The sequence below is a fragment of the Urocitellus parryii genome, chromosome X (genome assembly GCF_045843805.1).
Source record: "Urocitellus parryii isolate mUroPar1 chromosome X, mUroPar1.hap1, whole genome shotgun sequence".
Classification (NCBI taxonomy): Eukaryota; Metazoa; Chordata; class Mammalia; order Rodentia; family Sciuridae; genus Urocitellus; species Urocitellus parryii.
Genome location: NC_135547.1, coordinates 122074634 through 122362991, shown reverse-complemented (window position 1 = coordinate 122362991; position 288358 = coordinate 122074634). Strand labels below are relative to the sequence as shown.

The 288358-nt window shown below is 35.4% G+C and overlaps 1 protein-coding gene across 5 annotated transcripts; it reads left to right on the top strand.

Moving 5' to 3' along the window:
- The first annotated feature begins 72615 nt into the window (after nt 1-72615).
- Nucleotides 72616-258210, top strand: Glra2 (glycine receptor alpha 2). 5 transcript variants are annotated; one of them, XM_077793937.1, is made up of 10 exons: nt 74874-74946; nt 114501-114568; nt 122571-122794; nt 140131-140213; nt 142891-143028; nt 144860-145074; nt 222546-222695; nt 246211-246217; nt 256174-256194; nt 257939-258210. In XM_077793937.1, the coding sequence occupies exons 1-10, from the start codon at nt 74898-74900 to the stop codon at nt 258208-258210; spliced, it is 1227 nt and encodes a 408-aa protein (XP_077650063.1). In that variant the 5' UTR covers nt 74874-74897. The 5 variants fall into 5 exon arrangements, with proteins under 5 accessions (XP_077650059.1, XP_077650060.1, XP_077650063.1 ...); XM_077793935.1 differs by lacking the exons at nt 246211-246217; nt 256174-256194 and adding exons at nt 226981-227012; nt 239715-239723 and having other exon boundaries at nt 222546-222700; nt 257936-258210; XM_077793933.1 differs by lacking the exons at nt 246211-246217; nt 256174-256194 and adding an exon at nt 72616-72683 and having other exon boundaries at nt 74813-74946; nt 257932-258210.
- The last annotated feature ends 30148 nt before the right edge of the window (nt 258211-288358 follow it).

The window sequence follows — 288358 nt, the reverse complement described above, 5'->3', positions numbered from 1 at the left end:
TCATTTTTAACTCAAGGTTTTTGTCTCCCATTTAGTATGTTCCAGTTTATACTTGGATATGTCACTTTCTCATTTTGGTCCATTTTTAAAAAAGGATCTTCAGTCAAGGGTCATATATTTTCTCTCCTATGTGGAAGCTAGGGAGGAAAAAGGGAAAAAAGGTGGGGGTGGATCTCTTAAAAATCAAAGGGAGATCAGTAGAGGAAAGGGACCAATGGGTGGGAGGTTGGGAGGGACAGGGAAAGTACTAGGGCATGTTATTGGCCAAATTATATTGCTATATTATGTGCACATACAAATATGTAACAACAAATCACATCATTATGTACAAATATCATGCACCAACAAAAAATGTGGAGAAAAAAAGGATTTTCACATAGAAAAATTTTCTAGTACAACATAGGATATTGAGGATAAAAATATCCTCAAAATGAGACAGTAATAAATTACAAGGTGAAAAAAATGAGTTCATCATTATGGTCAGATACATTTTCTGATGACAATAGTATAAAGCTGAATTCTTGTTATAACTGAATATTACCTTACAGCAGCATCTAATTTATTTTTGTTTATACCCCACCTTGTTCAAAACATGATTTATGATGATTGTCTAGACATCTTTAAATTGACTCCAAAAATTAAAACTTGTTGGCTTTGAGACATTGAAAACCAATAGCAAGTTAATCTCTCTGAGGGTAGGAAATGATAACCTTCATTTTACAGACTCATCAAAATGGTAGGATTAATAACAATACCTCAATAATAGTCTTCACATTGGATGCTTTTATTGAAATGGCTAGAAAAAATTCTAGGAGATTTTATTTATAACCCTGTCTGGGAAAACGAAGGATACACAAAATAACCTTGTAGTTGCCTGTTAACTTGTTAGGAATACTTCCATTAGAACACCAAGTTACTCAGGGAAGAAATAATATTGTTTTCTCTCCTTTAAAATTGCATGGTCATAATTTGCTGAGAAGGCTATCTTACAAAGTCCAATTACTGATATTTAAGGGATAAATGACAGGTTTTTGACTAGAGAGGAGTTTTATTGACTTTATATGATTAAGGGATAAAAAGAAGATTGTGCAATTCCAGTCTTCCTGTATCAGCTACTGGTATTTGATTGTAAACATCAAATTATATTTCCATTTAGCACTCTTCACAAAAATAACAGTGAATTTAAGAATTGGAGGTAGTGATAGTTGAGATGGTTTTGCATCAGCTGAGACCCCCAGAAGGCTTAAGGACGAATCATCAGGTTCTCATCCTAAGAATCTTTATATTTAATAATTGATGCTGAGTGTGTATTTCCACCACTGCTCCCCCACTTAATTACTTTCCTTTTTGATCAAACACATTAATGAGAAGAGATCTAATAAATCATGTGCAAAAACAGTAAAGCACTTAATTAACATGTGTTGCCCTGATTGATGGTGATAGAAAACCATAGCAGTGCTGAGGAGGCTCACAAGGGCACCTTCAACCAGTGTGATATCTTGAACAAATATAAAGCTGAGAGCATAACAGAGGAACTCTATTCTCATTTAATCACTAGCCACGACAATTACAGATCACCATGCAATGACAGTCCTCTTTCTTCTCTTTGGCTCAGAGGATCTGTGTTCTCAGTTTGGGAGATATGAACAGTATGTGGGAAATATAAACCAACAAATGCCAGGGAAATCTATTAGTACTAATAGGCAGTATTTATTAAATGCTTATTATGTGCCAGATGCCCTGCTATGTGTTTTATTTTCTATTTATTTATTTATTTATTTTCCTTTTTTTTTTTATTGATTGTTCCAAACATTACAGAGCTCTAGATAAATCATCTTTCATACATTTGACTCTATTGGGTTTTGAACTCCCATTTCTACCCCAAATACAGATAGCAGAATCACATCTGTTACATACTCACATTTTTACATAATGGCATATTAGTGACTGTCTTAATCTGCTACCTTTCCTAACCCCTACTATCCCCCCTCCTCTCCCCTCCCACCTTCCCTCTCTGCCTCCTCAGCTGTTGTTCAATTCTCTCCCTTTTCCCCCCCCTCCCCCTTGCCCATCATAACCTCTTATACTTTTGTGTATCATTGAAGGTCTCCTACCATTTGCAAATCCTTTCCCTTCTCTTTCCCTTTCTCTCCCCCCATTCGTCTTTGTTTACAGTTAGTCTTTTCCTCATGCTCTTCCTTCCTGTTTTGTTCTTAGTTGCTCCCCTTATATCAAAGGAGACATTTGGCATTTGTTTTTTAGGGCTTGGCTAGCTTCACTTAGCATAATCTGCTCTAATGCCATCCATTTCCCTGCAAATTCTATGATTTTGTCGTTTCTTATTGCTGCATAATACTCCATTGTATATAGATGCCACATTTTTTTTATCCATTCATCTATTGAAGGGCATCTAGGTTGGTTCCACAGTCTAGCTATTGTGAATTGTGCCGCTATAATCATTGATGTGGCCGTATCCCTATAGTGCACTCTTTTAAGGTCCTCAGGGAATAGTCCGAGAAGGGCTATAGCTGGGTCAAATGGTGGATCCATTCCCAGCTTTCCCAGGAATCTCCATACTGCTTTCCAAATTGGCCTCACCATTTTGCAGTCCTACCAGCAGTGTACAAGTGTACCCTTTTCCCCACATCCTCGCCAACACTTATTGTTGTTTGACTTCATAATGGCTGCCAATCTTACTGGAGTGAGATGGTATCTTAGGGTGGTTTTGATTTGCATTTCTCTGATTGCTAATGATGGTGAGCATTTTTTCATGTACTTGTTGATTGATTGTATGTCCTCCTCTGAGAAATGTCTGTTCAGGTCCTTGGCCCATTTGTTGATTGGATTATTTGTTATCTTATTATTTAATTTTTTGAGTTCTTTGTACATTCTGGAAATTAGGGCTCTATCTGATGTGTGGGGGGTAAAAATTTGTTCCCAGGATGTAGGCTCTCTATTTACCTCTTTTATTGTTTCTCTTGCTGAGAAAAAACTTTTTAGTTTAAGTAAGTCCCATTTGTTTATTCTTGTTGTTAACTCTTGGGCTATGGGAGACCTATTAAGGAATTTGGAGCCCGACCCCACAATATGTAGATCGTAGCCAACTTTTTCTTCTATCAGACGCAGTGTCTCTGGTTTGATATCTAGCTCCCTGATCCATTTTGAGTTAACTTTTGTGGCTGGCGAGAGAAAGGGATTCAATTTCATTTTGTTGCATATGGATTTCCAATTTTCCCAGCACCATTTGTTGAAGATGCTATCCTTCCTCCATTGCATGATTTTAGCCCCTTTATCAAATATAAGATAGTTGTAACTTTGTGGATTAGTCTCTGTATCCTCTATTCTGTACCATTGGTCCACCCGCCTGTTTTGGTACCAGTACCATGCTGGTTTTGTTACTATTGCTTTGTAATACAGTTTGAACTCTGGTATCGCTATACCTCCAGATTCACACTTCCTGCTTAGAATTGCTTTTGCTATTCTGGGTCTTTTGTTTTTCCATATGAATTTCATGATTGCTTTATCTATTTCTTCAAGAAATGCCGTTGGGATTTTGATTGGTATCGCATTAAACCTGTAGAGAACTTTGGGTAATATCGCCATTTTGATGATGTTAGTTCTGCCTATCCATGAACAGGGTACATTTTTCCATCTTCTGAGATCTTCTTCTATTTCTCTCTTTAGAGTTCTGTAGTTTTCATTGTATAAATCTTTCACCTCTTTTGTTAGGTTGATTCCCAAGTATCTTATTTTCTTTGGGGATATTGTGAATGGAGTGGTTTTCCTTATTTCCATTTCAGAGGTTTTGTTGCTGACATACAGGAATGCCTTTGATTTATGCGTGTTGATTTTATAACCTGCCACTTTGCTGAATTCATTTATTAACTCTAGCAGTTTCTTTGTAGACCCTTTTGGGTCTGTTAAGTATATTATCATGTCATCCGCAAATAGCGATAATTTAACTTCTTCTTTTCCTATTTTTATGCCTTTAATTTCTTTTGTCTGTCTAATTGCTCTGGCTAGAACTTCAAGAACTAAATTGAATAGAAGTGGTGATAGAGGGCACCCCTGTCTTGTTCCAGATTTTAGGGGGAATGCCTTCAATTTTTCTCCATTTAGGATGATGCTAGCCTGAGGTTTAGCATATATAGCTTTTACAATGTTGAGGTAAGTTCCTGTTATCCCTAGTTTTTCTAGTGTTTTGAACATAAAGGGATGCTGTACTTGGTCAAATGCTTTTTCTGCATCTATTGAGATGATCATATGGTTCTTGTCTTTAAGTCCATTGATGTGGTGAATAGCATTTATTGATTTCCGTATATTGAACCATCCTTGCATCCCTGGGATGAATCCTACTTGGTCATGGTGCACAAGTTTTTTGATATGTTTTTGTATTCGATTAGCCAGAATTTTATTGAGAATTTTTGCATCCAAGTTCATTAGAGATATTGGTCTGTAGTTTTCTTTCCTTGAAGTATCTTTGTCTGGTTTTGGGATCAGAGTGATGTTGGCCTCATAGAATGAATTTGGAAGAGCTCCTTCTTTTTCTATTTCTTGAAATAGCTTGAAAAGTATTGGTATTAATTCTTCTTTGAAGGTTTTGTAGAACTCCGCTGTATACCCATCCGGTCCAGGGATTTTCTTGGTTGGTAGTCTTTTGATGGCTTCTTCAATTTCTTCCTTTGTTATTGGTCTGTTTAAATTTTGTGTGTCTTCCTGTCTCAATCTGGGCAAACCATATGCCTTAAGAAATTTATCAATATCTTCACTATCTTCTATTTTATTGGAATATAGGGTTTCAAAATACTTTCTAATTATCTTCTGTATTTCTGTAGTGTCTGTTGTGATATTGCCTTTTTCATCCCGTATGTTAGTAATTTGAGTTCTCTCTCTTCTTCTTTTCGTTAGTATGGCTAAGGGCTTGTCTATCTTATTTATTTTTTCAAAGAACCAACTTTTAGTTTTATCTATTTTTTCAATGGTTGTTTTTGTTTCAATTTTGTTGATTTCTGCTCTGATTTTAATTATTTCTTGTCTTCTACTACATTTGCTGTTGTTTTGCTCTTCCTTTTCTAGGTTTTTGAGGCGTAGTGTGAGTTCATTTATTTGTTGGTTTTTTTCTTTTTTTGAGAAAAGAACTCCAAGAAATGAATTTCCCTCTTAAAACTGCTTTCATTGTGTCCCATAGATTCTGGTATGTTGTGTCTGTATTATCATTTGACTCTAAGAATTTTTTCATCTCCTCCTTTATGTCTTCTGTAACCCATTGATCATTCAATAACATATTGTTCATTTTCCATGTGGTGTAGGGTTTTTCCTTCCTTCTTTTATCATTGATTTCCAATTTCATTCCATTATGGTCAGATATGGTGCATGGTATAATCTCCACACCTTTATATTTACTAAGAGTTGTCTTATGGCATAATATATGGTCTATCTTTGAGTAGGATCCATGTGCTGCTGAGAAGAACGTGTATCCACTTGATGATGGTTGATATATTCTATATATGTCGGTTAAGTCTAGGTTGTTGATTGTGCTGTTGAGTTCTATAGTTTCTTTATTCAATTTTTGTCTAGAGGATCTGTCTAATGGCGAGAGCGGTGTATTGAAATCACCCATAATTATTGTGTTGTGGTCTATTTGACTCTTGAACTTGAGGAGGGTTTGTTTTATGAACGTTGCAGCTCCATTGTTTGGTGCATACACATTGATAATTGTTATGTCTTGTTGGTGGATGGTTCCTTTTAACAGTATATAGTGCCCTTCTTTATCTTTCTTGATTAACTTAGGTTTGAAGTTGATTTTATTCGATATGAGTATGGCCACTCCTGCTTGTTTCCGAGGGCCATGTGAGTGGTATGATTTATCCCAACCTTTTACCTTCAGCCTGTGTATGTCTTTTCCTATCATATGAGTCTCCTGAAGGCAGCATATTGTTGGATTTATTTTTTTGATCCAGGTTACTAGCCTATGTCTCTTGATTGGTGAGTTTAGGCCATTAACATTTAAGGTTACAATTGAGATATGATTTGTACTTCCAGTCATGCTTCTTTATTTATTTATTTTAGTTTGGCTAATTTTACTTTTTGGTTATTTTCCTCCCCCTTTACTGAGCTACTTCCTGCTATTGGTTTTGTGCACTATTTTTCAATTCCTCTTCTTGTAGTATTTTGCTCAAAATACTTTGCAGTGCTGGTTTTCTTGCTGCGAATTCTTTTAGCTTTTGTTTATCATGAAAGATTTTAATTTCGTTGTCAAATCTGAAGCTCAGTTTTGCTGGATACAGTATTCTTGGTTGGAATCCATTATTTTTCAGTGTTTGAAATACATTGTTCCAGGATCTTCTCGCTTTCAAAGTCTGTGATGAGAAATCTGTCGTTAACCTAATTGGTTTACCCCTGAATGTGATCTGCCTCTTTTCTCTCGTAGCTTTTAATATTCTCTCCTTGTTCTGTATGTTGGCTATCTTCATTATTATGTGTCTTGGAGTTGGTCTATTATGGTTTTGAATGCTTGGGGTCCTGTAGGCTTCCAGGATTTGGCAATCCATTCTATCTTTCATCTCTGGGAAGTTTTCTACAATTATTTCATTTAATATGCTGTCCATTCCTTTGGTTTGAATCTCTGTTCCTTCTTCTATCCCAATGACTCTCAAATTTGGTTTTTTTATGACGTCCCATATCTCTTGAATAGATTGCTCGTGGGTTTTAAGCATCTTTTCTGTGTTGACTATACTCTTTTCAAGTTGATAAACCTTGTCTTCATTATCTGATGTTCTGATTTCTACTTGATCAAGTCTATTTGTAATATTCTCATTTGAATTTTTAATTTGGTTTATAGTTTCCTGCAATTCTAGGATTATCGTTTGATTTTTTTTAAGATCTCTATCTCCTTGTAGAGCTCGTTCTTTGCCATTTGAATTTGTTTGTTTAATTCATTTTCAAAATATACTTTTATTTCTTGGACTTGCTGTCTCACGTCTTCTCTAATATTCCTTTCCATTTGAGTTAGGTATGCCTTGAGTTCTTTCCCTATCCCTGCTTCTGATGTTTCTATGTCCTCCTGTAGCATTAAGTTGTCTTGCATTGTTTGTACTCCTTTTTTCCCTTGTTTTCTCATGTTGTCCACGTTACTTCCCAGCTCTTTTTGATTGTCGTGTTTCTGCTCTCTTCTATAGCTTTGTTTTGGTTCTGTATTACTCTGATGTCTCTCCTTTGTGTTGTTAAACTATGCCTGCTAACTTGGATTCCGCTGGGAAGGAATTCTGACGTCCGAGCTCCAGTGACAACACTGCTCTGCTATGGCGGGCCCCAGGCTCCTTGCTGGGGTGTCCTAAAGGGGGGTGTGACTGGACTGCCTCTGTTTGATTTCGGTTCCCAGTCACGGCGGGCAGGCAGTCTCCAGCCGCCCAGTATCACAGGCCGCTGGCGGGTGATCGGTCGTCTGCGGGCGGCGTTCTCCTACCGCCCAGTTACGCAGGCAGTGGGTGAACTGTCGCAGGTGGGCCTGCGGTTTCCAGCCGCCCACTGGCCAGGGTCTTGCCTCTAGTCTCCTGGTTTCTCCTGTTAGTCTTGGTTTCTCCTGTTTTGTTGTTGCAATCTGTCGGAGAGTGGTGGTGGATACTTCAGCTTTCCCAGATGGTGGCCGCTGACTGACTCGGTGGAGTGTCCGCTGTGGGGAATGGGACTGTATAGCTTCCTTCCCCTTCTGAAATCCCATACTCAGCCCAAGGCTCAGTGTGGGCTTGGCTGGTGGGATTCCACCTAATGGCAGTCCCTAATCTCCCTGCTTGCTAATTAATGGTTTCTCTGCAGCGCCACGCCTTCTGTAGCCGCGGGGCAGGCCGCATGAGTCAGTCGGCCTGGATCTCCAGGGTCCTGCTGCTGGCTGTTGGGATCCCCGGCACTCTATCACTTTGATTTTTTCTGCTTGCCCTTCCCCTAGCGCTGGCTAGCCAGGTTTCGTTTTGGCTGCTACTGGGAGGAGGGGTTGGAGGTCAGGTGTCTCTAGTTTCTCCCTAGTCTTTATGGAGGCTCAGCTTGATACTCCCTCTCCCGGAAAGCCTAGGAGAGATTTTATGCGAATTCCCGATGTCTGGGGGGTGAGCTGATTGACACAAACCTGTTTTGATGTTGCACTCTGTGGGAGAGTGGCGGTGTATCCCTCAGCTTTACCGGATGGTGGCCGCTGACTGCCTCGGTGGAGTGTCCGCTGTGGGGGATTGGACTGTACCGCTTCCTTCCCCTTCTGAGATCCCGTACTCGGCCCAAGGATCAGTGTGGGCTTGGCTGGCGGGATTCCACCTAATGGCAGTCCCTAATCTCCCTGCTTGCTAATTAATCACTTCTCTGTGGCGCCACGCCTTCTGTAGCCCCGGGGCAGGCCGGGAGAATCAGTGGGCCTGGATCTCCGGGGTCCTGCTGCTGGCTGTTGGGATCCCCGGCACTCTATCCTGCTATGTGTTTTAAAAGTTTATTTTACTTAACTCTTCAACAATGCATGTAATAATCATTACTATTTTCATTTTATAGAGGAAAAACTGATACATATAGATGGTTCAAGTTACATAGCTATTAGGTGAAGTGGGCCAGCTAATTTTACCCCATAGCCTTTTTTAATTTGCTATAAAACATTTCATCATGTATCTCTAGCTAATTTGAAATTCTGTGGGAGAGGAATAAACTATTATAGAAATCCTCAGAATGGAATGACCAACAAAGGTTGAGGTAACTGGGTTTTATATAGAGTAGATTTCACTCTTTGATTAAAACACAGGAATATCTTAATTTCGATTATGTAAGAATGGTAGATCAAGAGTGGAGATAGGGTTCTTTTACTTCTTTATCCTGTGTTTTGATTCTTTTGTGATATAATTTTCCTTCTTTAAAATATGAGAAACAATTTGGTGTCAACATACTTTATATACAGAGATATGATAAACTGTGACATAAAAGTGTATTAAGAATTGTAATGCAAAAAAATAAGAGAGCTCATATATAATGGCATAATTTGGCATGAACATACTTTATATACAGAGTTACGAAAAATTGTGCTGTGAATGAATAACTATGATTGTAATACATTCCACTATTGTCATGTATGTAAGAAATAAAAATAAACAAAAAATGAGAAACAAGAAAATACAACAAATAAATCCCTCTTCAATCTCTCTCAAGAGTAGTCAGGTCCTACCTCATCTAACTTGAGGTTTTCCCAGGATGGATGACCAGACCAACTTCACTGACAAAGAAAATTGCCTGTACTCCCAGATCAGTTTTGGCCTCTATACTCAAATTTGCTAATGGCTAAATACTGCCTCCTCTCAGCTAAGGGTGTCTTGTTGGACAGTCTGTGGTTGAAGGAAATTCATTAAGACTTTCATCACCCCCTGCTTCCAGATACTTTTCAAGAGCATTTAAATGACAGTCCTATATGAAAATTCTATATAGCATCTATTTTATGAAGTGTTCTTATGTGTTTGGTTAAATAAAACAAAGGGTCATTGTTCTGAACTCAAAGAGATTCAAATGAAAAACGGGACTGATTTACTGTCTGTATCATGTCATATCTCAAACTTTAGAACCTTTAAGTTCTCAGGTGGACTGTTTGTGTTAGGCATTGTTGAGGTGAAAGCTAATATATTGAGTATCTCAGTTCTTAAAAACACAAGAAAATAGAGAGCAGAGTTCTGGCAGCTGAAGTGAATCAGGGGATCCCACCCAAAGAATGCTCATGACCCACAGCAATTCTTTTGGACCATGAAGACAAGTAGAGAGCATCAGGTGAGTCTCAGAGTAAAAAAAAAAAGTTCTGAAATGTGAAAGGACCACATAAAAAATTAAAGAGGAGACTAGGGAAACAAATTTCCCTTCCTAGCTTGACATTTCTCTTACAAAGGGACTCCAAAGCAGCAACTGAAAGACTTTGTTTTGCTTCCCCCTGGGAACATAATTCTAATTTCTTATAAAGTCAGGAGAAAGAAATGATTCACATTACACGCAAAGTACTTGTGTGTAAAGGACAGGCAGGATCTTATTCAAGAAGAAAACTGTCATCTATTGAGATGCTCACAAATTAAGACCTCAATACTATAGTGGTTCTTAGCTTTTTAGAGAAGGAGGTGAGGCCCAATATCCTCTTAGGAATATGATGAAAGCTACTAATCCCTCTTGACAAATAAAATTATACACATTTATGCACATGAATTACTGAACTTAATTCTGGTGACTTTGTATCCCAGCTATGTCCTGTCTGTGGAGCCTATTAGAGAACATCAGTATTGCTAATTGTTCTCTGTGTTGCTCCAGGTTTCTTCCATTTCCAAATAAGTCTTTAAAATACTACCCTTGTGTTGTGGACATCAGTGTGTCTTGTCATCTTTATCTTTCATTCAATAGTTGTTGGCTCCCACTGATAACAAACCAGCCAGCTCAGGCTTCATTTCTCTACACAGGAACTGTACAGGGGTATAATTTTCCTTTATGTGTAATCAATGCAGGTATTTGTTCATATCATGAAGGGAAACTATTATGAATTTTAAAAGGGAAAAATCTTTCCAAATTGAAGAAAATATGGAAGAGAGATTCTATTTTTTTTCATTCACATTTGATGGCATGACAAGGAGTGAAAAGTTGGGGGAAATTGACACTGAAGCTTGTCTGGCTATTTCCTGAAGATCTATCATACAAGAATACATTTTCAAAATGGTTTTGCACAGGGATCCAGACTGATAATGAAATATTAGAGTGCAACATAAAGGTCTCCTTGTCTCAATACATGTAACTTGATTACAAAAATCTGTTGTTGTTGTTGTTATGCTATACAATCCATTATGTATTGACAGAGTCTGATCTTATTAGACCATCCAATTTCCTAACTCACCAGGCTCTTTGAATCATTTCAGTTTCTCATGAATGATCAGACAATCAAAATCTGACCATTCTACCCAAGAGAGATTTATTACTGTTTATGCTTTAGCCTCTACAGCTTAGTTTGGTTTTAGATACTTTGTACTGTGGGCTGCCTTTTTAATAATACAGCTTTGTGACCTGTTGGGCTTGGGGAGCTGGAGGGACTGAATTCTAGCCAGAGATTCCTGACTAAATGTCTCATTAGCCTTCACTAAATACTCAAAACACGTCAAAATGTAGTGGTTTGAAACAATAGTCATTATTTCTTCATAAGGTTTTTTATTTTTTCTTTCTTTTTTTCATACTGGGGACTAAACTCAGGGTGCTTAATCACTGAGACACATTCCCAGTCGTTTTTATTTATTTTTTTGATACTGGGGCTCACTAAGTTAAACTCGGGGCCTTTCTAAGTTGCTGAGGCTGGCTTTGAACTTGTGATCCTCCCTCCTCACCCTTCTAAGCAGATGGGATTACAGGTGTGTGCCATTTTGTCCAGCTTCATAGGTTTTTTTATGTGTTTGGTTCAGTGGGGTGATTGTTCAGAGCTAAGTGGACTTAGTTGATCTCAGCTGGCTTGCTTTTACATCTACTGTCGCTGGTGGGTGGACTGGAGATGGCTAGTTTACGATGTTGGGATGACTGGGGCATTTCTCCTTTTAGACTCCCATCATGCATCTGGCTAATCTGGTATTATTTGCATAGTAACAAGGTTATGGAAAGCAGCAAGAGGGCAAGCTCCGATGCATAAGTCTTTTTCTAAATCTCTGCTTTGGTCATATTTTCTGAGGATTGGACAAATCAAGTCTGAAGGATAGTATAGAGTTAGTGTTGAAAGGTACTACAGGTGAGAATAATTTGTAACTCTTGTTGTAATCTTCCAAACAAAGCTATGGCATAAGCCTGAGGCTACATTAGGATTGAACATCTCTTTCTAGATGGTTGACACATGAGATATATCTTTTCCCAAAATTCATCTTCCTAGAGCTGGTGACTTAACTATTCACAAAGGCACTATATATGGTAGGAGAGATTCTGATTTCCCCATTACATGTTTTGTTCTACTAACTAGATTTAAAGCAAATAAACCCCCAGCAATATTTTACCTTTTCAATTTTGCAAACTTGAAATCAGGCAGGCCCAACAGTAAGGACTGCTTTTTAAAAAAAATTTAATATATCTTGAGGGAAAGATTCATGTCCATTACAATTTTGTAAACTCCACAGCCTTTAGCCTTGAATGTTATTTGGGCTCAAAAATATTAAGTCTGATGTGTTAAATTTGGATCACTAATATCAGTTATGGTCTCTACTCTGGGAACATGTGGATCTGCAGAATATCTAAATCAAAACTACATGGAATGTTTGCTAAAATGCAGGTTCTTAGATCTCACCTCAAATCCAGTGTACCAAAATCTATGGGACATGGAAAAAAGTATTTTATACAGGCAGGACTAATTTATGTCTATCAAAGTTTGAAAACAGTCCCTTCAAGAAGTGGCTTTTACAACTTTATAAAATTTCTAAGGTAATAAATAATTTTTATATCCCAATCATACATACAGACACACACACACACAAAGAGAGAGACAACTGAAAAAAATATTTTAAGGAGAAAATACCTTAAGCATATGTGTTAGTCATCTTTCCATTGCTGGGACAAAATATCTGAGAAAAATCAACTTGGGAGGAGGAAATATTTATTTTGACTCACAGTTTCAGAGGTTGCTTGGTCCTGTTGCTTTTGTAGCTAGGGGCAAGGCAGGATATCATGGTGGAGCAAAGCTGCTTACCTCAAAACAGCTTGGAAGCAAAGAGAAATGGAAGGGCTGGGGTTCCAATATCCTTTTGAAGGGCACACACATGATGACCTAACTTCATCCAACTAGGCTCCGCCTCCTAAAAGTGCTAGCACTTCCCAGTATGCTGGTAGCCAAGCCTTCAACACATGGCCTTTGGGGAACATTAAAAATACAAATCACAACAGTACAATAAAAATTTTCTAATCTAAGTTTTCTAAATGCTGACAGTTACTCAGATGTATTTTCTGACTCAATAATGTTTCATGATCTGGCTTTTACAAAACACAGCTTCAGGAAAATATACTCATAGTACATTTATTTAAATTTTTGTCACTTTTCTCACCTATACATGGTGAATATGTAATGCCTCTTACTATCCATACCCTGGTACCAGTGGTTCCCAGAATCAATGCTTGTTAATACATGATATTGTGAGCCTCACCCCCTAGAGTTTCTGATCTGCTAAGACTTGGGTGTGGCCAAAGGGATTTCATTTCTAAAAAGTGAGGGAGAAGGAGGAGAGATAGGGAAAAGGAGGAACTGTGGAATAAAATTGATTAGATTATAATATCACAGTGAGTTCCACCTTTTTGTGTCTGTCTATAAAGCATCAATTTAAAAATACATAGATAGAAGGAATATCAGTAGAGTAGAGGAAGGGGTGCAGGAGAAGGAAGAAGGGGGAGGAAAGTGGAAATACTGAGGATTACAATGGGACAAATTATATTCCATGCATGTATGAATATGTAAAAATGAACCCCACTATTATATATAACTATAATGCACTGATAAAAACTTTTTTAAAGTTTCCAGGCTGATCCTGCTGCTCCAGGGACCACACTTTGAATACTACAGCCCTATATATATTCCAGTCCCTTTTATTTGGTCCACAGAACAAAGAAATCCTCAAGTTTCCTGATTTTTTTTTAGTGATTTCTAACCACATTTGCTCCATTTCATGATTTTTTTATTGCTGTTTTCCAACTACATTTGTTTCAGCTGGTCTTCTACTTGCTCAGACTTTGCTTGCATTGTGTAATGAACATATTGGATTCAGCTGGTGTTTCCCTTAAGACTGCCAAGTGCTCTCCAACCATTGTCTTATTGGCATGTTTCCTGACTATGATGCTAAAGCTGTTCTTTTCATTCCTCCATTTTTTTTTTCAGAATGCAATAAGGTGGCTCAAGTCCCAGTCTAGTGGTGCTGTTTGTTCTGTAAAGTTAGATTATTGCAGTCTAGAAGATCCATCTGTCAAAGATGTCATTCTGATACTATTAAACATTCTTTCTCCAAGGGGCTGCTAGGTCTCAGCCTGTCTACTGGCTAGGGGGTAAGGAAGAAATGTATATTGTTGTGCCTTATGTTATTTGGAAATTCACTACAACAAGCCAAAAATAAGACATTCTTGGAAATTTTATGTATGTAGTGGGAATTGAACAATGCAACAAATTATTATATTGCCTTCTATTCTCCCAAAGCATAAATGTGACTTTTGTTCTATCAATGCTTTCCAATTTGTCTTGGCTGTGAAGAAAGGGGAAAAGATGTAGAGGTAAGTGTCATACCTCCCTGAAAAATCCATCTTACCCATGTTAAGAGTGGACCAGCTGCAGTTGTTTAATGCAGAAAATAGGAGACTCATTCCTGTCCTGAGAAACCTTCTGTAGGCAGCCATCTTTTTAAGGTCATGATACAATGATTAATACCTTGAATATTTCCAAGGGAAATATAATTTGTGAATCTGATGTAATCAGGTGTATTCTCTCCCAAACTTCTGTCCAAAAGATCCCTCTGGGCCAGAGTGGTGGTAAAGTAGTCTTGAAAGTTGATCCTAACATTTCCATTATAATTTCTAGGTCAAAATTATCTCTTCTATATCCTATGATTGGTTTATCTGGCGAGTCAAGTGGGATCCATGAGTTCTCATCCAGGCCATTGAGCAGAGTTTAACTTCTTTCCTGAGAAAAATTTGTACCTCATGTGCCCAGGTCCATCTGGCACCACTTCTGTTTAAAGGCAGGATATGTTCTATCTAGGTAAGAATAACAACCAGGATAAATATGTCAAAACACACTCTACTGTCATGTATATCTAAAAAAAAGAATTAAAAAAATGCTTGACTTTTTCATGTAATCATCTGAAGGCATGAGTGTCAATAGCATAAAATATCTATATTAAAGATATTATTAGAAGGCTTATTTTTCATCTGATGTGCAGCTTTGGCTAAAAGTCTTGATTGAAAAAGGTTTTACTTGCAAGAGACAATCTAGGTTATCTGCCAACAATTTCAGCCTTATGTCAAATCTTAGATCCTCTGAAAGCAATGCATTCAAATGATGTTGTGTTGGCTGCAGTAGGATCCTTCTTCAGCACATAACTCCACTCCCACTTAAATGGTAAGAGAGGTGCCCTTTGCAGCCATTTTTTTGTTATATGGCCTTAGTCTCTCATGCAGAGTTGATTGGTCCAGACTTGAACTTGTGATGCAGACTCGATGAAATAGAAGGCCTTCCCTCAAAATTTGGAATTGGAATTGAGATTCCAGTTTCTATCAGGACTGTGAATTTAAAAGGAAACAATATAAATCCATGAGTGGGGGTGCACACTTATTTTTAACCATGTGAGTTGAAAAGCCAAGAAACCCAGAAGGGAAAGAGAAGAAAGGAGAGAAAAAGAAACTTAGAGACAAAGAGAGAAATAAAAACTTGTAGAGTGATTCAGAGATGAAAAGTGGAAAAACTGCAGACAGTTTCCTAAGTCCTCATTCTAATCCATTTCCAATGCCATTGAGTTCCATGTTATTATATCTTAATAATAAATGACTTTTGCTTATATTCATTTGGATCTACTTGAATCTATTTCTGTTAAATGAAGCCCAAAGAGTCCCAAATACAATAAATATCTTCCCTGAACTACTGTCAAATGCTGTGTCTTGGCTTGTGTCAGAATCATACAAAAAGACATTTACATTTTATATAGTGACAAGGTTGAAATAGCCCCATCTGTATTGCTAATTGGGTGAAAAATCTTATGCAGACTTGAATCTTATTTGTGTGAGTGTGGTTATATGTGGAGCTCATGTTAATTTCACCACCAAAATGATTACCATTTTGTAGTCATCTAACAAATGTTTATTGAGCACCTAACATATACCAAACAATATAAGTGCTGGTTTTAAAAAATGGCATTTTCTCCCTTTAGTTGGTGACAGTTTTATAATTTATGTTTCCCTAATCATCTTGCCTGCCAGGAAGCTCCTGGCTAAATTTATTTTCCATTTATAGTGATTATTTCATTTCATATCATTTTATTTGTCTGTCTCATCTTTATATGATTTCTTACTACACTTTAAATTCCTTTCAAGTAGCTTGTGGTCACACATCTAGGAATTTTCATTTTTAAAGTTTGCTCCAGGAATTTTGCAAGAAGGTGGAACAGTGATTATTTGGAATTGGTTCTAATGAAATTTGATTCCATTTGGGCTGATTTGTGGAATGGAGATGAAATTAAGTCAAAAGTCAAATGGAGGTATGGCCATGCTTTCTATCACATGAATGAGGGAGGAGAGAATATCAGTAGAGGGAAGCAAAAGAGAGAGTGAGAGCAGAGTAAAACACTGAACTGGGCTTTGAACATTCACATTCATTCTTTCATTTATCCTCCAGAGATTTATGGAAAAGTGCCGAATGCTGAATAGCACAGACAGAGTTCTCTCTCACTTTTCACACAATCACCGAGGGATCATCATTTCAAACCTTACTTAACCGCAGCAGATTTAATACTGCAGATCCAGGATATTTTTTCTTTTTTGCTTCTAGACTAGTTTTTTTTTTTTTTGGTGAATCTTCTGGCTTTATTTCTGATATTTGTTACCGGATTCCACTTTTCACTCACTGACCTAATTAGTGCTTGGGTGGCCTCTCTAAGCCGTCACTAAGCCCTTGGTACACTTCACTAAGCCCTTTACTGTACACTTCAAAGCCAAGGATAAGTCAGTACTGGGCCTCCTCCTGATGGTTTATCTTACTGAAGTCAATGTCAAGTCATAAGATGAGGATGAGTACTTTAGATATTGGTAGCTGGCATTGCATGCAAACTGGAAATTTAGAGTGAAAATCCAGATGCCTGTCCTTGAGTTCTTTCACATTTTTACAATGGATGTTTACTGGTCAGGGAAAGGAGGCCTGTATAGGAAAAAAAAAATGGAAGATAGAAAATCACCCAATCTTCATTACTAAAATCAGAGCTTTATTACTTCTCTTCACTAGATATACTAATAAGCCAATTATACGTTGATATGAAGAGATTTTTCTTCACCGTGTCATTACAAATGAATTCCATGAGATTCATACAAATTTCATCATCATTTCAGAGCCTGAAGAGTGATTATGCTGTATGAGTGTATAAACAACACACGCATGCAAGCGCGAGCGCGCGCGCACACACACACACACACACACACACACCCCTAGTGGTGAAATTTTCTTCCAATTCAATGAAATTCAGTCCTATTTATAAGTGTATGTTTTAGCCCACTCTCATATCTAAGATTGCACTGTAAATATTGCCTTGGAAAGTTGAAAGAAAAAATTCAACTAAACATTTTCATTATATAGAATTGAATACAATCAAAATGCTTATATATATATATATATATATATACACACACACACACACACACACACACACACACACACACACACAATGCTAAACAGGACCAACCATTTTATTTAATTATATATCCCAGAGTTTTTAGAATGTGGTTTGATTCCTAATTGGTATTCCAAAACCAGAGAAAACTTCCTATGATAGTGAATGGAATTCTAGAATATGAAGAAGCTTTCCTTGATGTCTCATAATTGATCTCAAAGAACAAATATGCTCAATGAACACAATTACAAATTCATTTAGGTAATAGTGCCTAAGCAATTATTTATTGACATTCATTGTGTCTGTTTCAGTAGATTCTGTACTGGAAATAGATTTGTGTATAGTATGCATAATGAATTAGGTGAGGTGTTCCATTTATAGGCAACAATATCATACTATTACTTTCATCACTTAGATGTTCTAATATGTTCATAGGAATGTTCAGAATCAGGTTCTGCAAATTCAAATCCTTGAGCAATGCAAAGTGTGGAGGTTTGGGAAACTGTCACCTGAGCAAAAATCTTATTACCCAACTTTTTTCAAGATGATCCTAATTAAAGGACAACAGATGCCTTTTCTCTTTTAAGTATTCTTGAAGGCTTTAGATGGCAAAGAAAAACCCTATAAATACTAGTAATAGACCCACATAAGAGCTCACTAGTATATGAGTGTTTCTACTTATAAATATATTCACACATATAAAATACAGAACAACTTGGATAGATGTCCTAAAAATAGAAGGTCCTAAGATTGAACATGTTAACAGCAGAGAGGGTTTTGTCGTCGTCGTCCTCCTCCTCATCATCATCAATCATCATTGTCATTATTATTATTGTCATTATAGAGCATTTTTATGTGCTAGGCATAAAGTTAAGCATTTCACTTTCTTTTTTCTTTTTTTATGTTAGTTATATTTTAAATTAATTTTATTTTCTTAAATATATGACAGTGAATGCATTCAATTTTATTACACATATATAGAGCACAATTTTTCATATCTTTGTATATAAAGTATGTTCATGCCAATTCATGTCTTTATATATTGTACTTTTTTGCATTACAATTCTTATTACACATGTATACCACAATTTTTCATATCTCTGTATATAAAGTATGTTGACACCCAATTCATGTCTTCATACATGTACTTTGGATAATGAAAGCATTTCACTTTCTATAGCATATTTAACTTTCACATATACACTGTGAGATAGATATTATTGTTATATCTCTTTTAGGGGAACAAACTTGGTTTTAGAGCAGCTAAATACATACCATGAAAATTCCAACTATGCCATCTATCCAGTTTGCTATTATAGAATCACAACTCTATGAGTTCTTTGTTTGGTACACTTCTAAATATAACACATTTTAGTTTGGAGCACATGGTAAACATCTGTGAGAGTGGAGGGCAACCCTCTTCCTATGTGAAAGAGATATCTGAAAGTGACTTAAAGATCCATTACCTGAAGCGTCTCACTTTTAAAATTTTGTGATACACTGACAACCAGGGCACAAAATATCTGCTCTTTGTTACTACAACAAACAGTAGGGTGTTTTTCCTACCCGGACGTCAGAATAGCAGAAAAATACAGAGGTTGAAATGCAGATTCTGAAGAAGGATGGCCTGGAGTTTTCCAAGATCCTGGCTGCACCACTTGCTACCTCTTGACTTAGTTCAGTCACTTAGCTTATGTTTAAGGTCCTTATCTGCAAAATGGTGATTAAATACCATATCCTATTTAATAGGGTTGTAGTAAATATTAAATGAGGTGCTACATGTAACATACTTTGTACTGTATGATAAATGTTAACTCCTATTATTTGACCAAACTATTCATCTCTTACAAATACATTGTGCCCTAGAAGTGATCTTTGGGCCTTTGCTATCTCTAAAACCACTGGCTTTCAACTGTCTCCCTATGATAATAAACTTAATGTTAGGTGCCTGGCACAATTGCTTTGTTATGAATTAGAACTCAATAATATACATAAAAAACATAATATACATGCATAAAAATAATATACATAATATACATAAAAAAGTGTGAGTGATAAGAGAGACCTTCTATTTTATGTTTTGGTCTATATTTCACAAGTTTTACAAATTTCAAATGTGAAGTCATGGTGATATAAAAATAGCTACTGTACTCAACTAATAATGCAAATAGAAAATGATCTTCAAATCACATTAAGGCTTCTCTTACATGCTTCGCATTGCCTTGAGGAAGAGATTTGCTTTAACCTACTCAGTTTACTGCTGGTTAGTGTCCTAGATTTTCTTTGCGATCTTAAAAAAAAAAAAAACAAAAAAAACACCAAGTCAAGAATACTGAATGTTGCTGACCTTATTTACATTAGCAATGATCTCAACCGAATGATTAGTAGAATTGGAGCATAGTTTTATAGTCTTTTTTTTTTTTTTTTTGCACCAGGGAGTGAACTCAGGGGCACTCAACCACTGAGCCACATCCCCAGCCCTATTTTGTATTTTATTTAGAGACAGGGTCTCAGAGTTGCTTAGGGCCTCACTAAGTTGCTGAGGCTGGCTTTGAACTCACAATCCTCCTGCCTCAGCCTCCCGAGCCATTGGGAGTTTTATGAGTCTTTAGGGATATGAATGATGTTAGGTAGAGAAAGTATGAGAGTGGCATGGAGAGGTGCAGTTTTTGGTAAAGTCTTTGATTAGACATCCATTGTAAACTCAGAAAGAGAAAGCACTGCTTTTGTAGCAAGCACAGAGATTAATTTGATGTTGATAATGTTAGCCTAAAACCAAATTCCTGGTACTGGCTTTGTGACTCAAATGTATAGAGAGATACTATATCATGTTGGTGACAGGGTCTGTCATCTCTAAAAGGCATAAGATCAATAAGGTCATATCAAGCCATCCTTCTTAAAGGCTGATGCAATTAGAACAGCATTTGGAAAGCATTTCACTGGTCAGCAGCAGCAAAGAATAATGTTCATTTTGATAAATACCTAAGCTTTCTTCCAAAGAGCTCAAATGTTCTGTTCATACTCAGATAACCCAAGTATCTCAAAGCTTTCTACTGTAAACATTCACCCTTAGGCTCATGCTCAAGTAGCACTTGTTTTTAAATTTATTGTCCTTTTGGAATCCACATTGTTATAGCTATTTTGTTTACTCTGATTATTTTCCAATCAGTGTATACCTATTGCCTAACAAGGCTACAGACATCACTGTTTTGCAGACTTTCAATTCATTATCAGGCAAGCATAAAGCAGAATCTTTACTTAAGCATGAGGTTATCTCTAGTTTTAAGGGACTGTATAATATTAAAGTCCATGATAGACTGTCTTTTATATACACAACTCAATAGGAGTGAAAGGGACTATTTATTAAATGTATACACATGTCATGCACCTAACCTGTACTAGGCATTGTGTATGTGCATATGTGTGTGCTTTACATATATTACATATAAACATATATATACAACATATATGTGCTTTGTTTACTCTATGTAATCTTTCCTTATAATTTCTCAGTCAAAAATATTAATGTATTATTCTTTTTTATTATATATGTTTAATCTGTACATGATATTTTGATAGACTTAATACATAGTGCTTACTATAGTCAAATAAATTGACATTTATTATCTCAGTTACCCTTTTTTTGAGATGAGAACACTTAAAATCTTTGCATAGTTCCAGTAGGCAATATAATATTTTTATCTATAACTCTAATGCTGTACATTAGTTCTCTAGATTTATTCATTTTACATACTGCAACTTTGGTGTATCTTTTGACTTAATCTCCACATTCTACCCCCTCATTTCATCCTTGCCCCTGATAACCACTATTCTACTGCTTCTATATATTTGACTTTTCCTTAGATTCGATGTATAAGTGACATTATGCAGAATTTTTCTTTCTGTGTCTGACTTACTTCACTTGGTATAATGTCCTCTGGGGTCATCTTAATGCATCATTCTTGTAACTCCTCTTAATTTGATGCATCTATTCTCTTACACCTCACAATGGATTCATCAACAAATATGATCATCTTTATCTTTGCAACATACCTGGAATTTGAGCACATGTCACCACCTCTTCTCCCACCACTCTGGTCCCATCTGCCATCTTCTCATCTGTGTTGGCTTCATAACTGGTCCCAGCTTCCACTCTTGCTTCACAAAGGTCTATTGTCACAAATCTCCATGTGACACTTTCAAGATCTGAGTCAGGTCATATTGTTCCTCTGCTAAAAACACTCTAGTAGCTTCCATCTCAATCCATTACCTGTCTCCATTGTACTTCTCTGATTTCATCTCCTGCTCTTCTCCCTGCTTAATTGGAAAGAATGTGGAACATTCTGTTTTATGTATTATGTAAAGGGAAGCACATATTAGTTGGTCTTTTGTGTGGCTCTTTTCCTTCAACATTATAGTAATTAAGACATTGTGGTATTGTCTTAAGATCAGGCAGACTATTGGAACAAAGGAGAGGGCCTGGAATTGTTCCCATATATACATGAAAGAAAAGATGCATTAAAATATGAAAAGAGATGAAAGACACATGAAAAGAGAGGGCCTGGAATTGTGACCACATATATGAGAGTTGGCATGGGAGTTCAGTAAGTAAATAGCCCATCTATTTGATTACTAATACTGGATGAATACATATCCCCATAAAAAGAGATGAACTTTTATCCCTATACCATACACAAAAATCAATTACAGATTGCTAAAGGAATCCACAACAAAAGGAAAGGTAAAATATAAATAAGAAAATAGAATAGCTATACAATACTTTGTTAGAGGGTATTTCTCGAAAAAGATGACAAATAATAATCAAAAGAAACTCATGCTAAATTTAAGTACATTAAAATTAAGAATTCCTGTTCAATAGACCATAAAAGTAAAAGGTCAGCTATAATAAAAGAGAAGATATTTGTGGTACCTATAACTAGCAAATACGGAATATCCAGAATACAGTAGTCTCCCTTTTTATGCAGCTTCACTTTCTACAGTTTGTTATCGTAACCATGCTCCAAATATATTAAATGGAAAATTCTAGAAATAAGCAATTCAGAATTATAGATTGTACACCATGTTGAGTAACACGATGATCACTCATACTATCTTACTCTGTCTTATTTGGGTCATAAATCATTCCTTTGTTCACCATACCCATACTTAGTGGCTGTCTCCATGATCAGATCAACTATCATTTTATTGCAGTGTTCATGTAACCCTTAGATAGTAGCCTAAAGCTGTGCCATAATGCCTATGTTATTCACCTCAGTTTAGCTAGTCACATAGATATTGTATAATCTCACATCATCACAAGAAGGGTGAGTTACAGAATAATATGACATTTTGAGAGAGATATCACATTCACTTTAATTACAGTATTTATTATAATTGGCACTATATGTGCTTTACATATATTACGTGTAATACATATATACATACAATATATTTGCACTTCTATTTTGTTATAACCTATTGTTAATCTCTTAATTTGAATGATTCATAAATTAAACCTTACCATAGTTATGTTTGTATAGAAAAAACATATACAGGATGGTATTATCTGCTGTTTCAGGCATCCTGTGGAGGTCTTGAAACATATCCCTAGCAGATAAGGGGGGGAGCATCATATATGAAAATATCCCCAAAATCCATGCAAAAAGAAAAACAAGTAGGCATTTCAAAAGAGATATATGAATGAAAAGGTCCCTATTCCCAGAAATAATCTGAAGGTATTAGTTAAGGATTCAAAGAGATGACATTTCATGACTACCACTCTACCACATGGACAAAAATTTAAAAGTCTGACAAGGATGATTATTGCCAGAATGTGGAGGACCAAGCATTTCTTGTTCTATTGTAAGGTATATAAATTAGTACAACAACTTGGGAAATAATCTGGCATTACCATGTAAAATAAAAAAAATGTGCACTCACCAAAGAATGCATACAGTATAATTATATTTATCAGATGTCTATGAGGAGTTTGGTGCAGTGGCACATGACTATAATCCCAGCTACTTGGGAGGCTGAAACAGAAGGGTGGCAAATTCATGGCTGGACTAGGCAAATTAGTGAGACATGTCTCAAACTGAACAAAACAAAACAAAGATCATGTTTAGTAAAATAAAATTTTGTTATGAATGCACACAAATTTTGATAAAAGTATATAGTGAAATAAATAAATGATGAATTACCCTATATACACATATGATTGCACGACTGGTCTGACTCTGTGCCGTGTACAGCCAAAGGAAGGAGAATTTATGCTCCATTTTTGTACAAAATGCAGTCTTCTGTCTTGTATAACTAGTTAGAACATTTTTTTTTTAAAAAAGGAGGTGGTTATTTCTGAGAGTGGGGTTAGCTACAAAGGGATCAGGCAGAGGTACTTGAAGAAGTTTAGGTAATAGTCTATTAGGCAGAGTTGTGAGGTACAGGGATTATTTTACTATTATTTGAAGAGTATATGTTAAATTATTTTATTCCTATGATATTATTAATAAAAATACAGTATCCATGAACAGAATAGTTTTTCTAGAACTGTGCTATCCAATATTGGCAATCAAAAGACACATGTGGATATTTAAATTTCAATTATTTAAAATTAAAATTAGATATTCAATTCCTCAGTCTTATTGCCATATTTTAAATACTCAATAATCCTATGTGACTGATGACTACCATATCAGACAGTGCAGATTACCGGGTAGCACTCTTAGAGAACTTTCTTCTGTTTAGAGTTAGGTACTATTTATATATCCACTCTTTATATAAGCAAGCAAGTCACTGGCTTTCTGTAAAAAAATCTCTATAATTCTGTCAATAACATCAGTAGGAGATGAAGCAAAAATGTACTTCCTATGGATTTTGTTGATCCTCTTGGTTAAAGGAAATGCTATTAACAAATTTGTCAGACTTCATATTTCAGCTCATTTAACTCATCAAGTGCAGCATGAGCCTGATTATTCTTTGGCTTTAGGAAGTCAAAGACTGTTTCCAAGCATATATGTTTGGCCTGAACCAACAAGGTTGTGAACAGAATTTCATCTGCTAAAGATATCCATTTATGAAGTTTTCCAAAGGTGTATGTTCTCCATGGTAGAATACATAATTGGGAAATGATAATCTAGAATGAGATACATTAGTACTATAGAGGAAGAAGATCTCCACCTTCTTCTCACCTACTTTTAGGTCCCTTCCCCAAAGCAGGCATTGCTAATATGAGTACAGGTTCTAGTACTGGAGTATATCACCCTGTGTGGTTAGAGGGTCAAATACACAAGTGTCATTTTCTGTTTCTCTTGCCACCATGGCTCAGAATCTGGCCTTGGACTCTGACTTCCTTCCTTTCTTTCCTATCACACATGTACTTGAATGTTCTAAACCTTGGCCTCAGATTCTTAATGCAGCTGGCATAGGGGTAGTGAAATTTTGAAAATGGAGTTTGGGTTTGGGGCAGGATGAGCTTTCCTTCCTCTCTTGGTTCCAAGCCCTGAATTCTGTCAGTTTTCACAGAAGGCTTGCATTGGAATTTCATATACAGACTCACTGAAAAGAAAAAAAGTCCTTTTCCCCCTTGCCATTGCCCATTGTAGCTACAGTTCCTTTAAAGATTCAAGGAGAAGAGAGGAGCTGAGCCAAGATAAGATTTAGGTGATGCTTTATCCTTTGGCTAAAATTCTATTTAATGTTACTTGAAACCCCATCATAATTTTCAAGAGATACTATGTAGGGATTAGAAGTTTAACAGGAACTTGAAGAAATAGCTCTTAGCCATAGGATGGTTCTGCTAGGAGGTACTATTTCAATAGAGTGTTTGCCTTACTTGATGGGTGGTAATCATTCTATTAACCCAAGTGATGTGGCAGGAGGATCAGGTGACTTTCCATCCCTGCCCAGGCCACTTAGGATACGTCTATACACCCTGGTAATGTTGCATCTAAAAAACCACAAAAATTTACATGGTCTGCAGTCCTGAATTGCTGAAGATAAATATCATCTTTTCAAACATCATTAGCTAAAGTTTACTTATAAGAAAGATATTTCATCTGATTGTTCTACTAATACAGTTTGTTGGACCAACCACAATGAGCACCCCTAAATTCAACACAGATGCACATAACAGTAACAAGAATGATCATAAAATCATTTCCAATTTACCAAAGTAATTGTAATTCTAGCCTTAACAAGAGGCCTAGTTTCCCATATTTTAATAATAAGTTCAGGTTTGTTTTCCCCACTTATTTATTACTCATTCTTTTATTTGATATCTGTATTGGTTAATCTGAATTGTCAACTTTATTGGATTAAGAGATGCTAATGATTAAGAGGCTTCTGAGTGTGTCAAATGAGGGTGTGTCTAGGAATGACTGGCAATAGGATATCGAACTGAAGTGGAGACCCTTCCTAAGTGTGGGCAGCACTGCCCAGTAGGCATGGATGGAATAGAAGTTGGAAGAACAAGGAAGAAGATACAAATGCAAGCCCTATTCTGTTTGAATGGGTTCTTGATTGCTGCTGCAATCACCTGAGGATATCTAACTTTCCTTTCTTTACTCTTCAAAGTGGACTCTGACAGTGATTCTCCAGGGGGTTTCCAGAAGCCTTTGGTTTCGGACTAGGGTAGCATTTTTGATCCCTCTTGTTCTGAGGCTTCAGCCTCTTGGACTGCATAGCTACTGTTTCCTCCAGCTCTCCAGCCTGCAGATAGCCATTGTGGACCATCCAGCTTCTGTTCATGCATGCCAATCTAATAAATCACCATTTTTATAATCCTACCTCCTGTTGGTTCTGTTCCTCTAGAGAAGCCTGACTAATACAATATCATTCATTATCTACGTCATTGGCTTCAAGTCTGTACATCATGGGTACTTAGGAACTCTAAGTGCTGTGCAAAAAGGACCTTTAATCCCTCTGATTCCCAAAGTATTGGCTGCATATTGAATAAAAATAGATCTTCCACATACTTTTATTTTTAAATGTCTGTAGGTGTTCTGATTAATCAAACACAAGGTCATTTGAATTATTTTTGAATCTATACTTAGTTTTCCATCCTAGTTCAAATATTTTCTCAATCAATGAATACTAGAAACATAGGTAAAATCATATGGTGATTTGGGTTTTTTTCTGATGGTATACAAGGGTCCTTAATTTCATAAGTGTTAGAAAATCAAATGTTGATCTAAGTCATGCAGAGTTGGATCCTCTCCCACTATAAATTAATGCATACAAATGGACTTTACAAATCCTTGACTAACAAGAGCCACTGCTGATCAGAACATTAGAATGTCGCTGGACCAGAACTTGGGGAACATATACCTGCGTTGTTAACAAAGGAAAATGAAAAAAGCCCTTTCTAAACCAAAGGAAAAACCATTTTGCTTATCTAATGTGATCAGATACTTCCTCTTTCTGAAAAATACCACAATTTCTTTCCAAAAATAAGAAAATAATAGGACTAAAGGGAGTGTGAGAAGTCAAGGGGTCCCAAGCATCTAGCATCTAGTCTTTTATCCAAACATTCCCTTGTTCTGATTTTGACTTTCTTAGGTATTCCTGAATAGGGTCAGTGTTCAGCTAACCCATCAGAATCCTCTCCTTTCTAACAGCCCTCCACCTCATCTCAGGCTTCTCATCTGCCTGGTATTCTAGAAGTAGGAAGATGGGTAGTCAGCTACTATTCCTCCAGGGGTGGCATGTGCAATGTGTCAAATATCTCAGCAGGGACTGGGGTTGTAGCTCAGTGGTAGAGCGCTTGCCTCTCATGCGTGAGGACCTCAGCACCACATTAAAATAAACATGTAAAAATATATTGTGTCCATCAACAACTAAAAAAATATTTTTAAAAAATCTCAGCAGTTCTGGTTAAATGGCCATCATTATTTGTTCTTCTATAGTAAACAAGTGAAGTCAACAGGGTGAGGGTGGCAGAAAGGGAGACTAAAACTGGTGATACAACCAGGCTCCAGTCCAAAGATGAAGAGATAAGATGCAACAACTAATGAAGTTTTTTCCTAGTGAAATTAATTGGAAAAAAGTATAATCTGATATGCATCTTTTGCTTAAAGTTTGGGCAGCAAGGACAGAGAATTCTCAAAAACATAAATTCTTTTTATATAATAAACTCATTTAGTTTGCTCCCATTCCCCAGTTTGCACCTCAGATATCAGTTCATCAGCTTGTAAAATTCATGTTGGTGGTAATAACCCAGGGAGGAGGTGATGCATTAGAGAAGCTTCATGGCTGGATGAAACAAAGAAACAATGAAAATTCTATGTCTTTGATTCTGTATCAGTAGTAACAGCTTCCTGTGCAAGAAAATACACCTTGATAAGAGATGGGGAGTTTGGAAAGGAGTGGATGGGAAATATAGGAGAAAGAACAAAATGTTATCATCTTTTATTGCCTTTATGGTTTTTGGTGGACATTTTAAAAAGCAAGCTTATCATACTTCCAAATTAGTATTAAGATAGCTAACTTCAGAATGTAGCACATACTGCACACATAATAAGTACCCAATAAATATTTATTAACAGCATCTGACCAACTCAAGATCAATTTGAGAGACTGCTTGTCTGTTTTCCCAGTCTCCCTCTATCTGATTTCTGGTTTCAAAATTCCTCTAACTAGGCTCAAGACTGAGATTATAATCGGAATTATTATAAAATATGATCACTTAGTCACAATATTATGGTCAGATTATAATATTTTTTCTAAAGGGAAACATACTACAAAAAGTCTTGCTTTGTTCTCATGGTTTTCAAATGGAATTTTGAAAACATTAAGTGTGGGAAAATGTTTTCTTAATTTAAAAATTACTTTAGTGTGTAATATTATTTTACTACCTATAATTGCAAAAGGAGGGCCACACATTCTTTTTCAAGTCAGCAGTTCACTGCCAGAACCACCTTGGTTCTTCCTTTTGTAGATTTCCTACAGTTCCCTGTAAGCTTTCTTGTAGTTTTATTTTTAAAAGGGTAATAGTTCAACACTCAGCATAAATTTGAGAATATTGGGAGAAGTATTTCATTTCCTCTTCTCAATATTTTAATTCAGTTTTGTGGTAAGTATAAATTACTAATCACTGGTTCTTAAAGTTCAGAATGCATTAAAAAATCTCTTGGAAGGTTTATTAAAACACAAAATGCCTCTACTCAGCCCCAGAAAAATGATTCAGAAGAAATTGTCTGAGCATCAGGATTTATAGCAAGCTCTCAGGTGATGCTGATGCTGTAAGCATGCAAGCCATATTTTGGTACTGATCTGTATGGTGCTGGATGAGTTAATGGAGCCATTCAAAACACCTGACATCCTTCTAGAAGACCTAGTGTAGGTTCAAATAATCCTGCCTAATAAGTGAGGATGGATGTCAAGACCTGGGCATCTTGAGACTTAAGCTCTGGCTATACCAGAAATATTATGTTTTGAGGCCAGCTCTAGTTTGACAAATATGTTTTCAAAGCTGATCATCATGACACATACCTACCAATTGTGTTGTTAAGGCAGACTATGTGCACTTCATGGATGTATATGTACTTTAAGGAAAGCTTGTTTTCTTATCTTGAGAACTACTAGGTCAAATCAAACCTGAGGTCATTCTAGTAAACTGTGGAAAATAAAAATAGCACTCAAGCAGATCTAGTTATTTTCTATGATAGCTGCTTTAAATATCATCACTCAAGGGCAATGGGTGCACTTGTCCCCTTGGGAAGCCAAATGGAAAGTCAGAAAACAGGTATAAGGTGGATTTTCAATTAACACAAATTCTTTTGCCCACTTGAGTTTTGCAGGAGCTTATTCTACAAAAGGCTCTCAACAAAACAGGAGACATGATTGAAAGGAGATTAGGTATCCTTGAGTGTCATTGAGATGCATTCAAATCATTTCATGTCCTCATGCTGTCAATTTATTTGCTCTGCTGTCTATGTGACCAACAGAAAGAACTTTCTCTGAGAAATATATGAAAATTCAATTCAAAAGGTATTCAGAACTTCTGGATCTGGCTGAGATGGAATAAGCACACTTCATCCTATCTTTTCACTGAGCTAAAAACCTTGGACATAGTACTTAAAGTAATTTTTGAGGATGGTAAATAAAATCATGAAAGTATATTCAACATTATTAATCATAGGAAATACAATATCACTACATAATTATCAGAATGGCTTATAAAAACCTGATATAACAAGTGCTAATATGCAGAGAAACTAGAGATTTCTTACACTACTTATGGGAATTCAAAATGGTACAATCATTCTGGAAAACAGTCTATCAGTTTCTTTTAAAGCTAAATATCAATTGAACCAACATTATTAAGTGATTATCTTAGTCTTTTCTCACTGTTATAGCAAAATGTCAGAGACTGGATAATTTATAAAACACAGAAATGTATTTCTCACAGTTCTGGAGGCTGGAAAGTCTAAGATCAAGAAGCTGGTACTTTGAATCTCTAGTGTTGGCATGGTTTCTCCTTCTGAAAGGAAACCTTGTTGCTGCATCCTCAGAGGGGACTAACATTGTCCTTACATGGTGGAAGGATGGAAGGACAAAAAGGCCAGTTCCTTTGAGCCCTTTTATAAAGTCACTGTGTTACTCAGCCATAAAAAAGAATGAAGTTTTGGCATTTGCTGGTAAAGGATGAAACATGAGAACATCAAGCTAAATAAGCCAGACTCAGAAAGTTAGAAATCGAATGTTTCTCTCATATGTGGAAGCTAGAGCAAAATGAGGGGGAAAGCGGGGGCAGGGGGATTCAACAAAAATACAAGGGAGATCAATGCTGTAAAGGAAGGGGATTAAGGGGGAGGGAGGAGGGACAGGAAAAGGGAGGAACTGCAGAATGAAATTGACCAAATGATGCTATGTAAATATATGAATATGCAACAGTGAATTCCACCTTTATTCTATAAAGTACCAATTTAAAAAGCAATAAATAAATAGAAGGAAGACCAATAGAACAAAAGAAGGCAAACAGGGAAAGTGGGGAGAGGAGAGTTAGAGGAAACAATATGGACCTAAATGGAGCAAATTTTATTCTATGCATGTATGATTACATCACAATGAACCCCAATATCATGTATAACTATAATTCACTAATATAAACGTTAGAATAAATACAGTTATTATGTTAACCAGCTTTTTATTGCTGTAACCAAAAATATTCCACATTATCAACTAAAAGGAGGAAATTTTTATTTGGGGTTTACAGTTTCAGAGGTTTCAGTCAATGATGGACTGACTGGTTCCATTGCTCTAGTCCTGAGGTAAGGCAGAACATCATGGTGGTAGGATGTAGTAGAGAATATCTGCTCAGTTTATGGCAGCCAGAAAGCAGGGGGTGAGAGTGAGGAGCCAGGGACAAAATATATTTCCCATAAAGTTTTTTGAATTCTTTATATATTCTAGATATTAATCCTATGTCAGAAGAGTAGCTAGCAATGATTTTCTCTCATGCTGTAGGTTTTCTCTTCACATTCCTAATTGTTTCATTTGCTGTGCAGAAGCTTTTTAATTTGATGCCATTCCATTTATGAACTCTTGGCATCATTTCCTGAGCTTTAGAGGTCCTATTGAGAAAGTCACAAAAAAATCAAACAACCCAATTAATAAATGGACAAATGAATTAAACAGACACTTCTTAAAAGAAGAAAATGGTCCACAAATATATGAAAAATGTTCAACTACATTAGCATTTAAGAAAAAGCAAGTCAAAACTACACTGAGGGGCTGGGGTTGTGGCTCGGTGGTAGAGCACTTGCCTAGCATATGTGAGGCACTGGGTTTGATTTTCAGCACCACATAAAAATAAATAAATGAATAAAATAAAGGTCCATCAACATCTAAAAATTTTTTAAACTACACTGAGATTTCATCTCACAACTATCAGCTGGCAGTTATCAAAAATACAAACAATAATAAATGCTGGAGAGGATGTGGAGAAAAAGGAACACTTTTACACTGTTGGTGATATTGTAAATCAGTACTACCACTATGGAAATCAGCATGGAGTATACTCAGAAGATTAGGTATGGCAAGCACCATATGACCCAGCTACAACACTCCTCAGTATTTACCCTGAAGAATTAAAGTCATACTACAGTGATACATGCATACCCATGTTTATAGCAGCACAACTTCCAATAGCCAAAGTATGGAACCAGCCTAGGAAAATGTGGTATATATCCACAATGGAGTGGATAAAGAAAAATGAAATTATATCATTTGCAGGAAAATGGTTGGAACTAGAGGTCATTATGCTAGGAAAAATAAGTCAAACTCAGAAGGCTGAGGGTTGTATGTTTTCTTTTATATGCAGAAGCTAGAGAGGGAAAAGGTAAAGAATGGTAGTAACACATATCATGAAAATGAAAGGGAAATCAGTACAGGAAAGGGACCAAGGAAGCAAGGAAGGAGAAGGGAAGTGCTGTGGAGTGATATGGGGCAAAGTATATAGTGTATATTGTGTGCATGCATGAATATGTAACAACAAATCCCAACATTATGTACAATATAATGCACCAATAAAAATGTGGAAAATGGTAAATAAAAATTATATTTCCTGGAGGGCATGTGCCCAGTGTTTTCTCCAGCTATACCCCATCTGCCTACTGCTATCACCCAGTATTCTATTCAAATGATTAAACTATCAAATGGATTAATCTACTGATGAGGTTACATTGCTCATGATCTAATCATTTCACCTCTGAACATTCCTGCATTGCCTAGCACATAAGCTTTTCATGGCATGCATCATATTCAAACCACAACAATTACTTATACCATTCATGAAAGTAGGGCTCTCATGACTTAATTGCCTCTGACAGGGCCTATCTCTTAATACTTTTACATTGGGTCATTACTTGCAACATATGGGGGACAATATAAATTCCAATCATAGCACCTAAAGAAATGAAATCTAAATATAAAAAACATGTGAATGTTTATAGCAGCTTTGAAGTGGGAAAAAATGCAAATGTCTTTCAATGGATGAATGAATTGAAAATTGTGACACATCTGTACATTGGTATGCTGTTCAGTGATAAAGGAGCTAAGGATATGTAAATAACACAATTGAATGTCAAATATTTATGCTAATTGAAAAGATCATTTTTTAAAAAAAGCTATTCACAGAACTGTACACCAGAACAAAGTGAATTTTACTGTATGTAAATTTAAATATAAATTAAATAAAAAATAGTGTCTGCTAAGGGTGAACATATGAATATTCTAGAACCAGTCATTCTACTCCTTGACTTATTTACAACAGAAATGCATATATGTATTCCTAAAAGAGAAGCATGAAATATTTTATAATGATGGTGTTCATAATAGCCCAAATCTAAAATAAAAACAAAAACAAAGAAGCCCCAGAAATCCAAATGTCCATTAATAATAGAAAGGATAAATAAAATATGGTATATTCATACAATCTAATATATACAAAGGGATTCATGAACTTCAACTACACATAATAATATAACCACTTACTCTTATAAACTAATGTTGAATTTAAGAAGTTGAACATAAAAGTGTGTATCCTATATGATTTCATTTATATGAAATTCAAAAGTTGGCAAAATTAATCTGAGGTCTTAGAAGTTTTGGTAGCATGTATTATTGGTGGGTAGTGACTGGAAGGGTAAGAAAGGTTCTATTGAGATTTTGGTAGGTAGCATTTTATTGTGGATCTGGGTACTATAGATACCTTCAGTTTGTGAAAATTTATCAAATCGTAATCTTTGGTTAGTACATTTGTTTTCTGTATGTATATAACCTGGATGTGCATAGATTTTTCTAGGAAGAGTTTCCATAGCTTTCATCAGCTTTGCAAAGGGGTTCCTACCTCAAAAATAATTATAAGCATTGAATTGGAGAAGAAAGAATGCATCTTGAATGGCATTAGAATTGTGGTTTGACCAGAAAACTGGTTTTTCTAGCTTTTTCTACATTGAATGAGTCTAAGTCCTGTCCTATTTAAAGAAATTGGTGGTCCTGTGGAATTTCCCACACTGAGCTATATTTTTAAGACAGCAGTTTTGTTTGCTCTGAACTGAGGTGTTTCCCAGCACGAGGTATTTTCACTGCTTCAACTGAGAAAGTCCTGAGCAACCCAAAATGAAAGTAGCAGAGACATTTGTCTTGTTCTTTTTAGAAAAGAGCAAATCTCCAAAGTGCCCATCATTGGAGTTATTGGATACTGGGAATAATCTGCCCCATAGAAGCACCCAAATGGGTTTTGCAGATAAACTGGGTGGAATTTCTAGCAGTTACTGTGTTTGAAAAAACAAATGTGGGTCAGAGCAGCATTTAGAAATTCCCTGATGTTCTGAGGGCAAGGCCTGCTGCAGCACCTGGCCTTTAATCAACCCTCTGTATAATGCCTCCTTTCATCTTCCACATTAAGTGCAGTGACTTGGTTTCCTGTGTCACTTCAGAGGGGTGCAATTTCAGTGGCGGCTTCAGGACAAGTGATTAAATGAATGTCTTTCAGAGTTCTTGCTGGTGGATCAGACTTAGCCAAGGCAATCACATGTCTCTGTACAATGAGTTCCCTAATTTTCAGAGAAGAAGCACAAATGGCCCAGTAGCCCTCGAGAGTTTTCAGTATAAGGTAGTTTCTCTTTCTAGGATTATAGTTTTTGATGTTTTTCTCTCATGTTAGGTGAACACCACTTTAAAAATACATTCAATATAAGAGCATCAAAACGTATCCCTTTAAGAAAGAACAAGACATATATCCTTTAAAAAACAGGAATGTTCTTTACCTTATTTAATAATCATACTTTTTACCCTTTTGATTAATGAATGATCTAAATGCAGGGGTGGAGGAACAAAGTAACTGGATTCTCTTAATATCACAAAAATTATAATGCGAGCTAATAGACACCAAAGAAACACATCCATTTTGTTCAGTGATATAGAGCCCACTCTATAAAAGCTGTCATTATTACTATGAGAACTAGAAAGGTGACAGAAAAAGAGAGTGAGAGAGAACTCAATCAATTAGAAGTTTATTGAGCACTGAGATTTATTACCCACTATGTATATGTATGTGTGTGTGTGTATATATATATATATATATATATATATATATATAACATATATATCTTCTTATGCATATAAGAATATAGGTAAAATTGTGTGTGTCTGTGTGTATATATATATATACACACACACATATATATTCTTATTTAATCTTCTAAATAACCTTTGGGTATATTAGTATGTGTTTTATAGATGAGAATCTAAGATGGAGAAAGATGAAGTAATCTGCCTTAAGTGTGCACAAACAGCAGCAGAGAAAAGATTCAAAAACACTTCTTCCCTATGCCTGATGATAGATGCCTTAGGGACTAAGATTACCATGAGCCTGGAAAATAATAGTCCATTTTGCAAAGGTATACTTGAGCTGAGGGGTTTCAGAATAATTTCGCTTCAGATCATCCAAGGCAACTATGAAAAAAATCCTTTGTTTTAAGGCAAAAACTTGTGAGTTCATGTTTGTAGCTGAGAAGAATTCATTGTGTTTTGAGATATGTAAAGGAAATTAACCAACATGGGTGAAATACAAAGTCTGCATGGGATAATGATGAGGGAAAATATGCACAGTTTGCACATGTGGGTGGGGGACTTGAACCCTAGTTAAGATATGTTGGCTCATGTGAGCCCCAAATTCCACATCGGCATCAAGAGAAGTATCTGAAACCTAAATTAACTCATTCCAGTATTCTAATGCTACTCAGCAAGCTAATAGTCTAGCTTATATCTTGAGTTCTGATTTCTAGAGTGAACACATTTCCTAAGAAATATTAGCCAAACTAGTGCTGAGAAAATCCCCACACATGGTTTTTTTTATTGGTTGTTCAAAACATTACAAAGCTCATGATATATCATCTTTCATACATTTGACTCAAGTGGGTTATGAACTCCCATTTTTACCCCAAATACAGATTGCAGAATCACATCCATTACACACTCACATTTTTACCTAATGGCATATTAGTGACTGTTGTATTCTGCTACCTTTCCTAACCCCTACTATCCCCCCTCCCCTCCCCTCCCATCTTCCCCCTCTACCTCATCTGCTGTTGTTCAATTCTCTCCCTTGTTTCCCCCCCTTCCCCTCCCAACCTCTTCTATGTAATTTTGTGTAACATTGAGGGTCTCCTACCATTTCCATATGCTTTCCCTTCTCTCTCCCTTTCTCTCCCCCCCCACTCGTCTCTGTTTAATGTTAATATTTTCCTCATGCTCTTCCTCCCTGTTCTGTTCTTAGTTGCTCTCTTTATATCAAAGAAGACATTTGGCATTTGTTTTTTAAGGATTGGCTAGCTTTGCTTAACATAATCTGCTCTAATGCCATCCATTTCCTTGCAAATTCCATGATTTTCTCATTTTTTAGTGCTGCGTAATACTCTGTTGTGTATAGATGCCACATTTTTTTTTATCCATTCATCTATTGAAGGGCATCTAGGTTGGTTCCACAGTCTAGCTATTGTGAATTGTGCTGCTATGATCATTGATGTGGCAGTATCCCTATAGTATGGTCTTTTAAGATCCTCAGGGAATAATCCGAGAAGGGCGATAGCTGGGTCAAATGGTGGATCCATTCCCAGCTTTCCCAGGAATCTCCATAATGCTTTCCAAATTGGCCTCACCAATTTGCAGTCCCACCAGCAATGAACAAGTGTACACTTTTCCCCACATCCTAGCCAGCACTTGTTGTTGTTTGACTTCATAATGGCTGCCAGTCTTACTGGAGTGAGATGGTATCTTAGGGTGGTTTTGATTTGCATTTCTCTGACTGCTAGAGATGGTGAGCATTTTTTCATGTACTTGTTGATTGATTGTATGTCCTCCTCTGAGAAGTGTCTGTTCAGGTCCTTGGCCCATTTGTTGATTGGGTTATTTGTTTTCTTATTGTCTAATGTTTTGAGTTCTTTGTATACTCTGGATATTAGGGCTCTATCTGAAGTGTGAGGGGTAAAAATTTGTTCCCAGGATGTAGGCTCTCTATTTACCTCTCTTATTGTTTCTCTTGCTGAGAAAAAAACTTTATAGTTTAAGTAAGTCCCATTTGTTTATTCTTGTTATTAACTCTTGGGCTATGGGTGTCCTCTTAAGGAATTTGGAGCCCGACCCCACGGTATGTAGATCGTAGCCAACTTTTTCTGCTATCAGACGCAGTGTCTCTGATTTAATATCTAGCTCCTTGATCCATTTTAAGTTAACTTTTGTGCATGGAGAGAGAAAGGCTTTCAGTTTCATTTTGTTGCATATGGATTTCCAATTCTCCCAGCACCATTTGTTGAAGATGCTATCCTTCCTCTATTGCATGCTTTTAGCCCCTTTATCAAATATAAGAAAGTTGTAATTTTGTGGATTGGTTTCTGTGTCCTCTATTCTGTACCATTTGTCCACCCGCCTGTTTTGGTACCAGTACCATGCTGTTTTTGTTACTATTGCTTTGTAGTACAGTTTGAAATCTGGTATTGCTATACCTCCAGATTCACACTTCCTGCTTAGGATTGTTTTGCTATTCTGGGTCTTTTGTTTTTCCATATGAATTTCATGATTGCTTTATCTATTTCTACAAGAAATGCAGTTGGGATTTTGATTGGCATCACATTAAACCTGTAGAGAACTTTTGGTAATATCGCCATTTTGATGATGTTAGTTCTGCCTATCTATGAACAGGGTACATTTTTCCATCTTCTAAGATCTTCTTCTATCTCTCTCTTTAGGGTTCTGTAGTTTTCATTGTATAAATCTTTCACCTTTTTTGTTAGGTTGATTCCCAAGTATCTTATTTTCTTTGAGAATATTGTGAATGGAGTGGTTTTCCTCATTTCCATTTCAGAAGTTTTGTTGCTGATATACAGGAATGCCTTTGATTTATGCGTGTTGATTTTATATCCTGACACTTTGATGAATTCATTTATTAACTCTAGCAGTTTCTTTGTAGACCCTTTTGGGTCTGTTATATATATTATCATGTCATCCACAAATAGTGATAATTCAAGTTCTTCTTTTCCTATTTTTATGCCTTTAATTTCTTTTGTCTGTCTAATTTCTCTGGCTAGTATTTCAAGAACTATATTGAATAGAAGTGGTGAGAGAGGGCATCCCTGTCTTGTTCCAGATTTTAGAGGGAATGCCTTCAATTTTTCTCCATTTAGAATGATGCTAGCCTGAGGCTTAGCATAGATAGCTTTTACAATGTTGAGGTAAGTTCCTGTTATCCCTAGTTTTTCTAGTGTTTTGAACATAAAGGGATGCTGTACTTTGTCAAATGCTTTTTCTGCATCTATCGAGATGATCATATGGTTCTTGTCTTTAAGTCCATTGATGTGGTGAATAGCATTTATTGATTTCCATATATTGAACCAGCCTTGCATCCCAGGGATGAATCCTACTTGATCATGATGCACATTTTTTTGATATGCTTTTGTATTCGATTTGCCAGGATTTTTATTGAGAATTTTTGCATCTAAGTTCATTAGAGATATTGGTCTGTAGTTTTCTTTCTTTGAAGTGTCTTTGTCTGGTTTCGGGATCAGGGTGATGTTGGCCTCATAGAATGAATTTGGAAGAGCTGCTTCTTTTTCTATTTCTTGAAATAGCTTGAAAAGTATTGGTATTAATTCTTCTTTGAAGATTTTGTAAAACTCCGCTGTATACTCATCCAGTCCAGGGCTTTTCTTGGTTGGTAGTCTTTTGATGGCTTCTTCTATTTTTTCCTTTGTTATTGGTCTGTTTAAATTGTGTGTGTCTTCCTGACTCAATCTGGGCAGATCGTATGACTTAAGGAATTTATCGATATCTTCACTATCTTCTATTTTATTGAAATATAGGGTTTCAAAATACTTTCTAATTATCTTCTGTATTTCTGTAGTGTCTATTGTGATATTGCCTTTTTCATCCCGTATGTTAGTAATTTGAGTTCTCTCTCTTCTTCTCTTCATTAGCATGGCTAAGGGCCTGTCGATCTTATTTATTTTTTCAAAGAACCAACTTTTAGTTTTATCAATTTTTTTCAATGGTTTTTTTTTTGTTTCAATTTTGTTGATTTCTGCTCTGATTTTAATTATTTCTTGTCTTCTACTACATTTGCTATTGTTTTGCTCTTCCTTTTCTAGGTTTTTGAGGTGTAGTGTGAGTTCATTTATTTGTTGGTTTTTTCTTTTTTTCAGGAAAGAACTCCAAGAAATTAATTTCCCTCTTAAAACTGCTTTCATTGTGTCCCATAGATTCTGGTATGTTGTGTCTGTATTGTCATTTGTCTCTAAGAAATTTTTTATCTCCTCCTTTATGTCTTCTGTAACCCATTGATCATTCAGTAACATATTGTTCATTTTCCATGTGTTGTAGGATTTTTCCTTAATTCTTTTATCATTGATTTCCAGTTTCATTCCATTATGATCATATATGGTGCATGGTATTATCTCCATGCCTTTATATTTACTAAGATTTGCCCTATGGTATAATATATGGTCTATCTTTGAGTAGGATCCATGTGCTGCTGAGAAGAACGTGTATCCACTTGATGATGGTTGATATATTCTATATATGTCGGTTAAGTCTAGGTTATTGATTGTGCTATTGAGTTCTATAGTTTCTTTATTCAGCTTTTGTCTAGAGGATCTGTCTAATGGCAAGAGCAGTGTGTTGAAGTCACCCATAATTATTGGGTTGTAGTCTATTTGACTCTTGAACTTGAGGAGAGTTTGTTTTATGAACGTTGCAGCACCATTGTTTGGTACATACAAATTGATAATTGTTATGTCTTGTTGGTGGATGGTTCCTTTTAACAGTATATAGTTTCCTTCTTTATCCCTTTTGATTAACTTAGGTTTGAAGTTGATTTTATTCGATATGAGTATGGCCACTCCTGCTTGCTTCTGTGGGCCATATGAGTGGTATGATGTTTCCCAACCTTTTACCTTCAGCCTGTGTATGTCTTTTCCTATCATATGAGTCTCCTGAAGGCAGCATATTGTTGGATTTGTTTTTTTCTTTTTGATCCAGGTTACTAGCCTATGTCTCTTGATTGGTGAGTTTAGGCCATTAACATTTAAGGTTATAATTGAAATATGGTTTGTACTTCCAGTCATGTTTATTTATTTATTTATTTTAGTTTGTCTAGTTTTTCCTCTTTGTTTATTTTCCTCCCTCTTTACTGAGATACCTCCCACTGTTAGTTTGGGGCACTATTTTTAAATTCCTCTTCTTGTAGTATTTTGCTCAAAATGCTTTGCAGTGCTGGTTTTCTGGCTGCGAATTCTTTTAACTTTTGTTTATCATGAAATATTTTAATTTCATTTTCAAATCTGAAGTTTAGTTTTGCTGGATACAGTATTCTTGGTTGGAATCCATTATTTTTCTGCGTTTGAAATACATTGTTCCAGGATCTTCTCGCTTTCAAAGTCTGTGATGAAAAATCAGTTGTTAACCTAATTGGTTTACCCCTGAATGTAATCTGCCTCCTTTCTCTTGTAGCTTTTAATATTCTCTCCTTTTTCTATATGTTGGCTATCTTCATAATTATATGTCTTGGAGTTGGTCTATTACAGTTTTGAATGTTTGGGGTCCTGTAGGCCTCCAGGATTTGGCAATCCATTCCATCTTTCTTCTCTGGGAAGTTTTCTAGAATTATTTCATTTAATAGGTTATCCATTCCTTTGGTTTGAATCTCTATGCCTTCTTCTATCCCGATGACATTCAAATTTGGTTTTTTTATGACATCCCATATCTCTTGAATAGATGCTCATGAGATTTAAGCATCCTTTCTGTGTTGACTATATTCTTTTCAAGTTGATAAACTTTGTCTTCATTATCTGATGTTCTGACTTCTACTTGATCTAGTCTATTTGTAATATTCTCATTTGAGTTTTTAATTTGGTTTATAGTTTCCTGCATTTCTATGATTACTGTTTGATTTTTTAAAGATCTCTATCTCCTGGTTAAGTTCGTTCTTTGCCATTTGAATTTGTTTGTTTAATTCGTTTTCAAAATATACTTTCATTATTTGGATTTGCTGTCTCATGTCTTCTCTAATATTCCTTTCCATCTGAGTTAGGTATGCCTTGAGTTCTTTCCCTATCCATGTTTCTGATGCTTCTAGGTCCTCCTGTAGAATTAAGGTGCCCTGCATTGTTTGTACTCCTTTTCCCCTTGTTTTTTCATGTTGTTCACGTTACTTTCCAGCTCTATTTGATTGCTGTGTTTCTGCTCTCTTCTATAGATTTGTTTTGGTTTTGTATATCCCTGTTGTCTCTCCTTTGTGTTGGTAGACTATGCCTGCTAAAGTGGATTCCGCTGGGAAGGAATTCTGACGGCCGAGCTCCAGTGATTTCACCTCTCTGTTATGGTGGGCCCCAGTCTCCTTGCCGGTGTGTCCAAATGGGGGGGTGGGACTGGACTGTCTCTGGTTGGTTTCAGCTCCCGGTCACCGGCGGGTGGGCAGTCTCCAGCCGCCCAGTCGCACGGGCAGCGGGCTGGCTGTCGCTGGCGGGCAGGCGATCTCTAGCCACCCAGTCACGCGGGCAGCGGGTGGAATGTCACCAGTGGGTGTGTGGTCTCCAGCCACCCAGTCTCGAGGGCCTGGCCTCTACTTCCCTGGTTTCTCCTGCTAGTCCTGGCTTCTCCTGTTAGACCAGTCTTCCCCTGAGTGATGCCTCTCGGCAGTTCAAACTGTACTCTGGGCCTGCCGTTTGCTGGGTGTGGAGGGTGGCTATTGGGAACCCTGACACTCTATTGTTTTGATTTTGTCTGCTTGCCCCTCCCCCAGCACTGGCAAGACAGGTTTCGTTTTCGCAGCTGATGGGAGGGGGAGTTGAAGGTCAGGTGTCTCTAGCTTTCCCGGAGTCTTTATGCAGGCTCGTTTTGATACTCCCTACCCTGGAAAGCCTAGGAGAGATTTTATGCGAATTCCCCGCTGTATGGGAGATGGGCTGAGTAACACACACCTGTTTTATTGTTGCAATCTGTCGGAGACTGGCGGTGGTTACGTCAGCTCTACAAGATGGTGGCCACTGGTTTCCTTGGTGGAGTTTCCCTTGTGGGGGATAGAACTGAACGGCTTCCTTCCCCATCTGAAATCCCGAATTCAGCCCAGGGCTCAGTGAGGGCTCTGATGGCAGGATTCCACAGAATCCGTAGCAATGTTTCTCTCTGCTTGCTGGTCACTTCTCGGCGGCACCCTGCCCTGCCGTCTGTAGCCATGGGGCGGGCCACGTGGATCAGTCAGCCTGGATCTCCGGTCGCACAGTTGGCTCGTGTTTGAGACTCAATTACCAGACCTCGGTGCTGGAAATCCTTCCTCTAGGTTTCGGTGCACCCCAATTTTGCTGTAAGTTCCTAACAAGATAGTTTTTTGTCGTTCTAACTCATTATTCACCTGTGCAGTGGCGCGGTACACGGGGTGTGATGCACTCTATTCTTGGCTATCTTCCCCACACATGTTGATTGATCTCAAGAATTATAACTCATATTATTTTAATACAATAATATATTTTCCTTGGTTTTCAGTGCATTTATCACCACTTTCCATCCTTGAGATAATTAAATAAACACAGTGATCTTAATTATAAGGAAAGCAGATACTTTAAATCTTGGAAATCAGTGACTTAGTTGATTCTGCTTTCCAACATTTTCTTCATTTTAGCCCCAAATTATCATAAGTTCTACATATTTCCAAGTTCTTTTATTCTTAAAGACTCAAATTGTTTTCTGGATTCTTTAATACTCACAATTTGTGCCAGAGATACCCACTGGCAAATGTCAGGCCCATTTTACAGTTTGAGGATTTGCGCTCTTTAAACAAAAGGTATGTCAGTCCTATCCCCAAAGGTGTAAGGACCCAGACCAACTGTGACCCTAGACTTGCTGGTTTTCCCACTGTGGCTTTCTTTATTAAGGAATGTGACTTCTGTTGGTTCCACTCTGGTGCTGTTCCTTGTCTGGTTACTAGGCAACTTGAGCTATCACAGCCTGACTGGTTCAAAATACTTGTGCATCAAAGTCCTGGAAAAATGAGGCAAGATCTTTTCATTGAACACACGTTAAATTTAGTCTAGTATCATGCCATTGTAGCTAGAATCAGCTAGGAAAAAAACAAAAAGCTATGAAAGGCTACCAAACATTGCACATTTGATAGATTGGGTTAATTACAGGTGGATAATTATTACAGCTGTCTTAGCACACAAAAGAAGAAAAGTAAAGTACAGGCTGCTTGCTACACAGAGCTTAGACCTCAAGGCACTCAAATATATATTTGTAATACATGGGAAAGTGATGTAAAGAGTATCATGAAGGGTCAAGGTAGAAGAGAGAAATCATCTGATAACCAGGGCAACTTGATCTTAGCTTTTCTGAGCTTTCATGGTGATTTCAAAATGAGAAAGCAAAAAGACAAAAGTAGAGAAAACAAATTACCCAAGCTACTTATTTCTTAAGCATAAAAAGGAATTCCTCATAAGAGAAAGAAGACAAAATAGCTCTGTGTAGTCTTTCATAATTCTCAATGTGTGGATCCAATGTAGGCTTAGTTATGTAAAGCAGGTTTTGCCCTTGAGGACAGAGAAAGGTGCAAGATGTAGTTCTGGGCTTTACAAAGAACAGCTGTGCCTCAAACCTATAGCACAATCATTGAGGACACAGTGGGGGAGTGGTTTTCCCCTTCCCTTTCAGGTACACAGCAGGTTACTGGGAGCATTTTCACTTCATTCTGTTTTTTAAATGGGATATATTGGGACCAGACTCAAACTTTAAAAAACTAAATTTTCTTAGATTCAAAACTGTTGCAACAATCAGTAAAAATGAATAGAACTATTTATCCCTGAGATGTATTTTAGCCCATTCATTGTTTCCCACATCATAAATTACAAAGAATAGAAAAAAAATCTGTCAAAAAAGGCCCCTAAAATTCCTCTGATTCCACATGACTCTACTCAGGAAGGTGCTCTATTCCAGGGATATCATCCTGGAACAAGACACACTGCAAGAGGGATTATGTATCATACATAAATTACTGGTCACAATTAGGATTCCAATGTAGAGTGAGCATTGACCAATGGCTTAGGCTCACTCAAGAAAGAGATACTATTATTTTAATTTTATTAGAGTTCTAGTTAATATGATGATCCCTAAAGAGTAGTTAAGTAAATATTGGAGGAGAGTCATATTGTCCTGATTTTCATATGATTCCATGGTTTCCTAAAAAAAAAAAAAAAAAAAAAAAACTAACATAAAACTTGATTAAATTATGGGATTAAAGGTAAAATCACTTAGTAAGGTGCTAGTTATCAAGAAAAATATTTTGAAAATAAACTTATAAATAAAAACAAGAAAAATGAAGATGGAAAACATACACATATACTCCATTAAGTATATAAACACAAACTTCAAAATAAAAAGAAAAAAATTCAACTAGGAAAATATAAGATTTATTTAGAGAGCTATAATATTTGTCAAGGCACATAAAATAAGATCTGTAGAGATATACTATACAATACTATACATGTTCTTTGATAGAAAGTCTTAATATAATAAATTCTACTCTTTTCCAAATACACACCACACACACACACACACACACACACACACACATATACCCACACACACACACATATGTATATATAAAAAATACAACTTCAATCAGTAACCCAATAGGATTTAAACTGACAAAATGATTTTATATAATAGAAAACAAACTATAAGTATATAAGAAAACAAAGTATTCCAAAAATTGCCAGGAATGCTTTTGCAAAGGTAGTAAATAAGGATTGATCCTACCTTTTAAAGACTACTGTATTTTCCAGAATCTTTCCCAAGCAGCTGCTTCTGGAGAACCCAACATGACACAGTTACGATCAATCTGCTACTGAATCATATTTTTATTGGTTCTTTTTAGTTATACATAAGAATTGAACTAATTTTTACATACTTATAAAAGCGTGGAATATAATTTGTTCTAATTCCCTCCTTTCAACCCCTGTTCCCTTCCGTGTACTCTACTGATCTTTATGCTATTTATTTATAGTTTTATAAAATAAAAGTGCCTACATGATGGTGAGACTCACTGTGGTGTATTCATATAAGTACATAGAAAAGTTATGTCAGATTCCTTCCATTGTCTTTCCTATTCCTATACCCGTCCAGTCCCTTCATTTGCTTTTGTCTAATCCACTGATCTTTCTTTTATTCTTTTTATTACCCCCCTTAGTTTGAATTAGCTTCCCCATATCAGAGAAAACATTCAAATTTTGACTTTTGGGGACTGGCTTATTTCACTTAGCATGATAGCCTTTGGCACTGAACCATAGTTTGATGGGGATGTCAGAATTCAATTCCATCACTTTGTTTTTTATCTAGCTAAAGAAAACTGAAAGGGAAGTGGATCTAAGCTTTTAAATGCTATATATTATGGCAAGTTGAATTTCAGTTGGGCTATGGATCAAGAAACCAGCCCTCATCATCCCTTTGCTATTGTCTCATGCCTTGGGGCTTTGCTTTTTCAACATTTTCCTTTGTGACCTGGTCCTCCTCCTTGTCTGGATTTTTTGGCTTTCTTTTCATCCAGCACTACTACTCCCTGCTTTGCTTGTAATTCTGTGATTTGGCACTCCTCCCAGTGCTTTGTTCTGGCTTGGCCACCTTTATGCTCCACTTGGCTCTGGCCCAACATGGAGCACATTTTCCCACTTACTCCATCCTTGTAGGCACTTCCAGAGTTCCAGATTTAGTCATAGTCTTATTTGTAATTATATTGCTCCAACCCTAGAGAACATTGTCTCTAGTGGATTATGACAAGTGGCTAGACCCTGAGAGATTTAAAGGCTAGGGCCATGCTTTATTTATCAGCCAGTATCTCAACTATAATTGTGTTAGTTTGCTCAGGTGGTCAGAGCAAAGTACCACAGTCTAGGTGGCTTACACCATAGAAATGTTTTCACTCACAATTCTGGAGGCCAAAAGTCTGAGATTGATTTCTTTTGAGAACTTTCTTCTTGGCTTGCAGATGGCCGTCTTCTCCCTGTATCTTCTTCACATGGTCTTCCCTGTGTGTGTTCTGTGTCCTGATCTTTTCTTTTTTTATTTGTTCTTTTTAGTTATACATGACAATAGAATCTATTTTGATATATTTATACAAATAAGGAATATATCTTATTATAAGGACATTGTCATATTGGACTAAAGCTCACTCCAATGAGCTTATTTAATGATAATTATTTCTTTGAGAATACTATATCCAAATATAGCCACATTCCAAAGTGCTAGGGGTTAGGACTTCAACATATGAATTTGGGGGACACAGTGTAGCCCATAACAGTAGCTCCACTTCCTCTATCAAATGTGTATTTCTACTTTCTAGCTGAGGGACTTTGAGCAAGTTCCTTCACTCTTTGGCCCAACATCTAGCACATTTTTCCACTATTCCATTCTTGTAGGCACTTCCAGAGTTCCAGATTTAGTCATAGCCTTTCATAGCCTTATGAATATATATAGCCTTATGACTACTTCTCTGTACAATGAAGAAGACAAGTGTTCATCTCATACAACTGTGGTTAAGATTAAATTAACATAGATATGCAAAGCTACCTGGATCAGTTGTCATCCAATAAAGATGAATTATTATTGATATATTTGAGGCCTAGTACCATCACAGAATCTAATAAAACACACATTAAAATTTGTATATATAGAAATATATTCAGCTCCCCATTTACTTAATAAGCACTAATTAAGCACCTATTATATACAACTAATTCTCATTATTTGTTGTGGTGATTATGTTCTATAAAGTCACCATGAACACTAAATTATAGAATACTAAATCATGGCTGCTAGGGGAAATTCAAGGTTAGTCACAGGAACAATTTGCATCAACTGATCAATACACAGAACCTTGTTTTATGTATATTTCTATTTAAAAACATTTTATTTTAACAATATTATATATATACATATATATAATATATTATATATATATATTTTATTTATTTGCATTGAAATCATGGCCAGCAACACTCATGCTTTATCTAACACATGTATCTTCTCCATAAGGAACATCATAGCATTCTTGTACTGAGGAACACTAGACATTACTTTATCACTATACCTGGGAGCCATTATAAACAGTGAATTTACCAATGAAGAGCACAAAAAATGAAGAAGAAAATGTCATCAAGGAGACTGCAAAAATAACAATTGTTTATAGTCTGAGAACTGAAACAAGATGGTAGTGTAACTTCGTTAAACCTCAGCTGGGAGTGTGCATGCATGTCAAGATACTAAACTTTTTGTTGTTCTGTACAAGTCCATAATAAGGACCACAATGCTGAGTATCGATTTTGAAGTTACAAGAAAATTTCAGGGAGTAGGTGAATTTGGAAACATGGAGTCTTTGAATAATGAGGATTGCCTGTATGTGCAGCACTCTATTAGGTTATAAGGCATACTGCAGAACAACCTGTTTCTTCTTACTGTGTACTTACTGTCTACAAAGGAAAAGAATGGTAGGGTGGCAAAACAGAAAGTTAATGAGTGACCTACTGACTTAAAGAACTGGCAAGAATGTTCTCATTCCTTCAGACCTCTGGGGAAGAAGAGGATTCCAAGTGTCTATCTCCTGAAGGAGCTCTGCTGCCACTCCACTTGCTGAATGATTTGTTTTTCTTTCCAGAGGGTACCACAATCAGGGAAGAATCCTAGTGAAGTCCAAGTTGAAATATGTAGTAGGTCAGCATGTCCTTGTATGGCCTCTGTTTCCTGGGAAATGCTTGTACTTGATTGAGAAGAGACTAGCATTCTCCCTTTTACTCCACTGATCACTGGCTGTGACACTTGCCTTCTTCAATGTGGATTTGGCTCAACTTCAGCACTCATAGATGCTGGCAGCCAGCATTCTGCAAGGTGACAGCATAGACTCTGTTCCAGAATCACATGACCTTGATCTTTTCCCCACTCTGCCACTGAAATTTAAAACAGGGACTCTGAATTTCAACTATGCCTAAAACCAATGTGGGAGGCTTTAGAAAACCATCAATGTTATACTCTATCCAGACCAATAAGATAGGCTTTGAGGGTGGGTCACAGACACCTCTTTATTTTAAAGTTTCCAGATGGATTTAATATGCATCCAGAGTGGTAAACCACTACTTGGATTTAACTGCCTTTCAATTTCCTCATCCATAGTAAAAGATGTTGGTATCTGAGGAGTCCCAAGAGAATAGATTATAAGCTACAGTCCTAAATTCAGTTTCAAAACTATCAGGTCCTTTCCCTTTAGTCTTTCTTCCACTAATGTAGTTACTATAGGAATTATACTAATTAACATATTTTTCTTCCCCACAGTATGTTTACAATATTGTTGATGTCTAGCTCCCTATTTATAAGTTTGGAAAGAAGTAATGTTTTTCCCTCCAAAGAAACAAAAACAAAAGTAGTCTCCCAAATAAAACTGTTTTCTGAAAGAGAACAAAAGCACTATGATCTTTTACATGATAGCTGAACTTGAATACTTTGTTGCAGGAATTTCAATGCCATTTTGTGTCTCTAATCACATCCCTTGAGCACTTAGGTCTGTGGCTGGAGAGAGCAGGAGAGACATAGAGTTGAGCCAAGTAGCAGTTTTGTTTTTGTTTTTAAAAGAGAATATGTCTGGAACTCTGAAAAATTGTTAAGATCAGAATCTATGAAGTAATCCTGGAATAGCTTTGAGTGGGCAGATGAGCAGAACAAAGGCCACCAGGCTCTCCCCATAGGCCAAATGCTAAGTGAAGTTACAGGAGCACTTTGGCAGAGGTTTTGTCCAATGAGATACTTAAGTCCCATGCTTAGGTTACCTAACAAACCTCTCTTTGAATGAGATGCATCAAGTCTTAAGATAAAATGAAACTATGAGAATAATTTAGATACACTGATCAGCAGCAGTCTAAAGGGATTTTAAGTCCTTGATAAATAGAATATTAAAAGTATCCCCTGCTAATCTATTCGGTTGGGATACTCAGTTCACAAACTGCATAGATCATATAATATATAGTTAACTTCCAGCAGCCATGATATGATGTTTTCCAAAACTTTTGGCAGTGAAGCATAAAGATGATAAAAATGATCCCTGTAAAGTCTGAATTAAGGTCTAGGAACTTCCAGAATGTTCTAGAAGTTGCGAAGGACTGATTTATAAGGAAATTAGCAGTAACTGTAATTCACATAGATGGGTAGTGACAGTGATACCTTCAAAGACTCCACATGATTAGATCCCAGAATGAAAGAAATCAAGGCTGGGTAGAGAGTGTTGTTAATAACACAGAAATAAGCAGATATAATATGTCTATAAATGTATGAATCAGAAACTGTGGAGCTAGGAAACAGAAATTAGAAAGTCAATCTTAAATATTAGGCTCTAAAGTTGAAAAGACTCTGTGAGTCAGAGATCTGAATGAGGCAGAAACTTATCCAGCATTTCATCAACAAAAATAGAGTTGTTATTAAGGAAAGTTCTGGGAATTGAGGCTTCCTAATAAGAGTAACCAATAGCCTGGTTTGTCTGGGACTTTCTTAATTTTAGCACTCAAAGTCCTGTATCCAAAGACAATGTCTCAGCCTTGGAAAATCAGAAATGGTTGATTATCCAACTGCTATATAATCTTGAGACAAAACCAGACATTTTCTGAATAAGAGGACTATTCTAAAGAAGAATATAAAAGGATACAAGTTATTGAAGGGAAAAGTTAGAGATAGGATAGGGAATTAAGAATGTACTATTTAGGGGCTGAGGCTATAGCTCAGTGGTAGAGCATTTGCCTAGCATGTGTGAGGCACTGGGTTTGATTGTTAGCACCACATAAAAATAAATAAAATAAAGGCATTCTGTCCATCTACAACTATAGTTTTTTTTTTAAATGTACCATATAGCTTACATAACTGGCCATAGAATTTTCTAAATGTTCTTTCATCTCTTAGAACCTCAGTTTCCATATTGGTGAATTGACTCCTTGGGGTTAGAGCAATCACCTTCAATCTTTTGTATTGTTCTCTTTTAAAAGAAACAGATCCCATTCTTCAAATGAGATCTTACCCAGAAATAAATATATAAACTAAAGCAGAGCTGCTGGGTTGAAGTCAGTTTAGAGGACTTATAATCCAAACCACTTGCTGTACACTCAATTATTCCTCAAGACAACCCTTGAGGCATCTGTGCTGGACCAATACAGTTCTGATCCCACCAACTGGATGATCTCCAAGTTAACTCAGGGTCAGAAATCCCTTGATGACTTGGCTGTCTGCAACATTACCCCTATTTTCCATAACTGAACTAACTGTCCTTATTTTCAGAGTCTCTGCCTCAAGATCCCCCTGCCCTCCAACACATGTACTACTCAGAACACACTCAAGGAAACAAATTGGTTGGACTTTTTTTCCCCTCTCAAAGAAAGTCAAATAATACATAGAAAACATATTCAAATGATCATCTTTGGGTGGTATGAATATAGGTGACCAATTTCTTTTGGTCTATTCAGGTATATATATATTCAAATTTATGCAATTTGAATATATTATTTGATCTTGTGCCACACCTCATATTTGGACATGTTTTGGCCTTGTCCACTACATCTGCCAACCTCTCCCTGCTCAGAGACACTTTTTCCTTGGGTTATTCTATTTGTCTAGCATCCCTGCTTTCATAGTGCACATTTTTAGCTTCTCCTGTATAATTTTCTACTCTGTATTTCCCCCCTACTTTGACTTACAATGTGAATTTCTATTATTAGCATTCATTGCCCCTGCCCCTTGGGGACTGATTTATCCCTAAGATGACACATGTTTCCAGTGGGTATTATTAAGAGCTAATTCCTTGTAGAAGTCCTCTTTTCTCCCTTAAAATAGCTCTTTAATCATTTTATGACCCCTTCTCAGGTCCATTGGCTTGACAGAATGTTTCCCTGTGAAGAGGAGGTTCTGATAAAGAGAAGCCAAGTCTGAATTTAGGGACTCTGGACAATACACTATTTGGTCTCCATGAGGGCAAAGAATCTTCAAGTAAACTTCAAATCTTTCTGAAGAATATATCCCTCTATTGCCAAGGATAATAAAATTTTATGGTTAGATGTCAATTACCCTATTACCTTAAGCCGATCAGTATCACTGGGGTATGTGATCCCCAGAGAACAGATTGGAAGGTGGTGGAAGAATGAGGTAACAGTTATTAATATAGCTTTAGATGAAAATGATACTTAGTCAAAGCAAAATCCTTTATTGGGGTAGTTGCTCATGAGGCATACTCTATGGTCCATCACTCAACCCAGTTTCTTATCTTTGGTTACCTAGTTCCTGACCCATGCCTGACCAGGTTCTTCTGGCTTTTTGCTTCTAGCATTAATTTGTGAACTTGGACTATCAGATTTGATTCTGCCCAATGTCATTAATTCTTTTGTTAATAATTATGCACATTTTAAAATATTCAATCTTGCTACTTGCTGATCCTTAAAATATGATGGAGGATGATTTGAGTCAGGATAAAATGCACTACCACTAACTAATTTTGTGACTCAGCAAATTATCTAAACTCTCTTAAGTCTCACCTTTTTCATCTGTAAAACAGAAAAGAATTTCCTTATAGGATTGTTCTGAAGATTAAATCATGGTATTTATAAAATGTCTATCATGCTCTCTGACACTTAAAAGGTGATCATTATTTATCTAGAGCAGTGGTTACTGCTACTCAAAATGTGGTTCACAGACCAGTGCTGGTTGTTTGTTACTGATCTGTTATGAAAAAAAAGTGCAGAAACTTGTAGATTAGAAATTTTATTTTAAAATAACCTTTATCTTTCCCCTACAGATACTTTGAGAAATATTGATATAGATGGGACCTCAGTTGAGGAAATATTTGATATACCTTAGCATATATTACCTGGAAAGACATTTTTAAGAAGTATTAAACATCTTATTCCCTTTTTTCACTTGCCAATTATCTTCATGGTATTGTCAATCCTGGAAAATTCTCCTGTCACACCATTACATTTGTGAAGGACCTCTTTCGTTTTCTGCTCATCTGTTGGTGTCTGTTAAGGAAACACAAATTAACGTTAACATTTGTTCAAAACATAACTCAGAAAATCTGTTTCAAAAGCACATGGGATGCATTCCAAAGCCAACTGGCATTTCTGATTTGTGTTACTCATGCCATTTCTCAAAGCTGTCAGGGGATAATTAAAAGTCAAAGGGTAAAATTTAATTCTTTTTTGTTAAGGTATAGTGGCTGTAGTAGAAAGAAAGCATTAACATTTTCAGAGAAGGAGAAGAGGAGTGCTTGATTAAATCTAAAGAAAACAATCAATTCTAAGCATATGCTATGGTCACTTTATCCATTAGCTTCAGGATAAGAGTGGCATTTGGAGCAGACTTCTCAAGGCATTGGCATCAGGCCATTCCTGAAGCAGAGAGTCATTATGGAGACATTTAATTAGTGCATTTTGCTTGATTGCCTATGGACACAGGAGGGGCAATATGCCATCTAGCCCTTTTAGGGTCAGTTGATGGCTGGAGAGAAGGCCAGTCTGCAAAGTTATAGTAAATCCTATGGTGTTAATGAATTCCTATTATTTCCATTTTAATACCCCCCCATGCCTAGAATGGTGCCCGGAACAGAGTAGGTGCTCAGTAAGATATTTGTTGAATGAATAAATAGATTTCAAGGCCACAAAAATCTAGAATACCTTTAAACCTGATCTTATCATCTGGATACTTGGACTGAACCAGTGATAAATGGCAGAAACAGGATTTAAACCCAAAGATTCCCAACTCCAGAGTTCATGATGACTCTACTACAGGCTGTTGCACAGATAGCACCAGAAACAAACGCTATGACCTTCACAATTGGAGAGTCCTCAGAATGTCTAATATGGACCACCCATTTACCAGATCTCACTGGGGCTGTTACCCATCACTTCCCTTACTAATCTCTAAAGAGGGATGTATGGTGGTGCCTCTTAAACTTATTATTAGTAAAACAAAATTGCTTTTTTGTTGCAAGCAAAGTCCTCCCTTTCTCTTTTGTCATGTATTGAATGTGTTCTGTCCTTATCTTGAAGTACCCAAGGTGGCCCTTAGGGGTTTACAAGGAGACATTACTTCAGAATAAATCCTAAATAGAAGCTGGTTCTAAAATCCATTCTAATCTTATCTTTTTCTTCTGTTTCAAAAGCCTTATGTACTGTATCACCCTCAAGCATCCTTCACTTGAATATTTTTAATACAGTAATAGAACAAACAACAATGTTTAATTTAAGTAAACACAATAGCACTTTATAAGAAAATTGACCTCCTTTTTAAAAAATCAGCCAAAGAAATAAAATTAAATGAGCTCTGTATTGTGCCCTGGAGGGTAGAAGATTCAAACTTTGTTATATTGAGGAAGCAAAGGATTTTCAGACTTATAAACTCAAAAATCCTTTGATTTGTCATCAATGATCTAATTTAGTAGTTTTATAAAGGGAGCTTGGGACTTAAAGGTTTGTAAGAATGGAGCAGGAGAAAAATAGTGATGAAGGTCTGAATTAAAATTGAAAAAAAATTAAGAAAGGTTGGTAAAAAAGGAAGCAAATCAAGAAATGATGAATTAAGATTCCAAATGCAACTCCTAACTATTGCCTCTTCCTGACTTGGAAACTATGAGAACTGTGAAGAATGGATTTGTGTGTCATCTTTAGGTGAAATACACCTTATGCTTAAGTAAATAACTGTATGTGGGTTTAAAATACAGTGCAAAGTCATAAAATAATGTTGGTTTACAGCTTACAAAAGAGGAAGTGAAAAAGAATAGTAAAAGGAGTTAAAGATCAGGAAGAGGAGTTTGAACATGATATCACAGGCAATAGCAGGCTTATATGGAAAAGAGTTTTCTGGCTGGAAACAGAGCCCCGCTGAAATGGAGTAATTGTAGGCAACCTTCCAAAGGGACTATTTACAAAGACTGAATTAAAGGGAAAGCCACTAGGTATGGTGAAACACCCGAGTCCCCAAAACAGCAAGTAGCCATTACCATCCTATGCCTGAAAGCACAAAAACTGGAAACTAGAAAGAGCTACAGCCATAGGAGAAAGTTACTCTCTAGGAACTGTGGCCTTCAATGGAAGAACAAAGCTACCACCACAATTCTGTTCAAGTGGGAGATAGCTGGTAAAAAAATATATATATACCTCAACTTTTCTACTTTCCAACTCTTTTGCTGGCATTTCTTATTATTAGTCAACCTCAAGTGGAAGCTATATGTCAGTGAAGCCTAATTTTAGTACATTAACATCAGGTTTCAGAGGTATAGAGAACTATGAAGGGTATGGAGAGAATCTAGCAGGACAAACAACAATAAGTAGTGTACTTAAGATGTATGGGCCTTGGGTAATAAGAAGATATTGGGAAGAGAATGGGATGTATGATCTGAATAGTAGAAGGGATATGTCATTGCAGTACAAGGAGTTGGGACTCCATGGTGAAAAGATATAACCCTAGGCATAATGGGTGGATGCAACATCACAGAATCAAGAAGTCTGAAGTTCACAGTACAATTAATTGTTTTCAATATTCTTACATATCAAAAGACAAAAATGGCATTCTTTTCTTAATTATAATTTTATCATGAACTATAGTTTCCCCACTATTGTGTTGAACACTATCTTTACTTATTCTATCTGTTTTGATTCTAATATATAATAGTGATTATTAGAGGCTGGGAAGGGTAGAAGGAGGGATAGAAGGAGGTTGGATAACAGAAAACAAAACATGGCATCCTTTTATTTTAATATTTAAGTAGTTTCTGGAGATCCAAGAAAATGATTTGTCATCAAGTGTTCATATGTCAATTTTCATTCTTATAGGTGTCATTGCAATTTTGTAGACATGACACTGAAAATCACATTCATCTTTTCTTTATGACACCCAATAAATAAGTAGAAATATTTATTTGCTAACTAAATGATGGAAGTTTGTACAACTAAATTTGTGTAGTGTTTAGTTAAAAACTGATTTAGTTTTGCAATATTATTTGGCCTCATCTTCAAGGCATTGCAAACTAACAAAAATAGCTTTCCTTAAAGGGAAAATGATAAATGGTTATTCAATTGTTTTGGCCTCTTGGTTGATTATGTTTTTGGGGTGGTGGAGAAACAAAACCAACTCAATATTCTCACAGACTTAGTCATATTATTATGATATACCACCCCCAACTTCTTTTAAAATTGGTTTTCTGTCAAGGAGACCTTTTCTTTGTATCAATGGAACTCTCTGCTGTACTCATATTTAGCAATTTATTGAAGTCTTTTGGTATGGCTATTTAAAAAACTTCAAATTATTAAATTAGTGTCTTAAAAGTTGAATTAGGTTTCTTTCAGAGGCCCATTTGAAAAATAAGATGTCTTTGTTTTCTTCACCCACATATATTTTATATATACTATTTATCATTATAAAAATACATCTTTTTTCAATGTTCCTAAATCGATGTGAAATTTTGAATAAAACTTATAATCATATACTTAGAATTAAGGAAATAATTAAGGAAGCTATTATATAAATAACCTCCTGTGATCATGATAATACATTTATTTAAGAATAACAGCTTAGATTTATTAGAGTCCTTGAAGTTTATATTGCCCTTTAACCCATGTTATTAGATGCTTCTTGCTACAACCTGGCATGGTAAACAAATAAGGTATTATCTCCCATTCTATTGAAGAGGAGATTCGAGCTCACAGAGGTAGAGTAATTTGTAATATAGAAAATGGTGGAGGTAGAACTTGAATATACACCTTCTAAATTTTTAGTTAATGCCATGTGCCATAGCAGCATAGGCCTGGAGGTGGATGAATGTGTTTATGAAAGGCATGCGTGTTTTTTAAAAAGTTCTACTGATGGAGATTCCCCCAATTTCTTCTCTGTCTGGTCCAACAATCAACCATTTGGAAAGAATTCCTACCATTTATGTAACTTAGACCCACAGCCCCTACATGGCTGTCCTGAAAGTAGATGAAGTTATACTATTTGGCATATTTTAGAAAATAAAATTTATACTCTTGAAGACGATAATTACATTGTCCTTTAACATTCTTATATAAAATATGAAATAATTCTCTTGCATCTTGTCTCTGAGAACCTGTTTCTCTCTCTATTGGGAGACATCTTTTTAAAATGATAGCATTGAAGTTGGATCAATACCAGGCAGGCCTGGAGTTAGGGAGTTAGGTAGAGAGATAGAGTCTTTGATTCTCTAGTTTAAAATGTAAATCCTGTTTAACAATTTTTCTAACATTTAAAAACTCAGAATATCCTCCTATCCTTTTACTCCATTTTTTTCTCTGTTCATCTTCCTCTTGGTTTTTCTTTCTGCTCTCTTCCAATGTAGTGTCATACTATAACTTTAATCACATTGATATGGGTATAATTTCTGGATTTTCATACTAAGATTTATTTAACCTTAAAAACTATTTTGGTTTGAAATTAATATATACCATTCATGCTTATTTATATTTGTACATTTGTATAGCAGTTTCAATGTTCACCACTTTGTTTTTCATCTTATACTTTTCTTCTGGGGGCAGTTTCCTTTTTCCTAAAATAGTATTTTACTTCATTTTATTTTTTCTTTTATTCATTTTATTTTTATTTAAAAAATTTTCTTAGTTATAAATGGGCACAATGTCTTTTTAAGTCTTTATTTTAAATTTATTTATTTATTCTAATTTGTTATATATGACAGCAGAATGCAGTTCAATTCATATTACACATATAGAGCACAATTTTTCATGTCTCTGGTTGTACACAAAGTAGAGTCACATCATTCGTGTCTTCATGCATGTACTTAGGGTAATGACGTCCATCTCATTCCACTGTCTGTCCTACATCTTGCCCCACTCCTTCCCCTCCTTCCCCTTTGCCCTATCTAAAGTTCCTCCATTCCTCCCATGCTTCCCGCTATCCCCATTATGAGTTAGCATCCTCGTATCACAGAAAACATTTTGACATTTAGTTTTTTGGGATTGGCTTTAAGTATTTATTTTTATGTGGTACTGAGGATTGAACCCAGGGCCTCATACTTATGAGGCAAGTGCTCTACCACTGAGCTACAGAATTTTATTCATTTTTTTGAAGTTCTGTTTTTAGTAACCATTTTCAGTTTTATTTATCTTGAAGTATGTTTATTTCACTCATTTCTGTTTTTTAAAAGAACTTCACGGATACATATTCCTAGGGTTGGTAGCTGGAGTCCCTTAGTATATTGAAGTAATTTCACTACCTTTTGGCCCTCTTCTTATTGCTGGCAATTCAGCTGTTCAATTGTTGTCTCATAGTATTGTCTTTGTAAACCTATTCCTAACTGACCTCAAGATCTTTTCTTGGTCTTTAGGTTTGTTGTTGTTACTGTTGTTATTTTTAGATTCACTTTCAGTACAACGTATTTAGAAGTGGCAATATTTTACCTGCCTGAATTTTATTGGTATTTTTAATTCTGATGATTCAAGTTTTTCATCATTTCAGAAAATTTTAGCCATTGCCTCTTCAAAAATAATTTCTCCTGTAATTTATTATTTATTTGAAATTCCTACTGGACATTTGTTAAACATTCCTCTTATGTTTTTTAACCTCTCTTTCATGTTTTCAAATGCTTTGTTTCTGTTTTCTATTTTATATTTAAATAGGTTTAAATAGATCTATTTAAATAGCCATTTAAATAGATCATTAGCTTCTAAATGTTAACTGTTACATTTTTATTTGCAAATATTCTATTGGTTATTTTTTATTTTTTAAATTCTATTTAGTTATATATGACAGCAGAATTCAATTCAATTCATAGTACACTTATAGAGCACAATTTTTCATGTCTCTGGTTGAACACAAAGTAGAGTCACACCATTTGTGTTTTCATACCCAACTTTCCTACCCCTGTACCCCCACTTCCCCTCCCCTCCCTTTGCCCTATCTGAAGTTTCTACTTGGTTATTTTTGAGCAACTTATTTCTTTCCCATTATTTGTTTTTTTGTAATTATTAAACATGTTTAATACATTTATTCCAAATCTAATAAGCCTAATATCTGAAGTATATGACTATTTAATTCTCTTACTGATTTCTTCTTCTGGCTCTAACTCATAGGGTCTTTGTCATGTGGTGTGTCTTGTGATTTACATTTGCAAACCAAATCCATTATAGCTTTTGCTGAAGGAAAACCTTTAGGTGTGTGTTGAAATTTGTTTCCCCAAGTGGATTATCATTCCTTCCACAAGAGACACTCGTAATCACCAACTTAGAAGAACTTTAAATAAATTCTTGGTTGGATCATAGAGTTAGTATTAATTAGGATCATAAATCTCTATGATGTTTTCCTGTGCTTACAAATTCTCCAATACTTTAAAATTCCATTTATAGTCAAATTTTAGATAAGCATGTTCCCTTGCTATTTCTCATTTTGTAGCACACTGCATAGCTCATCTCCCATCTTCTTTGCCTGGACTTTAGGCTCTCTCTGTAACTCTCCCATCGTCCCAAGATGCCATTAAAACTGAAGTCATAAGTCTCTGGAATAAAAACATACTCTAAGGCAATTTGCCTTTAGCATCTGAATTCTACTTTGAATTTATGCTTTCTTGTTTTAGGTATCTGAGAATATCCCTTAGGTCATGGTCATTGCACTTTTTTTTTTAAACATACATTTATACTTGAGCTTTAGGGATATTGTTAAGGAAGTTGGTGCCTGCAAACGTATGTTGGAGTGTTGAGCTTATGTTTTCTTTTAGGAATTGGAGAGTTTCCTGTGTAATTCTTAGGTCTTTGATTCACTCTGAGTTGACTTTTGTGCACAGGGATCAAGATTCATTCTTCTAAATATTGATATCCAGCTTTCCTAGCACCATTTGTTAAAAAGGTTGTCTTTTCTCCAACATATATTTTTGGCACCTTTGTCAAGTATCAGATGACTATATTTACATAGGTTTGTCTCTGTGTCTTCTATTCTGTTTCATTGATCATCATGTCTGTTTTGGTGCCAGTACCATGTTACAATAGCTCTGTAGTATAATTTGAGATCATGTATTGTGATGCTGCCAGCATCACTCTTCTTGCTCAATATTTCTTTGGCTATGAATTTTAGAATCTTTTTTTTCTAGTTCAGTGAAGAACGTCATGGGTACTTTGATGGGGATTACAGGAAAATACCAATGTATTTTGTATGCATATTGTTTTTTCTATCATGGCTATTTACAAGATTAATTCTACCTATACAAGAACATGGGCAGTCTTTCCATCTTCTAAGGTTTTTGTCAATTTCTTTCTTCAGTGTTCTATAGTTTAATTTGTAGAGGTCTTTCACATGCTTGGTTAGATTAATTCCAAAGTGTTTTACTTTAGATATTATTGTGAATAGGATAGTTTTCCTGATTCCCTTTTTTAAAGAGACAGAGAGAGAGAGAGAGAGAGAGAGAGAGAGAGAGAGAATTTTTTAATATTTATTTTTTAGTTTTCAGTGGACAAAATATTTTATTTTTATGTGGTGCTGAGGATTGAACCCAGCGCCCCGCACATGCCAGGCAAGCATGCTACTGCTTGATCCGCATCCCCAGCCTTTCCTGATTCCTTTCTCAACAGATTCATTACTAGAGTATAAGAAAGTGATTAATATATTTATGTTGATCTTGTATCCTGCTACTTTGCTAAACTTCTTTTTTACCATTTTTTATTTGTTTTAACTAGTTATACATGACACTAGAATGCATTTTGATACATCATACATAAATGGAATATGACTTCTCATTCTTCTGGTTGTACATAATGTAGAATGTGTATACACACACACACACACACACACACACACACACACATACACATAGGGTAATAATGTCCAATTCATTCTACTATCATTCCTGCCCCCATACCTCTTCCATTCCCTTCACTCCCCTCTGCCCAAAGTACCTTTATTTTTCTCTAGGCCCCTCATATTGTGAATTAGCATCTGCAAATAGAGAAAACATTTGGTATTTGGTTTTCTGGGATTGGCTTTTTTTTCCTTAGCATGATATTCTCCAGCTCCATTCATTTACCTGCAAACACCACAATTTCATTTATCTTTAAGTCTGAGTAAGATTCCATTGTGTATATGTATGTGTATGTATGTATGTATATATATATATATATATATATACACACACACACACCGTATTTTCTTTATCCATTCATCTGTTGAAGGGCACTTAGGTTGGTTCCATAATTTAGCTATTATGAATTGAGCTGCTATAAATGTTGATGTGGCTGCATCACTGTAGTGTGATGCTTTTAAGTCCTTTGGGTATACACTGAGGAGTGGAGTAACTGGGTCAAATGGTGGCATTGTAATAATAAGCTTTTGGGTTACAGCAACCAGTAAGCATATGAGGTTGGGACTAGGGTGATTATAACCAAAACTACTGAATTCATTTTATATAGAGAAAAACATGATGGATAAACCTTTAGCCACACTAAAGAAAAGAAAGAAAAAATCAAATTTCTAAAATTCATGATGAAAAAGGAAATATCATAATGGACACCACTAAAACACAGAAGATAATTGGAAATCATTTTGAAAATTGATACTCCAACAAAATAGAAAATCTCAAAGACATCAACAAATTTCTACAGACGTACAAACCACCCAAACTGAATCAGGAGGACATACACAATTTAAACATATCAATTTCAAGCAATGAAATAGAAGAAGCCATCAAAAGCCTACCTAACAAGAAAAGCCCAGGACCATATGGATTCTCAGCTGAGTTCTATAAGACCTTCAAAGAAAAATTAATACCAATATTCCTCAAATTACTCCATGAAATAGAAATGGAAGAAACCCTTCCAAACTCATTTATGAAGCTAGTATCGCCCTGATAACAAAAACAGACAAAGACACATCAAGGAAAGAAAACTTCAGACCAGTATCCCCAATGACCACACATGCAAAAATTCTCAATAAAATTCTGGCAAATAGCATACAAAAATACATTTAAAAGATAGTGCACCATGATCAGGTGGAGTTCATCCCAGTGATGCAAGGTTGGTTCAACATATGGAAATCAATAAATGTAATTCATCACATCAATAGACATAAAGACAAGAATTATAAGATCATCTCAATAGATGCAGAAAAGGCATTTGACAAAATACAGCATACCTTCATTTTCAAAACTAGAAAGACTAGGGATAGTAGGAACATACCTAAACATTGTAAAAAATTACCTATGTAAAAGCTACCTAAGCCCAAGGCCAAAAATTCAAAATGAAGAAAAAGTGAGAGCATTCCCTATAAAAACTGGAACAAGACAAGGATGCCCTCTATCACCACTTCTATTCAACATAGAAAACTTCTACAACTCATAAATAAATTCAGCAAAGTAGCAGGATATAAAGTCAATACCCATAAGTCAGACATGTTCCTATACATCAGTGAGGAATCCACTGAAAGAGAAATTAGGAAAACTGTCTCATTCACAATAGCCTCAAAAAAAAAATAAAATACTTGGTAATCAATATAACAAAAGAGGTGAAAGGCTTCTACAATGAAAACTAAAGAAAGAAATTGAAGGAGACCTTAGAATATGGAAATATCTCCTATGCTCTTGGATAGGCACAATTAATAATGTCAAAACTGCCATACTACCAAAAGCATTATACAGATTTAATGCAATTCCTATTAAAATACATTCTTCATAGAAATAGAAACTGCAGTCATGAAATTCATCTGGAAAAATAAGAGGCCCAGAATAACCAAAGCAATCCTTATCAAGAAGAGTGAAACAGGAAGCATCATAATACCAGACCTCAAACTATACCACAGAGCTATGGTAACAAAAACTGCTTGGTACTGGCAACAAAACAGATATGAAGACCAATGGTATAGAAAAGAAGACACAGAGACAAACCCATATAAATAGTTATCTCATACTAGACAAAGGTACCAAAAACATTCATTGGAGAAAAGATAGCCTCTTCAAGAAATGGCACTGGGAAAACAGGAAATCCATATGTAACAAAAAGAAATTAAGCCCTATCTCATCCCACACAAAACTTAACTCAAAGTGGATCAAAAGACTTGGGCTCTAGAACAGAGACCCTGCACCTAACAGAAGAAAAAGTAGGCCCAAATCTTCACCATGTCAGCTTAGGAAATGTCTTCCTTAACAAGACTCCTAAAGTGCAAGAAATAAAATCAAGAATCAATAAATGGGATGGATTCAAACTAAAAATCTTCTTCTCAGCAAAGGAAACAATCAATAACATGAAGAAAGAGCCTATAGAATTGGAGAAAATCTTTACCATATGCACTCCAGATTGAGCATTAATCTCCAGGATATATAAAGAACTCAAAAAACTCAATACCAAAAAAAAAAAAAAAAACAAAAACAAATAACCCAATGAATAAATGGCTAAGAAACTTAACAGTCACTTCACAGAAGAAAAATAATCAATAAATAGATGAAAAAATGTTCAAACCTGAAGCTTAATTTTACTGGATATAAAATTCTTGGTTGGCATCCATTTTTTCAGAGCTGGAATTATTTTGTTCCAGAACCTCTGAGCTTTGAGGGTCTGGGTTGAGAAATCAACTGAGATCCAAATCAATTTCCCTCTATATGTAATCTTATACATTTCTCTTGGAGCCTTTAAAATTCTATCCTTATTCTGTATGCTAGGAATTTTCATTATAATGTGCCTTGGTGTGGGTCTGTTGTAATTTTGTACATTTGCTGTCTTGTGAGCCTCTTTTATTTGACTTTACATTTCATTCTTCAGGTTTGGAAAATTTTCTAATATTATTTCATTGAAAATATTGTGCATTCCTTTGGTTTATATCTTCACTCCTTCCTCTATCCTGATAAATCTTAAATCTGGTCTTTTCATGTTATCCCATAATTCTTGGAAGTTCTATTCATGGTTTCTTACCATCTTCTCTGTGTGGTCAACTTTATTTTCAAGATTATATATTCTGTCTTTGTTGCCTGAGGCTCTGTCTTCTAAGTTGTCTAGTATGTTTGTGATACTTTCCAGTAAATTTTTAATTTGGTTTATTGATTCCTTCATTTTGAGGATTTTGGTTGATTTTCTTTTCATAATCTGTATCTCTTTATTGAAATGATCTTTTACCTCCTGAAATTTATCATTGATTTCACTCCTTATATCATCCTTTTTGTAACAAATCAGTTTAACCAAGTATATTCTGAACTCTTTCTCTCACATTTCTTCTATTGTGTTGTCCATGGATTCTATTATTGGAGCATTTTGGTTTGTTTGGGGTGTTTTGCTCCCTTGTTTTTTCATGTTGTCCATTTGTTTTCCCATCTAGCAGTATGGATCTGAGGTATTACAGCTTCTACCCTGTAGACTTATAGTGTCCCTGAAGGTTTCAAGTACCTTGCTTTTAAGGGGGAGATCAATATTAACAGAATCCAGTGCAAACAATATACAGCCTTAAAACAAATAGATCCTATTAAGATGTCAGACACTTCTGTCCCAGGTGATACTCAGGGCTGAGTGCCAGGACTTGTGTGCCTTTCAGAGAGAGCTGCTTTGTATCAGGTGGATCAGGACCAGGTGCTAAGAGCAGTAGGCTGACTATGTAGATGTGAGTGCTCTGCCAGGTGGCTAGGGAGGGGTTGGGAGCTTGGGGGTTGGGAAACATGAGGGCCCTGTTGGGTGCCAGACTGATGCTGGACCTGGTTGGACCAGGATATTGGTGCATGTCAGACTAGGGAGGGAGTTAAGGACCCAGCTGGTGCTGGGGCCCAGTGAGTGCTGTCCCGAGTGGACCCCAGGAACCCAGTGGGTGTTGGACTGGCTGGCTGGACAAACAGAGAACAAGATATCCTCATACCCTTTTCCAATCTCTGACTCATTTAGCCAGCCCTGTCTGTTTTCATGCACTTCAGGACCCATGGAGCTGGGGAGAGCCTGGTTCTTCCTGCCTCTGCAACAAGATGGTGGCTATTAGCACACCTAGCAGGAAGATCTCAGGTGTCACCAAATCTGCAGGCACCTTGATAATGGACTTCCAGGTCCTGACCAGAGTCCCTGTATGTAGTTGGCCTTGTCCTGAGAGGGTAACAGTGGCAGTGGTGGCATACCTGCAGGCACTTTGATATTAGGCTTCTAGGCCCTAGCTGGTGTCCCAAGATGGAGGCGGCCACATTTGGAGATGGGGCAACAGTGGAATATGCCAGAGTAAATTTTAACATATGTATTCCTATAAATCATCAATTTAAAAAGTGCAAATAAATTGAAAGAATATCAATACTGTAGAAGAAGTGGAAGAGGAGAAGGGAGGACAGGTAGGAAGGGGGAGCAAATTAGAGTCCGTATATTCCAATGTATTCCATGCATGTATGACAACTGCCCAATTGAATATACTTTCTATTCATACTCTAGAAAAGTACCCTCCTCTATTAAAGCTGAGCTGGTCATATGTAACTAGTAAAATGCAGTAAAATGAACAGTATCACACCGAAGATAATGTTATAATAAGCCTTGTGACAACATTGTTCTCATTCTTTTGGAGTGTTTACTGTTGGGATGCACCTTTTCAGTGCCAAAGCAGCATGGTTTAAGAAGCCCAGATTTCATGCAAAACCATGTATAGGTCTTCTGGTTAACTGTCCCAGCTGAGCTTCCATCCAGTATTCAATACTAGTCATGTAAGCAAGTCATCATGGAAGTCTGGCCCAGTTGAACCTTAAGATAATTGAAGTCTTAGTTTCCATATAACAGGTTGACAGGGCCTAAACATGAGTGTCTGGATGAACCCACGCAACCTACCAGACTGAGACAAATTAATATATTATTGTTTAAAACTAGCAAAATTTTAGATCATTTATTACATAGCCATGCATTACCAGAAGAACAGTCAAGTATATTTTTTTGATTAGCAAATATTGTATCTCTTTGTAGTGACTTTTCATTCAAATATATGTTGTGATATGCTATGTTGACATTAGGGCATTTTATTTTCCAATATTTGTGTGTGCTTATTAAAGCAAAAAAAGCAATAAAAAAGACAATGATAAGAAAATATTTAGGAGAAAAGTTAACAAACAAGATGTAATAATGGATTAGAATTCAGGAGACTTCAGAGGTGTTGAAAATTGTCTGTCTTATGCTATTTGTAGTTACATAAAATTTGTTTTATTCTAACATAATTGACATATTTCTTTTATATAATTTTGTAAGTGTGTGAAACACAATTAATGTTAATTAGCAGTGGGGTTGACCAGAAATAGAGAATAGAAAAGAGAAGTTTGAGAAATAAATCAAATCCTAGTCTAAGCAATGAGTAATGGGAACACATGATATAAGTATTCAGTTTCTGGAACAGGTATTATGAGGCTGGAGATGACTCTATTAGTTTGATATAGGTTCCACTCAACTTTTCCACATTTCAACCATAAGGTCATATTCTAAAATCAATTTGTCATGCTGCCTCCCCAGTGTACCCCCAGGAAGCTTACACACTGCCTAGGCTTACATGGGTTACTTGGCAGCCCAATAACTATTTCATTCTGGCTTATATGTCAGGTTCTTGGGCATTATAAAGTTAGTATGTCACATTCCTGATTAGTAATATATTTGGGGGACTAACAAAAATAATTTTGTGAACCTGCCAAGCTAAGAACCTAAATTTAGACTACAAAGAGTACATAGGTGAATGTTCCATTTTGAAACTTCTTGAGTATTAGTAAGCCAATCTCCCCAGATGAGATCTTGACCGAGAGCCTCATTTCTATAATATTTATTTTTCTTATCTTTGCATGTAGATTATAAGTCTTTAGCAGACAAAATTAATATATTACTTTGTCTCATCTTCAGAGAAATATATATAGTACTTTGCATATAGTAAATGATTAACCAATATTTTTGACTGAGTGATTGACAGGACTGTTGGTTACAGACATATTAGCCAGTTAGCATCTATATCATGATTCACAATAATAATAAGTGTCATTACTGACTATAATGAATATAACTCCATTTCAACTATCAAGTGCTAGCTTATTGGCTAATATAAAACTATTGCCATTGTTCAAGTTCAAATCACTCTTTCTCAAATCAGCTTCTTCTCAGCATTCTATGAATTCAAGCAAGACAATCCAGAAGAGGCATTTTATGGGGTGTGTGTGTGTGTGTGTGTGTGTGTGTGTGTGTATGTGGAGTGAACATTAATGAAGTCAGTAACAAAAGTTTAAAATCTGAGAACTCCCCAAAAGAATTTTTCAACATTACATAATGAAGGTAAAGTTAAGGCAATTTTCATGTCAGTGGCAGAATCAAACCTGGAAGATTCTAAGACAAGTGATAGTATAATAATCAATCTTATTGTGTTCATTATTTCATCTTTAGAATTGTAACAATGGTAAAATTTTTCTAACATATTCAAATGGTGATATACTTAATTTATCCTCTGAATTATTGTTTGCTCTCTTATTGTTTATGAAAAGAAATGCTGCATTTCTCACACTAGCCAAAAGAGAAGCAATCACTTGCCATGAATCAGTGCTAGAAATAGAAATTATTTCAAGCATTAGACACATTTGTAGTCTGTGAACACTGAACGCTAATAACCAGAAGAGTTCCAATCCTAAAATGACTTCCGAGTAATTTAATCCAGAAATGCTCTGGACGGACATCCAGTTGTCTGTATGGAGCCTGGAAGAGCAGTTATTTCACATTTAGGCTTCATAGCCTTGAAGCTTGCCTTTCTGCAAGTAGGGTGTCTCTATGCATTCCACCAAAAACAAAAAAAAAGAGGAGAGAAGCAAACTGTATTTCTGAAAACCAGGGAGAAGGAATGCAGAGTGACATAAGCTCTTTAGGCATTCTTGCTCTGTGGGTGCTGGCTATTAAAGCAGCCTTTAATTAATTAGTACTAATGCTTGTGGCATACTGAACAAATCAACATGCAGGAACTATGCTTTGTTTTTCACTTTCCTTTTTTTATTTCATTCCTGTCCCCCTAGCAATTTCTCTAATCAACAGAAAGTGGGCTCTATTGTGTGTCTTTCATCTCCAATACAAGTGATTATAAGGAAATAAAGAACATATAGGCCAGAGAGTGGCCATGAAAGTCAAGAGTCAGTATGGGCTCCACAGTGGTAGCTCAGCGTTCTCAGTTTGAAGAGAGAGACTCTATACCCGATCCCTAAGGTATTAGTGATAATTAATTTTAGGTGTCGACTGGTATGGAAAATCTAGAGAACAGATAAAGCATCATTTCTGGATATGTCTGGAAAGATATTTTGGTAGGAGACTCATGTGTCAGTCAGTGGACCAAGTGGGAAAAATCTGCCCTCAAAGTGGGAAGGTACCATACAATCAGTTGGGGACCCAGATAGGACCAAAAGTAAGAGAAAGATTAATTAATTCCCCCTCTCTCCCCTCTGGAGCTGGGATGCTCTTCTGTCTTTGAACTAAAGAAATTACATCAGTGTTCTGGTGGGTTCTCAGGCCTTTGGTATGGAACTGAGAGTTAAATCATTGGCTTCCCTTCTTCTGAACCTATCAGACTTGGATTGAGTCAGGCTACTGTCATCCCGGGGTCTCCAGCTTTCAGAGGGCCTGTTGCCAGTTGTGGGATTTCCCAGTCTTTGTTGATATGTAAACCAATTCCTCCAATATATAATATTTTCTATAAATACACAATATTACATTTAGTTAAGAAATGGCAATCACAAATATTGATCTAAGAAGTTCCGTGGGTTATTAGATACAATGACCACATATCCTCATGCCTTAGGGTTTTCTCATCTAAAAATCTGTTCTAATCTGTGGTCTAATAGTGAAAAGAGGGGTCTGTTTGAGGAAGGTAAATCTTATAATTCAAGAGGTGCATTTTATCAAGTTGAAATTGTCTTTATTGTTTTTGGTGAGGAAGCATTCCCTAACAACTAAGGATTTGGTAAAACAACTTCTTGCTCTCTGTAATTTGCCTCTAACACTCAGTTAGTGTCAATAGCAAATAAATAGTCCATTCTTTAATCTCTACTTCATTTTTTCAAATAGAGGGAACAATGGCCATATTTGAGGAAGACCATCTCTTTGTACTGAGATTCACAAGAGTTCAACTGGGAGTCCTGATGCAGGATATTGATATATTACATATCTTTCTACTATTTCCTTTAGGAAACTGACTGAGATTTTAATATGGAGTTTCTATTCATCACATTTGCGTGTGTGTGTGTGTGTGTGTGTGTGTGTGTGTGTGTGTATCTTAGTATACTGGTGACCAAAATGCCATTGAAAAAGGGCATTTATTGCAATGGAATCAGAAAATGGTTATTAAAACTAGTTGTGAGCATATAGTAGGCTTCCAGTAACTTGAAAAATAACATCAATCACACATGATGAGAAATAATTCTGTTCCCTTTTGTAGTAAATATAGAAAGTATGACTTTGTCACTTAATCATGTAGACTAGGGAAAATTAATAATCTTATTTGAACTTTATATTCCTCATTGGAAAAATATATGGATATCAATTATGTTCTGCCACATAGTGTGGGTATTTTGAAAACTGTGAAGTATTATGTAATTATTAGAGACTCCAAAAACTTATCAGTTGATGATACTGATGATCATAAGAAATGTTTCTATATGTTCATGTCTATTTAAAAATGTTTAATATGTAGCATATAGAACAATATTGTGTGCTGATTCTTATAACATCATAGGATGGATCAAAAATCTCATTTTTCTAATTATAAGAATACAAAATGAAGGTGCCACATGCTTCAACCAGTTGTAATTTGGTGAGTTAGAAGCATAGAGGGATTAGACTTCAGAATTTCATTGCATTGCAAATAAGACCTTTTCAAAGCTCCTGAGAATTACTGTCCTTGAAAGTGGAATTGTCCAAGGAACAAAGTCAAAACATAAATTTTAACAGCTAGTAGATGCAGGAGTTGAGATTAAGAGCACTTGTTTAGCTATGTTTTCATATGACTTGTAAAAGTATTCTACATAGAAATATTTGATGTAACAATATTATCTGCATTTTACACATTACAAGAATGAGGCTCAGAGAGATTAAATGACTTATCCAAGGTCATATAACCAATGAGTGTTAAAGGTAAAACTAGAATGAAGTACATCAGATTCATAGTTCCAACTCTGAATTTCATTTCACACTGTAGACTGCTGACCCATAGAACTTAGTTTCCTAATTGTATTCTTAATATTATTCCATAATAAGCAATTTCTGACAAAACTATTTATGAACTATACATATTTACTTATTTTAATTTGTTTAAGCATCACTTTGGGGTATATATTTAAAATTCTCTCTTAGTGACCATCTACCATTGTGATTTTTGTTATTATCACTGTGTATATGGGGATACAATGGTAGACCAAATGATTTGCTATCCCTGTCCACTGCAAAGCTCATTATCTAAGCAAAGAATCATGGGCATGTATACATGCAATGGTGATGTACTCCATGAATCAGAGTTGCAGAATATGAAGACAGTCTATAATAGAGTTGATAGAATAATATATCAGGAAAAGCCTTATTGAGGAAATAATACTTGAGCAGAGATTTTAAAAAATAAGCTGGTGTTGATCAGAAAAAGATGGCAAGCCTTAACACTCCATGGGATTATGCAACATAGAAAGCAGAAGAGACTAAAAAAAGACCAATATAGTCAGAGGGGAAGGAAATAGATGAATAGGGGGTAAGACAAGGGAGAACGTAAACATGGACCTGGCCACATAAGACTTTTAGGTCATATTAAGTAGTTTCCTTGTTCTATTCAAAGATAAATGGAGATCCATAGTATTAACCAGGGACTGTGACATAATCAGATTCTGATTTTGAATAATCATTCTGATTGCAGTAAATAGAATGGGTGGAAGAGGGTCAGCTGTTGGTCCATGCCAACTAGTAAGGTGACTATTACAGCAGTATAGGTAATAGATAAGATATCCCAACTGGGGTTATGGGGGATTAGATGCAGAAAAGTGGACATACTTGACATATATTGGGGAGATAAAATCAATTGGGCTTGCTGAAGAACTGGATATGGGGTGTGACACATAGGGAGACTCAGAGTTGCTACCTTGGCTATTGGTTGCTGCCAGTCAAACAGGTACAGTAGAATAGGATTAGGATTTGGAGGAATTATCATGAGTCTGGTTTTGATATGAAGAGTTTAAGGAGATTTTGAGATACCCAACAAGAATTGTTTAGGAAGCAGTTGGATAAATAGGTCTGGATAGAAATATATATCTCTGGTTCATCTTCATAAAAGACAATAGAAATTATATTATTATCTAAGAGAGAGTAGGGTGAGAAGAAGAGAAAGTCTAGAACATATCCTTCAGGAAACCCAACTTTTATAGGCTAGATAGAAAGGATATGCCTGCCAAGGAGATAGAATAGGAGGCAAACTAGCAGTTCACTGTGTCACAAATGGGATGTACTTCAAGAAGGAGGAAGAGACCAATGACATTAGGTACCATGGAAATGTCAAATAAGATGAGAACAGAAGAATATCCTTTGGCCTCAGTTACAAGGAATTCATTGGCAGACTTAATGAGAGCTGTTTCTGTGTATTGAAAGGGCTGGAATCCAAATTGAGGAGAGATGAGAAAAGGAGGAGGCCAGACTAGATCCTCTCTAAAGTCCCTTCCAACTCTAAAATAATATAATGCTGTGATTTCATGCTGCTAGCCAGAGTCTTCCTTTGTCACAAGTCTCCCAGTTCCTGCTTAATAACATGGCTCTGTTGTTGAAAGAGATTGATTCAAAAAGAATGTATTACTTTAAGCATCTTTAAAATCTTAAATTTGGGATGAATCATTTTTTTCTTCATTTACATCTATATTTTCTTTTGGAAAGAATCTTGAGCACAAAAAAATCTTGTGTGATTTTTCCATATAGCACACTAATTGAAGAAATATATTTCCAGGAATTGGTTTAACTTTTTTTGTCAGGACGGCAGGGATATATCAGGTTTAAAGTTTCCATCTGAATGAATTTGGAAGCGAACAGATTTGAAGCTGTAGTTCAGGGATGTCTCATAGTAGACCATACTGTTTTTCTTTTAAATTGAGTCGCTTTTTCTAGACACTGAGAGTTAAGAAACACATCCAAAGAACTGATTTTGTATGTAAGCAGAATGCTTGGGCTGCTGCACTTCATCTAAAAAGAGGTTCCAATATTCTGTCTTGGTGACATAGAAATCTGGTGAAAGGGCATACACACCTTTGTTATTCAAAGTGTGACCTGTGAACCTGCAGCATCAACTTGAGCTAAAAACTTGTAAGAAATACAGAACTCAGGTCCCAAGGCAGATCTATTGTATCAGAATTTGCATTTCAATAGGATCTTCAGGTGATTTATATTAACATTAAAAGGTGAAAATAACTTGCATTTTCCCTCAGAATTTACTTTTTAGAAACATAGAATTATTTGTTACTCTGCTAGGATGTTATAAATTGATCCAAGGACAAGTTAGTCATTTATGGACTAAAAAGTAATTATATTATTTTGTTTTAAAATTAAGTCTTCTGGTGGAAGGCCAGAGTGACTAAGGTGACAAAAATTTAAGTTCCTCACCCAACTCATGGTAGGACATTCATTTTTCTTTCCCCCTTTCCAAAAGCTCAGTTGAATTATCTATCCTTCCTCTTGTACTTAATTATAAAATTTGTAAATTTAATTTGTAGTAGCAAGGTTAACTCTTGTGCTTTCCTACAGGATTTACAAACTTTTGTTACTTTCAGTCTCTAGCATAGAAGAAAACCTACACTTCATTACATGACCTCCTTCCTGGTGATTAACATCTGGAATGGACAGATGAAACTAAAGCCCCCCAGTCAGAGTCTCTCTCTCTCTCTCTCTCTCTCTCTCTCTCTCTCTCTCTCTCTCTCTCTCTCTCTCTCCTCCGTTTCTAACATGGAGCACTGTTCTAACCTTTAACCAGGGGCAGGAAAAGATTGCTACTGCCCCCTGCTGGCCCATTGTCTTTTTTTCCCTTTCTCTACAAATCTGACTTAAGAGGATGTCCAAAGATTTTGAGCCACTGAAGAAAGCCCAGTGGAAGGGGCTTTCCCTAGTAAAGAGGTAGATCCTTTGAGAACAGGCGGCTAAAATGAAATGAAAACATTCAAGAGGCGAGGAAAGCATAAAGGACTTCTAAATTAAATTACCGACTTTATGAACCTTTTTCTTTCTCGGGCTTCTCTACACCAAGGTAATATCCCCTTCTCTTCAGCACAGGGCTTCACTTTTGCCTCTGGTTCCCACTGATAATAAGTGAACTACCCACACCCTTATTATAATTTCAGTACTCCAAATCCTGTTCTGTTTCCCTAATTTTCTTCCCCTTGTCTAAACCTTATTTCCTTCTCTTTTCTGCTTCAAACTCCCGTCCCGCCCACCCACAGGCAGACTAGCATTTTCAGGAAGCTCAGACCCCAGCCTTTCTCACCCTCTCCGTCTCCCCTGACCTCTGCTCTCTCCTTATCATAATCTCGCTCACTTCAGCACCCCCTTACTGAATGGCCAGTCACTCTTTGCCTTTGAACAGCAGGCACGTCCCCACATGAATGCCTCTCCCCGACCCCCGCCCCAAGCTACTGAAAAAGGAAACATGCGCACTTCAGAGCTAGGAGCTGTCCGAGTGCTGAAATTTATAGGCTGGGTAAGATCACGTCTCCGTCTTTTTCTGTAGCCCTCATTCCAGCACAGGATCTCAGCAATTTCTCCCTCTTCCCCGCAAACACTCCAGCGCGCAGAGTCCTTTCTTCTTCCTCATTTACAACTTCTTTTTAAAAGAGAACATTTTCTAGAGGAAAGGGCTTTGCTAAATAGAAAGGATATAAAACAAAAGCCACAGCAACCGGACTTCCAGCATGGCATTGTCACCAGCCCCCTTTGCATGGTGATGCGATTAAGGTAGCAGCATTTTTATTATTCAGGAAAAGCAGCTGGGGGATTCATCAGTTCTGAGGCTTTGTCTTTCCTGGGCTAACTGATGGTCCTGAGCCTCGGTTTGACCTGACCATGATGCCCAGGACTGGCACTTTTTGTTTTTTCTCAGAAAACTGTACAAACCCAAATTTCTTTTTGATTTTCAAAGAAACTAGATTCCTGCTAGATTTTGAATCTGGACAATAAATAGATACTTTGTCCTAGCTTCTTTCTGGAATCATTTCGGGATATTTTCCACAAGCATCACAGAAACAGGAATGAACCGGCAGCTAGTGAACATTTTGACAGCCTTGTTTGCATTTTTCTTAGAGACAAACCACTTCAGGTAGGTGAAACGACTTTGCATGCTGATATTTTCCACATGAAACTGTTTGAAAGAGAAAGTGTCATGCAATTATCTATTTTTCTTGTTCCCTGGATCATATTATTTTAATTTTATAGAAGAGAGTTAGATTTCTTTTGTTCATTTAAAAAGCTTAATTATGGTGGGAAGGTGGTAAATTTTCACAAAAGCAAGTTTTATGTTGCATAGCTGCACTCTGCATTTCAACACACATTTCCACAGCCAATGTGATATTAAGATAGTCTGATGAGTTGCATGTCCTTTACATTTCTATATAAGGTTGAGATTTTTGCTTTCAAATTCTTTTGGAAGTCATTTAAAGGGATTACTGGGTGCAGTGTTTTTCATATGGTGGAGTGATTGAATTAATTTGTCAGAAACATGCTCATTTTATATAAAAATATATGAGAACCCTAATTCTCAGCCAACTTGGGACTTCTATTATATTTCTTCAACTTGAAGCATACTCTGAGAACTGCAATTCAGGAATTTTCTTGAAACATAAAATATCTCTTTTTACCACAATTCTACCATTTAGTCTATTTGAAAATTGATTGCCTACCAAAATTTAATTAATATGACATCTTTGTACTTATGTCTGCATGACGAGTGGAGTGTGCATAGTTAAAATAAGTGAGAAATTATTATTTGCATGCTTTCATTTTCTACCTAATTTACTAGTTGTCAAATCAATTGCTATCTCAAAATATTAATTTTATTGCCAGTAAATGAAATAGCCATTTAGTGGCAGAGTCTAAGATAAGAGATAGGAGATACTCTTATAATAAAGTGTAGAACTCTACCTTTAATTTTCACCAAATTTTATGGTATTTTTTCACAGAACCAAGAGAAATTGAACACATAGAAATAATGCTATGAATACTGGGAAAACCCACTATGTTCCTTTCAGGTTCACACCTTCTACTATGATTAAGAAAGATTGTAGGCTGGGTTTTATTAGAATCATCATCATCATCATCATCATCATCATCATTTTCATCACTACCACCACCATCATAATCAAATAATACTTGATTAATCAGATGAATCTGCATATGGGAATGTGAGTATTTCTGGATGATTATATCAATTTCAACTCCTACCAAATGCTTATATCATCTTTGCATTTAAATTCAATGCCTCTTCTTTGAAAAACTGGCAAGAATGTGGTATTTTCTTAGTGTTAGAATTAATAAGATTGTTCAACTATTGAAAACAAAGCTTTTACAATACATACTTTAGTGAAGAAATAAACATATTCAGTCAACCACTATGTATTTTGAAAGAATTTATTACAAATAAAATATGCTCTTCTTATAAGCTCTTTATTACTTTTGACATGGACATGAAAATCTGAGAGATTTTCCATTCAACTTTTAGTGCTTTTGATACTGAAAAAGACAAAATGACTTAGAAGTATTTCTTCATTAATGCTTTATTAGAGATTTGAAAATTTAAGTGTTCATATATAAATAACAACTGATAAATTAATGGAAGTAACAAACATAATCATTGTTGACCTATGTTTAAATGAAGTTAAAATTCCAAATGAAGTTTCTCTTTTAGATATCACATTGGAAAATACTAATAACTAATAATTGAAATAGAATCTAGCATGTGAGAAAATAAGCAATATGATAATTAATTGCAGGGTTTAGTGTGTTCATCCTATCTTACATTTCTTATGAAAGGTAGAGGATTTATATTTAGGGCTGCAATGATGGAACAAATTTTTAAAAGCATGGGAAAATGATTCAAGCCATCACATGAATTTCAAAAATTATCATTTTCAATTCTCTGGTAATTCTACAAATAAATAGTTTTACCTAAATGTCCATAGTATCTACAACCTGAATCTATGTACATTGTCATCTGAAGCATATTATGATTAAAGTTTGAAAACTTGGGAGGTATGGATTTATGCTTCTCATCATGTAAAGTTAACTTTAGACCATATACAAGCTCAGAAGTTAACCAAAGAGTTTATATTTTTCTATTTTGTTCTTACTAATGTATGAAATATCTTCACCAAAATGTGATACAAACATTCTATATTAGTTCTCAGCAGCTGAGAATGAAATTGTTTCTAAAAGAGTTAATGATGTGTTTAGGGCGGCTTTCTGCAAAGACCATGACTCCAGGTCTGGAAAACAACCTTCGCAGACCCTATCTCCTTCAGATTTCTTGGACAAATTAATGGGCAGGACATCGGGATATGATGCAAGAATCAGGCCAAATTTTAAAGGTATGTTCCACTTAAACTCATGTTAAAGCTTTGAGAAACGCTAGGTATTTGAATAGTTTACTTAGGAAAAAAAATTTCAGGCTTTTTTATTGCAAAACAGAAGCAACAAGTATGGTATTCATTTTATTTTAGCATTTTAAAAATCACTCAGTGATTTAAATATCTTAAATTTTATTTGTCACTTGCCATGCTTATAAACTTTCCTTGTTTGTGCTTCATTCCAAAAATAACACTAATGGCAGAGATTATTGCCACAGTCTCTATTTTGTCTTAAGTGGGAATGTGGCTGGAAGTGAATACAAGAAGAAATGATTGACTTGACTTGTATAAACATCTACCAGGATGCATGACAAATTCAATGGTTACACCAAAATATATCGTTTTGGTTTTAAATATCAAATCAAAGTGAAGTTTAAATATCAGATAAAATATGACATTTTATACACTTTCAAGCCTTTCTAAAGTTTTAGGCTTTGTTAGAAGAGGCTCTAATACATCAGAAATTTTTGATTCCCACTTGTTTAAACATTTTAATTGCTTATTTGAAATTATTTATTCAGAAATAACAAACATTATAGAATTGCAAATGCATATGTAAAAGATGGTAGATAATTTCTTTGTTTAATTAGAAGCAAATGGAAGTTTTCTGTTTTTGTTCTACATTACAAAAAAGTACTTAATAGTTTGTAGATACTGTTTTATCCATTTGGTTTATTTTTACTCTCAATAAAAAATGTACTAAGAACAAATTATTAATAAAAATTATTGTGATGCTTTGTTTTTAAATACATATTTTAAATGGCAGTTGTCATTTAGTTGAATTTAGCATAATGTATTATGAAGTATTTATAATATTTTATAAAAGTATAAACCTACAATATTTTAAATGTTGTGCAGTAATTCATGCATCACTTTGATTTGCATATTAACAACTTAATTCCATTGCTTTCCTTGAGTTTTGATTGATTTTCATTATTGGAAAATATAAGCATGAAAACTAAATTATAAATTCCTTTCTTTTTTAAGTGCTACACGTCTAAACATATCCAGTTTTGGGCACATTTCATAAAGATATGCCAGAATTTTGGCAAAACAAGCACTTTTGATTTTAGAGATTTCCAAGAAACAAAGATGAACTAAGTTTAGAGATCAATTTTCCTGAAAAAAAATCTTCCAGTTCATCCCATTTCCTATAACTTTGTGGTCACTGTTTTAGAAGTCAGTATTTGGAATAAAATCATATGAATAACAAGCCAAGAATCAGCTTTCAGTGGGATTGCTCATTCACACATTTATTCAATACCTTTTGAGTCTGAACTAATGGCTGGGTACTTTGGAAAACTGAAATATGAAACAGGTTCGTGTGCTCAAAAAATTTCAGGGTGTGGCAAGAGAAGATGTTACATGAATACTATAGTATTACATAGAAATAGTTAAGTACTCTCAGGAAGTATACATAAAATACTATGGAGAAATGGAGAGATAATTTCTTATTAAGCTATTCATGTAAAACATCACAGATAAGGTCTAGAGACAGCAAACTGTTCAAGTTTATGAGCATTTTTGTTTGATAGCAGTTATTACTCATTGCTCTCAAGAAATAATTTTTCAAAAGTGCAAAGGATAATAAAACAAATACCTATGTTGCCATTGCTACTTTACATGGCCACAGAATGAGCCATTATTCCTAGTTTTTTTTCCTAACTATTCTGGGGATGTCACCATTTGGAAATAACATTTATCATGGTTCTAAAGGATACATGAACAAGAAGAAGGTCAAGTTTAGCAAAGCATGACCACATTTTTGCAATCTATCTACTACATGAAGGCCTAAGTATAGGATATTTTAATGATGATAAAAGAAAAATGAAATGGATATCACTTAAGATTCTAAAATTAATGAACTTCACTGACTTTTATCTCCCTGTCCCTTTAACTCTCCACTTCAATGAGCACTGCTATTCCTTCATAAACTTTATTTATATAGCCTTCATTCTGGGGAGTTTGATTTTCCAATGTAAAAGATTTCTCATTATTTTAGAGTAAAATGAATTTCTTTGCTTGGTGTTCCCATAGAACTTTATATGTCTAATAAGGTTATTTTACATATTTAAGTTTGATAGATTCACTCTACACTATATTTGAGAGGACAGGGAGGCTCCTTATTTATATATACATGCATATGGGATATTGTGGTGTAAGGGAAAGAAGTCATCTTTTTCTCCAGAATGAGGAAATAAGGACCAAAAAAGAGTGAAATGCAGATCAGTTATGAAGATTAATGCTTCCAATTAGTTGTAGTAGAAGTTGAGGGTGAGAAATTTGGCAGTAGTCTTACAGGTGAACAAAAATGATCTTAGCTAAACTGAAGAGAAAGATATAAAAGTCAGAGTTAATAGGGAATTTGAAGCAGAGGCTTGTAAAATCACTATCATGCTTATCATAATTATTTAGCAATGTATAAATGACAAATTTTGTATAGTAGGCAGAAAAGAAGAATGATTAGTATATGTAATTGCATCTAGAATAGTGGTAGTCTCCCTATAAATGTCCCAAAGCAAATTGGATATGATAATAATAAACATGATAATGACAATGTTTACAACAACAGTGATTAATAAGTAGACATAAAGGCAAAATTTGACCATAAGAATAAAAGCAAGAGCCAAATATTGACTGTTGAGGTAAAGAGAATGAATATTCTAGAAGTCTTATTAAATATTAGCATGTTTGTTTTCCTTGTTGCCAGCCCTTGGCAAGACAGAAATAAATGTATATGCATAAATTTTTATTGAAAATAATTTTTCTGCATACTTTCAAGTCAGTAAAATATTGTGTGTCTACTCTATATCCTTGATGGGCTCTGAAAGATGTCATAATGGGCATATATACATGAAAGAAGATGGATGTAAGCTAGAAAAAGAAACCAGAAATGATTCAGACTTATGCTCTGTAATTGAGAGACATTCTTAGAAACTATAGGAAAAAAAAATAGCTTTTTTTTTGATGAGCTGAAACACAAGTGTATAAACAAAGTCATGAGTCAGAGTTGTCGACTGGATTCCATCTATAAGGGCCATAGAGACATGGATTGAATCTTATCAAAATATAAATTTTCACAATTCCCAGTTCAGATAAAAATGCAGCAATGCCTGCTCACAATTACCCAGTCAAAACACATAGTAAATGTTGATTCTACATCAACAGAGAAGCCCCTTTCCCCTCTTTGGTGATTTGTCTGGTTTTAGTTGATTTATCATGGTGTTATTCCACCATCCTATCAGATATTCCTTTGTCAGTATTATTGTATCTTGAAAATGTCACTTGAAACATTAAGTTTTTAATTGAAATGCTCAAAGCTGGGAAAATTCATTAGCTCTGTCTCTTTCTTTTTGAAACAAAGCTTTATCTATTTTAATGAAATTTTCCTTGAAAATAAAATTAACTTAGATTTATATTCTGCATTTCATCCCAATGTGAATAAATATGTTTCTCTATGGTATTGTTTTTGGCTTAGGACCTAGAATAGATAATACCAGGAGATAATTATTCACTCCACGTCTTTGAGCATGCCATGCAAACTAATTTTTCCACATCTAGAGACCTAAGTCTGAAAGTATGATATATGGCATTAAAATCTACATTTGCATGTAAAATGGTTTACAGCATATTAGGATACATTATTATAAATTACCTTGCAAGGTACATATAGAATGCTTATATATATATATATGCAATTTTTAATGAGTTAGTATCTCAAGAAGTTTTTCAGGCATAAGTAGAACTAGTTTCTCTTCCATGAAACCAGAGGTTTTCAGGTTTTGCCCACTGGCAATTCTTTTTTTCTGTAGCTAAGTGGTGCTTAAGTTCAAATGTGAATATCAACCCCTGTAGCTGGTGCTTGAGCACATGTCTAGCAGGGACACTTGGGAAGGAGGCTTCTCTTATAATAATGCAGCCCCAGAGTGACCATTTATTTAATCATTCTGGGGGACATGGGTGTAAGACATTACCAAAGATCCTAAGAAAGAGAAATGGACAAGTGGAAGCTAAGAGGAAAATGGAAAAAACTAAACATGTGGGGAGATCTCATGAAAATCAAAGGGAGATCAGCAGAATAGAGTAGATGAAAGGAACCAAGGGAACAGAAAAGTAGAGGGAAAGGGGAAATACTGGAGAATGATATTGGCCAAATTTTATTGTTATATTGTGTGTAGGTATGAATATGTAACAAAAAAATGCCATGATTATGTACAACTACAATGCATTAACAAAATAAGGAAAATTCTACTTTTTTTTTTAGATTACTATTTTTTTTATTGTTGGTCGTTCAAAACATTACATAGTTCTTAATACATCATATTTCACAATTTGATTCAAGTGGGTTATGAACTCCCAATTATACCCCGTATACAGATTGCTGCCTTCAAGTCTAATGCTTCAGATACTCATTCTATTCCTCTTTCTTTTTTAAAAGTAGAATTTTCAGACAATCTGAATTAAAATTAAAATTAAATTAAAATTCTACTTTTAAAAAAGAAAGAGGAATAGAATGAGTATCTGAAGCATTAGACTTGAAGGCAGAATATAGTAGAAAGTCCTCAGGCACCTGAAAGGGTGAAGCAATGGTCATGTTGAGATTTTTCGTTTTATTAGAACCTGAAGAAAACAATTGGCTCAATTATAAATCACCTTGATCAACATTTTGCCTTCTTCATAGGGGAATTCCTATTCTGTATCTCCCTTAATTAACCAACAGGTTTGAGATAAATTGCCCCTTAACTACTGAGATGGGAAAAAAACAATGAAACAAAACCAATGTTGAAACAGAGTCACTGTTAGGAAGTATAAAGCAAAAGGAGTTTTCAGATGTTTATAAATGTCAAGCCTGAGAGATTTGTCTATTGTGAAAATTTTAAAGCTTATAAATATAGCATATGAGTTTTATCTTTTGATTATGATAATAACATCCATTTCAACAGGCCTAGAACTAAGCCTAATTGCAAGAGTCAACATTTACGTTAGGGAAAAATTGTTCTTCACTGAATACTGATAGCTATCAGTGGGGTTGTTTTTTGAAGAAACTAGAAGAGAGAAAAGAAAGGAGGAAATAAAATTTCATGACTGAAAGAAGAATGGATTTGTTTTAGGATACATTATTATAAATTACCTTGCAAAGTACATATAGAATGCTTATATATCTGCTTTCCAAAGTACATATAATATGGAGAAATATGCATGCATAGTATGTTTATATATATATACACTATGTTTATACATGCATTAGATTAACTATGAAAGATACACATTGGTGACCTCTGAGAAATGGAAATGGATGCAGGGGATAAGGATAGGAAGAAAATGTACTTCTCTCTGCATGTTCCTTGAACTTGGATTATCACATATATTTTCAATTCAAAAAAAGAATTAGCTGCAAAGTACTTAACAGAGAGGCAGGGTCAAGGAATCCTCTCTTGGGTAGCAGTACACACCATTGCAGATTAATGTGTCACTTAAAGCACAATAACATGCACATGGCTCTCCAAATACCCCAAATTTGAAATTTGTTTGAAATTCCCTACCCAATATACTTCCCAAACTAGCTTGCTACCATCATGGCTACAATAACAATGCTGTTGTTTCTGTCCTCGCATTGAAGTTTTATCTCATAGTAAAACCATATGACAGAATGGCAATAAGCCTAATCAGTCACTGTCTCCATAACTTTTTTTTGCATAGCCCATTTATAACACATCTATTACCTAACATCTCCCAAAGTTCTCTTCATTCCAGGGAGCTTGATTTTCTGATGTAAAATATTCCCCATTATTTCTAGTCTGAAATTAAGGAAGAATATGTGGACTCTAGGCATTCTAGAACAAGATGATAGGAGATAAAAATGGTGGAAAATGTTACTAAAAGGAAACACTGAGAGAAACAAAGGAAAATTTATATATGACAATTTTGTCCAAGAATGTTATGATGAAGATTTTTGAACATCCCAAATCCTCTGGCTGTTACAATTTATTTTAGCTTTCCATGTGCCACATAAATACCAATCAATATATTTGAAGATATGAGGCCCCAACCACAGGTCCACAAGATATTTGTTAGGGATTGGAGGTAGCATCAAGAAGAAAGTATCCAAAAAATTCTATTGAACTCTGGCAAAACATATTCCAATAGTTTTGTCATTATTTTCCATTTCATGGTGACAGGGTGCTACAGTAAAAATAACCCTAGACTTAGATACAAAAGACTCATATTCATGTCCTCATTTAGTCACTTTTGAGAGAAGGTGTCTTCACAATCTATCCATGCCTCAAATTTTCTTCTGCTTTTTCCTGTCTCATATGGGTTGTTCTGAGGATCAAATGAGATCATGCATATGAATGTTTCTTTTATGATTATTATAAATAGTGTGAATAATTATTAACACTCTACCATTTTTCTTTTATAAATAACATGATGTATTGCTTAAGCTTATCATTCATTGTGATTGGGTCCTTATATTTGTTTGATTTTTTTTAAATGGAAAGAAATGAATTAGAAAATTCTCACATCTTCTATTCCTAACAGAGTAGCCATAATGTAGATTCCCTATGTCTTAGTTGGTTTTCTTTTTTTTTATTTTTATTTTTTTTGGTTTTCTTTTTATTAGTTCAGTGAGTAATTTTTCAACTCAACAAGGTAATTCATATTCCAAAATATGAAAAAATAATGATTCATTGTGGGAAGAAATTATATTTCTCTGTTCAAATTCCATCCTGGATTAATTGCTTGGATTAATTTAAAAATTAAGCCATGTAAAAGGCACAGAATAAATTTCACTTGTCCATAGAAAAGGGAAACCCTAAATTTAACTGAAGATAATATAATTTTCATTTTTATATATCTTTTTGTCCAGTTACCATAGTTAGAATGTTTATTAAACAAAATTAATGAATTAGCTTCCTATTTTAGAATAAGTATTTTAAAGAGAATATTTGATCTTTATGATGTGGCAGGTTAGCAACATCCAAAATGGAAGTCTATAATCTTTGAGAAAGTATTACATCATTCATTGGTTGATTCTGGGTAAAACTATAAGCTTTAATTTTCATTATTGAAAGAGACTAAACATTTTATCCTGAGTTCAATAGAGCCTGTTGTTCCTTCTTATCCTGAAGAAAAATCCAGTTCATTTTGCTGATAATCTGAGACATCATTTTAAAAAAGATAATGGCATCAATATCAGGGTATCCTTGAACTTAGTCATTGGACAATATAATGTGTTCAGTTGGAGCAACTACGTTTAGAATGAGAAAAGATAGTCATTGGTTTGTTCTCAATGGTAATGAATATTTTTTCTTGGTGTGTTGAATCAGGCAATATTTGGAATAGGATCTTAAAAATACTTATGGATCTGGAGGTGTTGGCACATGCCTGAAATCTTACAGCTTGGGAGGCTGAGGCAGGAGGATCTCAAGTTCAAAGTCAGTCTCAGCAACTTAGCAACTCAGTGAGATCTGTATCTAAATAAAATACAAAAAGGCCTGGGGATGTGTCTCAGTGGTTGAGTGCCCCTGAGTTCAATCCCCAGTACAAAAATAATACTTATGAAAACATATCTGATCAAGCCTCAAAAATATCTTTGGAAGCATTGTGAGATCCTCTTGGAGTTAATACCCAAGAGGCTGCCCTAACCAGGGCGTGCTGCATTTGGTCATTGCCTTCCTCCCTGAGATGGCTACTTTGAACACTAGTGACCAATTAAGTCAGTTTCTGTCATGTGAAAGCCTCTAAAGGAAGAATAAAAACAGGGCTGGGGATGTGGCTCAAGCAGTAGCACGCTTGCCTGGTATGCGTGCAGCCCGGGTTCGATCCTCAGCACCACATACCAACAAAGATGTTGTGTCCGCCGAGAACTAAAAAATAAATATTAAAAATTCTCATTCTCTCTCTCTCTCTCTCTCTCTCTCTCTCTCCCTCCTCTCTCACTCTCTCTTTAAAAAAAAGAATAAAAACAAAAAGCAATAGTTCTCTAAGTGATATACTAAAGTATGAAGGACATTTAAGAACAAAGTCACTAGATTACCTTCTTGGAGTCTAGTCTGTCTATTCAAGAGATAGTCATAAAGCAAATATAAGAAAGCAGCTGGATCCTACTCATATCCTGGCTAATGTACCCACCAATCAATTATGAACATAAATATACCAAATGGTGGCTCTGTTTTATAAACACATTCATTCAAAAGAACAAAACACATCTTTAAATAAAAATGTGGAAATTACATAAGTAATTATCTTGTATGTGACTGGACAACTTTTATTTTCTAATTCTTTTTTTTTCTGATGGGAATGACATATTTTCTTGAGGGGGGAAAAGTCACTTTTGACTATGCACTGTGAAAGCAATAGATTAAATCTGTCAAGTGAGCTACATGTGTGTACAAAAAGTTTCATGGAAAGGTTTTATATCATTATATTTGAGACTACACACACAGTTCATTTTTCATTCCTTCAATAAATATTGAGTAGTTATTATGTGCCAAGGAACATATTAGGTGCTATGTATACAGTGCTAAACAGAAATTGAAGTTTTTATATGTCAGTTTTCACTACTACTATCTCACTTCAATAAATACTACAATATAATTTGCTGAATCATCCATTATCTTTGCAGGAATAAGATGGCACACTCCAACTGGGTGTGAGAGGTTTTAGGAAAACCAACTGCCAAAGGTAGAGTATTCTGTGACTATAAATAGATCTGAAGAAGCAAGGAAGGGAATAGTTACCAGAACCTACCAAATGCAGCTCAATAGAGAAGCCACTCAATGGGAACTGGGAAGCAATGTGGTCAATCTGTGTTGTCCTAGCAGGGAGAAAGCCAGGGAATAAATATTGTCACCTTGCTTTCCTCCTGCTTTGCATTCTCTTATGGGAACCTTTTATTGACTAAATTCACCTAGGGATCATGGAGTAAGAAAGGCCATTGATACAAATCCTGATGAAAACACAAGAGTGTCTCTTGGGTGAGGAATGCAAGATAACCAGCAAAAATATCAACTTATCAACAAATTCACCTCTCAATCTTTGGGTGGTTAAGGAGGCATTTCTAAAATCAGTGAGACATTTAGTGAGCCTTCCTTTATTAGTCTGAGAAAAAAGGGAAGTAAGAAAGAGTAATTACTGCAATAGATAAATGCTACCTCCAAAAGCAGAGAAGAGAGACTATAATGTAATGTGATAGATCTGACTCTGAAACAGAAAACTGGAAGAGGTGTAATCAACAAATTGAGGTGTGTGAGTGGGGGGGGGTGGATACAGAGGTGGGGAGGGAGAAAAAGGAGGGAGAGAGAAAGAAGAAGGTAGAGAGGGGGATGGGGGAAAGGTGAGGGAGAGTGAAAGTGTGAGGGAGATCTATCTTCACTTTCCTTTCTGATTTAGTATGCTTGCTAACATTGGTATGATTGTCCTTACAGTTATTTCCTGCATAGTCCCCAATGATGGGATATGTTATGGCTCTTTTACACTTACATTCTTTAAGATCTTGATTCCTAAGAACTACTTCATGTCTGATAAGGCAGTCCAAACTTCTTTTCTCAGGCATTCTGTTAAAAAAAAGTAGGAAAGAGGGGGCAAAAAGAGATTTTAAAAAAGGGGAGGCAAAAAACCTCCCTGAAGTTTATTTCTTGAAGTTTAAAAAACCCTGTGCCTCCCCTTTTCTGAATGTAATTTATCTTTGAACCCCAGAGTCTCTAAACACTGAATGTTGTATATATTTGGCAGATCACACTGTAACAACTCAAGTTAAATTGGTATATATATACACAATAGAGTATTACTCAGCCATTAAGAATGATTTTATGACATTTATCAATAAATAGATGGATCTGGAGACTGTTATGCTAAGTGAAATAAGCCAATCCCCCAAAACCAAAGGTTGAACGTTCTGATATGTGAATGCTGACTCACAATAATTAGTAGAGGGGTAGAGGAGGAATATAAATTCAGTGGGTTAGACAAAGGGGAACGAAGGGAAGGAAGGGAGATAGGAAAAGGAAATACAGTGGAAAGTATCTGACCTAACTTTCCTATGTACATATATGAATATACCACAGTGAACCTCACCATTGTGTATATCAACAAGACTACGGTCCTAATTAGAATAAGATATATTCCATGCCTGTATAATTGTATCAAAATGGATTCTACTGCCATGTATAACAAAAAGAACCAATAAAAAATTTAAAAATGTGATTCAGTATAATTAATAATCATACTTTACAATTCTCACAATGAATTCCTTGTGTTCTATTTGTTACTTTGAATTAACTCTGATTTTCCTAGATGGGCTTTGTATGAAGTATGTCAAATCAAAGATTTGAGAATTTAATATGAAAATAAATTAGTGACCAATCATATGTATTTCTCAAAGCATGTTTTTCAGAACTGCTTCAGAGCCATGTAAGTGTCTTGTTTTCACCACAAAGAAATAAAAAGAGGAGATAGATATGCTTACCCTGATTTCAACATTACCCAATGTATCCATCTATTGAAACATCAGGTGGTATCCCATAAATATTTGGAATTTTATGTGACACTTAAAAAATAAAAGACATTTTTTAAAAGGTACATCCTGGGCCCCCACATCTCTCCAGGTCTGCCTCTGCAGAATCTCTGGGTGGAGATTGAAATATGTGTTTTGAAAAAATTCATTATTTCCTGATTTAAGAACTCTAGGGCTAGAATGAGAATATTTTGCCCCTGAAGGTTGATATGATCTTTATAGTATCTTTTCCCAAGATACTACGTGCCCACATTGCCTTACCAAATAAAGAGGGGAAATTCCACAAGACAAAGAAGTCTAAACTGAGACTCATGAGGCCTGGTTTTAACTTTAGTTTTAAAAAATATTTTTATTAGTCCACTATTATAATTATTATATAATGATTGTTGTATTACACATAATAGTGGGGTTCATTTTGGCATGATCATATTTGCATGAAATATAATTTGCTCCAATTCAATCCCCAGCATTTCTTCTAATGTCTGTTTTGACAGCTGTGGCCTGGAACATGCCACTTAAACTTTCTGAGATTCACTCTTGTCATACATAAAATAAAGGAATTGGTCTAAGATGTTGACTTCCAACTTTGATAGTCCCTGGTCCTGATAGTCTAAATTGATAACTTATGTTCTTTTGAAAATTATTGATTTTCACACAAAATAGCTTAGATGAACTCAATCATTTTTTGTTGTTCTTTTTAGCTATACATGATAGTAGAGTGTATTCTGACATATTCTACATACATGGAGTATAATTTATTCTAATTAGGATTCCATTCTTGTGGTTGTACATGATATAGTTTTACTATTTGTGTATTCATATATGAACATAGGAAAGTTATGTCTGATTCACTCTATGCTTTTCTATTCCTATCCCCACTCTGGTCCCTTCTTTCCTCTTTGAATGAACTACTCCAATGAACTTCTATTCCCTTTTACTCCTGCCCTTATTGTGTTGGACTCAATCTTCCTAGAGAATTGGTCCCTCCTCTGGGAAATTATTAATTCTGTCCAGAAGTTTTTACAGTTAACCATATCTTATTTCAACATCCAATACTGTCAAGATAGTCATTCTTCTCTAGGAAGATCCTGGAAACTTACAATAGGGTTACTGAAGAAATCAGCCATTTATAATTTCTGCCTTGTTTTTGGTTTGGAGGTAGCAAATTCATGAGTAAAAGGGCTGCTTCTAGAAAAGTAGCTACCATGCTTTTTAGATCAGTGTTTGGCCAAAGATATTCCTCAAAACATTAGTCCTAAGAAATATTCCTGATATAAACTTTTAAATGTAAAATAAGTATATGAAATTCTGTAAAATACCTTCTGAGAGACTCAATATTTATGACCATATTAAGAAGCATTGAGAAAGCTCACAGTAAAAATAAATACACAGATAAATATTTTTAAAACTTTTTAAATAAGGGTTTTCCCCATACTCATTTGATCTGAGATTCTTTATAATTAATAATATCTGGTTGTACTAGTGTTTTATGGGATAATTTGGAAATTGAAGTCTTGATAAAAATCTAGAAATCTAAAAAAGTATTGCCATGAAAAAACTGATGGAAACCCTAAATATACATAAAATATTATTATCTGCTAGAAAGATAATATTCATTAGAGTAAGAAGCTTCCTTCATTCAGTAGATGAGGCTTTTATTTTACTACATGGTCAACATTAGCATTCTGATGCCTACAAAAAATTACTCAATGAGTTAGAATATTGTTGTGAGCCACATATCTACCATTTAATTTATATGAGTAAGTAAACAAATGGTGACATTTTGAAAAAAAATCAAAAAGACATACTTGATACAACAAAATACATTTATCTAATGTAAATCTTCTGTTTTAGTCTTTTGATTCATGAAATGAGTGATAAATACATATTTAAATAAGTGGCCTTTAACTTTGAACATGAAACATTATTTCTTCAGGAAGCTATGACAAAGTTTCATACTTGTAGGGAGAATAATTTTATTGCTAGCTTCTTTTTCAGGAAGTTTTCAAAAATGGGTAAATTTTGTGCTTATGCAATTTCCACAACTATTTGCTGAGAATTTTCCCCATAACTTCCTTGAAATGAAATTTTAAAAATTTGAATCTATGCTAAAATTGTCATTTAAAATTGCATGATGCGATATTTATCTTAACTTTTGTATATTGAAGACTAGCATCCTCACTTACTAGTATTAAAATATATTCTGTTGCTCTGCTTAAAAATGATAATGTTTCATATACTTAGCTATAAAAGTTCCAAAAAACTACTGAAAATTGTTTTCAGTGGAGATGGATGAAAAAGGAGAAATATCTTTGAATTTAAATATAACATATGTGGGCTGGGGATGTGGCTCAAGCGGTAGCGCGCTCGCCTGGCATGCGTGCGGCCCGGGTTCGATCCTCAGCACCACATACAAACAAAGATGTTGTGTCCACCGAGAACTAAGAAAAAATAAATAAATAAATATTAAAAAAATATATAACATATGTATTAGTTATTTCTTACTAGTCCCTCTTTTATGCTTTCTCTGAAAGTGTCAAAAAAGCAAGCATGTTTTTTTTCTTCTTATTTGTCTCTCCAGACTCTCATGACTATATAGATAATGAAGTAGTGGGTGAGGAAATAGCGAAGGCACCTTAGACTTAATGGATGAACATACATCAATGATGAAGCACCTAATTTTGTATCAAATTAATTCTTTATTTTTATTATTTACAACTATTAATTATATACATTAATGGATTTGACTGGGACATTTTCATGCAAGTATTTTGATCATATCCACTCTTTTGCCTTTTCCTCTCTCCCCTCTTCCTACTGTCCCCTTCCCATTCCATAACATTCCCTCTTCTATGTTCAGGTCATCTTTTTGTTTTGGTTTTAGTTTCCACACATAAAAGATGTGACACTTATCTTTCTGTGTCTGGCTTATTCCACTTAACATGATAACCTCCAGTCCCATCTATTTTCATGCAACTGACATGATTTTATTCTTCTTTATGGCTACTATACCATTGTGTATAATACCATATTTTCTTTTCATTGATCTGTTGATGGGCACCTAGGCTGGTGTCATATATTTGGCTATTGTGAATAGTGCCATAAAAAACATGGGTATGCAGTTTTCTCTTTTGTGTGCTGATTTTATTTCCTTTGGGTACATACCCAAGAGTGGCATAGCTGGATCATATGGTAGTTCTATTTTTAGATGTTAGAGAAATCTCCATACTTTTTTCATAGTGGTTATACTAATTTACAAAGCTACCAATAGTACATAAGGGCTCTTTTTCTCCACATCATCACTGGCCATTTTTAATTTTTATTTTGTTGATAATAGTCATTCAGAATGGAGAGAGGTAAAATTTCATGGTTTTTATTTACTTTTCCCTGATGACTAAAAATGTTGAGAATTTTTTCATTTATTTATTGGCCATTGTACTAAATTTATTTCAAGAAGTGTTTATTCATGTCATTTGCACATGTATTGATTGTTTTTTGAGCTCATTATATATTCTGGATTTAATACTTTGTCAGATGAATAGCTGGCAAAGGTTTTCTTCCACTCTGTTGGTTGTCACTTTGTTATGTTGAATGTTTCCTTTGCTGTGCAGATGCTTTTTGATTGATGAAATCCCATATGTCAATTCTCTTATTTTCTGACCTATTAGGGTTCAAATCAAGGAAACATTGACTGTGCCTATATCTTGAAGTGTTTTCCTCTAGTAATTTCAATGTTTTAGGTCTTACATTAAGGTCTTTGATCCAATTTGAGTCATTTTTGTACAGGGTGATAGCTAGGAATCTAGTTTCAATCTTTTTCATGTGAATATTCAGTTTTCCTAGCACGGTTTGTTGAAGAAATTGTTTTTATACAACAAATGCTTTTGAATCCTTTGTCAACCATCAGTTCCTTTCACTGTGTGGGGCTATTTCTGGATCCTCTGTTCTATTCCATTAGGCTACAAGGCTGGTTTTATGTCAATACCATGCTTTTTGTTTGCTTGTTTTTTACATGTCTCTGTAGTATATTTTGAAATTAGGTATTGTGATACCTCTAGCATTTCCCCTTTTGCTCATTGAATCTGTGGGTCACTTTCAACAGTATTACCATTTTAACAATATCACTTTTCTCAATCCATGAACATACGAGATCATTCCATCTTCTAGTGTCTTGTTCAGTTTCTTTCTTCAGTTTAATTTTTAATTTATTTTTTATTCTAATTTGTTATATATGACAGCAGAATGCATTACAATTCATATTACATATAGAGAGCACAATTTTTCATATCTCTGGTTGTACACAAAGTAGCATCAAATCATTCATGTGTTCACACATGTACTTAGGGTAACGATATCTCATTCCACTGTCTTGTCTACCCCCTTGTCCCTCCATTCCATTCCCACCCCTTTGCCCTATCTAGAGTCCATCTAATCCTCCCATGCTCCCCCATCAACCCCATTATGAATCAGCATCTTTTATCAGAAAAAACATTCATCATTTGGTATTTGGGAATTGGCTAACTTCACTTAGCATTGTATTCTCTAACTCCATCCATTTAGTGGAATTTTCATTATAGATGTCTTTCACCTTCTTAGTTAGGTTTGTTCTGAATTATTTTTAAGTCTATTATGAATAAAGTTCATTATTGGTGTATAGAAAAGCTACTGATTTTTGTACGTTGATTTTGTATCCTGCTACTTTGCTGAATCTGTTTATCAGTTTTAAGAATCTCTAGGTTGAATTTTGAAGGTTTTTTAAGTATAGAATCATATCAGCTGCAAACAGGAATAATTTTTCTTCCTCTCTTCCTATTTGTATTCTTTTATTTCTTTCTCTTGACTAATTGTTCTGCCTAAAATTTGAAGTACTGTATTGAATAAGAGAGGTGAGGGTAGACATTCTTGCCTTGTTTCTGATTTTTAGAGGATATCTCTTCAGTTTTTCTCCACTCAGAATGATGTTGGCTATGGATTTGTCAAATATAATTTTTATTGTGTTGAGGTAAGATCCTATGTATATCTAGTTTATTCAGGGTTTTTTATCATGAAATAATGTTGAATTTTATCAAAGGCTTTTTCTGCATCTAAGATCAATGAGATGATCATATGATTTTTATTCTTGTCTCTATTATATTTATTGATTAGTATATGATGAAGCATTCTTGCATCCCTGAAATAAGCCAACTTGATCATGGTATATGCTCTTTTAATATGCTGTTGAATTTGATTTGCTTGCACTTTATTGAGGATTTTCGCATATATTTTAATCACAGGTATTAGTCCACAGTTTTCTTTTTTGTTTTATAATTATCAGGTTTTGGTAGCAGGGTTATACTGGCTTCACAGAGTGAGTTTGAAAGTATTCTTTCCTTTTCTATTTTATGGGATAGTTTCAGGAGTATTGGGGTTAGTTTTTATTTAAAAGTCTGGTAAAATTCAGCCACAGCTGAATCTATCCAGTCATAGACTCTTCTTTGTTGAGATACTTTTTTTTTTTATTATTACTGCTTCAATCTCATTGTTTATTATTAATATATTTAGGTTTTTTATAATCTCTTGATTTAATTTTGGTTGGTATAAAATCTATTTCTTCTATTTTTAATAATTTATTATCATATAATTTACTGTCACATACTTTTTTTCAAAGTATTCCCAAATGATCTTGTGGATTTCAGTGGTATCTCTTGCAATATCCCCTTTTTTACCTGTCATTTTATTTAATTTGATCTTCTCTCTCTTTGGGGGGGCTAGTTTGACTAAAGGTCAATTTTGCTTATCTTTTTTTTTAAAAGAGAGAGTGAGAGAGGAGAGAGAGAGAGAGAGAGAGAGAGAGAGAGAGAGAGAGAGAATTTTTAATATTTATTTTTTTAGTTCTCGGCAGACACAACATCTTTGTTGGTATGTGGTGCTGAGGATCGAACCTGGGCCGCACGCACTCCAGGCGAGCACGCTACCAGTTGAGCCACATCCCCAGCCCCAATTTTGCTTATCTTTTTAAACAATTTTCTCTTAGTTTCATAGATCTTTGTGTTGTTCATTTAGTTTCTATTTCATTTATTTCTGCTTTGTTCTTTATTGTTTGTTCTGTCTACCACTTTTGGATGTTCTGGTTTTTATAAGGCCTTGAGGAGTATCATTAGGTTATTTATTAAAGATATTTTTTTAATGTAGGCACTCAGCTAAAAACTCTCTTCTCGGTATTACTTTTTTTATATCCCATAAGTTCTGATGGTGTATTTATTTTCATTTAATTCTAATTTCCAATTTTCCTTCAATTTATTCAGTGACCCACTATTCATTCAAAAGTGTATTGTTCAATCTCCATATTTTTAGGTAATTTCTGTAGTTTATCGTCATTGTTGATTTCTAGTGTCATTCCATTAAGGTCTAATAAGATGTAAAAAGTTATTTTTTTTGTATTTTCTAAGGCTTAATTTATGGGCTAAAATATTATTTATTTTGGAGAATATTCCATGAGCCCATGAAAGAAATATGTATTCTGCTGTTGGATGGAACAATCTGTAGATGTCTGTTAAGTCCACTTGAAATATAGTATAATTTAACACTGATGCTTCTTTGTTGATTTTTTTGTCTGGGAAGAGTGGGGTCTTGAAGACACCCACTATTGCTGGATCAGGGCCTATCTCTTCCTTTATGTCCTGTGGTGCTAGTTTTATAAAGTTGGGTGCTCCAATAATCAGTGCATATATTTTTATTATTGTAATACCTTCTTGATGTATTTCTCCCTTTATCAATATGTAATAACCCTTTTTTGTCATTTCTGACTTATTTTGGCTTGAAGTCTATTTTGTTAGATGTGAGAATAGTCATTTCTGCTTGCTTTTGGATTCCATTTGCTTGGAATATTATTTTCCATGCTTTCACTTTCTTTGTATGTCTTTGCTGGGTAAGATTATTTTGTAGACAACAAATTTTTAGGTCTTTTTTTTTTAATTTTGTTTTTTTTTTATTAGTTCCAATCAGTTACACATGACAGTAGAAAGCTCTTTCATTCATTGTACATGAATGGAGAATTTTTCGCTTCTCTAGTTGTACATGAAGTAGAGTCACACCATTTGTGCAATCATACATGTAGTTTATCTTCATTGGTAATGATGTCTGTCTCATTCCACCATTTTTCCTATCCCCTTACCCTTTCCCCCTCCCCTTTTCCCCATCCAAAGTTCCTCCACTTATCCCATGCTTTCCCCTCATCATTATGGATTAGCATCCACTTATCAGAGAAAACATTCGGCCCCTGTTTTTTTTGGGATTGGCTTATTTTGCTTAGCATGATGTTCTCCAACTCCATCCATTTACCCGCAAATGCCATAATTTTATTCTCTTTTAATGCTGAGTAATATTCCATTGTATATATGTACTTCAGTTTCTTTATCCATTCCTCTATTGAAGGGCATCAAAATTGGTTCCACAGTTTGGCAATTTTGAATTGTGCTGCTATAAACACTAAAGTGGCTGTGTCACTGTAGTATGCTGTTTTTAAGTCCTCTGAGTATAGACCAAGGAGTGGGATAGTTGGGTCAAATGGTAGTTCCATTCCAAGTTTTCTAAGGAATCTCCATACTGCTTTCAGGTCTTGTTTTTTAACCCAAGCAGCTAATATGTATATTTTAATGAGATTATTAAGACCATTTACGCTCAGGGTTATTACTGAAAGATATGTACTAGTTTTTGTCATTTTGTTGGTTTTTTTCTTGATGTTTTGAATCATCGGTTTGCTCCTTTCTCCCTGATTTATCTTAGGTGTTTGACGATTTCCTGAATTAATAATATTTGATTCTTTCCTAATTCTCATTTGCTTATGTACTTACTCTCTAGTGAGATTTATTTTTTCTTGTGCTCTCATGATTGTGCTTATCTTGCTTCCTCTAAGTAGCTTCTGTAGTGCTGGTTTAGGGGATAATGAAAATTCCTTTAGATTACACTAATATTGGAAGGTTTTTATTTCTTCTTCAATTATGAAGAATAATTTTGCTGAATATAGAGCTTGATGTACATTATTCCATGTCCTCCTGGCCTTTAAATATTTGCTGAGAAATCTGCTGTTATTCTTTTTAAATTTTTTTTTAGTTATACATGAACAAAATCTTTATTTTGTTTATTTGTTTTTATGTGTTGCTGAGGATCAAACACAGTGCCTCACCTGTGCAAGACAAATGCTCTGCCACTGAGCTACAGCCCCAGTCCCAAAATCTGCTGTTATTCTGATGAGGATTTGCCTTTATAAGTAACTTGGCACTTTTCTGTTGAAGCTTCAAATATTCTTTGTCTGTTATGTACTTTTGGCAGTTTAACTATGATATGTTGTGGAGAGTTTCTTTTCTGGGTATGTCTATTTGGGGTTCTAAATGGCTCCTATTATCTCTATTTATTTTTTATGTGGTGCTGAGGATTGAACCCAGTGCCTCACACATGTGGGGCAATCACTTTACCACTGAGCTACAGCTACAGCCCTCTGAGATTTTCTTTTAACATAAAATATACAATGTCTTCCTGAAATATAAAAATTTAGGAGAGCATCCCTGTTTGAAAGAAAATATTATACATGTCCAGTGCAATTCCTTATTAATAGGAAGCCCTGGCACCAAAGTTTTCACCTTTTGTTCAGAGGATTTCTTTTATAGATAAATGCCAATTCTTCTCTCTAAACTTTCAGGTCAGCTGTTAGCAACAAGATTGCCCTACTACTTGGCATTTATTTTCTCTGGAGTATCCCCATTCCATTTCTTGGAATTTGTAACCACTCTGTGACCAGGGGGATACTTAACTCAACCCATATAAACTAATCTATGTTATCAGACATATTTTCTCTAGCTCTCCCAAAATAGGAGGAATTACCCACAGTCTGGGATATATGTTCCTTTTATTTCCCTGAAGCATCTATATTTCTAAGATTCATATTTGTTTATCATGCACACATGACTCTTTTATTCACATCCTTCAGAAAAATATTCTGAGCAAATATCCCCACTTGAAACCCAGGCAGTGGTTTCCTGTTCCATAGTTTCACCGAATGCCAACCAAGTTTATAACATGCAGCGCATTTATCAAAATGTATGAATTTCACACTTGGGGCAAATATCCTGAAGCCCATTAAATAAAAATTTCCTCAGTAAGAGAATATATTTATGTTAAACAGAAAATTCCATATTTCTACTTGTCAACTAGGTTCAGCAAATAGGATAATTACACACTCATTTTATATCCTGCCTACTTGTGAAAATGAGTTTGCAAAGAGCTTCTTCTAAGTGAAGAGTCTTCCATAGCATAATCTCCGCCATATTGAGCTCATTTAAACGGTGCTAATATATTGTTTAAAGCACTGTAATTTGGGTGAAGAAATCTTTGTGGAGCTCAGTGGAAATGGATTGGCATGTTGATGCTTACATGAAAGAATTATTTGCCTCTCTCATTACACCATGGATTCAAAGAACATAATAATTATATGAGAAACTGGATCATGTACTAAAACTATACCATTATAAACAGTGTGTAAATTGTCAAGTGAGCAAGTAGCCCTTCAGTACCCAACTTTTCATATAAATGCCAGAATAAGTTATATGCTTCAACAATAAAGCATAGCAGTTCAAGGTTATTAACTAAAAGTATCCATCAGTCACATCATTCAACAGGCCATATAAATTGCATAATTACATCTTTGAAAAAAGCTATTGACTTATGAGGGATGATGTGACAGGGGCAATGACAACAAAGAAATAGAGTGTATAATAAATACATTGTAAAGCAAACCTAAAATCAGGAAGAAAATCCCATACTTTAAAAAAAAATGTAGTGCAGTAGCTCTGGGATACCTGTTGGCTATATCTTTATCTGAATAAACAAAAAGGCAAGCAGAGTTGTCACTAATGGGTAAAGAGCTCAAAATCCTAGTATTCTTGGTGTTATAGGCCTCTCAATGCACTTAAATATCTTCCTAGTCTTCTCTTCACTTTTGGATAAATTCTATGCACCTGGGCATGGCTTATAATGGTCTTCATGGTTGTATTTTTTGCTATGTCTGTCTGAGGTTTGATTTCCAAGAAGCAGACCTGTGTGCATCTGCTTTGCTAAGGATAAGCAATCAAGAGAGACACATAAGTGAGGAAAAAATCAGATAAGAAAGAGGGAAAAGCAAAGTAATGGTGTAATCTCAGAAAAGGTCCAATAGAGAGTGGGCTCCCTGGGTCTCTCAGGGGGAACTCTAGAGTATAAGCTACACACGAGAGTATTCCTAACTAAAAACAAAACAGGATTTTCATATTTTCTTCTGTGTCACTTCTTGGTGAAGAACTGCCTTTAGAGTATATGTGGGTAGATGGAGAATATCTCATATACTTCTGTATCTTCCCATGTTGGCCAAGTTAGCTCCAGTAGCCCCAGGACAGTCATTTGTGAAAGACAACAGGTGCTGGCTTCTGGAAACAAATGATCACTGAAGTGAGAGGCAAAACTAATAAATGGGATCAAATAAACCTGAATAGAACATCAGTGTTGTCCATTTCAACATTTTCATTCCACATCTCTAGCCATGCCCTCCGACTCTACTTTCTAGCCTCAAACCTTTCTTCTCTAACCCTTTGCTTCTGGTTTTTTGAATTTGTATTTACCTTCTTCAGGCCTGCCTTTCTACCAGTCTACTGGTTGAATGCCTGATTGGCTATATTTTTATCTGAATGCATAAAAAAAGCAAGCAGAAGTCTCACCCAAGGAATAAATAGCACAAAATCTACCCCATTGAGCTAATCTAAGAGGGACTAATATATAGTTAAAAGTACTGTAGTTTGGGTGAAGGAGTCTTTTTGGATCATCCTTCAGACCTCAGCTTTGATATAATTCTCTCTAGAAAGCTTCTCTTAAACTTCCAAAAAATTCATCCTTTCCTACATGCTCAGTTTAGAGCCTATCCTGTGGTTGCCTGCTTCACTGTCTCATTCAGTTCCACATTAGCAGGCCAGGATTGGGCTTACCTCATTCTCCTCATACCTCCAACACTTTATAGTAGATAGGTAGCCAATGAACATTTATTAAATAAAAAGTTGATAATACCAATCTTTAATCCCAGAATCTGTACTAATAAAAAGTGAGATATTAGTAATTGAACTATAAGACTAAATTATTTTCTGCAAGTATTTCTGATTCATTTAAAATGTATGAAGTGCTTTCTATAAGTTATCTCATTTGGCTCCTCACCACAGTTCCCTAAACAGAAAAAAAGCTGGAATTTTCTTTACCATTTCTGTCATTTTGGGGAAAGGAAAAGTTGTTTTGCTGCCAAACAGAACTTTAAAAAGCACGATCTTTTCAGATACCTAAAGCCTAGGATGGAAAGGAATGTAAGTCATTAAAGAATGATAATAGGGACACTTATTCTCATTCTGCAATACTTTATTGACTGTATTTTAACATAGTAGTTCACCTTTATATTATAGGTTGAATCTATTTATCTTCAAAGACCCATATTTTTGTGTACTTCCTGTTTACCTAGAAACCTAATAAATGTGTTGAGTGAGTGGGTTCATCCACACATCAACATATACAAAGCATGTATTAGGCATATGGCACTGTGCTGGTTACCAAATAAAGGATGATTAACTTTCCAGCCTTCTAACATGAAACCTTAGTGTCCTGTTTCCTTGTACTTTAAAATTACTTCAGGATTAATGTCTCATTTATAAAAGCTTCATTTTCCATGCCTAATAGTGAACAGGGATGGATGGTGGCTTCTAACGTATCCAAATACAATTCACTGGTCTAAGAAAACTCTTCTACTCAGTGTCTGCAATGCTTTGTAAATAAAATTAAAGGTATCCAATAATACTCATTGTTAATATTGAATATACCTGAATTGTCAGTAATTTCTAACTATTAAACAATTTCAGTTGCACTTCATGGTTATAGTCCTTACTTCCAACCAGTGAGCCTGTGGTTAAACTTCCTCCAAAATTCTCCTTTTGAGCCTTATCCATCAACTTTATAAATAATAAAAGAGGGTCCTCAAGATGGAGGATTTTCCCAGATGATGAGTCAATGAACCAGAAGTCTTTACAAAGGCCCCAAAAGTCCAATTAAGGCATCATCCACTAATATTGATTATTTTTCTCTGGGGAGTTCTTGATATGTGAGAGCTCAGTCCATGAGGAGAAAAAGAAGTAGCTCCAGGCTCTATAAAGGAGGTGATGCTTGAATTGGATCTTGAGAGATATGAAGGTATTTTATGAACGGGCAAAGAAACTTCAGGTAGGGAACTTTCATGTATGAAAAAAAATGACTGTTTTTGGGGATAACAAAAGATGATTATACTTACAGGAAATAAGGGAGAATTCAGAAGATGAGGCCAGGGGATAAATTTAGTTAAAAATAGACTGTGAAAAAGAGTATTAAAACATAGATATAACCATAGAAAATGTGGAAGCAAACGAGGTGTTTAAGCAGAAAAGAAGTATGATTAGGTATGATTTCTAAGAAATAATTCAGAATGCCTTTCAAAGGATATAATAGAAAGGTAAGTGACCAGAATGCCATGGTAATTACTCACAAGAGAGAGATGATGAAGTTCAAGGCTTAGGTAGTGGTAATAGCATTAGAAAGGAGCTAGATTCATAAGATAAGTTTAAGGTCAAATTACATCATAAAAAGTATGGGGGGTATATGAGAAAGAGCAATATTTGATTCAAGTTTCCAGTTTGAGCAGTTGAACAGATTGTGATTTTCATTCACTCAGACATAATAGGAAGATGATGCTGGGTGAGGAAGATAATGAGTTCAGTTTTGTACATTTTGTATTTGAGGTGACTACCACAATATAGATAAGGACGTATAATCTGTAGTTGAAAATGTTGATCTTGAGCCAAGAAGAGATGCTGAGGCTAGAAAGAATAATAAAGAGTGTCATCTGATAATGACAATATTTTAACTAAGATCACCCAGTAAGAAAATGTATAATGAATAGAGAAGAGGGATACATATAGGATTTCCAGGCACATAAACATTGAAGAAGTAGGAGTGAGAGAAAGACTCAACAAGGATTATAGAGGACAGTTTGGATAATCAGAGGAAAACCAGAAAAAGACAGTCATTACTGTTAATGGAAGAGTTTTGAGGATTGGGAAATTAACCATGTCAAATGTAGCAGGAATGTTGAGTAGAATGGATCAAAGAAGAAGATTGTTGGACTTAGCCAGTGGGACAATTTTTACTTCTGCAAGAACAACTTCTCTAGTATAGACAGGCAAAAGCCAAGGTTGAGTTGGTTGTAGAATGAATGAAATTTGAGAAAGTGGAGGAAAATTAATGTGTAAATTCTCATTTGATTAGAACCAAAGGGAAAGAGGAAGATTGGATATTAGATTACAGAGTTTCAGAAAACTGAGGGCTTCATTATTTTTTAAATTAAGACAAGAGTTTGTTTGTGGAATGTAGGAGAAAGAGATTGAACATACTGTAGAAGAGAGAGGACAATTGATGAAGTAACGTTCTCGAAGGTACTGAAAGGATCATGAATAATTTATATGGACATTGCAGTGAAGGAGAAATACCGTTTTTTCACTCTAATAATAAGTTTGCAAGGTAGTCAGTGTTATTTCACATCTAATGGCCTCTCTTTACTTGCTGAAGTAGTACTCTGTCATCTGCCATAGAGAGGCCCTTCTACACTATAGGCTAGTTCTTGGTGCAGTCACCATGAATCTAACAAAGATCACCAGGCTTCTAATGTTTAGTTACCTTTCTCTTCTGTCTTTCAGAAAGCACTTAAAATTTTAAATATACCAAAAAAACCTGAGTGTTTTTTCCTATTGAAAATACTTCTCAGGGGCTAGGGATGTGGCTCAAGTGGTAGCGTGCTCGCCTGGCATGCACGGGGCACTGGATTCAATCCTCAGCACCACATAAAAATAAAAAATAAAAGATGTTGTGTCCACTGAAAACTAAAAAATAAATATTAAAAATTCTCTCTCTCTTAAAAAAAAAAGAAAATACTTTTCAGTTGGCTTATTAAATAGGAAGATTTTAGTGTATAAGATCCTGAAGATCAATCCAGAAGGTATTGTGCACAATTATCTCACAAAAGATGAAGGGAGGTAAAGGGAGTGGTGTCCAAGTTATCCATTAGTTGCCTTCTTAATCAGCCCTTTATTCCTCACTGTAGTTATGCATGAATTCCACACAATTCTCATGGTAGGGTCCCAGAAATAGTTAATATTAACATTGCTAGTTTATATTAATTGACCTCTTACTATGTGTTAAGAACTTTGTATATTAACTAATTTAATCCTTCTAATAACCTTAAAAAGTACATGCATGTTACAATTATTCTTATTTTACAGATAAGTAAATGGAGAGTGAGAGTTTTTACTCATGGTCATACAGCTAGTAAGCATATACAACTGGCTTTTGTTTCCATGCAGTCTCCCTTATTACCATTAGTGGTATAGTAAAGGCCTTAAAGATTTGTTTTTGTATACTGGGATCATGAGTTAGATTTATATTGATTTATATTGATTTATTAATTACACAGCCATGCTAAGGGCTTGTGAATATGGAGGCCTTTAAGGGCCTTTGGAGTGTTTTGCCTCAGGATCTGTTTATTATTCAACTTTACATTCTCAGATTTGAGCACATTATTAATCCTCCATAAATATTTGATGAATAATTAAACGAACAAGCAAAACTGATTTCCCTCCAATCACACAACAGTTTTCTGCTTGGGATATATTAGAACTAGTCTGTAGATCAGAAGATGAGGATGGGAGTAGAGAAAGATAGCTAGTAGTTGAGGAAAGAAGGAATAGAGACTGCTGCTTTCATGGGTTATGCATTCTGTGATTTTTGTCTCGGACTAATGGCATTTTGTAATCATTTTTACATCTTCTTTCAGTCAAGATATATGATATATTTAAACATATCCCAGGAAAATACTGACTATGATGGAAAGTTAAAAGCATGCCCCTCCATGTGGCATTTGATCTGGTTCTTAAGTATACTTTCCAGTAGAATTTATTGCCTGGGCTATGGGAATGTTTTCATTTAATAATCTCACTCATTTGGACATAATGAGAGAAAACTCTAACTCTGAGATCTGAAGTCTATAATTTTATTATTTTTTATTACTTTCCAACATATATAAAGGACTCAACCTTGCTCAGTGACAGGAAATGGAAGGTTCTGAGGGCTGCTTGTGGTGTAGCTTTCTTTCACAACTAACAAGATTGCTCTCTGAATTTACTTGGACTTTCACTAAGCAGAGGCATCTTGTGTACAAAGTCAATTGAACATTGTAGTAAGGTGCAAATTGATCACAAAATATTTGGAAGAGGCACTTATAATGTTCCTAACTTACAGGTACTTTGGGAACTTCTAGAAGCAGTGACAGATAATTCCTATCCTCCAGCAATGCATCATCTTCCTGAGTAAATGAAATAAAAGACAGAAAACAAGTCTAAACAACACACACCAACTTTTGTGTATATAATCACTATAGCTATGTATGCAATTGTCATGGAGACTAGATGTTATGAGTAAGGGAAGTTGATAATGGTTGATGTATAAGAAGAGATGGAAAATGAGTGAGGATTTGGAATATGGGTGGGGTTCACAAAGACAATGTGTGCCTCGCAATGTACCAGGCAACATGTTAAACATGTTACATGAGTGCTTTCATTTGTTCCTCATAAGACTAATAAGTATTACTTACTGTTCATAGTCCCAATGTTACAGATCCAGAAACCAATTATTTAGAATCTTTATATCTTGCACAACTGTGAGAGGCAGAGCAGCTGGTCAAATCCACGTAGTCTGGTGATATACTCAACAACTATACTATTCTTTATGGTGGCCTAGGCAACTACCTGTGTCTATACTTGCAAATTCATGACACATGACTAGGTGTATATCAGCCCAGGTTAATCTCTAAAGAGAAGATTCTCTTAGGATGATTCTTGACTTTTGGCTTAGTAGACTTCCTATCTTTGTTAACTGAGGTTTTTGGAATTATGAGGCTCATAAAGACCTCACCAAAGGTCTTTCTTTCCTACCATTCTGCTCTATTGCATCTGGTACAACATAAGAAATTAGATACCCTTCTTAAAGCCTCAAGAAATCTGGTACTTAGTATGAAAGAATCATGGATAAAGACTCCATTCTGTTTCTTTGGCAAAACATAACTCCTATGTTTTCAAATTATAACCCTTTGAGGTCATAGGTGACATCACTGCTCATTATACCATCACAATAAGTGATGGTATCTAGTAGGAGAATGACCTCCTCCACTTCAAGTGTGTATATAACTATAATGAATGAGAGAAGGTCACACGACTTCTTTACTCTTGGAGGGATGGCTCTATTTAGTTCAAAGATCTGTCACAATGAGATGGAGGTAGAAATACATGATATAAAGATCCAGATTTAGGTCAGTTTCTTCATCACTATAAAATATTTAACAGTGCAAAACTGGGGGACTTTAGAATTCGATGGAGGATATACAATAAAGAACTGTCAAAATAATAATGCATGTCCACCCTTCAATTTCTGGTTACATGTTGGTTGGTGATATACACTCAATATAAAATAGAACCATATCTTCCTCCTTTTCTACATATAAAAAGATACATTAATCCCCTGCAAGAAATCTCCTTCTCTTTTCCCTTTCACCTGCACAATTCATTGCTTCCTATATTTTATCCCCTTAAAACATTATCCTTATTATCTAATTATACTGTAATTAGTCTAACTAATGTCTTTCTGCCATGAGAGATTATGAATTTATTGAATACAGGTATTGAGTATATTTCTGTATTCCCTGAAGTTTATAAGGCACCAGTGTCAGCATTTCACCCATATTCCCAATTCCTTACCATATTAATGCCCAATGTGATTTCCAAACGGCAGAAGCTGAATTTCTTTGCTTGAGGGCTTTCTCTGACCCAAGCCATTTTGCCCACACTTCTGGCAGACCAGAAGTGAAGATGAATGAATGCCTCCTGAAAGTACTTTCATTCAATGACTAATGAGAATTGATGTAAAATGCCCAAGCTTCTTCTCCCCCTGGGAAAAATCATTCAGGAGTGTTCCTATACCGGCTTCCAGAGGTTCTCATGAGATAAAGCTTCATTTGCCATCAGAGAATAATGAATTTATTGACTCACCTTTTCTTGTCTGCCTTTCTCTACTCTGTTACACTTCCCTACTTCCCATCCAGTGTATTATTCACATCCCTAATAAACTAATTTTACCTGAATCCTTGACTTAGGGAGAACTCAAACTAAGTGAGCATCCCACATACAAAAGGAGCCCTATAATGCCCTTTTAATTATACTGAATTACAAAGATGCATAGTGTAACATGCTGCTTAATTGTAGGGGGCCTATCAGTCAAATGTGAGCACTTGTAAATACAACAAGCACCAGAAGTCCAGGGTTTCCCTTTGCAAGAAAGGAACAGCTGTCCTAGTTGTTAGTAGAGAAGAGTACATATCAGGAACTCTGGGTTTTATTTTTAGATATGTTGCTGACACAGAAAACCTGTTTCCTAACAGTACAGTGGTGACCTTCTCACCCTTAGAGAAATGGTGCAGAATGCCTAAGGAGAAAACAAGTCCCCATTTGTGGAAGCCACAGAGGAACACAGGAGGGAAATGAGAGTTTAGGTACTGTTCATTGGCAGACATGGTGCTTTAAGATCTCTTTTGACAGCTAAATAGAAAGTGCTGGGTTGCACGACAATGCAATGGTCTTTAACAGAATTTAGGTCTCCAAGCTTCTAAACCCTGGCTCAGAGCCTAAGACTTCTAAAGGGTAAAGAAAAAAATCTCTTTAAAAAACTTTACCTTAAAGATAAATTTTCCAAAAAAGGTAAAATCATCACTCTCATACAGATATAAAATTAATACATGTGAAGGATTTTATTTAACTCATTATGCAATATGGGAACTAAGAAGAAGTAATAACCAGTTCAAGAGAAACTCCAAGAAAGACATAATTATAGATTAAGAATATCAAACTGAATGTGGAAATGTAGACAAAACTAGCCTTTTCCACAGTGGAAGAAGGAAATCTCTTGAACATGTATAGGACAGAATTTTCAGGTCTATAAGAAAAATGTATTTTGAATTATTATCAGTTAGATAATTTACACAGTTGTACAATAGCTCCCATAGAATCAGGGTCAGGTAACATAAAAGAGTGTGCTTTATAGACAATGCATGGTTTTCCATTGAAGCATACTTTCCCCTACACTTATGATTGTTAGATTTAATAATACAATCCTTCTCTAATAAAGAGGGAACATATTTTTTTCCTGGAGTTTATTTATACTTTTAAATTACAGGTATTTTCTTTAACACTGTGAATAGGGATAACAGTAATAAAATGGAGGGCAGAAATATGGTGCTTGAGAAAGTACAACAGGTTATACAACAAAAGGAAAATCTTGAGGTTTGGGAAGAATACCTTTCCTTGATAGAAGGAAATGGCAAGAGAAAACAAATAGCTAAGGGCTGGGGAGATAGCTCAGTTGGTAGAGTGCTTGCCTCACATGCTTAAGGCCCTGGGTTCAATCCCCAGCACCACAAAAAGAAAAAGAAAAAAATAAATAGGTGGAATTTCATTTGGTCTATCTTATTTATTTCTCCCATTGAACCTGAGATTAGATGAAAATATTTCATCTTCCATAAACAAGAAAATTGAGTCCATAGGAATTAAATAGCCTACATAGGATCACACATAGTATATAACAGAGCCAAGATTTAAACCCAGTTCTTTTGGCCCCAAAGTGTATGACTTTTTCCATTATCCCATGCTACACTGGGGAGGGATTACGTCAGAAGGGAGGGCAACAATCAAGAAGTTTCCTGATTCCTACCTGAAACATAGCAGCTCCGTAGTGGTTTCAAAGGAACACATGCCATACTGCTGCTCATTGGTGACTGTCAAAATTCTGTCATAATTTCCTCATTCTGTTGAGTGCTCTGAAGAGATAACAAACATAATTCATTTTTGATCTCAAAGTCTTAAATAAGATATTTGACTTAAATTTAAATGAACTTTTTCCTTTTTTTTTTTTTGGTGCTGGGGATTGAACCCAGGGCTTTGCATGTATGCTAAGCAATCACTCCACCACTTAGCTATAAATTATCTTTTGTGTGAACTACTCTTTGGAGCAAAATGGATGTAAGAAGACAACTTATCAGGTTAAAAAGCCTTATATTGAAAACTGTTCTGAATCAGATTTCTTGAGATGCCACTGACATTTCCATATACAAATGGATTATCCTTCCATCAATAACATTCACTACACATTTATTGAACACTTAATATGTGCTCGATACTATAATGAGTGCCCAGGAGAACATAACAGTATATCAGATAAAAACTATGAACTGTCTAGAAAATACTAAAAAGATTAGACAAACATACAAAAATTGACTTTAAAACAACATGGTAAGGGTTCTGAGGCTATGGAAATGCCAAAAATTTTGATATTCAGATGGGGAGACTTATGAAGAAATTCACTGAATATCATTTAACATTGACATATAAGATGAATCAGACATGGAAACAAATATGAATATGTCGATCCATCTACCGATTTCATTATTATAATCCCAAGCATAGCAGTTTCTTCTTTTAAAAATCAGTGATGCAAAAAAACATCTATTTTCAATTTGTCAGGACCTAACAAGGTGATGAACTTGCTATTCATTTTGCAAAGTAGTAGGATTCAATTAACAAGAGAAAGTCATCTTTAATTCTATTTTTTGTTACTTCCTAAAATGAAAGGAAATGTCATTTGGGTTCATGAGAAATTCTTAGGTCTCTTTATTTCAAAACTAATTTTAAATGGCATTTAGAATTTTCTCTTCTAAGGGTAAATGGATCGTTATTTATTATCTGCAGAAATCCCAAGATAGAAAGAATCCCATGTTTTTCAGCAGTTCTCCATCTGATGACATTTTATTATAGCACAAATAGAAATATACATAGATTAAATTTACAAATTATTCTCGATTTGAGGATTCCATTTAGTCTCTGAGATCTTTAAAATACAAATTGAACCTTTTTACAACAAAATGCCCTGAACCTCCTAAAAGATAAACATACACTTTAAGGTCACTACAATTTTGCAATGAACAAAACAAAACAAAAAAAAATCCTGTGATGCTTAGTTGGGCACACACTTTTTGTTTTCTCTGACATTTCTTGTAGAACAACTTAAGAGCTTTTCAGCAAATTGTTTGACTTTTCTTTAATACCTGATGTTCTTATATTTAGACCCACAATTCACCATTTAATTATAAATAATGATTAGTAGAAGACCTAGTAAAATGGCAAATAATGGGTGCTCAATAAATATTTTTTGATGTAATGAATGTCTGAAGATTTGTAACTCATAAATATACATAATTCAACAAATTCTTGCTCATTTAATTCCTTGATGAATAAACCCAACAAAGAAGTGTAAGTTCCATAACACTGCCATTTTTTCCTCCAAAGTATGTTTAAATATTTCTTAAAATCCACACTGTTGAAATATGAGAATTTCTCATCTGAAATATGAGAAATATTTTAATATGATACTAGTATTGGTTTGGGGAAACAGAATAATCTAGTTCATTTAGCTATTACATAAAATGTGATTTTGATCAGTAATATTTTATTCATCCTATATTTTACCTTCTTTTTTGTAATTTAGTAGTTCTCAATTGAGGAAGATTTTGTCCCCCATGAGACATTGGACAATAACTAAACACATTTTTGTCACATCAGGGAATGTGGGAAGTGGGGTGCTATTGGTACTTAGTGTATAGAGAGACTAGGGATGCTGCTAAACATTCTACAATGCACAGGACAACACCCAAAACAAGTAATGATCATGCTCCATGTGCCGATTGTCCCAAGACTGAGAAACCCTATTCTAAACAAAGAAAGTAGAAGTGATCATCTGAAACTCTTGGTGGCTACATGCATTCTCCAAACATCAAAAATGTTTATATATAATTCCTAGAAGCAAGAAAGTGATAAAAAGTGGTTGAGTCCTGCCAAGAAATTCCATAAAATTGGAAAGCACCTAGAGTTTACACATGGGCATTATTTCAATAAAGATTACTCTAAGAGGATGTTAGAAGATTTAAATTTAAGTCTAAAGATTTCTGTTTATTCTATATTAAAATGAGTTTGGTATGAACCTTCCACATAAGCTTATTTTGACTACCCAAGGAACTTGTAATAATAATAGTATTGAATACCAATGACTACCATTACTATAAATAATATCAACTACAATTTTTAAACAAATTTACATCATTTCCATACATTACCATTAGTTTTCACAATTACTATCAAGGTAACCATCATTAATCCTATTCTAAAGAAGAATTAACAGATTCAGATTTTCTATAATCTGTTTAAAGCCCCCAAGTGGTGATAATCAGAGCTAGCATTATAGATATGACAGTTTCTCTCAGGACAGTCTTCTTGGTTTATGCTTGGTGTTCCTGTTAAATTAATAGCACTAACTCTCTTAAAAGTGATCACCCAATATGAGATTTTGTGTCCTGTCCTAGCCCTTCTCTTTAAATCATGGAGAAATCTACAGCATGCAAAGATAGACACTTGCTAGCATTTTCAAGGTCTCCTGACACGAATCTAAGTCATGTTCCTTTCTGTCCACACAGTATAACCTTGTAGGAATCAGATGCCAACTGGTAGCCATGAGTTGGAAGAACTCATAGAAGTTGTGATTTGGTTCTTGATATTTAAGCTACCTTAGATGTTACTTAATCATGTTATCTGGCAATTTCCTCATAGATATCAATATGGCCGATCCAAAGAAAATGGATTTCTGGACTATATAACCAGGCTGTGGGAGTCAGTAAATGTCTAGTTTGTTTCCCTCTGAATGATTTGCACTTTGTGCACACCTGGGTATCAGCAAATTGAATGCAGTAGGATTAGCAAATCCATTTTAACCATGCATTGGGCAGAGGAATCAATGGTATATATTTGTTTGTGGTGAATTTTCAAGATCACATGTGCCCATTTTTAATTATGATCATGACATTAAAATTTTAAAGTTTGTCATTCTTGAAGATTAGAAACCACCCCCCAAGTGACTGCTATCATCAAAAGCCATTCCCTCTACTTGGAATCCTTCTATCTAACAAGGTTCTCTTATTTCATGAGTACAAACACATTATGCAACACAGAAAACCATTATAAGAAAAAGTGCTTACTCATGTTCAGATATCAAAGCTCTAACCCTTAATTCTAAATCTACTTGCTTCATCTGTGTGCTTTAATTTCCCCTTTATCTTTTGAATTAATGGCAAGGATCTTTCTACTATACAAAAATTTTATTCCAAAGGAAATTTAATTTTGCATCAATGAAACATGTATATTTAATATTCCTTTTCCAAGGGACCCACACTAAAGCAATAGTGATACTTGAAGACATGTTAAATTATTTACAAGAAATAAAATGCAAAATGAAAATGCCATTCTTCTCTATTTGTGACAAGAGAGAAAATATAACACTTTCATCTTGGAACTCAAGGATTGTTCTTTTCACTCAAGTAGTCTTTCACCTAAAATTTATATTGGAAAATACCTGGAACAGATCTGACCATTAATGACTTATTGTATTAGGATTACACAGGATCTCCTATTCTTTCCTGATGCTTATTTTTAAGCAGAATCTATCATGAAGATTTTGAAAAAAAAAATAATACATATAACAAAGTTAGGAAGATTTGGTTAACACACACACAGACACACAGACATATATTCCATATGAATATATGCACATATACATTGCCAAGATTATATAGTCACTAAGAATAACAGATAAGTGCAATATTTTAAAAGACAATAATATATATTGATAAAAAGGCCAACTCATCAAAAAGATAAGTCTTTTTTTTTGTACTGGGGATTGAACCTAGAAATGCTTAACTACTCAGCCATATCCCCAGACCCTTTTAAGCCCCTTTTATTTTTTATTTAGAGACAGGATCTCGCTAATTTGCTTAGGGCCTTGCTAAGTTGCTGAGGCTGGCTTTGAATTTGTGATCCTGATGTCTCAGCTTCAAGAGTCCCTGGGATTACAGGCATGTGCCACCACACATAGCACAAGATATACTTCTAAACATAAGCAACTGTGTATTTCAATATTAATCTTTATAATAATATTCTTAATTGTGACATTGGCCACCACAGAACTAATACTATTTAACATTCTCTTTGAAGCAACACCAATCCAATTTCTAATTATTATTACCTGATAAGGAAACCTAAACAGAATGATTAAATGCAGGACTTTACTTCCTAATCTATATACTGATTGGCTCATTACGTCTAATGTTAGCATTAATGTATGTACCATACTCCACAGGCTCATTAGATATTTTAATTACCTACAACAGAACTCCAAAATATATGAAACAGACATTGACAAATTTAATGGGAAAAATAAACACTTCTATAATAATAGTTGGATACTTCAATATACCATTTTCAATAGTGAATAGAACATAAAGATCAGTAATGAAAGAGAGGACATGAACAATATAAACCAATTATACCTAAACAACATATATAGAGCAGTCCACCACCAACAGCAGATTATACATTCTTCTCAAGTACATGTGGAACATTTTCCAGAATACAGCATACATGTGGCCACAAAACAATCTCAAAAATTTTTAAAAGATTTATATCATAAATAGTATCTTTTCCAACCATACTGTAAAAAGCTATAAATTAGTAAGAAAGGAAAACTCCAAAATTCACAAATAATAGGAAATAAACACCCCCTTAAAAAACTATGAATCCAAAAAGAAAACACAAGGGAAATTAGAGATAAATAAAAACAATACAATATAACAAAACCAATAGGATGCAGTGAAAGTAGTGTTCAGTGGGAAGTTTATGATGTAAATGCTTATATTAAAAAAGAAAAAAGTCTAACATTAATAATCTACTTTTAGACCTCAAGGAACTAGAAAAAGAATAGCAAAGTAAACCCAAAGCTTGCAGCAGAAGTAAATAATTAAGAATAGAGTGGAGAAGAATAGACTAGAAGAGGAATTGGAGAATAACAAAACCAAAATTTTTTTTCAAAGATAATAAAACTGACATATTTATCTAAATGATCAAAGATACTTAAAATAAAAATAAAAATGGAATTGTAACTGATATTACAGAAAGAAAATGAATTGTAAGATTATGTAAAAATTAGATAATCTGAGTGGAACAGAAAATACCTAGGAACACATTAACTCTGATTAAAGAAATAATGGAAAATCTCAACAAAAATATAATAACTAAGAGATTAAAGCAGTAATTAAAAATCTTCTAACAAAAAAACAGTTCAGGACCAGGTGGCTTATCTGGTGAGTTCTACCAAACACTTCTCAAATTATTCCACTAAGTAAATGAAGGAAGACTTCCTAAATCATTTTATAAGGCCATATACCAAAGCCAGATAAAACCCCAAAAGAAAAATCACTAAATAATATACCTTATGAAGACAGATACACAAATACTCATAAAATATTAGCAAGTCATATCTGATAGTACACCATGATCAATTGAGAAATCTCAAGAATGCCAAGGTGATTCAAAATAGGAAAATTAATCAAAACACAGTAATACATCATCTTAATAGAATGAAGGAGAAAAAACCCCACATGATCATCTCAGTTGATTCAGAATAAGAATTTGCAAAATACAACATCCTTTCATGACAAAATCCTCAAAACACTCAGAAAAACAGGAACAGAAAGGAACTTCAATATGACAGAGTCCATTTATGAAAACACAAAGTTAACAACATGACTCAACCATAAGCCATCTACTAAGAGGCATACTCAATGAGAAAGAATCAAAGCTTTCCCCTCTAAGAACAGGAATAAGACGATGATGCCTCCTTTCACTACTGCTGTTCAATGTTGTATTGGAAGTTTTATCCAGAATAACTAATTAATAAAAAGTAATATAAGGCATCCAAATTCATGAGGAAGTAAAAATATCTCTATTCCTATATGACATGGTCAGGTATATAGAAAGCCCTAGAGAATTACTTGGGAAACAGAGGAGAGGCAGGAGGATTGCAACTTCAAGGCCTGCCTTACCAACTTAGCCAGACCCTGCCTCAAAATGAAAATAATAAAAATAAAAACAAGCTTAGGATGGAGATCAGTGGTATAATGTCTCTGGGTTCAATCCCAGTAATGAAAAGAAAAACGAAAAATAACGTAAAAGAAAAAAGAAACCCAAAGAATACAAAGCTACTAGAGCTGATAAATAAATTCATCAAAGTTACAGCATATAAGGTTGCCACACAAAAATAAGTTGTATTTCTGTAAATTGCAACCAACAATCTGAAAAGGAAATATTAAAAATTCCATTTACAATAGTATCTGAAATAAACTGGATCAAGGAGGTGAAATATCTTTACACTGACTACAAAACATTGCTGAAAAATTAATGAAGACCTAAAGAAATATAAATATGTTCATGGGTAGGAAGACAATATTGTTAAGGTGTCAATACTAGCCAAAGTGATAAATAGATTCAACATAGGACCTTTCAAGTAAGTTATGGCCAGATTGCTCTATTTCACAAAAGCAAAAAGGAACAAGAGCAAGAAAAAAGGGAAGGAGGAAGGGGAGAAGGGAGAGAGGAGACAAGGACTTAGTAAAGAAGGAAGGGGAAGATGGTGATATGAGAGATTAGATGTCTACATCATTCTTTTTCCCAGTTTATCATTCTACTTATTTTGAAATATCATTTTGCTAATAGATCAATTAAATGAGGTTAACTAGTATAAACTGCTTTTTCATACATTTACAGAACACATTCATTCATTGGTGATCACATCTAAGAACATCTTGTCAATCAGAATACTTGAGCAGATTATTAGGCTAAAATGCAGATGTTATATTGTCACATATCAATGTAACTCTTGAAAGAGAAAGAAAACATGTAATCCTATCATTCAACTCAAAGAACTTGCAGAACAAATACCATATTTAGGCAGATTCTATCATTAGGATAATTTTATTGTCCTCAGAAATTTTACAAACTCTGTGACCTAGGGAAAATTAGCTAATCAACTTTATGACTTAGTATTTTTTTTCTAAAATGCAAGGCATGGTAGCAACTAATTATTGAGGAATGAAGTATAGTACTCACTGGCACACAGTGAGGTTTTAATGTGTGTCAGTTCTTAATAAATGTATGTGCTTATCCCTTAATTTAAAAATAGCTTGCTGAAAAAAGAGCTTACTCTTTTTCTTTCCAAGGTTTTATACATAAGTGCAAATGAACCTTAAAAATAAAATGCTCAAGGTTGAAGAGGACAGATGTAAAGAATCAAGAAATATATAAAATAACAGGAGGAATAGTAAATACTCAGGAAGGACATTGCATCATGAAGGCAATGTAGCGAAGTGAGCAAAAGTTTAGGTTTTTGAAACCAAAATGACAAGATGTTGAGTCTCAGCTTTCCTAATTACTGCAGTGTAACTGTAATCAAGTAACTTAACCTCTCTGAAGAGTTTCATCATCTGTAAACATTTACTAGAGCAGTAAAAATTCCTCATTTGTGATAATTAAAGTAGATAATTTTTAATCTACTTAGTACAGTGTGCCAATATATGATAGCTTAAAATATTTCGAGTTCCAGCAATATACTTACACTGCCATTTACCAGCAAGGATAATAACAAGTAAATGATAGCATGACTCAGTCTTGTAAATTCTTCTAATATTTCAGTAGACCAGACAAACAGATAATGTACAAAACAAGACATCCAAGGTTTAAATTTTCAAGTTCTTCCTGTTAAAATGTGATGTGTCAAGTTAAGCAAAGTGAGCCAGATTCTAAAAGATAAGTAGAATGTTTTTTTCTCATATATGGAAGCTAGTGGGGAAGAGAGGGGGAGGAGGGATGCCATGAAAGTAGAAAGGCAGACCAATAAAGTAGAAGAAGGGGAACAGAGAAAGGGGGGAGAGGAGATTAAGGGGAGGTACTGGGGGTAAAATTGAACAAATTATGTTATATGCATGTACCAATATGCCACAATGAAACCCACTCTTCTGTATAATTGATATGCACCAATAAAAACATGATATTCCAAAGTGAATTGCAAAATGATGCTAGAATGATAATTCTTTTCTTTCCTGATTCTTCCCCATCATTCATATTCTATCTTGGACATATAAATTTGTAAAAATTTTCCAGCCTGAATTAGATGATCTAAAACGAAAGATCTCTTTGTGGAGGGAGAGAGAAAAGTGAATACACAATTTCTCATGACTTGCCCCTACCTTGCCTAATTTATTTCTTACTGGCAGAAAAATAAATTTGTTATAGAATAGAATATATGACCAAGAAAGAGAAAGACTCATTTTTGTTTTGTTTTGTTTTGAGTAATCAAAAGATAAAAATAAAATCAAGCAGAGTAGGAAGTGACCATGGAGAACTCATCTTGGCAAATGCTAAACTAAAAGACTTGGAGTATTTCAAAACTGTCAACTGAAAATTACTTTGATAATGTGGTGCCTGTGGTTGTATGCCTGCAAACACTTTTTTAAAAATACACATTTTTATTAAAAAGAGACAAATTAGGTGGTAAAAGGAAAAAAAAACCTTATATCTCTTTTACAAATACTCCTTGCTCCTATTGTTTTTTAACTAAAAGATCTTGCCTGAAGACTCTTTTACCCCAATTTTTTTCTCCTCATTTCAACAACCCAAATTGGACTTGTAGAGTTTTAAAATGCAGCCACAACTTGTGTTTTTACCACCAGTCTTTGAGGAAGGCCTGAAGCCAAACTCCTCTTCATTCAGATCCTACCACTTGATTGAGTCAGAACCAACTAGGGTGTTGCTTGCACTGGGCTGCTGAGATTTCACTGCGGGAAGAGAGACAAATTTCCACAGGGGAAAGCAATGAGTGAATAGATGTTCATGGCAATATTTTCTTATCTCAGAAAGCATTAAGAGAAAATTCCATGAAGGAAATAAACAATTCCCCAGCAAAGTATGAAGTAGGGAATCATCAGTGATTTGCCTGTTGATGAAAGGCTAGGGGAAAAGAAAGCTGGGGTCAGCCTAGTCCCAGGGTCTCTGAAGATATAAGTGGACTTATTTTGTTCAAAGCTTATATAAGATGTGATAATCCTTGCTTTACACCACATTTACTCAGACAACAGAATGGACACTTAATTATATTGCTATTTGAATTTTCCTAAAATAAGTTAAATTTCTTTGGCTTTTGTATTTCTGTACATCATTTTTTCATCAGGGTGAAAATATATAAAGAAGGAAAAGGGCAAATCCAGAGGTTTCAAAAGACTCAAAGTAACACATTGATTTAAAGGGTATCATGCAAAACGAAGTGGATGATCCTGACTCATCCATAATCCAAAATGCAGCTCCATTTTGACTTCATGACCCAGGCTATTTCATCCTCATGGGGCACCCATTCTTGATGCCCATGGTGTTGATGATCCTAAGGTCAAAGAAAACCACTTACCAAACCAAAGGACAACTGCAATATCAAATTGTACCAATGAATTCAGTTAAATAGTCTTAGCTTATATTTTCCAAATTCAAAACTCTTCAGGGTAAGTTACCATTGCTTAACCATCATTAGCCAAAATACTAGTAGGAATGTTATCATCATGTGCTTCTAGGTAACTTTTTTTTTCAATCTCATCATCATTTTAGTTTTATTTACATTTCTAGCCATTTGCACAGATGTTGATGGAGCTGTATTTTTGCTTCAATGTCTCTTGCAATATTCTTATTGCATTCCACAGGTCCTCCAGTAAACGTTACTTGCAATATTTTTATCAACAGTTTTGGATCAGTCACAGAAACTACCATGGTAAGTGCTAAAATGCCACTGGCAAGAGAAAAACGTGACTCAATTATGCCATGAACAAAACCTGTCAAATTTTCTATTGTTCAACTTGCAGGGCCTCCTGTAAATGTTACCTGCAACATATTTATCAACAGCTTTGGGTCAATAGCAGAAACTACAATGGTGAGTGGGACTGAGCATTGAAGCCATCGTGTAAAGGAATGGGATACGAGATCAAAGGGCTCTGTTGCATATTTGTGCGACATTTACTGAGTGCCAATTTCCAATTTGCTTAACTCAAAAGAGCAATGCTTTATGCTCCTTCATTTTGGAAAGTCATACATCAAGTGGTCATTATTTAAAATTCAGTGATATTATATTTATCAAACAGGAGAAATTTTGGAAACATTTGATGCCTGGTTAGTTTTTTGGTAGAATTGTTAGCAATATAAGTATGATGTATATTTGAGTATTTAAATATGTGCATCTCCAATGTTTCATAAGTATAAATTTAAAAGTTTGAGAGCTGTTTGGTATCACCACTCTTTTAAATCTAATAGAAGGTTTAATAATAGCCAAGCCTACCTATGGTCTACATTTAAGATATAAGCCATGAGGCTGAATTTACAAACACTCACACACCCATGCCCATACAATTTTGTTGGCAATGTAAAGTAGTACCAAGTTCATAGCAATTGCATCATATGCATGGATTTTCAAATAAAATCTAAACATAAAACTAATGAAAAGCTCATCATAGGGCATGTGCAAATATCTTTCATATATTTGAAAAAGACTTCAAATACCATAGAATCCACCAATATGTCTTATAAATAAATGTTATGGTCATACTGCCTATTGGATCTTCAGCTTTACCCCCACCTACTCAGTACTAGACTGTAGTATGAAGATTACATTTTGACTGAAATATTTTCTTGGTATCCAGACAATTTGTTTTAAATCTGTAATCAGTTGGTTCTAATTTTCATGTTTTATAAATTATGTACTCATATCATTAGATGAAACCCAAATAAAATATAGTTGAATTTGACCAAAAATTGTGGTGGCTGATGTTTTAGAAATACTCAAGAAATAAATAATGAAATAATGACATTGAGAAGTGAAAAGTATGGTTCTTCTGTTTTTTAAAGAATTTTCTCTTTTAGGTTACTAGGATCATGTTAAATAAATTACTGTACTTGTGGTATCCTTGATGCCATAAAGAATTAATTGACTTTTTACTTCTCCCTTTCACTGGCAAAATTAAACATAATGCATCTCCACTACCTATTTTAATATCCCAAAACAATATTGTCTAGAAACAATATTTCTGGGACATTGACAGGCTATATAGTACATTAAGAATTTTACCTAAACAAGACAGTTTTGATAGGGTTATTAAATGACTCACAAGAAATGCTAAATATAGAAACAATAATCCAATTCTGGTCTTGGCATTCAGTTTCTGTCTCTCCCTTCTTGTTTTTATTCTTATAAGAGAGGGGCAAAGTTTCTAGTAGCCCAAATCACTGTCACCAACTTTACACGATGGCATTCAATGACGATCGATATTTGCACGGCCTAATGCTGATTGCATTAATTAAGACTCCTAAGTTGCTTTGATTAAATCTCCTCATTGCATCCTACTCTCAATCAAAAATGTAATTGTGCACCTTTTTGATGTTCATTAATGCAAAAATAAGCTAAACATTTAAAGAGATGAAAATGGAAGTCATTGATACCCTATTTTCCTGTGTCTTTAAGAGCTAGTGAAGGTGTTCATAAATGGGCTGCTTAGGACACTTAATAGGTGTCCTTTGTCATATTTCCTACCAAAACCCTTGGAAACTGTTGCTCACGGATAACATCAACAGCCTATTTATTCTGCTGTATAAGATAGATTGAATTGCATGTTTAGAAAATTAATGTGTATTGTGCTTCTTTTATTTTACTTCTTAGCTTTTGATGTAATGAAAAGCTTCATTTGGCTTTGAAAATATATTTTATTTTCTTCAATTATGGCTTTGGTGTTAAACTACAAAAAAATGTGGTTTTTTTTGAAACTCTATCATGCTTATGGCAAAGAAGAAATTCTCATACCACCTACAGTAGAGATTGGCAAACTTTTTGTGTAAAAGGCCAGACAGTAAATACTTAAGACTTTGAAAGCCAGATAGTCTGTGTCATAACTACTCAATCCTTCCTTTTCATATGAAAAGAGCCATAAACAAAAAAAGCCAATAAAAAATTAAGAAAAAAACAATAGTAAGCAAATGCATATGGCTGTTCTCCATTAAACTTTATTTATAAAAATAGTCTGGGACCAAATTCCAACCCCAAATTTAAGGCATCAATATTTAAATAGTCATTATTCAGATGCACACAAGAATGTGACAATTGATCTACTAGCGAAGGGTCTTGTTTTCCAAGATAGGTAAATCCCTCCCTGGGAAGCCACCTGATGCACCCTATCTTAATCAGGTCTGGCTGCTGTAACAAAGTATTATAGATTGGGTTGTTTTCAAACAACACAAATTAGTTTCTCAGTTTTGGAAGTTGGAAGTCTGAGATCAGGTCGCCACTATAGTTAGGTTCTGGGGAGCTCAAGGTTAAAGACAGCTGATTTCTCCTTATATCCTTTTATGGTGGAAAGAACATTTTCTGGGGTCCCTCTTAAGGGGACATTAATTCCAATCACGAGGGTCTACCCTCATGACAAAATTACTTCCCAAATTTCTACCTCCTAATACTATAACAGTGGAGGTTAGGATTTCAACAATGAATTTTGAGAGGACATACATAGTCCATTGCACCCTCACAGAGTGTTACCACAGCCCGAGCTTCATTTATAAACACACTAAGATTCTACCATCCATAAATTTACTGATATTAAACAGAATTTTACTTGAAAAATATGGTCAAAAAATTAAGCAGAAACAGATTCTTTCCTGAACGACTGTAGAGTCAGAAACTTTAGCTTTTATGCAGTGATAAAGTCATTGATTGGTGCTATTTTGGGGGTATAATAGTTTTGCTTTCTCTACATCTTCTGTAATGATTTTTTTCAAGAATGCTTCAGAATTTCAAGTTTCTAAACATGTTGAATTTCCTCTTCCCCCACACCTCACTTTCACCCCAAAGAGTATTACTGAAGGATTTAGTTTGGGATGTTTGTTTCTAAAGGACAGCCAATAATTATCTGTTTCAAGAACTCATTGTAGTTTTTTTTCTTTTTGGGCTATATAATCTGTCCCTCTTATGGTTAATGAAATACCACTAATTTATTGATACTGCCTGCCCAAAAAGTATTGGCTTACTAACACAGCCAGTAAAAAATCTCATTTCTTTGCTGCGTGAGTGTTGGAGATGTGTAATTACAACACAACACATTTGTATTACTCTAAGAAATATTTTATGGATCATCAAAATGATATACAATATTTAAAAATACACATATTTGTTAAGAGACACAGAAATCTGTTGGTAGTCATTGTTAACTGACCCTACCCTATGTTTAGATTATTCAGTGGAACAAGTTATGTATGGTCCCCAAAACTTAGAAGACTATTAAGGGATATATAATGAGACAAGTGATATTCTTTTTGGAGTGTCAGTTTACCATTTTCTTTGCTTTCTGTCTGATAACAACTGAATTTACAGAACAGGGAATAGATTCGCAATCCCCTATTTCCTGATGTGAGAACATAGTTTGAGAGTATCAGTTATGTCAGTAAAGGTCAAGGGTGTTTACTACGATCTATATGCAGCAGCTCTTCCCAAGGCTAGGTCATCAGAAAATAGAGATGAAATGCTCTCTTCTTAGCTTCCAAATGACTTCTTGGAGGGAAGTGAGTAGGCAGTGAGTGATTTTGGATGTGGGAACACTACCCAGGACACAGCAGCAGATCCTCTCTACTTATTTACCAGATAGAAGAGAAAGCTGAAAGTGTATAAATATGTCCCCTCAGAGAACATTTCCAGAGAGAGACAAAAGTATACAAATGTGTCTCCTAAGAGAACATCTCTAGAATATAATTCTGGCTCCCCTGAACTCTGGCCCTAAGGGTAAATTCCCATTCCTTGCTGGTTACTGCTGCAGGGTGAAGAGTTATTTTACCTCTGATCTGAAATCACATTCCTGAGGAACTCAGATAAGAAAGTAGACAGCCTCCTCTTAGAATATGTGTTCTATTATAGCCACTGAAACAACACTGTTTCCTTTCATTCTACAGCTGCATAAGCAAACCATAAGAAGATACTAACTGATAAGGAAAAAACAGATGGGTATATTTCTTTTTCCTGATGTCTTAAGGAAGAATCAAAAAACTACCACAAACATGGCATTTTGTTAATTTGATATATGAGATGGCCTTGATCCCAAATTAATCATAAAGAAACATCCCCCCATAATTTTAAACTTAACTTCTCATATTAAAGCTAACAGTGTCTTAAGATTATGAAAATTTTACTGCAGTGTAGGCAGAGATAAAACTGAAGTGTCACAAAAGCACAGTGGCAAGTCAAAAAAGAATATCCTTGCTGGGCATGTGGGGCATGCCTACAATACCTGAAGCTGGGGTGTCTGAGGCAAGAAGATTGCAAGTTCAGAGCCAGCCTCAGCAACTTAGCAAGACCCTGTTTCAAAATAAAAAAATAAAAAAACTGGGGATGTTGCTCAGTGGTTAAGCACTCATAGGTTCCATCCCCAGCATACCCTACCAAATCCTCATATTTGATACCTTTATAATATAATTAGAGAGGTAAGGTTTAATAAGAGTATATATGAGAGTGTTGTAATCTCAATGTATAAATGAAAATACTAAATTAAATTGTGTCAAAATAATTCAATTTAAAGAAATAATCTTTACAGAGTAGACATAGCATTAGAAGGCAACTGAAAGAGAAAAACTTGAGAAATTTTAAATTTGACACTAAATAATAATATAGAATGTAGGTACTTACATTACCTATGTTAAGAATAAAGATGATGTGGCTTACACAAAGCTTTTGAATAAATAAAAAAGAATATTATTTGAATGTTTCCATTACCTAATCTGGTACCCAGATAGTCAATCATAGGGAAACAAATTTTAGTACAAGAAAACATGTCATTTATTTGAAGTAGAATCTGTCCCTGGAGAGAGAAGGCAGTGCAAAAAAAAAAGTTCTGTCAGCATTTAAACATGCTTCTCAATATTTACTTCTACTTTAATATTTTGTTAAACCTTAAAGCAAAAAATAAAGGCAAAGAAAGACTACAGAACAATATAAGTATTCTCTTGTGGTTTGGAATATCACAGGGGAATAAACCTATCCATAAATAAACAGAAGTGATGCATAGATAAATATCAGATGTCAAATTTTTCCCTATATTGAAAATGACAGTGAATTGGAAGAATTACATAGGCACAGCTCCAGAAAATGTTTTCTTTGGTTATCTACTTCTGTATATCTTTGGGTGTCTTTTTATATTTTTAAAGATATTTAAGCATTGCTATTATTTTAGAATAATGTATATCATAAACATAATTATGAACAAATTTTAATTACCTACACTGAAAGGAATGAATATTTATGTTCAAACAGTTTGGCAAATGTCTTATTTCATATAATCACTGTAAGTGTGGCATAGAATATATTTTCTCTTCTTCATTTTATACTTCTCCTTGCTTACAAATAATGGAATAATTTATTTTAAATTAACCTTTAGACATTTAATGATTTTACTGTGATGTAATAGACTCACTGATCTTTTTAAAGTTCTCATATTGGGAGGAACTGTTTCATCATTTTCTATATATAAAATTCAAAACAAAATCAGGAAACACTGGAGAACATTCATGGAGAAGACTTTCTAAAAAGATGTATATTAGCTGTGAAAATCTTTATTGAGATATTTTCTTGAAGGTCACTGTTTTCAGGATGCATGTCACTAATATAATTTCTAGACTCTCCTAGACTTAAGAGAATTACAAGGAGGTTCTCTTGATGATTTTACTGCCCAGTGCTCTGTTCTCTGTCTAGCTTCTCATAGCATCTTCCATCCTTGGACTACTTCCTGGATGGGAGGTGGGGTTTTCTTGCCTGCCAATAGTTTAAGATATTTAATATACTCACCTCTGTTATGTTCAGTTACCATTACTTCCCATATTTACAGTACCTTATGAATTGTCTAAGGAAGGGGATATTTTTTTCTCTATTTTCTGTTGAAACAAGCATACATACTCCTCCTACACAATTTTGCTTGTTTTTACATTAGAAAAATAAAAGGGAATGGGTGTTAAATACTAGGGAAACTGCATTTTCCTCCTCAGGAAAACTTAAGAAAATCTCACAGCTGATGTATCTAGTGTATACTTACATATAAATTAGTTTACATTTTTAATAGCCACTTCTTTTATTTTCACGAATCACATGTTTTTACTCACTACTCACAAAAAACTAAAAAGTTTCCAGTCACTCCATTCCCAAGGATACACTGTCCTGATATTAATCTCTTTTCAGTCACAACTTCCTGGGGTCTTGGGACAATTCTAGAACTTCTGTCATTCCCATGGTCTGCTCAGTGGGGGAGCTAGTAAGCAATCAGATTGGGATGCTAATCTAGTGAGGCCCACAACAGCACCTGCTTGGGTTTCAGAATTTACTGTTCTGGCTGGCAAAATCCCAAATAAAGGGCACCTACTAACACTTTCCAAGTCTGAATGTCCTCGTTTTATACAATGGAGGACCTCAAGGTTTTTTCTTTTAATAACACAGCCTTTCAAAATGAGACATATTTTCATCACTGATATTCAGTGGTTATTAACTATTTGATCATTTGCTTTTTTATGCCCACATTGTGCACCTTTCCCAAGAACTGCCACTTCTAAAGTGCTTTGTGACCCTGTCAACAGGAGATTGCATTTGAAAAAAAAAATACCACACTGGAATTTGGGTAGTTTAGTGAATAGGTAGAAATAACTGAATTGAAGCTTTTTTCCATATATACTGATCTTTAAAACTTATTTTTCTTTTGGCCCTGAGGGAATTAATCAAAACTGGCTACCCCAGGTAGTCTCCATGATACTTGGTATAGTGACCAACACCCCTTGGGAATGGTTTGGGACTGAGGGAGTGCTCTGGGCAAGAGATTTTCAGGGCCCAAACTGGAAAGTTCTCAGACAAACCAGGACAAGTTATTCATCATTAAAGTAAGATAAACAATGACTAAAAATCCACATGCCAAATATGTGGAAATGTAGCTAGTGGTAATAAATCACCTTAAATAACCACAAATGGTAAGAATGGAAAACTATTAGCTCTGAAATTATAGTCCTGCTTGACTAGTGAATACTGATGAAACCCCAATCAGGGTCTAGATTATCAAATGAAGGAGTTTTCCATGAACCTAAAGAACTTTTAGTAGAGTTTCTCAGGAAAGCAATCACTACCCCAAGCTAATTCATTGGTATAGAAGGAAGTTTCCAGATCAAGTGAAAATGCCAGGGGTATACCTGAGGTTCCCACAAGGCAGAACACCTTTGTCAAGAAGGTGTTCAAATTGGGAAAAAATAAAAAAGATCTCTGGATGAAGCATTAAGCTGGCTACATGTATACATTCAGAGAAAATGATAAAATAATTAAGAATTTTGAAAGTAGCTGAGAGAGAATTATTTTGTCATCATGAAGCAACTTAATGTGTATGTTGATGATCTTTTAAAATATTAGGCCATCATCTCACAGTTTTTCAAGTTTTTCCCTCCAAAATTACACAATTGCTTTTCTTCTGCCCAGAACATCAAGCATAAAGAGACTAGATATGGTCTCATTTCTGATTTGCAAAAACGAATCAGTTTTATTTAAAATATGCCATCCCAGACTTCTGAACTTGTTACCTTCTTCTACAGCAAAATCAACTTGAGTTAGTATTATTTCACACCAGAAATAATAGTTTAAGCATAAAAATTCAGCCAAGCCAACCTGCTCCATTTGTGTTATGGTTTGACTGCCTCTTCCTTCTTCCTCCCCTCTGGCTCCAATCCTAATAGAACTGAATGGTTTATTTTGACCAAGATATACTCAGCCTGCTTTATTCAGAAACAAACACTCTATCAAATCAGAGAGATGATTGAGAGGGAAATTTAAGTAGACTTCTTATGCCAGGACAGACAATAAGGAGCTCTTGTGCATGACATTTCTGTAGGACTACCGAGTGAATATTTTTCTGAGACAACAGTGGAATGATTCACGACTGGCATACAGTGAGTACCCGGATGATTCCCTGGACTTGGACCCATCCATGCTAGACTCCATTTGGAAACCAGATTTGTTCTTTGCCAATGAGAAGGGTGCCAACTTCCATGATGTCACCACTGACAACAAATTGCTGCGGATTTCAAAAAATGGCAAAGTACTCTACAGTATCAGGTAAGCCTCCATTGGTTACACATGTTCACTTCTCTATTTCTCCTCTGGCTTAGAGGTGCCTGATTCTTCAGGGTAGGATGAATATGGCTTCAAATTTGTGTTCTTTTGTTTATAATTTGAATCTTAAAGTTGGTGGAGAGTACAAGACATTCCTATAATCTCACAAGTGTGATTCTCCACAACACAAATGTATTTTGTGGGTAGGTGATGGTATTGTGTAAATACCTGAACAAATGTACTTTTGGAGACCTTGATAAAGGAATCACATTCAGGCAAGGTGACACATGCTTGTAATCCCAGTGACTCAGGAGGCTGTGGCAAAGTTTTGCAACATAGTAAGACCCTCAGCAAATTATTGAGACTCTGTCTCAAAATTTAAAAATAACTAAAAAGAGGACTCAGTAGAGTGCCCCTGCATTCAATCCCCAGTACCAATAAATAAATAAATAAATACTCCTTCAGTTTAATTGCCATTGAGCATAATGTATGAATTTTCATTTCAATAATCCGGTCATTTAACCACACACAAAAAACTTCAATGGCTCAGCATGTTTAACAGCATACTTTGGTAAGTGGAGACTTTATTCCAATCTCTGCTTCTACTTAAACATATGATCTTGATCTCTTAACTTTTCTTGGGCTTCGACTTGGGACAGAAGATTCTTGAGATTCATTTTTAAATTTTATGTTAAAATATGATCTTCTCCAGAATCTTTATAACCCCAGGCTCAAAATAATATCTTCCTTTTCTGAATTCTAATAGCAATTTCTCTGTGGCTCTGTAAGGCTTTTTTTCTTCCTACTTTATATTTTGGTTATTGCTGCACATTCAATAAGTATAGCATAAGAACATGAAATTTTTAAATCAGATAAATCTAGACTCAAACCCAAGCTTTGGCACTTACTAGCTACATGACCTATAATGCTTAGTTACCTTAATCATAAAATGGGAAACACCATATTTATCTCTGAGTATATTTGTGAGAATAAAAGACACTGTAGACAATAAATATTTTCTTTAAAGTGACAGATTATAAGTATTTGAAATTTTACAGTCTCAATTACTTCTGTCACAACTACTCACCTCTGGCATTTTGTTCAAAAGCAGCTGTAGACAATATACAAACAATTGGATGTAGTTTGTTTCAGTAAACTTTTATTTACAAAAACAGGTGGTGGACTGGATTTGGTCCTTCGGCTATAGTTTGCCAACTCCTAAATTTAAAATGTACTTGTTATAATATCTGACATAGATTACATGTTCCATAAATAACTTATGGCTATCTGTATTTAAAATCAACATTCTTTTTAAACAGTAAGATTTTTGAGATACTTGGATTTTGCCTTTTAAAAAACATCTTCCAAAGGGCCAAGACAATGCACTATATAAGAGAGAGATATTTTGGTACAATGAACAACTATTGGCATCTAAAGGTGTTGTATAGAATACCCTCTTCTCTCTAATTTCATTGCCCACTCCCCCCAAAAAAGTAGACAAGTAGGATTCTTGCAAATAATTTCAATAAGTTTACAGACTTAACATCATCAGAATCTCACTGAACAACTATATATGTAATTTGGTTCTCTATTGCATATTCTATTCTTATACCAAATATTTTCACAGCTTCCTAGTAGCCAATAGCCCGTGTCTTGTGGAATGAAAGGGGCTGCTTGCTTACAAAATGTAGCAAAGCCAAGTACTAGTACAAGAACCAGGAAACTTCCCCAATGTCCACTTAATTTTCAAGGAAAGAATATTCTGCATGGTGATGCATTTGTTTGGTGTAAGATGCAATAGTGGGCATGACCTAAGTTGATGTGACCTGATGAAACAGGACATATGTAGAGCATGGTGCTGGAAAGGAGAGTTATAAAAAGCAGCACAGGGTATCAGCTGCTTCAGCTAATCCTCTGGGCCTTGGGTGGTGTTTTCTTTAGTAAATATCTGGTATTGTGCACTGTTGAAATAAAACAACTGTTGTTGTTTTCCTTCTTTACTATGAAGGCATGTCATTCTAGAACAGTAAAAGATAAAATGTTCCCCAGACTTAGATCCATAGGCAATTCTTGTTATCTCTGATTCCTAAGTTTGTAAATTACAGGCTCTAAAATGTCCTAAAAATTGCTTGGATTGGGTGGGGTTTGTCCTATGGCAGGATGGCTTAGACTTTTCCTTCATTGTGGGTATACACTGACCTGAGGAAAAATCCTTGTTGAAGGAGAACCGGAGATGTCACTTTAAAGAAATACAAACTCTTGGCAAATTTGAACTGTAGGAATCTAATTATTTTCCCAGAAAGGTTTTCAATGAGCCAGACACTATGCTGGGTTTAGAAATCCAGAGCTAAGGGCTGGAGATATGGCTCAGCGGTAGCGCGCTCGCCTGGCATGCGTGCGGCCCGGGTTCGATCCTCAGCACCACATACCAACAAAGATGTTGTGTCCGCCGAGAACTAAAAAATAAATATTAAAAATTCTCTCTCTCCTTTCTCACTCTCTCTTAAAAAAAAAAAAAAGAAATCCAGAGCTAAGTAAGATAGAGTCCTTGCCCAGGAAGTACTCCAATTTAACAGGGCACATGATAAATTAAGTAATAGGAATGAATAGGGAACCAGGAAAAGCAAAGTAGTTCTAACTTCATAAATAAGTTGTGTGATCCAAATATTGCTAAAATTTTGGGGTCAGAACTAACATTTGTATTTGAGTCATTGAACTCAATTTACCTAGAGGCCAAGGAGTAATTAGTATTAATATATGCCCAGCTCCACTTCCTGACCTGTTCCATCTGTTTTTTTCCTCTCAAGTTTTTTTTTTAAGTTTTTTTCATCCAGTCACCTCTCATCCAACTTATATCTGCTGTTGCTCCTTGCTCCACTTCCTGACCTGTTCCAACAGCAGATATAAGTTGGATGAGAGGTGACTGGATGAAAAAAACTTAAAAAACTTGAGAGGAAAAAAATTGTGGAATTTCGTGTAGAGCTGTAAGAGCAGGGAGCCAGGTATGTGGCACACTTGTTTGATTGCACCATTAATTCCTGGTTTATCGGAATTTCTAAATATGAGGCCACTGGCATAAGTATTATGCTTTCACAATATTTTCTTTTTTTTTCAACTGAGAGCAACCTAATTATCCCTGCATCTTATACATCATAAGCAGTTTCTTGTTTCTTCTCAGATTGATTCTCCTTCTTCATTACTATTTTTTATTCTGCTCTTTCTAGTTTGCCTTTTCTTCCACCTTCTTCTCCTCTGATCCTTGACTCTCAATTATGCTAGTGTTATTTGCTTTTCTTGATATCTGTTGGGATATTATCATATTCCATAAATATTTTTGATAACAAGTCAAAAAATTCTAGAAGTCACCAGGAGCTAGAATGAATTTTTTCCTAGAACCTCTAGAGAGAGTGTGGCTTTGCTAACCCTTTGAAATTAATCTTGTGTTATGATAATAAAAATATAACTTTTTTATTCCTTTCCAAGTAAAAAGTATTTTATCTTCAAAAAAATATATATATGCCCAGCTGAACTTTCAAAGGATTAAAACTCAAGTTTAAGGCAAAATGGGCTGTGTATAGTTGATATCTTAAAGGTGCTAAAAAGATTTTGCTGAAGTTCCATTAGGAAGGAATTTCCCTGCACACTCAGGTTAACAATGCAAATACCCTGAGAGAGGGAACACTTTGGCCTAAATTGATACTAAGCTGTAAAGAGCTGATATGAGACTTATTTCCAATAGTAAGTTTGATGTCTGTAAAGAATAGTGAGGACGTCATATTGTGAAGAAAGTCTTCTTTATATACACAAATCTCATGTGTGGAATCTTAAATCCGTCACTTTTCCCTCCATCTGTTATCATGGCAAACCAATGGCCACCATTTTCAGAAGGATTAATGAATTACCTAAACATTTTTGCTTTCAAAATTTTTTGACCCATCAGCATTAGTAGACATATTTAGTCACCAAAACTATGTTGCTGACTTAATCTTATGGTATGTTCTACCTTGATAGATATTCATGTGGTAATATTCACTTTGTTGCACCATTTGAGACGCCTACTCTGAACCTGAGTGTGCAGGGGAATTCCTTCCTAATGGAACTTCAGCAAAGTTGTTTTAGCACCTTTAAGATATCAACTGTACACAGCTTATTTGGCCTTAAACTTGAGTTTAAACCTTTGAAAGCTGAATGCTATCCTGATTAGTTCTAATATTATCATAGACATGGGCTTTAAAGTCAAACACTCTCAAGCTTGAGAATCTGACCTCAACACTAGCTATGATTTAGAGAAATAGGATATCTCTCTGAATCCTCAGCTTAGAAAAAGAGAGAATTAAGTTATGAGCATTAGTAGAGTATAATACATGATATATGCACACTCAAAAGTTGTACTGTCATAAACACTAGGGCTTTTGGTATCTTCTTCAAATTTAATGATTGTGTTTTCTGTTTCAGACTCTAAGACAAACAGTATACTGACCAAGATAGTTCCTCAGAATTTCAAAACTTAAAGAATGGGAAGGACACACACTTTGAGTATAAACCTACAAATTAGGAGTTCTTAAACTGATGCAAGGGGAAAACTCCATAGATTCTTGAAATTCCCTAATACTGTACGCATATTTTGTGCATTGAGGCATTTAAGCTCTTTTTTGTTGTTGTTTAAGGGGAAAAGTCCTCTATCATTACTAAAGTGGCTATGCCTTCCAACTGTTAATAGCTTTGCTTCTAGATTTGTTGTATGCCTCCAGAATGGTTATGCCTAAGGTAAAGTTGTCGAGGAAATACTATTTGTTTTCAGTGTCTTATTTGACTTGACTAGGTGCCCAGGGGCCACATGCTAACTTGCAATTTTAGGGAGTTCCCCAACCTATAAATAATGGAATTGATCCTCCACAAAAGCACCCCATATCAATAAGCCATTTGCTTACCTTATTATCAACCTTTATTGGACCTGAAACTATTGCTTATAGCATTGGAGGTAATTTTCTTGTTAATCCTTTTGATTCAGCTCATGATTCCAAGTGTTGATGATTCAGTCTTGTACCCTCCCAGGAGTCCCTTAGTTGTAATACAAAACCCATGGGGACTGACATACCTTCTCCATCTGATGAAAGATTTACAGGTACCACTGAGAGTAAGTGGAGTATAGACAGATACCCAACCGTGCTCTCCAAATAATCCTAAGACTAACTCTATCCACACACATAAAGGCCAACTTTTCCCATGTGGCCTCGCATTCTTGACTCATCCTACTGTCTGATGCAAGAACTTCAAAAGGTTCTAGTTTTAGTTATAGAATGATTTTTATGCCATAAGGAAAAAAAGAACATTCTATATTTAGATGTCAGAGCTGAAAATAAAATGCACAGTGAAGTGAGGCCTGCCTAAATGTTACCAATGGTGATGTTTTGATTATCTTACTCCCAATTTTGATGAGACACAGAAGCCTGTATTTTCTGCTGTAAGTTAGCTATGAAAAGCTGTGATTTCATATCTCTGAATATTTTGACCATGTTTATCTTTATATCTTATAATCCAGGAAAAAATACATTATCATTTTCTAACTCTGTGTCCAAATCCTCATTAGTTTTGTGACTTGACTTAATGCAGTAATTAATGACTGTAACATAAGCGCCCACATCAGAATTAAGCAGCAAGTCTTCAGGGAAGTGCTGGGAAATGCCATGGAAACCACAATGATTCCATTCTTCTTAGGGGGGAGTAAGGTTGGAATGGTGGGAGGAGTTGGCATGCACATATGCTGGTGGATTCAGTAGGAGCTGAGCTATGTGATGCAGAGTGGGTAATATTAGAGAGGGGCCCTCAAAAACAGTGCAGCTGAGGGTAAAAGTATTAAAGTCTAGAAAGTGTGTTGTGTACCTGACAGATTCTCATAATGGGCCATAAAGCTCAGTTGAGTTCTTTATTGGATTCATAAATACAAATGCACAATGGGGTATAATATTGTTTTAAACCTAACAGTAAAGATCTTATCCTCCTTTGAAGGAAAAGAGGGAAATCAGTCAATGAAATACATGGAAGCTGGGACAACTGGTAGTCTTCCACTATTTCCCTGACTGGACTAGCAATAGGAACATTCCCCTCATTTTGGAAGTAACTTTCCATTTCATTAGCATGCATCAAAGTTTGCTCTTCAGATGATTGCGCAGAGACCGAATAGCAAGATGGTAGCTCAGGGCAATGTGAGCTCTACACTTCTTTCTACCATTTACTGTATCCTTCAGGATCACAGAACAGCCTCTCCAGCCCCATTGGTCATCATTTTGTCTGATTTCTCTATAAAACCTGGTTGAATCAGGAGAACAGACAGTCTAGAGTTCCTTCTAGCTCTATCATAAGTCTGCAACCTAACATGACCTCCCCCTCCCAAACCACAAAACTCCTTCCTGATGATTAAATAAGAATGGTTCTAGGCTGGGATTGTGGCTCAGTGGTAGAGTGCTCCCCTAGCATGGGCGGGACCCAGGTTGATTCTCAGCACCACATAAAAAATTAAAAAGGCATTGTGGTGTGTTCTCAAATACTTTTGGATCTTGGAACCCTTCTTTTCCAGACTCATTATCCAACTCATGAACACAGTGACTGGATATGGAAGTGGAAAAGGGAGGCATTGACTACCTGAATAAAAAGGTAGCTTTAAAACATTCAATGTATAGGTTACACAATGACCAACAGTTCTGAGCTCCTTAATGAGAAATTTCAAAACCACAAACTAGATCCATTTGTACCATCAGGTTCAATCAGGAGTATTCATGAGAAATTATTTTAAACATGTTAATGAATTATAGGTTCATATACTTTTAGACAATTATACACAGAGATGGTTGACTGGTTCAATAATTAAGTGGATACGTAGGCTAAGGGAAGCATGTGGCCTATTTGAGCCAGCAGAGGTGAAAGGCTAGTCTGCTATTACTTATAACCTAAATTTTCTTGTGACAAGAAAGCAAGGGAAAAATCAGAGATCCTGGTAAGTTTGCTTAACTTATGTTGACATGGGCTTCTTCCTGGTCCATATGGGCTTTTTTTCTGATTTTGAAAGACTCACTGGATGGCATTAATCCCAAAATAAACATGCATAATATCACTGTAGCTCTTATGAGACCCATGGATTCCTTTACTGCCGTCTCATAGCACATACTCCGAAGGAAAGGTAATTCATTTTAAAATGGGAAAAATTTGTCCATCTGCAAAGCTCAGCAGTCTTACCAACAACTTTCTCTTTGCTTGGGGCATTTAAAATTACAAACCAACGTCTGTATTGTAGAGGGCACAACATTGATTATTGGACAGTTATTGAAATGCAGATAATCAAGTGCATATATAATTATGTGAAGTTGCACATGTGACACTTTCAGAACAAAGTCATCCCATAGCTGATCAATCAGTCATTTCAAAGGAGAATGAAATAAAAATTTTATTTGATGTGTTATTTCAGTAGGAATATATTTCAAAATTTGAGTGATCAGATAAAAGATAGCAAAAGATGGAATAGGGGATTAAAGACAGAATGCTACTGGGCTGGGGTTGTGGCTCAACAGTAGAGCGCTCACCTAGCACGTGTGAGGCACTGGGTTTGATCCTCAACACCACATAACAATAAATAAATGAATAAAATAAAGGTATTGTGTCCAACTATAACTAAAAAATATTTTAAAAAAGAAAGATGCTACTGAAGTGAGGCACATGTCAGTTCTAAGTGTCAGGAGGATTTTTAATCCAATATTACTAAGCAATGAAAAGAAGTCATTTAACCTTTCTTTGAGCTAAATTTGCTTTTCCAGTTCTATATTCATATAAAATGTTAAATAAATGTCTTAGTCACTTTTGAGTTGGCTATAGGAAAAGGGAGAGAAAGTGGGGAGACAGTTCTTCCCATCCTTCCTAAACTATATATACATACATTCCTTTAAACAGCACCTGTACCATCCAGGCTCCACTCATCTTTCACTTAATACAAAGCATATGGATATTTTCCTTGCCCTGGTTTTCCTCCTTTTGGGAAGCAAATAACTCATAAAAGAGGATATAGTTGCATTTCTTTTCAGATAATGTATGTATAAAATGTATCTCCCATTTTAGTTGGTTGTTAAGAGTAAACTGAGGAATTATACTTGCTTTTAAAATGTTACCTAATTGAGAATGAACCATCCTACCATCTGATCAGAACTCTATTCTCTATATAACCTTTGCCACCATAAATACTAGTCAGCAACACTCCTCCAGTTACTACAGTAGAAGTCACAATGCAGCAAAATACTATCCAAGTATTTTGTTCTCAGCTGTCAACAGGTACTTAGTTACTTCGGTCTTCTCAAATCCATATTCAGTTCCCAAGAATGCTGGCACCTCTTCTCTTTTCCCTCTTTCCAAAAGTAAGACAATCCTAAATAAAATGTTAAGAAAACTGCTATACCACACTTTTCTCTTTTTTTCACCTCAGTGGCATTGTTAAATAGCTATAGACATGTAGTGACAAAAGTCAAGTCAGTTCTCATTATTTTAATATGCTGGTTAATAAAATGTTATATTGACAAATGTTTGGGTCTATAAATAAATACTAGATGTGAAATGACTTTGAAACTTAAAATGTGAGCAGTATTGATTATTTAACTGTGATAATTTGAGTTTTTTTCTATTGGTGTTCAATTTCGCCCTCTCCTATTCAACACCTTTGAAATATTTTTATTCAGGAAATATCAAAGCATTTGGAAAAGTTTTAGCTGCAGATTTATCAGTTACTCTCCAAGTTGAATCCAATCCATATTTGGACTTAATTAACATGGGCCAACCATATGTGTGCACATTTTCTGAAGGGACCACACACAGATGGGAGCAGATATTATATTTTTGTCCTTCCCAGCTAGTATTGCTCAATGCATATGGGTATTTTCTGTGATGCCTTTACAATGTTTGGTAAACATGGACCTTCCTAGTCAGCCACTGGGATTTTAGTGGGGGAGAGTAGAACAGCTGATGAGCCAGGCAGTGTTGCCATTCATCTCTTCATATCCAAGGTCAACAAAGAAAAACAGCACAAGTGCTTTTTTGGAATTAACAGACAGGAAAGAATCTAAACATACAGCTTAGGATCAACTTGGGGCTTAGATCCAGCCTTAGACAATATTAAAAAATAGTGTATCTCTGGTGTCCAGCCACATATTCTGAGCTCTGTTTTCTATCTAGTTTCATCCTTCCTTTTGATACTTTTCAGAATCAAAGTCTGTCCTTGAAGATATGCATAGGGAATCAGGGAGTCTATCAACTGAATTACACAAAAGAGGAAATGACTAAATGTATTTAAAACATTATTCTTTTTCCTAGATTTGCATGTTAATAGTCACGTGGAACCTTTAGCCAAATGTCAACTGGTTGCCTATCTGTAACAGCAAGGGAGTTCAGAGGGTTTAAGCAAGGACATACTGACATCTTTTTGGCACTCTTATTGATTTATACACCATGAATTTTTCAAACTTTGCTTATGTGGAAAGCCTTATCAGGTACAGCCATATGTGTGCCTGTCCATGAACCAGGAGACTAGCTCAGGGATGGAGTGGACAGAACAATCTCTATGCTTTACATGATGAGTGTGTTCAAAGCAGTCATCTCATTACAGAGCTTTCAGAATGAGTTTTAAAATTTAATTTCTTTCCTGCCTGGCCAAAATTGTACCAAGTATTTTTTTTTCTCTGTGGATTAAGTATCTTGTGTACATACCTTGGTTTTGATTCAGAAGCATTGAATGATTATTTCAAGGTATGTTTCTCTGACAGACCCAAAGGACCCTCTCAGGATCTAGGTCTGTAAGAATAGGTTACCTGCTCTACTCAATCAGTGTGACCACTTATTTAAGACCTCAAAGGAATAATTATAGGCCCTTCACTTGATTCAGCTTAGATATGTCTGATTTACATTATCAAAGGGAATTCTTTAAAAAGTTTAAGAATAAATTATCAACTATTGGGATATTTATATCTATCTATCTGACATTAAAGTGTGATTTCCTTCAAGACAAAAAAAAACACTGTCTTATTTCAAGTGTCTGATGGTACACGGTGCTCAATAAATATTTGCCAAAATATTGCTGAATGGAACTACTGAGTTACAACTCAGGAGGAGTCACACTTAACACCAGTCCCTCCTGAGGACCTAGTGTTAGTCTTTCTACATTCTCTCCTCCTACATGATCGATCCTCCTTTATTAGTAGTACTATGAACTTTTGTAAAAATTTTTGTTGCTGTTTATCCAGTGCATGTAGCAGCCACTTGCCTAACCTTTTTGGAAATATATCAGTGGCTGATTTTCCAGGGACCAGAGAAAGTGACTTGATATACTTCCACTACCCTAAGTAGAGCTCCTCTGCCACTTTTGGCCTTTGCACATTAATGTGTTAGGTGGAAACTGTTCTTGGCTTTTTCTCTACTTCACCCAGCAACCCACCCATCCTTCTTAGCAGCTCTCCCAGTCTTCTAGCAGCATCTACCATATTATTGGTTGCCACTGCGACTTTGGTGTCACTGTACTGATTTTATCACCATGCCTCTCCATTGTGACTGGGACCCTGAACCAGTTCCCTTATTTTATAAGCCCTAGTCCAATCACTTAGCAGCCTACTTCAGGCTAATTGCCCTGTCTTAGTGTCTAATTAAAGTATCATTTCCCAAAGAGATTGCTAATGCTACTGAAAAATTGTAGGCCCCTTTCTCAAAGTTATTTTTTTTTCCCTATTTACTTTTTTGAACCTTCTCCTTTTTAGTCTATCACATCACAGTAAAATCGTCCCTTAGGACATCCTGAAGTAGTGATTCTTTTTCTATATTTCTTGTTAAGTAGTGCTTCTTAAAGTGTGCTCCAGAACAGCAGCTTCAGTGTCACCTACGCCCCTTATCAATACTGCCTGAGAATATGCATTCCAAAAAAGTCCCCTCAGGTGATGTGTATGCCAATCAAATAGTGAAACCTACTATGCTAAAGGGTGTTTTGATCAGACAACTAGTCTTGCAATGTATTTTTTCCACTGATTCCCTGAGTCTTTCTTTCCTCCCTCTCTTCATGTGTGGGTCATAATTAATGACGCATTTTTAACGTGACTTCTAACTTGCCCCCAGGCTAATTTCACTTAAGGCCTAGGTGGGTTAAGATGTCACTCTTGTTCCTCTTGATATATCCTGTCAAACCTCCCTGATGTTAGAATGTCATAGGGTTCAGAAATTTCAAGGTACAATTAGGAGAAAAGATTCAATAGATCTACATTGTAGAGTAAGGCTTTATGTTCTCAAGAAAAGAGAAAAAGGTTATGATCTAAGATGTTGGATGACAAAGCCCTGTGGGGGCAATAACTAACTCACCTACCTGCCCAGATTGCCAGGAACTTCCTATTTTAAGAAGTGTTATTACTTGCACTTAAATCTTTCATTATATTCAAGAGGATACATTCATCTATTAGATGAAATCCTTCAAGCTGGTCACCTTCACTTACAGTTTAGAATCATAGAAACTTTGAGCAGAATGAAGGTATGGGTATGAATTGAGGCCAGTGATTTAGTCAAGATCAAATAATTCTTTTTGGTAAGCTGAGTGTACCATCCAGGACCTCAGATGACCAAAGAAGGCTGAGGAAATTGTTAAAAGGATAAGTCATGAGAATTATGGATTCCTGAAAAAAATGAAAGGGGTATCCCTCAGCAGGTACAAAATGACTAAGGTGTCTATGACTAACTCTGCTGGAGTCACAAAGGATGATAAATTGATAACAAGCACTTTTCTTAAGGAAGAACTATGTTAGAATGAGAAATAAATGGAATTTGGTATCAATTAAAGCTGAATTCAAGTCTATCTTTGGTAACTTACTGATTTTGTGATTTGTGGAAAATGGCTTAACTTCTGTGAGCTTCAATTAGCTTATCTAAAAAATGGAGATAATACTGTCTGCCTTGTGTGATGGTACTTCATGATTATAAAATAATGAGTGCTTAAATCACAGCAAGTGTTCAGAGAGTTATGATTATTAATACATTATCACTTTACTTTTCATTTTTCCTAAGTGTTTTAATGCTAAAGGAATACCATAAGTTCCATGCATTCTTATGTATCTGTGTAACATTATTTGCAGTGTCCTGCATAATGTGTAAAATGTGGTCCCCAACACAGGAACAACAGCAATATCCCTTGCTCCTGAAAAACACAGAAACATCCTTTTGTCCTTCCTCTCCAAACAAGACAGTCTATTATAACGATTAGAATGAACACTCCCAAAATAGCACATTAGCAATCTTTGCTTTAGGCAAGCAGATCACTCATTAAAATTTGTATATCTACCTGAGAATTCATTTTCTCTTCAAACAGTATTTTTCCTTCAAGAATCTCACTGGGATCAGACTCCCAATTCTAATACTGAGCATCTTAGGAACCAGCAGTATCTTTGTGAGTTAAGGAGCCTTCTGTCTGCCCAAACATTGTAAAGTTAAATGTTTAATTTACATTCTTCTAGCAATGTAAGAATAGCACCGGTCATGGACTCAGATGTCTGTCTAAGGCTCAAAGACAGGTGGACTGTGCTTCCTGGTTTTTCTTCAGGTTGATTTGCCTTACACCCTGTTGGCTCCAATGAACAACCTCTTCCCTTCTAAATCCTTTATTCTTCCCCATTCTTATAGACTAAAAGCCTGGAATGTTCCCACAGGGTTTCAGGATGCTGATTCACTATTTTAAAAAAAAAATTAGTTTTTAGCTGTAGTTGGATACAATATCTTTAATTAATTTATTTATTTTTATGTAGTGCTGAGGATTGAACCCAGGGCCTTGCCCATGCTATGTGAGTGCTCTAATGCTGAGCCACAACCCCAGCCACTGTTTCACTAACTTGTTCAACAAATATTTATTGAATACATACTCTGTTCCAGGCACAGATTTAGATGGTAAGAAAAAGAGAGAGTCTCAGCCTTCATGGATCTTGTATTGTAGTAGGGGAAAAAGATAATAAGCAAATAAAAATATGAAAATTATAATATTTGATTTAAAACAGTGTAAAGATAGTTGAAACCATTTGTAATGTCAGCATTTATCAGTAATTTAAACTTTAAGTGGGGTATAAACCTAAGAACTGGTTTTATGAGAAAGGTGAACTGAAGAGGAGAGAAGTAAGGAAAAGAAAGAGTGAGAAATGTAAGATTTAGGAAAACTGACTTTCTGAATTTAGATATGTTCTTTACCTTTAAAATATAAATGCTGGCTTGGCCTTTTTACTCTCAGTAAAAAAGCAGAGCCTCCTTAAGAGAACTTTATTCCTTCCCTGTGCAAAAAGGAACAGAGTGCCCCAAATGCACGTATGTCAGCTGCGTTGACAGTAGGAGAATGAGCAATAATGCTTCAGGAAATGAGTTCTTTAACAAAATCAAAAGGAAGAGGGTGGCCTCAGCTCACTGCCTTCAGGTGCTATGGCCTTAATATTTCAGATCGTGGGGAAGAAGGGAAGAAATTTGACATGCTTTAGGCAGTGTCTGCCAGTGAGAAGTCTGAGTTTCCAGGCAAATTAAGGAGAATATTGGCTTTTCAATTAAAATACTTAATTCTGTGATATCCATAAAAAATGAGTGAAGAGCAAGATAAAAGGAGATAAAAATTGTTCACATTTTAGTATACTGCTGTACATACCTGTCTTATTTGGTGCAATTTCTGCATATCTGTACAAAACAGTATCATTTCTTTTTTCCCCCAAGCTCTCATTTTTTTAAAAAAAAAATCATGAAATGGCTTTTAAAAAAACCAAATGAGATGGTAGTTTGGGGGTTCTGGACTAGGAAGAGTAAAAAATGGAATGTTCTGAGGTGATGGGAATGTTGTAAATCTGGATCACTGCTTATTACCTGGGCGGATATAGATGTAAAAAAGTCATCACACTGTAAGATTTGTATAGTTTTACTATATTTAATATATACTTCAAAGGAAAAACAAGTAAAGGGAAAACCTAGATTTTAGACCTTTGGATGTGTGGTCAAATATATGTCATATATCATGGGCTCTGAAGCTCATGCAAGACTGATTAGATCCTTACAGGCTCTTCTGATTCACTCAGCTGATGACATCATTTAACAAACTGTGGAGTTGTTAATTCTTATCATTGGCACCCATTGGATTCCAATAAAAAACCTATCTAGAAAGGAAAAATTAGAAAAATAATGAAGAAAAAGATATCCACTGTGTTCTCAGCTGAAATATTTAGGAAGAGTTTCATGCCTGTTGGGAATTTCTCTCAGTGGGGTTAATAATTTTGAACCCTAAAAGAATGGGGTCTCTGTAGGATTGTTATATCTGTTATAAAGGTAGGAATAATTGTGTGTGAGGCCTTTGCTCCCTGAATAAATGTGAAAAGTTCACTTTTCAAAAGAATCAGAAACAGCAAGCCTAAGATTAGTAATATTTAGGTTGAGTTGTTTCCAATAGCAAATAATAAACATTTGAATTCCATGCTGCATGTTCTTTTAAGCTGTATTAATTTCCACCAATATTACTTTCTAATTTCTCAAAGATAAGCTTTACAAAATTATAATAAAATTTCCACATTTTCTCTTTTTGATTTACTTAAATTTTCCATACACTGATTATTTTCATATGATATACATATTTTAGATTTTTTAAGTTTGTTCCTTTGTAAATTGACAAATTATGATTTTTTAACAGGGTACATAGTGATGTTATGATTTATGAATACAATGTGGAATAATTAAATCAAGTTAATCAACTTATTTATAACCTCAAATATTTATTTTCTTTGAAGACAACATTTGAAATTTACTCTTAGCAATTTTGAAATGTACATCATTATTTATTATATTCACAACATTGTGCAGTATAACTCAAAAGAAAAATCTATCTTCCTAATGAAGGATGTAAACCCTTTTGAAGTACTATTTACAATAATCAAATTATTGAACAGAGTATTTTTGTATGATGAAAATATTTCCTCTTTAAAAAATAGAAAAAAGGGGCTGGGGTTGTAGCTCAGCAGTAGAGCACTCACTTCATATGTGCGAGCCCCTGGGTTCGATCTTCAGCACCACATAAAAATAAATAAATAAAATAAAAGATATTGTGTCCAACTACAACTAAAAAAATATTTAAAAAGAAATTTGAAATATGTAAAGAAAAAGAAAAGAAAAAAACAGATTCTCATTATGTTAATAATAATTTTAAGTCCATGGATCCTTTTTGAGTTTTTTCTGCCTCTTAATAAAGTCAACTTTTTTATTAGAGATTTTCATTTTACTTCTTTTACTCTGCTTTTATTTTAAAGAGTTTATCTGTTAATCTTAATAAAATAGTGTTTTAAAAAAATTAAAGTGTTCATGCCAGGGAAAAATAATTAATAATCTATATAGGTATATCTACAAATGAACTCCAAAAATGAGAAAGATTCTTTTTTCCTGTCTAAAATGTTGTTTTAGGTCACTTGTTTAGAACACAAAACCATTTTTTCCCTTTAGAATCATTTTGTTTGGGCCCTCTTCTGAAGATCTCATAGAAGATAGCTTATTTATTTAGCAATGAAGGTGAAATATTATGTATTTAATAATAATGATATTAATAGCAAAAACACTGAATAGAAGAGAATTGTATGATTTTATCTTTCAGCTAGGGAAAAAAGCCACATTTATTTACATGAAGACAAGAAATCTAATAAATAGGCTGGGGTTGTGGGTCAGTGGCAGAGCACTTGCCTTGCACATGTGAGGTACTGGGTTTGCTCCTCAGCACCACTTAAAAATAAATAAACAAAGACATTGTGTTCATGTATAACTAAAAATATTTTTAAAAAAGAAAGTTAATAAATAGATTTTATGGAGAGTTTCAAATAACCTATACTTGTCATTGGAGACAGTATGGAATGAAGAATAAAAACAAACTGTGAATCATTCCACCAACCAGAAATATCTACTCTTAATGTAGTGATGTGTTTATATCTGTGAAAACAGATTTTTACATAATTGTGATCAACTGCACTATGTTGTGTCTTGCTTTTCGTAGTCATTGTTGTATTTTAATGACTTTGAAGATCATCAACATGGATTCTTTGTCTAATTTTGCTTCAAATTCCAAAACCTTTCTTGCTTTAAAAAGTGTGCCACATTTTTTTTTTTTGGTTTTGTTTTGCTCAAATAGAATGTAAAGTGAAGGAGAAAAATAGAGAGGAACCAGGAGGGTGAGAATAAGCATAACTGCACGAGAGAGTTTGGGTCAAAGTGTGACAGTCAGTGAGGTTTTTGGATTTAAGAATATTTGAGACACAGTGAACATAATTTGGGGCAATGAACCTGAGAATAACGGAATTCTAATATTAGAGTAAAATGGGAACAAACATCATCCTACCTCATCATTTGATTGATGAGGAAACAAATGTTTAGCAAGTTTAATATCTTCCTGAGGATGTTGAGATAGTTTGAGGCAATATTGGGAAGAGAAAATAGATCTAATAATCCTCAATCTTAATTTCCTTGTTTGAGAGAAAAGCAAAGCAAAATGTGTGCACCATCTGCTTAAAGAATACAAGGGAAATGGTGGAAAAGAGATGGAAGCCAACATTCTGATATAAGGCTCACCCTGAGTTGGCTGGAACACTGAAAAATTGAGAAAAGGGGAAAGGGAATAATGTAGCCCATACTAAGTACAGAGAAGCAAAGACTATGCAAACCACCATCCTTAAATGGATTTTTCTAGCTTAAGGTCTACTAGCTCCAGAACTGTCAAAGCTCTACAATGAATGCTACATTCAGTGTATGCTATATTGTTATGCTATATTGTTTACCCATCTATGTGGATTAGTAAATGAAAAGCCTGTGAAATTAATTATTTGCTAGAAGGTGAATTAATGCTTATTACATCATTTATTGTTCTTAAGGCAAAGTCCACACATCCAGGTATCCAGAATATAATTCTAAAATAGTATAAACTTTATGTCTTTTGTATATCAGTATGGGTAAGAGCATATTATTTGTGTTACATCATTTCTCAGTGGTCTTGCTTATTCTAGAGTAAACTTGAGACCGGCATCATTAATGAGGACAGGGAAAAGTAGAAAGAGTCAAAGGCTGGAAGAGGGGAAATAGAAAGCAGAGAGTTCTGATTAAATACTATAATATCTAAAAATATTACCAATGACTACTCTTCATTTGAAAAACAGAAAGTACTACCATGAGTGAGAACTTAAATTTCAGTATTTGAATCAATACATTTTGATAAATGTCAAATAGATTTCTGTTTCTGAAGAATTAGACCTCATGGATTTAAAACTGGTTTTCATATTTTTTTCTTTGCTAAGACTCACGTTGACCTTATCATGTCCCATGGACTTGAAGAACTTCCCAATGGATGTCCAGACCTGTACAATGCAGCTGGAGAGTTGTAAGTCACAATTATTGAAATGACTGCCTGCTTGGTTTAACAAAAAACCTGGTGCTTTTAGTGTCATTAAGGGAAAAAGACCTATAAGACTCATTCTCTACCTACTTACCAATACTCCTAAAGAAAGGACAAGCAAATTTGTGTACATGTCTCATAGGAGAAGCTCATTATCAATATAGTACGGATAACCTCCCAATCTAAAATGCCAAGTAACTTGCCCTTCCTCAAAAAACAAAATTCTGACTTAGTAAGTTTTTCCTTGAAATGATAATGTCTCCTGGGAAAATCAAGATTATTATTCATTCAACTTTTATAATGATTCACTCTCTAATCAGAAAATCATATTTCTTTCCAACTTATGCCCATAAAGACCATCAATCCCAAGGGAATTCTGGCAGGAAAGGATGTTTTCTTTCAGAACAGGACACAGGGGCCTTAGTCAGAAGAGGATGCAAGAACAAAGGGTATGAAATGAGATGATAAAGACAGAAAAAAAGTATCTTCTTAGATAAGCAATGAATACAAAAAGGCATGGTGAAGGAAGTAGGAAAGTGACATCAACATTGTTCCCTTTATGCCCTAGTTCTAATGCCACTGAAATCTTTGACATGGGCCGTAAGTTGCTGATGCCTCCAAGGTAATGGGCTTTTCAGTTAAGAGACAGAGAATTTTTCTGACTGGCTCTGTCAGTTTGTTTGTTTGTAGAACGCAAAGAATAATAAGTGCTATTGACCTACAGGAATGTTAGATTTAATGAGGCACGGGCAAGAAAATACTTTTAACTTCTTGGTTTTGAAAAATAATAAGTGTAAAAAGACACATCAACTATTATTAAAAAAAAAGATGGTGACAGGGTTTCTTTCTGATCATTTAAAATCACTGTAGATTTCCCTTGAAACTTCCTACAGAAATAAACAAAATAATGAAACATCTTTGTTTTAAGAAGTTGTCAGAGATAAAATGAGAATTTATGAATTATAATAGACTTTTATGCATTCATTTTTCCCTATTGTCCCTTATCTTGAAAAAAAAGGTTAAGAAAAATACTTTTTTTTACATAATGATTCCTTCTTTGTCTCTTTTCTAATACTTCATATTCTCCTCTGCCTCAAAATGATACTTTTCTCTGTAAAACAGCAGACATAGCTACTAACTCAGGCTCATCCAAGGCTTAAAATGCTTCAAAAAGTAAATATGCTTCATCTTTGCAGACTCAGATATAATGAAATCAAAGAAACAGCAAGGTTCATACTACTAACTTTGGAAGCAAAGGGTGGAAATTACTCTTTACTTTGCTACCCCAATATTATCTTCTCTTTCCCCATCTCTTTACCTCTTCTGTCTGCCCTATGCTGAGATTTCAGGGGGCTGACAAGGACAATTATTATGGTAGGCATCAAGAAGCTCACATGATAGGGACATGGGGTATTTGGTAAGCTCCAAGTATTTGTTGGAGGCACTTGGGTTGTATTCCCCCAGAACTGCAGTGGAAGAGATGGTTAGCCATTCTCTTTGTAGACTATCAGTGCTTGCACATGACCCTCTTTGCAGTTCCTTGCTTTCTGTTTTTATATTTTGGTTTTAAATTTAAAAGGTAATCAAAAGAAAGAGGAAAGTAGATTCCAATTAAATTTGCCATTGATTTTTGGGTAGCTCTGGTGAGTCACTATCTTTCAGTAAACAACAATGAGAATCTATAAACTTAATAAGCATGCTGAAGTTATTGGCTAGTCAAAACTTCACATAATATCCTTTGTTCCCATCACCCTCATTTTTAAGAGTTCAAATATCACTGACCAAAGGTAGAGAAATAATGCATGAAAGAAGAATAGCTGTCAATTCTGGAATGGAGAAAGGTACAGAGGCACTTGACAAATAAAGGCCTGGTTAACAGGAACATGGAGAATAACAGCTAACATTGGTTTGCTGAACTGTTAACTATCTTACTTTGGATGGTTCAAGTAATATAACAATATGACCTTACACAATAGAGAGTCTATTTACTTTATATTAACTGAAATGAGTAGGCCTATTTATCAAGACATTGGCACAAATGAATATTCTTAAATTGCATATCCTACAACTTCCTCTTTCCTTACCTTCGTATAGCCTTGCCTACTTGCTGAGGTAGCTGAGATTTGACCATAAATATTTAACATAAGTTTTCTGAAAGAAAAGCTAACAGACCTCAGAACAGGGGCCAAGTATGCAATGAGAATGCTTTAGGCAGACCCATTATTAATTTATTCTTATTTTTTTAAAAAAAATCAGAGTGGTTTCAATTGAAATACTAAGACTAGAGCCATGAATTGAATTGTTTTATTGGATTGTCCCAGACACATCTCTTTCAAGTAAAGACAATCTTCAAATGATTTTTATGTTTATTTGTTCTTCAGAAAGTGTTAGTGAATAAAGAAGCAAAGAAAATACTTTATAGATTCCATTCTCTCATTACACAGAAAAAAATCATCCAGAAATAGCTTGCTGTCTTCAATTTCTTTGGTTCTAATGGCATGTAGTTGTGATGATTACAGCCCTCTTATTAAGAATGCTCTTAAAATGATTGAGCATGTGTCTGCTTTAGATGACTTCCTTGTTTGTTTCTTTACATGGCTAGACTTTTAATCTTGCTATGAATAGATAAATTCAGGTTTTCACTGTGATTTCTTTACTCCAGTTGGGTACACAATGAATGATCTGATATTTGAGTGGTTAAGTGATGGTCCAGTGCAAGTTGCTGAAGGATTGACCCTGCCCCAGTTTATTTTGAAAGAAGAGAAGGAACTTGGCTACTGCACAAAGCACTACAACACTGGTAAGTTTTCTCCCAGCTGCTAAGCTCAAGTGGGCTCCTTTTGCTTCTTGGAGAATATATCATTTCACCTTAATCACTACATTTTTACCAAGAAAATAGAGTTCAAAAACTACTCAATAGATAAGATTCCGGTACCCTCTGGAATAGGTTACTGAACATAATAGATAATTTTTCTAAATCATCTAGAGAAAGAGAGATAATTCGTAATCTTTTGCTATTCTCTTGCAGAACATCTATTTAGATGAGTCTGAAGAAAGGTGTAGGTTGAGACCTAATTGGTGGTGCAGGAAACATAAATTCTTGCCCCTTCCTGGCATCCACTCTTGACATTGGATTCACAGATCAATTTTCACTTCCTGCCTTAGTGGAATAGAGGAATAATAACATAGGTTTTTGTAAACCCAGAAATAGAGCTGTTGTGCTGTTTAGTCCTGAACAGTAATAGGAGTTTGGATGAAAATCGGAGGGAATTCTGCCAGATCTAAAGTCATATGTTATCAGTAATGCTGATAGGCACATATGGAGGTAGGGAGACAGTGAGAATTTGAGGTGGTAGCAACAAATAGGAATTTGCTATTTCCTAGAAGATTATACCTGCCCAGTAAAGTTGATGGCTTTTCCTATGAACATCCTGGGAAAAGAGGCTGATTATAAAGAGGCAATCAAGAGGGCCAGGTGTGGTGGCATACATCTGTGATCCCAGTGGCTCAGGAGGCTGATACAGGAGGATTCTGAGTTCAAAGCCAGCCTCAACAACTTAGTGAGGCCCTAAGAAACACAGTGAGATCCTGTCTCTAAATAAACTATAAAAAAGGGCTATGGATGTAGCTCAGTGGTTAAGGCCCCTGGGTTCAATTCCCAGTACCAAAAAAAAAAAAAAAAAAAGGGCAATCAAGGCATGATGTTTTATTCAGTGACTGGTCTAGATCCTTTGCTCACGAGAATTGTCCATGATCTCCTGTTCCAGAAGTCAACAGTGACTTTCTATGAAGTAACTAAAAACCTGATTCCACAGTATTCTTCCTGACCAAGAAGAATTCAACCCTATCTCTTATAATTTGTATGGAATAAGCACAACTAACTTCTGGAATTCTAATTCCAAGTCAATCAAAGAAGGGAAAAAGTAGGAAGAGGCAGGAATATCTACCTTCTAATATTATGTTGAAGTTTTAATATATCTACACGTACTCTTTTTCATAAGGAAAGTAACACCAACAAATAGCTCCTAGGAATAGTCAAAAGGTCCTCAAACAATTACCCAAAAGTCTAGGAAATTTTTACAATGACTAGACTATACATGGTTTATAAAAATGTATATTTTCTCTTGCCATTAATAACATAAGAATCGACACACAGTTATTCAAATACTGTTGGGTATCATTTTACTGCTTAGGAGTTTTGGTTTCAACCATTACATATTATATAGCATATGTATATATGACATATATCCTATGGGTTCTATTATGCTATAGGTTCTATATTATGTGCTATATATCATAACCCCACATATTTTGAATATTTTATTTCCCCTGGCCAGTTTATGTCAGTCCTGCAAACTCTGAAGCTCTGTCTAAAATAATCAAGCTGCAAGAACAGATTTGAAAATTAAATGTGTCATGTGATTTTAGTCCAGTGACTGATTAGATCACTCCTTCTCACTATTATTTCAATTACTAGTTGAATTGGAGAGAAGTTGACTTGGTTACATAGGGTGAATATTTTGTGAAATATTCCAAATCTGTCTGCAATATCATTTTAAAAATAAAGTAGGATACTGGAATGGGACAGATAAATTCAAATTATATTTTAAATGATCACTTCATGTTTTCAGGAAAGTTTACCTGCATCGAGGTCAAGTTTCACCTAGAACGCCAGATGGGATATTATTTGATCCAGATGTATATCCCCAGCCTGTTGATAGTCATTTTGTCCTGGGTCTCCTTTTGGATAAACATGGATGCAGCCCCTGCCAGGGTTGCACTGGGCATCACCACAGTCTTAACAATGACAACCCAGAGTTCAGGTTCCAGGGCTTCTTTGCCGAAGGTAAGAAATTTCAGTTAACTAATAACCTGAGAGTTTCACCAAAGTTTTTATGGGCTGGAGAATTCTTCAAGGACAGAAATTTTGCAATCCTATAGCACAGTTGAAAATGCAAGTGTAATAAGACAATGAGGAACTGAGAGAGTATCAGGTCTCTGAGGATACGGGTAACCCTCAAAATCAAATCAGTTAAGAATTAGGGTTGACAGAGAAGAGGAATGGAGGGGAGGAGGTACAAACATGGCTTGGAAATTCTAAGAAGTCCTGGAGTACTTTTGGCATTGGATGTTTATGAGCCAAGAACTGGAGTAGGATTGGTGTAACTTATATTGTCAACTATTGTGAGGGTATTGTGATTCATATGCTCAGTGAAATCAGTTACAGTAAAAAAAAATCTTGAATTAAGTTCCTAGAAATTTATATCACATCAACGTTGTGTGTATGTATGCAAAACAAATAGACTTTTTTAGCATCTCAAACAATGATACCTAAGTGGCTATGCGATCCATTTTTATGTAAGGTAGGCCTTCTGCATTTGTAAATGTTGCTTAAATAAGTATGATAAATGTACTACTTGTGAAATGCCCCAGGACCCCTGAAGTATGCCTATGCATGCTTCCCCCTTTTATAGGGTACATTGAGCCACTAGCTTGAATTTTCTGGGAGTGTGAGTTTGATTTAGCATTCAGTGTACATTGTTTCATACTGGTTGGTGGTCTTTCCAAAATCCAGTTCCATAAAGTAATTGAGATGTAATTCCATATCTTTGCCAGTTTAAGTTTATGTTCAGCTGTGCTACAATTGACATGATGATAAATGCTAATCATGTTCCATATTATTGCCCATGTTTGGAACATAAGATGACAATATAGAGGTCCATGAATATAACAGAGTTGTACTAAATACTGGGGAAATAGTTACACAACTTATTAAGTCTCATACTTCTAAATATAAATATTAGATTTTGTATACACATAGAAAAACAAATAGAGCTGTCTCAGATACTTTATCTTCTACAACAAATAGTATAATGTATTTATGTCATATGTCTACTGGGGTACAGATGTCAGAAATACTAAAACCTTTTTTCAGCTACATAATCACAGATCAATTTTACAAAATAGAAATTCTAATCTGCTCTGTTCTCCCTCCCAAAGAGGTTCATTTGCTTATTTCTCTCTAGCTGTTAGTTACTGTCATCACCGCATTCTATGCCATTAAACTTCAGAATGCACAAACATATATTTTACAATTTAATAGACAGCCAAAGTATTAGTGACAAATTGTGAGCAGATAATGTCAAAACATAAGACATTTAGCCTCCAACTATCCATTGTTATGAAAAGAGAGTCACTTATTTTCAAAATGAAAGCTTAAGTTTTTACAAATTTGTTGTTCAGTCTATGAATCTATTATGATTCTGCATCAACAGTCAAAACTATTGCTAAATAAATGGTTTCTGATCAGTGATCTTTTTATGTGGAAGCAATCAGGAACTCAGATAAACTCAAAGAGGGTACAATAAAAATCATTTTATGCTTGGCTCTGAACTTGTACTGGTTATCCTTTTGCCACCAACAAGTTTATCTTCCTACGTGTACTTTTCTTATGTTATTATTAAACAAGGTTAGCTCTCAACTGACCGTGAGGAGATGTGACTCATATGAATTAAGATGAGAAACCAAAATGGGATAAAAAGTGAGTCATGGGAAACAAAGAATTGACCATATGCTTACTTATACATACATATACATATAAATACTGATTTTAATTTATGAATACTGCAATCTCTGACCAGATGCTTTACTGTGCTAATTGTACAATTGCTCCAGGGCCTACTATAAAACCCTGTACAAAGTATGTATGCATGCTGCACTTGAAAATTAAGGAATTCTTATTATAGAAAAAATAGACAACATCATTAATGTTACCAACCAGTAAATAACTGTTGTTAAATACTTTGGTGTGTTTAATTCCAGCCATTTTTTTTCTATTTGCAATTGAGGGCAAACCTGCTTACATGTACACAAAGAAAAATGAGTTGAAACTTTTATATAGTTTCCATATTATGTGCCATTTCCCATGGCATTAACAAAATCTCTCTTGCACATTTTTTTTTCCTTTTTATAGTGATTGGGATTGAACCCAGGGCCTCACACATGCTAGGCAAGCACTTTACCACTGGGCTATATGCTCAGCCCATGAGCATGATTTTTTTTTTTTGCTTCAAGCTTTTATTTTTATTGTTTTTTTAAAGTTATAAAGATAGTAGAATAATTGTCTACCTGATATATTAATCATTATTTACTATCTTAGATATTCCGAGGGGTTTTTGCTTTTCTAAATAAGATCATTTTAAATACGTTTGTATTTGAGTGTGTCTTATTGTGCTCCAAAAGATATATGTAGAGTTTAAATTTTTAACTTCAATGAGAAGAAAAGGGGAACCAATGATGATGAGAGTGAATATCTATGGGAAGTTGATCAATCGGATGCATGTTCCATGTAGGCCGGAACTTTGTCTTGTTTAGTGAGTTAAGTTCAATACCTAGGACAATATGTGGTTTAGACTAGATGATCAATAAATCTGCATCCATCAGATGAATAAATAAGTTCATTAATAGCCATGTTTCCTCATGTGAGACCATGTACATGATAAATGAGACCTAAAGCAGAATCCACAAGTAAGATGTTACAGGAAACCATAGTTTTGATATATGGAAGCATCTCATAAAAATATGACATATACTATAAAAAATGGAATTTATCTGATGGAGTAGATTCTCCTTTCCTGAAATTCTTAAGCTGATATTGGGAAGTTTGGAATATATGCATAAAGATAAATTTTTAAATATAGGTAGACCTGGATATAAATCTTGGATCCTTTCACTCCACTCAAATTCCTTCAGCCTGTTTCTTCATTTTAAAAATAAGAACATGATTATCTACCCCTTTCAAAAATTAAATGAAATAAGAACTACCTTTATAAACTATTTAGCCATGTTTTTGTACATGGCAGGCATTGAACTTTTTCTGGTTATTTTTGTTGTTACAGATCCATGTTTATAATGTAGTAGAAAAGACTGCTCTGTGAGATAGGAGGTTACATTAGAATTTTCTTTTTTTTATTGGTTGTTCAAAAGATTACAAAGCTCATGATATATCATCTTTCATACATTTGACTCAAGTGGGTTATGAACTCCCATTTTTACCCCAAATACAGATTGCAGAATCACATCCGTTACACATCCACATTTTTACATAATGGCATATTAGTGACTGTTGTATTCTGCTACCTTTCCTATCCCATACTATCCCCCCTCCCCTCCCCTCCCATCTTCCCTCTCTACCTCATCTGCTGTTGTTCAATTCTCTCCCTTGTTTACCCCCTTTCCCCTCACAACTTCTTATATATAATTTTGTGTAACATTGAGGGTCTCCTACCATTTCCAAAGGATTTCCCTTCTCTCTCCCTTTATCCTCCCCCACTCGTCTCTGTTTAATGTTAATCTTTTCCTCATACTCTTCCTCGCTGTTCTGTTCTTAGTTGCTCTCCTTATATCAAAGAAGACATTTAGCATTTGTTTTTAAGGATTGGCTAGCTTCGCTTAGCGTAATCTGCACAAATGCCATCCATTTCCCTGCAAATGCCATGATTTTGTCATTTTATAGTGCTGAGTAATACTCCATTGAGTATAAATGCCACATTTTTTAATCCATTCATCTATTGAAGGGCATCTAGGTTGGTTCCACAGTCTAGCTATTGTGAATTGTGCTGCTATGATCATTGATGTGGCAGTATTCCTATAGTACGCTCTTTTATAATCATCAGGGAATAGTCCGAGAAGGGCGATAGCTGGGTCAAATGGTGGATCCATTCCCAGCTTTCCCAGGAATCTCCATACTGCTTTCCAAATTGGCCGCACCAATTTGCAGTCCCACCAGCAATGTACAAGTGTACCCTTTTCCCCACATCCTCGCCAGCACTTATTGTTGTTTGACTTCATAATGGCTGCCAATCTTACTGGAGTAAGATGGTATCTTAGGGTGGTTTTGATTTGCATTTCTCTGACTGCTAGAGATAGTGAGCATTTTTTCATGTACTTGTTGATTGATTGTATATCCTCCTCTGAGAAGTGTCTGTTCAGGTCCTTGGCCCATTTGTTGATTGGGTTATTTGTTATCTTATTGTTTAACTTTTTGAGTTCTTTGTATATTCTGGATATTAGGGCTCTATCTGAAGTGTGAGGAGTAAAAATTTGTTCCCAGGTTGTAGGCTCTCTATTTACCTCTCTTATTGTTTCTCTTGCTGAGAAAAAACTTTTTAGTTTAAGTAAATCCCATTTCTTTATTCTTGTTATTAACTCTTGGGCTATGGGTGTCCTATTAAGGAATTTGGAGCCCGACCCCACAATATGTAGATCAGAGCCAACTTTTTCTTCTATCAGGCACAGAGTCTCTGATTTGATATCAAGCTCTTTGATCCATTTTGAGTTAACATTTGTGCATGGCGAGAGAAAGGGGTTCAGCTTCATTTTGTTGCATATGGATTTCCAGTTTTCCCAGCACCATTTGTTGAAGATGCTATCCTTCCTCCATTGCATGCTTTTAGCCCCTTTATCAAATATAAGATAGTTGTAGTTTTGTGGATTGGTTGCTGTGTCCTCTATTCTGTACCATTGGTCCACCCGCCTGTTTTGGTACCAGTACCATGCTGTTTTTGTTACTATTGCTCTTTAGTACAGTTTGAAATCTGGTATCGCTATACCTCCAGATTCACACTTCCTGCTTAGAATTGTTTTGCTATTCTGGGTCTTTTGTTTTTCCATATGAATTTCATGATTGCTTTATCTATTTCTTCAAGAAATGCCGTTGGGATTTTGATTGGTATCGCATTAAACCTGTAGAGAACTTTGGGTAATATCGCCATTTTGATGATGTTAGTTCTGCCTATCCATGAACAGGGTACATTTTTCCATCTTCTAAGATCTTCTTCTACTTCTGTTTTTAGGGTTCTGTAGTTTTCATTGTATAAATCTTTCACCTCTTTGTTAGGTTGATTCCCAAGTATCTTATTTTCTTTGAGGATATTGTGAATGGAGTGGTTTTCCTCATTTCCATTTCAGAAGTTTTGTTGCTGATATACAGGAATGCCTTTGATTTATGCGTGTTGATTTTATATCCTGCCACTTTGATGAATTCATTTATTAACTCTAGCAGTTTCTTTGTAGACCCTTTTTGGGTCTGTTAGATATATTATCATATCATCCGAAAATAGGAAAAGAAGAACTTAAATTATCACTATTTTTATGCCTTTAATTTCTTTTGTCTGTCTAATTGCTCTGGCAAGTATTTCAAGAACTAAATTGAATAGAAGTGGTGAGAGAGGGCATCCCTGTCTTGTTCCAGATTTTCGAGTGAATGCCTTCAGTTATTCTCCATTTAGGATGATGTTAGCCTGAGGTTTAGCATATATAGCTTTTACAATGTTGAGGTAAGTTCCTGTTATCCCTAGTTTTTCTAGTGTTTTGAACATAAAGGGATGCTGTACTTTGTTGAATGCTTTTTCTGCATCTATCAAGATGATCATATGGTTCTTATCTTTAAGTCTATTGATGTGGTGAATAGCATTTATTGATTTCCGTATATTGAACCAGCCTTGCATCACAGGGATGAATCCTACTTGATCATGGTGCACAATTTTTTTGATATGCTTTTGTATTAGATTCACCAGGGTTTTATTGAGAATTTTTGCATCCAAGTTCATTAGAGATATTGGTCTATAGTTTTCTTTCTTTGAAGTGTCTTTGTCTGGTTTCGGGATCAGGGTAATGTTGGCCTCATAGAATGAATTTGGAAGAGCTTCTTCTTTTTGTATTTCTTGAAATAGCTTGAAAAGTATTGGTATTAATTCTTCTTTGAAGGTTTTGTAAAACTCTGCTGTATACCCATCCAGTCCAGGGCTTTTCTTGGTTGGTAGTCTTTTGATGGCTTCTTCTATTTCTTCCTTTGTTATTGGTCTGTTTAAATTGTGTATGTCTTCCTGACTCAATCTGGGCAGATCGTATGACTTAAGAAATTTATCGATATCTTCACTATCTTCTATTTTATTGAAATATAGGGTTTCAAAATACTTTCCAATTATCTTCTGTATTACTGTAGTGTCTGTTGTGATATTGCCTTTTTCATCCCATATGTTAGTAATTTGATTTCTCTCTCTTCTTCTCTTCGTTACCATGGCTAAGAGCCTGTCGATTTTATTTATTTTTCCAAAGAACCAACTTTTAGTTTTATCAATTTTTCAATGTTTTTTTTTGTTTCAATTTCATTGATTTCTGCTCTGATTTTAATTATTTCTTGTCTTCTACTACATTTGCTGTTGTTTTGCTCTTCCTTTTCTAGGGTTTTGAGGTGTAGTGTGAGTTCATTTATTTGTTGTTTTTTTCTTTTTTTTGAGGAAAGAACTCCAAGAAATGAATTTCCCTCTTAAAACTGCTTTCATCGTGTCCCATAGATTCTGGTATGTTGTGTCTGTATTGTCATTTTTCTCTAAGAATTTTTTTATTTCCTCCTTTATGTCTTCTGTAACCCATTGATCATTCAGTAACATATTGTTCATTTTCCAGGTGACACAGGATTTTTCCTTCCTTCTTTTATCATTGATTTCCAGTTTCATTCCATTATGATCAGATATGGTGCATGGTATTATCTCCACACCTTTATATTTACTGAGAGTTGCCCTATGGCATAATATATGGTCTATCTTTGAGTAGGATCCATGTGCTGCTGAGAAGAATGTGTATCCACTTGCAGATGGTTGATATATTCTATATATGTTTGTTAAGTCTAGGTTACTGATTGTGCTATTGAGTTCTATAGTTTCTTTATTCAGCTTTTGTCTAGAGAATCTGTCTAATGGCAAGAGCAGTGTGTTGAAGTCACCCATAATTATTGGGTTGTAGTCTATTTGACTCTTGAACTTGAGGAGAGTTTGTTTTATGAACGTTGCAGCACCATTGTTTGGTGCATACAAATTGATAATTGTTATGTCTTGTTGGTGGATGGTTCCTTTTAACAGTATATAGTTTCCTTCTTTATCCCTTTTGATTAACTTAGGTTTGAAGTTGATTTTATTCGATATGAGTATGGCCACTCCTGCTTGCTTCCGAGGGCCATGTGAGTGGTATGATTTTTCCCAACCTTTCACCTTCAGCCTGTGTATGTCTTTTCCTATCATATGAGTCTCCTGAAGGCAGCATATTGTTGGATTTGTTTTTTTAATCCAGGTTACTAGCCTATGTCTCTTGATTGGTGAATTTAGGCCATTAACATTTAAGGTTACAATTGAAATATAGTATGTACTTCCAGTCATGTTTATTTATTTATTTATTTTAGTTTGGCTAGTTTTTCCTCTTTGGTTATTTTTTCCCCCTTTACTGAGATACTTCCCACTGTTAGTTTTGGGTGTTATTTTTCTATTCCTCTTCTTGTAATATTTTGCTCAAAATGCTTTGCAGTGCTGGTTTTCTGGCTGCGAATTCTTTTAACTTTTGTTTATCGTAAAATATTTTAATTTCATTGTCAAATCTGAAGCTTAATTTTGCTGGATACAGTATTCTTGGTTGGAATCCATTATTTTTCAGCGTTTGAAATACATTGTTCCAGGATCTTCTCGCTTTCAAAGTCTGTGATGAAAAATCAGTAGTTAACCTAATTGGTTTACCCCTGAATGTAATCTGCCTCCTTTCTCTCGTAGCTTTTATTATTCTCTCCTTGTTCTGTATGTTGGCTATCTTCATAATTATATGTCTTGGAGTTGGTCTATTACGGTTTTGAATGTTTGGGGTCCTGTAGGCTTCCAGGATTTGGCAATCCATTCCATCTTTCATCTCTGGGAAGTTTTCTAGAATTATTTCATTTAATAGGTTGTCCATTCCTTTGGTTTGAACCTCTATACCTTCTTCTATCCCGATGACTCTCAAGTTTGGTTTTTTTATGACATCCCATATCTCTTGAATAGATTGCTCGTGAGATTTAAGCATCCTTTCTGTGTTGACTATATTCTTTTCAAGTTGATGAACTTTGTCTTCATTATCTGATGTTCTGACTTCTACTTGATCTAGTCTATTTGTAATATTCTCATTTGAGTTTTTAATTTGGTTTATAGTTTCCTGCATTTCTAGGATTACTGTTTGATTTTTTTAAAATCTCTATCTCCTGGTAGAGCTCATTCTTTGCCATTTGAATTTGTTTGTTTAATTCTTTTTCAAAATATACTTTCGTTGCTTGGACTTGCTGTCTCATGTCTTCTCTAATATTCCTTTCCATCTGAGTTAGGTATGCCTTGAGTTCTTTCCCTATCCATGTTTCTGATGCTTCTAGGTCCTCCTGTAGATTTAAGTTGTCCTGCATTGTTTGTAATCCTTTTTTCCCTTGTTTTTTTATGTTGTTCACGTTACTTTCCAGCTCCATTTGATTGCTGTGTTTCTGCTCTCTCCTATAAATTTGTTTTGGTTTTGTATATCTCTGTTGTCTCTCCTTTGTGGTGGTAGACTATGCCTGCTAAAGTGGATTCCGCTGGGAAGGAATTCTGACGGCCGAGCTCCAGTGATTTCACCTCTCTGTTTTGGCGGGCCCCAGGCTCCTTGCCGGGGTGTCTGAAGGGAGGGGTGGGACTGGTCTGTCTCTGGTTGGTTTCAGCTCCCTACATTAGAATTTTCAAGAAGCACCTTATGTTTTGATATTCTCCATTATTTTGATATAGTCATGCTGCCAATGAGATGTACCAAAGTTTATTATATGTACTTATGTATACTAAATATTCATGCATTCTATATATTTATGCATGTATACTTACATGCATGTGTTTCTCACAGGTACTCAGTCTATTGAATGGGTTAAGCTCTAGAGGGTCTGAATAAGCGATGGCCATGTTTTTCTCCAGTCATTGCCATTAAACATCTTCAATCAACTTGTCTTCCCTTGGGGAACGTTTTATGAATCCATAGATTTTTAGTTACTATATTCCATGTCATTAGACCCCAAATGCATAAACATGTATTTTACCATAGACAGCTAAAGCATTGGTGATGAATACTTTAGGAAAATCCATTATCAGATCTTTAAGAAATCATCAGTCTAAAACAAAACTTCAGTCTCACAAGTCACTTCAATGCCCTTTCCCTCCCTTGCCCACAGCTCAGGCTTGACCTTTGTCTTGAAGATGTGCAGCAATGTGGAGCACATTACCTGTTCCTTCAGTTCTTCCCCTTGCATTTCCAATTCTTTTCTCCACGCCTGTTGCCGATTTGATCATTGATGAGGGCTGAGGGTAAAAAGAAGGATAGAAGAAAGTTTCATGTAACTAGCAGTTAATCCTATATAATTTCTTACTCCTAGGATCCTACCCAGGCAGGCAGCCCTCCCAGTTGATATGCTTCCAAGATGTCTCATATTTGGCTATCTTCTATACCATCTATTGTTCCACTAAGAACTCGTGCATTCTTGCCTTGTTAAACTGTGCACATACAACTTAAACAATTACTATCTCTTCTGCTTTTACCCCACTGTCCTGGGTATTCCAGGTAACCCACTTTCTTCAGAATTTTATCCAGGTAAGAAAGAAGTATTTGTGTTCATAAATTTATACAAACCAAAAACTGCTGAGGACACACGAGAGAATCTCCTAAGAACTCTTTCACTCTATGATCCAGGGGCAGCTTATTGGGATTTCAGAAGTTCAGCAAATATATGGCATGTGGGGGATAAGCCAGTCAGTGTCTTCTCTCATAAGAGTATGGGTGAACTACATTCTTTCTAGAAAGAATGCAATAGTACTCTCAACAACCATAAATTCCATTACTTCAGTTAATTATTTTCAAATGTTTAGTTTTCTGTAGTAACATGGGTATAGGTATAATGGTCTCTAGATTGTATGTGCTCCCTTCTAGGAAGTCCAGCATCCTATATGCATATGTGGAAAATCTCCCTTTGGTGTAAGGCTTTAGTAGAAATTATGAGGCAACAAAAATATCCTATTTTCATACTGTTACACTTTAAAATAAGCATTCTTAATTTTAGACTTTTATCTCTATGATGGCAATGACTTCATTGATTTTGTTCATATGTACATACCTACTTTTTAGCATAAAACCTAGGTCATAGTAGGCATTCACTAAAATATTAGTTACTGAATTAATGAACAGTATTGAAAATACTTATAATCAGGTGCTATTGTCAGCATTATTTAATTGGTGATTCATTCTCCCATGTGTTTATCCCATTAATACTGATTGAATGCTTTCTCTGTGTATCCATTGAGCTAGGGATCAAAGAAACAAAACATAGTCCCTACCCTCAGAATTTGTAATCTGTTAGGCCAGAGAAAGACATTTGCAATGCTGATTATTTATAAACAATGGGGAATATAAGGATATACCAAGGAGGATGCCTAACATATTAAGTGGAGGGGGGTGCAATAGAGGGAGAACTGAAGGAGGGAGGGAAGAGATGAAGCAAGGGAAGGAGGGAGACAGAGAAGTGTTAAGAAAATGGCTTAAAGGAGAGAGCCTGAGCTGAATCTATGCATCATATTAACTAGGTGAAGTAGGAGGAGGCAAAGGTCATTCCAGGCAATGAAGACCTTCTACTCTTAATATTTGGGCTACACTTATAATATTCTTCAGAAGACAATCTGGGCAGGTTTCCAGCATGATTCACAATTTTTTAACACATATCAAGCAAGAAACTTGTATTTACTGATTCCAAGTTAACTTCCTGCCTTCCTGCCAACCAATGCCTTTTGTGTTTTTTGTTTGTTTTTTAGAAGTTCAATCCCTTTCCTAAATACAGAAAAATCAAATACCAACACAATATCTGTTGTTCCATAAGTACTTTCCAGTTTGAAGCTATAAAACTGGTTTTTAAACACACACCTCTTCCAACCTCCAAGAAGCAGGTCTGCTGGTAATATTCTAACTGTGCAGAGCATGAAACTCTTAGTAGCAGACTAAAGCTTGACTAGAAGGCTGTGAGATATTAGGCAGGCTTAATATTCAAACAAGGTTGAACAATTATTTTCCTTTACTTCATGTTTGTTACCACTGAATTATTTGCAGTTCCTCCTAAGTGTGTCTTGAGCTCTCATTTGTGACTACAGTCTGGAAACTGTATAGGTGATAGAAAGCATTGGTAGGAGACAGCTGGGATGACCCAGGTGTGCAGGTGATTCTGAAAGATCCATAACTATCTCCTTGGACCAAGGATACAGAAGCATTGTCTTATCTGTTATTAACTAGGATGCCCTATTTTCTACATAAGGAAATTTTCCCTTACTTTCTAGCCATCTGGTCAACTGAGACCAGCTGGACCATTTAAAGCAGCTGCCAAAACCAAGACATGCTTGGAATTTAAAACAAGACAGCCCATAGTCCTGCCACATTTGGCCTTGCTTTACTCCCCATCAGAATGCTTCCAGTAGAGAATGCAGCAAGAGAAACTATGAAAGCAGTAGGAACTGATACCTATAGGAGTTCTGAATAAGGATTTATTTGGATATATCTTTTAGCTCTGAAACATAAGGCTGAGTGCTCCTTCTATCAGGTACACCCCCAGCTAATTTAAATGACTTTCCTAGGTGGGTCAGACTGGTATTTCTAAAAGAGGTTGAAAACAATTTTGTTTTGTACATAATTGGGATTTTATGAGGTTCTTGGATAAAAGATTGAAATGGAAGAAAGCTGAGCTTTGACAAATTGATCTGTGGGTTACTTACTTTAGCCAGATGTCTGCATATGTGGGAGACTTCATAAACTTTCCCTTCTGACATTTCCCAAGCCACAGCAAATTGAAGAATCATTGATATTGTGAGTATGAGATAAAAATATGCAAAGAGATGACGTGGTTGAATTCTCTTGGGACAGAGCTAGCGCACCATTGGCACTTCAGTTTAAGAATGTTGTTGGCAGCCTTTGCAGGGAAGCTGACAGTGGGAGAAGTTACCCAGGCTGTGCTGCTTCTTCAATACCAGTAACGTTCATAAGTCTTTGGGGAATATCATTTTGAGACTCAGGATTATTTTGAAATCTTCCTCTTCCCATTTCACTAAAATGCATAATTCTGGCTCATATAGCTTAAATGGCTCTTTTGGGTAAACAGCACAAAGTTAGGACAAAGTGAACTACTTTGGAGCATGAAACCCAGTGTGAGGCACTGTATTACATGCTCAGGGTGTTGATAAGAAGTAGAACTTCCTTCTTTAATAAGATTGACATATACATGAAATAGGAAATTACAACTCAGTGCAGCAAGGGCAATAGGGTAGATTTTTCACAAAAGTGGCTATAGTAATTTCTCTCCCTCTATTCACACCCTTGGGCAATATGAGCCTCCACTGCTGATTGTAATCTTGGCCATGTGACTTGCTTTAGACAACAGGACAATGACAAGTGTGCCATAAACAGAAACTTGAAAAACACTTGCATATTGGAGCTAGCTCTCTCCTGCTGCTCCTGGGATCCTAGGACCACCACTCAGCAAATAAGGCCAGATTAGCCAAATTGAATGACAGACTCATGGCCCAGTTATTTAAGTCAACAAGGTGACATCCAGCTAACAATCAAACAGGTGAGACCATCATTCACCAATAGACCACAACACATAAATGAGCCCTGCCATGATACTGTGGAACACAGACAATTCATCCCATTGGAACCCAGCCCAAATAATAATAATAATTAATATTAATGTCTTATTTAAAGACAGGGACTTGCTTTTGCGGAGGCTGGCTTTGAACTCAGGATCCTCCCGCTTGAGCCTCCCAAGTCACTGGGATTACAGGCATGTGCTACCGTACCTAGCCCAGCCCAAATTATTGATCCACAGAATTGTGAACAAATAAATGGCTATTATTTTAAGCCACTAAATCTTTGGCTATTTTGTTACAAAGCAAAAGTTAATTGATACAAGAAGTGATAGAGCTGGATACAAAGGGTTAAGGCTTCTTAAAGATGGTTTCTTGATCTGGTGGTAGAACTTCCTGAAAGGAGGGACATGAGAAAGCAATATTTGAGTTACATTTTCTTGAAAATAGATGTTTTTTTCCCTTTAGAAAAAAAATTCCCCAACACCATTGTGTTTTCAAGGAAATGGCCAAAATTAAACTTCAGTTTTTATGGAACAAGTCTGAAATAATCTACACATTTGTTCTGATGATATTCTTTCTCCCTAATTCTCAACCCTCTCTTAAAATTTCACCTCTTCCACTTGGCTTTCTCAAATACTTTGGAAAAGGTTCTTCATAGTTTTCCCTCAAGAAGCCGCCACAGGCAATTATTGAGTGTCTACCTCTCTTTATGAAACATCTGTCAAAGCCTAGGAAGCAGCAGAATGCTGTTGATAAGAACATGAGTCTGAGCACTCCCTAACAATTGGGTAGTCTTCCCCTTTTTGTACATGTCCTTACACTGAATATGTATCTTTCTTTAGAGAGAATTATGTGCTTGTATATATGCATTTTTGTAATACATTTATTTATCTAAAGGGCATTATAATTATGGATTAAAGTAAATATAACACAGTATGAAATATTAGTAAGCTCTCAGTTGATGTGTTAATTTTCTATGACTGTATAACAAGCTTTGCATCTTAAAACAACACTCATTTATTAGTTCACATTTCTGTAGGTGAGAAGTCTGGCATTGCATGATTGGGCTGTCTGCTCAGAGTCCTATAAAGTTGAAACTACAGTGTCATCTTGGTTGAGTTCTCTCCTGGAGTTTTTTAGGACAAAAAATATGCTTCCCAAATCATTCTTGTTGGACAAATGCAGGCTTTTCAGCTGTAGAGATGAGGCCTCCATTTTATTTCAGCTCTTAGCCAGGGACTGCCTTTAGTTCCTAGAGGCAACAAGATCTTTTATATGTGGTCCCCCAATTTTCAAGTCTGCAATAGTGCATTGAATTCTTCTATTTAGAATCTTTGACTTCCTCTATATCCAGATTTAAAGGGCTCATTAATTTAGCCAGGCCTCCCTAACAATTTCCATATTTTAAAGTCAACTGAATTTGGATCTTAATTATATCTGCAAAACCTCTTCATAGCAGTCACTAGATTGGTGTTTGTTTAAATAACTAGCTGGAGTGTGTATACCAGAGACTGGAAATATCAACGGGGTGTAGAAGATATAAAAATTCTGTCCTACCACATGTAATAACTATGACACTCTTTAGATGGTCCCCTGATTCAATTTTGCCATTTATATTGTATTTTCAAAACAACAGTACATGAAAACCCATTTAACATCTTTGTTGAATGTCCTCTGATAGATTTCCATCTCTCAGGGAAAAAAAAATAGTGTTTGCCTTGGTGAGCAATGCTATCCATAATCTGCCCCCTATTTCCTATTGAACTCAGCTCCCACTTACCCACGCCCTTTCCCACTGCTCCAGCCACACTGACCTCCTTGCTATTTACTGACTATGCCAGGCACATGCTGCTATATCTGGGATATTGCAATGGTTGTTTATGCCTGCAGTGATATGCTCCCACGTATTTACATCACTAACTTCTTTGCCTTCTCCAAATATTTATTTAATCTCAGCATCTCAATTAAGGCTGTTTTTTTCCATTATCATTCCTACCCAGAAACTCATCAACACCCTGATGTAACTCAACTTTTATTTTTTGTTTGTTTCCCTATATCACCTATCACTTTATAATAACACCATGATTTATATAAAACCCTATTATATATTATGTTCATTGAACATTGTCTGTTTCCCTTAGCATGACTATAAGCTCCATGAAGGCAAGAATTTAATCTGGCTTGCTTGCTATAACAGTACCTAGCCCACAGTACATGTTCAAAAAGTATTTGTTGATTAAATGAGTGAATGAACATATACATCTCTATTAATTTATCACTATCCATATAATCTTCTCTAGGAAATGCAACAGATAAGAGAACCCACATAACCAGGGGCCTATCTTTCTTTAACTAGCTACTCTTTTTCTTAGAGAATCCTAGCTTTGTATAGTATGTTATTTTAATATAGTAATAATTTTATAAAATTTCACTTCTCTGATAGTACTGTTATGTTCTATTTTCTTTGATAGATATTTTATAGAGTATTTTAATAAATGACTATAATAAAATAATGGTTTAGATAAGAGGACATCCAGATAGGCTATTTTTATCTCAGCTGTGCTTCCTCAGCACTGTCACAACTGATTTGGAGGTTTCTCAGTATGCTGATGCAAGCACCCATTATCCTTTCTTGCTTTTCCAGTTTGTTTGGATACAGCTTATCCTTTGAATTCTGATGAAGGTGTCCAGAGGCCTTCTTATCTGGGCTATCTCCAGCAGCTCTGAGCCCAAAAGTGTATAGCCCTGTACTCTTTCACAGGAGCCCAAATGCCAGAAAATTAGCACCCCTTTCGTTACCTAGAAGAAACTGAGTGTGGGTTTTTCTATGATTTTGAGGTATCATTAAGGATTACCTGCACATTTGAACCCAAGAATTGCTTTAAACTTCATTTTGGATTTAAGAGATCATGAACTCCAACCTGTAGCTAACTGTATGATATGCCTAAAGCAAATAATTTTCCAAGTCTCACCCTACAAAAAACCCTACAACAAAAACGAAGCTGAGGGTAGGGAGACTCCAGTTTGCATTTAAAATATGACTAGACCTTAAAGAAACTGGTACACCAAAATATTTTCCACATTCCACATGAAATGGTCTCATAAAATCTTAGATTTTTGTGTTGTTAGCAGAAGAGACCTTAGTAATCCTGTTAGAGATGGATAAGGTAACAACAATAAAGATGAATTAATTTTCCATTTTCAATATCCACTTGAAGTAGATGCCACTTCTTACGTGAGGCCCTAGTGGATTGCCATCAAATGGAAATGTCCTCTTCCTTGCTTCCTAGGTACTTTGTGTCTTGTCTTAACCACTGCATTTTGACTTGTAGCATAATAATCAGAGTTCATATGTACTTCAAGTATAATATAAATTACTTGCAGATAAAGTCATGTTTCATTCAAATCTACATGACCCAAGTGACTTACACGGATGAGACCCTTGGTAGTTACTGTTGAAGTACTGTAAGAGGAGAGTGGTCAGTGGTTCCTTATCCTCAGAGTGAGAATTAGTGCTGGGGTTTAACTGGCTTTCTAAGGAAGGGTCTCTAATGCAGGGGTCTCAACCTTTGCTGCACATTGTCATAAGCAGAGATTGTAAAGCTTTTCCAAACCACACCACAGGAAAATTAAATCAAATATCTAGGAGGAGTGTCAAGGCATCATCATTTCTTTTTTAAAACTCTCCAGGTGATTCTACTGTGGGACTATGGTTGAGAACTATAGCTCTATATTTTGTTGTCCAAGGAAATGTTTTCACTGTGTTTATTATGCACCAGGTTAAACATTTATTTGAACTATATATCAACTGTATGAAGTGTGAACTATTATTATCTGTGCCTTATAGATGAGCATATTAAGGTACAGATGGATTAAATAACTTGCTGAAGGATATAAAGAACTAAACCTTGAACCCAAGCAGTCTTGCACCAAGTTGTTATGATTAATCATTGTGCCACATCACCTTTCAGAGTTAAGATTATTGAACTCCGTCTTCATGTTTTTCACTGTGCAAAACCCTTCATATGATTACCTCATAGCAAACACAAGGGAAATACTATTTTGTAATACCAGTTCATCAGCAGAGAAAATCAAGCATAAAGTAATTAAGTGATTTGCCTAGAGTTATGTTTCTTACAAGGGAAGAACAAAAACTCAATCCATTAGTCCATTTAAATACTCTCAAAGGAAGAAATAAGAATTTTAAGTTCCATCACATTGTCCCTGCCATGTTACTTAGAGGTGGAAGCTCTTGACTGTGAAATATTATTTTCTAGGCTCTGAAATTCCTAAATATTTTGGCTGTGTATATTGCATTCACTATATATTATATGCAGTTGACATCTTCATTCATCATTTTGATGAAGAGACAATGCGTGCCTGATTGCCCTTTCTCTTTCGTATTAACAATACCTTGTAATGGGTCCTGAGGCTTTCACTACATATTCTCAATTTGTTGACAGACACATTGTTATTCAGCAGATTTTCTAACTTAACCCTGTTGAAGTTTATTTAATCAGTCATAGCCCTTTTATTCATCATTTTCATTAATTCACAGCACATGTGTATATGTAGAGTCCAACCATGTATATCATCTACCATTTAGTGGCAACTGAAAGGTTGAAGGAAAGCAGATTGAATGATCAACAATAAAATACTTAAATAGATTGTAGCCTATTCATATAATAAAATGCAAGATAGAAATAAAAATGGAAGAATTATGGTCACACATAACAACAGAAATGAATCTCTCAATCTAATGCTGAGAAAAAATTACCAAGTAGAAAAGAATATACTCTTATGATTTTATGCTTGTGAAGTTTTGAAAAAGCAAGCAAAATTAATCTATTGTGCTCAAACCAGAATTATGGATGGATTTTGGAAATAGGGAAGGTAATAATAGGCACAGAATGGGGAGATGGGCTTTAGAGGTCATGTAATGTTCTTGACCTGAGTGGTAGCTATGTGGGTGTGTTCATTTTGTAATAATTCACCAAACTCTACAGTTATAATCTAGTTACATTTCAGTATTTCAATAGAAGAGCTACAAAACATTGCACCAATAGTGTTTAAAAACAGAGAACACACAAATACTTTAGGCATTTTTTTTACAATAAAACAAGTAGATGTTTATTGGTAATAGATGCCAATCATGCTTCTAAGTATTTTTCATTCATGTTATTAATCATCTTGACACTATGAAATAGATATTATTGGCTCAATTTTCTAGACAAGTAGATTGAGTCTCTAGGTAAATAATAAGTACAAAAGTCAGAATTCAAACTTAATTGGATCTTAAATCCTAATTTTTTCTTACTATACTGCTCTACTCATTTTATAGTTACTATTGTCCCTTCAGCCTTAAAAATGGTCTTCCTTTATGCTGGCTGCAGTTTATACACTTATGGGTTTACTGATGGCACTGGAGGGATTTGGTAACCTATAGATTCCTTCCATACTCTTAAATTATATTTCATTATTTTGAATGATCACAGTGAATCATTCATCCATTCTGAATTCTCCCTGGAACAACCCCACCCATTATGTTTAGCTTCCCACTGCTATTTTGTGCTTACTTCCTAAACAACTCTTTCTTATAGAAAGGGTAATTAACAACTTTCTAACATTGGAGAGAATCTGAAAATAGGTAGAAGATATTAAATAGAACTGTTACCTAATAAAGTTTCTTGCCCTATGTAATCTTAACTAAAAGAGCCCTAGAAAAGGAATTAAATTTGTAATTGGTTCATAAAAGACCATTCCCATTTACCCATGAATTTTGTTGGATCCAAACCATATGTGTGCATTTCTCTTTTTAGAACTCCATAGAAAGGATTATCTGTAAATATGGAAACAATAGAGGTGGTAGGATTAATTTAAAATAATTTTCACAGTCCAGAATTATGAAGTGATCATACATGAAACACTCTAAACATTCAAGTGTAGCATGGAGAATGGGGCTGGTTTGACAGTCCAGGCCACAAATTCATTGTTGGATACACATTTGTCCAGGCATGTTGGGGGATTGCTTGTTGGTCTGGCTGGGATGACTACTTATCTGAAGGCAAAGATGACTCCTTTACTTATTTATTTAGTTTAATATTTATAGTATATCTAGGACATACTTCTTTTCATATTTTCCATATCTGAGTTTGGGTTGTATCTTAAACTTGAAGGCAAGTTAGAGTTTAATTAGAAATATTTTTCTTAATTGTATATAAAGTAGTGGTGCATCTTACAATCACTGGCATCTTAGGTTTAATGAACTTCTTTAACCAAACTTCTAGAGCAATCCATAGTGCTTTATACAGGATAGAAGTAGGTAAAATAGACATGTTTCCAGCCATAAGAGAATTCACATCTCATAGGAGAGGCAAATATTGAGCATCAAATAGCAATTATTTAAAAGGTACACTTACACACTGTTGGTGGGACTGAAAATTGGTGCAACCCCTCTGGAAAGCAGTATGGAGATTTCTCAGAAAACTTGGAATGGAACCACCATTTGCCCCACTCCTTGGCTTATACCCAAAGAACTTAAAATTGGCATACTACAGTGACATAGCCACATCCATGTTTATAGCAATTTAAAATAGCTAAACTATGGAAGCAGCCTAGGTGCCCTTAAACAGATGAATAAATAAGGAAAATGTGGTATATATACACAGTGGGATATTGCTCAGCCATACAGAGAAATGAAATTATGGCATTTGCCAGTAAATGGATGGAGCTGGAGACTATCATGCTACGTAAAATAAGCCAATCCCCAAAACTCAAAGGCCAAATGTTCTCTCTGATATGCAAATGATAATACATAATAAGGGGGTAATAGGGAAAAATAGAAGTACTTTGAATTGGACAAAGGGGAATGAAGGGAAGGAAGGGGGAATGGGAATAGGAAAGACAGTAGAATGAACCAGACGTTACTTTCCAAGTGCATATGTGAATACATGACCAGTGTAATCCATATCATGTACAACCAGAAAAATGGGAAGTAATACTCCATATATGCATAATATGTCAAATTATACATATTCTACTGTCATGTATAATAAGTGCAAATCTTAAAAGTTTTGGTTGCCATGGGCAAAAACAATGACAAAATTGGTACCTGTGCAGGAGTCAGAAAAGACTATTCCCATGGGTTGAGTAAGCAGCATCTAGGTAATGTAGCAGAAGATGATCCCAGAGGGGGAAACAGCTGGTTTATAAAATCGAGGTTAGAATGAGCCAGTAAACTTAGGAAACTGGATAGTAAGACATGTGGCTGAAATGTAGAGGACAAATGAAGTGAGTGGCCAAAACGAAGGCAACCAGGTCACAGAGGGCCTTGTAGGCCCTAATAGGAAGTTTGTGTTTTCTCATTATGGGAATGTAACATAATCCAATTTATCTTTTCAAAAGAGTCACACTAACTGCTTTGTGAATTAAGATTGGAGAGGGGCTGGGGGATGCAGGGAGACTAATTGGGACGATACAGCAAAAAAAAAAAAAAAAAGGAGTGGCTGGGGATGTGGCTCAAGCGGTAGCGCGCTCGCCTGGCATGCGTGCGGCCCGGGTTCAATCCTCAGCACCAGATACACACAAAGATGTTGTGTCTGCCGAGAACTAATAAATAAATAAATAAATATTTTTTTTTAAAAAAGGAGTGATAGCTTGAATAAGGTATTGGCCATGGGAATGGAGAGTAATGGATAAATTTGAGATTGATATTAGAGGTGGACATAACAGAATATAGCAATTGATTATATGTAAAGTTTTGTGTAGGTAGAACTTTAGCCAAAGTCAACTACTGGAGGAAAAATCACTCTAAGGGAAGAAAAGATGAGGGCCCATAGAGTTGATCCACAGACACCACCTCAGGGTTGGAAGAAATAAATACTAGGGATGGAAAGCTGTGAGGAACAATGGGAATCCTTCTTGTCAAGCACTGGGAGCAGAAAAGACACTGATTTGTAATTTATATATCAAAGGGCGGTGAAGCATGGCACTGAAGCATGCTTCCCCATTCAAGGGTACTACTGGAGCACAAAGATTGAGTGATACCCATCTGAACCACAAAAGTAAAAGGAAAGTATAATGCCTTTGGTTTGCATGAACAGGAAACAGTAACTGTTACCTCACCTTTTTTGACACTACCAACCTAACCATCTTACCTTAGCAGAAAACCTACCAAGCGTTTTTCAATTGGTATATTCGGACCATTTACATTTAATGATTATTGATTTCATTACATTTAAATCTGCCATTTGTCTTATTTTGCTCATCTGTTCTTCGTAACATTTTCTCTCTTTTGGACCTTCTTTTGGATAACATGCTTTTTATTATTGCATATATTCTTTGTTGACTTATTGTACATAACTATTTTGTGATTGCTAAATTCAGGGTTTATAGTACATATTTTTAATGTATGATAATCTACCTTCAACTAATATCATATTCCTTCTCGTACAGTGTAAGAACCCTACAAAGCAGACAGAAGGTGCAAGGGGGGAAAAACCCTCATCAAGTTCTTTTTTAAAGGCACCTCATCTCATTCAATCACTCCCAGAGGACAATCTTCCCAATATCATTGCATTGGGGATTAAATTTCAACATGAATTTTGAAGGAGACAAAAACATTCAAACCAAAGCATTCTATATGTTTCATTTTAGTTTCTATTGTCTGATTTTCAAATATTGTCTTCTGCAATGTCTAATCTGTGATTAATTCCAATCCAATGTGTTATTCATTGCAGACATTATAGATTTTATCTCTAGAAGTCTGAGTTGGGACTTTCTGTCTTCCATGTCTCCTTTTAACCTATTCAGTTTTTTCCCTAGTTTTCTATACATAAATAATATTGTGATGAGCTGTAATGTCCTTATCTGCTTATTCTAATATATGTGTCAGTCCTGGGTTGGCTTCAATTATTTTCATTTTAATCTTAATTTCATGTATTAATTTAGTTTTTTGTGTGCCTGGTAAATGTTTTTTATTACATTCCAGGTACTATGATTTTCACCTTATTAGGTATTGGTTTTTATTTGACTAAAAATTACTGAAATGTCCTGAGACCCAACTAAGTTACTTGGAAGTAGTCTGATCCTTTATGTATTGTCAATGAGATTTGTTACCTGGGCAAGACGCTTGTAAAAACTATTTAAATAATATCCTACAAATGATCAGGTTTTCCAATGTGGCTTATGGAAATAAGCACTATTTTCAGCACTGTGAGAATTCCAAGTACATTGTTTTACATTTTGGTGATTTTCTCCAACCTTTAAATGCATGTTCTTAGTACTTTGCTGACTACTCCAGAGGAACTCTCTGCAGACCTCTGAAGTTCTCACTTATGACAGTAAGCCAGGACAACAGCAGGACTATTGCCATTTGTTTCCCATTTTTCAGGGATCACTCTTTTTTGTCTAATGTCTAGTACCTTGAAAAGCATTCTTCCCCATATATTTCATTGAGAGGTTTTTGGTTGTTGTTTGTTTGTTGTTGTTGATTCATGATGAAGGATAAACCTTATCCTTGTTACTTCATCTTGACCCAAAGTAGAAGTCACTCCCATGGTTTGAATATTTGATTTATTTTTAAATTTGACATAGAATGTAAATAAATTGAATGTGACCATTTAGATAATTGAAATAATTATCAGGACTGACATTAGCTTGTAAATGCCAAGAGTACAGTTGCTCTAATCAAGGAAGAATGCATTTATTAAATATATAATCTGTGAACTTTGAGACTAAGAAATGTTTCATAAATGAATTAATAATTGGTATACATAGACATGAATATTAATATCCTAATAGGAAAATCAGTTTTGCTCTAAAATTGTTTCAGGAAAATATTTCCTTTGACATGATATTTCCCAACTTATTTAGGCTTACAATTGCTGATTCTTCTATTTTTATTATACACTATGGACTTCTTGGGGGAAGGTGACCTGATCTTCCATTCAACAACTCCTCTTCACTTGTCAATTTTTCTTAATGGTTCATGTTTGCCCATATGGATGCTGTCATTGTTGTTAAATCACATAGTTATTTACTTTAATTCAATAAGTATTCAAGATGTGCCTCATATGTTATACAAGTAGGTCAAAAGGATAGAAACAGTTCTTTTACCATGAGGAATTTAAGACCTAGTATAAGAGTCAGCAAACATAATCTGCAAAGGGACAGATATTAAATATTTTAGGCTTGCAAGTCATAAAGTCTTTGTCATAACTACTCAACTCTGCAGTGTTGCACAAAGGCAGCTACAGACAATATGTAAATAAATGAGCATGGGGTGTTCCAATAAAACCCTGATCTAACAGGAACAGAGAAGTACAAACACAGAATAATATGTTTATCGAAGATGATCAGAATCAAATGTTACAGAAGATCAAAGAAGGAGGATTAATATGTTAATACTTGATTTATAAATATAATGAATGATTTAATTGAGGCAGCAATATTAGAGTTGATGTATTAAGAGTAGATAGATTTACACTAAGCAGGAATGATAGGAGAAAGCCTGAAACAAATAAAAGAGATGAGTAAGCACTGACTATTTGGGCAAAGAAAAAAGAGTAGGTCTGTTATGCTGTAATGCTGATTATACTCAGGAATGAAGTAGAAAAATAAGGAAATGTAAGGATTTTTTTTCAACCTAGACAGAAATAATGTCTTCCTCCTGAAGACCTATTAAGTTCTTCTTTTTTTGGTCCCTTATCCCATTCTGCCCTATATTATTCTTATTTTTTTACTTCTCTTTGTTCCTCTACTGGATAATGCTCACCTTCAGGGCAGTGATTTTATGGCATTAATCTCTGAATCCCCACTGTTTCTAGCAGAGATGAAACCCAGCAGCACAGAAAAAAAAATATTTATAGGGTTAATAAATGAAACTATCTACTTCAGCTCAAATCATTTGGACTTACTAAATAAACATTGAGGCCCTGCAGAAATGATTTAAAGACTAGCCCACTGATAGGAGTGGAAATGTTCTCTCCTTACAAAATTAGCAACTTTATTTTTCAACAAAGCTTTTGGTAAGAGATCTCACAATTGTACATAGGTTAATTCCTTTAATTCCCCCACCATTTAGATTTGACCATAATTAGTAGCCACTAGAAATAAAGCTTTTAAGTTGAAATTCTCCACAGTCTATTTCAAAGAGAAAATCCATACAGATAAGTACTGGGGTCTTATTTTTTAATCAAAAGGTTAATTAAGTGAATTAATCTTTATGTTTGAATGCATTTTTGCATGGAATTTGGAATAAATAATTTAAATGGGTTAAATCAAATCAGTGTGATATTAAAATGAATAGGAAAGCTTAGGAAATGAGTTAAAAGATTATGTGTTCTATTAATTATGTAGCAGAAGACAAAACTGCCCATGGCAAGTTTAACCTGAGAAGACAGGGAAGTGGATAAAGATTCTCAAATCCTCCTGGAATCACTAGTACCTCCATAGACATCTTTTTTATAAAATGTATAGTGTTTCACAAAGACATAGTTTCTAAGCAGTTCATTAAAGAAAAACATCAAATGGTTAGCATTTAAATGAATCTCTTGAATTACAATGAGAGTAAATAACTGCAGCATTATAAATCAGCTCTGTCATGTCCATTGAGAAAATGAAGATAGACAGCACAAATGGAATTTGACTACACAATTGTGGCAGACAAAAGAGGAGGAAGATCATTTAGTGAAGAGTTTTATAGGGGCAAATAATGACACCATCCATCAGCAAGATCTTTTTATATAACACCTGTGTGAGAGACTACGTAGGTGGTAGCTTATGAGTAGGAATGTTATTTTGTTAGTAAATGTCACCAAATAAGCAAATAAGGGAAATATGAGGGCTGAAGACTGTGTCACTGTTTAGAATAAATTGGTTATATAATAATGATATAAGATAGACTTAAAAATATGAGAAAGCAAGGCAATTTCTCTCATGTGTTTCAAGGGTCTCCAGAGAAGTGTTCATTTGTTCTCTATTTGAACTAATTAGGTTATGTGAGATGTGCATCTTCTGTTATTTCTATTGTAAATAACTACTAGAGAAAAGTTTTGAATCTCCCATCTCCATATTATGGAAAACAAATATCTAAGTTTGAATTGAAAGAAAGATTTTCCCCCTCATGCCCAAATAGAATCACTGCTCCTGTTTTTCTTGGTTTAATGGGGATTGAATCAAACAAAAACAAAAAGATGATAGTGGTATATATGTCAAAGGAACACAGTGACTAGTGACTGAAACTGGTACTAAAAGTGGTTTGGGATTATAACCCATATTTGAGCCCATGCTGATACAAATAAATTATTTCTTAAAATAATTGGGGAGAATAACACATCCCAAGCAGAAGAATTCCAGATAGTTTAGGTAGATATTCTTCCTCTAAGAAGGTAGAGCACAACTCCCCACTACTTAAGTGAGGGCTTCCCATAATGACTTCCTTCCAAAGAGTAAAGTACAGAAAGGGGAAGAAAATGTTACTCTACAGTGGAGGAACCTGACAAACACTACCTCACCCAGGGGATCGAGGTCAACATCAACAGTGATATCATGTTGATAATATGACCCTTGATACAACGTGATGAGAATGGCATTTTACCTCTGTGGTCTTCCTCCCCAAAACCAAAATCTCAGTTTTGTCATGCGAAATGCAGTTGACAGTTGAGAAGTACTCCTCAAAATTGTCAAGCATATCAAAAATAGTGTCAGAGAAACTGTCACAGCCAAAAGAAGCCTATGAAGAGATAATGACTGATGGTAATGTGGTAACCTGGATGGGATCCTTGAACAACAGAACAATAAGCCCAGATTATGTCCCCTGTTCACTCTGGACAAGTCAATTACTATCAAGTGGGGAGAGTTACACATATGTACCTGGCTACTCAGTTTACCATCATATGGATAGTGAGGAACTATGGGAGAGGTAGAATGAGAAACAGAAGGGCAGCACCCATCCAACACAAGTACAGGGGTGACCAAAAAGTATCTAAGATGGGTGGTGGAGATTATTAGGAAACATTTAGCACTTCTGAAAATGTACAAGTCCAAAATGCTTTATCCACACTTCTAAATCCCGAAATCTCTGAAAACCGAAAGGTTTTCCATAGCTTATTTGGCAACAAAACCTGTTCTGAACTAATGAGAGGCTAATTATAGGCTCCACATATCCCATTTAGTGTGAATATTCATGCTGTTTTCCAAAGAAATATTAATGTGTTTGATTACAGGGTCTTCCCTAAGCCCCACTAGGAGTAAGCAATATATAATAAATTGTATATCTTATAATATTACCTTAATAAAATCTGAAAAACTCTGAATTATAGAGCACAATTACTCCCATGGTTTCATATAAGGAATACATTTATAATAGCGTACATATTCAAGTACATGAATGTCAATTTCTATGTAGCTCTGAAAATAAGAACTAAAAAATTAGGACTATACACAAAAGCAAAGGAAAAAAATCTTTAAAACATTTGGAAAAATACATAATTTCTATGCTCCCTTAGGGATAATAGGCTAACTCTATTAATAATACTTTATTTTAAAATAATTTCTCCAGTCTTCAAATATCTTTTATGTTCTTTATATTATAACCATCAAAACAAGACTTGGACATAAGCAGAACAAATACTATTATCACTTTTTGTGGATAAGAGAGGAGTGCCTAGAGAAAGTTTTACCAAATAAAGAATAGGATCTCAGTATCAGTCCAATACTGTTGAACACTGCCCCCTTGAACTCTTCCATCTGCATCTCAGATGGAAGCAAGTTATTGAATTGAAATTTTTAGAATTTAGGTAAAAGCATAAGGAAACTACTCAATATGTGATTTCTTTGTTGTTTGGGGAAATATAAAAAGGAAGGCTTGCCAAAGATCCATGGGAAGATGATAGTGAGAGTATAGACTAGATATAGATGAAACAGCACAACACAGCTCCAAAACGTGAAGTTCTAACTTCAGCCTATCTTCAAAGAAACCAGATATTTTTACAATATTTTTCTTTGACTCTACAACTAACATTTTTCATTAAACAGATTATGATCTTCCCTTATAATTTATATAATTTATATGAAAGCCAAATTTCACATTTTTTTCACTCAAAAAATAAATGTGGTCATTAACTGATACAGAATTTTATTTTGTTTTTTTACATCAAATGGTAAAAATGAAATATTATTTTATCATACCATCAACCAGCAATATTCCTTTTGAGTTTTAATACTTTCCTTTTAATATCAAAACATACCATGTCTCCCAGATGAAAGTAATTTTATGTTTAGTAACAACTTATTCAAAATATAATTTCAAATACAAAAAGCTACTATAAATTTGGGTACATTCACACTTATCTGCATTTTTTAATTAGTAGCATAAAAGTGGGAGGTATAATATTTATTAATTTTACATACAATTTTTGATGGAAATATGGATTCCCAGAAATGTCTGAGTTCCTCTGTGTTGCATTCCATTTTTGTTGTGACTAACAATAAAATCTACAAATGTTAACAAATGTATGACAGAATAATGGAATTTGAAAGAAATATTCCATAATAATTATAAGACCATATTATGCTTAGAATAAGTAGGCACTTAGTAAGTAGGCACTCAATAAACATATATAGAATGAATAAGTTGATGCAAATACAGTTTTCTATCCAGGGTTCAGACATCCTTGGATCTGAATTCCTGTTTTAGTCACTTTTTTTTTCTACTGTGACCAGAAGACCTGACAAGAACAATTAGAGGAGGAAAAGTTCATCTGAGGGCTCACAGTTTCAGAGGTCTCAGTCCACAGATGGCCAAGTACATTCCTTGGGGCCTTAGATGAGGCTAAATATCGTGGCAGAAGTGTGTATGGTAGAGGAACGTGACTTAGAACATGATGATCAGGAATGGGGGGGTTGGGGGAGGGAGAAAGAATGAGAAAGAGGACACAAGAATATGCTACAATCTTCAGGGACAAAACATATACCCCAAAGGAATGCCCCCAATGACCTATCTCCTTTAGCCATACCCTACCTGCCTACAGTTACTACCTGGTTAATCCCTACCAGGGGATTAATACACTAATGAGGTTAAGACTCTTATTATCCAATCATTTCACCTCTAAACTCTCTTGCATTTTTTCATACATAAGCTTTTGGGGGACACCTAGAATCTAAACCATAACTTACTGGCTACAAGTACCCTTGGTCAAGCCAGTTGTTATAATAATAACTACCTCTTAAAGCTGCTGTGGAGTTTTGAATTATATGTTTTATAAGTAAAGTCTTGCATGATGTCTTTTGTAAGAGGTAATTCCCTTCTCTCTCCTACTTCAAATTCCTGCCAATCTTCTTCAGGAGTCACCCAAAACTAACTTTTCCAGGAGATTCTTAATGGAAACCATATCCCTGATTCTGAGAAATAGGGCACTGTAGATCACATATGCTAGGAGGGCAAAGACCCACTGTGTTGCCACTGCAGCATAGAGCTTGGTATAAAGCAGGTTCTCAATACGTATTTGTCAAATGAGTAACTAGAGCAAGATTGTGAATTTTGTGTTGAAGGAGGTCCCACATCAGAGGCAAGGAAATCTCCAACATCTAATTAATTAAAATAAGCAACTTAACAGTCTTAGAAAAAAAAAATCCCTCCTGACCTGCAATTATTTATCTTATTCTCGATCTGGGAACAATTCTTTGCTATTTCAAAGTTAGTGTGGGAGCTCCAAGGACAACTGTCAAAGCCAGCTCCTCAGTTCTGGGCCCCTCTGTCTGTCTCTATGATTTCTACTCCTTAAATGCTGTCCAGCATTAACAATTCTGAGCCTTGCATTGCTTTTGTAAGATCCTAAATTCTCAATACCTAAAGACCCTACCAAAAGGACTCAAATTTGTCTAGCCAGAGGAAAGTTTAATCCTATTTCAATAAATTCCCATTTATTTGCTTGCTTTATTTGCTTTTTATATTTAATATCTTCATGTACTTTTTAAAAACTTGCATTACTTGACATAATATTTATAATGATAACAAATTGCCATAACAGATGTTAAAACATTCAAAGTAAAACAATTTTTAAATGATGTATATAACAAGTATATTTCATATGTGAGTTCCACATATTTAGTGATCCAATTAGTATCCCTAATGGGAAGAATATTTTGTAACTTTGTTTCTGCACCATTACATGTTTCTCTCTCTTTACATCATAATCACAGAGTAACACCCACCCCAAACCACAGGATGTGGATATACATTTTAAATAGTTTAATGTTTGCTTGCCATAAAGATTTGCATTTGGTGGTTAAAAAAAGATAAAGCAAGCCTTGAACCCCAACTGCTTTACCAGGTATACACAATATATATGAGGCATTCTCAAGGAAGAAAATGTGCAAAGTTTTACCATGTTTGTTTGGAAGATGTCTAACATTATGTGGTAAATGCAGAAGAAAAGTAATCATTCAACGAATATATTGCTTGCACCATGAGGAAGGGATATCAAGAGAATGAAAAGAAAATGAATAAGAGCTAACATGTCCTGTTCTATCCCCCCAAAAATATTTCCCAGTATAAGTCTTTTATTTTTTGTCAGGTGTGTGTGTGTGTGTGTGTGTGTGTGTGTGTGTGTAATGATTTTATATTTATAATTCCCTATATTTTTATGTAGTCCACAATTTTTTTACTTATGTATACATTGCAGATCAAGACATAGAATATTTTCAGTCCCCCAAAAGGTTCTCCTATTTCCACTTAACAATTAACACTTCCCTTCAGAGGTAACCACCAGTCTGACATTTAACTTTCTATCAGCTTTGCCTCCTCATAAATTTCACAAAAAAATGGAACTTTGCAGCATATATTCTTTCATGACTGGCTTCTTTTACAAAATTTAATGCCTGTGGTATGTTACCATGTTAGGTGTATAGCACTAACTTTTCCCTTTTATTGTTCATTCTCCTATTGGTGGGCATTACTTTTAGGTTTTGGCCATTATGTCTTAAATCTGATATGAAAACTGGTACATGCACTTATTCATCTGGAGAGTATATCTATAAGTGGAATTACTAGGCCATAGAGTATGAGTATGCTTGCTCCAATATATATTAACAGTTCTCCCAAATGTTTGAAACAATTTATATTCTCCCAACAATGTTAAAATTGCTCAAAATAAAGGCCAATACTCATTGTCATTTTAAAAAATTCATTTTAGCCATTCAGATGATGTTTAGTCAAAGCTCACTGTGATTTTAACTTACATACACCTGATGACTAATAATGACAAGCATGCACCTTTTCTTGTGCTCAGTAGCCATTGTGCAGTCTTCATTTGTGAAGCACTTACTCCAAGTTTCTGCTGATTATTTTATTACACAAACACAATTTTTTATTTGAACTCTAATTTCCAAGTACTACATGATTTTACTAAACCAGTATACTGAAGGTCAGCTGTAATAATTTTTTCATTTTTCTGTGGTGTTTTCAAAAGCAATGATTTAAAAAGGACTTCTTTTTCAAGAGCGGACTTCTATATGGTAGGATTTCTTTCCTGCATGTATTATCAGAAGTAAGATAAAATCCCACACAATCTAGTGGTTCAGACAAGATAACTGGGTTCAAACCATATGATGTTAGTTTTATTTACATGTCTCTGATGCCTCATCTGTAAAATCAGGATCATGACAGGACTTGCCTCTTAGTATTGTAGAATTCACTGGAGCTTTATAAAGCTCCTAGAGTGATGCCTGATATATAGCAAGCCATCAATACATATTGGCTATTGATAATAGTCTTGAAATGTGAGATTAGATCTTTTTATGTCTGTTCAATTAAGAGAAGATTATGATACTACCCAACAAATTGGGAAAGTATTCACATGTTGATCTGGACCATTCAGACAAGAACTGGGAGATAAGGTCTAAATCGCCAGGACTGCCTATGTAAAATGACCACTGAAATGATTACTGAAATCTGTTGTAAATGTTTTTTTTTTTTTTCTGGTCCATTTGGCTTTGGGAATCCAGCATATGCCTAATGGCTCCATTATTGTATGAGTTAGGAGAGCTCAGGCCAAATTATACATATTCATGACTAGTAAATTGTTTATTCTGACTCTGGATAAGAATTAAAAGATTTAGGAGAAAAAGAGTAGTTTCCCTCCAGGTAGCTCAAGACACAGGAACACTTTAAATAGAATAGGAACTTGTGTTCCACAAGAATCATTTTATGTACTGTACAGTACATTCCTTTAAAAGTTCTATATTCAAGGGCATCCTAATGGCCAGAGAATGCAAGTCAAATGTGACAGGGGAGGAAATTACCTGAGTAAGAGAACCTCTTCTTTGCCAGTAACTTACAGGGGGCCATGGGCTTTTTCTCTCATTAAACCCATTTGCCTGGGCTGGGTGCCTGGCAGTTCTTCTACTAATGAGAATCTGCTCTTCCTAACACTGAAAGAAATAAGTCTTCATCTCTGTCCCCTTTGCATGTGCCAGTGACATGTCTAAAACAATTTTTCAGAAAAGAGGCATGTTAAGGTACAACCAGGTATGATCATTCAATCATCCAGCTCCTTAGCCATTGGATGCAATGAGGGCAGAGAAAGTGCTGACTGCCTGTCTTTTCTCTGCTGACTCATGAGATTTATAAAGGAATCACATCCTTTTTCATTTGATGTCATTAAGATATTAGCTTCCCATAAATGTTCATGTAAGAATGCGCAATGATATGCATTTGGTCATGATTTTTTTTTCCACAATTCATCCAGTGATGGCCATGTGAATTTCTTGCTACTATATGTCCACAGAGCAAATAATTATTTTAATTTTAATTTTGCTTAGGTTTCTTTTTTATGTTTTATATTAGCACATTATACCTATACATAGTATTGGGATTTATTTTGACATAATCATACATGCATGGAATGTAACTTGCTCTACTTTAGTCCCCAGTGCTTTCTCTTCCCACCACTCCTCCCTCTTGCTGGTCCCCTTCTATTGGTCTTCCTTCTATTTATTTATAGTTTTTTAAATTAGTGCTTTATACATATACATAAAGGAAAATATTCACTGTGGTATCTTCATAATGTACATAGAATAATTTGATTAATTTCATTCCATTGTTCCTCCCTCATTTAAACTTTTTATTACAATGATATTAAGGAAGTGACCCTTGAAAATTATTTGGCTCCAAAGAAATACTAACCTGGTATCCTTTTTCATATTCTTATTCTGGCATGGTAAGCAGAATTCCCATCTGCCCTTTCCCGCCAGGATTCTAAGTGCTTTCCCCCTAGGACCTATGATCTGATAAGATATAATGTTCATGATTGTTGTATGGTATAATTGACCCTAAAATAGTTTATTCAGGTGGGCCAGATCTAATCACATGGGCTCCTAAAAATAGATTTCTCTGGCTGATGGCAGAAAAGGGAGTCTGAAAGATATGAAGCATAAGGAACTTCAACTTTTGCTTAAAGTTGGAGGGGACCATAGGAGGAGTGTGAGAAGCCTTAAGAAACTGAGAGAAACTCCTGGCTGACAGTGATTAAAGGAACAGGTACATCAGTCCTATAACTGTAAGGAACTGAATTCTACCAATCATAGGAATACGTTTGAAAGAGGATTTCAAATTCCAGAGGAGAATACAGTTCACTGAGAAGTTGACTTCAGCATTGTAACTCTAAACAGAGCGCTCAGACATGCTGGGCCAGAATTCCAACCAGTAGAAATGTACTGATACATATGGGTTGTTTTAAGCAACTAAATTTCTGGAAAATACTTGTTCTCATTACATTTTAAAATGGCTCAGCAATGGACAATAACTAGGTAGACAGGATTAAGTGGGCTGAGAAGCTCTCAGAGATTAGTTTATGTTATTAGAGACCATGAGATCATCTCACCAGAGAGGTTCCAATTAACATCATTTTGACATTAATTACTGTAACATAATTGGACCAAGGAAAAAAGAATATTGTATATTCTAGTAAAACATAAGAGTTCGCTGGGTGCTGGCTTTGACAATCATTTTCCTTCAAATTTGAATTATACTGTAAATGTTATTTTGCTTTTTTGTGCTTCCCTTTCCTCCTTTGTTTGGGGAGCACTTCCCCATTCCATTAATAATATCGCCATGGTCCAGGAGTGCCATAACAGTTCTAACAATGAAATGTGAACATTCTAAGATCATACATTTTTTGCCACAAAATCCATTATTAAGCCATATACAGGATAGGAAGATGTAAGAAAAATGCAAAGTAGGAGGAAGTGGTGATAAAATATTAAATAATTTCTAGAATTAGAGGAAAATAGAACACATGGATCCAGAAATCTATAAAGAGAAAGACAATGGGTCCTGGATGTGTTTAACAAATAGTTTGGATATGAAATGTCCCCCAAAGGCCCATGTGTTAAGGGTTTGGTCCCTACACCATGTCATTATTGGAAGGCAGTGAGACCTTTAGGAAGTAGGTCCTAGTTAGAAGAAGATAGGTCACTGAGGGCATTTGTTCCCTTGAAAGGGACACTGGGACCCTGGCACTTTCCTTTCTCTTTCCTTCCCAGCCATCATGATGTGATGATCCCACCAAGATATACTGTGCTGCCACAAGCCCAAAGCAACAGGGTCAAGTTACCAAGAATGAAAACCACTGAAGTTTTGAGCCAAAAATAAAGCTTTCTTTTCTTTAAATTGATTTTTCTTAGATATTTCTTAGAACAATGGAAAGCTAACTAATAGAACAGCAGTAAAATAAACAAGGTTAGATTGGTTTGATTTGGCCATTCCACATTTAAAAAAAAATGTACCCCATAAATATTTTTCAACAAATAAATTAATAAAAAATGCCGAGGAAGAACATATTTCTCCACCCCCTGTAGCTCCTGGGAATAAATCTACAAGCACTCTATTCAGGTGGGGATTATTCACATTGAACTGTGCTGCCCAAGAGGTGCCACTAATCTTTATAGATTTTATCTATACTCCTAATCTCCTTCACTCTTCTGTGGACAACAGCAGACACCTTCCTGCTCTTAGGACAAGATTCTTTTACTGGGATTTCTCCATGACAGTGTACAAATTGCCACTCTACTTTGTTTTCCAGAGCCATCTCCTAACCAGAGCTCACATGTCTTTGCTTTAATGAAAAACTGGAGTTCAGATAGATTAGTGGTATAGTCAGAGATATTAAGTTGATTTCATTTTGTGAAAAAGGAAATTGAGGGTCATGGATTTTTGTAAACTAATGGGACAATATAGTCATTCTTATTTTAAAAAAATAATTATTTTTTAGGTGTACTTGGACACAATACCTTTATTTTATTATTTTTATGTGGTGCTGAGGATCGAACCCAGGGCCTCACACGTGCTAGACAAGTGCTCTGCCACTGAGCCACAACCCTAGCCCCCTTATTTTTTTTTAATTGAACCTAGGGTCTCAACGCATGCTAGGAAAGCTCTTATATCCCCAGCCTAATACGTTCCTCTTTCAAAGACTATTCTAAATATTTAAGTAATAGATATTTTTAAAGGGAAAGTTTGGGGCAGATCTCAGGAAAATCAAAAGGTAGACCAGTAGAGGCAAGGGATTAAGGGGTGGGAGGTGGGGAAGGTGCACAGAAGTGCTAAGAGGGATATTGGTCAAAGACTATGGTTATATTTTTGCATGTAAGGATCTGTAACAATAATAAAAACAAAAAAATCAGGAGATGTTTTTATATATAAACCTCTGTAAACTCTCCTTATAGACTTTTGGAAGTTAAATATGAAATTAAAAGGTATTAAACTAAAAAAAGAAATTTGTTAAGGGGAAAAAGTATACTTTTTATACTTGCTAGTTTAAGCAAGGTAAAGAAATATAGCATTTTTTTCCAGTCGAAATCTCGAAAGTCCAGGACCTCAAACCAGGGTCATTTATATTATTATCCTAACTTATACTGTTTCTTTTGCTGATATAAGATTTCGGAGGATGAATTTATCTTTTTAATTAATATGCTTAAAAAAATCTAGAAAGTTCTTGTCCTAACCAGTGATAAACTGTATTTCCCACCTAAGAGAGTGGTTCTAAAGTATTACTCTAACCTTAAAAAACATTCTTGATAGTTAAATTAAATGCTGATTTGAAGAAAAAGAATGAACAGGCAAAGATAACCCAGTTTAGTAACAGCTTTTGGCTCTGTGGCTTGAAAAAAGCAATTTCTTTCTTACTTGTTTATCTTCTACCTTTCTAGTGCTAAACTCCAATACCAATCACAAAGTTCTTAAATGGGTGTTGTAAATAGTGTTCATTGTTCAATTTCTGAAAACATAATACTTAAATCTTTACTTTCACATGAAGAAGAATTTTGATGGTAGCATGAAAAAAGTTGTGGCTTGCACAACTGTATTATATGAATATTAATGAGAAATTTTGATTTTATACAACTGATGGTATTTCTATGATCTATATAAATGGTATAGGCAGGTAAAGGTAAATAGTAAACTCCTTGCTTGCTGTGCTTATGATTTAATTAATTAACTAACTTGGGTAGAAAAAGAGATGACTGCAGAGTGGAGGGCCTATACTGCCTTGATTTGAGCCATAATAATAAATATTCTTCCTTGTCTAGCCCTAGTAAAGGTGAGTATTTAGTTGATGTCTTTATGTTTCACCATTCATTCCTGATGGCTGTACATTCTTCATATTCTTATTGGCTTATATTTTCTATTATTTTCCTCTGGGGTGTGAGTTATTTATCAATAGAAAGATGAGAACCTCTTTGTGCTCATAATTAGACAATGTGCACAAATATGTGTGTGAATAGCAGAGCTATTTTTCAAAGCAAAATACTTTGAATATAGATACAAACAAAACACAACTCTCAATTTACTATCTTGTCTCTTTATAATTTAAAGAACAAGAAGATAGCACAGCTTTTGAAACAGTCCACTTGGGGCTTGCTGGACTTGGTGCATTATTAGATGGCTAGTTTTCCCACAGAGTGAGCTAGATATGCTTTGGAAATAATTAAAGGGCTTTCATTTGTTGGGTTAATTAAAACTGCCTGTTTGTCTGTTCCCAAGCTTTACTGTCTTCTTTGCACAATACTTTGATTGATCCTCTGTGAGTTAAGAAATACCACAAATCTAGTCTATGCAAAAAAATAGCTCTTCTGCCTTCTAACGTGACTTTAAAAATGCATCATGAAAGCCATTCCTCTGAAATAAGTGAAGAAAATTGGATTGTGCTCTAGAAAACCATGACTAAATAGTGAGGGAAAGGAATTGCAATAGTGTGAGAAATGGAAGTAGCCAGTTTAAGTACATGCTTATTATGTACTAAGCCCTGTGTTAAAAGTGATTCATATGTATTATGTTACTTAATGTTTAACATGATCCTATACCGTGAAAGTACTATTATCATAGATGAAGAAATTCAAGCCTATAGAGATTAATTATCTAGACTTAGATTGCATGAATGGCCAGTAAGTAGCAGAGACAAAATGAGAAGCCACACATTTCAAAGACCAAAACCATGTGATTTATGGTTCTGTTCTAGATTCCTTTATTGGTATGAAATACTCTACTTGTATTGACTGCTTCTTTAGTACTAGGCACTATTTCTGAATTCCTTATGTGATTAATTTAATCCTTTAACTTGTTTTATCAAACAATGAATGGGCAGTGTCTCTCAGTAGCCTATTTTATAGTTTTAGAAACTGAGACAAGGGAAGTTCAATAATTTTAGCAATAATGAAAGGGAGTAAGGCAGAGCTGAAATTTTAATTCAGAAAGTCTTTCTCCAAAGGCTGTTCTTTTAACTGCAGTTTCCCTTTGCATCACTAAATGGCTCACTTGAACTTGCTGTGAAAGGAAGTTAGGAAAGTAAACTTATTTTAGGGAGCCAGACTCAGCCTCAGACCAGTCCAGAAGGCTCAAGAGCAAATAAATGGGATGGGCAGGAGGATATATGACAGGGAAGACTGAGGGTAATATAATCCTGAGGAGAGGGTTTAACAAAGTTGGAGAGAGTCCATTAGCATAGGAGACTTGGCATTCCAGTTGCAATAACCTCACAGCTTTGCCCAGGAGGTATGATCCCTTAATGGTACTGAAAATGTGAAGTAACTTTTACTCTGGGCTTCCACTTTCTCTTCCTGCCATCTTTGTTCCAGGACCTCGTAAAAGACAGTGACAGCCACCTTCGGGCCAGGTTTTCACAACTCCAAAAACATGAGAAATAAAGCAAAATAGGTCAACATTCCCTTTCACATTAGTTGTACAGAGCCTGACATGGGGAAGAATGAGCAGATGTTGGATAGTGCACAGAAGGATCCAAAAAATGTCTAATGAAACACAAGGCAAAATGCAGAAGGAACAAGAAATGAACAAGTTAAAAGATTGCCTTGGTCACAGGAAGAATCAGGAGTCAGGGATCACTTTGAAAGAATTCCAAAAGCACTCCTGCTCCAAAATGTGCCTCCCAAATAAATATATTTGTGTTCATTGGTTGGACTGAGAGATACATGGATTTCAGCTAAAGGTTGATTTCAATAATGATTATAATAGTTCCTATGTTTATGTCATCTTAAATTTGAAAATAACTTTTGCATTGATTGAAGACTCTGGAAATTAAATAACATAAAAACAAGAACTTATCTGCTTTGCAAGGAGGCAACTAAGGGGCCAAGCCCCATTTCCAGCACATAACAGAGGCACCTTTGCAAGTCAGTCCTTATAATTCTCAGTCTGAGAACACATAAGGTCAAACTGGAAAATTTGGAGGGAGGGACAACAGGAGGACAATGAGAACCTGCTAATAGAGAATAATATGCTGTAAGTCAGGAGATGCATATTAAAGGAAAAATGATGAGAAGCTAAGGAAAAACATTTTGTTTAAGATAAAGATGAATAGAGGTTTGAGGTTATGTAAATGAAGGAGAATTCATAGTCACCTGGTAAGATCATGGGAAGATACATAAAAGCAGTAGCTTTTGAGATGGTAGGATATTCTTAGGCAGAAATGAGGTGGAGGGAATTTCAAGGTAGAAGAGACAACTTGAATGATCATGAAGAAGCAAAAATTAAGGAAACAGATGAATACCAAATGAATTGTCCCATTTAGTTTGTTGAATTAGATATGTGAAAGGGAATAGCAGAAAATAAACATCATAGATACCTCTGAATGACAAGCTAAATAGTTTGATCTTAATTCATTAGACTATGGAGATGAAATAATTTATAAATATTGAAGTAACAATGTTTTTCCCATAGATATCTTGTGATATTTTAATGAAATGTTGATACCAAAGCACTTCATAGAAACAATAAATTCATAGTATACTTGCATTCATTTATTTATTTAATAATTTAGAAAATATTTAATAAAGGCCTATAATATATTAGGCATAGTCCAGACATTTAACATTCATAAATGAATAAGATTTATCACTATGTGTTGAAGTTCACTATCTAGTGAATAAAATGAACATTTAAATAAATAATTTTAATTAAGTATTCTGAGGTAAATGTACATGTGTTGCTACGACATTACAAAGTTTGATAAGTGTTTCCTGAAAGAACTGTAGGGTAAATGATATTGAACTAATTTCTCAATAGCCATAGGGTTGGGAATATAGCTCATTGTTAGAGTGCGTACTTAGCATGCAAGTATATGTTCAATCCCCAGCAACACACACACACACACAAACACAAACACACAAATTTTGAAAGAAAATATTGGAGAAAATCATTGAGACGCTGAGTCAAAATTTTCTCAGACTGATCACCAAAAACATAAATGATAGAAGAAAAATGAAAAAAAAATGATTATTAAACCTAAATTGACATGAAAGAAAAGGGGTGGGGGAAGGAAGTCATAGACTTGGAGAAAATATTTGCAAGACATAGATCTGAACAGAAAGTTCATACCCAAAATATAAAAACAGCTCTTACAATTCTATAACAACAACAACAACAAAAACTCAGTAAAATAACTGGCCAAAAATTTCCAACAGACACTAGAAAGAAAACATAGCTAATAAGCACAAGATACTTAACATCATTAATCATTACAGTAATATAAGATAAAATCACAATGAGATACCTGTATACACATAGTAGAATGATTAAAATTATAAAGACTTTATATCTAATGTTGATGAAATGTGAAACAACCAGAGTTCTTATGTATTTCTGGCGAGAATGCAAAATGTTAAAGCCCATTTGAAATAATATAATAATGTATTATAAAGTTAAAAATATACTTAACATATAACACAATAGTCCCATTCCTTGATATTTACTTCAGAGAAATTAAAACATATGTCCCCAGGATATATGAATGTTCAGAGCTGTATTATTCACAATATCTAAAAATTAAACACAATCCAAATGTGTACTGACCTTTGAATAAATAGGTACACTACAGTGTATCTATGAACTCTAAGAGCATTAAAACTGGTGGTGATCTTTAAACATGTATTTACCTGTATAACTAAAATTAAATTATGGTTATAAAAGTAAAAACAGTATGTAATGGCTTTACACTCTGGCAATGCATAACTTACAGGAGAACAAGAGTAAGTTCAGTGATGAATAATTTTAAAATAAAAGTAAAAACAGTATGTAATGGCTTTACACTCTGGCAATGCATAACTTACAGGAGAACAAGAGTAAGCTCACTGATGAATCATTTTAAAATATTTAAGCAACTTTAAATAAAATTTATTCATAACACTGAGATTAAAATAACTTTTAAAGTAAATAAAGTCCAAGACTTAATATGTTATTATTTGAATTTTCTCTGATCTGCCTAATATGGTAGTGAACATACTTGTATAACTCTTCTTCCCTATCTCTCATCAGGAATTTTGATTGCTTGTTCTATGATAGGTTGACTACAAAATGTTAAGCAGATATAAAAAGTGATTTCCTAAAAGTCAATCTTTAAAACTCTTTATCATTTTTAATTAGTCAACTAACAATTACAGAATTATTGTTTAATGGAAGAATTCTAGATAAGCTAAATAAAATCAAATTACAGAGTCATATGAAACATAATATTCAAGCTAATATTATGTTGCATATATTAAAGCAAAATAGGAATATTTTAGTTTCTGATTATCACACTACTACTGTACTAATCACCTTCAAGAACTAATAATACATTGGAGCAAGGAAAACAAAATTGAAACACACCATAATTACTACAGGAAAACTGTTGATGAACTATTATTATATATAATAAATGATAATTTTGAAAGCTTCCTCAAACTGTGTTTTAATCATGTTTGTCTCCATTAAGCTGCTAAGTTAATTAAATAGGCAAACCAACTTGAGACAAGAAAATTGATTTTCTACATAGGACACCTTCAATAGAGTTGCCGACATAAGAAAAGGATCAATTTTTCTTCATGGTGTGAAAATTAAGTTCCGTTCAGAAATTAATTAGCAAAATCTTTGTTCCCTTATGTTATTTTGTTCTTTAGTGACATGTTACTCAAGTAAATATGGCAAGAAAGGAAAATGCATCAGAATGTTCTTTGTACATTTCACCTTTGGAAAGTCTTCTATCTTATTAGAGTCTTCAACCACTTCTTCCAGCCTCCTCCCTAAGGAAGCCTGGGGATTGAGGCCAGTTGGGTAGATCCTAGGTACTTTCTATCCACTAAGGAATTCTAGTAGCAATTTATTTAAAATAGACCAAAGCCAGAAATGTAGAGTGTGCATTCCTTTGTTATTTTTTATTATAAATACAACCTGTTGTTTTTTCTTCCATTTTATTACAATCTGTCCATCTCTATCCCACTGCCCACAGCTACACTAGAGTCTTATTTTCATTTGCATTCCAAAAGAGAAATCAGAGGGACCCACATTTGCCTGTATTCGCAAGACTAGAGAAAGATTAGCCCTGGTACCTGTGCTTAAGCTCTTTGATGCTGGTTTTAATTGTTTTAAGAATTTCATCAATATCTACTTACAAAGTGGAATAAGTGAACAGAGGAATCCTTTTTATGATTCTTAACTAAAACTCAAAAGCATATCCTTTAGTGATTTTTGTAGCTAAAAAGTATGTTCTTGCATGGAAGATGGAAAAGCATTTTTCATATGCTGCTTTCCTGTTATCTACATGACATTAAAAAGCTCTATATTCCAGAAGGTATGTGTTAACAGTTCAACTATCTTTAGTATCAGAGTATCATAATATCACTGTAAAACATAATATCACTGTGAGATAGTTTTGTACTAACATGAATACATTCTTTACTACTGTTCTGATTAATTTGAATAAAATCAAGACCTTTATCATTTATGAAAGCAGTAGTACAATTTCAGGAGGGAAGAATTTGCCAATAAAGTTCAGGAAGAAGCTTTTAAATAACTCCAGAAAACCATTTTTAACCACAATTTGTAATTCCAAACTTGTGGATAAGGAGCAATTACTCTTTTTTTTTCAATGTAAGGATCTGAGTTGAGAGAGATTTTAAAGTAAAAAAACTGTGCCAGATATTATATTATTAGGTAATTTTATATGGTAATACACATAGCCTAACCATAGACTATGTTATTGTATTCATATATCTCACAGTAAAACCAAGTCAGTTCAATCATAAAACTCCAAAGAAAGAAACTAACTGCTGTGGAGTGGACTAAAGGTTAACATACCCTCAAAATTCTTATGCTGAAAATGTACAAAAAATCTTCAACATCCAGGCAATCAGACAAGTGCAAATCAAAATTACATTGAGATACACTCCAATTAGAATGGTAATCATCAAGAATAAAAATAATAAAAAAATGCCGGTGAAGATTCAGGGGAAAATGTACACTCATACACACATATACAGTGGAGTTTTACTTAGCCATTAAAAATGAAATTATGGGCTGGGGTTGTGGCTCAGTGGTAGAGCGCTTGCCTAGCATCCGTGAGGCACTGGGTTCAATCCCTGGCACCACATAAAAATAAAAATCAAATAAAATAAAGGTATTATGCCCATCTACAACTAAATTTATATATATATATATATATATATATATATATGAAACTTTAAAAAAAAGAATTAAATCATGGCATTTGACAGTAAATGGATAAGACAGGAGAATACCATGCTAAGTGAAATAAGGCAGACTCAAAAAATCGAAAGTTAAATGTTTCCTTTTATATGTGGAAGCTAGAGCAAATTAGGGTTAAAAAAGTTGGGGGGATCAGAACTCACAGGATACAAGAGAAGATGATGACAATGGGGCAAGGGGAAAAGAAGGGAAAGGAAAGAAACAATGAATTTGAAAAATTATGCTTTGTACATGTATAAATATACCATGGTGAATTCCACCTTTATGTATATCTGTAATGAACCAATTAAAAACTCTAAACAAACAGAATGAAGACCAATAGAAGAGGAAACAGCAGGAGGCAGAAGGGGGAGGAAAAGAGGAGGCAATGGGGACTAAAATGGAGCAAATTAAATTCCATGCATGTATGATTATTGCAAAACAAATCCCAGTATTATGTATAACTCTAAGGCAATAATAAAAGCATTTCAAAAAATCCTACATTGTAGCCCTAACCACTTCTCCAAGTGGGATGGTATTTGGAGATTGGGCCTTTGAAATATAGTTAGGTTTAGATGATGTCAAGAAGCTGGAGCCCTTATGATGGGATTAGTACCCTTATAAGAAAAGCAATCAGAGAGCTTGATTGCTCTTTCTCTCTGCCTGTGAGCACACGGTGAGAACACAGCCATCTACAAACCAGGAAGTGAGCCCTCACAAGAACCTGATCCTGCTGGCACCCTGATCTCAGGCTTCAGTTTCCAGAACTCTGAAATCATTTTGTTGTTTAAGCCACCTAATCTATGGAATTTTGTTATTGCAGTCCAACTGACTAATTTAGAACAGATTCAACTAACTTTGCTTAGCATACTTTCTTAGGGCTGTTATCTAGCCAGTGTTTTCATTGCCTAAGCAGAAACAGGGAATTGTTAGACATAAGAGCACAGAGTTATCTGGATATCCTTGAGGTATTCTCCCTGTGTGCTTCCACACAGATGTGGACATGTTTTCATATCACTAATGAATTTTTACTCTACAAATCAAGTGCCCATCTCTGGCAAATTTACATTTAAACTCTGCTTTAAGCAGGATGGTTATTGCAGTATTTGGGGCTGAAGGTCAAGGTACCTTGGATTTTTCAACTATTCAAAATGGAGGAGAGAGTGAGAATGGTTTGGACAGAAACAAACCTGGCGTGATATCTACACTGAACAGGGATTACCTACACTTGGGAGTTTTTCCAAAGATGAAACTAATGGCTTTCTTGAGTAAAAATCCCAGAATCTTGAGGCTGGGGTTGTGGCTCAGCAGTAGAGCACTTGCCTAGCACATGCAATGCCCTGGGTTCGATCCTCAACACCACATAAAATAAATAAATAAAATAAAGGCATTGTGTCCAACTACAACTAAAAATAAATATTTTAAAAAAATCCCAGAATCTTGAAGTCCCATTCTGTAAATAAAGAGAAGCTGGATAAAAACAAATTAGTTGAGGTTAAAGCCAAGGTCCATCCACAGGAGGAGCATTATAATGTGTTTTCTGCATACTTATTGCCTAACTATAAAAGATGTTGCCCTCTGACCCAGATCACCCAGAAGAAGAAGCTGGGTGCCTGCCAAGGTTCTCTATTATCCTCGTGGTAGTGGGTTCCTATTCTCCCTTCTGTACACCTGAAACAGACTTCAATTCATTTTCATTTGGCCATTCCTGATTTCCTTCCTGCTGTAGTTTGGTAGAGGTGATGGCCAGATCAGATTCCCATGTGAAGACTGTTATTCTTGATGAAAATAATCCAACCTGAGAGTACCTGCACAAAATCTCCATCTGACTCTTTGATGGCCACTGTTCCCTGGAGAAATTTGAAGTCAGCTTTTGTAGCTGCTCTTTTGGATTTGTTCCATTCTTAGAATTGGTCCAGTAGGAGATTTCTATAGTTTGGTATTCATTCTCTGTTCTTAGAATATTTTCTTGTTTCCTTCCATATCCTCCCAGTACTTCTGAGTTATGTTTACATATGCTCAATTGCTTGCATTGAGTTTCAATTTTTCACAAATATAATGGAACCTCACTACTAATTATGAAGTCTGTGCCATGGATCCATCTGTGTTATAATGTGTTTTCTGCATACTTATTGCCTAACTATAAAAGATGTTGCTCTCTGACCCAGATCACTTATACTCTGGGACCTCCTATTCAAAGTGGGATCCATGGATAAGCAATACAGATAACATCTGGGAGCCTGTCAGAACGGGAGGATCTCAGGCCCTTCCCCAGACCTACTGCATCATAATCTGTAATTTAACAAGATTCCCAGGTGATTCATATGCATGTTACAATTGAAGACATACTGTGATAGAAAAGATATATTTTTTTAAAAATTGACAAAATAATTATACATACTTGTGGGGTACAGTGCAATATATAATGATTAAATCCTCTAGTTCTTTATAAAATATATAATGAATGGTAAACTATAGTCACACTACTGTGCTGTAGAACAGAGGAATGTATTTCTCCTAACTGTATTGTGGTACCTACTATCTAACTTTCTTCCTAGACTCTATAGACCATTATTCTCTATTTTCATAAAAATCAATGCTTTTAGCTTCCAAATATGAGTGAGAACATATGGTTTTTATAAAGCATTGTTTTTTAAGCTGGTTGTATATTAATCATTTGAAGAACATAAAAATATTAAAGTTGGATCCCATTCATAGATATTCTGATTTAATTGGTTCGAGGCAGGGCCCTGATATGGGTACTATTTTTAAGTTCCACGTTTGTTAAGTTCCACATCTCTTTATTTTTTTTTATGGGGATTTGAAATAACTTTATTAAAATATAATTCACATAAAGCTGAATACATCAGACACTAGAATGGCAATACGTAAATCAATGGAAGTGTAACTGATGTGACACAGCAATCTGTATATGGGGTAAAAATGGGAGTTCATAACCCACTTGAATCAAACTGTGAAATATGATATATTAAGAACTGTGTAATGTTTTGAACTGCCAACAATAAAAAAAAGAATGAGCAAATTAAATTCCACATCTCTTTAATTCCACAGTTGAGACATACTTCTCTAGAGTAAGCAATATTTGGTGAAATTTTTATCCTTTAAGCTATACATGTTGTGTATTCTGAAAGAAATTTGAGGACTAGTTCATACCCTTACTTTTTTAATGTATCCTCCAAATTACCCTTGGTACAATGTTTAATGTACAGTGGTTGTTCAATGACATGTTCATTCAACATGAGGTACCAAGGCAGGAGAGGTGACTGGTGTTCATATATTAGCTCTGTGATTCGTAACCTCTGACCTTGGACAGAGCACCGAACCCATTGTGAAAACAATTTTTTATCAGTCATATATGAATGAATACCTATTCTAGTGGTTAATTTAGACACTTATTCATTCAACACGAATGTATGAACATCTGTTCTATGCCAAGTACTGTTTCAGGCACTGAAGATATAGTTGTAAATAAGACAGAAAAGGCCCTTGTCCTCATAGAACTTGTAATGAGAGATATAACAAGCAAGTCAATAAAAGTATAGAGCAGAATAGGAGGATATTTTGAAAACTTTAACACCATCAAAGTTTTAGAGCATTTATGAGAAACAAATTACCTTTAGACAAAATATCAAATATGCAGGACAAAAGAAAAGTAATAGAAACCCAAAGAGTCATCATCATTGGCTCAACTTCTCTACTCTCAATATAGTAATATTTTACTTTGGGATCTGCAGAACTGTGCTCTGAAATGCATATGGAGATAATATGTACTGCTCTAAGTGGTGCCTTGAGGTCAGCAGATTTATTCCTTTACTTTGGTGTGAAGACAAGTTCTGTTTAGGCTTTCTCCTGCTTCTGCTTCTTCCCTTTTGATTTATCTGTTTCTTATGAAAGCTGTGTACATTTTTCAACAAACCAGGATCATGGGAAAAAATATAATCCTCTGGGCCTTTCTTTCATCCTGGGTGTTCTGATTCCAAATCGTTTGAGTCTTTGGTACTAGCTGAGAAGCTAAATGACATTAATTTTGCTGCTGTTTGCTTTTTAAGCCACCTTTTAATAATTTTATCATGGTTTTATTACTACAGTTCAACTGCCAAAGTCTACCTAGGGGTTTATAGATTTTTGTACCAGTCATAGAAGTCTTAATTGCCAAACCTTAATTGGCAAATCTTGCCAGGTTGGAATATCAGCACCCAAAGAAACGATGCTTGAAGATGATGACTGGTATGATGATATCAATGATGATTAATGTATCCAGACTGGGTCTCCTCTTTTTCACATGTCATTTGACTTGAGAAGTGCAAATTGAATATTCATAGTATAACAACACTATCACAAAATGAACTTAATTTCATTTTACTTCTCATCCTGGTGCCTTATATGTGTTATCAAAGTTAATCACCCTTATGCATTAGATACTGTCATCCTCATTAATAGGAAACTGAGTCACATAGATATTAAAAATTATGAATTTATCCAAAGTCATACAAGAAACAACTGCAGTAGGCCTCAAACTCCAGCTCTTCTGATTCCAAAGTCCGAGATCATAGTCACATTGCTTACATGCCTAAAAAACACCTATTTATCTTACAAAGTTCATCTCAAGAGTGTACTCTTCATGAAGTTTTCCTTTATCTCCCCTTCATCAGGCATAAATACTACAATAAAGACTATTTAATTATCATTTTAAAAGTTATTATGCTGCATCAAGCTCTGTGGCTAAGTGCCCTTATGAAATCCTTATAAAAATTAGGCTGCCTTCTGGTCAGGCAATGAAATGGTTTTATTCAAAGTCCTGTACTACAAAATTAAATTGTAGCTTTAATCTTTATTACATCCTCTCTTAAAAGCTCCAGAAGGAGAATCACATTCCTAACACAGAGCAACACTCCTTAGAATCTTTATCTTCCTCCTTTCCCATGTCTTCATGCACCCACTCGCACTCCTAAAGGCTACAAAGCAGTGCCTAAGAGATGAATCCAATCTGACGTCTTCCAAATTTCTAATAATCTCTCCCTGGAATACAAGCCCAGACTTGATTTTCTTTCCTCTTTCTGTTTCCCTCTGCCCTCCTTTCCAAATCCTTCTTTTTTCTCTCTCTCTAGAATAGCTTTGCATCCTTTCCAGAGTAAATTAGTCCATATGTTTTAAGCTTCTTTCACCTTGGCAGTTCTACATAGCCAATGGGGGGGGCGGACTCAGTGAACTGATCTCATCACAGAGGCAGCAGCTCAAAGGAACCTTTCTCTTAAAAGAAGACAATGACCTTCAATATGTTTATATTTTGCCCTTGTTGTACACATTTTCTCAATTTATCATCACTATTCTCAGATGGGTTTAAATTTTTGCCATTTTAAGATGAAAAAAATCAAGAATCACAAAGGATTAACTCTTTTATTTAATAGGACAGAGCAAATGAATACAAATTCAGAATTTGAATCTAGTCTGAATAAATAGAAGTCCTTGAGTTTAGCCATACCAGTCATTGAATGTGTTGCCTAATCCCTTCCACCTACCTTAAGAGCTCCAGTGTCCTCTACTGCAGGGTCAGCAAGGTATGGCTCCAAATCAGTCCACTATATGATTTTGTAAATAAAGTTTTATTGGAACACAGTCATATTCATTTACTCACTTACATACATCTATGGCTGTTTTTTTCACTATAAAGTGGGGTATAGTAATTATGAAAGAGATCATATGGCCCACAAAACCTAAAATCTTTAGTACGTGGTCCTTTACAGAAAAGCTTACTGACACTTACCCTAGAAACCCTCTTAGGACCTGTAACAGTTAAATAGAATTAGAAAAATTCAGCAAAAATCAACTTTCAGATTATTTACCATTGCATATTTACCACCACATGAAAATGTCTTTGTTTAGCTATTTAATAATGATGTAAGGTAAATTATGTTGGATAAGTTCATTTAACAGCTTTTGATTCCTTTAATATTGCTCCCAAATCTCTAGATTGGTAGCCTCTCATAGTCTTCATGAGCCCTACAATCCAACTAATACTAATTGTTGTTAACCTACAAATATTTTAAAAACAATTTAGTAATTTTTTATATATAGTAAATTGATCATTCAATGATTTTAGTTTTAAAATCAGATTCTACAAAATCATTTCTGTGAGCAAACTACCAAGAAATCTTTATAGATTATCTACTATATGCAGGTACCATTGGGATTTATTAGTGGAAAAAGTAAAAGTCCCTATATTCTTCTAAGTTACATTCCAACAGGAGGAGACATAAATAATACAAACAAATAAGCAAATTTAGTTGATATCCTACCCCATAAAAGTGACAGGTAAAACCAAAGTGATCTGCAGCAGCTAGGGTGGAAACTACTGTGCCCCAGACTGCCCACAAAAAGCCTATACCCACAGCTCCCACAGTTTCAGACAGCTTCCAAGCACTTTGATAGTGTCACTACATAAAAGGCCTAGCCTACCAAAGGGGAATTGGTTCTCAGAAATTCACAACTTTCAGCTCTAAGAGCTCAGAAAATACCCCAGTGCCTTGGTGATCTATATCAGCAAAGGTGGAGGCTTTTGTGCCACAGACCACGCCAAGAGAGCCTCCGTTCACAGGACTCATAGTTGCAGACAAGCACCAAGCTCTATACTGCTATAAAGAAGCCCCTGCAGAGGAGAGTGAGTGCTCAGCATCTGGAAGCAGTCACAGCCCTCATCCCTGCACCCTGTGTCCCTGCACCCGACAGAAACAGCCAGCAGATGCAGCACTCTCCAAGCATGCAGACTTGGGCCTCTGGACTGACTAATAAGCACCAGGTGGCAAGAAAACCCTAGCAACTAGGAAGGTAGCTCCTGTGCCCCAGCACCTCTAGGAGAGTCCCAGCTACAAGTCCCAGAGTTGCCAGTTAACTCAATTCTCATTCAGACACCTAGACCCAAAGAAGGCAATTACTGAACATATACCCAAAGCAACCAGCAGAGAACGCTGTGCATGCACAACAGCAGTACACCCCACAAAGGGACTTATGAGAATCCCACAGATACCAGCCACCACCCAGTATGCCCAGATATAAGTCCAGTGACCTGCAACCTGTGCTCTCCAGAGAGGCAGCAACCCAGCCCCCACAGGCCATCCAGTGCCACATCAAACAGACTACAGTACATCTACCTAACACTACCACATCCTATATACTCCAAAATATAAACAGGGAGCCCACACTGGACTTGACCACACAGAATACATGGAGCTTTCTTCAGAATGTCACACAAGACTGCACCCTCTAACCGGGAAATAACCTGGCTGCTAAGTCACAATTAGGAACCATGTCTTCTGACCCAACAGAAATCCAATAGGTACCTAGACACAGGAAAGATCAAATAATACCTCACAGAATTGTATCAGAGGTGACCTGGTTTGATCACTACTGATACCCAGGGAAACTCAGCGTAAAGAGTGGTGGAGATCTTTGAAAGGTCCCAAATCCTGATAAAACTCAAATCAGGAAGACTCAAGAAATTTCCTCACTCACTTTGGCATGGATTATCCAAAACATATATTGAATCAATATATGTCCCATTATTATTTGATATTACAGCCCTCAACCCAATTGATTTTATTTCTTCTAATGTTTTAAACCAGTAACTGGAATTATTCTATATTTATTTCCTACTTAGGGTTATACTTGCTCCTCTTAGTATCTCTTTTCCATCTTGCATTAACTGCTTCTGCTTCAAATTCCACCCCCATGTTTTCTTCTTCTCATCTTAGTTTTATGATTTTTTTTCTATCTTCTCTCTTCCCTTTTCCCTTTGCCCATTTTCTCTCTTATCTTGTTTTCAACCCCCATAGTATAATAATAATTTTACTATCTCTAATAACTAATTTCTATTCTAGAATATTAGTATAATTTTACACCTGGATTAGAGGAAATTTGGAGAAACATATTCCAATTTTTTTTCCTAAGGTTTATTAGTAAATGGCTTTGCTTTGAAGTAATTGATGTTAATAGGGTTTTAGTATCTTCTCTCAAAGTGGTGCTGATACTGGGCATAGCACAGAATACACATTGAGTGGGAGTATCAATACTTGGATATTTGTCCACCCTGGGGCACTTAAGAGAAAGAAGCTCACTAAGTAGTCCCTTGCATAAAAGAAGTAACAGTATCCCAATGGATGGGTAGATATAAAAATAATATGAAAAAGCAGGGGAACAACCCCCCCCCCAAGCAGCTCACAACACTTTGACAACTGTTGAAATTGACACCACAGTGAAGGAAATGCTAGAGAAAGAATTTAGAAAGTTCATAGTTAAAATTTCCAATAAACTAAAAGAAGGTGTGAGGAATGAACTAAGAGAAAATACAGGAAGTGAAAGATCATTTCAGTAGAGATATTCTGAAAAAGAGCCAAACTGAAATTCTGAAAATGAAAGACTCAATAAATCAAATTAAAAACTCAGTTGAAATAAGACAGTCCCCCCCAAAAACAAAGGTTGAATGTTCTCTTTGATATGCAGATACTAACACCCAACAAGTGGGAAGGGAAAGAATAGAACTTCAGTGAATTAGACAAAGGGGAATGAAGGGAAGGAATGGGGGTTGGGAATAGGAAAGACAGTGGAATGAATCAGACATGACTTTCTTTTTTTTTTTTTTTAAAGAGAGTGAGAGACAGTGAGAGAGAGGAGAGAGAGAGAGAGAGAGTTTTTAATATTTATTTTTTAGTATTTGGCGGACACAACATCTTTGTTTGTATGTGGTGCTGAGGATGGAACCCGGGCCGCATGCACGTCAGGCGAGCGCACTACCGCTTGAGCCATATCCCCAGCCCAGACATGACTTTCTTATGTTCATATATGAATGCCCTACCAGTGAAACCACACATCATGTACAACCAGAAGAATGAAATCCTATTTAGAACTAATTAGGATTAATTAGAACTAATTAGGATTAATTAGGACTAATTAGAATTAATTAGAACTCAGTTGAGTTCTACCAGACCTAAGTTATACTCCATGTATGCATATGTCAAAATATAATCTACTGTCATATATATTTTATATACAAAGAACAAATAAAAAATTAAATTAAAAAGGTACTGAACTTCCAATAAACTAAAATGGCTTGAGAACTTCTCTATATCTTTCAAAAAATGATAAAGCTGTAATTTAAAAAAAAAGTTGAAAGTATCAATAACAGACTACTTTGAAAACAGATTATCATGCTTTGAAGACAAAAGACATAATCTTGAGAATAAAGTCAACAATAAAGAAAAGGTGGTAAGATGGGGAAAAAAAAGAAAAGGTGGTAAGAGACCAGTATATTCCAGAAATAAGGCATAACATTAATAGTCCAAATCTAAAAATCATTGGTATAGAAGAAGGCACTGAAAGACAAACTGAAGTAATGTACAATCTTTTCAATGAAATAATATCAGAAAAATTTCTAAACCTTAAGAATGAAATGGAAATCCAAATACAAGATGCATTTAGAATCCAAACAGACAAAATCAAAAGAGATCATCTCCAAGATATAATTAATTTCCTGATATATAATATAACTGTGAGGATAAATTATTTATTGCCACAATAGAAAAATGGCAGGTCACCTTTAGTGGTAAGTCAATTTGAATTTTTAATGATTTCTCAGCCCAGATTGTAAAAACCTGGAAGGTTTGGAATAATATATACCAAGCTCTGAAAGATAATGGGTGCCAACAAAGACAGCTGTATCCATCAAAACTATCCTTCAGAATTGTAGATGAAATAAAAACCTACTATGATGAGCAGAAACTTTAAAGAATTCAGAAGCACTAAGCCAGCACTATTAAACATACTCAATGAAATATTTCACTTGGAAGAAATGAAAAAGAAATATTGGTGTATGGATGAATGTCACTAGGAAAGTAGTAAATTAAAGGACAATCAAGTCCAAATAAACATTAAAAATAAATCAAAATGGCTGTAAATAAAAATCCTCTAAAATATCATTCAATGTAAACTGTCAAAATTTTCCATTCAAGAGACATAGATTGTAAGAAAGAATTAAAAACAAGACCCAACCATAAGTTGTTTACAAGCAACTCATCTGAGAGGTAAAGACATCCATAGGCTGAAGGTAAAATGATGGAAAAAAATATATATAAACAGAAAAAAAGAAAGCTACTTTCATGTATGACAAGGTAAACTTTAAGCCAAAAGTAGTAGGAAGAGACAAAGAAAGTCACTTCATAGTGGTTTAGGAACTCATCCAATAAGACATGATGATTATAAATATTTATGCCATAAATGTAAGTGCAACAATGTATATAAAATAAACCCTAATCAATAGAAATACTCAAATAGTCCCCAATCAATAATACTAGGTGATTTTAACACACCTCTCTCACAAATAGGTCATCCAGATATAAACTAAGAATCTCTTTAGTTCTGAAAATTATTAATTTATGTATGTATGTATGACCTATCTGTGAGAGCTGAAATTAATGAAATTGAGAATAAAAATACAAATGATTAATGCAACAAAGAGTTGGTTCTTTTTAAAAAGATAACTGTGATTAATAAACCCTTAGCCAAACGAGAGAGAGAGAGAGAGACAGAGAGAGAGAGGGGGGGGGAGGGAAGGAGAAAGAGAGAGGGAGGGAGAAAGAGAGAGAGGGAAAGAGAGACATTAGAGGTGAAAAAGGACATATCACCACAGAAACCTCTGAAATCTAGAGTATCATTAGAAAATTTATGCTCCAATAAATTCAAAAATCTAGAAGATATTGATAAATTTCTGGACCCATATGACCCACTCAAATTTACCTATGAGGATAGAGAAAAACCTCAACAGACCAATATCAGGCAATAAGACTGAAGCAGAAATTTAAAAACCTTTCAACAAGAAATCTCAGCAGCATATGAAATCTCAGCTGAGTTCTACCAGACCTTTAAAGAAGAACTAATGCCAATGCTCCTCAAACTATTGCATGAAACAGAAAGGGAGGGAACACTCCCAAATTCAATCTGTGAAACCATCATCACTCTAACAGCAAAACTAGACAAATCAAGGAAAAAAAAAACTACAGACCAATATACCTGATGAACATAGATACAAAAATCCTTAATAAAATATCAGCAGCCTACATTAAAAAGCACATTAAATAAACAGTATATAATTATGAAGTGTGTTTCATCCTAGGGATGCCAGGTGGGTTCAACATATGCAAAAATCAATAAATATAGTTCACCATATAAATAGAATTAAGGACAAGAATCACATTATCACCTCCACAGATGCAGAAAAAAACATTCACAAAATCCAGCACTGGTTCATGTTTAAAACACTGGAGAAAGTAGTGATAGAGGAACTTACCTCAACATAAAGGATGTATATGAGAAAGTCAAAGCGAGCATCATTCTGAATAGGGAAAAACTGAAAGCATTTCCTCTAAAATCAGGAATGAAACAAGGATGTCCACTCTCACCTCTCTTATTCAACATAGTTCTTGAAACTGTAGCCAAAGCAATAGGGCAACAAAAGGAAATTCAAAGGAGAGAAGATTATGCTAAGTGAAGCTAGCCAATCCCTAAAAAACAAATGCCAAATGTCTTCTTTGATATAAGGAGAACAACTAAGAACAGAGCAGGGAGGAAGAGCATGAGGAAAAGATTAACATTAAACAGGGATGAGAGGTGGGAGGGAAAGGGAGAGAGAAGGGAAATTGCATGGAAATGGAAGGAGACCCTCATTGTTATACAAAATTACATACAAGAGGAAGTGAGGGGAAAGGGAAAAAAACAAGGGGGAGAAATGAATGACAGTAGATGGGGTAGAGAGAGAAGATGGGAGGGGAGGGGAGGGGGATAGTAGAGGATAGGAAAGGCAGCAGAACACATCAGACACTAGTATGGCAATATGTAAAACAGTGGATGTGTAACCGATGTGATTCTGCAATCTGTATACGGGGTAAAAATGGGAGTTCATAACCCACTTGAATCAAATGTATGAAATATGATATGTCAAGAACTATGTAATGTTTTGAACAACCAATAATAAAAATTAAAAAATAAATAAATAAAAGCTATGATAATCATGCAAAAAAAACAAATAGATAATAAAGAAATCAAATAATCTGTTTGCTGATGACATGATCCTATATCTAGAAGATTAAAAAAAACTTTACCAGAAGACTTCTAGAGCTGATGAACAAACTCAACAAAGTAGCAGGGCATAAGATAAACATTCACATATCAATAGCTTTCCTACACTCCAATAATGAATCTGATAAAAAAGAAATCAGGAAAACTATTCATTCACAATATCCTTTAAAAAATAAAACCCTTGGGGCTAGGGTTGTGGCTCAGTGGTAGAACGGTTGCCTTGCATATGTGAGGCACTGTGTTTGATAATGAGCACCACATACAAATAAATGAATAAAATAAAGGTCTGTCAACAACTAAAACAAATTAAAACAAAATAAAACACTTGGGAATAAATCAATCCAAGCAGGTGAAAGGTCTCTACAATGAAAAGTATAGAACACTGAAGAAAGAAATTGAAAAAGACCTCAAAGATGGAAAGATCTGTGGCTGGGGTTGTGGCTCAGTGGTAGACACTTGCCTAGCAAGTGCAAGACACTGGGTTCAATCCTCAGCACAACATAAAAATAAATAAATTAAAGGTATAAAACAAAGATGGGGAGATCTGCCATGTTCACAGAGAGGCAGAATTAATATTGTCAAAATGGTCATACTACCAAAAGCACTACAGAAATTCAAAGCAATCCACATCAAAATATCAATGATATTCTTCACAAAACTAGAAAAAAGTCCTAAAACTCATTTGGATAAATACTAAATAATAGAACCAAAATAGCCAAAGCAATACTGAACAAGAAAAGCAATGCAGGAGGTATCACAATACCTGATCTCAAATTATACTACAGAGCTATAGTAGCAAAAACAGCATGGTACTGGCATCAAAACAGATATTAAGACCAATGGAATAGAGCAGAAAACAGAGACAAACCCACATAGATACATTCATCTGAAATTTTACAAAAAACATATACTGGGAAAAATGCCATTTTTTAGTAAATGTTACTTAGAAAGTTGATTATCCATATGTAGAAGTATAAAACTAGATCCCTACCTCTCACTTTATACAAAAGTCAAACCAAAGTGGATAAAAGACAAAAGAGGGCTGGGGTTGTAGCTCAGTGGTAGAGTGGTTGCCTAGAATGCATGAAGCATTGGGTTCAATCTTCAACACCACATAAATATAAATAAATAAAATAAAGATGTTGTGTCCTACAACTAAAAATATTCTTTTAAAAAATGCATTATTTTTTAGTTGTAGATGTACACAATACCTTCATTTTATTTATTTATATGGTGCTGAGGTTCGAACGCAGTACCTCATACCTGCTAGACAAATGCTCTACCACTGAGCCACAACCCCAGCCCGCAAAAATATTCTTAAAAAAGACATAAAAAATTAGGACAGAAATTTTGCAATAACTAGAAGAAAGCACAAGGCTCAAACTCCAATGTATTGGTGCAGGTAGTGATTTCCTTAATAAGACTCCTAAAGCTCAAGAAATAAAACCAAGAGTCAACAAGTAGGAAAGCTTCAAATAAAAAAATCTTCTGAAAAAAAATAAGTTCCTCCACAGAAAATTAAACAATAAAGAGGATGAAGAGAATGCCTATAAAATGGCTAAAAATCTTTGCAGCTACTTCTCCAATGATTAATATCCAGAATATATAAAGAGTTCAAAAAACTTCACACACACACACACACACACACACACACTCACACACACACCTAACACAATGAGCAAAATGGGCAAAAGAACTATACAGACATTTCTTAAAATAAAAAATACAAATGTCCAACAAATATATGAAAAAAGTTAAATATCCCCAGCAATCAGGGAAATGTAAATCAAAATTACATTGAGATTTCATCTCACTCCAGTAAGAATAAATCATCAAGAATACAAATAATAGTTGGGCAGAGTGGCACATGCCTGTAATCCTAGCAGCTCAGGAGATTGAGGCAGGGAGCTTATGAGTTCAAAACCAGCCTCAGCAACTTAAAGGCCCTAAGCAACTCAGCAAGAATATAAAACAGGGCTAGGGATGTGGCTTAGTAGTTAAGTACCCCTGAGTTTACCCCCAGTACTAAGAAAACACACACACACACACACACACATAGACACACACACACAAACAGAGAGAGAGAGAGAGAATACAAATAATAATAATAATAATAAAAATTAAAATATTAATAATAAAATGGTGGCAAGGATGTGGGGGGAAAGTACACTTATATTTTGTTGGTGGGACTACAAATTAGTTCAGCCACTGTGAAAAGCAGTATGGAGATTTCTCAAAATAAATAGGAATGAAACCACCATGTGAACCAGCTATACCACTCCTTGATATTTATCCTAAAGAACTAAGGCAGCATACTACAGTGATATAGGCAAAGCAATGTGATAGCAGTGCAATTCACTATAGCCAGGTTATAGAACCAGCCCAGGTACCTATCAACAGATGAATGGAAAAGAAAATGTGGTACATATACACACTAAAGTTTTCCTCAGCCATAAAGAAGAATGAAATCATGGCATTTGCTGGCAAATTATGAAACTGGAGAACATCATGTTAAATGAAATAAGCCAGTCTCAAAAAGTCAAGGTTCAAATGTTTTCTCTCATGTGTAGAAGTTAGGGAAAAATAGGGATGATCCCATGAAAATAGAAGGATCAGTGGAATAGAGGTAAAAGAGGGGGAAGGAGAAGAGTCTGGAAAAAGGAGAACTATGTAATGAAATTGACCAAATTATATTACCTCTCCTATACCAGCAACTGGTCCCAATCTCTCTCCCTTCTCTCACTGGAATATCTTCAATAGTCTCCTAATTGGAATCTCTACATATATGAATATACCACAATGAATTTCACCTTTATGTATATCTGTGAAGCACCAATTTAAATAAATAAATATATATATAAATAGAAGGAAGACCAGTAGAATAGAGGAAGGGTGCAGTGGGAAGGAAAAGGCGAGAGAAAGAAGTCCATGGGACTTAAATGGAGCAAATTATACTCCATGCATGTATGATTGTGTCAAAATGAACCCCAATATTATGAATAACTACAACATACTAATAAAACGGACACAAAAGATAATTTAAAATGTAAAAAATAAACAAATAAATAAATAATCAAATTATACAACACCTTAGAAGATGCAATAGGGGGAAAAGAGCTGACAATGTCAGGGAGCGTGAAAATATAAATGGAGGAATGATACAATTTTAAACAATGTGATTACAGTAGTCCTCATTATAAAAGATTCTATTAAAATAATGACTTTATATAGAAAGGAGAAAGGCACGTATATATCTGGTAAAGAATATTCCAAGCAGAGGGAAGAGACAGTGCAAAAACTCTAAGGTGAAAGCAACAAGATGGTGTGTTTGGTGTAGAGAGTAAAGGTGACGTTAGAAGAGGTCAAATAATTATGGTGGATGGATAATGTAGATTTTCTGTTCATTACTGAAAGAATTTCAGTTTATACACTAAGTGAAATGTGAGCCATGGAAGATTTTGAACACAGAAGTCACATGATATGATTTATATTTTAAAACTCTTAATGCTGCTTTTTTGTTGATGATAGACCCACGGAGAAAGGGAGTTTGTAGAGATCCCATTTAGGAGAGTATTGAAGGTATTCAAGTGAGCGAGGGAAGAGGGAAGAAGGGACAGAGATTGGGACCAGTGGCCAGTGTAGGAGAGGTGATAAAGGACCATATTCTGCTGCATGTATATTGAAGTCCAGTTAATAAGTTTTCCTGAGAGACTGGATATGAAATTTTAAAAAAATTAAATTTTTATTTGTGTGTGTGTGGCCACTGCATTGATGCAGTTACCAGCCAACACTGCCATGGGAAATATTACAAGTAGAATAGTTTGGTATAAATGTCCATGAGATATCAAAGTAGAATTATTAAATAGGCATTGGATAGATTAGAGAGGGATTAACAGATTTTGGCTAGATTTACTAATTTCACGGATTGAAATGTAGCTTCTGGCATATATTTGTTTCATTTGCTAGACTGTAAATTCTTTTATGGCAAGACCATGTCTCATTCATCTTTTTTTATCTCTAGCCTTTAACATGGTTTCAGGAGAATGAATATCACTGTATTTTACTGATCTTCATAGAGGCTACATGAATGAATAAATGGGTATATAATTTCATGAAGCCAATTTATATGCTTTGAGAAAAGAACATTTTTCTCTTGAGAAAGGGAAAAGACCTCAAATTGTTTTATTTACCTTAAAAGGCTTGCATGTTCAAGCAAGTATCATAGTAAAGGATTACATAAGATCTTTGAACTTGGCACTGTATTGCCTTTTCCATGATTTTAGTTGTATGAAGACATAATAAATACATTGGCAGTTTTAGTTCTTTTTATTCTTGCTTTAAGAGAATGATGCATATTGTGTCGATAAGAGCAGAGTTGCCAATTTCTGGACAAGCTAGATGATCAGATAAACTGAATTCCAAAGAAAATAAGCAAGCATATTCATTGATTTGAGAAAAATTCTATAGTTGAAAAACTGGGCCAACAGAAAAATAATGAATTCTAGCAAGTAGATAACTTTATTAAAACTTAATTGAAAAGTTAAAAAAGTCAATATCATTCACAATCTAAGAATTAAGTATACTTTCACAGCTTACTAATAATTTTATATCCCAAGTCTATTATTTATTAAAACCAGTAACCCTATTCAAATAAATGTAATACTAATGTAAATATTTCATAACTTTTAGTTTCTACATGATATTTAACAAAGAGAGTGCAATAACTAACTGAATAAAATTGAAGTGTAAGGACACCTGAAATTTATTACTTTCCTGAAAATTCCCCAGTCTGTCACTATAATTTGTTCTACTGACTTATGTTAAATGAGGATGAATTATACATTCTAAGATCTGTGTCTCTTTGGAATTCATGAAGAAGAACATACACACACACATGCACACACACAAAACACCTATTAATGAAAATTCATCATTAACAAGATAATTTAAAAGAACAGATATAATCTGACTTCAAGATTTTAGAAAGCTTGGCCTACATATTTTTACATTAGCTTCAGGTTATATATAACTACACAAAAAGATGAGTAACAATTCATTTAAGCTAACTAATTTTAAATGTGTATCAGATGTGAATGATGATAGAAAAAAGAGGAATTATCCTAGTAAGGATTTTAGGTCCCTGAAAAATGTGTATTAATATTCAGGCTTTAGAAGTTTATGTGCAAGTACTTTGTATAACTAAATATTTAATTTTCTGAATAGGCAATACATTTACATGAATGCCCACAAAAAGTATTTAAAGACTTCCCTAACCCTGTCTTCTATAAGCCCAGTTCCTAAGTCTGTATCTCTCTCAACAAGTAAATAGTTTGTATATATATATCAGAAATATATTATAGTTATAGAGTTAACCCATAAAAGGATTAAAAGTTACCTGATATTGAACTTTCAGATGCCAAAACATGGACATTAGGTAAAATCAACTTTTGTGTTCTCATATATTTTCTGTTTACTATACTTTGGATGAATAAAAGTTACTGATTTCTAAATGTTAATTTTTAGCTTACTTGTTTACTGAATTTCCTTAATACTTATAGTAGATTTTCCAGGTGGTTCCGTTGAGTTTTCTAGATAGTGTGTCATAATGGTTATAATATTATCATTTCTTTTCTAAATTTTATACTTCTTTTTAAAAATATTTTTTAGTTGTAGATGTACATAGTATCTTTATTTATTTATTTTTATGTGGTGCTGAGGATCAAACCCAGTGTCTCATGCATGCAAGGCAAGTGCTCTGCCACTGAGCCACAACCCCAGACCATAAATTTTATACTTCTAATGAATTTATTTGTCTAATTACTTTGATATCTACCTCAAGTCCCATATTGTATGATAATTCTAATATGAACATTCCTGTCTTGTTTCTGATACCAGTTGCAATTTTATAAGTATACACCATTATACTTTTGTACACAGTGTAATATTATCAATTATTTTACAAAGATCTTGTTTGAATTTTATAAATATGTTAGTATATCACCAGATGATCTTATAACTTTTTGCTTCAGATTCAGGTCCAGAAGGGTTCATAGAGGACTTCTAGTGTACCCTGAGAGAACAGATAATTCTAAGCTATTTTGCCTGTTTCAGAACCTACTGTATAAAATACTTCTATATCATAAAACATAACAATGATATCAAAATTCACAAAAGATTATATATTACATATGCATACAAAATATTAACTGCACACAAGCCTCACTTAGGAAAATGGATGCAAAAATGCTATACAGCAAACAATTCATCAAGGCATTAAAAGTAATAAGTTATGACCAAGCACGTCTTCAAGAATGCTATAACTCACTAAAAATCTATTATTAAAGTAATTCATATTAATTTGTCTAAGGAGAAAAATATGATGATTATATGCTGAAAAGGTAATCCTTGAAGAAATATGTTTCTTCTAGGGAAATAATCTACTTAGATTTTTTAAAAATCTCTTCTGGGAGGAAGAACAATGCAGTAGAGGAAGGGTGTCAAGGGGTAGGAAGGAGTGATGGAAAAGGCAGGAACTGCAAAACGAAATTGACCAAATTAAAAGTGGATTCCACTTTTACGTATACCTATGATACAAAAATTGAAAAAATAAATAAATGTAAAGAAGGCCAATAGAGTAGAGGAAGGCAATCAGTGGGAGGGAGGAAGAATGAGAAAAAAAGAAGTGCTAGGAATGGAAATGGAGCAAATTATGTTATCTTCATTTATGAATGTCAAAATGAACTCAATTATTGTATATAACTATAATGCACTAATATAAACATTTTTAAAAATCACTTATGGGGTCAGTTTCAGAGAATTATTTTTTATAACTGCTTTATTAAGTTTTCAATCACTTAAACAAAGTAGTATTTGTGAGTCTTTATTTTTCTTTTTCTGTTTTCTTTTCCATGATCATTTCCTGTTTTATATAGTTATATCTTTACTTTCTTTCTTGATTAGCTAGCAGCTTATTTTATCTAAAGTGTTAGTTTTCCAGTGTATTTATTTTTAACTATATTCCTTTTTTCTAACTCATTCTTTCCTTTATTTTTAGTAATCCCTTCACTCTACTTTCCTATAGTGAATTTTATTTTTACTGATAAAATATTAAATATAAATCTCATTCTGAGTATCACTTTAGATAGGTCTTATAAATTCTGATACAAGCATTATTTTTAGATATTATGTAATTTCAGTTTACATTTCCTCTTTGATTCAAGTATTAAGATAATAAGTTCTTTCTGGGAAAGAATGAATTTATTTCTTAAATTTTGTTGTTATTGTTATTTATTTTCAGTTTTATCATATTATCAAAAGAAAATATTTGCTATAGTATTTCAAGTTCTCTGAATTTATTGAAATTATCTTTTCAGTCTAGTACATGGTTGTTTTGTTAATATTTTATAAGCAGTTGTAAAGAAAGTATATTTTTTAATCTATAGAATTGAGAAAAATATGAGATCTTCCTCATTAACCATGTTATTTAGGTCTATCATTTTCTCTCATTTCCAGACTCAGCTTACTGGATATTTCTTCTGAAACATCTTCTCAAACCTTGCACACTCCAAGACCAGATGTATTCCTTTCCTCTCTGCTTCTCTAGCACTTGTACTTCCCTTTATCTTACCAATTGTTGCATTGTATTATATTTGTTTATTTACTTGTCCAAACATTCAAGGTGCTTGAGAACAGGGTCTATGTCTTATATACTGCTGTATCCTAAGGATCTGACAGTTTTAATCACATAGAAGGACCTCAGAGTCACTTATTGAAAAAAAATAAATAGTATCGTAACTTTCTTATAGAAGAAAGAATTTAGAATTCCTCTTATATAAGAAAGCTGAAGGAAAGGAGGGAGACACTAGGTAGAAAATATTAAGGATAGATCAGAGTTATCTGGCAAGTAGGGAGTCTTCCAAACAAGTTATATAATAACAAGCCAGACACTGGCAGCCTACCACAATGGTACACAGATGTGGGTCAGTAGCACATCATCAGCCTAAATTCAACAGGAAAAATGGCAGTTGCCAGTATTCATCATCACTGTCATTTTCTACTTCCCTAATTCTGTATCCTTCTTATGAATATACCACTAATTTCATATTACTAATCTAGTTTCAATGTTCAGGAACTTTCTCAGTCCTTTTTTCCCTTGTACAATGAAAATTCCAGTCAATTAGGCCAATCTCAGTTGCGTTTTGGTTTTATTAAAATGATTTGTAATGAATTGTGACTGACTTTATCAACTTAATTTTTCAGGACATATGTACGTCCCCCAAATGGGAATCTACTAATCTAAATAAATCTTCTGAAAAGTTCCTCCATCTCTATGTCTAATTATGCTTTGGGAATGTATGGAATGCCTTTAGAGCAGGAATCCATATTCAGTCTTGCCCTTTGCTTTTCTTTCCCTCATCTGGAAATCGAGAGAATTCCATTAACTGATCTAGAAAGTTGCCTCAGCTCTGGAGTTCTAAGACTGCTATCCTATCATCTGGCTTTTGCAAATTATTCTAAATAACCCAAATCACCATTGGAGAATTAGTGAGGACATGCAAAGCAAATATTTAATTCACAATAAGTGCTCAAATGGACATGAGTGGAAAGAATAAAAAGCATTCCAAGTAGTAAAACTAGATTGAATATATGAAGTCACAGTGAAAGAAATAAGGCTTAACCTAGTACCAGGCATAGATTTGCTCTCAACTGGTCCTTTGACATTGGGAAAATCTCTCAAGGACTCTGACCTCAGAATCTCTATAACTATGGTATATAGAGATAGAATAGGTTATTATTCAACTTTTGGAAGATCAATGTACCTTACACAACATATATTAGTTGTCCATGGTGACAATGTGCTTCATAATGTTAGGAGAAAAATAGGCCAAAATTATACAAACTTAGAATTTTCATTATGTTACTCATTAATGATATGCCTTTAATATTACCACCATGAATCATAACACTGAATTGTAAAGCATAAGTGTATCTCTAATAGCATTTGGGAGAATATAAACTGGAATTTACATTGTTTACAATCTAAAATTCCTGAAGAATAATTTTGCCTAGTTTTCTAAAAATTAATAGTTTGAGATTCAAAGGTAAAATTCAGCTGTTTCAGGCAAGAGGGTGATTTTAAAACAAGAATCTTTGGAGAAAACAGCTCCCATTTACAGCATTACTTTCAAGATACAGACATTACCCTAAATCTTTAAAGTGCTTCTATCCAGGAAGATGTCACAGGAGACTGACTCTCACATTTAACTTTAATGAAGATCTTAAATTAGATGAAACTATTAATTAATCTAACTAATTTGCAATACTCAAGGCATTGACTCTAATGACATTATGGAAGTATAAGAGGTCAATTCCACCATGATGATGAGTGTTAACATGCTTGAGGACTTATAAGGTACCAGATCCAGTTCTAAGCACTACCTACTTATTTCATGTGTATCTCAATACTTACAGCAAAACTATGAAGTAGGTTCCATTATTATCTCCCATTTCTCAGCTGAGAAATTCAAGGCACAGCATCATGTTATTAAGTATCTTTTAGTGAAATGCTACTAATATTTTTAATTGATGTCCTGTTGAAAGGAGTAAATTCTACTTTGGTAACATCTACATATTTATAGGCTTAAAATATAACCATGATTCCATCTTCTTAAGGAGCTTCATGCTTAGCAGAGCACATATTATTTATATGATATTTCCACAAATAAAGTGTTCCTCTTATTTCCCTGACCCCAGGAAGGTTGGTATATGCTAAATAATTCTTGCACAGGATTAGGAAATACTAGTTTCTGTTACAGTTATACAATTCTAATTTCATAAATTTGAAACTGGCTTTGCAGAGCAACAAGGAAAGTGATGAGAGTTAAATTATATGGGTCATAGAGATTCCAAATTGATTTGGTACTTACTTCTTCAGGCTACTTTTTGAACTATGTCAATGCTCTGCTCTTATTGGTAATGTGCAAATCAGACAGACATAGGGTGTTTTTTAATAATCAGGGTAGTTTTAGGAGTGTTAAGTCTGCTTTTTTGCCACTGTGACCAAAAGACCTGACAAGAACAATTTTAAGGAGGAAAAGTTAATTTGGGGGCTCACAGTTTCAGAGGTCTCATTGCACAGACAGCTGGCTCCATTCCTTGGGGCTCAAAGCGAGGCAGAACATCATTGAGGAAGAATGTAGTAGAGAAAATCAGCTCAGGAAGGGAGCAAGGGAGGGAGAGAGGGAGGGAGGGAGAGCAGGAGGGAGAAAGAGAGGGAGTGGGAGAGAGAGCTCACCAGGGACAAAATATAAACCCCAAAGGCACACCCTCATGGACCCACCTCCTCCAGCAACTCCCCATGTGCCTGCAGTTACCACTCAGTTAATCTCTATCAGAGAATTAACACACTCATCAGGTTAAGGCTCTCATAACCTAATCATTTCACCACTAAAGCTTTTGCATTGACTCATGGGAGTTTAGAGGAGATATCTCACATCTAAACCATAACAAGGATAATGTGTGGTATCTCTGCCATCCTGGTTCTACATGGTGACTAATATGGCAGTCATTGTTTTTGTATCAGGCTTCCATGATCTAACTTGAGGTTTGGGTTTTTTCAGTAAAATGCAGATTCAATAACAAGTATTATGGATGCAGACTGGTTGGGAGGTGGTCACAGAAAAATTAGAGAATATGGAATATAAATAGGGAAGGGAGAAAAGAACATAACAGCATATTATTGAGTTGGTTACCATGGAAGGCAACTAGGTTTCAATCATGCTGAGGATTCACTAAAAACTGTGAAACTCTCTTAAGACTTGCCCCACCAAGTAATAGGAAATCTGGGATCTTTGTCTAATACCTCTATCCTCCTGTGGTTGAGGGCTTCCCCTGGGAGTATTCTAGGTTTCTTTGCATACATGCTGAGAAAATTACTAACGTGCCAGAGAAATCTCTCAAGCAGAAAAACAATACCTTAAGATGAGTTTCTGATGGTTAACATAATTGACCATGCACTCTGCAGGTAAACTCAGGGTACTTACTACACACATGTGATTATTTTTTCATCAGCACCATTTGTTTCTGAGCAAGGAAGTCACAATTTTTGCCAAGTTATACCTGGCACATAAAGATGGCCAATGAATACACATTGTTAGATAATACCAAAAGTAGTAAGGCTGAATAGAGGGCACAAAGGTTGCTACTGGGGCTCACAATTCTAGTAACCTTAAAATTTGGACCCCATACTGCTATTGACTTGGCTTCCTCTTTCTCATCACTTTTTATTTGAGTCACAGGATCTTAAAATAACAGAATCTTTAGAAATGATCAGTTCAAACTTTTTAGATGTTTTTTTTTTTCAATCTCAAAGGAGGAATTTGAGGGCCATAAAGGTAAAATGATGTGAAGGAGTCTGCAAAGTCCACCAGTGGCAAAGCCAAGACCAACATCCCTAGCATATTCTCAGTGCTCTCTCCATCATAGCCCTTCTGCCTCCTCTTAGTTTATGTAAATCCTACAGAATTTATTTCTATTAAGAGACTGAAATTGATCTAAACTCTCTGAGGCAGATATGTGTAAATGATATTAGAAACTGATAGGCTCAATGAGCCTAACTAAACTGTTTTCACACTTACAATTTATCTTTTAAGTATTCTGTACACTTTCACAATGAAAAATAATAATGCCTCCTGATGGTGTGACTTTTTTTAGTTACTCAACACATTTATTTATGTCATTTTATTCCAAGAAGCTGTTGGATTTCTTTTTAATTACTAACAGACTCCTGCAGGCTAGTATCTATTGCAAATAAGTATCTAATTATTAGTGGATGATTTGTGCTTTGGATTTTTGTGGTAAAAAGAGAGGCATGGAGCTGACTTGCAGTCAAAATGCTACTCAGCTACAGAAAATGGGCACAGTGGAGATACGATCTTTGGTAATTTACACTACCAAAAAGGGAGATCACCAGCCTGGCCAGAGGCTTTTTTTATGACATTAATTCCCAACCACTGATTGACTCATAGCTTCTTTTCTTTTTTATTTCCCTACATGGAACCTGAAGCATGGTAGGGCCCTAGAATTTTTCCATTTTAGTTTTACTTTGCATGGTATGAAACAGTAGGTCGCTGATTAGCTTCAAGAGCTTTAGGTTAGAACACACTAGGCTTAAGTGGCCAGAATCCCATGCCAAGAAAAGGAGGTTTCTGTCAAGTTGGCTCCCATGGAGACATACTTGCTGACCTGCAGCTTCCACTGTGAGCTCACATTAAAGTACAGAGCTGATGTTAAACCAGGCCACAGGTCAGAGGCTGGGCAGGAAAGCTTTTCAGCTACAATTGACTATCATTCAACTGAAATTAATATTTCATGCCATACTCTCATCAGTGAAATACTCTGACCCTCCACCAAAGCAATTCCCATCCGTCCTGCTGTAACACTCAGCTGCATTGTAAGGAACCTCCATACCAGGAGTTCAGTCCTTGTTCATGGGGAAATAGCTCCTTTATCAGTGAAAGTTGAACTGGGCTTCTAACATTGCCCCTATTTTGTAGCCCCAATCACTCATTTCCTAAATACCTTACCACCAGTCATCTCAGAGGTCAGCTTTCATTAGGAGTACACTATTCATGACTGTCATGGGATGACAAAAAACTTGCATATATTTACCCAATACAGGTCCATCCACTTTGATAGGGTTCCAAGTTTCAGAAATTGTCAAGAGTAAGACATTTAGTCAGTGACACCTTCTTAATCTGGTCTCTTAATCTCTTTCTAAGGGGCATAGCCAATGTAAAAATCATATGCCAATAAGCTCAGTTCAGGGGATGGACACTCTTCAGCTCTTCTATACTCTTCCTCTCATTAAGTCCCCTCTTGGGGGCCACAAGATGCAGACCAGGAGAAAATCTTTGTTACCACCATATACACTACCAACTAGTCCAAAGCCTTTCACTTAAAGCAGTCTAAAGGACAGGACTGGATTGTTTTTATTAAATTCACCTTTTCTATTTTCTTGCTCACAAGTATGAAATTTGAACTTGGGGCAGGGTGGAGTTGGGAAGTAAATAAAGAAATGGACAAGACACAAGAAAGTGAAGCACCAATTGCTGACTGAGAAAGCAAATTAAGGAGAATGTGGTTATCTGTCATCTTTGAACATTTTTATCACAGTACCTCCATGGCAGTAGGTGTGAAAGCGCTTCTGTTTCTTACTTGTCCATCCATCTGCATGTACTTTCTCACCTCTTCCACATCAGATATTGTCATCTGGTGAAATTACAGTCTATAATTCCTCTGACTCACCTCCGGAGAGGGAGGTTCTCTAGGGGTCAATGAAAACAAAACAAACAACAACAACAACAACAACAACAACAAACCAACAACCAGAGTTTGGAGTCAAGCCAAATCAATTGTGACTTTCAGCTCAACCATCCCTTAGCTGTATAATTTTGGTAAAGTTAATGAGTAAATTTAGTTTTGCTATCCTATAATGGAGATAACTCATAATGTTGTCTATTTCAAGCTTTTTTTTTTGATGATGGTGATATTGGTGATTTGGTTTTGTTTGGTTTTTGCAATAGAATACCTCAGCCCTCATGACATACAAGAGTACTCACTACAGTGATGCTCCATTTTATGTGAACTTAGAATATGTGCATTTAAAATAGGGCAATATAAAAATATTAATAAAGTCTTAATGCATGCAGAGAACATGAAATACAACAGATTGTACTTTACATTTATTCCTCTGGGGAAAACTGCCTTGAATTATGCAAGTTTTGAATTATGCAATGTCTTCAGGAGCTTATCCCTTGCAAACCAATGTGACTGAGCATCTACAATCTGCCAAATGAGCATTAAGATTTACATAAAATGTCTTACTCAATCCTTCAATGACCCCATGGGACTAGAATCCTTGAGCCCCTACCTCAATATGAAATATGAAGAAACTGAGATTCTGAAAGGTTAAGTAATTTTCCCAGGTTCATTGGTCATTCAGCTAGGATTCAATTACAAGTTGGCTTGGCTCCAAAGATGCTTCTATTCTTTCTTAATCTGTCAATCAATCACTCTCTCTCCTCTCCCACCCGTCTTGCACACATACACTGACTTCACAAACATCTATTAAGTGAAGCATCATCTCATCATCCCCCAAAAGCTTATGGTTGTCTTTCTAATACTGAGATAACCCAACTGGCTCTCTTCTTAAATGGGGCTGTTTTTCCAATAGTAGACCATTTGCTACTGACCTCCCACTCCCTTCTCTTTCCTGCTCCTTAGAGAAGAAACATATATCATTTGTTTTGTCCCTGAAGGTGAAGCCACAGGAAGTAGATCATGGCAAAAATCAATAAACCTATCAGCTGAAAATGTAATGAAATATGGCAGACACAAGCACAGGGAAGAAGGTAGCACCTAGTCCTGCTCCCTCCAAATGCAACCTCCTCCTCACCTTGGCTCCCCCAGCTGCCTATATTTGCAAAGGGCTGATACTCAAGGAGAGTATTTCTGAAGTGTCCCTATGATTCTACTAACAATGGATATCAGCTGGTATTCCTTGTGTATGCTTGGACTGGCAGTTCTACTCTTCTTACCTCTCCTCACAAAGAACTCACTTGGATATTGAGTTTTGTCACGCTACTTTGAAGAGTTTCCAGAATGCCATAATGACAGAAGTTTATTCATCTTTAGTAATAATATCAATTAACTAAGCCTGTGTACTGCCTGGATGCCAAACAAACTCACTGGTCCCCAAAGGTTGTTCAGGACCATCTGAAATTGGTTGGTTCCTGCAGAAACCAGGCTGGAAGGCACTGCCACCCAATGGATATTTCTGCAAACAACATCTTCATGAGTTGTGTTTATTTAACTACTTTGCCTAGAATCCAACAAGACTATTAGACATAAAGAAAAAAAAATGGGGAGGGGGAGGTGATACTATGATAGGCTAGGTAGTCAGTACTGTCATCATCCCTCTTTGCCAAAGAAATCTGATTTTCCCAGCATTAAACAGCAGGTGTGAGATCTTTAATTAGGCAATAAAAATGGCAACTTGGCAGTGAAACTATAAAGATAAAATTGTGTAACACCATGAATCTTTGGCACCAAAATTAATTTGACTATTTTTATTTTTTCTGATGATACAGTGACTGAGTATAGATAAAAGAAAAAAACAGAAAAGGAAAGCCAGAATTCTCATTTCTATCTTTGTTGATTACTAGCTGTGTAAGTTCTAGACATATATTTAATAAGCTAATTTTTTCCTTCATAAAATGGGGATGGAGAAAGTGGTGGTATAATTCATTGCACTCAATAAAAGGCAAGTTGATTAAAGATACCAAAGGCTTCTATTCCATATAATGGAAGCACATCTCAGGCTACTGTGGCTAACAGGTATTCTTCATTTCAACAAGTGTGTTAATCAAAATTAATTAAAAATTTTCCAGTTCTAAATTAGATAAAATGAAATTATACTGTACAGAGCAGAAAAGCTTCTATTCTGCTTTAGCAATGGTTTGCAGGCATAGTTTGAGAATAATTAAACATTGACTCAAGCTGGAGAGTGTGAGAGATCACTGCACTTAAAGAAAAATATCTGAGAAAAGTAAGATTGCTCTATGAATTCCATTTTGTCACTTTTCTATTAAAAACAATATTTGGTTGGTCATAGCCATTGTGAATTCTCTCCATTATAGAGAACTTCCCTTCTCTGTACATGTCATAAGCAGTCCTCTTTGATTGGCTGCTGGAAGTATGTCACAACTCTCTGGGGTCAGCCTGGTGGCTGGAAATGTGGATATACTTTAGTTGACACATTGTCACAGGGAAGTCTTTACCTAAGGAATGGAGAGGGTGTCCAAGCTGTAAGGACATTCAGGTCATCCTCATACAATGATGATCCAGTCTTTTATCCTGGGGAAATAGGGAGTAGAAAAATGGCTCAACACAGGAAAAACTGGCTTTCTGACACAGGAAACACTACAGTGTCTGAAAATAGAAAAAAATAAATTGTAGGGTTAAAATAAATTCATGACTTGATTTTCAACTTTGAAACTAAACTGAGAATGTAGTTCATGGAAAAACTAACTCAAGAAAATTTGCTCAAGTTTTTAAAAACTGCCAAGACAGTATTGGAAAGAACATTAAAGGAAAATATCTCTAGAGAATATTGACATGATGCCAAAACAACCAAGCAATTAACTGAATTCTACCATCTAACTGATATGTTCAAAAAACAGATAAATGTTTATATAGTGTCATGAAAACCTAAACTACTTGATTGGCTCTACTTTTCTGCCAGAGATTTATAAACTCTGTGAGTTGCAAAGTTATAGATATAATAAGTGTTCTTTCCCATAGTAAATGCAAATCAAGAGTAATCCAGACATAATGAGCTATCAGTTCTAAAATATGTGAGCTAGAATTTTCTTCCTTATAATTATCCTTTTATAGCTGACCCTTAATATAAAGCACTGATTATGAAAGGAATTTGAATTTATATATTGCTTGGAAAATTTGACAATCAATAGAAATTTATGGGCACTTACTAAATGGCCAAAGACTTGTCCTCAGTCACAGATAGAAAAAAACATTATTAAATCTTATACTTTGAATATTCTATACTTTGGGTGGATACAGCAAATATTCATTAGGTAAATATTAAACTAAACAATTCTAAGTGTAAGAGCATTAGAAATTCTAAAGATGAGTTGGTACACTGTGGGCTAGGATAGGCAAAGAAAGTATCACTTTGGAAATGGAATTTGAGCTACTCCTTGAGGAATTGTCTAGAAATAAACAGGTAAAAAATGCAGGAAGAATGCAGATCAGTATTCCTCAATCCTATAACACTATTAATTTGGGGGACTAAGTAATTCTTTGTCATGGGTGGGCATCCTATGCTTTGTTGGGTACTTAGCAGCATCCCTGTATTCCTCTACCTCTAAAATCAATAGCAACTCTGCACTTCTCAGTTGATATGATCAAAACCATCTTTATATACTGCTGAACAGGCTGGGGATATACCTCAGTTGGTAGTGCTTGCCTCGCATGCATAAGGCCCTGGGTTCAATCCCCAGCAACACACACACAAAAAATGATAGATACCGCTGAATGTCCTAGAGAACAATATCATCTCTGGTTGAGGACCACTGAACTAGACATAGATCTCTGGGTTTGGAGCTTTTTTCTCTATCTTGGGGATCAACTTCAAAATTATTGGCATTTGGGCTAGATAAGTTTTTGATGGGGCCACTCCTGGGTGTTATGTTTAGCAACATCCTTGATCTCAATCTACTAGATACCAGTAGCACCTCCCTCTGGTTGTGATAACCAAAACTATCTCCAGACATTGCTAAATGTCTCCTGGGGTGCAAAATCACCTCCTTCATTTGGGAACCACTGATACAGACAATGAGTCATCAGTGAGAATGGATTTGACTTCCTCAGGAGTAAATAAAATTGCTTAAACAAAACCCAAAGTCTGTGTTAGGAAAGAGTGGAATAAGATTGAGTAACTAGAGCAGACACATGCTGTGCAGGATCTCAAACACCAGAGCTTATAATAGGCTGCCACCAGTAGTTCCTAACCACATATGTTTCAAAATGAAATTGGTGCTTTAAATTTAATCATAGAGAAGCAAAAGGACTAAGTGCCACAGGGAGGAACTGAAAGCAGAAGGACCAGTTATGAAGATGTTATAATAATAACCAGGTCTAAGCATCAATGCTGAGATTGTAGTGAAAAAAAGAGAAAAAGAGTAAACCCAAGGGTATTTTGCAGAAAGAAATGTTGAGTCTGTTCACTAGAGTATTAGAGATAAAGGCAAGGAGGAAACCAGTGTTAAAACCAGGGTTGCTTGTGAGAAGAAATATTATAATGAGATGATTAGAAAAGGAGGGGATGTTAATGAGTTTGATTTTACAAATACTAACTGTAGACATCTTAGAATCAACACAGGTGTGCTTGAGAAGTCAGGAATGCAGGATGGATTTGGGAGCTTTGAAAACACAATGCCCTGAAATCTCTAAGGATTAATTGAGGTTGCTTTCTCATTCACATCACACTCTACTCTGAAGCAGGTGGCCCTAGATCTTTTAGGAACCCAGGCTTCTTCCATCTTATGGCATTTCCATCTTGAACAAATGACACTCAAGGTGGCTATAGAAGGGTTAAAATCCAAAGATCTCATGGAAGATTTTAGAGGCTCTGAAGTAGCACGTACAACTTCTGCCACATGCCTTTGGGGATCCAACTGGACTGGCATATCTAGTTTTGCTGGTAGAAGAAATAGGATGCATGGGAACTTGGACAATCTCTGGTATAGGAAAGATACAGATACACACACACACACACACACACACACACACACACACACACCACTCCTATCACTCCATGTACATATGAATAAAAAGAAAGCTATAGGTCTGGATGAATTCATTGAGGATTTGAAGACGGAATAGAAATTGAATAGGATAGAATTCACAGAACATAGTAAATGGAAGATGTTCCACAAAGGATTCAGAGATGTTGTCAGAGAATCTGAAAGAGAACCAGCCCTGTGTAGAAGTGGAAAGTGTCAAAAAAAAAAAAAGTATAGGCAAATTCCCATAAGAAGGGAAAAAAGTTTGCTTTTGCTAAGACTTTGGCTTTTGGATCACCATGATAATTACAAGAAGACTTATATTCTGTACCCTACTTCAAAACTATCATTAGCTTATCATCACGAGCAATTTAACACCAAACCTATCTGGCTTTCAGTTACATTTTGCTGGCCCATCCGTTTTCCTCTCACCATACAACCCCTGAGTACCCAACATGTCCATGTCACTGGGTTTCTCACCATCTCCCAATTCCACTGTATTCTTTCCCATTCTTAGGGTTTTGCCTTTACAGCTTTTTCTACCCAACAAAGTACTGGCTTTCCTCAAGCCCTAAATTGAATGCTGCCCCTTTCAAAATTGAAGGCTTTTCCCCTATCAACATCAACCTCCCCATATTCCACCAGTTTTTGGTCCTTCCTCTATTCCGACATGTAGAAACATCTACATTGCATCAGTTATGCATTCATGTGACTGTCTCGCTCAACAGACCATGGGTTTCTTAAGCCCTGAAACAATGCCACAGGGAAGTGCAACACCAGTACAAACAAGACTACAGTCTAGGTCACAGAGTGGCAAATGTTTTCTTGTGAGACCATTTAGTATTTTAGGATCTGGGGGCCATTAGGTTTTTGTCACCACTGTGCCATTTTAATACAAAAGTAGCCATAGATAATATATAAATAAAAATTACTGTGTTTCAATAAAACATTATTTACAGGACATGTAGTAGGCCAGATTTGATCCTTGGGTCATAATTTGCTGTTCTCTAATCTAAGTGAAAGCTACTTTCTGGTACACAGTGTGATGAAAGTCCTCTAAAGTATAATCTAGGAAGTTCTAGGAAGAATCAATATGCATATCTATCATCTTTATATCTTCTGCCCCATATCCCAAAGGAAGTAAAGTATCTTCCACATAGTAGCATAGTAGACTCTAATCATTTTGTTTAAAAAAATATTTTGGAATTAAATTTGCCCAAAAAGATACCAATTTAGTGAATCATAATAGCATTTTGAGAGTTTAATTATCTTTGAAAACTGTCTTGCAAATTTGTAGTAAAGTAATTCAGGAAGGGATCATGTAAGCCCAAAAATCATAAAAAGAATGAGATAGGAAAAAATGTGAGCAAAAAAACATGTAAGGATTAGGCCCCAAAGAGAGAGAATCTGACATTAGAGCTAGATAAAAGCTACAAAAAGGAATTTCAATCCTGAGGGACTAACACCAAGGGCATCACATTGTATGTAATAGACATCTCACAACACCCTCTAAAACTGAGTGAATAATGCATTTATTGCCAGCACTTCAATGCTGGAAAGATGTTCGTAATTTGGAGGAAACTCAGAGACCAACCAAAATGATTAAGAGACTAAAAGAATTCATTTATGAGCAGCTAAAATGAGGTCAAATACTTATGTGGCCTGCTGATGGTCAGAAGAAGATGTGGAAAAGGTCTACAAATTACTGAATATTGTACACATCAGGAAAGGGAGGAATGATGGTCAACTCTATTGGATATAGTTCTTGGTATGGACATATCTTAGGCACTGACAAATTGTTCTCTTTATTGGGTCTTAAAACATTTACAGGCCATCTGAATAATAAATAACTGGGAATAGTGTGATTGGTAATGTTCTATTATTACAGGAGAGCGGGATTGCCCCAGAAGAGCAGCACAAGATAAAATTATTGCTTATTAAAATTTTCTGGGAATGCGAGGTGTGTTGAGAGAATTCAAAATTGCTAATATTCCTCTCTTAGAGAGGTTTCAAATATATGCAATTATAGATAATAGGATATAGTTGAGAATTACTGAAATTCAAGCACAAATATGCAGAAAACTTGATATTTCTTTCCTTTTTTCTTTCATTTATTTACTCATTCAATGATCCATTCATCCTAAATAGCTAATGTCAGGACCTGTGATGGTGATACAAATAGTAATATTGCACAGAACCAGTCCTCTAAAACAAACAAACAAATAAAAAATACTTTTACAGCCCATGGATAGGGTCAGGGAAGCAGGTGAACTAAGAAGGAACAGACAAATTCAATAGACAGAGTAAAATAATAAAGAAAAAATGGCCCCTAACTCAGGAGAGAGGAAGAAAGAAGGTTAAGGAGGCTTCCCGAGGGAGTGGGTATTTGTGCCAGATGCTGAGGGATTCTGAGGAGTCCATTAATCACACACACACACACACACACACACACACACACACACACACAAAATGGGAATAAGCATCCTAAGTAGGAAGAATGATATATTTAAAGGGCTAGAGATGAAAAAGTGCTAGACCACTGTGTCACAGCATATGTGAGACTGACAAGTAGTTTAAACTGTCTGAAACAAATAATGTAAGCAAGGCAGGCGGTCATCTTAAATAATTGGGATACAATAGGATTGTGATTTTTATTTTCCTTGTTAATACTTATCTTTTTCAAATCTCTTCCACTAACAAAATCACCCTTATACAGACAAACAGTTGCAAACAATCTATATACCACTTATTCTGTGCTTGACACTAGTTTTAGCTCTTTACTTATATTAAGTGGTTTTATCTACATAACTCCATGAGGTAAATACTATGATTGTCCATATTTTACAGGTTATACAACTTGCAGAAGTTAGAGATATAGTCAGCAGCAAAGTTGTGATTCTTACTTGGGATATTTCTCTCCAGAGTTCTGCTTTTAAGTCCTCTGTGCCACTGCTAACTTTCTAAGTCAAGAGTCTATTTTTCTATCATTTACTCCTATAATTCATCTAAAAACTTATCCAACAAATAAGCTGAGACAGTCAAATATTTGGGTGGAAAATGTTCATAGCAACAAAATTAATATTCGCAAAAATGAAATAGAAAATAAACTAAATATCCTATAATGTAAAATGATTAATCATAGCATGCACCATTACGCAAGCCTTGAGAATTATGATTTAGAAAAAAGTTAAATGACATTGGAAATACTATACAGGCCAAAGGGAAATGCAAGATACAAACTAATAGTATGTTTATATTCAGCAAAGAAATACATTAGTTAGATCAAGTTTCAATTCTAATCGTGGCTCTGTTACTTGTTAGCATTGTGACCTTGGGTAATAATTCAGCCCTTTTGTACTCCAGTTTCCTCATTAGCAAATGAGGCAATAAATTGTTTTGAGGGTCAAAATTAATACATATTCAATACTTACGATGCTTGCTAGCAATCACTTAATGACAATATAAAAATTTAGAAAAACCTATATAAAAATTAGAACTGAATAGTATACTCACCTGGCAGTTTAAAAAGTGTCTTTTGTAATCTGGGATCCAATGCTACAATATTATTCATTTCTTTTCTTCCCTATACTTTAAAAAATAATTGTAAATTGAGTGACAAAGGGGATATTCTCCTTTGCAAATAAAAAGTATTTGATTTCAGAATCTGCATTGTTAAATTATAAGACTTACTAAACACTTAACCAAACACCAAAGGGCTAAAAATATAGTTTCCTTTTTTTTTTTTTTTTACCAGATACCTTCTCAAGGTTAGAGCCCTGATATTTTGGTTGAATACTCTTGAACTGTGTGAATTTAATACTACTTAGAACTGTTGTCACATCACGATCAATAAATAGATGGAAATTACAAATTGGTTTTTAAAAAGCCTAAGGCTATGCAGAGTTTATTTCTCATTCAAGTTTGAAATTATCTTAATTATACTTATTTTTAGGTGTCAGAAAGATTAAAAGGAAGTGAGCAGTTTTAAAAATAGGGTCCTCTTCATTTTACCTGAAAGTTTTATTTTTCTCTTTTTTATTAAAGAGATCTTATGTTTTAAATTGATAAGTAAAAATTTTGTATACTTATAATATACAACACAATGTTTTGAAATACCTATACATCGTGGAATGGCTAAATCAAGCTATTTAACATATGCATTTACTTAAACAGATTTTGTAGTGAGAACAGTTAAAATCTATTTGGAGCTACTTAAGCAGTCGGGCTATACTGAGCAGGGATGAAGCTACTTGAGCAGTCAGGCTATACTGAGAAAGATGGAACAAAGCAAACAGGGCAGGGGGCCATGTGACTTTCACTGCTCTGCCCAGGATCTTCTAAGTAGAACCAATGCATTACTTATACACTTACATTTTAGATGTCATAATCTTTTTTTAACTTTTTGATTGACACACGGTATTTTTACATACTAATGAGGTAAAATGTGATGTTTTGAGGTATTATTTTCCTTGGTACTGGGAATTTAACCCAGGGCCTCATACATGCTAAGTGTATGCTTTATCACAGAGCTACATGCCACCCCACAATGTGATGTTCAGATTCATGTATATATTGAGTAATAATCAACTCAAGGTAATTAGCATGTCCATAACCTTTTATCATCTCTCTCTGATAAGTAAACTAAACATTCTCTCTTCTGACTACTTTGAGCTATATATCATTGTTATTCATATCCACCTGTACATAACACAGAACATCAGAATTTATTCCTTCTATCACAATGCACCTGATTATCCATCCCTCTGCAACATCACCAACCCCCTACTCTCACAGTCTCTGGTAACCACTATCCTAATCTCAACTTCTCTGAGACCAATTTTTTTGAGATATCATATGAGTAAGATCATGAAGGGTTTGCCTTTCTGTGCCTAACTTATTTCACTTAACATAATATCTTCTAGTTCCATCCATGTTGATGCAAATGAATACAATTCTACCTTTTTATGGCAGAATAGGACTCCATGGTGTATATATACCACATTATATTTTTTGTGGTGCTGGGGATTGAACCCAGGGCCTTATACATGCAAGGCAAGCACTCTACCAACTGAGATATATCCCCAGCCCCACATTATCTTTACCCATTTCTCTGTTGATGAACATTTAGGCCATTTATTGCAGAACTATTCACAATAGCTTACCAACTTTTTTAGGGAAAGGATAGAAAGAAAATCTTTGACTCAGGAAATGAGGTTATTCTGCCACTCACACCATTAGGAATCTGATTTTCCTGAAAGTTTTCATTGCTTTTCTCTCTCTCCCCAAACCTCTCTCCCTTTCTCTTTCTCAGGTCTCCTATGTAAAAGCGATTGACATTTGGATGGCAGTGTGCCTTCTGTTTGTGTTTGCTGCCTTACTGGAATATGCAGCGGTGAACTTTGTCTCCAGGCAACACAAGGAGTTCCTACGCCTCCGAAGAAGACAGAAGAGACAGAATAAGGTACAGTGGGCCCTCAGTACAAAGTTATGTACAACCTGGGGTGATTAATCAGGCAATATAATTCAGAAAACAGAACACAGAATGACCAAGAAGCTGAAGTTAATTTGTGTTCTAATTTGTCTTAGTGTGTTTATTGTTATTCAAATCAGTCTTTTAAATTTTGGGATGGAATTATCAGATTTGGCAAATAAAAATACAGGAAATGCAGTTAAACTTGAATTTCAGATAAATAAACAATTTTTATTATGAATATGCCCCCAATATTGCATAGTATATACTTAAAAATAATTTTTTTAGTATATTTCAAAATCAAATTTTACTGAGCTCTCTATATTTTATCTGGCAACTCCAATTAGGTATGTATACCCAATTTGAAAATGTTACTTTAAAATTTTTGCTATTTTGAATGTTGATAATTTGTGTGTATGTGACCATGTGTGCACATAACTGATCTGATTGACTTTTTTTCATCAATTGTTCCGGTTTTATGTAAATAATGCCCTCATGGTAATAGCATGTCCATCATGTAGACTGCAACTTGACATATCCAATTAAACTGATCTTATTGCCTCAACTTCAGTGTAGAAACCTAAGCCTTACACTATCCAGAGGTTTGATAGATCTCTAGTTCAAGACTATCATGCTAAGTGAAATAAGCAAGACCCAGAAAGTCAAAGGTGAAATGTTTTCCCTGATATGCAGAAGCTGGTACAAAATAAAGGGGGGGAATGAAATGGGGGATTCCATCAAAATAGAAGAAAGATCATTGGAGTAGAAGAAGGGGATTGAGGGGCAGGAAGAATGGACAGAATAAGGAAAGAACAGTGGAATGAATTGGACCTAAGTTTCCTATGTAATATATGAATATACTACAGAGACTCTAACCATCATGTATATGTACAAGACACTAATTTTAAAAAAAAAACAAGCAAACAGCAGAAATATCAGTAGAGTAGAGGAAAGGGAACAGGAGAAGGAAAGGACTAGGGTAAGGGGAAGTACTGGTGACCAAATTAGGGCAAATTATGTTCCATACATTTATAATTGTGCCAAAATGAATCCTAATGGTATGTATAACTGACATAAACCAATAGAAAATGGAAAAATAGAAATACAGTTCAGCAGCTCTAAAACTTATCTGCATATTAGAATCAACTGGGTTTTATGTATTTTTGAGAATTTTTTTCATATTTATTTATTTATTTTTATATATTGCTGAGGATTGAACCCAGTGCCCCACATATGTGAGGCAAGCACTCTACCACTGAACCACAACCCCTGCCAAATCAGTTGGGTTTTAATTTCCTGACCACATCCCACACCAATTAAATCCCCATTTCAGGATAGGATATAGGCATCAGTATTTCTGCAGCTCCCCCAGGCAATTCTACTGCATGGACATGTTTGGAAAGCACTGTTTTGGTTTATGACCAAATCTCATATAAGATACCAGAAGGCTTACAGCTGTTTTCTGTCTCCAACTCTGAGAGGGAAACATGCCCTTGGATATAAGAGAATATTACCTCTTGTAATAATATTGCTAGAGAACCAAGTTAAAATTTTAAGTATAGTATAACTAAAAAGAACAAATACAAATAAATAAATTTTAAGTATAATAGATTTTTAAAAATCTTTTCCCCCTAAAATTTGAAAAATTGAACCTGCTGATAAATTTGTACTTACATGCTATGTTGTTAAAGCAAAACCAAAATGTTTCACTGTCAATCATTGCTTCCAAAATTCTAGATGTAAAGTTGAATGTTTATTGTTATATATTGCTTACATGGAGTTTATATATGTGTGAGCTGAAGTCCTAACTGCATCTCCAAAAAGGTTTTCTGCATATACTCTAAAAAAGATAAATATATCCTACTCGCTGCCATCTAATACTCTTTGTTATGTTTTCAAACATTTTTGTCCTACCACAGCCTAAAGAAAACAAACATAGCATAAATATACTTCTTGGTGTACATTACTTCTTAATATTGGACCTTTATCAAGTTTTCTCTCTCTGCCTCCCTGTTGGTGCTAACCATTCCTTCAACCCATCCACAAAAGTCCTGTAAATAGTGGCACAAGGTCAGAGTCACTTTGCCACATAAAAAATATTAGATTGTGATGGTATTTCAACACACAAACAATACAGAGTTTAAACAACTCACACAGTAACTACCAGTGGGTTATGTCATTCAGAAATCCCTTTTATGCTCTAATACTACCCAGGTTTTGCCAATCTTACCCCTATGATAATAGGACTCATCTCAGACTCTTATGGAAAAATCAAATTCTTAGTGAACTCCCCTGATTGATAAAGTTTGAGGAGTTACACAAGAAACTATATGCTTAATAATTATATAACATGATTCACATGATAAGTTTAAGAAACACTACACTGGCTCACTAATTGTATGTCAGACAATTCATACTTCTATTATACTGTTAGAGCATAAAGGATTGTTTTATTCTAACTGAATAGGATCTCTGGTTAGATTCAACTTTGCAAAGAGGCTGAATGGATAGTCATGGAATCAAGAGTAGCAGCAACAGATCAGTTAGGAGGTTATCCTAGAAATATAGGTAAGAGATGGTAGTGATAAGGTATTGGTCATGAGAATGGAAGAAAATAGATTCAAGATCATTCATTTAATTCACAGATATTTAATTGCTTCCTACTATGTGCCAAGCACTATCTAGATCCTTAGAATATTGTTGAACAGAATAAACAAATGCAATTCATTGATGAAACTTACATTCTAGTGGTTATGCTTTAGAGGCAAAAATAATCAATAGGTCATGCTGATGCATTTGACATGAGGAGGTTAAACATAAGAGAGGAATTGAATGACACACAAATTTTTTGTTTAAGCAGCTGGGCAATTAGCATTATAATTGTAATCTGTCACAAGGGGTTGTTGTGACAGAAACAGATTTAGGGTAGATTCCAGAGTCACATTTTGATGCTGTTTAGATGACTATAAGACATCTCAGTATAGTTGGCAAGTAATTAGAGATAATGTGCTCAAGAGAGATAAAATTTGGAAATATATTTGGGATTGACCGACAAACAGATAATATCTTAAATTCACAAAACTGGGTGAGACTGTCCACTGAGAAAATGGAAATTAAAAATTTCTCGAGAGGCTGGGGGTGTGGCTCAGTGGTAGAGTACTCACCAAGCACGTGTGAGGCACCAGGTTCGATCCTCAGCATCACATTAAAATAAATAAATTAATTAAATAAGAGTTAAATTCTTTAAAAAAATCTTAGGAGAATGGAGTACTCCATCACTTAGAAAGCCTATCTAAAGTAGGCTGAGTAGAAAAAAGGAATAAAGGAAATGATGCGACTTTAGATATTACTTGCAATTGCCTTTGCTGCACAGAGGAGCATAGAAGATGGTATGAAATAAAATGTGAGTACATGGGAGGCCTTTTGCCAGAAAAGAAGATCAAAGAATGTTTGATAAAGTGAAAACAAAAATATTAGGATGCAGTGGAAGGAGAGCATAATTTCAAGAACAAAAGGTCAGCTAGGTGCAGTGACACACACCCATAATCCCAGTGGCTGGGGAAGCTGAGGCAAGAAGATCTCAAGTTCAAAGTTAGCCTCAGCAACTTTGTGAGACACTTTCTCAAAATAAAAAAGGGTGGGGATGTATCTCAGTGGTTAAGCACCCCTGGATTCAATCACCAATACCATAAAAAGAACAAAATGCCTTGAGAAGGTGAGAAAGGATAAAATCTAGCACAAAGGTGTTAGCCTTACATGGGGACAAACATTTCATCCATTTTAATAATGACTTAAATTATTGTCAATTCATTGATGAAATAACTAAAGCACAGAGGAGTTAAATAATTTGTCCATGTTCATGAGCCAGGAAGTGGCACAGCAAGATCTTAAGTAAAATACAGTATCTCCAATGTCTGTGCTTTGCCATTATACAAACAAAATGGGAGAACAACTATAGTAGCTAGCTGATTTGTAAATTCAATGATGGTAAGATTCTCACTAATATCCCCTATCATTTCCATGAATACTGAGGTTGGTTGTCAATTGAGAGTGTGATAGAAAGAAGGAGTGTAGAAAGTTTGAGGAAGAAGGTCCAAATATTAAATAGCAGTTTTACATAGTAGAAAAAACAGTAGTCCAAGGATAAAAATGGGAACAGTATGCCGAGGCAAACAATTGTGTGCCCATATGAGATCTATGGTTACGAATTTGAAGTGTGAACAGTCAGCAAGCAGATATGTTTTCCCCTAGCAACCTTCTAGGCTCAGATACTAAGAAGTCAGATGCTTGAGTTTAATTACAAATTTAGTTTTGCCAGGTAAGTGAGAAAGTGGATGGAAGATATAAAGAGTATAATAGCAGAGATGAAGGAAGAGGAAAAGAAAGGAAAGGAAGAAAGAGAGGAAGGGAGAAACCTGGAATTGAGGGAGTGGTTGCATGGAGTAGTGAAAGTGATGAACAAAAAACCCTAAGGTGGATAGAGAAGGTGGATAGAAAAAGGACACTCTGGATATTCATGGAAAATAAAGACAAAAATAAGGTTATGACCCTGTGAATTTATGACTAAGTTTGGATGGAGGGAAACTGACAGCTAGGCAATCCAGAAACTGGGAGGTCTTGGATGAGCTGATTATATGGATATGGAAGTTCCCCCAGTAAAAGTGATATTTTTGAGAGACAGGGAAATAGGAGCTACAGTCACCAACTAAAAGATTGAATCTGGGTGCTGATAGATAATAGCAGTGATAAGGGAAATCAGTGGTATAAAGTTAATGAGCAGAACTTCAGAAGTACCAAAGGGGCTAGGTTTGAGGAAATAGGGAAAAGAAATGGTTCAGGTATTGCAGTGGGAAGCAAGGAGGACACTTCAGATTAAAGGAAGCCTTCATAAAGATGCCAGCTGACAGTTATAATTGCTACTTTTAAAAAACCATTGAGAAATCAAGTTTGCAAGTTTATATTTTTAGTTTATGCATCTCATAATAGGTATTTAAAATACAAAGTTTAATGACCAAAGTTATGGCTGGGGATCAGGGTAAAGAGCTAACCAAATCATGCATGATCTTGCAGTTAATGCTTCTAATTATCACTGATGACTGAATTTTGAAAAGATAAGCAAGAGACATGTCCAATTATTTGTCCCTTAGGAAAGACAGAGCTTCTCAAATCATTTGAGTCTGAACTATAGTTAAGTAAACCAAATGTAGCAAGAGCTAATATTCACTGAGGGCTTATTACATGGCAGGTAATATCATAGATACTATGCATATTTCATTAAATCCCTACTACCATTCTAAGAGTAATGGAATCATACAGCTCAGCTTACCTGAGAAAGCTCTGGTTTATGCCTATTTTCCCAATATCCTGTGTGATTTGACATTTGTCCCAGAGTATTATTCTTATTCCTCCTCCTATTATTATTATTATTATTATTATTATTATTATTATTATTCTGGAGATTGAACTCAGAGGCACTCATTCAGCGAGCCACATCCCAGCTCTTTTTATTTTTTGAGACAGGATCTCACTACATTGCCCAGACTGACCTTGACCTTGTGATTCTCTTGCCTCTACTTCCCAAGTTGCTGGCATATGCCACCAAGCCCAGCAGATTCTTCATTTTAAACAAAATATTTTATTAATAGTTGCATTAAAATAAACAGAAATGGGTTTGTTGACCTCCAATTTGTACATCTGGCTTCCATCATGGTATGATCTCCTGGTATGGGGGTAAAGCATAAAGTTTTCACTTTAAAACATGGTGAAAGTTTAAAAACAATGAGCATAATTATCCCAGGCCTCTTTTCTTGATGTTTTCTAGATGCAATGCCCTAACTAACACTCCTTCCTCAGGTTAGTTTGCAGGGAGCTTGCTCATAAAATGAAGTGCGCTCAGACACAAGAAGTTGGGGAAAAATGATTGTCTTTTGAGCTCTGGCAGTTATGGGATACTGCTGCCCCTACTAGCCACATAGGGTATCAGCTTTGGTCAATGGCATGGCACACAAAAATCCATGAAGCCACCATGTTCCTAAGAACGTGAAACAAATAAAAAATGGGGGGGCTGAGCACTCCTGCTACTGAGCTTATATTTGAGTTGTTTTATCATTTTTTGCATGATATAAATCTGCTTTATTTGATAGTACTTTTTTATTTTACAATAATCAACTTCATAGAGTTATGTCTATTAGTACCTCTTTCCACTATTAAGATTGTCCTTGTTTGAATAAATTAAGTGGTTATCCTACCAAAAATAAAGTTAGTGTTTTATCCAATTTTACAAGAAGGAAATTAAAACAAAGAGAGGTTAATTAAAATATCCAAAGTCATACATGCAGGCAGTTCCCAGAGTCACTGAACTTAAAGACTGTGCAACCTGTGTCTCAGAGTTTACATTTTAGTTTATCTAGTCTAACACATGTGTACTGAAAATATTTCTTTTTTTTACTGAAAATATTTCTAGTGGACTCTGCTTTCTGGTGGATAGGGACAGGGATAGGATCAGAATAAGACAAATGAAGTGAGTCACACACATGCATGGTTAGATCCTGGTTTTATTTAAAATTTTAGTATTTTGTTCACCATGATTTTTTGTATTAATAGTGATTTTTAAAATGTTTTATTAAAATATCATTGATCTTGAGTACTGGAGTTTTTAGTATCCCTTCAATTTTGCAACTGAGGTCTCAACTTCTTTTCCCCTAATTCAGTTGGGCGTGAATTACTAAATTAATTTTCAAAGACCCTAATTAGTTGTGGCCTGAGTTTAAAAAAATCATCATTTTAAAATGCTCAATATTCCTAATTCAAAAAGTCATCTCTTTAATTTGTTACTGGAAAACTGACTTCTCAAATGTGATATGGGTTGATTTCTTTGAAAGTCTAAGGAAAAAAAAACAAGAGTCAATCATTTCCCAAACAGACAATGGCTTTCAGATTTATTCAAGGAAGATCTGATAGGAGAACATCTGAGATTACATTTCCATGCATGGGAAGTATACCTGGTGTTTATTGAACAATCAAGTTATGAAATGGGGTCACTTTCAAGGAGAGGCCTGGTAATTTTCAACTGGGTGTATTTGCTTTGATTATCCTTTCTACATTTTGCAAAGCAGCTGCTGTCAATTTTATCACACTAGAGTTTCTCAAAACCAATTACACCCAAATCTTCACTTACAGAACTGGAAAAACCTAGAGTATTTGAAGCTGATACCCTAGATCCATGTAGTAAAACCCTATTTTTATGTTACTCTTTGGCTCCAAAAGGAAGCATTCACACAGTGTAAGGGTTATAACAATTTTACTATATGAACTTTAAAGCCTCACCTGCATTTCCCTTACTTCTAGTTTTGTGGTTTTGTGCCTGTCTTTAGATGTCTAGTTTACCCAAATAGCCCTGACTTCATCACTCAGTGACTAAACAGAAATAAATAGTGGCTGCTTGAGAACATGATTATGGCTTTAAGATCACAAAAAGAAAAGCTGCATTTGAAAAGGAATGATTGTAACAATGTTAACACTGTTTAGACTGTTTAACACCCTCCCCCCAAAAAATCTGGGGCTTCTTAAACTGATCAGAAAATAAGGTAAGAATGTCAGGCCCTGATGAAAATGTCTCAAATTATAGCAATTTGGAAAAGTGAGAATTCAGTACTCAGTTGTCTGTGATTCTCTCTCCTTGACTTCCTTTACCCATGTTTTAAGGCTTAAGTAAACTGCTAACTCCTCAAAAGAACACTTTCTGATCCTACAGGACTGAAATAATCTCACTCTTTCAAGAATAATTTTTACCTTTTTTTAACCTTTTCATAACATGTGTCATTTTCAACCCATTTGTCATGTATGATTTACAGAATATAACATTTTTAAAAATTTATTTTCTATTCTAATTTGTCATATATGACAGCAGAATGCATTACACTTCATATTACACATATAAAGTACAATTTTTTATATCTCTGGTTGTACAAAGTATATTCACACATTCATGTCTTCATACATGTACTTAGAGTAACAACGTCCATCTCATTCCACCATCTTTCCTACCCCCATGTCCCCTCCTTTTCCCTCCCACCCTTTTATCCTATCTAGAGTTCATCTAATCCTCCCATGCTCCTCCTCCCAACCCCACTATGAATCAGCCCCCTTATATCAGATAAAACATTCAGCCTTTGTTTTGGGGGGGGATTGGCTAACTTTACCTAGCATGATATTCTCCAACTCCATCCACTTACCTGCAAATGTCATGATTTTATTTTCTTTTAATGCTGAGTAATATTCCATTGTGTCTATGTACCACATTTTCTTTATCCATTCATCTACTGAAGGGCATCTAGGTTGGTTCCACAATTTAGTTATTGTGAATTGTGCTTCTATAAACATTGATGTGGCTGTGTCCCTGTAGTATGCTGTTTTTAAGTCCTTTGGGTATAGACTGAGGAGTGGAATAGCTGGGTCAAATGGTGGTTCTCCTCCATTTTTACTCCTCTTATCTTTCTTCAACAAGGGGAAATTGGAGTGCATAGCAAGATGTGGACTGTATATAGCTATCTTTATTATCAAGGAATGAGATAATGGTTCTGTGCTTTCACTCTGTCATGTTTAAACAAGAGAAAATGAAAAGAATTAAGAAGCCAAAGTCTTAGGTTTTACCTTGCATTGATATTGGCTGTGGATAAACTAGGTCTTAAGTACATGAAAATTTTCCCCAAATGCAGAAAACCCCATTAAGACCCTTCAAACCCAATTACAATATAAACTGACTTTGAATGAAGGCTACTGGAATACAGATTCACTATCAGCAAGTCTAATCTACCAACAGACCTAAACAAATGAAGTACCTATTAAACTACAATTATAGTAGCATCAACCTTCCATAATCCTTCTGAAGACCTCCCTGCTTCCTCTCCAAAGACTTAGAGCAGTGCTTCTCAGTCTGTAATGATTTTGCCCTTTAGGAGATATATGGCAATATCTGGAGATGTACTTAGTTGTTGTACCTAGGAGGGGATTTTCCTGGCATTTAGTAGAGATCAGTGGTGCTGCTAACTCTCCTTTAATATGCAGGACAGTCTCAGCCCCACCAGGCAAGGTGGTGGTATTATACCAGCTATTTGGGAGGCCGAGGCAGAAAATCACAAGTTGGAGGCCAGCCTGGGCAACTTAGTGAGATCTATTCTCGAAATAAAGTAAAATGAATAAAAAGACTTAGGTATTTAGTTCAGCAATAGAGAATTTGCCTAACATATGTCAGCCCCTGGTTTCAATTCCCAATACTGCAGGGGAAAAATTATTTCTAAGTCCTAAATATCAACAGTACTAAAGTAGACATACCCTGGGTTAAAGCATTGTCAAGATAAACTTATCTATATGTAATTGTCTTACATATTTTCTGTCTTATATTCAAAACATTATCTCCCTTACAAATATTGTCTGTGTATTCAATCAAAAGAGCTCTTTCAGTTTTGATAAACTCAAAGTGAATTCCTTCAAGATTCATACATAGGGTTGGGCTTACAGGGTAATGGCCAATTTTCTTTCCCTTATATTAGAAAAAAATACATTCTATCTATCAGTCTCTTTGAAATTTGATTTATGTATCCAAATGTACAATCAACTGGGTAGGAAGGAAAGTTCCATCTGATTGATGTCACTTTTTTTAGTAAAGACACAAATTATATGGATCCACACATCACATGCCTTAAGATCTATGATATTGTGCACAGCTTCATGCACAAAGGCAGGGTCCACATCTGGAAAATATTGGTTTTAATTATGAGTATCCATATTTTGTGAGATGGAGATGCTTCTGTGTGCCTAAGAAAAAAATGAAGTTCTTTATCTCACCTACTCAGTGGTGTGAAGACTGATAATGAAAGCTTATTTTTAGAATGAACGCCTGAACGTGTGTGGTTCAACAGATACACACAATAATGTTAAGTATAAAAGAGATAGGGAAAGAAGTGTTGACCCATGGTGGTTTCATCTAGAAGGAATCCAGTGGGAACTTTTGTTTTTTTTACAAAAACAAGGTAAATGCATATGGGAAGCCTCACTCCTTGGAATAGCAAAAAATACAGGCATTGAGAATAACTTGTAAAAGCACAGATGTCTAGATGCAGAGCACAATAAGGAGTTCACAGTCTGGCACTGATAAACAGACTACAGCTGAGAGATTCTGATATAGATCAGGACAGGACCAAAGACTGTACTTTTCTAACAAGCACCAGGTGACTGGTAACAATCCAGAGAAGCCTCAACATGACATATTACTTCATGTCTTTGTTATTAATGGTGGCTACAGTCATGTCAAAGACATAAACCTTAGGGATGGATACAATGTTGGAAAATACATTATTGAAAGATCAACAAATAGAAAATAAGTACCTTATAAAAGCCATGCTTAGATTTGAAATCTGAATCCCTATAGGTCTCCTTTCTCCTTGTCCTTAGAAAACAAATCACACAATTGTATCTCTTCTGCCTTTCAAGAAGAATATAGTGAAATGGTGTGTGTTATCTTTTATCATTTACCATTTTCCTTATTCCACCCCATGTTTGCACAAGGTGTTTAAAGATGATTTCATAGATCATTAATTAAGGTAACAACTGCTTCCTTAGCAGGCATGATGTTGAAGAGCCTGTAAACTGCTTCCCCAGGGAGGCAGAAAGCCTGTTTGTTTTTTATCTTAAAGGTTGAGGAGTTTGGATAAGGCTTTGAGAGACTTGCATGGATTAGGAATTTAGACCTAATTGTAAAAGCCATCCAAAATAAATAAGTTTCATGGTACTTTCTAATTCTCCATTTTACCAGGGTATAGAGCTGGTGCTTGTCAGGGACATCGAGGCCTGAAGTGTTTGCAAGGAGTTTTCTTCCAAGCATGTTCCCTTTTGTTAGGTACTATGACAGACTAGTATTTTAGGACTTCTAATATGGAGTGCTCTTTTGCAAAATGTAAAATAATTTGCAGAAGCAGTCTTGCAAATGAAATCACTGTCTTATTAGTGTCTCCCTCCTATTCTTTCTTTCATCTCAGGCTATTTTCTACCACTGTTTTCTTTACTACTTTCCTTCCAACTTAATCATATTTTTCTGTCTCTCTATTTTTTTTACTCTTCATAAGTTTCTCTGTCCCTTACCCCCAATCTTATCTCTTCAGACTATCTCATTTTATTTATTCATTCATACCTTTAATCAGTGTAAATGTATTGCACATCTACTATGAACCACCAAAGTCCAATAGACTCTTCCCTTGGGATGCTTACAAGAAAAGATAAATTAATATGCACTCATGTTTTGTACATACATATTACATATTATGATAGTGATCAAAATAGTGCTATGCAGGGGCTGCAGTTGTAGAACAGGGGTGGAGAACTTGCCTGGCACATGTGAGGCTGTGGGTTTGATCCTCAGCACCACATAAAAATAAATAAAATTTATTTTATTTATTATAAATAAATAATACATCTACAACTAATTTTTTTTAAAAAAAGAGTGGTATGGAAACATGCTGGAGGTGCCTTGTAGTAGACATTGTCAATGCCCATTATTCTTATGGTAGTCATTGGTCTCATGTATTCTGCTGACTTCCTACTATAAGCTCCACTCTGTTTGCTGTGGAGGGAGGGAAGGTATCTTACTCTGCAAAGCAGGCTGGAAATGCTGAGGACTTAACACTGAAAACCAATCCTCCACCAATCATAAGACCAATCCTCCTCCAATCATAGTTGGGATCCAGGGATAAATATTCTAGTTTCCTTGTCCCTCTGAGCCATATTCTATACTGGCTATTAGTGATTCCCAGTTGGAGTGAAAACTGCTTACTTATGCACTCTAAATTAGTGTCTTTCTTTTTCCTGCTTAACTTCCCTACTCCTGCACTGGTGCTTCCTGAGATCACTTTCCAAATAATCCACTTGAACTTATATCCCTGTTTCGGGGTCTTCTGGACAAAACTAGCTAAGATAAGCACCAAGCCAATAGCTGGGTTCCCTCAGCTATAATTATCAAAATAGGAGGCTAGAGAGCTGAGCAGGTGCCAGGAAAGGCTCTGCTCCATGCTAAGAAGGTTGGAATTCCTCCTGAAGGCAATTGGGAGACATTAAAGGTTTTTAAATAGGGAGATTGCATGGTTAAATTTATATTATGAAAAAATTAATTCAGTTGGGCACTCTGGAGAATGCTTCAAAAAGAGCAGAACTGGGGGCAAGAGATCAATAAAAGATTCTTATAATAAAAATCATGGATGAGGACATGAAAGGCGACAAAAATTTAAATGATTTTTAGAAAAATAAGAAAACTGATTAGAACATGTACTACTTCAACATATAGAATGCAGAAAGGAAGAAGTCTAAAATGACTGCCAGGATTATGGATTTCTCAAGAGGGAACTGTGGTGTTACTGGATGAAGACTATGTTACAGGAGGCAGATGTTAAGTTTGTGTAAGATGAACTGAAACTTGAGACACGGAGATGGAGATGTCCCTGAGGCAATCCAGTGATCAGGAGAGAGGACTGGGTTGGATGGAAATTTTGAGGAGTTATCAGGTTATAGATGGAGGTTAAAACTATAGATGTGGATGATTACTCAGGAAGAATGAACAGAGTGAGAATAGAAGAGATGAGGGGGTGGGAAAGAGTAGGAAGGGGTGAATAAGAAAAAGGACAGGGAAGGGAAGGTACAAAAAAGGAACAGAAAGTGGCAAGACAGAAAAGAAAGGACAGAACAATTAGGACAATGCCCTTGAGCACCACCATGTCAGAAACAGGCAGAGGAAAAGGAGCCCATAAGGGAGACAGAAACAATATGATGCTTTCTACCCACACCACAGAGTTTGGTCCAGCAAAGCTGGGAACATAGGACCTGAGGGGAAGGAAGAATTTAGTTGCTCAGAAAGTGGGAGGGACTAAAATGTTTTAAAGTTTATGGAATAATACTGACTGATGGAAACTATAGAAATATTTTTTTTTCTTTATAGAAAGGGTCAGATTGGAAAGGGGCACAAGTATTTTCCTAAATGCTGCTACAGCATTTCTATTTAAACACACTCTTAATTGTATAATTAGTTTACATTTACCTGGTAGTCCCTCCCTAGAAGCATAGGATTATTAATAAGTTTGCCTTTTTATGATTTTTCTGTAACTAGCTTTCAAAATCTGGGATATATACTATGACCTTAGCAAAGCTTTCCCTGAACAAATGAAAATATGAAAATGGCTTTGTGGTTTGAATTATTTACAGTAACAAACATTTCACATTGTTGCCATGATAAATCACCACAAACTTAGTGGCTTAAAACAAGACAAACTGGGCTGGGGATGTGGCTCAAGCGGTAGCACGCTCGCCTGGCATGCGTGCGGCCCGGGTTCGATCCTCAGCACCACATACCAACAAAGATGTTGTGTCCGCCGAGAACTAAAAAATAAATATTAAAAAAATTCTCTCTCTCTCTCTCTCCTCTCTCACTCTCTCTTTAAAAAAAAAAAAACAAGACAAACTTTTCTATAGTTCTGGAGGTCAGAAGTCCAATACAGATCACACTAGGCTAAAATCAAGGTGTTGGCATGGCTGTGTTGCTTTGGAAGCTTGTTAGGGGAATCAAGGGGTTTGGTGGCTCATCAGAGGAAAAGATATGACCATGGAGGCAGCAACACACAACAAACTTAAATTGGCAGTGCTCAGACAGGATTGCATGATGGGGAAAACCCTCATAGCATGAGATAATCCAGAGCCTTAGGGAGGGGGACAAGGTGGGTGAGGACAAGGGGACTTCCAGGGGAGAGAGAGAGAGATGGGGGGGGGACTTACATGTCTTGATGATGTTCAGCAGTACAGTGAGGGCTTTCTGGGTCACAGAACTTCAAAAGGCAGCAGCAGCTTGGGCCTTAAAATCACAAAGCTCTCATCAATCTCAGCACGTGTTAGGCATAGTTTCATAAATTATGCAAAGTAGTCAAGCTCTAGATGGCTAAAAGTCTGCATGTGTGGGCTAATTTTAAGATAACTATGAGTGTAAAATTTAAGTTTCATGTGGGAAGGCTCTTGAGCTAAAAGAATTTAACCTACAGTAAAGAAAAAAAACAACCAAGAGGCTAATACATAGAGGTCATCTTTGGCTTATTTATATAACAATGCTCTAGAGGAGAATTTGATTCTTCCCTTTTCCAAATCTACAGGCCACTCACAGTTCTTGGCTCTTGATTCCCTTCCTCCATCTTCAAAGCCACAGCACTGCATCTCTCTGACCTTTCTTCCATAGTCTCATCTAATTCTGACCATAGCTGAGAAATTTTCTCCATTTTTAAAATACAAGTGATTAAATTGGGCTCAGCTGTACAATCCAAGGCCCTTTTCTCAAGTACTTTACCTTAATTACACCTGCAATCCCCTTTTTCTTTGTAAGGTAACATATTCACAGGTTCCAGGGATTAAGACATAGGCATCTTTGGTAGTCATTATCCTGCCTTCTGTGAACAGCAGTGTTTTCCTGTGACTCAAAGAGTGCCCGTTGGCCACTGTAAGTATGCTCAAGGCTCACACAAGGCAGGCTAGAAGAGCCAGGTGGTGAATGCTCTAGAGGTGGCCCTCAACCAATAACCAGCTGGAGGCTGGTAGCTAAATACCCAGCTTTGTCACCACTTGGTAGGTCAAGTCTGAGTTTCTCAGGGGTTTGAGCCCCATTTAACAATCTCGTTAACCTACTGATAATTCACACACCCTTTATTGACTTTCCTCCTTTCCCGGTTCCATTTCCCCACTCCCTTACCACACTTCCAATATTTTTTAAAGACCAAACAAGTGTATTTGCAAAATATCTAGTAGAGTTGAACAGTAGACTTTGAGTCTAACTGGTTCAACAGGATCAGAGGAATCTCAAATTGGTATTTTCTCTATTGCCCAACATCCTGTTATAATTTAATATTAATTCACAAAAACATTATTAAGCACATCCTGTAACACATGGACTCTTCTAGATGGCCTGGCAGTTCAATGCATGCCATAAAAGATTTTTCAGTTTATATCATGCATAGCCTCTCAAGTTTATGGGTATTTCATTTGTTTTTTTTTTTTTTAGATATACATGACAGTAGGGTGTGTTTTGACATATTATTCATATATCTGGTGAAACCCATTACAATTTTAATCCCATTCTTGTGGTTGAACATGATGTGGGGTTACACCAGACTTCTAATATTGTCTCCCAAACAAACCACTTGTATGCAATTCTTTGTCTCAGAGTTGCTTTGAGAGAACAAAAGCAAATAGGGTGTACTGCCTCCTGGACCAGGGGCTTGATAAACATCACAGTCAGTTAAACCCCATCCCCTCGTACTAAACAGATCCTCTTGCACCCACATTTTATCTAAGAATGTAGGAAGAGTGAGTGGCATCTCTGAGGGCACAGCAGGGGTTTCTCCACATTACAGCTCAAAAACTATATTCTATCTATTGCACTTTACAGTTGGCATTGCTAAAGTATTTCTGTGCTACTGTGTTTCCCAAACAATCTGACATATTTCAAACAACTTGATTTATTTCATAATGTAATTTTGTTCCTGAAATCAAGCCTGTGACTTCAGCTATATTATTGTCTTATGAAAGCTATTATAGTAGATATTTTGAACGTTTTTTACTGTCTTGCTCTTAAATGCTGTAAGATGCTTCATGGTAATTCAAGTTGCAGTTATTTAAACATAAATGAACTGATAAAAAGATTAAACTGAATGAGAGAGAAGTCTGGTGCTTCCCAAACATTTCATTGGTGATGTGGGTTTGCCTAATCACAGTACTAATTTATCTTCTATCAATGTTATTCTTGTTTCTTTCTTGTGATTCTTGTTTGGGCAAAACACTAAGTAAATCTGGAGTTATTTCCCACCTGATTGATGAAGTAGCATCAGAGGCAAAGGTAACCATTTAGAAAAACAAATGATTCTGACTCCATGCAAGAGTGAGTATAAGGAAATGGCAACTGTCTTCTTAACTTTTCATTTTAAGCTGCTGAACAATCCTAGAATTCATTTATTCAACAAGTATTTTTAATGTTTATTTTGCACAGAGTTCTGTATTAGAAAAGGGAAATTAAGAATATGAAAACTGCTTGAAACTTCATGAAGCTGTAGAAGTCAATAAGAAAAAAGGAAGAACACGGGGCAATTCCTAGAAAGGGAGAATACTTCCAGTTCTTAAGGATGTCTCTTTCTCAAGGAGGAAGCAACATTTGTAAAGTTCATGTGGTGTTGAAATATTTACTGTAAATTATTCTCAACTCATCTTGGGAATACATAAAATACAGATAAAATAGGTAATGAAAATCATACTCTTTCAGTGCTCACCAGAAAATGGCCGTATCATACTTTGCTGATCTACCTCTTACTTACATCAGAGCTTTCCACACCTTCACTTTCAAATAAAAGTGAGAGTCAGTGACAAGGTAGCCTCCTTTGATCTAAGGTAGTGGTTCTCAACTTACAGCTACTTTTTCCTGTTCAGGGGATATTCAGTAATGTCTGGAGGCATTTTTAGTTCTCATGACTTGGGGGATGGGGACTACATATGCTTTTGGAATCTAGTGAGTAGGCCAAGAATGCTGCTAAACATCTTGCAATACACAGTATGACACCTACAGCAAAGAATCATCTGACTCAAATGTCAAAAATGCTAACATTTAGAAAACCCTAATGTAAGGAGCAGAGATACGCTACACACACAGAGAACTGAGGTTTTTCTTGGGTGGGGGGAAGCTTAGCTTCATGACTGCAACCAGCTTCTGAACAAGTAAGTCATTTGTGCCAGGAGTAATTAGAGTATGACTCAAAAGATGATCTAGTCAGAAATTCTCTTCAATTAGGAATTTCCCCTTTATAAGAAAGCTCTTTTTTACTCTGCATAAAGTTCTTTTAATTTACACCAGATAGCAAATAAGAGGTCCAAAATATTATTCTTTGCACTGATAATGGGGGCATGAATTTTGTTGGATGCCTGATTTAATTGCTTTCCACAAAGGTGACATGGGTGTAAACATTATGAGGTTAAGTTATTGAATGTTTCCACTTCATTTACTCTGTCACTTCTGAATTTATCCTATAGCAACAGAAGTTACACTAGATACTAGCTCCAGTATTTTCTAGAAAGATTAACCCAATAGAACAGGGTTCTCAATCCTGGCTACACATTAGACACCTGGGAGCTTTTTAAAATACCAAAGCCCATACCATTAAATCTCAATCCTTTGGGGAGAACCCATTAATCTTTGAGTTTTGGGGTACTGGGAATTGAAACCAGGAGCACTAAACCACTGAGTCACATCCCCAGCCCTATTTTTTATTTTATTTAGAAACAGAATCTCACTGAGTTGTTTAGGGCACCACTGAATTGCTGAGGCGGGCTTTGAATTTTGGATCCTCCTGCCTCAGCCTCCCCAGCCACTGGGATTACAGGTGGGCACCACTACACCCAGCTGCATCTTGGTTTTTTAAGGCTTTGCAGGTGATTCCAACATGCAGTCCAGTTTGAGAATGACTGCTCTAAAGCCTCACTTATTAAAATATCTGTTAACCAGCAGAATCAGCATCACCTAGAGCTTGTCAGAAATTCAGCCTCTCAGGCCCACCCCAGATCCGCAGAATGAGGAAGTGCATTATGAAAGGATCGCCAGGGGACCTGGAAGCATGAAAGCTTAAGAAGTGATGCTGTAGAACATATTGCAAAAAGTCCACTTAGAAAATGTATACCATTGCAATATGCACAATCTAAAACAAGGTACACTATTAAGACATGGGGAATGGTCCAAAGCTCTAAATAAATTTTTTTTTCATTTGATATAAAATATTAAGTTCATTACAATAGTTACTTGAATTATTTACTGAATTTTATTTTTAATTGTGAAAAATTTCAAACACAAACAGTAACTTGATCTTTGTTTTGCACAGCTGAGAATGAACTCAAAGCCTTCTGCATGCTAGGCAAGAGTTCTACCGCTGAGATGCACTTCTAGCCCTTGTTTTTCTGAAGAAGAGTAAGCACTAGCTCTTAGGTAGCATAGATTTCTCATTCTGATGTTGGGAACCAAGCATGAACTTCATGCAACACCCTTTCCTGTAACTCTGAGAAGGTGCCCTCTTAGCTCTGTATTCACATACACAAGAGACAATCTGAAATGTCATTCAATAGAATCCATGCTAGAGTGAGGAACTTCACCTTTATTAACATGATAGAACTTTGCCCCTAGGTATCTTAGTAAAACAACAGTTCTAAATAGTCATATGAACTTATTCTGGAGCATAAATATGCTTTCAATTGGATAGTTTCGTAGTTTATAAGGATTGCTGAATGTTGTACAGTCAGCTAGTCAGCTCCAGGTGACCAGAATTCAGATGCCTTAATTCATTTTACAATCACCAAATGTTCTTTCACACTTATATCCTTTATGACAGATTTTTAAAGCTTACAAAAATACATCATGAAGTTAGCCTTCCTCAGTCCAGCTAAGTATCCTGTTAACTTGCTTCATTATAGCACTTTTTTTCTAGAATAACTCTTCCATTTAATTACACTCTGAGCCTTAGTTTCTTTACCTGTAAAAGAAGTCTAATAAAACTTTCTCATGTGCTTTATGTTAGGAATAAGCAAGATTACACATGTAAAGAATGATGCTTTGTACTCACCCGATGCTCATCAAATATTTCCTTTCTCCTGCCTTCACTTATATTTCTGAAACCCTCAGGAAAATGTCATCAGAAATTTTCTAAACAGCAGAGCCCATTAGTCTTTCAATCTGAAAAACCTGTCATGGTTTCTGATACATAACAAGTGCTTGAAAAAACGTTTGTTGAATGAATTTTTGGTTTCTACTCAGGATTCATAGCTTGGGGATCTAAAAGTGGACAGCTAACCATCCCTAAACCATCATAAGACATGCCATTTTTTACAAAGGACACTTTAAATGTGTATAGCTATGTGTGTTTCAGATTCCATCCCACTGATAATCTGACTTCTACTCCAAAGTACAAATCTGTGAGAAAAGCAATAGACAGTTACATAGAATAGTATAGTGGAGTTCTTTATGTAAACTTGTCTTCTCATGTTCATGTAAAATGTCCTCTGGTTCTTTAATTAAAACTAGATTTTTATTACCTTAATTGCTATTCAGTGTAAAAGAGACTAAAAATTATATGTTAAAATCCAACACAATAAATGCAAGCACTTAGGAGAAAACAGAAAAAGAGTAGTGGCTACTCCTTAACCAAGGCAGCAGAAATCAGGAGGGAAGAGAACCTCCTGGAAGGAGTGGTTATTTTTGCTGAGGATAGAAGATTGAATTATAATTTACCAAGGAGACAAAAGTCAAAGAGAATCACTATACAGAAGGAATAACACATGGAAAGGCCTAGAAAAATGGAAAAGTTTGAACCACTGAGTGAACAGAGAACAGCTAAAACATAGTATCTGTAATGAGACATGATGAAAAATAAAACTAGAATAATCCATTAGGGTCTGATTATAAAAGCCCTTGTCATCTGTGCCAGTAGGGTCTGCATTTTTATACAGGAGCCAAGCAATCAGATAATAGATAGGCAGAAAAATGAATTCAGAAACTCTGAACACTAGTTCTTATTTCTTATAAGATGGTTTCTACTCCTGAGAAGCTCTTGAAAACATAGGAGTATTTACAGCTGTCTCACTGCTAAAATCAATCAAAAGCTGTACACACAGAATCTAGGACTCAGTAGAAAGAGTTCAGGGCCTAGCATAATGCCTGGCACATAGGAGGTGGACTCACAGATTCTTGTGAAATCCCTGTGCTTTCTCAAGCATGATGAGTGACCATTGCATTAAATTTAAACAGAATGTGTGACTCTGCTCTTCATCAAGAAGCCCCTCTTTTAGATTCCCCCATGGCTAGCACGTTCCTATCATATGGTAGATGTTCAGGATATATTTAAGGAATGAATTCTAGCAGCAAAGAAACCAGTTGTGACATTTAGTACAGTACTTTTCAAATTGAGGGGTCATGAAGTCAGTTCAGTGCTCATCAGCAGCATTTTTGAAAGAAAAAAGCTGGGAGAAAGGATTAAAATATCAGAGTGCATCCTAATTTGGAAAATTACTACTTTCTGATTTTTTCCTTTGGATATATTAAGGTGTGTGGGAGTGCGTGTATGTGTATATGTGTATGTTTGGTAATGGAAAATATGTTTACTATTTTGGGTTGCAGCAAAAAGAGAGAGTGTATGTGTGTGTGTGTGTGTGTGTGTGTGTGTGTGTGTGTTGTATGCATTATTAGATTACTGTCTTTGTTTTTTTTCTAACTTTACTGGGATATGATCAACAAAATTGCATACATTTAAGGAGTACAACTTGATTTAATATATGCACACATTATAAAATAAAACATCATAATCAAACTAATTAAAACATCCATCACCTCACATGGTTGCCAATTTCTTTCTTCATTCTTTCTTTGTGGAGAGAATACTTAAGATCTATACTCCTATCAAATTTCAAGTATACAATACAGTATTATTAATATAGTCACATCACTGTATATTAAATCCCAAGAATTTATTTACTTGTCATAATTGAAATGCTGTAACCCTTGACCAACATCTTTCCATTTCTCCCTCCTACCATCTCCTGGAAACTACCATTCTATCTCTACTTCTATGAGTTTGATTATTTTAGATTTCACATATAAGTGAAATCTTATGGTATTTCATAGCAAAAATATTTTGAAAACCAGTCCTTTCAGGGTAGATCAGGTCAGGCTCACTGTGCTTCTTTGGCTTAATCCTTCTCATATATCCTCAAGAGGCACAGAAATAATAGCTTATTTGGTTGTTACAATGACAGGGATAGGAGGTGTATGTACCTTGTACAAACTGCTGGCACCTCCCTAAAACTAAGACTCTTATCCTTGTCTTGCCAGCCCACTCTCACACCCCACTGGAGGAATGTGATGCTCATGACCCAGTGGGGTCATCACTCAGTGCCTTATGCCTTCAATGTCAAAGCTGTGTCATCCTCAGCTGGGCACAATGTGTGCCTTATTAAGGCACACAGCTAGAGGGGGAAAAAAGCAAGACTAACCTAGAAGTTAAGTCCATTTTCTTTGAAAATATATCTACCTAGAAACACATAATGTTTCCTCTTTTCTTTGATTATAACTATTCCATTGGCATCTTTGAAAAGAAAAGGAAATCAGACTCTCAAATACTATCTTACATACCTTCACACACACTTTCTTAACTAGAAACTCAGTTGGTCAACAAATAGATCAACAGATAACTGGTGTTATTTTCGCATTGTGATCAATCTCTGCCTTCTGTGTTTACAACAATCAATCTTCCCTCTGAGCCCACAGACAGGTTTTCTGTCTGAAGTCTTAAATCTGGTAACCATAGTAATGAAGCAGAGACAAGGGGAGATTTAGGAAATGTACTACAGATGCTCTATCAAAAAGAAAGAACCTTCATTTTATCCATTATTTTCCATTTTATTTATTTTATTTGCAAGAGGTACTTGTAAGAGGCATAGCTGAAGTGCTAATGAACAAACAAATTGCTGAAGAGAATGTGGAAGAAAGCTAGGGCACAGATGATCTGCAAAACTAATTAATAAGCCAGAAAAAAGGGAGCATAGATTGTGCTTCTGGTTCACTCCACTGGTTTAAATGTCCTTGGGAGAAGCAATAGGAAAGTGCCTCCTGATTGTTTACAGTGTTCACCTGCCTCAGTAACTGCTAAATTTAAAACAGAGCCTATAGTCCATATTCATTAGAGAAAAGCTAGCTTAAGAGGATCATGCAAATTCAGAAGGAAGTAAGATTGGCCAGAGAGAGCAGGATTATGTTGTTGTTGTTGTTGTTTTTCACCTGGAGAACCATGTCTGTTCTACAGCTACAGCTGTGTAAAGCAGTAAAGTGATGGCCCACAGACATCTCACCCCTTAGGACATGCCTCATTGCCCCTCTGCTCAAAACTCCTAACACTTTTGCCAAGCCTGGGTGATTGCAGCATGAATTTAACCTGGTTCTTCCGTTTTGTAGGAAGACATCAAGGGCAAGACAAACATAGAGGTGATCTTATTGAGTTCTCAGTTCTTGAGTTTATTGAGCTCCCTGCAGAAACAAACAACTCTCTAAACTTTGACTGCCAACAGCCTTGACTCCTTTTTCTCTGTGCTCCTTCCAGCAGAAATTGAGCAGTGGGAGGGAAGAGGGGAAAAAAAAAGAAGTGGTATTTGGAAGGCTGATATTATTGGCTATTATAGGTTATTATGTATTATTATAAACATATAACAATACAACCTATGTAATATAGAATAAGGCTGAAGCAGGAGGATTGCCAAGTTTGATGTCAGCCTGGGCAACTTAGCAAGATCTCCTCTCAAAAGGAGGAGTGCTGGGGCTGTAGCTGAGTGACACAATGTTTGTCTACTATGGGTGAGGCTCTAGGTTCAATCCCCAGTACTGAAAAAAAAAAAACTTGGATATAATAAAGATAACTCCATGAACATGGTTGTTGGACTCTAAAAATATTCCCAATTTAATGTCTAATCCTTTACATAATGTGAGGTTACATGTTACTATTTGGGGGGCTTTTCTTATCCTATAATCTATATTTTAAATATTTTATATTAGAATCTTCTTCAAAATTATAGCAGCAGCAAAGGACTTGCTGCTTAACTGAAACCCTAGGAAATGATTAAATATAATATTAAACAAGTGAAAGATACTTGACAGAGAAATTAGAGCAGGGTGTCTCAAAACTGGATTAAACATCTAGAACCTTTGGAGAGGTCAAAAAAGGTTGCAGCTGTACATGACATACTGATTACATCTTTCCTGTACTTGGGGCACTGCCTTCAATGTGGTTTGCCCTCTTAGACTTTTTACATCAGTAATTTTCACACCAAGTCAGAGACTCCCACAAACAGAAGATATCTAAATGGTCACATAGTTACCTAAACCATCCAGCATCTCCAACAAATAGTTAAAATCTTGACTGTCTCTAGCAACAAGGAATCCATGACCTTCCAAAGGTATGTACCAGATTTAGTAATACAGTTGTTAAAGGTTCATCACCACATTGAGTTGTATTCTGTCTCCTTGTAATGTCAGCCAATTATTTCTGATTAGGTCCCTTGGAGCCATTAGTATAAATGTGAATCTGAATTCATAAAATCCCTTCACTCTTTTGAATATACTTGTCATATAAGCCAGGCTGATCTCTTTTCCAGACTTTACCTTCTTGTTCCTTTAACAGTTCTTTGTGTAGTATGCTTTCAGAAACCTTAACTATTCTGGAAGCACTCCTTTACTGTTTACCCTGCCCTTAATCTGTCCTGTTTGTACCTTATGACCCAGCCCTTATTTTATCCAATGACTTATGGAGAACAGTCTATAAGCTGGAGTATCAATGAGATTCTCTCTTCGATACTGAATGAATCCCTAAGATGCAAGATAATTAAGAGACACTAACTCCTAGCTAGAGGTAGAGAGAGTCCATGTGAGCTACACTGTAATGGCACTGGAAAATAGGATCAGTTAAAATGAGGCTCCCTTTACATGGATGGTTAGTCTATAACATATCCATGATATTCATGTATATTCTTTGGAGGCAGTACATTCTGTGTTATTATGGAAAGAGTGACAACTAGCTTTCCTTTAATTACTCTAGCATAGCATTTCTTCTTCCACAGTATCTGGTGGCCTGTGCATTCCTTTACCATAGCAGATATCACACTATGTTACAATCATCTGTCTATAGCAGGATTTCCCAGCCTCAGCACTATTGATATTCAAGGCTAGATAATTCATGTGTTCCAGTGGAGGTTGCCTATGTATTACATAATGTTTAACAATACCCTGGGATCTACCTACCAAATGCCAATAGAATACTTGCCTCTCAATGTGACCATGAAAAACGTCTTCAGACATTGTCAAATGTCCCCTACAGAACCAAATGTATCCCAGTTGCAAATTACTGGCTATATGTTCTAGACATGCTCCTCCAAATTCATTCTGACTTTAAGGAAAAGATGCTGTCATCTTTATCTTGTTTCTTTCCAAATTCTTGCCACATTATGATATTCAATACATCTTAATTGAAGAAAACTATAGTAACTTGCAATAATACAATGTTTTGTAGTTAAAAGTATGGAGTACCAGAATATGTGCATCCATATGGGTTTTGTCAGGAAAGGAGAGACACTAAACTTGTGCCAAAATAGGGGTTTAATATAATAATCAGGGTTTATGAATGTGTGAATATCCAGGAGAATGAAGATCTAAAAGGCAATTATTAAAAGATGAGACTTGCACCTAAAATTCTGGGTTGGAAAGCAGATGCTCACAGGAAAATCTTGAGACACCACAATGTGTAGCCACCAAATTGGAACCATAAAGCAGGAGCCCATAGAAAGTTCAGGAATACTACTGTATCTAACAAAGCAGCCTCATCTGACAACCAGTGATTCCCAATAATAATGGGCTCTGGTACTTTCCACCTTCTAAATCTCCCAAATTATCTCACTGCCAAACATTAACCCAAAACCAATCAAGAAGAGAATTCTGGGAAATGAACAGATAACACTGCATGATGCTCACTTTGACACCAAGTGTGTAAGTACAGTATACACAGAGAGATTGAAGCATGATAATGGTTTGGAGAATTTGGCAGTCAGGATTATCCAAATTAGAAAACAAGCAAATTCTTGGTGTGATTTATCATTGATGCTATTGCTATTACTGTTTTGTGTTTAGCAATGGGTTCATTCCCTGATCACCTCTCCCTCCACTCTCAATGTTCAATTTGAACCCAGAACAGATGGTAAATGATGTTAATAATCTAACAACTCATATTCCAGATGGAAAATGTTCACCTTCATGCTTCTTCAAATTTAATGTGTCTTCTGAGCACTCCTCCTAGAGCAGAATTGACAGAAACTATTAGGAAGGAATTTCCATATGCAAGTCATAGCTACTCTCTTGAGAAATCAAAACATAGCAACTTTGTTATCAATTTTAAGCTACTCTCTCAGACTGCATCTGATATCAAGTGAAAATATTTCTGCTTTATAGATCACAAGCAGAAAGAAAAACAATTAAACAATTACTTCTAGTCTATTAAAATTATGGTGCTATAGGTAAGACATGGTCCAAAGTACAATGAAGTATAAATTTTATATAGAAAATTAGATTCAAAAATATATTTAAAACATATAAGCTTCAGATATTGCATGGTCCATGAAATCTAAACAATTTACTATCCAGTCCTTTATAGAAAATGTTTGCTGATCTCTGGGGAGAAGAGGAACAGCAAGATTTGAAGTCTGAAATGTGAAAGGGACATTAAAAGAACCTTTGAATGAGAGCCACTGGAGAGTTTTGAGCTGAATAAGACCAGACTTGATTCACATTACACCAAGATCCTTCTAGTTGCTATGTTCAAAGTAGACATTATTGTTGGGAGAAAGAATCTAGAAGCTGGGGATCTAAAAGCCACTATGGGGTGGCTCAGACCAGTATATAATGTTAGAGGTGGCAAAAAGTAACTAGACTGCCTTGAATCTTGAGCTGATTTAAATCCTGAAACTTGACATGTTGCATAGTCTCACATAGATGCATAGGAGGCTAGAAAATGCAGTCTGTCTGGTGCATACATGTGACCAACTAAACAGGGGTTATCAAGTAGGAATGATTTTGCTCCTCTAGGAGATACTGGACAAATGTAGACATTTTTGATTTTCACAACTAGAGGAAGAGACGTGCTACTGGTATCTATTAAGTAGAGACAAGGGATATAGCTAAATATCCTGAAGTGCAAAGCTCATTCCTGATAACAAATAACATCTGGCCCCAAATGCCAATAATGCTGCAATTAAGCAACACTAAACTAAAGGACAATCCACCACTGAAATAGAAAATGAAAGGGTCTTGGTGGGTAACTAGGTAGCTTTAGCACAACTCAACCTCCTATACCTGTGTTCCTTCCATCTGTAGACTGCAGCAATATTGATTCCAAAATTCCTGCTCATAACATAACTGTTCTGTTTGTCCTCCCTTGTGCACACATTTCACCTGTTAAAGGCTTGTCATGAATTAAAAGCCCTGATGGCAATTTTTAATAAAAAATAATATAATGTGTGATTGAAGCAAAGAAGATTTTATGTAATGAAAGCTACATGGCACACAGTACCACAGTATAGATATTATTTTTTAAAAGAGATTTGTAAAGATAATGTTCCACTGATTAGAACTTCAAGAGTTAAAACTGATATTTGGTAATAACCATAGATTTATAGGAACTTCACTATCTTTGCCAAATTCAAATGGATGGCATATGAGTTCAAGTTCCCTAATATTAAACAAATACATCTTAGTTTTTGCTATGGGTGATAAGTTATAAAGCCTAATCTATTTGGTGAAACACTTTTATATATCCAGTACATGCTGACTTTCATTTACTTACCTTTATTTTTTATTTGAAAATAGATACATAAAAGTATTTCTTCAGAGGCTGGTTTGTGGCTCAGCTGTTGCACATACAACCTAGCACATACAAGGTGCTGGGTTCTATCCTCAGCACCACATCAAAAAATAAATAAATAAAATAAAGGTATTGTGTCCAACTACAACTAAAAAAACATTTTTAAAAAAGTATTTATTTATATTCTGGAGGATCTGTCTATTCCATTTTATTTTACAGAGGAGTATACATTTTCTTCCAACATTGTTAATAAGGTAGATTTAATTTTCATACTATCTGGCTGCTCATTAGCTTATCAGTGTGCCAAACAAATGGACAATGTTTCAAATATAAATCATAAATACTTCAGTTCTTAAGTGACATTGCTGAATTTAGGTTTTTCCCTAATTTTATATCAACCCAATATGCAAAAATAGGCATAAATAAGCAATCTATGAATAATATGGATTTTCATGTAACAAAAGATTTTGTTCTACCATTCATTTAAGAAGCATTTACTTAATATACATTCAGTGTAAGAAGGTTCAGTCAAGTGTTGTTCTAGGTACTAGGAGTATAAAAATAATCAAGGACCCCATCTTGATTATATGAAAGTTACATGAAAGAGGCTGGCATGTAAATAGATGATTTTTTTTTCAATATTAGAACTTTATAGTTATATATAGTCATTGGGTTCATTCTGACAAACTCATACATGCGTGGAATTCAATTTCAGTTCTTAAGTATCTGATTTTAAAAAGAAGCAGTAAGTTTTGTTAGGGAGGCATGTGCCATTTGCTACAGCAGCTTAGGAAAAAAATGGCCCAGGTTCAGAGGTCAAGAAAGATATCCTGACTAGGAAGATGCAGAGTGAAGTCAGAAAGGACATGAAGGAGCACACTAGTTGAAAAGAGGTGAGAGGTATTCAATGCAAAGGGAAGCAGTTGAATAAAGTCAAAGGTCATGAAACCCAATGGAAGAAGGAGGTATGAGGCAGGACATGGGAGTTCTTGAATGTCACACAAAGGAGAGTGGGAGATGAGAAACTGGAAAATTATTAAGCCTTGAAATGGAAGCAGTGAACCAATGCCACCAATTCTGCATAAGGCAGGGATGGCTTCATAATTTGTGTGACCCAGTGCAAAATGAAAATGTGGGGTCTTTGTTCAAAACACATTATTTCAAGATGGCTAAAGCAGAGCATTATACCAACCACAGGACACTTACAAGCATTGGTTCCTGGGTAACTGCATAGTATGCATGCCTATGAGGTTGACTCTGGTAGAAGGTATCAGGGTAGGGGTAGGAAAGACTTATTTTCATGCAGTCTATTCCCTGTTAGGTCAGAAAGTCTTAAACATATCAACTAGCTAGAGATTAGTCTCAAGGCAACATATTAACCAGTGTTATAGTCATGTACTCACAAATTCATAAAAAATACTAAATGTGCAAGCTCTTCTGAGCAAAAGAAGAGCAAAACATTTGAGACATAGTCCCAAACTCACAAATATGTGAATTTAACCCAAGCCTTTTGGATTTAAGCCCAGTATTTTCCTCTACTCCTAGGATATATCAAGGAGACTAAATCTGGAGTTGAGAGGGATGAGATGGAAGTTCCTTGGGAGGAAGACTGATCTAGAGGATGCAGAAAGGACTGAGATTGGTAAAGAGAAAGATAGCAGCTAAGAGATGATGGTTGTCCCCTCCCCTTCCCCAGGAAGCACTACTTTTCTGAGCCCTTACCCAGAATCAAAAGAATTGTTACAAACGTGATTACTGAATAACTATTAGGAACCAGGCAATGTCCTAGGGAATAGGACTACAGACTTTTATACACTCCCAGGAACTCATCCTCCATTGTTTGAAGACAATAGTAAAAATCAGTTATCAAAGTCCAGAGTGTTTGATCACATATTCTTTATTAGGAAGTCGAGATATTTATTGTTCAAATGGGAACAATAATATAATATAATAATATACAATATAATAATAATAATAATAATAATGTGTTGTTAAACCCCTATTAACAACACATTGTATTACAGTGCTGCTAGTTGTTCAATGATATAATTCCCATAGCAGGGTGGATATTGAAGCTTTAGGTAGTGAAACTGCATCTCAGACAGCTAAGAGAAGATATAGGCAGCTCATTTCACAAAGGACCATTGGCCAGATTACCCTGCATAGTTTACAGAGTGTTTTTCACCAATATGTTCTTGGATACATTTTTACTTCTACTTTTAAATTGGAAAAGCCAGGATTCAATCAGGAACACATTCAATCTTATACATTTATAATATTTCTTAATTTACTCCAAGGATTCTAGGTTTGGATACCTAGCTGTTGGAAGTGTAAACTTTGGTACAATGATGACTCAAAAACCCTCTTACAGTTACTGTGCATAATAAATCACTTCACATTTAATGGCACAAAACAACCAACACCTTCTTATGCTTAGGAATTTGGAAAGGGCAGAGTGGGGATGACTTGTCTCTGGTACTTGTATGAGGTCTCAGCTGGGAAGATTAAGAAGCTGATGTTAGTCATGTTCACTTACATGTCTGGTAACTAAATTGGGAAAATTATAAGACTATAAGGTATAAGAATACCTACACATGGCCTTTCCATGTGGCTTGGCTTTCTTCCAGCATAGTGGCCAATGAATAAGGCAGAAGCTATGTCATCTTTTATGAACTAGCATTCGAAGTCATACAATGTTACTCCACTGCCTATTTCAGTTACAAACAAGTCACAAACCTGCCCATGTTCAAGGTGAAGAGATACAGACTCCTAACTTTCAGTAGGAGGAGCTTCAAAGTCACAATGAAGAAAAAATATGGATGGGAGATACGGTAGAGGCCATTTTTTTTTTACAAATATATTCTGCCACATCCCAACCACTTGCCACAAAAATTCATTTCTCTTCCATGTGCAAAACATATTTACCTCCACTACAAAGACCTGCAATACTAAATGAACACTTACAAGAATAGTAAAATTGAAAGATATTTTTGGTATTGTTATCTTACTTTCTGGATAAGGAGAAATAAATAATAACTTACAAAAGATTTCCATGGGTGAAACGGATCACAGGGTTTGAAATAAAATGAAACTCAAAACCCAGGATGCCCTTCCAGTCACCTACTTCACATCTCCATCTGAATGTATCAAGGGTACCCCCCATCACAGCATTATCTTACCTCACATAATATGATCCTCTTTTAATGTTTTCTCCTTACTGAATGGCATTATCATTCATCTAGAGGTTGAAGATGGAAGTTTACCTGAACAACATTTAACAAACGTGTATGTGCCTGTGTGTGTGTGTGTGTGTGTGTGTGTGTGTGTGTGAAAGAGAGAGAGAGAGAGAGAGAGAGAGAGAGAGAGAGAGAGAGAGAGAGAGAGATTCATTTATTCATTACTGGGTTTTCTGGGTGTTTTCCACTAGAATTTAATCATCAAAACACCAGAGACTTTTCTTGTTCACTGCTGTATTGCTACCACATATCAGAAATACATAATAGGTGTCTGATAAGTATTTTCTAAACTATGAATAAATAAATGGCACATGCTTAAGAAATGAATCCCAGAAACTGCTTTTTTCAAAAATCAATGATTCAAATATCCTCCATTGAAAAATAGATGATCTGTTGATATGATTTTATTGTGGAAACACTGCCTTTCATAATATGCCCAAATGACACTTTGATAGTTTTAGTTCGTTTTACCACATGTCATTAAGCAACAAGAGAATATATTTGCTTTTCTTTATTTCAACTTCATTCTGCAAAGCTCAGTGAGAATCTTCATCCATAATCTTGAATAGAAGCCATTAGGGGCTTGATAGGGGCAACAATTCATACAAATCAAAGATTTTTAGGGTCTTTGGAATCAAACAATTTTAGAATCAGACAGACATGAATTTGAATCTCAGCTTTATCATTTATTAGCTACATAACTTTGAACATGACTTCTTTTGGCCTCAATTTTCCTAGGAAATGTGAGCTGCACCATTGGTTTAGTAAAAGGAATGACTGGATTTAAGTGCACAGTACACAGTCATAATCAATAAATGATATCTATTTATTACTTACATATATTCACAAGGTCCTATATTATGGAGAAAGAAATTGAGGTGCCAAGAATTGAGAAAAATTTTGCCAAGGTCATTCCTCTTACCCACATCTAGGTAATAGAATTGGTCAAGTTTTTTTTTTTTTTTTTTTTGGTGGTACTTGGGTTTGAACCCAGGGCCTTGTGCATATGAAGCAAGCACTCTACCCACTGAGCTATATCCTTAGCCCCCCTCCTTTTTGAGATTTCTTTTGTAATTGTAGATGGACAGCATGCCTTTATTTTATTTGTTTGCTTTTATGTGGTGCTGGGTTCGCCCAATGCCTTACACATGTAAGGCAAGCACTCTGCCACTGAGCTACAGCCCCAGCCTATGAGGATACTGACTCATAAAAGGGAAGAAGGAGAAAGGAGGGGGCAAAGGGGTGGGAATGATGGTGGAATAAGTTAGACATCATTACTCTATGTACATGTATGAAGACACGAATGGTATGAAAATAGTTTGTGTACAATCAGTGACTTGAAAAATTATGCTCTATATGTATAATATGAAATGAATCACATTCTGCCATTGTGTATAACAAATTAGAATAAATAAATAATTTAATTTTCAAAAATGGTCAAGTTTATGGATAAACATCACCCAGCCATAATTTGCTAGAGGGAACTTTTCTTTGAAAAGTTTGGACTGTTTGGACTTGTGCTATTTCCAAAGGATGACTAGAGATTCCATTATGACCTTGCATTGACTGAGGATCACTACAATCTCCAATTCCAACTGAGTGATTTCCTGTTCCTAACAGAAAAGAGACTCAATCCAATCAAAGAATATGGATAAGAGATGCAATAGAAAGAACTTGCTCCTGCCTTGATTTAAGGAATCATTTATTTTCTCCTTGCTAGGGCATAAAAGAAAAACCCAAGATATTGGTTCAACTAAAATCTTTTATTTCATAAGTACCATGTCCTTAATTATATTGAAATCATTTCTTTTAATAAACAATTCACTATAATGAAATTATGGTGTAATTTCACATTTAGACAGGAGTTATCCAAACACAAAAATGAGTACATTTTAAAATAAGTAAAACTGATGCACAAAATGAATTAAGGTAGATAATCTCAAATGAATTACACAGTGCCATAGCAGTGCTTCTTACAAAACACAGGATTTGAGATATTATCAAAGTAGGGTATAGAAATTACATACATTAAAACTTTGACCAGAAGATTCATTTTCTGTAGGAATTTAACAAATCAGTGAATAACAAAATAGGGTCATCTAGAAGTGTTTATTGATTAGTAAATGAAGATGGTGGATAAGCAGAAATAATTAACTAATTGGGTTCCTAGCTCATTAGAAAAACTGGAAACATACACCTAAAATTCTTTCCTTACTGGGAAGATCGGACTCTCCCTGTGAATATGCTCAACTAAGCTGTCCCTATAGATTGCTCTTTATTTTAGCTTCCATTATCCATGACCCAAAGCCCATCTTCACTTTGTCCTCATATAGGAATCTTACCATACTATCATAACATTTTACTCTAAACCTTCTAGAAAGGCATTTAGTCACTCAATGTAATACACAATATTCAAATTGGTTGCAGTTAAGTTTTCTGAATCAACACCATACCCTTTTATGTAGATAATTTAAGCTTATATATTTAATAGGCATTGAATGATTCATAATGGTAAATAAGAAGACTCTTAACTAGCATTCAAATCTCCTACATATTAGAAATTAAATGGATAATTTGTACCTGCAACAGATTTATTTTTGTGGTGGAGAATTTTAAAGAATTGATTTAATTAACTATAACTATGCTCAGAAGCATAATTTGAAATACTGTTGGATGAATGAAGACAGCATTTGCAAGCATAGGGAATACCTTAAATTCCATTTTGCTCACTATTCAGCAAACATTTATTAAGCACCTACAGTTTATTGTACAAAATAATGATATTCTAACCTAGCATCCTTCTATTCTAGCTCTAGTAGTTAATTAAATGAGTTAATCTCTTCAGCTGTCCATTCACAGTATGTGGGGGAAAGGCTATAGAAATTAAATGAATGAATCAGTCTGAAAATAAACATTTGATGTATATATTTAGGTTTCCTTTTGTTTCATGTGCTGATAATAAGGTACTACCCTTTGTATTTCTTTAGGGGCTCAAGAATCTAAAAGAATCTTATCTCATTCAAACAGTGAACTATATGTTTAATAATGAGTTTCTAAAATGTTTTTAGATATGAGAAGAGTAATTTGCAATATTCTACTAATATGGAAAGAGAAAAAAGCACCATAAACTTAGGCAAATAAGGGGAAATGTTTTTTGAGGAGTTGTTTCCATTTGAAAAGTAAGTTTAGATTTAATAATATAGAATGGGTTATGCATTTTAGAGATGGGCATTAGAACTCCTCGAGGCCACTTTTACACTAGAGTCATTAGCTTTTTAAAAATTTAGATCCTAAATTGTAATCCTCATGGATTCTTATTACTTTGATCTGAAAGAGGATTGGAGAAGAAGTGTGTGTGTGTGTGTGTGTGTGTGTGTGTGTGTGTGTGTGTATTATTGTTTTAAAGTTCTCCAGCAACCAGAACCAATACCCACTGCTCTAGGGCATGCTGGACATTTTTGGCATGAGGTCCATGAAGGTCTTGGAAAAAAAATAAGTAATTTGCATAAAGTCAACATTGTTTATTGGCCTTAGATTCAGGGCTACTACCCAAATATTCAAATTCCCAGTGTAGATCTCTCTTTGCTAAACAAACTGACACCATTTCTACTTCACTCACACACTGGTTAAGATCTAATTACCAATTTACAGTTGTTAAAATGTTCAAGACTGTGTATAACCCATATCACAAGCAATGCCCCTCCTCCTAATGACCTGTTTGCTTCCTTTCTTGCTAAGCATTGAATAAATTTTTGGATGGTCATGATGACATTATAATGATTAACATATCTATTTATTACACATTTTATAAAACTTCACTTATTTGAAACTTTTGCTTCCATAAAATGCATCATTCACATTTTAAAAGAAAAGAAAACAGATTTAATATTTGAATCTGAGTCCTATTTGAGTCTTTATTGTTGAGTTTATATGGCTGTGCACAGGGAAATACTCAGAAGTCAGGCTGAGTGTTCTTTGCCAGCTTCCTTATATGATAATGCATTTAGGTTAGCCTCTTCCACTGGATTCTGAAAGTTCATGCAGGTAGAGCCCTTGTACAACTTCATCAACTGTCTCCCAGAACTTAGCACAATGCTTGCCATAGAGTCAACACTCAATAATAAATTGCTGAATGACACATCCTTTATTATATTTTATTTAGAAATGAGAGAGAATACCTTGAACAGAGAGTACCTTGTATAAGACAAATAAAAGTATTGCCCAAAATGGCTTTATTTCACAGTTAATTTTTACAACTACATTTGCAGATCCCATATACATGTCTCTAAGGCTATTTGCCCATTACACCTAGGAATAAAAACAATTTTCAGTCTTTTATCTTATTCATGTAGAAATAACACAAAATATCACTGATATCAGCTAAAATGGCACATTCATTTATTTATTGTGACACTAGGGATTGAATTCAGGGCCTCAGGCATGCCAAGGCAAGCTCAACACCGAGACACATCCCCAGCACCCCAATGACACTTTTAAATATGGTAGAGATGATTCACTGGCCAATGTTAAAAGTCAACACTGGATGTGAATATACTTTGTATACAACCAGAGATATGAAAAATGTGCTCTATATGTGTAATTAGAATTGTAATGCATTCCACTGCCATATATAAATTTTTAAAAATTCAACACTGGAGCTGGGTGCAGTGGCACACACCTGTATTCCCAGCAGCACAGGAGCCTGAGGCAGGAGGATCGAGAGTTCAAAGGCAGCATCAGCAAAAGCAAGGTGCTAAGCAACTCAGTGAGACCCTGTCTCTAAATAAAATACAAAGGGCTGAGGATGTGGCTCAGTGGTTGAGTGCCCCTGAGTTCAATCCTTAGTACAAAAATTTTTAAAAAGTCAACACTGGAAAAAATTAGCCATGGTAGAAATATTCACAACAAAAAATGAATATTTAATCTAGAGAGCCAGATAGGAAACCAGTGTACATTTTAAGGGGTTCATATCAGATTTAACAATATAAAGCTAATGTTACTGGAGAAGTGGTTTGTGGATGGGTAATGATGCTAAAAATTCCTAACTAGGGATCAGGCACTTACCAAGGGCTGAGGAAATGTTCTTTTTTTCTTTTTTAATGAATGAATGGATGAATGGTCCTATTCATAGATTTATAATGTGATATTAGAATTTGGAGAACTAGCTTTAAAACAGTCTATTTAAATCTATGTATTCACAAACTAGATTTTGGGAAAGTCAGTACTGAATATAGTGTAGGTGTTTCTGTTTGTTAATTAATTAAAATGACCAGAAAGTCATTATTCTTACCCTTAATTTCTTAGCCTGGAAAGTTAATGAACTGTATTTGTTCCATGAATAATGGAGTCAAACTTTAAAGGGAATTCCCCATTCCAAAAGCCTCCTACACCACCAGTTAACTGTGATTTATCCTTTTACTTCTAAAGGATTTTAAGCCTCTTCAAACAAATTTGATTGATAGCCAATCTGTGCTTCCTCTGTCTTTATTCTACCAGGAAGAAGATGTTACTCGTGAAAGTCGTTTTAATTTCAGTGGTTACGGGATGGGTCATTGCCTCCAAGTGAAAGATGGAACAGCTGTCAAGGCCACACCTGCCAACCCGCTTCCACAACCCCCCAAAGATGCAGATGCCATCAAGAAGAAGTTCGTGGACCGGGCAAAAAGGATTGACACAATATCTCGAGCTGCCTTCCCACTGGCCTTCCTAATTTTCAATATCTTTTACTGGATCACGTACAAGATCATTCGGCATGAAGATGTCCACAAGAAATAGATGTGCCCTACAGACCCTGGGACCTTCTTGCCTAAGTATTGTGCTTGTAAATACACAGTGAAATTGTCTTTATATCACTTTGACAGAGGAGAATATTAAGGGAGGGGGGAGGGAAGATCATGGGGGTGGGTTTCCTGGCACCTACATGGAAAAAAAGATAAGTTATGTGGGCAATGAAGAAAGCTGTTTGCACAAAACTAAGGTGTTGCAGAATCACATAAGCATAATTCCTATCCATAGTCTTAAGCGTTGTTCTTTCAGATGATGCATCAATCAGACATGATATGCAGGGTCAAGTTCTCAAGGGCTGATTACTTTTTGGTTTTGTTTGGTTTAGTTTTGACTAATTCTGGTACTGAAAAGTTTGCTTAAAACACATACAAACACACACACTGAAAATGCTTACTATCTGACCATATAGACTAGTCTATAGTGAATTGAGGACCAAACTTTTTCAGGAAAATGCTGCCTCGTTTTTAAAACAAGCTTCCTGAGCTATGTTCTTTACAATGTCTGTAATTAGTGTTCCACCCAAGAATCCTTTTGTGGGTTATAAGTCATTTCTACTTATCCAAACAACAACAACTAAACAAACACCAATGACAAAAAAAAAAAAAAAGATTTCTACTTTACTGTCTGTGTAGGTGTGCACTTTAATATTATTTTTCTCTCTTAGATGTAATTTTGGAGTTTAAATTGTGTATTGTGTCATTGATTTGATAGTGTACCCTTTCAAAAATAAATGCCCATTTAATTTTAGATCCAAGTTAGTACTATATAAATATATATACATATATATCTTTTGCTTTTGCTATATTTATGTGCAACTTTAAGTGCCCAAGTGTGACTTAGCCATTGCAGCCACTCGGTCACAGTATTTATGGAGATGGTATGTCCTGAATGGTGTAGCTCAGATTAGCTTGAACTTCCCATTTCTGCTTTCATTGTAGATAAAACTATTAGTCCTAATGTTGACTGATCCATGATTTCTACTGTCTATCCAAGTGAATATCGTTTTAAATATCCTTGATTAAACTTAAAGAATTTTAAAATTGTACTGTGATTTTCATAACCCGTTGCCTTTTTGGTACCAGAGCTACGTGGTTTGAATCCTGGCTACATGTTTTAAGTAAGAAATAAAGACGTATTTTTGCTTACTCAGATAAAAGACAACCTGTAAAAACATAAGGAAATAATTAAATTTTACATGTGCTGTAAAAGGGGTTATTTAAAAATGCATTTGTTCAATTTCAATAAAGCTAAGTGTGCCACAAACTTCTCTAGAGTGTTTCCATTTTTGTTCTAAAATGTAAATCATTTAGATGACAATAATAACTTGGATTTTTGTATCTGGTCTTCTCATAAACTTAAAGCACTTATACAGCTATCATATACTTATAATATTCCTGTGAAAAGAGAAAAAAATGTTCTACAATGAAAATTTGTAGAAATAGGGAAATAGAAGTGCATTTTGAGCAAAATCTAAAACTGGATATTTTATATGAGAAAAGGTAATGTTCCAAGGGCACTGAGAAATACTAGAATTTGAAGGTTAGAATAAACTTGAGATCAACTGTTGTAGTTACCCATCCTGATTTTGTACAGAATCAAGTTCCAAAATGAAAGCAAAATTCTGAGAACCTAAGTAAAGAACAGGTAACTCTTCTTATCCCTTACAGAGTTTCCTTAACCAAAGATATCCAACATAACATTCTCAGGAAGATTCATAAATCAATGTTTATGACCTTCTAAACCTATTCAAATAATAAAAACACTTCCATAGAGGAGAATATTTCAGAATAGCTAGAAATATGAATTTTAGGTTCAAAGACAAGCTCAACCACCTATCAACCATGTGATCTTACGTATGGCACCTGCCTTCTCTAAATAGTGTTTGTTTCATAGAGCTTTAAGCAGACTGACTGGGAAAAATGCAGGTAAAATCTGTGCCATGCCTAAAAACATAATGAATTCTCAATGACTAACAGCTTAATAATAAAATTATTATTATGAATAATATTGACTATCCTCTGAATGGAAGCTTCAGAATGTATAGTCTTGGCAAGTTTTATGCCATGCTTTTTGCATCACTCCTAAAACACTAATTTCTTTCATACTCTTCAACAAGCAAAAAAGGTAAAGTCTTTGTTCTCAATTCTTTTCTTCCCGCTGCAAAACAGTAAAATTGAGGCTAAAATGCCACCCCAAATGGGCCTGACTCCAGAAGAATCCTAGGGAGAACCCTGATACTACATGAGAAGAGTAGAGAGGCATTTGGCAGAGAAAATCTTAAGCTAACCAATGTGTGCACCATATAATTTGTGGAGAGTCAATGCAGCTCCCTCCATTAGAAAGTCAAAAGGTATAACTGCCAGCCACTCAAGTGGGTGAAGGCATCCTGGATAGCAAGAGGATTTCTTGGTTTTTGTATGGTTTTAATCCACATTCAGTGAAAAGAACTTGTAAATACAACAATTTGGATTATATAAATAAGATAAAATCACAGGGAGGATACTTTGAATACTGAATACTCTTGTGAAAGAGTTAATGTCCCATAACGTTACAGAAGATTTTATTTAGGACTTTTTTCATAATAGTAATTGGAGGAAAATAGTTCAAGAGTGAAATCACGGCTTGAGGAAGAGAACTTACTACTATTTTCATTAGACTGGAAGTTTCTGAAAGAAAGTGGTTATATTTTCATAGGCTCTCCTCAAGGCCTGACAAAAAATAAATGCCCAATGAATATTAGTAGTGTTACTAGGAAAACAATAGTGAAAGAGGCTATGCTGTGCCTATCGACAAAGTTACGTAAATTTTCCCCAATGCAGAAATCATATGAGGTAACTCTCCATTGCCACCATTTTTCACATCAGGATTACTGGAGGATTAGTCTTTTAAACCTTTTTTCAGTTCCTACCATTTGGTTTTGAGAATACATCAGAATGAGCCAGGTGTAGTGACAGGGGCAGCTCAGGAGGCTGAGACAGGGGGATCACAAGTTCAAACCCAGCCTCAGAAACTTAGTGAGGCCCTAAGTAACTTAACAAAACCCTATCTTTAAATAAAATATAAAAAGGGTTGGGGATGTGGCTCAGTGGTTGAGCACCCCTGAATTCAATTTTTGGTATTGAAAAAACAAAACAAAACAAAAACAAAAACATCAGAATGGTCCTGCATGGTGATTCACACATGCAATCCCAGTGACTCAGGAGGCTGAGACAAGAGAATTCCATGTTTGATTTCAGTGTGGACAAAATCCTATCTCAAAATAAAACATAAAAGGGCTGGGGATGTTGCTCAGTGGTAGAGCATGCCTGGGTTCCATCCCCAGTACCACACACACACACAAGAAAGAATAAATCAGAATGACTTAGGATTGAATCTCTTTATGGCATTCTCAAATAACTTGTTCCTAAATAGATGCTACAAACAAGACTAGCTATAAATGTTTTAAAATCCATCCAAACAGTGTTAGCATTAAGCTCCTCATCTATGCTACTAAACATAACTGCCAAATTCTGAAAGCAAAATTACCAATAAAGATTAAATGAATATCATTTTACATTTCACTTACTCCATTAATATCAAATAAGAAGGTTCTAACCAAAACACAGCACAAAATTCCATACTATATGAATCACAGCTTTGGGGGAAAATCTATTCAGAATTTTTTTTAGGTATTACACATTTCTAGTTTAAGCCTGAAGCCAATTTGTGGGATGAGACTGAATCATATGTCTGCCAGATATTCTTTTAAAATCTTTCGACTTCTACTTTAAACTTTTTCTTACTTTTGCCAACTTGGATGTTTTTTTAAATATAATTTGAACGGTTTGAGCAATACATATTCTTCATAAGTCACAAAAAGAAGAACTAAAGAGAATACCAAAACCTCATGCCCATATAGTGCTTTGAAAATATCAATATATTTTAACACCTACAATAGCATTTGATTCTAACAGTCATCCAAAGTGGCCAGATCAGAGTCAATATCCACCCTTTGACCAATAGATAAACCAAAGCAGTATGAATTAAATGCCATGAACAAAATCCTATTAGATTAAAGGTTAAGCCCCCAGTATAGTTTGTTTCTTAACTCCTAAGACTATGAACTATCAATATCTAAGAAAAGAAAAGCCTGGAAAGTAAAAAGTAATGGTACCACTACTTGCCTTCTCATAATAATATATATTGGAAAGGAGGATTATTTACATTGAAAATTTCTAAGAGAAATGGCTCAAATTTGTGCATATAGCATTAAAAACACCTTCAAAGAAACTCAACATGTCATGTGATTGAATAACCCCAAAGATACTTGGGTTGAAAAATAGTCCAACATAATTCAATTTAAAAGGTGTTTATTTCCATTTTGAAAGAGGGAAAATTACCTTCACTTTGTCACACATGATCCCACATGAGAAAAGATGCATTCTTCCTACTCTGCTACAAATGCATTTTATAAATAACAAGTAATACATTTCCCCTGAGCTGAGGGCAGTGTGTATTTGATGTTTTTAGACTATGAGCCAGAATTTAGAAAGTACATTATCACTTTGGCACAAATGATTCATAAATAAGTGAATGTAACTTCAAAGAGGAAAGCAAAGCTCTGGGGTATTTTTTGTGAAATGTGCACTGCACTGGCTTTCTTATGTTAGGGCCCAGGGCTGCTTATAGAATGGGCAACTTGGTTAGTCTTCATGCAGACTGAAATCTCATTAGAGGTTTCAGGTCCCCCAAAATGATGGAAACAAGAGCAAGAAGACCCTTCATCAGTGAGGATCAGGAATAACCAGAAGTTTATCATATTCAATTCAATGGATAATCATTTCTTAAGCTACTCCTGCTTTTTTTTTAACCAGGGATTGAATCCCAGGGCACTTAACCACTGAATTACACCTCCAGCTCTTTTTTATATTTTATTTAGAGACAGGATCTTGCTGAGTTGCTTAGGGCCTTGCTAAGTTACTGAGGCTGGCTTTTTAAAAATATCTTTATTTTATTTATTTATTTTTATGTGGTGCTGAGGAGCGAACCCAGTGCCTTACACATGCTAGGCAAGCGCTCTGCCATTGAGCTACAACCCGAGCCTTGCTGAGGCTGGCTTTGAACTTACAATTCTCCTGTCTAAGCCTCCCAAGCTACTGAATTATAGGTATGTGCCAAGGCAGCCAGCTACCCCTGCTTCTTGGAGGGGAGAAAGATTTAGGGACAGGATAATGAGAAAGAGAGAAGAAATAATTGGGTGACAACAAACAGGAATTTCCTTTTAAGACAAAAATCAGATCATGTCACTCTGCTTTAACCTCCACTAGCTCTCCATCTTACTTAGAGAACAAGCCAGAGTCCTCACTGGCCACATGATCTGACCTGCCTTCCTAACAAGCCCTCCTGTCCCTCTCCCTTAGGTATAGTTGCTACCTTACCAATGCTTAAATATGCCAAGCACACTTCTACCACAGTGCCTTTTCACTTGGTGTGGTACCCTCTTTCCCTGGACAAGAGGTTGGCAACCTTTTTCTATAAAGGATTAGATAATAAATGGTTTAAGTTTTGCAGGCCATACAGCATCTGCTACAACCATTTAACTATGCTATTAAGCACAAAAGCAGGCTTAGAAAATATATAAACAGGGATGGAGATGTGTGGCTCAAGCGGTAGTGCACTTGCCTGGCATGTGCGTGCTGGGTTCGATCCTCAGCACCACATACAAATAAAGATGTTGTGTCCACCAAAAACTAAATAAATATTAAAAATATCTCTCTCTCTCTCTCTCTCTCTCTCTCTCTCTCTCTCTCTCTCTAAAAAAAAAAGAAAGAAAATATATAAACAAATGGGTGGGCTGTGTTCCAATAAAACTTCAAAGATAGCTCCAGGTGAGAAAATGGAAATTGGTTTATTGTATTCTCAAGGTCTAGATCTGTGCCTGGCACTTAGTAGGTGCTTAATCAACATAGTATTTATTCAATTAATAGTTAAATAGTTAACATTTATTAGGAAGTTAATTCAGTGTTCCCGTGGTGGTAGGCTTAGAGATAGAACTAAGGAGCCTAACATTACCTGATTAGATAAAAATTGCTGTCAAAACTTATGTATGTTTTAAGTCTATAACAATGAAGAAATTGTACTAGGTTAACATTTTCTAAAGTGTATTCTGAGAAACCCTAATTTTACAGGTCTTCAAGGGTCTGGGATATTAGCAGTTGTGCCTGAATTGAGTTGCTGTAGGTTCCCATGGACTTTTATCAGAAGGCATGGGCATTCTAAGATGTGGGAGGTCCTAAAATCTATAGGTATCCCAGGGGACCTCCTGCATTCTAGACATTCCTCCTTAACCCCTCTATCTAGTAGTAACTCAATTTCCCCTTAATAATCAGGCTCATTCACCCTAACAAGTATTTGCATTTCTACAGGTTAGTACAGTAATTCACCCCTTCTTTACCTGCTGACACCCTGGCACCAGGAACCTAAGATAACAGGTAGCAGTCTCAACTTTTTTTTTTTTTTAAAGAGAGAGTGAGAGAGGAGGGAGAGAGAGAGAGAGAGAGAGAGAGAGAGAGAGAGAGAGAATTTTTAATATTTATTTTTCAGTTATCGGCAGACACAACATCTTTGTTGGTATGTGGTGCTGAGGATCGAACCCGGGCCGCACGCATGCCAGGCGAGCGCGCTACCGCTTGAGCCACGTCCCCAGCCCCAGCAGTCTCAACTTTAATGAAATCACTATTGTGTCATTCAGAGGAAGCAGAGTAAGGAATTCCAGAAAAAGGTATAGACTTGGAATGTTCTATCCGGCTATTAAGAATAGTTTTAAAAAAGGATAAAATCATGACTCTAAGACACACTGAAAATTAGTACATGTCAAAAATTGCACTTAGGCTATTAATTGATAAAAAATAGTAAAACATTAAAATCAGTCCAAAGAGCATTTGGGAAGTTGTATAAGCAAAATTTGGGTAAGTTTCCCAGATTAAATTCAAAACTGACTGATATCCTATAAGGCCATGAACAGTATCTTTTTTGGGCAGAAAATATTTGCATTTCTACTGGACAAAATTCTTCAAGTTCACTTCTGCCTCTGCAGAGCAGTAAAATAGCTGAGATGATGAATGTGAAGCCTAGCACTATACTTAAAGAGCACCTGTAATCTTATTTTGCCTAATTCTGAGACTTCAATAATTTTTCTAATAGACAAATGCAATTCAAATGTAATATTTAAGTATTATCTATTTATGTACAGTTTGGGTACTGGGGATTGAACCCAGCGCACTCTATCATTGAGCTACACCTCTAGTTCTTTTTATCTATTATTTTGAGATGGTCTCACCAAGCTGCTAAGGGCTGGCCTTGAATTTGCAATCCACCTGCCTCAGTCTCCTGAGTCACTGGGATTACAGGTATGCATCACTGTGCCAGCTAGTATACAGTTTAAGGTGACCAAGGCCCAGAAAGTTAAAGCCACATTCCCTCTATCACATAGCATGTTAATGTACCTTAGGACAAAATTTGTATCAAATTCCCCTGAATTCTATTCTGGTTCCTAACCACTCCCATGAGCTATTTTCCCCATATACATAGATAGAGAAGAGTATATAGGAATTTTATCTCCCTTAATTTATTCCACTTGCATAGATTATTTACCCATTCTCCTGACATGGTCACAAAGACATAGTTTGTAGAGTCATATCTGAGTTCCAATTCTCCTTCTGTCTCATATTTGTAAAGTGTCCTTGGGCAAAGCCTCAGGACTGAAGATAGAATAGAGCACAATATCTACCTGATGTAATTGTAGGTGAAGATTAAACTGATTAGTACCTCCCACTTAATAGGTACTGAAAAAATATCAGTTCTTATTTCCCTTCACCACTCACCTTGCTTTTTCTTTTTTTTATTTTAGTTGTTGATAGACCTTTATTTTATTTATTTTTTATATGTGGTGCTGAGAATTGAACCCAGTGCCTCACACATGCTAGGCAAATGCTCTACCAATAAGCTACAACCCCAGCCCACCACTCACCTTTAATTAACAATGTTTTACTTCACTAATGATATAATTTAGTACCAACTGCCTTTAAATGCACTCTATATCTGTGTGGTTTACTGTAACTACCATAATTTTAAATCATCATCTAAGTATCAAATAGGGTGGATGAAAGTGAAAACACCATATCTGAAGACAATCCAAACAAACTTCTATGGTAGCAGGTTTTTTTGTTTTGTTTTTTTCCCAAACCCAGTAACTCCTTATTAAAGAAGAGAGATTCTATCTTCCTGGTTCTTAGCTTCTAATGTTGAAAAGTTATGAATTTAGAAAACAGAACAGGCACCAGCCAACAGTGTTCTAATGACTACCTCTTTAATGATGAGAATCTCTGCATTCAAGCAGAACACTTTTTTTTTCACTTAAGGCTTTGTGCCATTTTCTCTTTTTTCCACTTTTTCGATAATTTATAACATTTATTGAGCCCTTACTGTGTTAAGGTATTTTTTCCAAATTATTTTTTATTTTTTCTTATATTTATACATGACAGTAGAATGCGTTTTGACACATCATACATAAATGGAGTATAACTTCTCATTTTTCTGGCTGTACATGATGTAGAGTTACATAGGTCATGTAATCATATACACACATAGGGTAATAATGTCTGATTCATTCTACTATCCTTCCTACTGTCATACTCCCTCCCCTCCCTTCATTCCTCCTGTCTAATACAAAGTACCTCTAGTCTTCCCTAACTCCCCCCTTATTGTGTTTTTTTCCACATTTTTTATTGGTACATTATAGTTGTATATAGTGGTGGGATTTGTTGTTACATATTTACATGTACACATAATATAGCAACATAATTTGACCGATATCACTCACCAGCACTTCTCCCTCCCTCCCCTGTTGCAGGGTTTTTATTGTATCACTTTGCTCTAATACAGACAGGAAAACTTTTTCCTGGTTTAAATGTTTAAAAGGCTTAAGTTGGCATAAACAGGGCCAATAAGGGAAGTTACCAGGAGGACTTTTGGTAGATATAGCTAATATTGCTGTATCATAAACACATAAACATGGTTTACAAATTGCTTTCACATAAATTCTGCCAAATCATCTGGTAAACACAGGGGTAACACCCTTGGACCAGTTTCTCTTAAAGCCTCAACTAATTATTTTATAAAATGCAGAAGAATAATGGTTTCCCATGACAGACCTTAGTAAGATTAGGTCTTCAGTACATGATAATCACCACCATCATCATCATCATAATTCTCACTATTTCCATTATTTTGTGGATAAGGAAACTGAAACATAACACAGGGAGCTGACCCACTGTCACAGAGTTAGGTCCTATCATTAGGTACTAGGTGCATGATTAAATACAATGTCTATAATAGGGAGATGATGATATTTTCCCCCTCTTCCCACATTTCAAGGCTGCTGTGAAAATTAATAAAACCACAAATGTCAAAAGCATCTGAAGATTCTTCCATGGTTAAGTAAACTGGAACACAGGCAGGTTTGGTAACTTGCCAAAAACAGAGTTCAAAAATATCACAGTCAAAATTCACACCCAGGCTTTCTGCAGAATCCATACTTTTAATCACCACGCTATATTACTTCTTCAATAAAAGAAACTATCCTGAAAAAATAGATGTTATTACCTTCTCCTCTCCATCAGTTGTACACTCTAAGACTTCTATGTAGTTTCTTTTGTAGATATTATCATACATGTTTTAATTTCTTTTTTAATTTGGGGCTGTAGCTCAGTGGCAGAGTGCTTGTGTAGCACGTGTGAGGCACTGGGTTCGATCCTAAGCACCACATAAAAATAAACAAGTAAAATAAAGGCATTCTGTTCATCTACAACCTCAAAAATTTTTTTAAAAGGAAAAAATTTTTAAATTTGTTCTAATTAGTTATACATGACAGCAGAATGTACACAAATGGAGCACAACTTCTCATTTATCTGTATGTACATGATGCAGAGTCACACCATTCATGCAATCATACATGTACATACGGTAATGATGTCTGCTTCATTCCACCATCCTTCCCAGCACCACACCCCTTCCCCTGCTCTCATTCCCCTCTGCCCAATCCAAAGTTCTTCCATTCTTCACTAGCCCCCACCACTATGAATCAGCATCTGCAAATCAGAAAAAAAAATGTAGCTTATGGTTTGGGGGGACTGGCTTATTTTGCTTAGCATGTTATTCTCCAACTCAATCCATTTACCTTCATACATAATAATTTCATTTTTCTTTAAGTAATATTCCATTGTGTATATACACCACTGTTTCTTTATCCATTCATATATATACTCAGTATATTCATATATATACTCAGTATATCCATAATATACTCAGTATATTCCATATACTGAGTAGTATTCCATTGTGTATATCTACCACAGTTTCTTTATCCATTCATTCCTCGAAGGACACCTAGGTTAGTTCCATAGTTTAGCTATTATGAATTGAGCTGATATAAACATCGTGTGGCTGCATCACTGTAGTATGCTGATTTTAAGTCCTTTGGGTATAAACCAAGGAGTGGGATAGCTGGGTCAAATGGTGGTTCCATTCCAGGTTTTCTAAGGAATCTCTATACTGCTTTCCAGATTGGCTGCACCAATTTGCAATCCCACCAGCAATGTATAAGTGTGCATTTTCCCATACATCATTTATTATTGCTTGTATTCTTGATAATTGTCATTCTGACTAGAGTGAGATGAAATCTTAAAGTAGTTTTGATTTGCATTTATTTCTCTAATAGCTAGAGATGTTGAACGTTTTTTTCATATATTTGTTGATCAATTGTACATCTTCTTCTGTGAAGTGTCTGTTCAGTTCCTTATTATTGATTATGTTTTTTTGTTTTATGATGTTAAGTTTTTAGTTCTTTATATATCCTAGAGATTAGTGCTTTATCTGATGTGTGTGTTAAAGTTTTTCTTCCATTCTGTAGGCTCTCTTTTCATTCTTGATTGTTTTGTTTGCCGAGAATAAGCTTTTTAGTTTGAATCCATCCCATTTATTGATTCTTGATTTTATTTCTTGCACTTTAGGAGTCTCGTTAAGGAAGTAGGGGCCTAGGCTGATATGATGAAGATTTGGGCCCACTTTTTCTTCTATTAGGTGCAGGGTCTAATTCCTTGATCCACTTTGAGTTAAGTTTTGTGCAGGCTGACAGACAGGGGTTTAATTTCATTTTGCTACATATAGATTTCCAGTTTTCCCAGCACCATTTGTTGAAGAGAGTATCTTTTCTCCAATGTATATTTTTGGCAACTTTGTCTAGTATGAGGTAACTTATTTATGTGGGTTTGTCTCTGTGTCCTTTATTCTATACCTTTGGTCTACAGGTCTATTTTGGTGCCAATACCATGCTGTTTTTGTTGGGATACCCTCTTTCACCACTTCTATTCAATGTAGTTCTGGAAACTCTTGCCAGAACAATTAGATGAAAGAAGTTAAAGAGATGCAAATAGGAAAAGAAGAACTCAAACTATTATTATTTGCCAATGACATGATTCTATAAAATATTTGGAAATCAATCAAACAAAAGAGTTAAAAGATCTCTACAATGAAAACTACAGAACACTAAAGGAAGAAATTGAAGAAGACCTTAAAAAATGGAAAGATCTCCTATATTCTTGGATACGCAGAATTAACATTGTCAAAATAGCCTCATACTACCAAAAATGTTATACAGATTTAATGTGATTCCTTTTAAAATCCCAATATCATTCTTCATAAAAATAGAAAAAGCAATCACAAAATTCATTTGGAAAAATAAAAAACCCAGAACAGCCAAAGCAATCCTTAGCAAGATGAATGAATCAGAAGACATCAGAATATCATATCTTTTTTATATTTTTTAGTTGTAGATGGACACAATACCTTTACTTTATTTATTTATTTATTTATTTATTTATTTATTTATATGTGGTGCTGAGAATCGAACCCAGTGCCTCACACATGCAAGGCAAGTGGTCTACCACTGAACCACAACCCCAGCCCTATCATATCATTTTTTAAAGAGAGAGAGAGAGAGAGAGAGAGAGAGAGAGAGAGAGAGAGTTTTTTAATATTTATTTTTTTAGTTTTCAGCAGACAAAACATCTTTGTTTGTATGTGGTGCTGAGGATCAAACCTGGGCCGCACGCATGCCAGGCGAGCACGCTACCGCTTGAGCCACATCCCCAGCCCCAATCATATAATTTTTAATGATTCATTTACTTATCTATTTCCCCTACCATCCTGTGATATTTCACAGGCACTAAACTAGTTTCCTAGGGATATTCAACAAATTATCACAAACTGAATTGTTTAAAACAACAGAAATTTATTTTCTCACAGTTCTGGAGCCTAGAAGTTAGAAATCAAGGTGTCAGAGTCATGCTCCCTCCATAGGCTCTATGGAAGACTCCTCATTTGCCTCTTCCTAGCTTCAGAGTAGCATGCTGGTGGTCCTGGGCTTGTAGTTGCACCACTTTAACTTCCACCTCTTTCTTCACATGGCCATCTTCCCTCTATGTGTCTCTCTTAAAATGTTTCTCTCCATATAAGGACACCTTAGAGAACCCACCTTAATCTAGTATGACCTCAGCTTAATCAATATCTATAAAGATCCTATTTCCAAATAAGGTCACATTCTGAGGTTCTGAGTGGACATTGGGGATGGGGATGATATTCAACCCAATATAGGCATCAACTGTGTCTAATTTTTTACAGTGTCCCTAGCACCTATCACAGTATAAGATACATACAGATTCAGCTATATATAGCTTAGTGGTTGAGCATGCAGGCACTGAGTTGAGATTCTTTTTAAAAAAATCAAATATATTCAATTGTTGATAGATGTTTATTTTATTTATCTATCTATGTATTTATTTATATGTGGTTCTGAGAATCGAACCCAGTGCCTTACACATGCCAGCCAAGGGCGGTACCACTGAGCCACAGTCCTAGTCCCCTGATTTGAGATTGTTAAGATCAAATCTTTCTTCTGCTTTCAGCTGTGAGTCTTGGGCAAGGTTTCTCAAAACTCTCTGTCTCAGAATCCTAAAGTATAAAATAGTACTTATTTTACAATGTTCTATTGAAATTTAAATTAGTTAATTCAGGTCAAATGTTTAGAACAATAAGTAGCTCATAAAAATCCTCAACAAAGATCATTAACATTACTTTTAGATAACAACAACAGTATTTGTTAAATAAACTAATGAAAGCAAGGAGTGCCAGAAAGCATTAAAAACAGTCTATATTCATGCTGTTAATATTCTAAGGTATTTTCACATCAGTCTTTTCTCTGTGCATAATCTTTTTAGAGGATCAATGGGCATCCAGTTTATGAGGCAGGAGGACTATAGAAGCAAGCAAAGGAGGAAAAAGGGGAAAAGCTTGTCTTCCCTTCTCCCTTGAAGCAAAAAAAAAATAATAAAAATAAGAGTCATGGAGAGGCAGCATTATTTCTAAGAGACTATCCCAGGAAAATGGAATTACTTCTCTGAAAGTAGAAAATTAAGACCTAGAGGGTCTAAAACCTAATTATGGTATGGAACTCAGGAAAGTCTGGAATGGACACAGTTTTTATTTTGTGTGTAGTTTGTTGGCCCTGTGGTATCATTAAAATGAACTCACAACTCAGAGTCTGAAGATTTCAAAGTATCTGAACAGTCCACATCAAGACAGGTAAAAAGGTCCTTAATGGGTTCTAAAAGGTATCTTTCAAGGTAACATTCAGAGTATGCCCACAGGATTCCCTCTTATCATACAATTTTCCTAATGGCTTTAGAAAGTGATTGAACAAACCATTAATGAAATGGCAAGGCAAAGCGAGATTGCAAACCAACGGAAAGGTACTATTTTCCTAGCTCCATCTATCCTTTGGGGTAACTGCAGGGGCAGGAGGCCCCCAAACTTCAGGAATAAAAATGAATTAAAGATGATTTTACATCTTTCTAGCCCCACTGAGGGCATGACCTTGGGTTGTTTTTTTTTTAATTCCATCTATACTTCCTGTTAAAAGATAAACCTGGGCACATTAAAGTTCTAAAGAATTTGAAGAGATAATGGTTCATGAATCAGGCCACATCAAACCCAAGTAGTTTGGGTTCCACAGAGCATGTGAAAAAGTAAAAATTTGTATAAGGTATCCATGGAAGCCAAGGAAAAGTAAAAAGCTTGAATGGTTAAAGTGGAGTATCTAGTTAGAGATCAGTTGGTAGTTTCTGGTTGTTTACATAAAGTTTCATTTCCCAGGATGTGACCATTTACTCTGAGTTTGGTTGTAGTTTATTTATGTAGAAATCTAGGGTGCTGAAGACACCTCAATCTAATGGTGTCTCAATTAATTATCCTAACACTCTTCTGTTTCTTTCCCTTCCAAATCAGGTAAAAATCGTGTTGCCCACCATCTTTCCTACTTGGTTAGGCAAATGCACAACCAAATGTTTTACCAGGAGGCTCTGGCTGCCTCCAAATCCAATGAAAACCTTGAGACGAATGATGGGATTCTAGACTTTTAGTAAATAGCCTTAACAACTTCATTATGAATATATTAGGGGCCTTCTGGGATAGTTGGTGGAAGATGAACTGGAGATGTGTTTGAGGCCTTTGGGAAACCTCTGAGTCTATGGTTAGATTTTTACTAAATCATTCAGTCAAAACTCTTAGTATTTCATGGCCTCCTTCAGAAAAATTATGTCAACTATGGGTAATTTCTAATATCATTGTAATAGTGGTCCACTTTATGCTAGGAATAAAGTCCTTGCTGTCCTGCCACTTCGACTTATTTTTTTAACTTTTTTTTTAGTTCTTACATACATGACAATAGTGGAATGCATTACAATCATAATTATCCATTCACAACACCATTTTTCATATCTCTGTATATAAAGTATGTTCACTCCAAATTATGCCATTATACATGAGTATTATTATTATTATTATTATTATTTGCATTACAATTCTTAATATACCTTTATACCACAATTTATCATATCTCTGATTGTATATAAGGTAAGTTGACACCAAATTCACATCTTCCTATGTGTATTTTTGTATAATGATGAGGGTATCCTTCCACCATCCATGCTATTTCCCTTCTCCCTCCCTTTCCCTCCCATCCTTATTCGAGATTTATTTTTAAATCAGACATGTTTCTTTCTCTTCCTCTCTCCTCTCCCCTCCCTTTCTTCCCCATCCTAGGCAGAGTTATCTGTCCTTGAGCACTTACCCACCACAAGCAAGAAGTAATTCAGACTTGGCAACAGAAGATCTAAAAAATTACTATCTCCCAAATCAACAAGTAAATTACAACTCCAACACAGAACTTGTGAAATGTAGCTATTGAAACACCTCTATAAAAGCCCCTGTTCCTGCTTATGGGGGCAGAATCACAGCCTCTGTGACAGAAGTCCCCTGTGCTTCTCCTTTGCTACCAAGCCAAAAAACCTTCATTTTCCTTTTCCTCAAAACCATGTCCTCATTATTAGATTGGCATTGGGGACAAGGACAGAGCTTTTGGGAACACTGTCATTCTGGAATGGCAATGAGAAATGAGGAAAATAAGGCAGGGATGAAAATATGAAACTGCATGTGTGCTTAAGGATCTTGGGATTATCTTACAAATAATGGTATTCCATTACAAGATTTTAAGCAGGAGGGTGGACAAGATTGATTTCACACTTCAGCACATAATTCTGGCTATAGAGCATAGAAATCAGAGAGGGATGAAAAGGGGGTGATCTCTAAAGTTTTGAAATTATATATTCCTGTTGAAACCTGACAAGATTGATTCATTTACTACTGAACATAAATCATTTTAGCAAAGAAGAATTTCCAGCCTGGACAAAGACAAAAACAAAATGGACCCTTAAAACTTGGTTAAAATTTTACCAGTTAAAATCTGTCAAAATTCACCACAAAAGAGCTAGAAATTCCACAACATTGCACATTCAGTTTCAGCTGAAAGTTAAGCACAGTATGCAAAACAGTAAGGCAGTATCACTCTATAGTTAAAAAGACAGACTTTGGCAAAAAGAAACCTAGGTTCAAGTATCAAATGTGCCACTTTTCTTCCTTTCTATTCCTATTCCTCTTCCTATAGTTTGCATAATTTCTCAAATTCACCATTACCCTATCTGTAATGACAATAAGGATAGCAACACTCAATTGCAAGGCCACTGTGAGATTCATGGATGTAAAGTGTTGGAAACACTGGTCTTGACATATTTTCAACATAATGGCAATGTTTTCTATGGAGCAAAGATCTAAGTCCAGCATGATCTATGATTCAACAGATAAATCTGACTAATTCTAGCAAAGGAATTTTAAAGGCTGCTTTTCCAGATATGTAAATTGCACTTTCCAAAAGCACTGTTATTTATAATTAAAGTGACAAAGGTACACCACACAAATGTATCCTTGGTTAATGCTTTCTCAGGAGAATGCCTCTTGGTTTTTAATATCTAAACTTCACCTAAATACTTTTTAGTGGAATGAGGGTTGTACTAAAAAATTACATTTTTTCCTTAAAAAATCCATTCAACTTTTTAAAATAAAAGTGTATGGGAAACATCTCAATCTTCATTCCAAGTACACAGGTATTCAGAATGAATCGGGTTTGGATAGATCAGAGGTACACATAGGTATCAACAGAGGGCATTAGTGGCTACTATGTTGCTGGGGCTAAGAAATATATCACTGCTTGCTAACAACTATATTGTTTAGTGTCAAGGAAGCAATGTTTTAAGAATTTACCCAGAGCTAGGACAGTTTGTACTTTAGGTATCAACATTTTAATGAATTAGTTGGCAGTTTGGGATTGATTTGTAATGCATAGTAAGTTTTCCCATTTAAACTCATTGACAAAAGTCTCCTTTAGCATTTTCATGCAGTCCCAACTGCATGAAACTGATTTGATTAACAGAAAACCAATGTTAAGCAAGAGATGCCTGCATTTTGAACTTCTCATCTGCCTTATGTATTCATCTGTTACCTATTTATCTGCCTTACCTAGTTTTTAATTGGTTCGCAGTTCAATGGAAAAATTGGATGGCTATTTGTTGCCCTCCTTCCCCAGTAAAATGAATTTGGCAAAAGTAACAGAATGTCACTTCCAAGATCAGGTTACAAAAGATTGACTCTGTCTTCCTCTTTCTAGCTTTTTTTGGTTCACTTAGAAGAAGCAAGCTGCCATGGTAATTAATTGCCCTATGGAGAGGCCTATGTGGCAAAGAACTAAAGGAGGCTTCCAGCCAACATGCTGCAAGGAACTGAGGCCCTAAGTTCAATAGCCTGTGAGAAACTGAATCCTGCCAACAACCATATAATCCACCATCCAAACCTTGAGTTGACTGTAGAACTGACCAACACTTTAATTTCAGCCTTGTGAAAGACTCTTAGCTAGGGAACTCAGCTAAGCCATGCACACATTCCTAATCCACAGACATTATATACAATAATAAATGTTTGTTGTATTAAGCTGTTCAGTTCAGAGGCAAATTGTTTTGCAGCAACAGATAATATATATGCTGATGAAAAAATTAAATTCAAAACTAAATTATTTCCCCCAAATCTCACATGATTTGGATCCTTAGGTACTTACTCCCAGGAAATAAACCAAGATTTTCTTTCTGAATACGCTCCAGGGTTTGTGATAGGATAGGAGATAGCATTCCCTATGAACATCAAAATGAGAGAAAGAAGAGTGATGGTATGTACCTTGTGTGACAGGTACCAAGTCTCAAAATCTCCATGATTTGGTAATCTTGAAGTTCATATAAAAGTTCATAGAGGGGAAGACTTGGAAATAAATGGTATTTACAAGAAGAAGAGATCAGCAGAGGAAAGAGGACAGATTTTGGCAGATAGACAAACCAAAGAAGAAACATTTACATGAGATTTTATGACAGGCATTCAGAATGAATCTGGAAAGAGGATAAATGGGTTTGCAGGAAGAGATGACAGGCATTGAATCGGGAAAACTTGCTACTTTCACAGTTACAATAGTTTAGATCTGAAGTGTGTCCCCAAAGACTCAAGTGTTAAAGGCCTGGTCCCCAGCTTGATGCTATTGGGAGGTGGTGGAATTTGTTAAATGTGGTCCTGGTGGGAGGTTTTTCTGTCATTGGGACTGTGCCGTTAAAGGTGATTATGGGACCCCTGTCCTTTCCTGTCTCTCTGTATTTCACACGCATTCATGAGGTACACAGGCCTCTTTTGCTGCACACTCCCATCACAATGTACTGTGCTGCCACTGACCCAAAGCAATCAGTCATAGACTGAAACCTCCAAAACTGTAAGCTAAACCAAATCTTTCCTCTGATTAAGTTAGGAAATCTCTTCTAGTAACTGTTATAGTAATGGAAATCTGACAAACACAACAGTCTTAAAATAGAAGAAAAAAGGAAAGCCTTATACCTATAGATGTAGGGCTTAGACCTGTGATTAGAATGTACCGAAACCCTTACCTGGATTTAGTGCATTTAGAACGTCCATTAAATGATCATATGGGCTTCCAGATTTATGTAGGTTCATTCCACACATCTGTACATTACAGTTCTATGATAGGGATTTGGAAAATGATATGTAAAATTAGCCCACAAAAAACCAACTTTAAGAAAATCATGGAGAAATTACTCATTTCTTTAAATTACAGATTTATCACACCTCAAAAAGGAATTCCCAATGTAATAGTCTATAGAAACTAGTTTGGTGGAGTCAGTGATAATTTCTTGACCCCTGATACAGACACTAGTATCTTAAAGAGAAGCAAAAAAAATGATGGACTGGAGCCACAAGTCTGGATTCTAGTTCAGCATAACTTAATCTCTGCATACTTTACTTGCTTCAACTGACCAATGTAGATAATAGTAGCTGCCGGCCCTATGTCATGAAGCTTCTATGAGGGATGAAGTTCAAGTAGTATAAAAGGAGTATACAAATATGTGGTTACACATAAAAAAGGTTCCACCAAGTATTCTATTATAGCTATGAAAAGGCCCTCTTTTATTCTGTAATGGCTTCCTTCACAAAGAACAAAAAGGTTCAAAGGCTAAATTACATAAAATTGCATCACATTGTCACAGCACATGTTGTAAATAATGGAGCTGAAGATGATTCACAAAGATGATCAGATCAAGGCCCTGCAAAGCAAAGCATTTAATTCTTATAATCCTGGCTAGTAAAGACAGGCAAGGAAGTAAGTCTTTCAAGGTTTATACTATGGTGAAAGTACTATAATCCCAATGATGAAGGCAGAGCAAAAGGATGGTATGAGTATGGAGTATGGTGTGTAAGTTAAGGTAATACTATCTACTGAAACAGATAACCACCCCCACAATTCAGAGGCTTAACATAATAGAAGTTTGTTGTTCCTTCAAAATACCAGATTGGAAGGTAGCTCTCCTCACTTCCAAGCAGCAATTTGAGACCCAGGCTCTCTAAATGGTCCCATCATTACCATGGGCACGGTCGGTACTATTGAATCCTCTGATTCTGACAGGTGCACAGGAAACAAGGAAAAGAAGGAACACCTGCTTGGAGATGATCCACATCATTCCACTCACATTCTTATGGTAAGAACTTATTATATATACGTCTAGCTACAAGAGAAAGATAAAATGTAGTTCCTGGTTTTCCAGAAACAAATCAACACTATGAAAGGGAGCCAAAGTCTTTAGAGGACAGAGATCCAATTCTGCCTTACCTAGCAACAGAGAGAACATAGATCTCTACCTTTTAGCATCCTTTCCCTATGCTAGCATTTCTAGGCAATACACACAAAGGTATTCAATAACTAGAAACCTTACCAATAAAATAGACAACATTGTTTGGAAAACCACTGACATTTGTCTTTAAATCACAGAGAGAACATAGATCTCTACCTTTTAGCATCCTTTCCCTATGCTCGCATTTCTAGGCAATACACACAAAGGTATTCAATAACTAGAAACCTTACCAATAAAATAGACAACATTGTTTGGAAAACCACTGACATTTGTCTTTAAATCATGTGAAACAGTCCAGCATGCTTCTGAAAATCAGAGCTTAGAAGTTAGTAGGAAGACATTAAGCCAAATTAGTATCTAATCACTTCTCCAGCCCAAACAGTGAGGGATCTTTCATCATTTATTTAATCCTTCAAACTTTGGTGCCTTCATCAGCAGCATAAGCTCAACAATACAATTCCTGTGATGACATGGGAAGTGCTTGACTCATAAAAGGTACTTGTAAAACAATATCCTCATAGCAACTAATGAAGTTGGGCACATACATTTATGGCTCAGCAACTCTATCCCCATACGTACACCCAACACACACACACACACACACACACACACACACACACATTTTTCCAAAAGTACTAGAATGTTCATAGCAACACTGTTCATAATGGCAAAAAGGCAGCATCTACACCCATGTCTACCAAGAATAGAATGGATAAGTAGATTACTCTATATCTTACACATAGTACTAACAACAATGAAAAGAAACACACTACAGCTAGAAGCACCAACATGGATGAATCTCACAAGCCCAATACTGAGCAAAAGATACAACAGAATACTTACCGTATGGTTCCATTTCTATATAAAGTTCCAAACAGATAAAATTAATTTGTGCTATTGGAAATCAGAATGATTATTACTCTTGGAAGGAGTCATACTGAATGGGAATAGACATGAGAATGGCTTGTGACAGCAGGAAATGTTCTCTTTGTGGATGTGGGTACTGATTATATGGTATATTCAGCTTGTGAAAATTCTTAAGCTGTAAATGTACATCAATAAAAAGTTATTTTAAAATAGTGTCCTTCCCTGAGAGATCCCACCCCCCCCGTGACAAAGTGCCTAAATATTGCTCACATGTGCTACCAGCCTTTCAAAGGGGAAAACAGAATAGAAAGGGAGAAATTTGAAAATAAGCCATAAAGAGGGAAGAGATGATAAGAACACAGAATAAGGCTGTAGGGTACTAAAAGCCAGAGATATCTACCACTTTTCTAAATTGTGCCTCTGTTATATGCCCCAAATCTCTGACAATTACAAAAGAGTCCAAGACACTTTTTCACAGTGACCCTGGAATTAATTGGGATGACTTTTAATGCTACTAAAAATGCAATATACTACATGTCTTCCATGTTACAATGTACCTTCCTGTTCCTTCCTGTTATAATGCCATTCTGTCATTTCTGTCATTTTGATTTTTTCTTTCTTTTGACATTTTGTCATGCTGGGGGAGCTAAGGTGTATGTATGTAAGGTGTGTGTGTGTGTGTGTGTGTGTGTGTGTGTGTGGTGTGAGTATATGTTGGAGGGGTTGAGTCTTATTAACTCCAGTTCTCATAATTTATATCACTTACCCTGATCATCAATGAGGCCCCCAACACTATAGTCATGATAAATTCATTCTCTACTAATATTACATCCAGATAGGCAGCTTCCACAGAAGCAACTGCATAGTAACTTGACTCTATATCCAATGTAGTTCTACATATTGAAGGAGGCACCCACAAATATATGGCAGGTATAGTTATCACATAATTGCAAAGGGTCATTATGAATACAACACCAAAAGTCACTGATCAGAATATTTGGTTTCATTTGATAAGTGATTTTATATGTTAACATCAATAGGAACCTTAAGAGATGATCTTCCCATGTAATCTAGGAAGAAAAATAAGGCTAAGAGAGTTGAATAAAGATAATATAAAAATAGTTGTGATAGAAACAAGACAAAAATTCAGATGTTTCGCTGTTTCTCCAGCATCCTTTTTACTACCTCATACCTTTAAAGGGCTTCAATTTCTCTTCACATGTAGTCAGCATGATATGAACATGATTCTAGCATTCTCCACCTCCCGTTTCAATCATAAGCCTCCAGGTCTGATGTCTACTTAAATATTTTGGCTTTTGCCTAGAAAATACATTGAGATAATATTGTTAAGCAATTTCTGAGGGAAGCTATGTCACTTAATTTTTCTATTTCCTCAACTGACAAATTTCCTTTTTATTTTGAAATACTTCAAACTTAAAAGATACAAGAATAGTACAAATAACTCCCATAAGTTTTACCCAGACTGATGATTTTTTAAAAATTATTTTTGTTGTTGTAGATGGACAGAATGCTTTTATTTTGTTTATTTTTATATGTTGCTGAGGATCGAACCCAGTCCCTCATGTATGCTAGGCAAGCACTCGACCACTGAGCTACAGCCCCAGCCCCAGACTGATAAATTTTTAACATTTTATCAGTTGCTTTATAATGCTTTCTTCATCCGTAATTTTCTCTCTCATGTGTGCGTGCGCACAGACATATACACACACATTAATTTTTATCAACTATTTGAGAGTAGGTTTTATAAGTGTTTCCTAAGGACAGGGTATTTTCTCATACAACCACAATACAGTGATAAAATCAAAAAATTAATATTTTGTACAATATATTTTATCTGTTTGATGATTCACATTCTAATTTTGTCAACTATTCCAATAATGTCCTTTGGAGAACTTCTCTAACCCAATCCAAGATTTGATCCAGTATAATGTTTTTCCATTTGATTTTCATGCTTCTCTACTCTTTTCCAACATGAAATAGCTCTTTAGTCTTTGCTTTCATGACATTTTTGAAAAACACAAGCCATTTTGTTGTATTAGGATGCTCTTTATCAATTAGCTTTTGCTATATAATAAAACCACTACTAAAGTTAGTGACTTAAAATAAAATTTATTACACCCAAAATTTCTCATTTCTTACTATTCAGTAAGTCATCTAGATAGTTATGTTGGTTTGGGCCAGACTGGCTAGGACTATATGCTCTAGAATGACCTTGCTCACATATCTGGCAGTTGGTTGAATATCAACTAACATGCTAAAAAGATAACTTACATGTACGTCTCATCATGCAGCAGGTTCATTCAGACTCATTCACATAGTGATAATGACAGAGTTCCCAAACTGAATAAGAGAGTAAGCCCCAGTGCTCCAAGTCTTTGCTTGCATCATGTTTTTAATGTCCTATCAGCCAAAGGAACTCATAACAACAATCCAGAGTCAGTGTAGAAGAGCACTTCCATGAACCATAGATAGAAGGGGTAAAATAATCTGACACCATTTTTATAGTCTATGGTAGTATTTAAAAGCCAGGGATAAAAATATTTTCTCAAGGGACAAAGAATATGCTATTAGCAGAAGAAGTTAGGAGAAAAGACAAAATCTTTCCCAAAAGTGAGGTATGAACACTTAAACTTATAGCCTTAAAAAAAATCTGAAATCAAGATATATCACACCAGTGATGGGAAAAAAGTCTTATCACAAAAATGATTAGTAAAGGGTTTGTCACCCTGCTACTTTTTATTGGTAAAAAGGGGTCAAATTTAAGATCACATAAACGAACTCTAAAGTTCACTCTGTGCTACAATCCAATTAACACAAAAAACTGAATGACAGAGAATTATGTGCAGAGTAATAGGTCCCTATTATAAGAAAAAAAAAAGTCAAGAAAAGTGATGATAAAGGGAAATTGACTATCTGTCTCCCTGTTGGGGCAATGATAGGAAATTCTGAAACCATGGTAATGAAAGAAAGCCTATACTCTCTTTAAACACAGCAGCAAAAAGCTCCTTCCTTACTGCTGAGTGCTGCTATGCAGAAATGAAGACCCCAGAATCCAAATTACCATTTTATCTAGAAAATATGGAACTCTGTACTTAAATGTGAAATTTCCAGATATCTAAATGTTGGTTTAAATATTTTTAAGAGGACATTCAGAAGTTGAATGGGGCATAAGAGCCAGGACTTTGAAAATTTAAAAAGAAAATCAAACCACAAGATCAGAAAGAATTGACAATTTTGCCAATAAATGAAATGTTCATCCAGTTCTCTTAGGGACATCATACTAGAATAAGCCTGTGACTATCTAAAATATACCTTCATTTATGCCCAATAACTATCAAATTTAGTATTGTACATAACATACATGATTGAACTTTGCACTATAAGCATAAATAAACAAGAAGTAATGGAAAACTAATTAAGTATAAGAACATTATGCCTTGCATACCTAAGCATGTACTCTACCACCGAGTTATACCCCTAACCCAACATAACACAATTTCTAAAGTCAAAAGAAACAGGCAGTCTCAAAGCAAAGCAAATTGCAGATTTGGAGGTGGGTTTGTCTTAGGGACAAGTTTGTGACAATACTCACTGTGTTTCAGGGAGGGATCAGTAATGGATTGGACAGCTTTAGATACTGGTTAGGGATCTGACTTTTACCATGGCTATAGAATGGGCTGTCTTTCCCTAGAAGTATAGAGCCTTTATATGAATCACCTGGACTGTGTAGAAGTAATGGCATTCACTGAAAAAGTTACTGTGTCCTGGCTTCACATGGGCAGTCACTATTTCACAATGAGCTATGAGTTTACTTATACCTGGAGGCAGGGCGTGGCTCCTCTATGATATCACGGCTGCCCAAGTGTAAAGTCAGGGGTTTTCTTCTCATCTCAACTTGAAGAAAAGCTCTGTCAATGTAGACGGGTGGATCTTGTTCCCCCTGAAAACAATGCTCCATCCCTTGTGAATTACACCAATGTAAGTCCCCAAAATGGTATGTCATCAAAACCAGAGTTTGCATAGTAGCCCTAGTACTAGGGTGAAAGAGGAGAACAAGGGAAGGCAAGGAATACTGAAAAAGAACCAGCAACTAAAGAAACAAAACAACCAAATGAAAGGGGAGAATAAGAGAAGGCGAGGTATACTGAAAAAGAACAAAAGACGCAGAAAAAAAAGATACCAAGGTAAGAGGAGTCTTATGTCTTATTACAACTATGTTTGGAACCAGAGAATAAATTAAAATTCAAGCAGCTAGGTAAATCCATTTTTTGATACCATCCCATTTATTGATTCTTGATTTTATTTATTGTGCTTTAGAAGTCTTGTTGAGGAAGTCAGTTCCTAAGCCAACTTGATAGATAGTTGGGCCTACTTTTTCTTCTAGTAGGTGTAGGGTCAGTCTCTGGTCTAATGCCTAGGTCCTTGATCTACTTTGAGTTGAGTTTTGTGAAGGCTGAAAGATAGGGGGTTCAAGCTTTTTCACAGCAAAGGAAACAAATGTGAATGTGAAGAGATATCATATAGAATGGGAGAAAATCTTTTGCCATCCACACCACAGATAGAGCACTAGTCTCTAGGATATATAAAGAACTCAAAAAACTTAACACCAAAAAAAAAATGGTGATTATCAAGAATATAAGTAACAGTAAATGTTGGTGAGGGTGTGGGGAAAAGGGTATGCTCATACATTTTTGGTGGGACTGCAAATTGATATGCAACTGCTCTGGAAAGCAGTACAGGGATTCCTCAGAAAAATGAGAATGGATCTACCATTTCATCCAGTTATCTCACTCCTTGGCATATACCCAAAGGACTTAAAATCTGCATATTACAGCCACATCAATGTTTATAGCAGCTCAATTCACAGTAGCTAAGCTATGGAATGAACCTAAGTGCCCTTCAATAGATGAATGGATAAAGAAAATGTGGTGTATATACACAATGGAGTATTAGCCATAAAGAAGAATGACTTCACACACTCCCACACAATGGAATATTACTCAGCCATAAAAAAATGAGATTATGGTATTTGCTGGTAAATGGATAGAGCTAGAGATGATCATGCTAAGTGATATAAGCCAATCCCCAAAACCAAAGGCAAATCTTCTCCCTGATGTATGGATACTAACACAAAATAAGGATGGGGAGGAGGGAAGAATAAGAGTTCACTGGATTAGACAAAGGGGAATGAAGGGAAGGGAGGGGAGGTGGGAATAGGAAAGACAGTAGAATGAATGGGACATCACTTTCCTGTGTTCATATATGAATACATGACCAGTGAAATTCCACATCATGTACAACTACAAAAATGGGATCTTAATTAGAATAAGTTAGATTCCATGTGCGTATGTCAAAATACACTCTTCTGTCATTTGTATCTAAAGAGAATTAAAAAACATGGTTAGGTTAAACTATTATACATAAGAACTTTAAAAAAGATAAATACATTTTACATACTTCAATGAAAGAGTTCCTGACTCCTATGACTGTTTTCCCCATTAATAGCACATGCCTAAATAAAATAGAATACTTTAAATACTTTAAATAAGATACAACATAAATTTCTCTAGAAATCTGAAGCCCAAGTTAGATCGTGTATGAAATCCCCCTCTCCTGACTTCTCATGTAAAAAGAGTCATGAGCAACCTTGAGAATTGAAAAGTCTCCAAAAAAGGCTCATAGGGAGTAGTGAGATAAGAAATTTGCTGGGTGTCCAATACCAAATGACAATATCCTGTATTTTAATCAGTCTCACATTTATTTGACCCTTGAATTGGGAACTTTATCTCCTCTTCCCACAAAAGTATTCATACAATGCAAAGAATAGCTCAAACACTTTCTGACAAGAGAATGTATTGTTTCTCATAGCTATTCATTGACCCATCAACTTCAGATATTCATTGGGCATTTACTAAAGGCATAGGCTTCAGAAGTAAATAAAACCTATCCTTGTGCTCAAAACACCACAATCTCAAAAGGAAAAAAAATATAAAATAAATTTACATACCAAGTGAGTAGAGAAAGGATCTATTCTGAGGCAAAGAAGCATCTGAAAAAGTAACCCTTCCCTGTAGGTTTTGAGATGACTTAGTGAGGTGATATTTGAATTGTATCAGGAAGGGAAAAGTTTTGTCAAGTAAAGAAAACTGCATACCTAGAGACTCATTAGATATTCACTTTCGGTAAAACACAAGATGAAGATTCATGGCAGAGAATGAAAATTAAAAAGTAAGTCTGGCCTTGTAGTTGGCAGTATATTTTTAGGTATGACACAAAAATCACAGACAACAAAAGAAAAATGGATAAATTGGAATTCACAGAAATTTTAAAATTTTGTATGCCAAAGAACACTACCAAGAAAGTAAAAACACAACTTATAATAAAGGAGAATGGAGAAAATATTGGGAAATCATTTATCCAATAAAGGTCTCATATACAGAATACATAAAGAACTTTTACAATGCAACTACAAAAAAAAAAAAAACCTTAAACAATGGGCAAAAGACTTGAATAGACATTTCTCCAAAAGAGCTATACAGATGGGCAATAAGCATGTGAATAAGTACTATTCACAGTCACCAAAAGGTGGAAACAACCCAAATATTCATTTACTCATACATGGAGAAACGAAATGTCTGGCATATATACATAATGGAATATTATTAAATAGTCATATACGGGGAATGAAGTACCAATACCTGCTACAAACTGGATGAACCTTAAAATAGTATAGTAAGTGAAAGAAACCAGACTCTAAAGGTCACAGATAATAATATTCCACATATATGAAATATCTAAAATAAGTAAGTCCATAGAAACAGAAAATATATTTTTCTATACATAGATTTTTTTCTTTTCCTCTCTAAGGAGAGGGAAATGGAAAGTGCTGTTTAATGAGTATGGGATTTACATTTGGGAAAATGAAAATGGTTTGAAACTAGGTAGTGGTAATTGCACAATACTGTGAAGTACTAAATGTCACTGATTTTTACGTCTTGAAATGGCTGGTCTTATGTGAATTTTACATCAATAAAATTACAGATTAACACCAAAATAACAGACCAAAAATGTACATCTGACCCTGAGGAAAGATGGGATTTTATCCTTTATAAATAGTCTTAAAAGGTTTTTAAGATTACCATGGCAGTTTAATATTTGATGAAGAGTCTGGACATTTTTTAAATAAACTGGAGAAGGGAGAATAGTGACAGGGAGTTCAGTTACAAATTATTACAGAGATAGCTGGGGTTTGAATTAAGGCAGGCAGAAGAGGTGGAGAGAAGAGGCTGGCATGAAATAGATTTTTGAATACATGATGAAAAGCAGTTCAGGATTGGGTATAGGGATATGAAATTACAAGGGTCTGAGAATTTTTAGTGCTGGCAGAAACAGATGGTAGTGCTATCCAAACTGAGTATCACACCAGTAACAGGCTGGAGGGGAGTCCTAACTCTTGAACTAATCATAGGACGATGTGTTCTCAATAGATTCTCAACATAATTCTGACATCCAGACAAAGATCAAGCATATAAAATGCTAACAAACACTTAGCTTATTTCACCGGTTCCCAGGAAAGAGACCCATGAGTTTCATCACTTTTCAGAATAGTCATCATAAGTTTCATAGAATGGGCAGCAATAGCCTCAGAAGCTGAGAGTGAGCCCTGAATTGTATCTGTAAGTGGAAAGAAAGTGACAAAAAGACAAGTTTTTCGATGTATAAAAAATCGAACTACAATAGGGAGAATGACAAGGATGCCTGCTGGGGTTTGTCTTAGTCTATTTGTGCTGCTGTAAGAAAATACTACATGCTAGGTAATTTATTTTAAAACAGGAATTTATATTCTCACAACTTCCGGAGTTTGATCAAGGTGTTGGCAAGCCTTGGTGTCTAATGAGGGCCTATTCCCTGCTTCTAAAATAGCACCTTACTGTTGCATCCTCACATGGTAGAAGGTGTAAGGGCAAAAGGGATGAACATTGTGTTTTCACATGGCAGAAGAGATGAAAGGGAATGAATCACATCAATTTCTTTTATAAAGACCTTAATCCCATCCAAAAGGGTTCTGCTTAATGCTATCCCATTGGTGACTGCATATTTCATTGGTGACTATATTTAAATATGGGATCCTTGGGGGACACTGTCAAATTATAGCAGGATCATTTGGTTAGGGAAATTCAAGAGATGCAGAAGGCCTAAGGTGTAGGAGTTAGAAAATCAGCATTAAATGTGGAAAGAAAATATTGAACATGAGAGGGTTTCTCAGATGGAATAGTTGGGATAAGTGGATGGATATGGATAGGTAAGATTATGACAGGCTGGTAAAAATGAGTACAGAATGGAGGATGTATGATGGATTCATGGAGAAAAACAAGAAATAGGTTCCAGGCTGAATCCTTGCTGGAGAGAGCAAGCATCTACAATTGACCTTCCATATCCATGGGTTCCATATCTGCAGATTCCACCAACTACAGATGAAAACTTTTTGAAAAAAATACATCTGCTCTGAGCATATACAGGCCTTTTCTCTTTTCATTATTCCCTAAACAATATAGCATAACAAATATTTACATAGCATTTACATTGTATTAAGTATTAGGTATTATAAGTAATCTAGGCATGACTTAAAATATATGGGAGGATGTGCAAAGCTTCTATATAAACACTAAGCCATTTTATACAAGGGATTTGACAATATGTGGATTATGGTATCCAAAGGGAGTCCTAAAACCACTGCACTGCGGATCACAAAGTGTACCATATATACAGAGAGATTTCTATAAAGAGAGTAAGGAAGGGGCTACTATGAAGGTATGCATGGTGTAGACATGGTAGTTAAGCCTGGGTTGGGATGAATAAAGAGAACACAATGAAACAGCTTGGAAGCAGGTGTCAGTGGAGAAAGGCCTAGCCAAAACATGGGGGAGAGGGCCATTGTTGATGGAACCATCTTGGTGTATGGGGGAGAGTGTGTTAAACTCACATCTAATCAAGGATGTCCTCTGCTCAAACATGAGTCTCCATTCCCATTTCTAAAGCATCGAGATCAGGTTTCTCTCCATAGCTAACCATATTACTATCGTTTAAGGCCCCCATTCAGGCAGTAGCCCTCATGATTTCCCAATTTTCTTTACAGTGGTATTTGCAGAGGAAACAACTATTATGGGGACAGATGACAGATAACAAAAACAAACCAAGAAATACTTCAGCCTTCACAAGCCTTTTGCAAAAATGAGACCTAAGTCCTTTGACTGATCCTAAGAGACAACAACTGAATGCAAGATCCAGAAAACAACATCAACACCAGTGTCAATAAAATCTTTAAAAGATAAAATCTTCTTTGTATTTTTTAAAAGATCAAATCTTTAACTCCTTTAATAGTAATCAATTTGTTTCCCTGTGACAGACTTCCTTCCTTTCAACTCATTTTCCAAAATGTAACTTGGAAGGTATATTTTAAATGGGTTTTCATCTTTCATTTCACTTACTTTAACCCTTTACTGGTTTCTCAGGATAAAGTGTAAATG

What these genes read in the sequence shown, in the direction of transcription:
- Glra2 (XM_077793933.1), top strand. Translation starts at nt 72,616, where the DNA reads ATGAACCGGCAGCTAGTGAACATTTTGACAGCCTTGTTTGCATTTTTC. An exon ending in TTAGAGACAAACCACTTCAG is followed by an intron (nt 72,684 to 74,812) that starts GTAGGTGAAACG and finishes TGATGTGTTTAG; the next exon opens with GGCGGCTTTCTGCAAAGACC. An exon ending in GACAGAAGAGACAGAATAAG is followed by an intron (nt 222,696 to 257,931) that starts GTACAGTGGGCC and finishes TTATTCTACCAG; the next exon opens with GAAGAAGATGTTACTCGTGA.